The sequence below is a fragment of the Ctenopharyngodon idella genome, chromosome 18 (genome assembly GCF_019924925.1).
Source record: "Ctenopharyngodon idella isolate HZGC_01 chromosome 18, HZGC01, whole genome shotgun sequence".
NCBI classification, from domain to species: Eukaryota; Metazoa; Chordata; class Actinopteri; order Cypriniformes; family Xenocyprididae; genus Ctenopharyngodon; species Ctenopharyngodon idella.
Window position 1 is genome coordinate 17,625,682 of NC_067237.1, and position 207,041 is coordinate 17,832,722.

The 207,041-nt window shown below is 37.3% G+C and overlaps 6 protein-coding genes across 21 annotated transcripts; 5 read left to right on the forward strand and 1 right to left on the reverse strand.

Moving 5' to 3' along the window:
- The first annotated feature begins 3,062 nt into the window (after positions 1–3,062).
- pik3c2a (phosphatidylinositol-4-phosphate 3-kinase, catalytic subunit type 2 alpha) lies at positions 3,063–44,565 on the forward strand. Its single transcript, XM_051869913.1, has 33 exons — positions 3,063–3,182; positions 8,492–9,644; positions 15,576–15,676; positions 16,131–16,291; positions 19,951–20,071; positions 20,885–20,996; positions 21,107–21,186; positions 21,312–21,375; positions 21,470–21,616; positions 22,082–22,121; positions 23,253–23,472; positions 25,760–25,882; positions 26,006–26,173; positions 27,200–27,308; positions 27,404–27,546; positions 29,632–29,820; positions 30,059–30,152; positions 30,825–30,919; positions 32,146–32,326; positions 36,499–36,603; positions 37,046–37,138; positions 37,512–37,641; positions 38,383–38,519; positions 38,627–38,796; positions 38,880–39,036; positions 39,269–39,378; positions 40,728–40,935; positions 41,078–41,202; positions 41,281–41,398; positions 42,848–42,929; positions 43,031–43,140; positions 43,227–43,352; positions 43,442–44,565. Exons 2-33 carry the CDS (start codon positions 8,562–8,564, stop codon positions 43,622–43,624), a joined length of 5,085 nt encoding a protein of 1,694 aa, XP_051725873.1. The 5' UTR covers positions 3,063–3,182; positions 8,492–8,561; the 3' UTR covers positions 43,625–44,565.
- Positions 44,566–46,523: 1,958 nt separating this feature from the next.
- Positions 46,524–53,732, forward strand: ppp1r15b (protein phosphatase 1, regulatory subunit 15B). The gene is made up of 3 exons (XM_051869934.1): positions 46,524–46,881; positions 49,073–50,145; positions 52,176–53,732. The coding sequence occupies exons 1-3, from the start codon at positions 46,734–46,736 to the stop codon at positions 52,386–52,388; spliced, it is 1,434 nt and encodes a 477-aa protein (XP_051725894.1). The 5' UTR covers positions 46,524–46,733; the 3' UTR covers positions 52,389–53,732.
- A 5,738-nt stretch (positions 53,733–59,470) lies between these two features.
- Positions 59,471–159,101, forward strand: plekha7a (pleckstrin homology domain containing, family A member 7a). Of its 15 annotated transcripts, none has more exons than XM_051869914.1 (29): positions 59,471–59,635; positions 59,742–59,818; positions 59,948–60,005; positions 103,491–103,574; positions 109,908–110,022; positions 111,100–111,204; positions 112,717–112,789; positions 114,951–115,051; positions 126,404–126,579; positions 132,389–132,859; positions 134,489–135,020; positions 137,113–137,196; positions 138,025–138,132; positions 142,844–142,897; positions 143,146–143,229; positions 146,586–146,654; positions 148,356–148,436; positions 148,532–148,681; positions 149,541–149,642; positions 150,203–150,311; positions 150,406–150,569; positions 150,645–150,830; positions 151,810–151,906; positions 152,038–152,123; positions 152,937–153,155; positions 156,772–156,927; positions 158,253–158,386; positions 158,467–158,609; positions 158,704–159,101. In XM_051869914.1, exons 1-29 carry the CDS (start codon positions 59,553–59,555, stop codon positions 158,724–158,726), a joined length of 3,924 nt encoding a protein of 1,307 aa, XP_051725874.1. In that variant the 5' UTR covers positions 59,471–59,552; the 3' UTR covers positions 158,727–159,101. The 15 variants fall into 15 exon arrangements, with proteins under 15 accessions (XP_051725874.1, XP_051725875.1, XP_051725876.1 ...); XM_051869915.1 differs by having other exon boundaries at positions 138,025–138,126; XM_051869916.1 differs by having other exon boundaries at positions 126,464–126,579.
- Positions 159,102–159,706: 605 nt separating this feature from the next.
- Positions 159,707–162,668, reverse strand: c18h11orf58 (chromosome 18 C11orf58 homolog). The gene is made up of 5 exons (XM_051869950.1): positions 162,493–162,668; positions 161,997–162,080; positions 161,830–161,890; positions 160,935–161,044; positions 159,707–160,291 (listed from the first exon to the last, which is right to left on the reverse strand). Exons 1-5 carry the CDS (start codon positions 162,547–162,549, stop codon positions 160,091–160,093), a joined length of 513 nt encoding a protein of 170 aa, XP_051725910.1. The 5' UTR covers positions 162,550–162,668; the 3' UTR covers positions 159,707–160,090.
- Positions 162,669–163,788: 1,120 nt separating this feature from the next.
- cd81b (CD81 molecule b) lies at positions 163,789–175,145 on the forward strand. The gene is made up of 8 exons (XM_051869944.1): positions 163,789–163,996; positions 166,756–166,870; positions 171,275–171,372; positions 172,474–172,548; positions 172,639–172,752; positions 172,837–172,938; positions 174,277–174,360; positions 174,466–175,145. The coding sequence occupies exons 1-8, from the start codon at positions 163,931–163,933 to the stop codon at positions 174,526–174,528; spliced, it is 717 nt and encodes a 238-aa protein (XP_051725904.1). The 5' UTR covers positions 163,789–163,930; the 3' UTR covers positions 174,529–175,145.
- Positions 175,146–175,354: 209 nt separating this feature from the next.
- si:dkey-29p10.4 (E3 ubiquitin/ISG15 ligase TRIM25) lies at positions 175,355–186,918 on the forward strand. 2 transcript variants are annotated; one of them, XM_051869930.1, is made up of 7 exons: positions 175,355–175,653; positions 178,267–179,174; positions 179,533–179,634; positions 180,644–180,892; positions 181,602–181,624; positions 182,026–182,174; positions 183,703–186,918. In XM_051869930.1, exons 1-7 carry the CDS (start codon positions 175,428–175,430, stop codon positions 184,257–184,259), a joined length of 2,214 nt encoding a protein of 737 aa, XP_051725890.1. In that variant the 5' UTR covers positions 175,355–175,427; the 3' UTR covers positions 184,260–186,918. The 2 variants fall into 2 exon arrangements, with proteins under 2 accessions (XP_051725890.1, XP_051725891.1); XM_051869931.1 differs by having other exon boundaries at positions 175,356–175,653; positions 179,533–179,628.
- The last annotated feature ends 20,123 nt before the right edge of the window (positions 186,919–207,041 follow it).

The following is a 207,041-nucleotide window of genomic DNA, read 5'->3' on the forward strand; positions in this document are numbered from 1 at the left end:
ATTCCAGACCCGTAAGACCTTCGTTAATCTTCGGAACGCAAATTGAGATATTTTTGTTTAAATCCGATGGCTCCGTGAGGCCTACATAGGGAGCAATGACATTTCCTCTCTCAAGATCCATAAAGGTACTAAAAACATATTTAAATCAGTTCATGTGAGTACAGTGGTTCAATATTAATATTATAAAGCGACGAGAATATTTTTGGTGTGCCAAAAAAAAAAACAAAATAACTAATTATTTAGTGATGGCCGATTTCAAAACACTGCTTCAGGAAGATTCGGAGCGTTATGAATCAGCGTGTCGAATCCGCAGTTTGGAGCACCAAAGTCACGTGATTTCAGCAGTTTGGCGGTTTGACATGCGATCCGAATCATGATTCGACACGCTGATTCATAACGCTCCGAATCTTCCTGAAGTGTTTTGAAATCAGCCATCACTGGCTCCCTGCCTCTCCTGTGAATATGAAGACTCATTCATTGCATTCTCACAATCTCACTAGATTCATTTTAGACTGCAAACTGGGTAATGGGTAATTATTTTTTATGAAAAGAAATTAAATAATTAAATAGGATTTAAAGGCACAATATGTAAAATTGTTTGATTAAATATCTAAAAACCACTAGAACAATGTTATATATTTTGTTGACTTGTGTACTTACATTATCCCAAATGTTTCCAAGAATGTTTAAAACCTGAGAAATAAGCAATTTCAACCAGGATGAGGACCGTGTCTGTGCGTCGCCTATCAGTGACATCATACCTATTTCCGGGTTTATTTTGTGGAAACACCAAAGACGCTTTAATATATTGTGTGTTTTATTAGACAGGCGAGCAACTGTTTGGATACATTCATCGACAGAAAAATAATCATGTTATATAGCTCAACATAGTAAGTCTTAATGTTTAAATCTTGTTTTCTTTATTTACGGCGAGTACCATGTTTTACCATGACTAATATCAATCTAGCTTACTGCAGTGTGCAATAAGTGTCTCATAGCAGCCACCGTGCGAACGCAGAGTAGCAGTAGCTTATATAAAACTTTTAACACACAAATGAATCTAATATGATAAAACAGCGCTACTTTACCCCATGCTCATGACCAGAAGAAGCGGAAGCGGCGGCTGCGGCATAATAAAAGTTCTGCTGCTCTCGAGCCGTGTGTCGCGCTCGACTCTCATTCTTGTTTCTGCTCGCACAGCACTCGGTCCTGTACTGCTTCATTCTGCAGTAATGTTAATATTCTCATCCATGAATATGATTTCTGCCCGAGTCCCATCCCGATTCTTTTCCACCGGCTGTAGACACGAAGACAACACCTCCCTAGCTACGCCTTTGTCTTGAATAAGCGACCTTTAGCGCCAAAAATTTACATATTGTAGCTTTAAGGGAATATCGAAAAAGAAATAAGAACCGTAAAAGTTCTAGGTCTGTTGTAGTTATTAATAGGGATGCACCAATACAGATACCAGTATCGGTATTGCCCGATACCAAGCTCATATACTCGTAAAAATACCCCCCATACCAAAGACCGATACCTCACGTGACATAACTGGCAGAATTTTCCGTGCACAGAGACTCATGTGTCTAATTTCGAAGGCTGCATCCTCCGAAGGTCGCATTCGAAGGTTGTATATGTCATTGAGGCAGTATCGTTTCAGAAAAGTAAAGCCACCTTTCCACTGTACACGACAAACGACAGCCGTTGGACCGGAAGTCATTCATTTCCAATGGAAAGTAGTACGGGAGCTGCGTGGAGTTCCGATCATATGCGAATGCGGAAATTTCGGATCCGATTTCAGCTTCGGATGCGTTGAAATATTTGAACTTCTGCGGCTAGACCGTATGCGACGGGCCGACCGGATATGATGTATTCTAATCAAAACTATGAGCGCGAAGTTAGAATTACCAATATTTTAACACTTTAACGTTATTCTGTAAACACTATTTCTGTAAAATGGCGGTTATTAATAATTATGTCAGAAAAAAAGATTTATAATTATAATTATTAAATCAGTTTTTACGTTACCTCTCTAAAATCTATGTTTTTATTTTAGATGTGTTGAGGGTCATTTGCTTTGTATGGATATATTCATACATGCATTAACGTTAAATTCATTAAAATCGTTCCGTTTGCCATGACCAATTTCAAAGTTCCGTGCGACTGCCGCTAGGGGGCGAAATACGACAGTCGGATGCGAATGTCGTGTGCAGTGGAAAGGCGGCTTAAGTAGGACACTCCGAACGCGACCTTCGAATGTGACCTTCTTTCACAGGAATTCGGAGGATGCATGAGGTGTATCCTTTGCTGCTGCAGATAGCCCACAATTCTTTGCGTCGCTGTTGACAACCGTCATTTATTGGAAAAATAAATAAAAAAATAAATGGCGGCGTCGGCAAATGTACATAGCCTACAAGCGATGTGTTTACATGTAAGTAGTTGTTTTAAACTTTGTTCTTCTTAATATCCTCCTCCTTTGCCTCTGTAACAGATATCTGTTGTACATAAGCCAGCTCCTCAAGCACTAACCAAAATAAAACAAGTAAATACATTTTCTTTTCAAATTACTTTACAAATTTATTAATAATTTTCATTCATTTGCTGAGAGCGCAATGAGCCTGCCGTGAACGCGTTGGCATAGCAACGATATACTTCCTGTTTCCTTTCCTGCCTGTGTGTCCTACGAAGGACGTTTCATTTAATTCTGGCTAAGGACACTCCATATACCGCATCCTTCACAGGATTCGTCCTCTTGAGGATGCAGCCTTCGAAATTAAATGAAATGAGACACAGCTAATGTCAGCCTCAGGGATGTGGAAATACTTCAAAATTAATGAGGACAACCCACACATTTCTAATTATTGGTGGTACTATGGTGGTTACAGCCGTTACAGTCACGACCGTCAATTCACTCTTCCCCTCATGAAATGAAATGAAACTAAACTAAAACTTCCAGTAGATGGCGGCAAATTATTGTCATAACGAGTGAGTCAAATAATCTGTTCAAAACGGCCGACAACCATAAGAAGCGTAATGTGTTTTCTGACCTCCAGAGGTCGCTGTTTCTCTGTTATCTTTACTCTCTGATCTCCAGCAGGAACTGACGTTTGTGTCTACGACTACATGAGCAAATTTTCCAGCTGGAGGAAAATGTCCAGCGTCAAAGATCCGAGAGTCTGAAGGTAGGAATCGTCATTTATTCACACAAATTCTTACTATGCCGTTAAGTTTAACCGTCAGCTCTGTTCTTCTGCCTACCGGAAGTATAGTGTGTTCTGTTTCTGTAAAGTATTTGTAGTGTTTGTTTTTCTTTTGCTTGTGTTTTCACTTTTGTTGGCGCGCCGAGTGCGCCGAAATTCCGAATCATTTGCACAAACATTGGGTAAAGTTTCTGAAATAACTTTCTGCGAGAGATCTCTTGTTTAAGCGTTTAGACATAGTCTTTTGAGATGTTTTACAATGTCGGGCAGTTCGTGGCAGGTTATTTACTATGCTGAGAGTACATATTTGATTAGAAATATCAATCTGTATTTATTGGCAATCTGGAGACTGTTGTTGTGATAACGTACTTTCTTTGATTAGATATTTTTTTTGTCGCGTATTTTGCATCCTTTATAAACTTTTGTTTAGTTTCTGGAATGTCTTTCAAACAGTATTTACGCTTTATTTATTACGATAAGATGGGGCTACACTTCTATTTGTGTTTATTTTCTATTTAGATCACTTACATTGAACAACATTTCATCTAATATACATAATAAAACCCTCTTGAGTTCAGAACAGGTTAATGAAAGTTGGTGATAAAGCTCAAGTATCTGCTGCACCTTTTTGCAACACTGGGTGAAGCCTATAACAATTTAACATTAATTCTAATATTTAGTAACTTATTCTCTCATCTGTATTTAAAGTTAAAATCTTGCTGACCAGTTTTTTATTTATATTTATCCCAGTGTTTTTTCTTATTTCAAAGAAGCTGAAATAGCACAGCTGATATTGTGTGTAATAATTATAACATTTGTATGTTTCTAATAAGTATGAAAGCTCTTTTGTAAGCCGCTTTGAGTCAGTATTGTTGTGGAAACTGACTGGAGAAGCAGGTTTTGTCTTGTTTTTTGCCTTTTACCAGGCATAACTAAAATAGGCTTGTATAAATGTGAGGATTTGGCACACATGGCCTGAAAATGGTGGCATTTAATCGTGTTGTTCCTGTAGTGTTGCGTCATTGTAGTTCTATGCATGAATCATGTGCTTTGGGTATGCTAGCTGAATATGCATATTGTAACAAATTTTTTCGGTCCTGCAATTGTTTTTCTGTCACTTAAACCGATTATATTATGTTTACTGAAAACAGGACAGATGTAATGACAGGTTTCACACATTATGAGTGCTGTATTGTCATCTATCATTCATTTACCCTTCTGAACTTTCTCACTGTCTTGGGAACTATCTGTCTTCTCTTGACTTGTTTTGCAAGTGCTTAGAAAAGCATTGAAACCAAACTCGGAGTCACTCTTTGTGTTCAGTGCATTTCTGAGTCTTAAAAGTGAGCCGATGTTCATAAACTGATGCATTTAAAAGCCAAATGCATTATCTAGTTATTCGTTTCTGTACTTTGAACAGCTGCATTGAAGCTTGATAAATCATTTTATTGTTAAGTACAAAAACATCTTTAGTTGACTTCCATTATGCTTTGAAAGGCTTTAAATCTGGGGGTTTTCAAATGCATAATTAAGTGATATTTGTCATTGTTAATACAGTGCAGTCAGTCATGCACCCTGAGTAGTGTGCGAACCATTCCCACAAACTTTTGGCTGCAACGATTTAACAACACGGAGAGCACAGAGTATGACACCTGCCTTTTTTTCTGGCGTGAAAAAGAGAAGACGCAGTAACTAGATATTGCACTCCATTGCCCGGTTTCACAGACAAGGTTTAACCCTAGTCCCAGACTAAAATGCATGTTTGAGCGGTCTTTACTGAAAGTAACTTTCAATGACATATCTTAAAATATATCAGTGCCATTGTTTTGTCTCAAGATGCACACCAGTAATGTTTTTTCTAAGGCACATTTTAAAAAGCTACTTAAATGTACTAATTTAATTAAAGCCTGATCCCGGCTTAATCTAAGCCCTGTCTGTGAAACTGAGCCACCGTGTTTTAACCATTTGACCTGTTATTGTGATCCTCCTAAATATTATGTTTTGAACCAGAAATTGTATCTGCAAGAACAACAAATTGCTTTTTGGGTTGTTAGTCAACAATGTTGGTTTAACAGAAGGATTTAGCACTATAGAATAGTCAGTCAAACACGTTCAAGTAGCACAAGCACAGCACTGAAAATCGATGGAAACGTAGCGCAGTGGAATGAAAAAAAAAAAAAAATCTGCTAAATATTGCTGAAGAACTACTTTGCTTGGCAGAAGAATTATTCATTTTCAGTAAATTATTGCATTTTTTGTTGCGATTGCACGTCAGTTAAATTCTTTATTAAAGAGGAACTATTATGCCCCTTGTGCAAGATGTAATGGAAGCCTCAGGTTTCCTCAGAATGTGTCTGTGAAGTTTCAGCACAAAAAAACCCACAGATCATTTATTATAGCTTGTCAAATTTGCCCCTATTTGGGTATAAGCAAATACACACAGTTTTTGTGTGTGTCCCTGTAAATTCAAATGAGCTGCTGCTCCCGGCCCACTTTCTAGAAGAGGGCGGAGCTTTAACAGCTCGTGCTTCGGTTGCTCAACAACAACAAAGCTGGAGAAACTCACGCAGCCAAAATGAGGATTGTCAGTAACGGTGTTCAGCCTTACATTGTTCAAACCGGAGTCGGACACTGATGCAGAGAGTCAGGAAGAAGTTACAACTTTTAGAATGCAATGTTGTAGTCCCTACCAGCTGTTTGTTGTAGTCCTTAAAAAGTGATTTCTGTTTGCATTGAATTTTGAGCATCGTCAAACAGCAACATAATCAAGGACCCCTTTAAAGTATTAAGTGCTATTGTTCGGCAACTGTAATCAGCTAAACTCTGCTTTGCATTGTGCATAATACCCCTAAATGACACATTCTTCCTTGTCCTTGACATGTTAGAGACATATATCTAGGTTTTTTCGTTACTCCATGTTTCATCATCACTGTCACACTTAAATAACATAAATCAGTTCTGCCCTGTTTTTGGGGGTTTTTGCACATAATCTGTGAAGCTGTAAATGAGGAGCTGAAACCCAGTTCTGTCTTGAGTTTGTACCTAATTGGTTCTGTTTCAATTGCAAGCTGGCATGTCTCGGGCCGGCAAAGCACAGGGAAATGTCTGGTATGTGCTTGTAACCGCCTGCCATTCACCCATTAAATCCAGAGTTTGACATGCCCTCACTGAGTGACCACGCACATGAACTGTATTTTCCCTGCTGACGTTTTGTGCATTTCGTAATCTAAAGATTTGTCATATCCGAAATATTGAGGATGCTTTTGTCAGTAATCCAAAACTTGAGATTGTTGAATCGTAATGTGAAAAATGTTCTATGGTCTGGGGCTTTATGCTTACATTTCTTTTTAGGAGCACTTGTGATCCTGATTTAAAAAATGTAGGAGCTTCTGATCAATAACAGAAATTAATAAGGCTCAGATGTGGCATGAATGCATTTAAATTCATAATAACAATGTTTTGAGATTAATGTTTAAAAATATAAAGTTTAGACTATAAATTATTAAAATAACTGAAATAATGCTTTTAAATTGAAACTGAAACATTTCACTGAATCATTCATTCAATCGGTTCGTTCAAAATGGCTGATTCATTCAGGAATGAAGCAAGTGACTTGGAAATCGCGTACTGTCTGAGTAGGTACTCACTTCCATTCATAAATCCTCTCTCGTGGCCTCATGGGATAGTAAAGTGTCCATCGTATGTACATTTCAGAATTTCGCCGGAAGTCGTAAGTCATTCAGGGACTTTTTGTCTACAGTTTTTCAAATACTATATATTCGGACTAGGGCTGGACCCGAATATTCAATTATTCGAATATTTGTTCGGTGGGTTGGTATTCAATTTTGGGATTCGAATATTCGTTTTGTTTTTTTTCTGCACACCTGGCATCCCCCTCGCAAAACCGTTCTCATTCGCACTAGAATGTTTACACTATAAAATCTGGCAAAGTACAATACTTTTTTTTATATACTCTTATATAGCCTAGCCGTTTTTAATAGGATATAAAGTTGAAGGAACCCAACCTTGTTTTTTAGAAAAATGTTAGGATACCTTATTAAAAGTATTGCTCTTAACAAACCTGTGTTTTATATCACTAGTGCAGCGTCCGTTCTCGAATCCCTGCCCACATGAGGTGTGCCACTTTTAGCTAGTTTATTTCACTGTTCTGTAGTTTATTAAAAGTTGATTAATTCTGAACGTTTTGCGTGTCCATATTGCGCCAAATGTGACACTGCACTCGCGTCAGTCCGCAGCAACACACCCACCACGTGTGAAGTCGATTGGATGAACGGTTCTCGACATAATCAAAATGCAAACAGACAGCCAGAGACAGAGATTCTTGCCGTAATGCGTTGTGTACGGAGAAAATAGGGATACGTTAGCTCATTTAGCTTGAGTTATTGATACCAGACAGACTTCATGGAGGCAACTGACATTTCACAACTGCCGCTTTATTCCCCATGAAACACGTGTAACTGTCCGTCGCAAATGTTATGCCGTCCACAGCGTTACTTAATAAAGTAAATAACTTTAAATGAGCAACATAAAAACAGAAATAACCCACATGCAGTGCTCGAGTCGCACATACAATGCAGACAGTTCAACCAGGAGCGTGCAGCTCTTAAAGGGGCCACACCATATATCTACTCGTTACACTGCCTTTATTAGAGAGAAGAATATGTTCAGCCCCCTCCCTCCGAAGCTTCGAATATTCGGTGTTGATTACTACCAAAGCTTTGAAGCTCAAAAAATGGTATTCGGACCAGCCCTAATTCGGACATACTACTCTGTTGGCGTACAGTTTTTCGCATGCTATGTAGTAGGGAAGTATTCGATTTCGAACGCAGCTACTGTCTTTATGAATGGGTCATTGAATCATTGACTCACCCGATTCGTTCAAAAACAACAAATGTCTGTGATTGGCTACATTGCTCAACGCTGCAAAACATGTTGTAAATAGAAACCTTTGACACTCTCCAGAACGCAAACACAAATACGCACTGAATCATTTGCCAAATCTATTTTGCTAATATGCTATTATTAGCTTCAACTGAGGGTGCACCATCTAGCACCCCCGTAGAACCGGTCCTGATGGGGTCTGGGGTAAATATATTTTTCAGTCACACTGTAGAGCCCTGTGGTCCTGTCGTGTGACAGACTTGTGCATCTTTTTTCAAGCTTCAGTTGCTGCAGAGTCAATTCCCTTTTTCCTAGTGTAAGGTGCATTGATGTCCTAAGTACCTGACATTGAAATGTAATATTCTCTCAATTTTTTTTTTCTCCCATAGGCACCTGTTGTAAAGTTCCCATCAGAACCCAATGGTCTCCTCATGTACATAGCAAGGCGAAGCTGACACCATGGCCCACATATCTAGTGGCAATGGGTTTAAGTTTGACAGGCCAGCCTCTCCGGGGGTGGTCCGGCCCAAAGGGATTGTGGGAAAGGAGGAGGCTTTACGCATGGAGGTAGAGGCCTTGGATAAAATTAAGCGTGAGAAAGGGCACACACTCCCAGTCACAGCGTCTTCTGTTAATCCCCTTCCCAAACCGATGGCGCAAACATCCACTAGCCGACAAGAGAAAGACCTCATTGTGTTCTGTGAATCAGAAACGCAGAAGAAAGAACAAAAAGACAAATTTGAGGACATCGATTTGGAGAAGCTGACCAAGGAGGAGCTGGAAAAGCTGCTTCTGGATGACAGTTTTGGTGCGAACAAAATGACAAGACCTTCCTCTTTGCTAGGTTGCAATCTCAGTGCGTCGTTTCCTGGAGGACATGCGTTCAGCCCTTCTTCATTTCACTGGACACCCACCCCAACACATGCACAGACTCCCATTTTCCCCTCTGCTCCTTTCATGAAGCCTCCATGCTCTTTCCAGAATGGCTTTAGTCCAGCTATGTCTCCCTTTATTAGTCTGTCAGCCCAACCGACCCCCTTCCTCTCCTTTACACCCATACAACCACCCGCTGCTCTGGCATACTCTCAGCCTGCCGTCACCCCAGAGATGGCCAAGCTGTTCGACAAAATTGCCAGCACTTCGGAATACTTGAAGAACGGCAGGTCCTCCAGCATGGAAACGGAATTGGCAAGCGCCAAGTCCTTGGAGCCAATGCCTCAGCCCTCAGAACCTCCCAACATCAGCCGATTTGAGTGGCTGGACCTGGACCCACTCAACAAGCACAAGGAGGTTGAGGCCGAGAAGACACCCACTGTTTCAAGTTGTCCTTTCTTAGAGGAGTCTGGGAATGCTAAAGACCCATGGGATGCGGTTCTTCAGGATGAGCCTGAAGTTGTGGATAATGGCAGTTCCTCGGCGCAGGTGAATAGCAAGGCGACTTTGGCAACCCAACCGAGAAGAGCATCAACAGGGGCGGCCGTAACAAGAAGCCAATCCATCAATATACCTGCAACCTCAACGAATCACAACTCAGGCAAACAGGTAGGAGAAACTTCCTTTCTGCTGACCCAAAACATGTTGGCAGCACTGTTTGTTTAGAAATGATTACCACTTCCTCTTCTGCAGAGTTAAGGAGGAAGTAGAAATGATCCCAGCCAGGTATCCTCAAATTCGAACCAGTTGTGTTTAATGCACATATCGTGAACAACTTAGTGTATATACTGTTTCTCAATGTAATCAACAATACATGTTTTCATAATCAACTGTGTTGTGGTTGATGTGTTGCAACAAGATGTGAGTGCAGCGGTCAAAGATATTCATCTAGCTCATGTTTACACAGAAGAACAATGGAAAATAAATACAGTGAAATGTAAAAACCTGTTCTGTGTGAACTGCCCCTATGGCTGTAGCTGTCACGCTTTAAAGGGGATACATTTAAAATCTTTTAAGGGTTTTACCAGTCAAACAGCTAAAGCACAGCATGCTAATTAAAAGGGTCATGAATTGAGAAATCAACTTTTCCTTGAGCTTTTGATATATATAAGAGGTCATCGTTCTTTAAGAATATCCTGTAAGTTTCAGAATTGAAAACTTCCTTGTTAGTCCAAAAAAAGCTTTTATTGACACCAGGCCCAGCGAACGACTCATCCCGGAATGTGCCTATCTATGATAGATAGGTGAAACACCGCCTCTGCAGAAGAAATCAACGCCTACTTCATCATTGCAACGTTAGCCCCGCCCACTGGCGTGTTAGTGAGATGACGAGGAGAGAAGAGTGATACTGGACTAAAAATATCATTGCCTTTCAAATTTTCCTAATGCTAGGAATATGGTTATTTATTTTCAACAATGTGAATGTGAATTTCACTGTGGATTCTTTGGTAAATCAATCACATTTCGGCGCAGGCTTTGCAAACAGACTTTTATGACAAGGACTCGACAGTAATGCGACAACGTAAGTAACTGCGTTAATGATTGATGTACTGTCAGATGTTCTTTGTGTCGGTAAACTACAACAAACTAGTGATTAAACGCTCAACTTCACTGTACATACTAAATTATATATAGAAAGCGATCAAAGAACGCTCCCTTTACAATCGCTGGAGCTGTCAATCAAACAGCGAGTTTATCAGTGACTGAGTTCTAGAGTCGCGCCAAAACTCCCGTTTTATTCAATGAATCTCTTAGTTACATCACGTTTGCACTGGTAGTTATTATGAAAGCATGCGTTAGTGTGCGGAAATTGAGTTGCAATGACGAGTGCATTCATGCACTTAACAACATGTCTGTGATTGGCTACAATGTTCATCACTGCAACATTTCATGACTTGATCTAAATATAATGCCATAGATTTAAGTGTAATGCTATAATCAACACTTTTCACGATTAGTTAACCTTGAGAGCTGTAATAGTAAAAATGTGCTAAAAGATTTTGAGAGAGTAATACTTGCTATTTCATATGCAAAGATGTTAGCCAATCACAGCAGTGGGTGTTTACACTGAAGTCTCACAGCAGACACGCCCCTTAAAACAGAGCATTCAAATAAGAGGGTGAAAATCAGGGAAGGAAAAATGCCTTTTATTTCTAAAGTATGTAAAAAGCATACTAACATTATAAGTGCACCCCAGAAAACATTATAAAACAAAACAACGCAGCTCATGACCCCTTTAAATTGCTAAAAATATCAAAACAAAGAAAACATACTAATTGACAAGTTAGATGGTTAGTTGAGCATCGTGATCCACCCAGAATCGACAATAGTATTTTATAAGCGTCTCTTATGTTAGCATGAATGCTAGAAAGCAGCAGTGCTCTGTGATGTGACAGGATGTAGCAGTTAAAAATGTGTACGCATGGTTTTCTAATTATTATACCGTGCCAGTGTGGTGAATGTTTTTGCAACATTTTTAGCTTTGGGTGATTTGCATGTTTTGTTTTGGTCTTGTTCCTCATGATTGGTTTCTTATCAAATTCTAGTTCAGCTGGTGCTTGGTCTCTTTCAATTTATCACGGTTTTATCTAAATTTTTCACTTTATCTTTGGTGTTTCCTTAGAAATGTTGTCACTGATTGCCAAAATAAAGAATGACTTCCTGAGAGGAATGTGCATTGAGTGAGACTTTGATTCCTTATGGGGAGGGTGTGTAAATGTGTGCTTTTCCCCCAGAAATCCCACTTTCCGTTTCATTATGTTTGTTTCTGACTAGGACAATTGGCTGTTATCACACATTTCCCACAGAACTTGTAGAATTCGTGCCCATAACTTCTACAACAGGATCAGCTTTGCTTAAGGATAAAAATAAAGGGGTCAGTCAGAGGGTTCAGTCTTTTCACTTCCTCTTTTCAAGTATTTGGAATGAATATTGTTACATTTCTGAAGCACTCATCAGGTCTAGTTCATCACTACGCACTATGCTGTCCTAGTATTCTGGAGTAAATCGGTTGTGGTCTTTGTGTAGTGAGGACTGCTGCTGGTCTCATTAGCACAGACAAGCCCCAGCTAGCTGTCTTTGCCCCATGGGTTCTTCCCTGACATGCCTGCAGCGGGGACACGCAGTTCCCTGTTTCCATGGTAGCCCTCTTTCGGAGTGTGTGCGAAAGAGCGGCGAAACTAATCTGAGCTTTGGCTTTGGTGTACAGTTACTCTGCTTCACCGCACACAAAACCAGATACTCTTATCACAAGCCCTGGATATTTCAGCCCTTATCAGCACACATCCCAAAAGACCTGTTTGTTGTTGTGTGTATTAACAGGCTTGGTGTAAGTGTAAGTTCACTGTTGCCATTACTTCATGCTTGTGGTTTGGGTTACAACACATTATCAAAAGTAGTTTCTATTTTGAGTGTGGTTGAAAGTATTTGGGATTAGTTTGGGATTAGTAAAGCGAATTGTTTTTAGCATATTTTTATGCTACAGCATTTATAAAGGCAAACCAGATTAAACTATCTAGATGCATTATCTACCGGTGTAAACAAATTAAGTACTGGTGCCAAAGGTTTGTGATATTGAGTTGGTCTGATTCACTGGTCATACCAATGCAAGTTAAATGTCAAAATGAATATGCTATTTAATGTACTCCTTCAGTTAAATGTTAATATAAATATTAACACAAAATAAAAAAATAGCATGGAGACTTCACATAAAAAATACAAAAGGAATAAAATACAAAAATAATTAAATATTTATATCATTAATAAAATATGCCATTTAAAGGCCCGTTCACACCAAGAATGTTAATTATAAAGATAACGATAAAGATATAAATATAAAATCATTCTAAATATAAAAGAATAGCACTGTCCACACCACAGCTATAACGTTAACGATATAGAGAAACAATATCATTGGGATCACTTTTAGAACGATTTTTTTTCCAGCTGTTGAGCGATAAAACACTGACAGCCAATCAGAATCCGTTCTAATTTAAAGGGTTGCGCATTTAAAATGGCAGACAACATTGTAGAGAAGTTAATCGCCAAGGTCCAGAAAAAGCCACCACTGTTTGACAAGTCAAACCCCCTTTTCAAGAATATTTTAAAGAAAATGGATATATGGAAAACAATCGGTCATACCCTCGGAATAAATGAGCAAACAGTGTAACGTAAAATTACCTCAGGTATCCAGCGCTAGTTTCGACAACATTGTCTTGCTTTGTTTTAAAGTTGCAATGAAAAAAGACTAGATGTTGTTTTTATTCCACTATATTGACTTCGACAGCTAAATTCACTGTTACATTAGATCGATTACACTAGCTATTCACTCGAAACATAGCATGCTGAGGACATCTACTGGTTAAAGCCATGTAAATGCAACAAGAACAGCAAAAACATGTTGTACACACTTTGAAACCGCAGCACGTGAGCTTAAAATAAACAGTCCGTTATTGTTCGTTGGTGTGGACGCAAATATAGTTATCGTTCTTGGTCTGAACGGGGCTTAAGAGTTTGGGGTCGGTAAGATTGTTTGAAATATTTTTGAAAGAAGTCTCTTATGCCTGACAAGACTACAAGTAATTTTGTGAAATATAACTTATAACTTAAAATACTTTTTTATTTTTTTTATTTTTTTTTTTATTACAATTGTAATACATTTAAAATTGTAATTTATTTCTGTGATGGCAAAGCTTTCAGGAGTATTCATGAAACATTTCTTATTATCATCAATGCTATAATAAAAATGTTTGTGCTTCTTAAAATTTTGATACATTCTTACCATGATACATTTTTTCAGGACTCTTTGTTGAATAGAAGGTCTAGTTCAAAAGAACTGCACTTTTTTGAAATAGAAATGTTTTGTAACATTTCTTTACAGTCACTTTTGATCAATTTAATGCATCTTTGCTGATAAAAGTATTAATTTCTTTCAAAAAGAGAAGTCTTACTGACCACAATCTTTTAAACAGTAGTGTAAACAAATAATACTGATATTATACATTAATACTGGCATTTCTGTTTGTGTATTGTAGGACCTATTGCACAGATCCAATACTTTTGACCTGTTTGACAGGCATTATGTGTGCTAAATATGCCTGTGAGCGTTCAGAAGCAGCCACATGTAGGTCAGACATCACTCAAGCACCGATATTGTAGATAGACTGGTATCATTTGGTACTTTGACATCCCTAATGTATCACATCAGTCACTTAGCATCTTAGCCAACAAAGTAGCTCTTGTATTCGGACAATGAAGTGTTCTTAGTTAACACTGCAACCATGTAGTTTTTGTTTTTGTATCGTATGTGTTTGTAAATGTGTTCTGAACATCCCATCCCTGTGAACCTCTCACTGTCCGCTTATCTGACATGCAAAAATTAAGTTTGTTTAATGTAACAGTGAATAATTAGATATATAAACAAATCTCTTAGTCACTGTTTACCATCAAGTACTCTGTGGACAGTGGAATGTTAAATCATCTGACGGAAGTACAGTCATATTTATTTAGAGGAAGTATAATCAGGTCAGTCGGAGAGCGAAGTTCCACTTAATGCGTATCACCATTCTTAGCAGCAATAATGGAGAGGAAGTTGCTATTGCTGTGAATTCTATTACGCACACAAACTTTTTTATTTTACTTAGAATCCAACCAAATACTAAGCTCATGCAAGCCAACTTCCTCCATCCTCTCATTCCTGAGTGTTTTTTTTTTTTTTTTTTTATTGTTTCTCGGCACTTCCCTCGTAAACGTTTAACCTGAGGAAAAGGTTACTTTAGAATTGGGAGAGATTGCATATAGGGCAGCCAGAACTGTAAAAGTGTAGCTCTAAGCAAAAGCGGATGAATAATTTGTGAATGTGTGTCACATGGCATCTAATTTTTCTCTAAGGTTAGGCCTATGGCTCTGGCCTAGTAAAAAGCTAAAGTCACCATCATCTCATCTGATGCATGCTTGTATGTCTTACCTGCAATAAAACACATGATCTGCTCTTTTTGTCCACATTGACACACTCTTTATTGTTTATAACTTTAATTTTATTTATGGTGAATGTGTCAGAGGCAGATCTTCTCATCAGAGACCATGATAAGAAAATATCACAAAAATACCTAATCTACCCATACTCATGATACTATTGAGATTGTATTGTAAAACAAATCTTCCTATTTAATTTCCTAGCATGCGAGCCATTATTGAACTGAAAGTACCTTTTATTCCTCGTATTTCCATGTTGATGTGCCTTTTTGACCTATTTCCTTCCTAGAGGAAGTCTTTTTTTTAACATTCCAGACATTCTTCACATTCTCAGTATCCTCTCACCAAACAGAGAGACTGTCTTGTTCCACATTTGAACTGGGATGTTAATGTCATCAATCACTAGTATTTGATACCATTGTACATTCTACAGACTGTTTACAAAACATATTTAACAAATGATTTCCTATGTTAAGGGCACCATCAGTGAAAGTCAAAGTACATAGGACAGTTGGCTGAATGTCTGCTCATCAGTATAACCATGGCATCATGTCTGTTTTTTTACAGGTCAGTAAGGGAAGTGCAAATGTGCTCTCAAAGTACTCTGTCTTACAGCAAAAGGAAGCCCAGAATCTAGAAGTCGTAGCATTCTGTGAAGACATTTCAAAGTGAGTTATGATTTTTTTGTTTAAGGCATATTTTGTTGATTTGCCTGTTGAAGGGGATAACTTCAGCAAAAAGCAAGTCCTGCTACTACAGCTGTGTTGTTAATCTGATATCAGAAGGTCCCAGGATACCTGAATCAGCACTGTAATTATAGATTCTATAGGGGAAGCAAGGCTAATATTGCCTTGAGGTACTAATTGGGGAAATGCCTAAAAACCTCATTGTTTTCAACAAGCTGCCCATCAAAGCTAAAATTAGAGAAGTAAAATGCAGGAAGTCTACAGCTGTATGTTGGCCATGTAACAATGAAATCTAATGCCATGTTTCCTAATTATATCACACAAAGAGAGCATGTACAAATGATTAACAAAGGACCTAAGACCGAACCTTGAGGTACACCAGTTTTACCTGTGTTATGTCTTCATTTACACAAAGTGTTGTCCTTCCTTTTTGCAGACTGAGGTCAAAGTTCCCACATAACGACCTGTCTTCCAATCCTGGCTATGTTCTCAGCCCTGTGATCACTCAGAGGGATGCAGGAGGAGACAATGGGGGCAGTGTGAAAGTATCCATTGAGATTTCTGATTCTCAACAGCCTGTAACTTTCACTTGTGATGGTAAGCGTTTCTGTGACTTTAGCCATTACAAAATAAGCTTTTGACAGAGGATAACTTGCTTTTATATGAAAATTGTTATGCTAACAGTTAAGGCAATAAAAGGGCTAGGTTACCCAAAAATGAAAATTCGAAATCCACAGAAGAAAGTCATGGTTTGGAACATCATGAGGGTAATTAAATTATGACTTGATTTTAATTAATTTAAACTAATAATGTGAACTCTTGATGAATCACAATAAAAATGAATGACAATAGTAAGTTTCTATGAATGTCTGCTATAAAGGAAACTGACAAATGAAGAAGTCATGACAAAGCGCCAGAGAGCATTTTTTGGCTGCTGCGACACATTCTCTTTTTACATAACTGTCATGGTGCGTCTGCTCAACAGATTGATACTTCAACCAGGGTTCCTGTGTTTTTCATTTTTGTGCTTGCATGTCATTAGCTGAGGTTTTACTGGGTAACCTGTCTGTGGTCCAAGCACAGAAAGTCCTTCTCATTGAGCTGTAGTGGCCTTGGCTTAGTTCCCTGTGAAGCGGCTGTGTTCTGAAGACTGCCGGGCCTCGTTTTTTTGTGCAGAGTCTCTGGCCACCTCACTCCTGGCAGGAAATCAAGACTGGCCTTTTGTGTTGAAGAATTTTTCTGTGTTGTTACTGCCTAAGCCCCATAGCTCTTTTTGTCCTGGATAAATCTAGCATAGACTGTGGTCTTAGAAAGGGAAAAGGGGACACAGTGTCTATCGGAACCTGAAGTTGCCACACAGACAGTTAATGTTTGAGGAGTGGCTTGGTTATAAGTGCCTGGATGCTGATATTGATGCTAGCTTCTCCTCAAGTTCACACTGTTCTTGCTTGTTTTCCCTCTTAAACTTCTGACCCAGTTTGTTGTGTTAGATCAAGAGATTTCAAATTTTACTGAAAGCTGAGTTTGTAACAATATTCCTTCATTCTATGAAAAGAGGGGGAAAAAAGGGGTCACGTTTTTACTTTCCTAATCCAAATAGAGAAGTACCATACAGCTGAATGATGGACATACCATCTCTTGGCATGTCAAGGCTGACTATCTGAAACTTCAAAGAGGATAAAGAGGTTTTTGAGGTTTTCCTTGGTTTGTTTAAGTGGAGGAAAATGCTTAGCTATGTGTAAGGTTTGTAAAGTTAGCAATTCCAGACATTCTTGGCATAAAAGACAGGGCAAATGAAACTGAGAAGGCTACTAGGGTTTGAACGTGTGGAATATGAAGGCTTTTTCAGGATAAATTCAGATTAAATGTCTCAGTTTTCTGATCCCTTGATCAGACCTGCTCCCCTCTCCTCTTCAAATGTAGGTACATACCATTTGACAAAGCTTTTAAGTAGAAAAGTTTAGTTTTATTTACAAATTTTGCAGTATTTGCTTCAGGATTGTACGTATATGGATTTACTCGGTTCTACTCTAGCCTTTCTGCCTCTCAGGTTTTTTCCATGGCTTCCTTATGGCTGTAGAGTTCCCTCCACTTTAGACCAACCACAGTCTCCTGACATTCCAGCACCATGTGTTGCTGTAGTATAAGACGATGGCAGAGGAAAAATTTTACTGGCATCCCACAGCCCTTGAAAGCAACCCCAAATCCACCACCAATTAGGCATGACCATCAGACCTTTAGGCTTGAAAAACAGGGCAGACACGAAGAGTCCAGGCCAGGCAAGGCTGACTTACTGTAATCCAGCCCTAGGCTTGGAGCTTGAAGAGAAGATCATTCCAAGGAGGGGTGTGGGGCCTGTTATTGCTGCAGCCTGGGGTGACCATGAACAATATGTTGGGTGTCAGATGTTTGCTCTGATCTAGTGGAACTTTTTATGCCAAATCCATTTCGCACCAATCTGTTATAGTGCTTTTCCATCTAAATGAACCTGAAGAGGTTCACATGTAGTTCATGGATCCTGTTCCAAATGGCACCCACAGCCCTTGCTGTCAAGTCAAGTCACCTTTATTTATATAGCGCTTTTTACAATGTAGATTGTGTCAAAGCAGCTTTACATTGATAACTGGTACATTATTTGGCTGCACAGCAGCTCTTAAAAGAATAGTGTTAATGCAGGCAGATCAAAGCACTGTTGAATATCAAATGTCAAGTCAAATGTCAAGTGTCCCCAACTAAGCAAGCCAAAGGCGACAGCGGCAAGGAACCCAAACTCCATCAGGTGACATCAGGTGGCAGACAAGTGGCAAATAGGTGTTTAAATGGAGAAAAAAACCTTGGGAGAAACCAGGCTTAGTCAGGGGGCCAGTTCTCCTCTGGCCAACAGTGCTTTGTTACGATTCAGGTAGCTATCATAAGTCCGACAGGATCGCAACATTCAAAGTATTTATTCCAGTTCCATCCAATTGAGGATCGTATTCATCACGGTATTCATCACGGCTGTCCACAGTCAACACTGCATGAACTGCTGGGTAAGAGTCTGCTGTGAAGTCCACAACAGTGCAAGCTTGTAAAATGACATGGCCAATATGATGCATCCTTTTGCTATTTTTGTGCAATACCTAGCAGATGACACCTGTAGGATGGTTCTCAATGTATTTAAAGGGGTCCTTGATTATGATTTCACTTTTTTTAACTTTAGTTAGTGTGTAATGTTGCTGTTTGAGCATAAACAACATCTGCATAGTTACGACACTCAAAGTTCAATGCAAAGGGAGATATTTTCTTTTACAGAAATCACTTTTTAAGGACTACAACAAACAGCTGGTAGAGACTACAACAAGCTTCTTCCTGGGTTGGTGACATCACAAACCCCAAAATTTACATAAACCCTGCCTCCAGGAGCACACAACAAAGGGGGTGAGGCCATGTTGTGCTGCTTTACAAAAGAGGAAGAGTTGTTGTAGTAGAGTGTTGTTGCCATGCCGTCATTTTAGGTCGGACTGCTTCACAAACGAGGGTCAATTCAATACTGGTTTTGCAAAAAAGATTAACATGATGGCACATGCTAGTCGATGAGTTGAATCAACTCCACAGCAACTACGTAAATTTATCCACTAACCATTCAGAAACATCCAGTTTCATTCTAAAAGTTGTAACTTCTTCCTGAGTCTCTCCATCAGTGTCCGACTCCGGTTTGAACAATGTAAGGCTGAACACCGTTACTGACAATCCTCATTTTGGCTGCGTGAGATTCTCCAGCTTTGTTGCTGTTGAGCAACTGAAGTGAGCTGTTAAAGCTCCGCCCTCTTCTGGAAAGCGGCCGAGAGCAGCAGCTCATTTGCATTTAAAGGGACACACACAAAAACGGCACGTTTTTGCTCACACCCAAATAGGGCCAAATTTAGCAAGCTATAATAAATGATCTGTGGGGTATTTTGAGCTGAAACTTTCAGGCACATTCTGGCGACACCAGAGACTTATATTACATCTTGTGAAAAGGGGCAAGGTCCTCTTTAAATGGACGGTGTACCCAAAAATGACAATTCTGTCATTGTTTATGCACCCTCATTTTTTTTCCGAACCTGTATGACTTTCTTCCGTGCAACATGAAAGATATTTTGAAGAATGTTTTGTCCATACATACAATGAAAGTTAGTAGACACCACTGACTTCCTTTGCATGGACCAAAACACATTTCTTCAACTTCTCTGTCCATGGGTGGCTTTTTCCTTCATGTTTACTGTTTCTTTCCCCAGTGAGTTCTCCAGTGGACCTGCTCATAATGCAGGCTCTGTGTTGGGTCCATGATGACCTGAACCAGGTGGACATAAGCAGCTACGTTCTCAAGGTCTGCGGACAGGAGGAGGTTCTACAGAAGTGAGTCGTCCCTTTATCGTCTCTTTCCTTTTTGCAGGCATTCTATCATATTGCATAAACAAGTCCCCTGCCAACATTCCTTGAGAAACGGGGCTATTTTGCTTTAATTGTGCTAGTGAAATGTTTTCTTTTTACCCACACCATTGGAAGAGCAGAACCAACAGTGCTAGGCGAGGGAGGGTTCGCCTGCCCTAATAAGGAACAGAGGGAATGGGCAAAAATAAATCCCTTCCAAGCTCTAGGAAGAATTGAGACTTTTTTTTTTTATACAAGGCATCCTCCCTTAGTTTCTGTGGGTGTCTCATGTTATTCCTGTGTTCATTGCAGAGTTTTGAAAGCCTTTAGTTAGTTTCTTGTTATGTTATAGTTCCCCAGTGTCTGGTTCAATGCTGGCTGTCTTGTCCTCATTTGACCTTGGCAAGTTGATGTTTTTGTAAACTCTCTTATGCTCACCAAGGCTGCATTTATTTGAAATACAGTAAGTGTAATTTATTACTGTGATGACAGCTGAAATTTCAGCATCATTACTCCAGTCTTCATTGTCACATGATCCTTCAGAAATCATTCTAATATGTTCTTTTGGGACTCAAGTAACATGTCTTATTATCAATGGTGAAAACAGTTGTGCTGCTTAAAACAACATCATTTATTTGAAATTTGTAACAAATTTGTTAAATGTCTTTACTGTCGCTTTTGATCAGTTTTATTATAAATATATAAAGTTGACATTACACCGTTATTCATTGATTCATTTAGGTATTGTTACTTTTGGCTCTGGCCCATGTCTAAAGCATCTTTAATGTTATCTTCCAGTAAACACAGTCTAGGCAGTCATGAGTACGTGCAGAACTGCAGGAAGTGGGAAACGGAGATCAAACTACAGCTCCTTTTTCTTAACACAATGAGACGAGATCTGGCTCGAACGGTAAGACATTTAAAAAGGTTAGAATGAATAAATAAACTAGTTGTTCACTGCACTACTATCTTCACAAGTTTTAATGGATAAATATATGTTTTCTCTATGTATGCTAACAGGCAGAAGATGACATCTCCCCCATTGACTTGGAGAAATACCTTGGCCTAGTGGAGAGGCCGTTTAAAGAGGCAGTCACAAGGTAGGAATGTGCAGCATCTTATCTACTGCACCTACCAAAGGCCAAGAAAGTCATGGGTGGCCTTTGAAGTCTCTGATTGTGCTTGTTGATTTCTCTCATTCCTTTGCATGTTTTTTCTTCTGTAGAGAGGGTCTTGCTGAATACCTAGAAGGCTATCATAAGCAAGTCAATGTCTGCCTTCAGAATGAGGTAACTTATTTTTTAAGCTAATTTAATGAAAATAAAGCGTTTGAAAATATTTCAGGTTCTTTTGTTCAATCTCTCACTCTGTTTCTCTCACTAGAGCACTCAGTATAAAACAGTGGACAATGTGGTTCAGTCAGTTAAGAATCTCTGCTGTGCTCTGGATGAAGTTGAGACACCAGCCATCACTGATGCCGTCAAGAAGCTCAAACGCTCTGTCAACCTTCCTAGAACACGTTCTCCAGAGGTCAGAGAAGCTTCAGTGTAAAGTAGCGATGCACAATATTAAAATTGTAGCTAAGCTTTTTTCATTTTATGACAAATAACCGATTGTTGATCAGTGGCTGATGTTACAATTCTGTACTAATTTGTAAAATGTAAAATAAAATAAAAACACTAAAGACTAAAATCAGTTGTTTTAAATGGTGAAAGTAAATTTAGGCATCAGAAAATTCTAATAATTAGTATGAAAAATGGATATTGATTTTGAGATCTAATAACATTTGCATCTAATAGTGTTTAGTTTAATTATTAGTGTGCATTTATTTGATTTGATTTTTCCTAATACTCACTAATACTGTTATTTATTTATTTTTAAATCAATAGCTGATATTGTGCATCCCTAGTCTAAAGCACAACAATTTTTAGTCCTTATTTAGTTTTTTTTTTTTTCTTTCTGTTTGAATATACATGTTTCAAAACTGTTTTGCAGGCTGGTGCCACAGGTTCAGCTTCTGCCGGTTCAGCTAATGGTAAGCTCAGCTCCTAAAACATCTCAATGTCCTTCTTTTAAAAGGTTAAGTGTGTAATAGTTTAAGTAGTTGTCCTAATTTGCAGTCATCTACAATTAAACACTTTTAATTTTTATTAATTTCTATTGGAAAGAGTAAACACTCTGACTCTGAGGTGCTAACTTTGCTCTGTTGTTTTATTTCTCATGATTCAATCCACTTTCGAATCCAAATTCAACCATCTTATATTATTATTATTATTTTTAAACTTTGGTCTGTTTATTTGGGTGTTCTGACCAACTTGGTGCCGCAACATTGACTCAACCAATAACATAAATTTGAGATGTGATCTTTTTGTTTGATTAATGATACACAGGGATAGAAACCAGTTTGAAAAGAGTCATTTATTTTTTCAATGTGATGACAACAAGTGGTGCAGAAATTACATACTTTACCTTCAAAGGATTATTTACTGATAATTTACTCACCCCCATGTCATCCAAGATGTTTGTCTTTCTTTCTTCTGTCGAAAAGAAATTAAGGTTTTTGAGGAAAACATTCCGGGATTTTTCTCCATATAGTGTACTACGCGTGACATTTCCAACGTGATTACGTAATATGTGGTGCATCGCAGAGCTAGTGCAAGATGAGCATTTGTGGTTAAAAAGTATATACATTTTTATTTTTTTTAGAAAATGACTGATTTTTTCACTAGATAAGACCCTTATTCCTTGTCTGGGAAAGTGTAGAGCCCTTTAAAGCTGCATTGAAACTACAATTCGGACCATCAACCCGTTGAACCCCAGTGAAGTCCACTATATGGATAAAAATCCTGGAATGTTTTCCTCAAAAACCTTAATTTCTTTTCAACTGCAGAAAGAAAGAATTGAACATCTTGGATGACATGGGGGTGAGTAAATTATCAGGAAATTTTAATCCTGAAGTGAACTAATCCTTTAAGGCTGTGAATGCTAAAACTAGAAAACATTATTTTTGGAACTTCCAGACTTCCTTTTGGGAGCAAAACAATGCTTTTCCTCTTTAATAAACTGTTGTTTACATGAATGTGGATTTCCAAAAGTAAATAAATAAATAAATTAGGATGTGCTGTTTCTTGTTCACCTATGCTATACTGTACTTATGATCCTCCAGGTTGCAAAAGCCCAGTGGAGGAGAGTTTAACATCGCTCACAGATGCTGTGTATGAGCTCACTAAGCTCTATCTGCAGTCTTTCTGCCCAACTACTCCTGGCTGCACGATGGAAGAGCACATGGAGGACGGCAGGGACAGCAAAGAGGCCTCGGGCACCACAGAGCACCTGCAGTTCACTCTGTTTGCTGTTCATGGCATTCCTGCTACCTGGGTCAGCAGGTAAGCACTCTGTCCCTTTTAGTCTGAACTTGGTCTAAATATTAACTGATACTTTAATAATACAAACAAATGGATTTCAAGTGAAATCCATTTACTCTTTCTGTTTTGGCGCATTCAGCCTCACAGTCTAAATAAGCACTAAACGCTGTTTAATTCACTTCAGACTGATAATGACTCTGTATAACAAACTCACAGCCAAGGTAAACTTCTCTACTACTTTCAAAGCACTGCCTTAGTCCATATTCATTACACTGTTATTTCCTCCTAGATAATTTGAGTAATTTTGGGTCTGTGTTCTCTTGGAGCAATCATCCTCAGTAAATTATATCTAGACCATTTAACGTTTAACCCAACTTGGAGAGCTTAGATTCACATTATTCCCATCCTCTGCAAATAACTTTATTCAGCATGCTTTTACTTAAGGCCACATATAAAAAATGTTGTAAGGAATGAGGGTTATGTGCTCTGATAATGAATATTCTGAGGGCCATGATGATCTCCTAATGCTAGAGCTGTGTAGTACAGCTAAATATTTTTTCTTCTTTTGACATTCAGTATATATTTTGATGCTTATGCATTTGTTCTGAAACGGCTTAAAATGGTCTTTTTTTTTTTTTCTTTCTTTTTTTTTTTTTTTTATTGATTCACAAAAATTAATAAAAAGGACCGGCAACATTTATTTTATTTTTTTTAAAGAATACTTTTACTCAGCAATGAAGCATTAAATTAATCAAAAGTGTTGGTAAAGACATTTTATAATTTTACAAAAGATTTCTATTTCAAATAAATGCTGTTCATTTCCACTTTCTGTTCATCAGAAAATCCACAAAATATTAATCAGCACAACTGCTTTCAACACAGATAACAATAAAAAAAAAAAAAAGTTACTTGAGCACCAAATAAGCTTATTGGTATGATTTCTGAAGGATCATGTGACACTGAAGACTGGGATAAATATGCTGAAAATTCAGCTTTGCATCACAAGAAATAAATTACATTTTTAAAATATATTAAAACAGTATTCTAAATTCCACTTTATCATATAAACGTAGCCTTTGTCAGCATAAGAGACTTCTTTTTAATCTTGTTGACCCCAAACTTTTGAACAATAGTGTGTGTGTGTGTGTGTGTGTGTGTGTGTGTGTGTGTGTGTGTGTGTGTGTGTGTACATACACTGATGAGCCAAAACATTATGACCAGTCACAGGTGATGTGAATATCGTTGGTCATCTGCTAACAAAGCCACATATTAAGGTCTGGGTAGATTAGATGGCAGACAATCAGTTCTCATGATCAACATGTTGGATGCAGGAGAAATGGGCAGGAATAAAGATCTGAGTGACTTTGATAAGGTTGTTATGGCAAGGCGCCTGGGTCAGAGTATCTCTGAAATGGCAAGGTTTGTGTGTTACTCCCGGTCAGCAGTTCTCCAGATTTCAATCCAGTTGAGCATCTGTGGACCAGCAGTATATTAGGCAGGCGATCATAATGTTTTGGCCCATCTGTGTATGCATAATATATTGAAATATTTGATATATCACCAAGGCAATTTGTTAGTCTTTCATAGTTGAATACTAGTTTGTAGAAGTCTTTGGAGGTGGAAGTGAATTAAACCGTTCTAGGCCTTACTGCGTAGCTTGCTTTATCTCTAGCTCGTTTATTTATCTCCACTCCACCAGCAGCACTTATCTGCCATGGCCGAAATAGACATGACTAGTGATTTCCATACAGAACAGTGTGAGCAGGCAGAGCTGGACAGAGCGACAGGGGTGTGGTGTGTTTGGAGGCAGAAGAGGGTCAAAGTTCTGCATCACTCTGTTCTGTATTTTGATCCAGTTCTCTTGAGGAGGAATTTTATTTGTTACCGATTTCCCCCTCCCCGAGGATACGCTCTACCACAGTGCTTCATCATGGAGCCTATTTTTAGCAGCATGAAATATTTTCCCAGACCACACCAAAAGAGATTCAAAATATGTATTCTTGTGCCATCTCCATCTGTAATCCTAAAAATGTTTGAACTTTGATTGGCTGTGTTAAAAAAATCTGAAGCACTCTGCCATCATTTGAAAGATATTTCAAACAAGTATTTGAATGAATATATACAAACCATTTGTGTGTAAATTGCAAACAAAAAAGGTTATAAATTAGTTTTCAAACAATAATAGTGTTCACGTTTTGATTATTTATATCATATTCAGTCAAATCATGCGGTTTTCAATTGATGAATACAGGCCAATGTTTTCTTCCCGTTCCGTGCCGTAGAGTAATTTGTCCTTCCTGTTTTCCAGTTTTGAAAAATACTACCTGATGTGTGCCCTGACCCACAACAACAGGAATCTCTTCAAGCCTGTCCAGTCCAAAAAAGTGGGAACGTACAAGAGTTTCTTCTACCACATCAAATGGGATGAATTGTAAGTGTTAATGCCCCTTAAACATGCTGGCACGCTACTTCCTGCAATTTTTAGAATTAGAGGGAAATCAACAGGATTGCTGCCAGTTTCTTCTGTTGGTGACGACTTCCCCTGTTTCTTTAGGATAAACTTCCCTATTTCAGTGGCGCTGTTACCACTGGAGGCCATGTTGAGTCTTTCTCTCTATGGGGTCCTCAACCAGAACGCAAATAACTCGCCGGATTCCAACAAGCAACGGAAGGGTCCGGAGCTTTTGGGAAAAGTGTCCATGCCTCTGTTTGATTTCAGGAGGCAAGTCATAAACAGTACCTCATATAAATTAGATTGACCTTTGAGAGTATATTGTATGTTGTTCATATTTGTTTAGGTGCATATGTCAGTTTCTTTTTCCAGTAAGTAATAAATCAGTAATAAATAAATAAAATATTAATTTCAGTTATTCAATGCTCATAATCTCCCTCAAAGTGGAAGAAGCTGAAGCTTTCATAAAATTATGACTTTTCAAACTTTTAATTATGAGCAGTGTTGGGGGTAACACATTACAAGTAACGTGCGTTACGTAATCAGATTACTTTTTTTCAAGTAACTAGTAAAGTAACGCATTACTTTTAAATTTACAACAAAATATCTGAGTTACTTTTTCAAATAAGTACCGTAAGTTACTTTGTTTTCCTATTTATTGACTGACAGCTCTCTTGTCCCCATGTTGAGTGAAATGTGGTGTTGTGTGCACTGTGTAAACATGATATTTATTCTAGACTAGTTCTAGACTAAATGTGAGCATTTACTCATTTACTTCTCCTGTGTCCTATTCTTCTGTATTCCAGAATGTCAGCACAGCTGAAAGGCTTGTTTGTTTGAACTGCGCCCTCTACTGTACAGGCATGAATTTGCATTTCCTTCAGCCTGAGACTTATTTCACTTTTGGTGTGAAAGGCCTTTACATTAACCAAAAATAGAACTTTTCTGTTGTTATAAAACAAACAAACAAACAAACAGCCTAGCCCAGATGAGAAAAAGTAATGCAAAAGTAACATAACGCATTACTTTCCATCAAAAGTAACTAACACAATTAGTTACTTTTTTAGGGAGTAACGCAATGTAATGTGTTACTTTTTAAAAGTAACTTTCCCCAACACTGATTATGAGTTTGACCAAAAAAAAAAAAAAAAAAGTGAACAGTCAAATTCTTGTAAATATGGCAATTTGTGTATGACAGCACAACATAAAAATTGTATATTGGGATGCCTGTGCTCCGTTGATGGAATTTTTGGAGTGTTTGCTTTGAGAGTATGACTTAGTTTTATTGTGTTTCAGGGTGCTGTCAAGAGGTAGTAAGCTGCTGAGTTTGTGGACGTTTCCTCAAGCCCTTCAGCCAGGAGCTGGAGGCAAGGGGAAGAATCCTACCGAGAGGATCATACTGCAGGTTCTTTCATTTGCTCTTTTTTTTGTGTATCTCGAGTCAGTTGCTCTTCACTGACATTGATTGACACTTTAATATCATTGTCTGACCATGCACAGGTTGATTTCCCCAGTCCAGCGGTGGATGTGCTCTATGTCGGTCCTCAGGAGAACGGCTGCCCAGACCCTCAGTCCCTAGAGCCACTTGATCCAGGCGATCGAAGTGAGATAGAAAAGCTGTGTGCACAAGCGTCTGCTTTTGGGTACGTTTGCATCCAAAAAAGACCTCATGGAATAAAGTAGATTTGCATTTTATGACGGAAATACCAGTGCTTGCAAAAAGAGTAATGGTAAGGTTTTAGGTGGGGTTATGTTATAGGCTTTGATTTTGGCTTTTGGTAAATTCCTAATCAGAACGTTTGATGCAGTCACCGTGGCATGTGTTTCCTGTCTTGTTTGAGCACCAGAAGCTTCATAATAAGCCTAAGAGGCAGATGAACTGAACATGTTTCCAGATATGCAAGATAATAAGAGTCTCTGAGAGCAAAATGTAATTGAATCTGTTCCGCCTAGTTACTCCAATTATATGGATCTCCTTCAGCTTGCTTATCTTATTTAAGGGTTTTAATTATTGAGAATGAAGTGATTTCGAGCTTCTCAGAATATAAAAAACTTCTATTTAAGTAGAGATTGACATCATTAAATGCAGCCAAAAATATTGCCAAACACAAATGTTTGAATGGTAGTGTTTTTATGGCTTGATGTGCCACACTGAAGGCCTGAGAGCTGAAACGTTAAAATAAAATAACAAAAGATTTTGAATTTTGAGTGCGAATCACATCTGAATTCTGTATGGCTTGATGTGCCGTGGAATGGAGACATAAAGAGCAATTTCGTTTTTCATATGAATCACTTTTTAGAGATTAGGTTTTAAAGGGGTCCTTGATTATGATTTCACTTTTTAACTTTAGTTAGTGTGTAATGTTGCTGTTTGAGCATAAACAACATCTGCAAAGTTACGACGCTCAAAGTTCAATGCAAAGGGAGATATTTTCATTTAAGGACTACAAAAAATGGCTGGTAGGGACTACAACGAGCTTCTTCCCGGGTTGGTGACATCACAAACTCTAAAATTTACATAAATCCTGCCCCCGGGAGCACACAACAAAGGGGGTGAGGCCATGTTGGGCTGCTTTAGAGAAGAGGAAGAGTTGTTGTAGTAGAGTGTTGTTGACATACCGTCATTTTACGCCAGACTGCTTCACAAACAAGGGTCAATTCAACGCTGGATTTGCACAAAAAATTAACATGATGGCACATGCTAGTCGATGAGTTGAATCAACTCCACAGCAACTACATACCACTAACCATTCAGAAACATCCAGTTTCATTCTAAAAGTTGTAACTTCTTCCTGAGTCTCTCCATCAGTGTCCGACTCCGGTTTGACCAATGTAACGCTGAACATCATTACTGACAATCCTCATTTTGGCTGCGTGAGATTCTCCAGCATTGTTGTTGTTGAGCAACCGAAGCGCGGGCTGTTAAAGCTCCGCCCTCTTCTGGAAAGGATGCCGGGAGCAGCAGCTCATTTGCATTTAAAGGGACACACACAAAAATGGTGTGTTTTTGCTCACACCCAAATGGGGAAAATTTGACGAGCTATAATAAATGATCTGTGGGGTATTTTGAGCTGAAACTTCACAGACACATTCTGGAAACACCAGACACTTATATTACATCTTGTGAAAAGGAGCATAATAGGTCCCCTTTAAATGCAGCCAAAAATCTTACCAAACACAAATGTTTAAATGGTAGTGTATGAATGGCTTGATGTGCCATAGAATGGAGACATAAACAACCATTTTGTTTTTCATATGAATCACTTTTTATAGATAAAATAACCAGTGAATTTAATTCCCTGCAGTAAAAGCAGACTCAAACTGCCCATGACTTGAGATTAACTCTCCATTGATGAGGAGAGTTGTTTAGTATAGTCTGCTGAAAATGCATGTCTCAGATGTGGAACAGAAAGCTCAGTCAGCTTTAAGACAGCCACACAACGCTCAGCCTCAGACGGTGGGCAGCTCTCCATGCCCAATTTGTAAGTGTGTCTCTCTGAATGCCCACCAAGTGCCAACAGCTGCAGGGCTCCCAGCTTGACTGTCCATTTGCAGACACATTTAAGAGGTGTGACTTGTTTCCTGTGCCTCTTATCTCTGGATCAGGACTAACTCTTACTTTATGGTTCTTGGATTAACGGGTTAGAACGTCTGCTTCTTGACTTTGTTTGAAGCCCACAGGAAGTACTTTGTCTGCCTTGAGATTACCCAGCATTCTTTTCCACCAGGCTGTCGCGAGCAGACAAGCAGCTGCTCTGGGACCAGAGGTACTATTGTCGGGACTATGAATACAGCCTGCCCAAAATCTTGGCCAGTGCACCCAGCTGGGACTGGGGCAGTATGGGTGAGATCCACTCGCTTCTGCACCACTGGCCCCCTCTGTCGCCTGTTTCGGCCCTGGAGCTCCTTGAATCAAAGTATGTATCTGTTCTGCTCTCGTTTCATTTTATAGTCCACGTTCCCTCTCTTTATTGCACAAGCACATTTTAAGCATATGACACATTTAATGTGTCACTTTTGTCATATGATTTTTTTTTTTTTTTTTGGTTTTTGACCACTTTATTGGTCTCATGACTTGCTTTATTACTGTTCCATTATGGAGAGGGATCTGAGCATGTGGTTAATTTTGTGCCTGGTTGTGCGTGTTATATTCAGGTTTGCTGACACAGAGGTGAGAAAAGTGGCTGTGAGCTGGATCGAGAGCAGCAGTGATGATGAGCTGGCTGACTATCTCCCTCAGCTGGTGCAGGTGTGCGCATACACACACACACACACACTTATGCATGTATCTTTTTCTTCTATAAATTTTCTTCTATAGTGCTTTCTGTTGCTTTTTTTTGGCTATATTCTTGAAAAGATGTACACTTTAGCATACTTTAAAAGAAAGTACATAAGTAAATAATATACTTAAGTGCAAATTGAATGTAATGTTTTTGGACACTTAATTGCATGTTATTTACAGTTGAATGAAAATGTATTAGTTTAAATTTATATTAAATGCATTTAGTTTAACTTGAGAGTGCTTTGACCCACTTAAGTAGAGGTTAAGTATATCTGTATTTACTTGCTTGTACTGACAAGAATCTACTTAAATGTAAAATATACTTTAATGTAATCCCTATTGAAATGTGTGTTATGTATTTAAGCTTTTGTAATTACACATTTGTAAAGATGAAGTGATTTAGTGCATTTAAAATGTATATGTGATATCGGTTAACACATCACAGTTAAAATTATAATCTAGTACTTTACATATGCTTTAGTATGTTTGTCATCATGTCAAAATAAGGCAAGACAAAAGATTATTAAAACATAATGGTTTTTAACTGTACTTTAAAAGTGCTTTAAAAATGAAGCACATTTCTTTTTCACAAGGGTAGATCAGTGAGTAAAATTGTGTTTCACTGATTTCTGTTTGCAGGCAGTGAAGTTTGAGTGTCACCTCAACAGCGCCTTGGTGATATTTCTGCTGTCTCGGGCTCTGGGAAATGTCAACATTGCCCATTATCTATACTGGTAAAGTTCTTTATGAAAAGGATTATATATGTTTAAGGGCTTTCAATTCATTAAAATATTAATCCTGCCATTTATGAGATTTTCTGTCATTTGACACAGTGCTTCCCAGAATTCTTTTGGCAAACCGTGTTTTCACTGCTACACAGTAGGGGCGCTATTACGCATCTTCTGAAATGGTACAGAACCTCCGGATCAAAACACAGGCGAAGAAAAAAGCAGAAACAAGTGATAGAAGCATTGATCACGTATATCCAAACTGATGCCATCATAAAACATTAAAGGGGACATATCATTAAAATCTGACTTTTTCAGTGTTTAAGTGCTATAATCGGGTCTCCCAACCCAGAAAACATGAAAAAGGACAATCCAGTAACTTTGTTTTGGTAAGCCTTTCTCTGCAAGCATGTGAAAAAACGAGCCGCTCAGATTTTGCTCCCCTAGTGATGTAGGAAAGGGATCTTATTATAATATTACTGCCCCTTAATCTGCCCACCCATGGCGTGGTCATTTTGTTTTCAGCGACAACAGTGTACCAGTTCTAACACTATGGCGAAACACACGCAACAAAGGGGGTGAGGCCATGTTGGGCTGCTTTACAGAAGAGGAAGAGTTGTAGTAGAGTGTTGTCATGCCGTCGTTTTACGCCGGACTGCTTCACAAACGAGGGTCAATTCAACACAAAAGATTAACATGACGGCACATGCTAGTCGATGAGTTGAATCAACTCCACAGCAACTACATAAATTTATCCACTAACCATTCAGAAACGTCCAGTTTCATTCTGAAAGTTGTAACTTTTTCCTGAGTCTCTCCATCAGTGTCGACTCCGGTTTGAACAATGTAAGGCTGAACACCGTTACTGACAATCGTCATTTTGGCTGCGTGAGATTCTCCAGCTTTGTTGTTGTTGAGCAACCGAAGCGTGAGCTGTTAGAGCTCCGCCCTCTTCTGGAAAGGGGGCCGGCAGCAGCAGCTCATTTGCTTTTAAAGGGACACACACAAAACGGCGTGTTTTTGCTCACACCCAAATAGGGGCAAATTTGACAAGCTATAATAAATGATCTGTGGGGTATTTTGAGCTGAAACTTCAGACACATTCTGGGGACAACAGAGACTTATATTACATCTTGTAAAAGGGGCATTATAGGTCCCCTTTAAACGACATTTAAGTCAAAGCTTTTTAACGTTACCCAATGAGATGGCGTTTTGGTCTGTTTTGTATTTAGGCTGCTGAGGGATGCCGTGCAGGACCCAGCATTTGGTCAGCGTTATGACCGCATCCTAGGCGTGCTGCTGTGTCTGTGTGGGGCTGGACTGAGGGCTGAGCTTGAGAAGCAGACCAGGCTTGTGCAGCTGCTGGGTGCTCTGGCTGAAAAGGTGCGGCAGGCGAGCAGCTCCACCCGACAGGTAAGCCACGGCTGCCATAGGAGCCCTTCACATTGAAGAATATGTTTTGTGCTTTTAACCTGTATAAAATGCATCCCAAAAATAGCGTAACATTCTTTGTATTATATTTAATGATTTTATTTAGATTTTTTGCACATTACATTCTCCGTAGATGTATGTGCACTACCGTGCAAAAGTTTGGGGTCGTTGAGATTTTATAATGTTTTTGAAAGAAGTCTCATTCTGACCAAGGCTGCATTCATTTGATGTCATATGATCCTTCAGAAAGCATTCTTATTTACTGATTTGATGTTCAAGAAACATTTCTTATTATCAATGCTGAAAATAGTTGCTTAATTTACATTTTTAACTTACATTTTTTCAGGATTGTTTGATGTATAAAAAGAACAAGCATTTATTTTAAATATAAGTTCTTTTGCTAGTCTTTGCTGTCACTTTTGGTAAATTGAATGCATCTTTGCTGAATAAAAGTATTCATTTCTTTCAGATTTTGAACAGTAGTGTACATCTGTGCCAGCAACAGAATCTTGTACTCATTTATTTTAGTTGCGGATTTATTTTCTTACAACCCATAGGAATCTATGAGTTCAAACCAAAGACTTCTGGGAAACAAGTGCAGAAGTCTCTAAATAGTTCAAAAACTAGTTCCAAAATCTAATTTAATAACGCTCTTCAAAACATGATCTGAATAAACATAAAATAATGGAAAGGCTACATAACTATACCAGGAATCTCTTGTTTTGTTTTGGGTTTGAATAAAAGCCTGTTTGACTTTTGTCCTTGCAAAACACTTTATGAGGGGAAAAAAAGTATTTTTCTCATAAGTAATGAATCAGATTATTGGATCATTGGATGATTGTATTTGGATGAACCCTTGGTCCCTCCCGCTCATCCAGCCAATATTGATGATATCTTATATTGTCTTATACTAATACACTATATAGAAAAATCTATGGAAACCCAAACACCGCACCTATATATGTGTGGTGTTGAGCATTTCATTTAAAAAATTGACGCCATTCAGACACAAGAGCATCAGTGAGATCAGGTACTGATGTATCTGGCTCACATTCGTGTTCAGATTCATTCCAAATGTGTTCAGGAGGGTTCAGATCTGGGTTTTGCACAGGCCAGTCAAGTTCTAATTAATGACTAAATTATTTTTTATGGGTCTCGCTTTGTGCTCTGGAGTATTGTCATGTAGGAACGGAAAAGGGTCCTGCCCAAAGCGTCGCCACAAAGTGGGAAACGCACAATTCTCAAGAGCGTCGTCGTATGCTGCAGCATTAAGATTAGTCTTCGCTGGGATTAAAAGGCCTTGCCAAACCGTTAATTAAAAGGGGGTGTCCACATACTTTTGGTCCTATAGTGCCTCATCTTATATCTCCCATGTGAACAAGTGATTTACATACGGATGGAAAGCTTGTAATAAGGCTCTTTACTAGATGTTTATCATAAACATATTTTATGTTATTTCTTTGTCTGTCTTTGCTAACTAGAGTGCTGCAGGAATCCGTCCTAAAACCCAAAAACAAGTTAACATTTTTTGTACTTTGTCCCAAAGTCAATTTTTTTTTTTTTTTTTAAATGCATGAAATAAGTTCTGTGGTTAACACAAGCTTAAGATGTTTTCACATTTTATTGTACAATATTTAAAAACATCAGTAATTCTGCTTTCTTAAAGTATTTTAAAGGGTTAGTTCACCCAAAAATGAAAATAATGTCATTTATTACTCACCCTCATGCCTTTCCACACCCGTAAGACCTTCGTTAATCTTCGGAACGCAAATTAAGATATTTTTGTTGAGATCTGATGGCTCAGTGAGGCCTGCATAGCCAGCAATGACATTTCCTCTCCCAAGTTCCATTAATGTACTAAAAACATATTTAAATCAGTTCATGTGAGTACAGTGGTTCAATATTAATATTATAAAGCAACAAGAATATTTTTTGTGCACCAAAAAAAACAAAATAACGACTTATATAGTGATGGCCAATTTCAAAACACTGCTTTAGGAAGCTTCAGAGCGTTATGAATCTTTTGTGTTGAATCAGCGGTTCAGAGCGCCAAAGTCACGTGATTTCAACAGTGTGGTGGTTTGACACGCGATCCGAATCGTGATTCGACACAAAAGATTCATAATGCTCCGAAGCTTAATGAAGCAGTGTTTTGAAATCGGCCATCACTATATAAGTCGTTATTTTGGGGGTTTTTTGGCGCACCAAAAATATTCTCATCGCTTTATAATGTTAATATTGAACCACTGTACTCACATGAACTGATTTAAATATGTTTTTAGTACATTAATGGATCTTGAGAGAGGAAATGTCATTGCTCCCTATGTAGGCCTCAGGGAGCCATCGGATTTAAACAAAAATATCTCAATTTGTATTCAGAAGATGAACGAAGGTCTTACGGGTGTGGAACGGCATGAGGATGAGTAATAAATGACTTTCATTTTATATAAATTATTTTCATTTTTGGGTGAACTAACCCTTTAAGCTTTTACGGTTGCTAACAACTGGCTAAATGTGACAGATTGTCGAGGAACATCATTAAACATCATGTCGAACAGGAAAACTCATCTACTCGCTTTTTTTTACAGCCTTATTGTGTTTATACAGCACTCTTGCAAACTCAGACTTTCCAACTTGTTGATTTTAAATATAGATTGAAAGAATTTTGGGAAACTTAAAGGGTTAGTTCACCCAAAAATGAAAATTATGTCATTAATTATTCGTTCCAGACCCCTAAGACTTTTGTTCATCTTCGAAACACAAATGAAGATTGTTTAATGAAATCTGAGAGATTTCTGTCCCTCCGTTGACAGTCTACGCAACTATCACTTTGACGCTTCAAAAAGTTCATTAAGAGATCGTAAAACTAATCCATATGAATTGAGCGGTTTAGTCCAAATGAGACTCAATCGTTTTATATGATGGGCAGATTTAATTTAGGCTTTTATTCACATATAAACATTCATCAACGCACACAGCAGTGGTGGTAAATGGAAGCTCAAGCATTTCTGCTTGACGTGCGAGAACCAATGAGGTTCATTCTCGTGTGTTACGCAGCACGTTTGAGCTTCTGCAAGAGGTTTGTTCTCGCCTGTCAAGCAGGTTCGGTTGAGCTTCTGTTTATGTTCGCTGATCAATAGCTATGTATCCATCCACCTATTTTTTCCATTGGATGGAAACGTCAAGATGTGCATGAATTCTAAAAAATGCACATAAAAACATTTACATTTTTTATCCGATAAGAAAACATGCGCATAAACTTCGACGGAAATACATTTACCGAATAAATTCCTCAAAGCGCATCAAAAAAGTCATGTGACTTTTTGCGAAGGGACGGCATAACTGGACCAACCAGCAACCGATCTCGTTGCACAGCATCTAAAATGCTTTTTTTGGTGATGCATACTCTGAGGCCCAAGTAATTTATTATCTATGGAAATTATTTTACAGTGTCTTCTCCTACTTTTCTTAGTGATATTTAGCACTAGTTTATCAAGGAGTGACAATTTTATTCTCTTCAACTCACTGGATAGAAACGGTGCTTTATTCGCAAATGTTTTATGCAATATTCCAATTTTGCACACAAGTTAAATTTGAAACTTTGAATTGGAAACATAGCTAATGGTTATATGTGAATAAAAGCCTAAATTCAGTCTGTTCATCATATAAAGCGACCGAGTCTCTCCAGAAAATTTGGAATAAACCGCTCAATTCATATGGATTAGTTTTACGATCTCTTTATGAACTTTTTGAAGTGACAAAGTGGTAGCTGTCAATGAAGGGACCAAAATCTCTCAAATTTCATTTAAATTATCTTCATTTGTGTTTCGAAGATGAACAAAAGTCTTACGGGTTTGGAAGTACATGAGGGTGAGTAATTGACCATTTTGTCCTTTTTGGGTGAACTATCCCCTTAATGGCGGTGACGTTGATGTTACACAACTGTGGTTGTCGTCGTAGCTATTTACTTTTGTATAGCAGTTTGTATTTAGGCTTCAAAATTCCTAAGCATTGTGTTCATTTGTAAAGATTATTTTGTCAAACAAAACGTTATATATATACAAAACGAGCTTATTTTCTATTGTATAGTCAGAAGAATCCACATCCAGTCTTACACTACTTAATTTTTCAATCTCAATGTTTGTTCTTCATAGGTGGTGCTGCTGGAGGGTCTAGAGAGGGTACAGTCTTTCTTCCAAAAGAACAGCTGTAGACTCCCTATTACTCCCAGTCTGGTGGCAAAAGAACTCAATATCAAGGTGAGCGCTTAAGTCATGACAAAAAAATTGACCCTGTCCAACCTACAGTCTCAGTCTGATTAATAATGTTTAAATAACATTTATCAGCTCAGGCAGTTCTATAGAGACCTCAAAAACCACACACCCAAGGAACATATTTCTTCAGTTCTCATGTCAAGCCAGGTTTTGTTCCGTTTTGCTGGGAAGCGTTCACATGTGATTCACTTCCTTATCATCCGTGCTCACTCCCCCTCTCTTCCTGTTTCATATATAAAGATTTGCATAGTCAGCAAAGCCTAAACCATGTCACTGAACTCCATCTTTTCTCTTCCAGTCAGAGCTGCTCCCATTTCAAAGACCCTCTTTGTTGCCATGTTGGAGCAGTAAATCTAACTAAAACCCTGAGGCTAGTGTTGTGCTTTTGTAACATGGTGCTGCTTTTGTTTCCTCCCCTTGAATCTAGGCCTGCTCCTTCTTCAATTCCAACGCTGTACCTCTGAAGATTGCACTGGTTAACGCAGACCCACTGGGAGATGAGATTAATGTCATGTTTAAGGTGTGTGTGTATGGTAATGGGGCTTTTATAGTGAGAATGCATAGCTGCTAAAGTTTGTTATAGTTTTACATCACATTGGTTTGACACTAGTTACAGAGCAGTCGGATACTTTTTATATCAATTGCAATGGTAGGATCATGCATTGAACTCAAACTATAAACATGTATGATTGATGGAAATTGGTCTTGGCATTAAAAATGGGCTGCACAATAAAAACAGCATTGAAACTTTTGTCTCAGTCATGAATATGCCCTCTAGTGGTCGAATCAGTTGTACAACAAAAATCTTGTACCTACTGTAGATATTTAAGCACAAAGAAACTCTTGGTTTTTAGGTATGTCCAAATAGCTTATCTGTCTTAACTGTAATTTAGGTTGGAGAGGACCTGAGGCAGGACATGTTGGCGCTGCAGATGATTCGGATTATGGATCGGATCTGGCTGCAGGAGGGACTGGACCTGCGCATTGTCAACTTCAAATGCATCTCTACTGGTAAAGATAAAGGTATGTTCCATTTTACAATTAAAATCTATTTAGCTATTTTCCAACTAGAATATAATATAATTTTCTTTTCTTTTTTTTATGATTTACCATTTAAAAGTTTGAGGTTGGTAATGTTTTTGAAAGAACTCTTATTTTTACCAAAGCTGCATTTGTTTGATCAATAATACAGTAATGCAGTCATATTTTGAAAAATTGTAATAATTTAAAATGATTCTATTTCAATATATTTTAAAATGTAATTTATTCCTGTGTTTTTTAAAGCTGAATTTTTAGCATCATTACTCCAGTCTTCAGTGTCACATGATCTTTCAGAATCATTCTAATATGCTGATTTGGTGCTCAAGAAACCATTTTTTATAAATGTTGAAAACTGCTTATAATTGTGATACATTTTTTAGGATTTTGATTGAAAGTTCAAAAGAACAGCATTATTTAAATGAAAATCCTTTGTGACATTATAAATATATTTACCATCACATTTACCAAGTATTCATTTCTTTAAAAAAAAATAAATAAATAAATAAAAATCATACTGACCCCAAATTTTTGAATACTGTACAGCAAAAATGGCCTATTTAGCTCTTTGAATCTGAGAGATTGTGGAAAATGGGCATGAAAAACCAGTTTATGGCCGTTTGGTGCAATAAAAACATGAAGTGACTTTTTACAGTATTTTACTCTGGCACTGTGTACATAACTTCTGTTTATATTTTAACTTCATGTTTGTTTTTGGTTGCACAGGAATGGTGGAGTTGGTACCATCTTCTGAGACACTAAGGAAGATTCAGGTGGAGTACGGAGTTACGGGCTCCTTCAAGGACAAACCTCTTGCAGAGTGGCTTCGCAAGTATAACCCTGCTGAGGATGAGTATGAAAAGGTACATCTAAAACATTTTTTAAACTGGATCCATGGCAGCTTTAGTTGAACCAATTTCATGTGTGTAGAATTCATTTTTTGAACTTAATCCAAACCGTCTCTTATCAGGCCTCAGAGAATTTCATCTACACCTGCGCAGGATGCTGTGTGGCCACTTACATTTTAGGCATTTGTGACCGTCACAATGACAACATCATGTTGCGCTCCACCGGCCACATGTTCCACATAGACTTTGGGAAGTTCCTGGGTCACGCACAAATGATTGGGAGTTTTAAAAGGTGAATGAGGAGTTACACTATGTAAGACCGCACAGGTTTTGTTTGGTTTTATTAATCACGTCATAATGCTTTCCCCTCTGCAGGGACCGTGCACCGTTTGTCTTAACCTCTGATATGGCTTACGTCATCAATGGAGGCGAGAGACCCACTAGTCGCTTCCAGCTTTTTGTTGACCTTTGCTCACAAGCCTACAACTTGATACGCAAACACTCCAACCTCTTTCTCAACCTGCTGTCTCTGGTAAAATACAGCACTGCACTGCAAACAAAACAGTCATTTGTGTGTCATCCATAGGGTCTTATGTCAACAGGAAGGGCTAGATGTGTAAATGTTTTTGACAATATAAGATACCTCAAAACAAGTCATTGCACAACCCTAATGACAGGAAGCTGTTGGCATAATGTTCTTCATCCAAGACTTTTCTTGCTTTACTTGTTTATTGATCAGTTTTGTATTTGTGTGTTTGACACAGATGACACAATCGGGTTTACCAGAGCTGACTGGAGTCCAAGATCTCAAATACGTGTATGATGCTCTTCAACCTCAGACTACAGATGCAGAGGCTACCATTTTCTTCACAAGGTAGATGTCTACTAAACAGCTATAAAACTAGATTATTATTATTTATAATAACAATAATTAATACTAATATTATCAACTATTTTATTCTTTTTCTCTCAAAATAATTTTTTTATTTTAAAGTGCTCTTATCATGCTATTTTAAGGTCTTTAATTTTGTTTTAGAGGTCTCCTTCAATGTTTACATGCTTCCAAGGTCAAAAAACACTTTAATTTTCTCATAATACACAATGCCGCGTCACTTCTTTTCTCTCCGTGTTTGAATAAGTTCAATTAAAGTTTTCATTCTCTCTAAACCCCACCTTTCTGAGAGCCTACTTTGCTCTGATTGGTCAGGTGGCCCAGTCTATTGTGATTGGTCTACTGCTTACAGCATGTCTCAAACTAAACGCCCATTACCATATCTGAATTTCAGCTCCGGAGGCTTTCTCAGCACTTGATACACTTGATACAAACCATAATGATGGCGTCGGTTTTACCGTATCAATTCAAGCGCAAGTCCTCATCCTTTCGAAGTGCATCGAATTGGATTCGCAGCAGAAAAAAGTACCTTGTCGACATATCAACAGCACGAACCTAACTCTTCAAGACCTCAGCTACGACTACAATGTTTGAGGGCAGGGCAAAGTAGACATTGTTCGCAGGCACCCAATGGAGACCATAGGCTGGCATTATGCAAATTTGTTACAAACCTATGTAGGTTCAAGCAGGAAATAAGGCTGGAATTACTGACAACTCCTTTCTGGTAGCTCAGAATCAGTTCTTATGGGGACTATGGAAGCTTGTTTCTGCCATGAAATAAAAAATAAAAAGGTAATTCTTTTTATCTCACAATTCTGACTTTTTTCTCCCAATTGCAAGTTTATATCTAAACTTTTTTTTTTTTTTTTAGAATTGCGAGATATAAACTCACAATTGCCTGTTATAATGTCCAGTTGGGAAAAAAGATGTTTTTTCTCAGAATTGTGAATTTATCTCACAATTCTGACTTTATAACTCGCAATTGCATGTTAAAAAAGTCAGAATTGCGAGTTTATATCTCGCAATTCTGACACTATTAGATGCAATTGCGAGTTTATATCATGGAATTCTGACTTTATAACTTGCAATTGTGAGTTTAAATCTCGCAGTGCGAGAAGTTGCAATTACCTTTTTATTTTTTTATTTAGTGGCGGAAACAAACTTTCATAGGAGACAGTAACTCCAGTTATCGTGCACTTTTATCTTTGAAACTTTGCAGACCTTTTACATTTACAAACCGCTATATTACACATTACATGAAAGGTAATATCTGAAAAAGCATAATAGGGTCACTTTAAAATGTCTCTCTTCTTCCACCTTTTTTCTTATAGGTTGATTGAATCCAGTCTGGGCAGTGTGGCTACAAAGTTTAATTTCTTCATCCATAATCTGGCCCAGTTGCGTTTCTCTGGCCTTCCCTCCAATGACGAGCCCATCCTCTCATTTGCTCCCCGCACATATACTATAAAGCAGGACGGCAGGATCCGGGATGCATCCGTATTTTCCTTTCAGAAGAGATACAATCCAGACAAGCACTATGTGAGAATGGTTTTAAAGAAATTTTATTAAGCAGTTATCAGTTTATTAGCCTTGATTACCTTTTTGTATGTTAGTAATGAGAAAATTATATTTTTATCAATGAATCTTAAAGAACACTTGTTTTTTCACCTCTTTCTTTCAGACATATGTTATACGGATCCTTAGGGAAGGTCAGAGTGAGCCTCAGTTTGTCTTCCGCACTTTTGATGAGTTCCAGGAACTGCACAATAAGTTGACCATCCTTTTCCCACTCTGGAAGCTGCCAGGGTATATGAATTTACCTCTTGTAAATTGGTTTGTCAAATCCTGTTTCATTGTTCCTAAGAATCTTTTTCCTGTTTAAAGGTTTCCTAATAAAATGGTGCTGGGACGCACACACATCAAGGACGTGGCATCCAAGAGGAAGGTGGAGTTGAGCAGCTATGTGCACAATCTGATGCGGAGTTCAACAGAGGTCACCCAGGTTGGTAAAATTTTACTTGAACAGCTAACAATATTTAAAAAATATTATCAAATATAATTTTTGGGTTTTGTTTGTTAATCTCTGGGAGTGATGTGGAGTCACTTTAACAAACATTGCTCTTCAAGGACATCATCTGAATCAGGGTGTAATGATCAGGGAATAAATATGCTACAGTCGACTCAATATTGGCCGGCTCCTGCGTCAGCATCACACTCATGCATCGTGATGCTAACATGAACAGCGTCGGCCAATACTGAGCCGCCGTTCAGACAGAGAACCTGGAAGCGCTGAACATAAACAGCATAGGAGAATGACACAGAAGAGAAGAAATTGTTGAATAAAGTCATTATTTTTGTTTTGTGTTTGTGCACAAAAAGTATTCTCGTCGCTTCATAATATTAAGGTTGAACCACAGCAGTCACGTCGACTGTTTTAACAATGTCTTTAGTACCTTTCTGGACCTTGAAAAGTGGTGGTTAAATTGCTGTCTATGGAGGAGTCAGAGCGCTCTCGGATTTCAATAAAAAATATCTTAATTTGTATTCCAAAGATGAACGAAGGTCTTATGGGTTTGGAACGACATGAGGATGAGTAATTAATGACAGAATGTTCATTTTTGGGTGAAATAACCCTTTAAGGTGTAGGGGTGCAGAGCCAGTGGTTGTTCAGTAGGCAAACATCAGTGCCTTGAATTTGATGCAAGCAGCAATTGGCAACCAGTGCAGTTTTATGAGAGGTGTGACGTGCGCTCTTTTCGGCTCATTAAAAACCACACTTGCAGCAGCATTCTGGGTCAGTTGCAGAGGTTTGACAGTGGATGTTAGAAGGCCTGCCAAGAGCACATTACAATAGTCCAATCTGGATAAAACAAGAGCTTGGACAAAGAGTTGTGTAGCATACTCAAATAGGAAGGGCCTGATCCTCTTGATGTTGTATAAGACAAATCTGTAGGACCGGGCAAATCTAGTAATGTGATCTGTGAAGTTTAACTGATCGTCAATCACAACTCCAAGGTTCCTGGCTGTCCTGGATGGAGTTACGGTTGACAAACCCACCTAAATGGAGAAGTTGTGATGAAGTTCTGGGTTGGTTGAGACCACAAGCTGCTCTGTCTTGTAAGGTTGAGTTGTAGGTGGTGGTCCTTCATCCATCAAGAAATGTCTGTCAGGCAAGCCAAGATGCGAACATCTACCTTCGGATAGTCTGGTTGAAATGAGAGGTAGAGTTGTGTGTCATCAGCATAGCAGTGATGGGAAAAATCATGTTTCTGAATGATAGATCCTAGTGATGACATGTAGATGGAGAAGAGAAGTGGTCCAAGCACTGAGCCTTGAGGCACCCCATTAGCTAAGACTAAAAAGACTTAAAAAACATACCTAAAAAAAAAAAAAAAAAAAAAAAAAAAAAAAATCTTACTGACACCATTTTGTTTTGTTTTTCTTTCCTTAGTGTGATCTTATCTACACCTTCTTCCACCCTATTGCAAGAGATGACAAGATCGAGGGGGTTGACGGACTCTCAAAAACTCTAGGTATGGGTCATATTTCGAATTTGTTAATGTTAAAATATATATGCATTTATATATTTGGTACAACATAAATAGTTTTCATATATTTGATATTCTTGTTCCAGACATGCCTCCAGTGAGTCCCACCACTGGCCGCGTGGAGGGTGAGGTGAAGCTGTCAGTGTCCTACCGAAACAGTACGCTCTTCATCATGGTCATGCACATTAAAGACCTGGTAAGAAATAACAATAGCGACTATCTTCAAACCAACCCCAGTTTCCGTGCATTCTGAAATCTCACCTGTCCTTCTTCCAAACACAGATGTCAAATGACGGAGCAGACCCAAACCCATATGTGAAAACATACCTTCTCCCAGACCCCCACAAAACCTCCAAACGCAAAACAAAGATCGCGAGGAAGACTAGAAACCCAACGTTTAATGAAATGGTAATCTAGGCCTACCCTTCTAACCATGCATGATTCACTTCGCTTTATTCTAAAGCTAATAAACAACTTCCTTCTGTCTTTATTTGTAGCTGGTGTACAGTGGCTACAGTAAGGAAACCCTGAAGCAAAGGGAACTTCAACTGAGCGTGCTCAGTGCAGAGTCTCTGCGAGAGAACTGCTATTTGGGTGGCATAACCCTCAGCCTTAAGGACTTTGACCTGAGCAGAGAGACCGTCAAGTGGTACAAGCTCACCATGGTGCCCTACTTCTAGATCCAACGATCCCTCCCCACCAGTCTTCCACAAAAGGTGATGTGACTGCAGCAAGTGCCCTTACAGGAAAACTCACATTCCCCCAGCATCCCTCTCTCTCGCTCGCTCTCTCTCTCTGACACTAATCAAGGATGAGTCCTTGTTAAAAGAATCAATCCACATAACTTTGTGTGTAAAATCGACATACGTGTTCTGTACATTTGGAACTTAAGAGGACCAAACGGCTCACTTAAAGAAGAGTTTATATTATTATTATTATTATATATATATATAAAATATATAGAGAGGTTGACACTTGTATTTTTAAAACTGCTTATTTTTACACTTTCCTTTTCTACATATTCAGATACGAAACATTAAAAGTCTGTAAGGTTTTGAGCTATCAAAACAAGCACAGCAGAGTTCACTGTCCTTTTTGATAACGTGCCAAATGAACTGAACAAACTCGAGACCACTTCCCTTTAGGGAACAATAACAGGGTGCCTTCACATACTCTCCTTTCACTTTCGCTCAGAATGTTTGTGGTAAAAAAAAAAAAAAAGCCCCGTTTTGTAAGATAATGTAGAATGTTCTTCCTACAGACAGAGTAATCAAAGTCGCTCAAGCTGTGTTTCAGTGGCACCAATGAATTTGTATAATGAACCCTCTTTGAAAAGGGAACGGCACCTGTGGCTAAAAGCTACTGCCAGAGCTCAGCTGAATTGTAATCTATGAGTTTACTAGGAGGCATTTTTAAAATGATGTACATTGATGTACAAGATTGTCATCACTCACTCCGCAAAAAGTGACTTGATTCGCTGTTTTATGACTGTTAAAAGTGCATTTTGAATGGATATTAACATGGCCAGTTATTTATTGGTTATCTTTAACCTGACCGAATCAATGTTTGCTGTAATTCTATCTCTCTCTCTTAAGGAAAAAATTAAATGTTTTTGAACACCTCTCTGTATGATTTATTTGTTCTGATGGATTAAAATATACTTAACCAGTAGGGGGCAGTCAAGAAACACAAAACCGTTGAATATTATATAATTTGGTATAACATACAATATTATATAATTATATAATCTCTTATGAGTGTCATAAAGAAATTTCCTGTTATCACCATTTTACAGTTGTATCCAGTTTTCCTCATATTTTCATATGTAGTTGAAACAATTTGCATTGTGTTATATATTATATTGTATTGTATTATGTGGAAGTCAAAAGAAGATATTATGAAGAAACCGTTTTGGTGACCATTGACTTCAATTGTATGGTTTTGTAATTTTTATTATTTATTAGTTTTAGTTTCAGTACTTCAGCTTACATTGTTTTTTTGTTTTTGTTTTTGTCATTTTAGTTTTAGTATAAAAAAAAACATTTCTAATTTGCTTTACGTTTGTTCTTACATCTAATTATTTAATTTTATTTCAGCCTTATTTCAATTAACAATTTAAAATGATTCTTAAGTTCAAATGAACAACACTGGTGATTTGTGGCTCAAGCTGCCATTGAAAATCCCATCTTAAAGGGACAGTTCACCCAAAAATGAAAGTTCTGTCATTTACACATCCTCATGTTGTTCTAAACCTGTATGACTTTCTTTCATCTGTGGAACATAAAAGAAGATATTTTCAGTGGTCACCAAAACTGTTTCTTCAAATGATCTTTTGTCTTCCAAAGAAGACAGTCATACACAGGTTTAAAACAAATCTGAGGGTGAGTAAATGACGATAAGGTGACCTGTCCCTTTAAATCTTTGAGCCTGCGGAGGTGTAGGTGTGATCTTTAGGGACTCATATGGTGCACTTTGTCATTGGCCATAAAATTCTAAAGGTCTAAAAGGCCACTGACCTCAGATCTGCCAGCATTTATGTACCGCCTCATGCGCTGTTGCTGTGAGAAAGCATCTGGAGAGAAACAGAAAAGCAGTCATGCCAGTGCACACATTTGCTTTGTCTCCAGGGTGAGGGCTTAATGATGAAGAAGTATAACACTGGGTTTTTATCCTGGACAGTTCACACAGGGCTGTGGTAGCTGTACATTTTGTATTTTGGAAAAAATACAGATGCTAATGAGTTCACATTATTTTTGGACACGTTGTGGGTTGCTAATCCTGTTTGTAACTCTATTAGTATTGGTAGTTTAGAATTGTATTGGGCATTTGAGGCAATAATGCTGAGGTAAATCAATGAAAACACTAAACTTAGTTTAAATTTTAAATTACAAGCTTTATTTAGTGTAGTGGGTTGCACTTTCTTTTTGAGGTTTTTGAAGTTACAGATTCAATTAATATTATCATATATGACCATTTGACATTATTCATGCCATTATGTCTCTCCAGTGTTTTCTTAGCAGTACAGCATGGTTTAAAAACAACAGGGTTACGCATGACGCAAGAATCAGAGCAACAAGGTTAGAAATTTGCCTCAGCACTAATTAGCAAGCGTATTGCGGCTTTAGTTTAGTCATTATCTGATGTAAGTTTGTTTTTCTAATGCATAATTCATTGTTCGCATTTCCACAATACAAAAACGCCAAGTTCCATCTTGTCTGAGAGAAGCTTGGTCTATTCAGTCTGGACGTAGCGAGTACAAAACCTCGTTTTTCACTAATTTAATCAATATTTAAACATTTAAAATAAATTAATGATAATAATAACGTGTCTGTCTTAAATATATTGCCACGAGTATGTAGTAATCTTAATGTAATGGCGTGATGTAAGAGTAGCAAAATGTAAACCTGTGGCTTCGTGATATATTTCGCCTGGGACAACAAACCGTCACTGGGCTACACCATCAAGTGGGGCGTGGTTTGTTGCAAAAGGGGGCGGTGATAATGTGAGTGACACATAAGCGAACAAATCAAAGGTCGCATGGTTGCAGCCTGCAGATATTTGTTTATAGTGAAGCGCTCTCATAAGTTTGAGCCCTTTGACTCGTTCATTCGGAGGTGCTGTAAACTGAACTTCGTGATCATGTGGAACTCAGCAGCTTTCGCTCGGAGTTAACGCTCACATATCTGGGAAGATGTGGTTAGCAAACTTCAAAAACCAGCCGATAAATTACTACAGAGAAAACACACCAAGGGACGAATATCAGAATACGTGACAGGGTATTGTTTGAGGATGGATCGGAGCGCATCGGAGCGGACCGCGCTGCGGCGGTTCGGGGACAGTGGCATGATGCTTCTGCCCTGGACTAAACAGATCCTGACGGTGGTGTGGGAACAGTTGCGACTGCTGGTCCAGGTCATCTGCTGCACTTTGATGACGGGTAATTTTCTGATTAATATATTTGCATTGTAATGCATTTTATGCTATCCATATGCTTGACCATTGCAGGTTTACATAATCGGATTTACAATATAGATGTACTGATCTATAATAATAATAATAATATATCAGCGTATAGATGAACTATTCTTATAGATTTCAGTGAGAGTGCAAACTGTTAATCAATTCTGTTGCATATCTACATTTTTGATACAAGATTTCATATTTTTTCATTCACATTCAGTCTTATTCAAAGCTACTTGCAAATGAAGAAAATGGCCAGCAGTTGATTATAAAAAAAAAAAAAAACAATGTCTAATTTGTTAACATTAGCTTTTGATGCATCAACACGAACTAACAATAGCAATATATTCTTGCAGCATTTACTATAACCTTTGTTAATGTTAATGTTACGTTCATGTTACGTCACATTGCATTAACTAATGTTAACAGATGAATAAATGAACAAGTATTGTTCATTTTTAGTTCATGTTAGTAAATTAAACCTTATTGAAAAGTGGTTAAACATTAGTGAAACCAATTAATGATCTTTTTCTAGAGCAAAAGTGAAATTGCAGATTTTTTTAATTATAATTTTATTATTACTACTTTGTATTTATTTTCTTTTAACTGGATGATATATTTATATTATATTATATTATAATATGTTATTTTATATCATTATATACTCTCTCTCTCTCTCTCTCTATATATATAAATTGTCATTATTGTTTACTTTTTTATTTTGTGATGAGAAGGAACATAACATTCCATACAATATAGTGGATAATATGGATAGTATTTTTATTTTTTTGCTTTAGTATTTTTACATTGTAATAATTATTTAAAACACTTATTATTCTATCACAAATGTACACACATACACACTATATTGCCAAAAGTATTGGGACACCCCTCCAAATCATTGAATTCAGGTGTTCCAATCACTTCCATGGCCACAGGTGTATAAAATCAAGCACCCAGACATGCAGACTGCTTCTACAAACATTTGTGAAAGAATGGGTCGCTCTCAGGAGCTCAGTGAATTCAAGCGTGGTACCGTGATAGGTTGCCACCTGTGCAATAAGTCCATTCGTGAAATTTCCTCACTACTAAATATTCCACAGTCAACTGTTAGTGGTATCATAACAAAGTGGAAGCAATTGGGAACAACAGCGACTCAGCCACAAAGTGGTAGGCCACGTAAAATCACAGAGCGGGGTCACCGCATGCTGAGGCGCACAGTGCGCAGAAGTCGCTAACTTTCTGCAGAGTCAATAGCTACAGACCTCCAAACTTCGTGTGGCCTTCAGATTAGCTCAAGAACAGTGTGTGGAGAGCTTCATGGAATGGGTTTCCATGGTCGAGCAGCTGCATCCAAGCCTTACATCACTAAGTGCAATGCAAAGCGTCAGATGCAGTGGTGTAAAGCACACCGCCACTGGACTCTAGAGCAGTGGAGACATGTTCTCTGGAGTGATGAATCACACTTCTCTGTCTGGCAATCCGATGGACGAGTCTGGGTTTGGCAGTTGCCAGGAGAACGGTACTTGCCTGACTGCATTGTGCCAAGTGTAAAGTTTGGTGGAGGGGGGATTATGGTGTGGGGTTGTTTTTCAGGGGTTGGGCTTGGCCCCTTAGTTCCAGTGAAAGGAACTCTTAATGCTTCAGCATACCAAGACATTTTGGACAATTTCATGCTCCCAACTTTGTGGGAACAAAGGGGCCTTCCTTGACTGGCCTGCACAGAGTCCTGACCTCAACCCAATAGAACACCTTTGGGATGAATTAGAGCGGAGACTGCGAGCCAGGCCTTCTCGTCCAACATTAGTGCCTGACCTTACAAATGAGCTTCTAGAAGAATGGTCAAAAATTCCCATAAACACACTCCTAAACCTTGTGGAAAGCCTTCCCAGAAGAGTTGAAGCTGTAATAGCTGCAAAGGGTGGGCCAACTCCATATTAAACCCTACAGATTAATAATGGGATGTCATTAAAGTTCATGTGCACGTAAAGGCAGGTGTCCCAAAACTTTTGGCAATATAGTGTATATGTATATATATATATATATATTCACTCACACACTCTGTTTATATATTGCATACATATTTTATGTATATTAATTTATTGAAATGCGAAAGGCCTCTGTTCATGGTTATGACCTAAAGTAACTTCTTTTTGTTTGGTCCCCAGTTTTCCAGATGTTCAGGTTTGAAGTCCATCTGAGAATCACAGACGAGACAGGGCAACACATTCAGCACATGACAAGTGGGTCAGGAGACCCTTCTGACGGTTTCCTGCTCTCATCCTTGTTTGAAAACAACAAAAACATAGTGGTTGGGGGTTCCAATCCACTTTCAAAATTCGGCCGAGACCCATTTGACGTGAGCTCCCACTCCAGAGCTGTTCTGTCCAGTCTAGTCAGCGATGAACTTTGTTGCTCTTTGGTGGACGACCTCGTGTCCCATGCAACAGAGTGTCTCAATGACACCGAAGATCTCTATATTGGAGATCACTCCATGTGGAAACACGGATATGACTGGACCGTTTTAGGAGGTTCCGAGAGGAAGTGTGGAGAGAGCACCTGCACTTTTACCGCACATGTGTCAGGGTTTTCTGCAAAGGATTTTGTAAAGCATGAAAAGCCCATCAGTGATCCTGACTCATCTACGGAGGATGTTCGAGCTCCATGTCAAGTGCAGTCAGTCGGTCATCTGTCAGACAGCGAGTTCAGCTGGGGTAGCACAGACAGCTCTTGTTTCGAAGGAGAACGAGAGGAGAGTGACAAACTCTGGGAACTTCTGACCAGCTCGACGGATCCATATCACCCGCTGCACTTCACGGCATGTTTATCCAGTGCGGTTGCTGAAAAGAGCAAAATGCAAGTGGTTTCAAAGTCTGAAAGTCCGATATCACAATCCACTGCATCTACAGGCTCAGAATCTTCCAAACCAGGTTCTTCTGAAGATGAAGAAGAAGAGGCCTTATGGAGATCCCTCTCTCAGAATGATGACCCATATCACCCGTTGAATTTCAGAGCCCCACTTCAAAGCTCACCAGCTACACCAATACCTTCCAAACATGAAAGTAAAACGAGACTCTTTAAATCTTCAAGGCGCTCAAAGCCGCTTTTACCGCCAAGCAAAGTTCCTCGCCATTGCTGCCGAAAATTACCCTTTGAGACATTATCGGTGGTGCCATGGAGAAGATATGTTGGTCTGACAGCTGTTCAGGACAACCAGAGGAAATGTCCCACTGTTAAGAAGGTAACTATCAGTCTCTAGGGCTTTTCACACTTAAAATAGTTAACCCTGGGTTATTCTAAACCCCGGGTTAACGGAATCCTGGGTTATCTTGCTTCACGTTTCACACTGCTCATAATTTACCCAGGGTTAACAATTAATCCTGGGTATTCATAAGCTGACGTTTCACACTGTACATTCCTAAACCCTGCGGTGTCAGTGTCATTGATTGGATAAACGCAGCATGTGACCTGTTTACATAGCTCTAGAATTGCGTATCCTCGTATTGCCGACTGTATGACATTTCGGACTATAAAGGCAAGAATGAAATAGTCTCTTTGCACTCAGATTGTCATGTTTTCTGTCAGCATTTGACGTTTTTCCTCTCAAACGCTGACTTTACTGTTTATATGCTGTTTATTATGTTTCCGTAACTGTCCAAAGCAGGCAAATATGAGTATGTGATTGGTTGTCTGTTGCTAAGCATCTAGCTGTAACATTCTAATTCTGCATTTTTCACATTGTACAAGTTTGGCACCGCAATGCGGGTTTCATAACAGATGTATGAAACCCGCAAACCCTCGGGTAAAAAGCGGTGCTAACCCCATGTAAACAGTTCTACTCGACCCGCTCCGAGCGGGATGTGAACCATGGTCTCTGGCGTGGGAGTTGAACGCTCTAACAAGGAGGCCAAAGACCGCAGCCCCTAGCGTCAGTTGCTAGAGCTTCTCTTGAGATCAGGGGATTGAGGTTTACATGCACAGTTCTTACTGGCCTAGACAGTTACACTCATTCCCATCCGGGTCACGCCACCAAATGTAACCGGTTCTACTCGACCCTCTCGGAGCAGGACATGAACTGTGGTCTCCAGCGTGGGAGTCGGTGCTCTAACAAGGAGACTAAAGACCGCAGCCCCTAGCATCAGTCGCTAGAGCGCCTCTTGAGATCAGGGGAGTGAGGTTTACACACATTGATCTTACTGGCCTATGACAGTTACACTTACCCCCCCCAAACCTCACTCCCATCCGGGCCACGGCACCAAATGTAACCGGTTCTACTCGTCCTGCTCCGAGCAGTACGCAAACCGTGGTCTCCAGCGTGGGAGCCTTGTTAGCCTCTAACAAGGAGGTTAAAGACTGCAGCCCCTAGTGTCAGTCACTAGAGCGCCTCGAGATCAGGGGAGTGAGGTTTACACGCACAGCTCTTACTAGCCTATGACAGTTACACTCACCCCCTAAACCTCACTCCCATCTGGAAGGCTAAAGACCGCAGCCCCTAGCGTCAGTCGATAGAATGCCTCTTGAAATCAGGAGAGTAAGGTTTACACGCACCGCTCTTACTGGCCTAGACAGTTACACTTACTCTCATCCGGGTCACGGCACCAAATGTAACCGGTTCTACTACACCCGCTCCGAGCAGGACGTGAACCGTGGTCTCCGGCGTGCGAGTCGGGCGCTCTAACAAGGAGGCTAAAGACCGCAGCCCCTAGCCTCAGTCGCTAGAGTGCTTCTTGAGATCAGGGGAGTGAGGTTTACACACACAGCTCTTACTGGCCTATGGCAGTTACACTTACCCCCCTAAACCTCACTCCCATCCGGGTCACGGCACCAAATGTAACCAGTTCTACTCGACCCGCTCCAAACGGTACGCGACCCGTTACACACACAGCTCTTACTGGCCTATGACAGTTACACCCACTTCAAAATTACAAGTGTGAAACGTTCCTTTACCTAGGGTTAAAAGCGGTGTTTAGAACGACAATAACGCAGGGTTAAGCGCAGTGTGAAGAGCCCTAAGGTGTGGTCACAATTCCCGCTGTTCAGCGAAGTTCCCCCATGCATATTCAAGTTTAAAATGATCATGCAAATTCGCTGCGCTGACCGACAAAAAGCTGCTTGGTTTGAAAGTAAATGCTACACTATTGACAATAGAACTTTTTTGGCTACAAAATTTCTCTGAAAGTCCGCAAATGTGACCGCACCTTTACTCTGCTTTAGACAACATGTCAATTGTATATCAATGCTTGATAACAGCATGTTTCTCATGTTTTCCAGGTGAAATTTTCTCCCATCGTACAAGTTCACAAGATGCACACTTGGTCCTTTGCTCTCCAAGCATCACGTAAGGGACCATGGGAGGAGCTTGCGAGGGACAGAGACCGATTCCGAAAGAGAATCAGTGAAACTGAGAAGGCCATTGGCTACTGTTTTAGTTTATCACACAGAGAAAAGCTGTGGGCCTATAAGGACAGCGTACAGAAGAAATAACCAGACCTTGGTCTGCAAAAAGTTGCTTCTGATTGTAATTATTGATCTTATAGTTCCCAGGCCAGCCTCTAGACTATTATATTGACTTAAATTGACAATTATACCTCACTGCTGTGTCCCAACACACATTGTACCTTGACTGCTACTAAATGTTAATCATTTTTTGCTATGCCTTACAGACTGTTCAGTGTGACTGATTACACACATTTATTTTAACAGAAATTGTGGATATGTTGGAGTTGTAGATTAGTGTTAATTTATTTAAAGGGTTAGATTACCCAAACATGAAAATTCTGTAATCATTTACTCTCATGTCATTCCAAATCTGTATGACTTTCTTTATTTATTTATTTTTTTTTGTTTTGTTTTGTTTTGTTTTGTTCATACAATGAAAGTCAATGGGGTCAAGAGTTGTTTTGGGGTCCTTTCATTGTATGTACAAAAAATTCTTTAAAATATCTTCTTGTGTTTGAAGGTCATACAGGTTTGGAATGACATAGTAAATGATGACAATTTTCATTTTTTGGATGAACTAACCCTTGTTTATTTCAATGGTTTGAAATGACGTGAGAATAGGCTGCTAAAGTTTGTTTTTAAATTATTTATAAAGTTGGAGAAAATGCAAGAAAAAAAGGTAACAAGGTAAAAAGGTTACAATGCACCTCAATGTTTACATATATATATATACATTTGTTCAAACACCACCATTTAAAAGTTTGGGGTCAGTAAGAAATTTATTATTATTTATTTTATTTTTTTAAGAAATTTATACTTCTATTCAGCAAGGATTAGGGCTGCAAAGGGGCAGAAAATTTCCTGAAACTTTCCATGGGAAGTTAAGCTGGGGAATTTTGGAAAGTTTATGAATTAGAAACTTAATGAGAATTTATGGGAATTAATTGGTAATTTGGGGTAACTGTATCATATACAAACATAAATATAAACATTTTGTTTGGTCAAAAGCAGACATTAATTCCTATATATTCCTATTAATTCCCATGGAAAGTTTCCAACTTTAAAAATTCTGAAAACTGGAGTAATGATGCAGAAAATTCAGCTTTGCATCACAGGAATAAATTATACATTTTAATAATATTCCACAATTTTACTGTATTTTTATCAAATAAATGCAGCCTTGGTGAGCATAAGAAATTTACTTCAAAATCATAAAAAAATGATACCAACCCCAAACTTTAGAGCAGTGGTGCAAATGTTGAAAATGTCATCCTACACCCTGTTGTTACACAAAAACAGATACCACTATTATCAGATATTTGCTAAATTTGACTTCACTGATCATTGCAATTTGTACTTGAGAATAAATAAAATGGCAGTAATTTTTGCTTTACAAAAACTGTTTCTTTTTCTACACTATTACACTTCAAATGTTCCATCATCACATCCTGCGTCTGCTAAATGTACAATAGTGTTTCCTTGAACACTGTCTCGGTTCGCTTGTTTTGGTTGATCTCACTAGTTCATTGTGTCTCAGACTGTGAGTGCAGAACTCCTGTGAGACGCCTTGTGCAGCCCTTGTAACAGAGGGTTAAAAACAAAGCGTGATGAAACTCTCTCCCTTGAGGAGAAATCAATTAGTAACTCCCCTCGACAACACAAACTCGCATGGTGCAAAGACAAGCAATCGTTTACGCAATCTTTCACGCTGTGACAACAGACTGCGGGTCTAATTTAATGATGCTTCAGTTAATTGGATAGCATTTCAAACATTTTTACTGATCATGTAAAGCTGGGCATATGCTATAATGAAATCGTTTAACGCTACATTAACAGTAAGACGAAAGCTCACTTGTTGTACTTTCCTCTTAGCTTGATCAAATAGTGTCGGCTCAGAAAGCAACAGATCTGAGAGCATTTTTGTTAGCTGGATGCATGATGGTAGTTGCATGCGGTGCTGCTATGGTGTCTTCCTCTCCTCAGGTGCCTTCACCCAGGTGACCTTGGTATCTAAGCAACCAAGCATAGCAGTATTTGGCAATGAGAGGATTGCATATGATTGCAGCAGGGGTTGGTGTGTTGTGGGAGGGCGGCCGGCACGGCCCCAGCCTCTATTACTCATCCTGGAGAGTCCAAAGCTTGAGAAGGGGGATCTCTGGAGTCACAATTACAAAGCACTGACTGTCTGATGCAATAGAGCAATCAGCAGCCACAGTGTGAGACAAAAAAAAAAAAAAAAGCACAGGTAGTCAGACACATCTCATGTTACAGGAAGAAAACTTGAGCTGGATCATGTTATAATCACGTTGAATTGGTACAGAATATGTCAATAATGTGTATGGTTAGCGTTCATTAAGTGGTTAAAAATGTGAATCACGCTTCCCTGTCTGATATGTAAAAATATTTGAATATTCAAATGAGTTACAAGAGCTTCACAGAGCCATTTTGTGAATGTGAGTGAGAGGCCTGCATACATGAAATCTTTTTTGGAGATATTTAGTATTTGTTTTATGTGTGTGTGTGAGTGTGAGAGAGAGAGTGAGTGTGTTTGTGTGTGTTTGGTCCAGGTAAACCCTACGTTATGAGGACAAAATGTCCCCATAAAGATGTCAATATCTGAAATCCTTATCCTTGTGAGGACATTTATTGGTCCCCATGAGGAAAACAGCTTATAAGTCATACAAAGTGATGTTTTTTGAAAATGTAATAATGCAGAAAGTTTTCTGTGATTGATGGGTAGGTTTAGGGGTAGGGTTAGGGGATAGAATCTACAGTTTGTACAGTGAAAAAAAAAACTTGTTGAAAGTCCCCATAAAACATGGAAACCCAACGTGTGTGTGTGTGTGTGTGTGTGTGCAGGGATGGGCAGTATTTATGATACATGTATTTCAAATACAAAATAGTATTTTGTAATTTGTATTTTAAAGGGTTGATGAAAATGGCTTTGTATTTTGTATCAAAATACTTTAGTGTTTTGTATTTTTGTAGTTTTAAAATACTGTAAAATACTTTGTATAGCCCCCTATATTTATGATTAACAATCAAATGATTAATTAGTTAGAAACTAGTTGCTATGAATACAGGTGCCATCAGTTATCTTATGAATGACTTGTTTGTCATTGAGTCAGTGTTGCTGATGCAAAGTAGGCCCTTCATTACCAAACACCAAGTAACTAAATTATGAGTCATTTGCAAACTGTTAAACATTAAACTGTTGGTTACTTTAAAACTAACCTTCATTTGGGAGATCACAGGGATATGTGAATATTAGATCTGTTAAAGCCACAATATGTAAATTTTCACCGCTAGAGGTCGCTTATCCTTGATTTCGTGGAATCATGGGATGTGTTGTCTTCACCTCTACAGCCAGGACGGTACTCGTCAGAAATCATGTTTATGGATGAGAGTATTAACATTACTGTAGTATGAAGCAGAGCAGGTCCGAGTGATGTTGGAGTTGAACGAGACCGCTGGAGCGATTGCTAATAAGTGATGAACACGACACACGTCTCGAGAGCAGCGGAATTTTTATCATGCCACTGTCGCCGCTTCCGCTTTTTTCGGTCTAGTGTATGTGGGGTAACGAAGCACTGTTTATCATATTAGATATATTTGACTTGAAAGTTGTTATAATGCTACTCTGCATTCGCTCGGCGGCTGCTATGAGACACTTGTTGCACACTCCAGTAAGTTACATCGATATTAGTCATGGTAAAACATGGGACTCGCTGTAAATCAAGAAAACGAAATTTAAACAAGAAGCTATATAACATGATTTGTTTTCTGTCTCTTTCACACGGACACAGCGTGGTGAAGGGATGATCAAATAAGCCAAATGATGGAAGGTTTGCGAAGAAATTTCCTGCTCCCTTGTAAAAGTATTTTTTAGTATTTTTAAAATACAAAAATACAGTAGTTTATTTTGATACATGGTGTGGCTGCTGTATTTTGTAGTTTATTTTGATATACTTAAAATTAAGGTATTTGGTATTTTATTTTAAAATACATTTTGATGTATTTTTGCCCAACCCTGTGTGTGTGTGTGTGTGTGTGTGTGTGTGTGTACAGGTTTAACTGAGGGTCAAATGTCCTCACTTATATAGTGAACTATTATATCAACCGACTAGTGAGGACATTTTACTGGTCCTCACTAGTTAAAAGGGCTTATAAATGGGCCAAAACATGTTTATATTTAAATGCGTTTTGCATGTGTTTCTGTGATGGGTAAGTTTAATATAAAACGGATTGCTAAAAATGTTATTTTGTCATGGGATAAATCATATAATTGTGTAGAATAGATAGACTGCATGCACTTCTTCAGAAATTAAATTTGGCAACAGCAGCTCTCTGTTTGCCACCCATGTGGCACACATAAAGTAATCCCAGCATAAACCTTTGATTTTCAAAGATTATTATTGTTAATCTCTCTTCAACTGTTGGCTGTATGTATTGCATGACAATCACCACAAGGGGGCACCATTGATCATCTTCTGTTTCCATCTACATTAAATCCAGCTATTATATTCAGATGAGTCCTCAATACAGTTATTTTACTAGAGATCTCTGCTTCCAGGATATAATATTTATATATTTTCTATAATCTGAACTAAAATGTAAAAGTACCAAAATACAACCAGACCACATTACAACGAACTTTTACTTTTTTAATATAGATAGATAGATGATATTTTTCAGAGTTTGAATAGCGCAAGTGCTGAATGACTACAGCGCGAGCACAAGAGAGCACTAAGAACACTTTTTACCTCAAGAAATTATTAATCAATATCAATAACTTATATAATGTCATAATAACATTTAGGTGTAGGTTACATACAGGTAAGACGGAATTAAACTAAAACTGACTGGTAATGTGCGATTAAGTAGGCTAATACGTTAAAAATGAGTTTCAAACTTGATATTTGTCGGTGTGGTCATGTAGGCCTACCAGATTGGAAATGAGTTTGCGTTGGGAAAACAGACAATATTGTCAAAATTCCGCGTTGATTAATTAATTGACCTAAATGAATGAACAAGCAAATGTTTTGAACATTATCAAAGTGTTTGGTTTGTGTTAGGAATAGGAATTAACAATATATAGTAGGCTAGCTATGCTGTTTTGGGTTCACAGTTCATTTATGCTCAAATAAAAAAGCAGAGAAAATAATTCAAGTTGCACAGTTTAATAGAACCAATTATTTAGTTGTATTAAATTATATGTTAATAGCCTAATTTATAATAGGCCTATTAAAATGTTACAGTCTACATAGCTACTATATATTTCAGCCTGGAAATAATATAATCATGACGAGTATTAATGAGAATTTATGAGAATTTACTTAATGAACAGAAATGGCATCACTACTAGAAACTTTTGTTTTATACTCACACGCCTCTAGGTGTCACAATATGACCATTTAAAAAAATGTGTACACCTTTTGTGTAGCCCTAATAAATCATCTTATTTGTATGTTTTCATATCACTGGTAAAAAATGATCCATGTCCACGATGAAGCTATATGAAGAATATGTTGCTTTGACCAGTCTGATCAAATGGTAGGCTAGTTGTGTGTGTGTGTGTGTGTGTTTATTTTTTATTGAATTGATCTATAGAATGTCGATGTCCATATATGGTAGGCATGTATAGGCCTATTACATTGCCAAAATGTTTTTTGCCCTTCCCCAAAAAATGTTAAACTATAGCTATAATGTCTAACCAAACATAATTATTTTGTGTGTAATGCTATTTATTTTGATTTTAGTTTTACTGTACATGACAATTCATACTGTATATGACAATGAATAAACAATATAAGAAAGTTATCCTTGACCCGAAAAAACAACACAAAAAAACTAACAGAGCAGAACCTAGACTAGTTTTGCAATGATCTTTGATTTTAATGCCGTGTTTCATGCGGGAAATTGAATTGTTTTTATTCAAAAAGTCAAAATGACTGAATCAACCTGTCTAAATTAGGATAACAAAAGTAATTTAGGGGTGAATTCAGGGTGATTGGGACACTTTTTGCCATTGAGATGACTTGGAAAATGGAAAAAGTGATGGAAAAAGATGTCCCAATCAAACTAAATTCAACTGAATTCACCCTATAAGTGGATCAAGTAGAATTAGTTCACTTTTAAATGAAAATTACCCCAAGCTTTTCTCACCCTCAAGCCATCCTAGGTGTGTATGACTTTCTTATTTCTGATGAACACAATCGGAGATAAATTAATAAATATCCTGACGCATCCGAGCTTTATAATGGCCACCTTCTGCATTCAGCTTATGGGGAAAAAAACGGAACTGGCGTTGCGTCAGTTAAGCTTTTTCCGTAAATTGAATATCGAAGGCGTAGGATGTAGCATAAGCGTTTTGAACTGCGAGAGTTTTACACTTTCTTCGTAAGTTGAACGCATCGCTTTGACTTTATTAACCCCCCGGAGCCGTGTGGAGTATGTTTATGATGGATGGATGTGGATGGAGACACTTTCTTCAGCTCATATCGTTGATCCCGCTCACTGCCATTATAAAGCTCGGATGCGTCAGGATATTTATTAATATAACTCAGATTGTGTTCATCAGAAAGAAGAAAGTCATATAGGATGGCTTGAGGGTGAGTAAAGCTTGGGCTAATTTTCATTTAAAAGTGAACTAATCCTTTAAGATAACAACTGCACAATATATTTTATTGTACATATATAATAAGTAACTGTGAGCAGCTCCACAGGCAGGTTGCCAAGTCTGTGCAACTGTTGCAGTTGGTAAGTGAAAACAGGTAAAAACATAGAAAAATAGAGGGAATTTACAATTATACAGTATTTATATCATACAGACCTGGCAACCCTGACTAAAGGCTGTAGCAACAGAAGCACACTGGAATGAATGATTTGAAAGAATGCAGTTTATTTGAGCACCAAACACTAAAATTAAATCGGCTATACATACTGTACAGTATCTGTTTTGACTACAAAAAATACAGATATTATTATTGTATGTTATCTCAAGAGCGCGAGCAATGATTATCTCTATGTTTCAGGACGATAGTCTTTATTGTAAGGAATTTATCTTTTTTTGTCGGCCAAGCTTGCTCACTGAAAGCCAAGTGCAAAGTTAGCCCTCCCCTTTAATCGCCTTTTGCCCGAGCGCTGATCGCTACAAAGGGAGGACAGCGAGGAGGGAATGAGAGGTAGACGGGACTTTACACGGGAATAATGGCGGCGCCGTTCCGGCGGGACACCTTACCTGAGAACTGCTCTTATGGGGTGTGCAGGGACGGCAGGGTCTTTTTCATTGAGTGAGGATATATGTTTACTATTGCATTAGAAAGAATTTCTCTCTCTTAGCGTTCGAGTGTTTTCCAGCCAATTGCATCGCTAACAGGTGGTTTGTTTTCCTGCCAGCGATGAGACGTGCACCACTACTTGGCTTCATCCCCGCACTGGTGAACCTGTCAATTCTGGACACATGATCCGATCCGGTAAGTGCATTTATGCTTCCATGTAGCTTTCTAGATCCCAGTGTTTAAGTGTTATTTCATGTTGCAAATGCATCCAGAAAAACAGAACGCTAAAAGTTTCGCAAACGTGCTATTTTTCTTGCCTCTTAGATCTACCTACAGGTTGGGAGGAAGGATTTACGAAGGAAGGAGCGAGTTTCTTTATTGAGTAAGTGGATGTGTTTATTGTAATTATACCTTACTGCGATCCTGTAGTGCGTCAGGTGAATTACAGGTTTAATGCAGGTCATAAGTGGGCCAAATATGGCTATGCTTGTAGTGTTACTTCTGATCAGGAAAAATGAATATGCACGAGAGATATCAAAGGTAAGCTACATACAGTTATTGTCCTTGTAGACAGGTATTTAAGTACAAAGTCTACACAGAACAGGTGTACACGCCCCTTTGAATTTTCAGTTGAAGTATCATGTTGGCTGGGTATCAAAACCGAGATGCCAAAATACTATGTAGCGCTGTGTAGAGTCTTTTAAAGAATGTCTTTGGCACACACAGTTCGAGTAAGTGTTGAAAATTATAGCAAGTAAAATACTTGTTTGCTGTATGCTAAAAATATCTTAAAGGATTAGTTCACTTCAGAATTAAAATGTCCTGATAATTTACTCACCCCCATGTCATTCAAGATGTTTATGTCTTTCTTTCTTCAGTTGAAAAGAAATTAAGGTTTTTGAGGAAAACATTCCAGGATTTTTCTCCATATAGTGGACTTCAGTGGCTACCAACGGGTTGAAGGTCCAAATTGCAGTTTCAGTTCAGCTTCAAAGAGCTCTACATGATCCCAGATGAGGAATATGGGTCTTATCTAGCGAAACGATATATACTTTATACCCTATTATACCCTAGTATATACTTTTTAACCACAAATGCTCGTCTTGCCCTGCGATGTGCCACGCATACGTAATCACGTTGGAAAGATCAAGTGTGACGTAGGCGGAAGTACTGCGGTAGGGCAAAAAACTCCATCTCATTTTCTCCTCCAACTTCAAAATCGTCCGACATCGTTGTTTTACCTTTTTTTTTGTAAAGGGCTTAGTCTTCGCACATTCACAGAGCTAGTGCAAGACGAGCATTTGTGGTTAAGTATAAAATATATATATATATATATATATATATTTTTTTTTTTAGAAAATGACCGATCGTTTCTCTAGATAAGACCCTTATTCCTCGTCTGGGATCGTGTAGAGACCTTTGAAGCGGGACTGAAACTGCAATTTGGAACTTCAACCCGTTGAACCCCAGTGAAGTCCACTATATGGAGAAAAGTTACGATTTTGCCTGTTTGTTTCACAGATAGCACAGGTACGTCTCTAAGATGTCTGCTAAAGAGCGCTTAATCTGGAAAACATCTGTTGTGTTCAAACATCTGATAAATGTCTTAGAAAAAGCAGTTTTACATGCATTCTAAATCATAAACATCTTAAAGACGTTTTTAAAAATGTCTATTTGATATATGTCAGGAAACGTCTTAAAGACATATCCCTGATAGCACACATGCATCAAGGAGACATCTATTTGATGTCTGCATTTTCATCTGCAAGATGTGTTTGCTCATCTCCAACATGTCTCCAAGACATTTCCTGTCAGATGTTAAATAGACATTTAGAAAACGTCTTTAAGATGTTTATGATTTAGAATGTATTTAAAGCTGCTTTGTCTAAGACGTTTATCAGATGTTTTCCAGACTAAGCGCTCTTTAGCAGATATCTTAGAAACATACCTGTGCTATCTGGGATTGCAGATGAGCAAACACTCTAAAAAATACATCTTGCAGATGTAAATACATCAAATAGACGTCTCTGTGATGTACATGTGCTATCAGGGTTAAAGCTACATACTTTATGAATAAAAGATATTTTACATGATTTTGACCATACACCCCACCTAACAAAAGTATGTTCTAAGAACGTTTTGCTAAAAAAGTTTTTAAAAATGTTATTTCTGAAAATTCCATTTTATAATGTCCAGGTTTTTGAATGTTTGGAAAAAAGTTAATGGAACATTCCATTTTATCATTTTGGAAACATTATGGGACCGTTACTTTAGAATGTTCTCTGAACATTCTGAAACAAGCAGTAACATTTAAAAATGTTAGACGAATGTCCAACTACAACATTTCAGAAAAAACTTTACATGAAAGATGTATAAATAATGTTTTTGTGCTAGCGTTTTGAGAACATTATTAAGAACCAGATAACATCTGTTAACATTACTGATAAAATGTTAACGTTCCCTGTTAGCTGGGATTGCAAGTTTGAAGGCCTTTGTGGCAATGGTTCACATGCAGGCGTGTGTTTGCTGGACTTCAATAGATTTGCTGATATACTGTAGATCAGTGGTTCCTTAAGGTGCGATCACATTAGCGAAATTTCAGCAATTTCACATGCAAAAAAGGTCCTATCTAAATCACAGCTCACACAAAAGTCACTTTCAAAACAAGTAGCTTTCGGTCAGTCAACGTAGTGAGTCCGCATGATCTAAAAACCAATGCAAAATCTGTGTGGGGAAATATTTCATCCTCGCACAGAATTCCAGATAGCGTCGATTCCTATTTAAATAACTGTTTTTTGCCCCCGAAACAATGGTAAATGTGACCGCACCTTTAACCTTTTTGACTTGAAGGCCCCTCATTGTCCGACACATTTTCTTAAAGGGTCCCCATATAAGGTAACATAGTTTCTCCAGTATTTCTGCTATAATTATGACAAAATTGCTCATTTTTTAATAAACAAAAACTGGGAAACAAGCAGTTATTTAGTGGAAAAATTAAATATGATTTCATGATTTAAAGTTTTCTTTAGCATTTTAATTAAGTTTGATTATTTAGTAGTAATAATAATATTAATTGTATTAATAATACTGTATTAATGTGTATAATTTTAAGTCATCCTGCAGCTCTCTTGGAAGTTTGCTAAGGCCCTCTGATGGGTCCCGGACCCCCGGTTGAGAACCACTGCTATAGATTGCACTGGCCATATTCTTTTACTAACTGCATCTCGAAAAATCCCCTAAAATCATGTCTGTTTTGTGCTAGTCGTGTTGTCTTGTTGTTCTGCTCCATGATTCCTGGTATAGAGGCCTCATCTTTCTGTGCGAGGTGTGTGTGTTTAATCCCCTATCTGGCATGTAGTGCTCCACATTTGAGTCTCAATCTCTTCCAGGGATTTCTCATATCTTCAGAGTTGGCTCAGGGCCTAAGAATTAAAGGGATAGTTCACCCAAAAATGAAAATGTTGTCGTCATTTACTCACCCTCAAGTTCCAACCTGTATGAGTTTCTTCCTTCTGTTGAACACAAAATGAGATATTTTGAAGAATGTTGGTAACCAGACAGATGATGGACCCCATTGACTTCCATAGTATTTTTTTTTCCTACTATGGAAATCAGTTGCTACCGTCAACTGTTTGGTAACCAACATTCTTCAAAATAATTGTTTGGGTGAACTATCCCTTAATAGAAGAATTGTGACTGTCAGGCTGTCTAGATTTAACCTCATAAAGTGCTGATTTGGGGATGAATTTGGTATTAAGCTGCAGGTGGTTGATCAGGTCAAAGATAATGATCATATATTTGCAGTCCGATCTGAATCTTGAGTATGAAAGAGCAAAAGACAGTCAGCCTGCAGAACTGTATTTGCTGACAAATTCAAAATGCATCACATGACATCACATGCCAGTATGTTTGAGGATCTTGTGTGGGTGGAGCCTGTTTGTTTAAAGATAAACAGGATGTAATAGTGACTTACTGACACTGTACATTGTGACTTGTAGATTAGGGAACACAAAGCAGAATGAAACTAAGATGGATGTAGACTGTAATAGATTGATTGAAAGAATTCTTTTGAAAACATTTGGTGTGATTTAAAAAAAAAATTGAGTTACTGGCCAATGTTATAAACTATATGTCCTTGTCCTGCAGCCTGAACCCAACTTTCAAGCAAAGACAAGAATCTGTTTGTGCCAGTATTTCTTCATCCTTTTATGATCCCAAACCCAACAGGAAATGAATCTACCAAGCATTCAATTTCAAGTGGATGAGTCAGGTCCATCGAAGACAATTGAGAGCCGAGTCTCAAAAAAAAGAAAACCTATGCTTTTTAGCCGTTCATTTACATGACTGCGTTTTGTGGGCCCGATACAGCATTTTTAGTTGTTTCCGCGGATCCATGTGAATGGGGATCGTTTTGACAATGTTGTCATCTGTACGCGAAACCTTTCAAAAATGCAAAGAAAAAGCTTTTCAGTTTTTAGTACATCGTTGTCAGCAAATGTTGTTTATCCACTGGCGTATTTATAAAAGTTTGGAGCATATTTTCCATTTTCTAGAATAGTTTCAATGATCTCCTTCTCAAGCTCATATACTGTAGCAGAAAAGTTCAGGTATGTTGTCAAGTGTCTTGCTGTATTATTACCTCTTATGTATCAGACATATGGTAATTTGCACTGACAAAGCGACCTGAAGATATTTGTTTACAGTGAAAGTTCACAATTCTGGCGATCAGGGAAAGTGCCAGTGTGGGCTTTTCCAGTAACACAGACTGGCAGATATTACACTGATTAAAATATTGCCCTGAAACTCTAAAATAACACCAAATGTTTTCAAAAGAGTTCTTGAAAACATTCATTTAAAATGCAGATTTATTGCAATCCATATGTATCTTAGTTTCATTCGGCTCTGTGTTCTCTAATTACAAGTCATAATTGATTAACCTTATTACACATTTATTGAACTGAACTGACTTGCTGAATAATGACACTATTTTCTTATTAGAGCTGCTTTACAGCAGATTTGTCTCATATTTGATGAAGTTTGCATCACTGATTCAGTTGCTGTGAAACTGCTTTGAAACCATCTGTACTGTATCAAGCTAAAGTTTTGTAGCCTACCAATAACATTTGAGCATCCAGCAGTAGGAGCGTCCTATCATGCAACAATAAATCCCATGCAATAAAGAGGAAATAAACTTGTGATCCTCTGGATCAAGTTAATAATTAACTTTAATAAGTTGCTGAAAGTGAACTGCATTCTCTGTGAGGGAATGTTGTCTTTACTCAGGATTGGACGTAGACTTAACATGCATTGTGGCTGATCCACCTACCCTCCGATTATTGTTGTCCTGGCCTTCCATTCCCTGCTCTAGGGAAGGAGAAGCTGAAGAATGATGAGCAGTGATCTTTGGAGGGAGATATGATGGAGGATTCACCGTAGGAGTGTGTTGCTGAGAGATGGGCTGTGAAAAAGCACTTGATGAAGCACATCTGACACATATTGTGTTTTGTCACTGCTGCTATAAATTCAGTGTTGTACCTCTCCTTGGGGAAACCAGTTTCCCAAATGTGCGTAAAGGTGTGATATTGCAAGAATGATATGCAGGAATATAGACTGCATCCTAACCTACTTTGAGATTCATAAGTGATGGATGTTTGATTTTTTTTCTTAATGCTTGTTAGATGTGATTAATCACGAATAATCGGTTTGACAGCACTAAAAAAAAAAAAAAATTATATATATATATATATATATATATATATATATACACAGTAGTCAACATTTGAAGTAGAACAAAAAAGTTAATCAAAGTTGTCCTAAGAACTAAGCTGTTCTAAGAAGAAGGTTTTAGGGGTAACTTTGATGAAAGATTTTGATCCACTTCAAATGTTGACTACTGTGTGTATATATAATATATATATATATATATACTTAGTTTGCACTTTATTTGCACTTATGTGTACTTACCTAAAAAGTGCTGGTTAATATAAGGTAACTACATGGGCTAAGGTTAGTTTTAGGGGTAGGTTCAGGGTTTATACTTAGTTATTACCCAGTTATTGCAATTACTATAATAAGTACATAGTATGTACATGGGAAACAGGACTGTGAAATAAAGTGCTAGCAATTTTGGTGTAAAAAAAAGTTTGGAAACTCTAATACTTTTTTTTTCAGGATTCCTTGATGAAAAGAAAGTTCAAAAGAACAGCATGTTCTTTCATTATAAATGTCTTTATTGTCACTTTGGATCATTTTATTGCATCTTTCTTGAATAAAAGTAATAATTTCTTTAAAAAATCTGACATCAAACTTTTGAATGGTAGTGTACTTCCTCTTCCTTCATCTGCCATCTTGGATTAATTTTTTCCCTGAGCCCTATACATTGCCTGTATTAATTTAAAACACCTTATTGTTGCTACATGAACCTTTGCTGTAAAGCTGCTTACTTTGCATTATATTGAATTTTTTGGTGTTGGTTTACACTGATCCATTTTATCAGCTAGGTAATGTTTTGTAAAACAAGATATTCCTGCTTTCTCTGATGATCATTATCTGCACTCTCTTCATTTCTCCATGCAAAAATGATGCAATAAAGCAAAAAGTGATTAAAGCTAATTTTCTCGCATCACATAACATTTTCGCTTGTGGTAGTGTGGACAGACAAACTACTGATTAGCTATAATTTTGTCCAAAAACTACTCATTTAGACAGAAAGTGGTCATCATCTCATGACCAACCACAATTCACATATTGAATTACTTTAGGGACTGGTAAATCTGAAATGGAGCATAGCTTTCCAAACAATATGCTGGTGTACTAAAGGAACTATTTGCTTCTAGGTTAACTAAACTCTTAAATATGAGCTGTGAATCTTTTCTTAAGATATTCTGGCAGACTAATAAACATCTGTTCAGTGTGCAACGCACCTCATGTTGTTTGTGAACAGTCTATGGACGACGTGCTGTTTGAGGATGATGCTCCACCTAACCAGACTGTAGTTACCCTTACAGTCAGCAGGGGGTGGATATGAGAATCCTGCTTTACCTATGACTTTAGAAGAATACAGTGTACTCTGAGTCACGTTTTTGGTTTTCAACAGGTCTTGATAATGGTAAGGTTATGATCACAGCTCATTTACAAATGTAGAAGCGTATCCTATGAATGTAGTATCACAAATACTTGGTATAAATTTTTTATGAACGGTTTGTGGTTGATTTCAAGTTCCATAGCAACTAAATGATTAATCATGCACAGCTCAGACCCTTAGGAAATGAAACTAGGATGTTTTTTTCGGCCTAAAGGGTGGCGTGAGCCAAGCAGCTCAGTGTGGTTCATATTAATGAATCTCTTTATGATAAAAATGAGTGAGCTTTCCTGAGCTGTTACATATTAATGTGCCCTCCAGGCTGTGAGAGTGGGAGAAATCCACTGAGCACATTGTCTTTGTAACTTGATTCTCAGATCTTGTCTTTACTGTTACACTTGACTTACATCGCCATCACCTAGGGATTGTGAGATGTACTTTTGTTTTTTTATTTTTCTTACATCGTTTGAGTTTAAGTCCATGTGGACCTAGTGTTTTTTTTTTTTATCACTTGTTTGACATGAAGTTATGTGACCTTCATGAAGAAAATTTTGAGACTGCAAGCACTAAAATGTGGATATATGAGGATTATACTCCATTATTCGGTATATACTTTATTCAGTGGTTTTGCAGAAAATAGGCAATTCAGTTATTGGTTCAGTTGCTGTGTGCAAACAAAAAAATAATCTTTTCTGATTTTAGGCTATCTAAAGAAATTAATACTTTTATTCTGCAAGGATGCATTAAATTGATCAAAAGTGACCATAAAGACATTCAGAATATAATGTTACAAACCATTTCTATTTCAAATAATACTGTTCTTTATATTCATCAAAGAATCCTGAAGAAATGTATCACAGTTTTCACAAAAATATAAAGCAGCACAACTATTTTCAACATTTGAAATGTTTCTTGAACATCAAATCAGCATATTAGATTTCTGAAGGATCATGTGACACTGAAGACTGGAGTAATGATGCTGAAAATTCAGCTTTGACATCACAGGAATAAATTACATTTTAAAATATATTTAAATATAAAACAGTTGTTTAAAATTGTAATAATATTTCCCAAAATTACAGTTTTTACTGTATTTATTTTTATCAAATAAATACAGCCTTGGTGAGCATAAGAGATTCTTTTAAAAACTTTTAAAATCTTACCGATCCCAAACCCCGAAACATGTACTACTTTTTCTTTCACCTTACAAACTAGCAAAAGTCTACCATCTTTTAATTTAAGATCATCTGGTAAGATCTGATGTACATATAAGATGGACATATGATCTGATGTACATATTAAGAATAGATATTAAGTTCATTCAGCATCAAAACTGTAGACAGAAGGGAGAAAGTGGGTATCTTCAAACATACTTGCATATTGATAATGTTCATTACATATTTGAAAAGTAGATACTAGTTTACTTTTATTCGGCATACAAACTTTAGACAGCAGATAACAATGCTGGACATCCAAACAATCACTTTCACGCTACAAAAAGTTGATGACTGATAATTGCAGAGAAAGGACTAAATATGTATCATCACTCTAGCTTGTTTGTGATTGAAGATACTGTCAGAATTGCCCTCACACTATCTGATTGCATTGTAATTTTTTGCTGCTATCATAGCAGCACAAGACAAGTCAATTAAAATGACCCACAGAGAGAAAGAGAGGGTCTGATTAGAAGATTTTTCTTCTCATCTGTTTCACCTTGTCCCATATCTGATGTTGGTAGAGGGCACTCCACCTACATCTATCAGGTCACCTTCTCCAGCAGGATGCTGCCCTCTTTTACCTGAATCTCTATCTTACAAACCACAGGAGGTGATTTCTGAATTGAAAACTCTCAAATGCTCAAAATGCTGTCTTTTGGGCAGTACATTATGACATACAGTAAGAAAAAAATAATAATAGTAATTTAAAGGGGACCTATTATGCCCCTTTTCACAAGAAGTAATATAAGTCTCTGGTGTCTCCAGAATGTGTCTGTGAAGTTTCAGCTCAAAATACCCCACAGATCATTTATTAAAGCTTGTCAAATTTGCCACTATTTGGGTGTGAGCAAAAACACGCCGTTTTTGTGTGTGTCCCTTTAAATGCAAATGAGCTGCTGCTGCCGGCATCCTTCCCAGAAGAGGGCGGAGCTTTAACAGCTCGCGCTTCAGTTGCTCAACAACAACAAAGCTGGAGAATCTCACACAGCCAAAATGAGGATTGTCAGTAACGGTGTTCAGCCTTACATTGTTCAAACCGGAGTCGACACTGATGGAGAGACTCAGGAAGAAGTTACAACTTTTAGAATGAAACTGGACGTTTCTGAATGGTTAGTGGATAAATGTATGTAGTTGCTGTGGAGTTGATTCAACTCATCGACTAGCATGTGCCGTCATGTTAAACTTTTGTGCAAATCCAGTGTTGAATTGACCCTCGTTTGTGAAGCAGTCCGGCGTAAAATGACGGCATGATAACAACACTCTACTACAACAACTCTTCCTCTTCTCTAAAGCAGCCCAACATGGCCTCACCCCCTTTGTTGTGTGTTCTCGGGGGCGGGGTTTATGTAAATTTTGGGGTTTGTGATGTCACCAACTCAGGAAGAAGCTCGTTGTAGTCTCTACCAGCCGTTTGTTGTAGTCCTTATTGCGATTTCTGTAAAAGAAAATGTCTCCCTTTGCATTGAACTTTGAGCGTCGTAACTTTGCAGATGTTGTTTATGCTCAAACAGCAACATTACATGCTAACTAATGTTAAAAAAGTGAAATCATAATCAAGGACTCCTTTAAAAATTCTCTTGATGGAGTATCTCTTTTCAAGGTATATCACTTGTTAGGCACTTATTTGATATGGTTTGTGATGTCTCAGAGTATGGAACAGTGTTCTCTGTCATGTCTGCTTGTGATGGATATCAGTGTCTGTGAGCTGTGTGGTGGGATCTGCAGGACAGAACACAAGCTGGAGGTGGCGGGACAAAGGAGAAATTGAGAGGCAGATGAGGCTAGCTAAAGGCATGCTTTGTGAAAACAGGAGGCGTTGGCTCCCTGAACCCATAGTGCCCTCACTGCAAACATTAGCATTGGCATCTTAGTGCAGCATCAGATCGTGTGTCCTGTCCTGGCAGACTTGGACAGGCAGAGACGAGGTCGGGAATGGGGAACTGCTGTGGTCGTGAAGGGGACTTGGATCATGAGACGGTGCTGGTCAGACACAAGTTTGCATGGCCAAAGACGGACAGGGTCATCTTTGGAATAGACAGGTACATGTCTCTGACATCTGTTTAGAGGATTTGATGCAGTTTGGCATCCCTGTATATCATTCAAAGATATAGTATCTAATTTTGTGTGCACAAAAATATAAAGTAGTTTTATTAACCAACACTGTTCTTAGAGTGTTTACTAGTGTGCTAGAGAACTGGTTGCTGTGCTGCAGACTGCTGATTCTGTCTATATAAAGAGGCAAACAGAATTGGACTTCATTCAATAAATGTTATTAAGATAGATGACTGGCCACAGGTGCATGCAGATAAGTGAATATTGATAGATGCTTTGTTTTATGTGGATGTAACGGCTGAATGCAATTTTTGAGAAGGATGTTATTTATGAAAAAATCAGTGGATTGCAAAATGGTTCTCACAGTGCCAAAATGTCAGTTAATACCAATTCCATGATTCTCAAAAAGTAAATAAAGTAAAATAATAAAATAAAACAAAACATATAAAAACAGCAGAACACATACACAGATTATGTACACAAAAACTTACAGTGATGGGGAAAGTTACTAATCCAATATTGCATTACTTCCTAAAAGAGTAACTTTTTTTTTTAAGTAATTGTGTTAATTAGTGACCTGTTATGGAAAGTAATGCATTACTTAACTTTTGTGTTACTTTTTCTCACCTGGGCTGGTCTTGGATGTTTAACTAAAGTCATTTTTGCTTGGTTGAATTGGATCATTGAAGATCATCAGCGAAGACATTGGTTAATAAAGTGAGATTAAATACATAAATTATATATTATTCAACATTTTAATTATTGCAGGTTTGCTTAATAGTTTGCATTTCACTGTTTTTATTCATTTTGAGGAATACTGAATCTGTTTTTGTGCAAGTGAGATGAGTAAATGAATGTTCACATTTAGTCTAGAACTACAATAACCATCACAGCGAACACAACACCTCTGCTCTTACTCACGATTTCTCTCAACATGGGGACAGGAGAGCTGTCAGTCAATAAAAGTAACCTTATTTGAAAAAGTAAATATGATATTTTGTTGTAAATTTAAAAGTAATGCATTACTTTACTAGTTACTTGAAAAAAGTAATCTGATTGCGTAACTCGCGTTACTTGTAATTCGTTACCTTCAACATAACATTTCAGGTATCTAGCAAGTAAAAATGGTAACACTAGTATAGGGAGCACATATTCACTATTAACTATGACTTTTCCCTCAATAAACTAATTTATTGTTTATTAATAGTTAGTAAGGTAGTGGTTAAGTTTAGGTATGTGGTACGATTAAGGGATGTAGAATATGTCATGCAGAATAAGGCATTAATATGTGCTTAATAAGTAGTAATAAGCAGTCAATATTCTAGTAATATGCATGCTAATAAGCAACTAGTTAAAAGACCCTAAAATAAAGTGTTACTGTAAAAATAATGAGGTTTTCTCTAATTAACCAATTAACTACTACAGTCAAAAGAAACTGCAACAGTTGCAGGAATGCAAACACAATTTGCAATTCATCTTTGATAATTAATTGCAATTCATCTTTCATAACTAATGCCAAAGATCTTGGTAATTTTGATGTCTTGTTTGTAAATCTCTTAGAGCCTTATCTAACTTTTTTTTTTGTAAAGATAAATTGTATGCAGCATGAATGCTGTAAAAATTCTTCCCTTCTTGTTTACTGATCATCTTCAAGCCCTCGTTTTCATCCGAGATGCTTCTTTAAGTCTTTAATGAGGACAGAAAGAGACTGACTGGTGCTTGATGTTTGCAGTGATGTGACACCTCACATGATTCCAGTGAGAAGTTGTCATGTTTAGGTGCAGCTGTTTTGGATTTTCTTCACGTTTGCTTTGATAAAGCAGGGGCTACGCAAAGACAGAAACACTGCACATTAATATTATCGTGGCATGCGTCATCTGTGCATAGGGAGGTTTTGTATGAAGACCAAACTATTGGAAGAATATGCAACCTAAAATGGTCTCTGTTCTTTCTGCGTCTTGAATTATTCATAATGATAGCTGTTTGAAGTCTCTTTGATAGCACCAGGCTGTTTCATTGTTTCTGAATCATTAAATCCTGCCTTAGTGGGTAGCACTGTTGTACTGATCCATATAATAGGGCAAAGTATTAAAAACTATACAGCTAAATACTGGATTTAAAACCTCACATTATCAGAAAAAAGCAGGTGGTGCCAGAGGTTTCAGGTATCCATATTTATGCGTTACATTTTCTATTACTTGCAATGTCAAAAACAGGGTCACTTGACAAGCAAATTAGTTTCCTTCAAAAGTAATATTCAGGTCTGTCTAATAAATATTGATGTTACATATTTGTAGACCCAACGGTTGGGTTTGTCCATATTTGACCCAGCATTTTTTAGAGAATAGGTTTTGCTTATGGGCCTCAAGGCAGTTGTAAGAGATGTTGTAAAGCAGGGGTGTCCAATTCTGCTCCTGGTTTAACCCCAGTTAAACACACATGAACCAGCTATAATCAAGGTCTTACTCGGCATACTAGAAACCTCCAGGCGGGTGTGTTGAGGCAAGTTGAAGCAAAACTCTGCAGAACAGTGGCCCTCTAAGACTATTCTAGCAGTTTCCACCATAGACAAAGCACTTTGAAAACATGTAAATTAAAGGGGTCGTTCATTGCGATTTCTCTTTTTTTAACTTTAGTTAGCGTGTAATGTTGCTGTTTGAGCATAAACAACATCTGCAAAGTTACGACGCTCAAAGTTCAATGCAAAAGGAGATATTGTCTTTTAGAGAATTCTCTGTTTAAGGACTACAACAAACGGCTGGTAGGGACTACAACAAGCTTCTTCCTGGGTTGGTGACATCACTAACCCTAAAATTTACATAAACCCTGCCCCCGAGAACACGCAACAAAGGGGGTGAGGCCATGTTACTGCATTACAGTATGTAACACAAATGCAATAGCATGTCATAAAAGCAAGATGTCAAAATGACAAGTTATAACCGTAATTAAACTAAACTATACCTGTTCTATCTTCATGCAGCATATTCTCTGGCTCTGTAGGCATCTTACAACAGTTCCCACATGAGCGACTTATAGATTATCATAACAGAATATGCTAATGCTAAGTTAACTCCTAGGGATGTAACGGTATTATCAATATCGAATAGAATTTTACGATCAAAATAGAATAAATCACCTTTGGGCAGTGCTTCTAATAACGACTGTTTCTATTGCATTGTTACGCCACTAGGTGGCAACAAATTACTGTTCAAAATGTATCACTGAATTATTCTTTTACAAACAAGTGAAGTCTTTGTACATCATTGTAATGTTCAATCATTGTCCAACACTTATGGCACTTTTTTCCAAGTCTTCATTTGTTTTTGTTTTTTAAATATCGCAATAAATATCGTATCGTGGACTTTATATCGAGGTATTATAGTATCATGAGATTTTGATATCGTTACATCCCTATTAACTCCACATCAGCTACATAAATTATCTGAACTAACCGTTCAGAAACATCCTGTTGCATTCAAAATGTTGTCATTTCTTCTTGAGTCTCTCAATCAGTGTCCGACTCCGTTTTGAACATAAAAGGCTGAATAGTTTCTGACATTTTTAGTGAGGTAACGTTAATCTGAGCTGCTAAATGCTAACAAGAGCTCCTGAAACTCCGCCCCCTTTTGAGAGCAGCTCATTTGCATTTAAAGGGACACACAAAAACTGAGCGTTTTTGCTCACCCTCAAAAAGTGACAAATTTAACATGCTATAAAATTTTCTGTAGGGTATTTTGAGCTAAAACTTCACATACACACTCTGGGGACATCAGAGACCTATTTTACTTATAAAAGTCATTATATGACCCCTTTAGAGAGTTTTCTACGTTTATGTAATTGGCGCTCTGAAAACATCACTTATAAATAAAGTAACTTCCAATAAATTGAATGGTTGTTTACTCATAACTTTTGCTATTAGCATTTACCATGATATGACCAATTTAAGTGTGTTAGACATGGTCTGTCTTTTATTTGTACTGTACAATATACATCCCACAGTGCCTATGCCTATTTTAACAGGATTCTGTATGAATCAGATGCCTGGTGATTTCTTCCCAAAGTGTGGCCTGAAGAAATTTGGCCTGTTTACATTACAAACCGAAAGAAATCTTCCCCACAGACACCTTTCACAGTTTCACAGTTCACATTATTCCAATTTCAGCTTTTCAATGAAGTCCAAAGCCTGTGAAATGAAGATTTGTCCGGTCTGTAGAAACTTTGATTTAGTGCATTCATATTTAGTTTAAAATTGAACCTTTGATGTTTTGACTGGACCCTCCATTACACTGAAATGTCATGTCTTTTATTAACTAGGTCACTGACTGTTTGTGAAAGGAGGTAATGGAGGTTAATAGAGCTTTATTGAAAGAAGCTGATTGACTGGTTCATGGCCCTTTTCATAGCTGTTATGAAAAACTTTGACTCATTTGCACACACACACATTGACTGATATTGGATTCTGAATGCACTGAAGAAAATACTCATTCCAATATATCAGTATTGGGTCGTTCCATCTCATGCATATATGCAAGACTGTCAGTGGGTGCAATTCTTGATTAATAATTCTTAATAATTAATGATTCTTGATTAGCTTATATTTGGCTTTTATTTGATTCTGAAACGGGAGTCTTGCTCTGTCTCATGATATTCTTTAAAGAATTGTATTAACAGAGAAGAAGCAGATTTACATTTGGAGATCAAACCTAGTCATAATAATTCAGGCATTGAGTATAATTTAATTTTGAAAATCAGTGTCTTATTTGTTTTAATACAGTTTTAAAGACCTTTTCAATTTAATCATATTTCATCTCAGATAAGCAGATTTCAAATTGATATTGCTGTCTAATATTTCTCTGTCTTGTATCGTTCATGAGCATTACTGTTTTTGGGATGGTGTGGTTAAGGCCTGCAGGCGATGTTGTAGTACGATGTATTAATAGTAAGGTCTGTGAGTCTGCTGAGATCTGGAATAAAATATCTGGTTCATAGATGCTCTTGAGATGGCAATAGTAAAGATTCACCATACTTTTTTGTCTGAAATATAGATGTTTAGATGCTGTGTTGATTTTGCATTGAGTACATGCTACTATACTACTGTTCAAAAGTTTGGGGTCAGTAAGTTTTTTTTTTTTTTTTTTTTTTTTTAAGAAATTAATAATTTTATTCAGCAATGACCCATTTAATTAATCAAAAGTGATTTATTTGTGGTAATGTTAAAGTCTTTTGAACTTTCTATTCATCAAAGAACACTGAAATGTGTCAGTTTCCACCAAAGCTGGTTTCAACATTGATAATAAATAAAAAATGTTTCTTGAGCAGCAAATCAGCATGTTAGAATAATTTCTGAAGGATCATGTGACACTGAAGACTGGAGTAATGATGCTGAAAATTCAGCTTTGATCACAGAAATAAATTACAAAAATGAAAAAATGAAAATTCTGTCATTACTCACCCTCATGTCGTTCCACACCCGTAAGACACAAATTAAGATATTTTTGATAAAATCCGATGGCTCAGTGAGGCCTGCATTGACAGCAAGATAATTAACACTTTCAATGTCCAGAAAGCTACTAAAGACATATTTAAAACAGTTCATGTGACTACAGTGGTTCAACCTTAATGTTATGAAGCGACGATACTTTTGTGCGCCAAAAAAACAAAATAATGCCTTTATTCAACAATATCTAGTGATGGGCGATTTCAAAACACTGCTTCATGAAGCTTCAAAGCTTTACGAATCTTTTGTTTCGAATCAGTGGTTCGGAGCACGTATCAAACTGCCAAAGTCACGCCCCCCAGTGGTGAACCATTGAAATTTCGAAACACTTACGACATAACAAAACCTCGTTTACTAAAATCACGTGACTTTGGCAGTTTGATACACGCTTCGAACCACTGATTCAAACACAAGATTTGTAAAGCTTCGAAGCTTCATGAAGCAGTGTTTTGAAATCTCCCATCACTAGATATTGTTGAATAAAGTCATTATTTTGTTTTTTTTGCCGCACAAAAAGTATTCTTGTCGCTTCATAACATTAAGGTAGAACCACTGTAGTCACATGAACTGTTTTAAATATGTCTTTAGTAGCTTTCTGGGCATCTGAAAGTGTTAATTATCTTGCTGTCAATGGAGGCCTCACTGAGCCAACGAATTTTATCAAAAATATCTTAGTTTGTGTTCTGAAGATGAACAAAGGTCTTATGGGTGTGGAACGACATGAGGGTGAGTAATTAATGACAGAATTTTCTTTTTTGGGTGAACTAACCCTTTAATTTTTTTTTTTTTTTTTTTTTTTTTACATTTTGAGTCAAATGTCAAAATACAGAAACGCTTATTGTCTTTAGCAGTGGTTTTGTATGTAGGTCTCTTAAATTAGGATTTGTTGTGAATTATTGGTGCATATTACTTTGCTTTTAATAATCTCTTGCAAGTCTGAACTTGTTCAGTGTACCAGAATAGTCTATACAAGGTCATAACTGGGTTTCTATGTTGACACACACAGAAAGAGGCTGGTGGTAAGATTTATAGGACAAATCCTTACACATCAGGGAAGATGTCTTCTTGACTTTGATGACTGTATGTGCTTCAGACTGCTGTGTGCTGCCGATAAGCTGTATGTACGTCACTAATCACACACTTCCCTTTAGCTGATAACATTGACCAGACCACACATTCAAATCTTGACCGCACACATCGGTGACAGCTTCAAGGAGAATCTGTGACACAGTGGTGTGTTTAGTACAAGTTCAATCATGATAAAATTAGGATATTATGATGCATCATGAATCGAAGTGTTATCATGAGGTAGTTGCTGATGTCCAGCTCTGGTCAGTAGTGATGGAAGACGTGTAATTGTGCCAGTCACTGGCTAGCCAGCTTAACCTCTGTGGCTTATTTAATGTAGCTCATTACTCTAACTCTTACTCACTGATTTAAATAAAGCACTGACAACCCTTCAATGCCCCAAGGAGGGATTTCCATGTAACTGCACATGGAGAAGAGGATGATCTGTCCTCTTTAAAGAAGGATATTTCAAATGTCTGCTTTGCTGTTGATCTCTGATTAATTTCTAATTTTGATTTTGCAGAAATAGCCTTCATACCATACAGGGTTACCTTAAAGTCACCATAAAAAATCAAAATTGACAATAGTTTTTTTAATGGATTATTGCAGTTTTTATTATAAATGATTTTCTGTGAACATCATTTTTTTTTAATTAATATGCCCTCATAATCTTTGATCAAAATAACTTCCACTCCCTCTTGCAGCGACATCTCTTCTCTTCTCTGATGACGTGTTTACTGGCGTGAGGGCGGGACAACTTGTCACTCACATGAGATCCACCAATAGCAAATCACAACTATCCAACTATCCAATCAATTCCTGATCGACAATATCAAGTCCCACCCTATGGGATGTATCCCACCTGATATATCCCACCTGTTAGTGGGTGGGATATATTAGGCAGCAAGTGAACATTTTGTCCTCAAAGTTGATGTGTTAGAAGCAGGAAAAATGGGCAAGCGTAAGGATTTGAGCGAGTTTGACAAGGGCCAAATTGTGATGGCTAGTCGACTGGGTCAGAGCATCTCCAAAACTGCAGCTCTTGTGGGGTGTTCCCGGTCTGCAGCGGTCAGTATCTATCAAAAGTGCTCCAAGGAAGGAACAGTGGTGAACCGGCGACAGGGTCATGGGCGGCCAAGGCTTATTGATGCACGTGGGGAGCGAAGGCTGAACCGTGTGGTCCGATCCAACAGACGAGCTACTGTAGCTCAAATTGCTCAAGAAGTTAATGCTGGTTCTGATAGAAAGGTGTCAGAATACACAGTGCATCACAGTTTGTTGCGTATGGGGCTGCATAGACACAGACCAGTCAGGGTGCCCATGCTGACCCCTGTCCACCGCCGAAAGTGGGCACGTGAGCATTAGAACTGGATCATGGAGCAATTGAAGAAGCTGGCCTGGTCTGATGAATCACGTTTTCTTTTACATCATGTGGATGGCCGGGTGCGTGTGCATCACTTACCTGAAGAACACATGGCTCCAGGATGCACTATGGGAAGAAGGCAAGCCGGCGGAGGCAGTGTGATGCTTTGACAAAGCAGGAAAGAATATGTGGGAATACGAGTTATTTTAATGCTTCTTTGTGCTGACACTAACTAAAAACAAAGCATATCTGGGAGGAGACAAACTATGAAAAATGTACTTCTATTTTAATCTCTGCTTTGTGGAGCCAAAGTTTTAGCTTTCACATAATTCACTTAAATTCATATTCAGCCCCAGTGAAGGCCTAAATGAGATCATTTTCTACTGGCAGCATGGAGCTCATGAAGATTGAAACCGATTACAATGCCACTCACAATTTATTCACTTTAGTGATGTTTTATGTGCTCTATATGTAAAACCTTTTAAGTCTCGATATAACGAAGATTTTTTTAATGTATTGTTACGTATATAATGTAAAATGGATTATTGAGGAAAAAAAATAGGATGGGATTTGATTGTATCCATCGGATTGAATTGATTGAATGGAGGCAGATCTGAATGCGAGCTTGCAGTCAATTGTATAAAAAGGGCGGGGCTTAAGCAGACTGAATGATTGGAGAAGTCCTGCATATGTCACCAGAAGTCTGTTTCACCGGAAAATCGAGTTATGACATTTTGATTAAAAATTACAATGCATGTTTACGTTGAAAAAGAAAGGAATGTGGCAGCAATTTTCAGTTTCACACCCAGCCAGTGACTTTTCTTTTCTCTGAGTAGAGCTCAAGAGCACCTGTATTATTTATTTGTTGATCAGTTAAATTTCCAGATCATTCTCTCTCTCTTTCATTAAGATATATTTCCCATCCTGTGCTCAGTCTGTCTCTCCCTCCAACAACACTGCACATCCTGCCTGTGACAGAGACAGGCAGAGATTCAAAAAGAGTAGGTTCGCTCTTTTCACCCCTCCCTTCCTCTTTCCCTCCTCCCCGTGAGTGTGTGCAGCGGTACGTCAGAGCAGAAGACTGGTGTATATGTGTGTATGCGTGTGTGTGTGTGGCTGGTGAGGAAACAGGAGCGTCGGTGATAGGAGACTCCACACAGACAGCAAAATCACGATGCTTACGCCTTTGCCTGCTTCAACGGCGAAACGTGTTGGTTTTACCTATTCTGTGTTTTGACGGCCATGGAGCTCTGAAACCTCTCTGCTGCTGTCTCCTGAGAAATGGATGAGATTTAGATCCTGGAACTATTGCATTAGGGCTCTTCTCGGGACTCTTTCCTTGTACTCAGACTGATTCGTTCCCTTTCTTGCATTGTTTCATGAAGCCTGCATTTACTTTGCTATTAAAATGAAAGCAACAGAACTGGGCTTTCTGTAAGTGTCAGACATCCAGTCATTCGTTTGGAAGTTTGGAAGCTGTTTGGATTAAACATGTGGAGTCAGTCAGGATATTCCAACCACTACCAACCTCATCCCGCTCACCCATTTTACCATGTACCCTACAGGTGGGTTGGCCTTCCTCTTTTATTTTAGATCACATTGAATGTTAATGATGAATTGGACTTTGGCGACACTGTTTACGGATTTCGTTTTCCTCTTCCTGTAATGGGGAGTGTCCACAGAATGCTGCCGAGGGGTCATTTCAGGATGGATCTGCCTGGCAGTTGATGCTGAAACCGTTTGGCAGGTTTTAGTTGGATAAAACTAGATTAAATCTAAATCACGTGTGTCTGTGGCAGGGATTTCACTATGGTGAGAATGAATGAGAACTGCTTTATTTATGTCAAGACATTGTGGAATTCCAACAGGTCCTGTTGAACTGGCAAGTTGAGTGAGTTCTGTGGAAGTGAAGACGTGATGCACAAAAACATGTCATAAATACTTCACTCTCTGTGAAGGTGTATAGTGTGCTCCACAGTCTGACACCATACCTCCAAACTTCATTGTCCTCCTGACTGAAGGTTTTGTTTTTCTTGAATACCAGCTGCAACATTCCAATCTTGAAGCCAAATACTTCTGCAAGTGTGTTTACTTTTCTTATAAGTCTTTCCTGATTGCTCAGAAAGGACAGAGATTGTTTTTTCATTATTTACTCATTGCAGGCTTTTGCCTAAGATGCATTTCTCATGATTCAGTGAAAATACTACTGTTGGTTTAGAGTTTATTTATATTTCAGTGTACTTTCAGAGGCACAGCAGGGGTTGCTTTCCTACACTTCGCGTTGTTTTCAGCTGCATCAAGATAATTATGCCAAACCCATTATTGTGAGTTGCTTCTTTAATAACTTCTATCAGCATAATACGTTTACTGTTCCATTCCTCTAGCTAGACTGATAAAGTAAGTGAACTACATTTGTCTCCACTCCATAAAGCAGTCCTACTTCTCTAGCATTTGTTTAACCACCATATGAGAGTGCTTTGCTTTTGATTCAACTGATAATGCTTTGCTGGAAGTGTTGCTTGGCTGATGTTGAGTAACAATTCATCCACTCTTCTTTAGGACTACAAGTTTGAGGTTTGAGCTAAAGTTTTTGTTTCAATGAGGCAGTTTCTTCCGTGCCCCCCTGTTATAGAGAAAATATATTTTCAAGACCCCACATGCACCCACATAAAGACACTCTCAGGCATGACCTTGCTTGCAAAATCCTAAAGGATTTATTTGAAACATTGTAATTAAAGGATTAGTTCACTTCAGAATTAAAATTTCCTGATAATTTACTCACCCCCATGTCATCCAAGATGTTTATGTCTTTCTTTCTTCAGTCGAAAATAAATTAAGGTTTTTGAGGAAAACATTCCAGGATTTTTCTCCATATAGTGGACTTCACTGGGGTTCAACGGGTTGAAGGTCCAAATGTCAGTTTCAGTGCAGCTTCAAAGGGCTCTACATGATCCCAGAAGAGGAATAAGGGTCTTATCTAGTGAAACGATCGGTCATTTTCAAAAAAATATTAAAATTTATATTCTTTTTAACCACAAATTCTTGTCTTGCACTGCTCAGCGATGCGCCACGCATTACGTAATCATGTTGGAAAGGTCACGCGTGATGTAGGCGGAAGTACCGAGCTAGTGTTGACAAAGCAAACTTGCAAAGACGAAGACAAACACCCTTTACAAAAAATAAAGCTAAAACGACGATGTCGGAGGAGAAAATGAGATGGAGCTTTTCACCCTACCGCCGTACTTCCTCCTACATCATGCGTGACCTTTCCAACATGTTTACGTAATTTGTGGTGCATCGCAGAGCAGTGCAAGACGAGCATTTGTGGTTAAAAAGTATATACATTTTTTTTTTTTTTTTTTAAATGACCAATCGTTTCGCTAGATAAGACCCTTATTCCTCGTCTGGGATCGTGTAGAGCTCTTTGAAGCTGCACTGAAACTGACATTTGGACCTTCAACCCGTTGTAGTCCACTATATGGAGAAAAATCCTGGAATGTTTTCCTCAAAAACCTTAATTTCTTTTGGACTGAAGAAAGAAAGATATAAACATCTTGGATGACATGGGGGTGAGTAAATTATCAGGAAATTTTCATTCTGAAATGAATTAATCCTTTAATACAGTACTACAACTTCTCAACTTCTAGAGGCTTCCCTTGTGTTTGTGATGTGAAGTCTTTAGGTGGCATCTTAACTTGTTTGGCTTCATACTATCAGAATATTTTGAGGCACACACACTGGTCTCTTTTTATGGATGAATCCGAGGGCGAGATATGCCTCATCATATTTTCTTGTCTTGAGGCTGTCTAGACTGGATGCGACAAAGCGAACATTGCAAATCCACTTGACCTTTGTGTCAGAAGTTGTAGTACTTTAGAAATAGAACAGGGCATCAGTTTACTGTCGGAAATTTCTTGTGCCGCTCCGCATCCAGTGTAGACAGCATCACTGATTATCATGGTTTATATTTGCAATACTCAATTCTGATTCTTCAATCACGCTATCTAGCAGTCTGGTATTCCATGACAACAACCGCTACAACTGATAACAGACCGCTCAAATGGGTATTGCAAGTCATCTTGAGGTAATAAAATATGTCAAATTAATATTTTGTGTTTGGCAAGTAGCCACATAATAAGCGGGATAATTTCACAATGGGGGTCTTGTATCACCCTGAAGAGGTGTATTTTGCATAACAATCTGCTGACTGTACACTATCCCTTTATAACTCTGCCTCCAGTTTGGGAACCACTGCATTAAGGATTGTGATATCTGAAGAGTAATCCGTTGAATTTTTTTTCTGTTTGGTTTTTCTAGATGGCTTGGTAAAGGTGACAGGTTGAGTGATTGTACGTAAAAAATTCTAATGCATGCATGCAATTAAAAGGTCAATAAATTGTAGCTAGCTTGAAATTGCAGAGATAAACTGAAACTAACCATAAAACCATAAAACTCTGCCCATAAAACTGTCAGTGAGTTGGGAGAGTTACCACTTTTTGGTGTATAAACTCCTACAGATCATATCATCTTTAACAATAGAATAATAGTTGGCTACGCCTAGTCATTATAGTATTTGGTTTGCATTATGTTTATAACTTCATAAAATCAATATCGTAATGATCTCCTCTGTTAAGTAGCACATTTATAGACATTTCAGATTCACATCTGTGTTAGGCTCCAGCATCCCTCAATAAGGGGCTTGGATGGATGGATGGATGGATGGATGGATGGATGGATGGATGGATGAATGAATGCATTATTCTGCTCCTACATAAAAGGACTTGGGATAAAGTTTTCATTGCATAGGTTACCACTTATAATCAGTCAGTCAATCTGTTAAAGGGATAGTTCACCAAAAAATGAAAATTCTGTCATCATTTACTCACCCTCAAGTTGTTCCAAACCTGTATGCATTTCTTTCTTCTGTTGAACACAAAAGAAGATATTTTGAAGAACAGTTAATGGGCCCCATTGAAAAAAAAAAATACTATGGAAGTCAATGGGGTCCATTAATTGTTTGATTACTGATATTCTTCAAAATATATTTTATTGTGTTCAGCAGAACAAAGAAACTCATGCAGGTTTGGAACAACTTGAGGATGAGTAAATGATACAGAATTTTCATTTTTGAGTGAACTATCCGTTTAAGTGTACTAAATTGCTCTTTGATTTTCACCATGCAGTACTCAGACCTCTTCTATATGCAGTGTAATATCAGAGCTGATAATAAATGCAGCTCTTCATGAAAAGAAGATCCGGGCTCTGAGACAAAACTTACAGCAGTGTCTTTGGTGTGATTATCTGTGCCATTTACAAAAAAGCACCATCTGCTTCACTAGCCTTGGCACGAACCAATCACATTCCAGCATGAGTCCCAGAGAGGCCACGCTGAGACCCCAAAAGAGGGCTAAAAAAAGTCCCACGCTCATCTGAGCTGGATCCTGCCTTGTAATTTACGTTCTGACGGCGATCCGTGATTTATCCAGCGCCGCCAGAAGATTGAGAGGATCAAAGATCAGAGGGATGATCCAGATGTGTGGATATGTGATTTGTGAGAGCCTCAGACTCATTCGTGTCTTGTCCTCGGTGATGGGTGGACATTTAGCCAATGAACTGGAACATTTTTATTTCTGTGAGAGGACATTAGATGCTACGGCAAGGAATATTGTCAGTCTTGAATCTATTGAGGGCTAAAAAATGCTAAGCATTTGTTTTCAGAGCTGCTTGGGACTGAACCACGCAAGGTAGGACTAATCCAGCATTTTAGCTTTTTATTGGTTAAAAGGAACCTGCTGGTAATTTTAGCAGTGATGTCATATGTCATATGACCCGAGAGGAAGATGGTTTGCAGTGAATGCACTGCACCATATATTTGTCATGTGTTCTGCTTGCTTTAGTATTGTTTTCCAGTAAAAATCTTTAAAACAAAAGCAAATTTGACTGAGATACTGTATTTTGATACTTATTTAGACTCAGAGTATAAATTGAATTTATTTTAAGTGTTTTTTTTTTTTAATTAAATATATTCTTAATTCTTAAAGGGGTCCTTGATTATGATTTCACTTTTTTAACTTTAGTTAGTGTGTAATGTTGCTGTTTGAGCATAAACAACATCAGCAAAGTTACAACACTCAAAGTTCAATGCAAAGGGAGATATTTTCTTTTATAGAAATCGCTTTTTAAGGACTACAACAAATGGCTGGTAGGGACTACAACAAGCTACAACGAGAACACACAACAAAGGGGGTGAGGCCATGTTGGGCTGCTTTAGAGAAGAGGAAGAGTTGTTGTAGTAGAGTGTTGTTGCCATGCTGTCATTTTACGCCGGACTGCTTCACAAACGAGGGTCAATTCAACACAAAAGATTAACATGACGGCACATGCTAGTCGATGAGTTGAATCAACTCCACAGCAACTACATAAATTTATCCACTAACCATTCAGAAACGTCCAGTTTCATTCTAAAAGTTGTAACTCCTTCTGAGTCTCTCCATCAGTGTCCGACTCCGGTTTGAACAATGTAAGGCTGAACACCGTTACTGACAATCCTCATTTTGGCTGCGTGAGATTCTCCAGCTTTGTTGTTGTTGAGCAACCGAAGCATGAGCTGTTAAAGCTCCGCCCTCTTCTGGAAAGGGGGCCGGGAGCAGCAGCTCATTTGCATTTAAAGGGACACACACAAAAACAGCGTGCTTTTGCTCACACCCAAATAGGGCCAAATTTGACAAGCTATAAATAAATTATCTGTGGGTTATTTTGAGCTGAAACTTCACAGACGCATTCTGGGGACACCAGAGACTTATATTACATCTTGTGGAAAGAGGCATAATAGGTCCCCTTTAATATATTGTTAATATTTCACAATTTTACTGTATTTTTGATCAAGTAAATGTCTTGGTAAGACTTCAAAAACATTAAAAAAAAATGTAAATTGTTCTGAAAACTAAGGCAGAAAAAAGATTTTCGTCTCCTCATTCTCTAAACTTCTCACGCCTTAGTCTAAATGCTCGTCTGACATTTAAATGTCGCTTTTCAACAAGGGACTCAAGTAGCAGCATAGGTCTTGCTAACATGCCCTGTCTGTCACACTGTGTATGTGCGCAAGGACTTTATCATTAATTCATGCCAGCCATTTATGAAGGTCTCTTATTGCTTCTGAGGAATGTTTCTCTCTTTAATTGGAAGATCCATTATAATCTCCCTTAGCCTTGTGTGAAATCACAGAATGTAAATCTGGCATTATAAAAGAGTCAAGGCCAACAGCAGTTCAATTCCCATTTAAATGAATCTGAAGCCCTGCGAATATTGACACTGATGTGAATTGAGCTGTGCAGTATTATAAAATGTGCATCATCTGTCTTTGTAGGATGAGAGAGGTCTAAAAATACCTTTGGTGTGAGGTGTGTGTGTGTTTGTGTGGATCAGCACCAGGTGTTTGGGTTCAGGGTCTGATACAATATATTTGTCTTTCTGCCACATACGAGAACATGGATGAGACACCTACTTGAATCGCCTAAATACAAATATAATGCTCAAGAGAAAATATAAACAGACTTTGTTTACTCATACAGCAAACCAGTGATTCTTGAGGAGGGCACGGGGCTTTCATGAAGACCCAGAGAAATAGAGGGGGAGAGCTTGTCGTAAATGTCTCGAATAATTTCAGATGTCATGGTGGGTGGTAAAAATTCCAATGTGTGAATATTTGAGAATAATGTTGCTTTATGTTACTGAATGTTTTTTAACCACATGCTAAAAAACAGCTTTGCTGTGAACCACCATGCTGCTTTCTGGACGTTTTCACTACTCTCATAGTGTATGATTACAAAAAAAAATTAACATTGATGGAGCAACACATTTTGTGGGAAAATAATTAGTATTAAAGGGATAGTTCACCCAAAAATGAAAAATGTCATCTTTTACAACTTGAGGGTGCATAAATGATTACAGAATTTTTATTTTTGAGTGAACTATACAAATAATTTAAGTTAATAGCTACTTGTTCAAAACAATCACTTCAGCAAAGTTTTCACTATTTTCTCTTTATTTTATAAAAGAATTAAATATACTGTCATTAAAATGTAGAAAGATTCTGAAAGCTTTGAAAGAGATCTCATAATACTTTAATATGGCTTTATAGTATTAACAATAAATATTATATGATATAATTAATTTGAAATATAATTGTTTTTATTATAAATATGGTGATTATCTCTATAGGTGGACAGCCAACTTAATAAATGATATTAAATCTGAATCTAACTATGTCATGTCAACAACTGGAAAAGTCACCCAGCTATTTTGATCATGTCATGTATTGTGCCTTTAGCCCCAACAGCAGAGCACTTTTTACTCCAAATACCATACTTTTACATATTCTTCATTGAAAATCAGTTGATTTAGTAATCACTAACAAGACCTTTGTCTCAAAAAAATTTAATTTGCTACATAAATCTGTATCCTTTTAAATAACATTAAGTATTAGAATAAATCAACTTTGCGTTGATGGCTTGTAATCACGTTTTAAGGATCAGACAAATTTCCATGTGCATAGTGAAACACGGATGTTTAGGAAAGTTTTTGCACTATCAAATGCGCCTCAGAGCTTGAATTTCGCCGTGGTATTGCAGGTAGTGCGCGTAATTTTTATAATTATAAATTGAGAAATTCATGCAAACATTTATGCGCTAGCATGTAGGTTGAAAAAGTAAATGAATCCACACAGATTATCAGAGCAAATCAGTTAAAAAACGTTCTGTGAGACCTAATTTCACAGAGTGTGAATGATAGTACTGCGTCTTCTATCTCTCAAAATGTGCAAATGGTGTTGCATCGTCACTAAAGTGGTATCATTTCGTTTTAAGCCATGCCAATTTAAACATTAGTACTCACTTAAAGCCGCCTCTCAAACAGCTTGTGAGTGTCAAATTGAGTTTTTTTTTTTCGTGGCTTATTCCACTTAAACTGTCAAAATTAGGTCAAAATGCTTGTCTTGGCAAGTATTCATGTAAACACAATCGGTTATGCCCTAGGTGAACGTAAACAGTCGAGAAAGACAATGCATGTGTATCAATATTTTGGATCCGTGCATTCGGTCTTAAAGTGACAGCAGCCTAATAAACCTGCTGCTCTCTTAGGGCCCTATTTTAACAATCTAAGCACATGGTCTAAAGCGCACAGCGCAAGTGCACTTAGGGCGTGTCCGAATCCACTTTTGCTAATTTAACAATGGGATAATTGTAATTTCTTTCAAAATTGCCACATCTCACCAAAAGTGCCCCTTCAAATAAAAAATCCCCCGCCCCCCTCACCTATAAGAGTCACCTAAGGGAGGAATTCCACCCTCAATTCCCCAAAGCAAAAATTCAGCCCCTGTGCCTTTATCTCTGTTGTTGTACCCTACTGTTAGTAGAGTTTGCAGTGGAAATGGCACTCGAGGTCTGATTAGATTTGTTGTGGAGAGAGGAAAACAGTTGTTGGCTGGAGCAGGCTGTCTGAGAGCAGTTATTTTGTTATTTCTTTAAATAATTAATCTGTGAAGCACAGTTCTCAGTTCCCTCTTGCTTCGGGAAGTCTGGCACATTTCTGCAAATAAATTTCTTTTGAACAAATAAAAAATCGGATTTTAGACCGTTTTAAAAATTGTGGATTGCAGGAATGAGGCCTAGCGTTATAAAAACCATTAGGAATGCAAGTTGGGAGCAGGTGGAAAATTTTATAGGAGCAGGTGGGTGCGAGATGGAAAAATCTGTTCCACACAAACCAAACTGTTGCTTGTTTATATCTTGTTTCAGATCATTTTACTGTGTATTACTGCAGGTGATATAAAACTTTAATATTACAGTTTAAGCTGTTTATTTCAGTTTTTACTTTATTTGCAATTTTTTCATAACTCAGGAATGTTTTTGTTACTCAAAAACAAATGTATGTATTGTATACTTAATAAAATATATGAATAGAAAAATAAACTTTTATTCTGTAAGGATGCATTAAAGTAACATTTAAAGACATTTCTAATGTTGCAAAAGGTTTCTATTTCAAATAAACGCTGTTTTTGAACTTTATATATATCAAAGAATCTTGAAAAAATGCATCACGTTTTCCACAAACATATTAAGCAGCACAACATTGATAATAATAATAAATAATATATCAGCATATTAGGATGATTTCTGAAGGATCATGTGACACTGAAGACTGGAGTAATGGTTATATTATAATAGAAACAATTATTTTAAATGTTACAAAAGCCATTATTTTAAAACAATTAAATAAAATGGTTATTTTATTCCCATTTTCTAAAAAATTACATTGATTAAATAAATGCAACCGTGGTGAACATAAGAGACGTCTTTCAAAAAATAAATATCTTGATGCATATAAATGTAAAAATGATTAAATAGACTTTTTGTTGTGTTCTTACATTAAAAATGAAAAACATGAACAGATTATACATGCCTTGATTATATTCAACTAGATTTTTACTGTATTTTACTTATGATGGTCCCTCAGAGGAAATAATAATATACTGTAGCATTTAAATTTGGTAAAAATATAAATATTTAAATCACTTATCCCTACTTTGAATTGACTGGGTTTATCCTTCAGTTTTGACCTATGACCTCATTATTTCCCCAACAAATGCTTAAAATTGACCTGTGACCTTCATTCTCAAACCAGCCTGAATTTTTTAGCTCTTTTGGAGAGCTAAATTTAGGTTAAACCTAGAGTCAGGTCTGTATGACTCATCATTTAAACACAAACATTCACTGACCAGGAATATTACAATATCACAGATCTTTAGTTGAACATAATCCGCCCTTCCTCTGCCTGTGTGTGTCCGTGTGTGTGTGTGTGTGTGTGTGTGTGTGTGTGTGTGTGTGTGTGGGCATGAGTGCAGTGACTCATACAGGCAGCAGATTGAATCAAGGGGGAACAATAGATTTGAGCAGAACAAATGGTCAGATGGAAAAGGCATGGATCAAAGAGCCGTATTACCTGTTTCCTGCCTCATTTTACCTTCTGTAGGCCACGACAGCAGCACTCTTGATTCTACTTACATCCTCCTCAATGACAAAACAACATCTCCTCTAACAGAGAGGAAGGGCCACACCGCTGGGCCTCGGGCAGCTGGAGCCTATTTTAAACTGAGATCCATGTTTCCTCTGGCCTCAGTGGACCTCCGCCTCTGCTTTTACTTCAGACATCAAGTATCAGCTTTATGCAGCTCAACAGCATCAGTAAAGCAATGAGGAATATGAACAGACTCAAAGTAGCTCAATTAGATGTGGAATGCTTTTTTTTTTATTTATTTTTTTTATACTCCCTTCACGCCTTCTGGGCTCCTTATCAGAGTTTAACAAATCTGCAGCCACAAGTGCCAACTGTTTTTCTAAGATAAATGCTAATAGGTTTCAAACAGTGTTTTGCATATGCTTGCTCTTAGGCAACACATTTGAAGATTCATCTTTTGTCCTTGACAAGTCTGTCTGCTTGTTTGTTTTTTTCCGGTCACATTTACCGAATTTTCATGGTCGAAATTGAGACATTTTAAAAGGTATCTTGCACAATTGCAAATTTCACTCAAGGGCGAAAGATTTCCCCATGCAGATCTCACATTGGGTTCAAGTTGATCACATGAATTCTCCATGTTGACCAACAGAAAGCTGTTTGGTTTGAAAGTGAGTACTGACAATAGCTATGTTTCCATCCACCTATTTTTATACGAATCTTAGGATATATATCGCATAAAAAACGCTAGATGTAAATGACAAGATGCACATCAATTCTAAAAATGTGCATAAAAAAAATATATGCGCATAAAACCCCTCACTTCGCAACACAAAAAAGGTATTTTTTTTATTTTCTGTTGGAAATAGGGTGGGGTGGGACGGAAAAACTAGTTTAACCAGTGGATTATTTTCTTTGCATAGCATCTCAAATGTTGGTTTGGTCCTTTTGAAATGCCTGAGCCAAAGTCTGTCATCAGAATGATTTGGTTTAATTCCCTGCCAGAAGTGTCTCACATAATTGCGTTCACAAACACCAGCATCCGAACGCAAGATAACATGACAGTGTTTATTTCATTTCGTCTGCGTCTTCTGAGACATGTACGAAGAAGAGCCAAACTATTGCAGCAACTTTCAGTTTCATTAGTGACAATTATGTCCTCTTGAACATATGGGATGGAAACGCTGCTTTATTTGCAAATATTTTATGTGATATTCCAATTTTGTGGAAATTTTTTTAAAGTTTTCAACCTTGGATGGAAACATACCTACTTTTTTGTCAACGGAATTTTTGCCAAAATTTCACTAATATGAAAAACCTTAAAGGGTTAGTTCACCCAAAAATGAAAATTCTGTCATTAATACTCACCCTCATGTCGTTCCAAACCAGTAAGACTTTCGTTCATCTTCGGAACACAAATTAAGATCATTTCGATGAAATCGGAGAGCTTTCTGTCCCTCCATTGACAGCTACACAACTTTGACGCTTCAAAAAGATCATAAAACTAATCCATATGAATTGAGCGGTTTAGTAAATGAATGAGTGAATGAATTTGAATGAATTTCGGCTTTTATTCACATATTCATCAACTCACACATCAATTGTGGTAAACGGAAGCTCAAGCATGTTTGCTTGACGTGCGAGAACCAATGAGGTTTGTTTTCGCGCTTCAAGCAGGTTTGGTTGAGCTTCTGTTTATGTTCGCTGATCAATGTTTATATGTGAATAATAGGGCTGCGACAATAAATCAATGCTTCTTGATTCGTGGATCGATTCTGAGATTTTTCCGAATGCATCACGATTCTCTCTCGAATCGATTCTGAGCTTAGTTTTTAACAGCAGATGGCGCTCTAAGCTAGTTTTTAACTGCACGCTCAAATGCTCACGTAGAAGAGCGCTTGTGCATTCGGCTAAGTCTGAGAATGTATTTGCACCTCAGAATGCTTTTATGACGTAAGATTAATGTAAACAGCCCACTGCAAACACCCTTGTAGTTTGCTTCAACCTTTTCGAACTTTATGAATGATTATTTCAAGAACGTTCAAGTGGTGTGTGCAAGGAACTGGAAGCAAGCAGAGAGTATGGCTGTTTCTGAAGCACGCAGTGCCATCTGCTGTTAAAAACTAAGCTTAGAATCGATTCAAGAGAGAATCGTGATGCATTCAGAAAATCTCAGAATCGATCCAGAATCATTTTTCGATTTATTTTCCCAGCCTTAGTGAATAAAAGCCTAAATTAAATCTGTTCATCATATGAAGCGATCGAGAAAATTTTGACTAAACCGCTCAATTCATATGGATTAGTTTTACGATCTCTTTATGAATGTTTTGAATTGTCAAAGTGGTAGTTGTGTAGCTGTCAATGGAGGTACAGAGAGCTCTCAGATTTCATCAAAAATATCTTTATTTGTGTTCTGAAGATGAAAGAAAGTGCTACGGGTTTGGAACGACAAGAGTTATTAATGACAGAATTTTCATTTTTGTGTGAACTATCCCTGTAAGTCTTATAGGCAAAAAAAAAAAAAAAAAAGCTGTAGAATTATATTTCTAGATCATAACTCTGCCAGTGGCACATTTCATTCAGAAAATATGAAAATCTAGTTTATTTTCTTATTCTGAAGATGTCATAAAGTATCAAGATTGATAATGGCAATATGCTATCAAGACAGATATTTCAATATTTTTTAAATAATGATGGATCACTGAGAAGGAGATTCTGGCATAGAGTTTGGCTTAGGAATTAAAATACAAATTGGGCCAGAAATTGCAGACAGTTTGATCCTGGAAAACAAAATGACAGCACACACACGTTGCTGTTTTTATGCAAATTAAGATGAGTTAGTTATAGGATGTTTGTTTAAAGATTTTTCCTTCTGATAAGTAACACAAAACAAATTTGTTTCCATAGGATTATTCGCATATTATACTAAATATAAGAATGTTTGTTTAGATGTATTAACAAATATTGACAACAGTTGAAACGTTGTTCCTGAAGAGAACTACAGTAACGTACTTTTTAATCTGTTAACCTGCATAACAGGTCAATCCAGTTTGTCCAGTTGGGCGACCTCGGTGTTCGAGTTAAGTTGCTTTACATGTCATTTGAATACCGTCTCATCAGAGCAATTCTGTTTACACCCAACCGCTCTTCTGTCACAGTTCAATGTTCCCATGACTTGTCAGATTCACTGAAATTTGATACGAGATTAGAGCGAAAGACCGAGAAAGTGATGTTCCCACACTTGAAATAGGACAAGAGTTTCCTGTATTGTCTTTTTACACCCAAATTCAATTATCTTTGCACCTATAGCCGATGTACTTCTTTGTAACAATATAAATGGTGTCGTTTTTTTCTCCCTTTTTGTTAGTTAAGATCGTAAGAGTATCGTAAATGATGTACAGAGTGTCTTTAATTTGAATTCAGTATATATTACTGATAAAAAAAAATTTTTTTTGACTGATTAAGAAGTGATTCATTTATTCATACATTCTATATTTTGCTCTCAATGTCTTTTAGTCACTGCTCAGATAGCAAGATTGCGCTCAAGACGCAATATTCAGAAAGTACTGACAAAAGGATTACCTTTATACTTTATCTCTCAATACCGGTGACGAGTGAGAGGACTCGTTGGTTAATCTCTTTTCCCCAGACGTCTGAGCTATTGAATTTCCTGATGTTTCTCTTCTGCTGGTGTTCTGAGGTGAAGGAGGCTTGTGAATTACTTCTGACATCATAGACAGGAAGAGACAGTGGTTTGCATAATTACAGCAGGGTTAGAAAGTTAATTGAAAAGACCTTTTGCACCTTGTTTCATCCAGAGGAGCCTTTTTTTTTACTCTCTATTCAATGTCATGTGCTGGAATCCTACAAAGGAAAAATAATTGAAAGAATCTCATTTCCACCCTTGTGAATTTTAACTGGTGGACTTTTAAAGATCTGCTTGTTCCATTTGTGTTTGATCAGAGGTCATTGGAAACCAGGATATCACTAGCCTGATTCAAACTATGTTGGCTTCAAGTTAAAGATGATACATATTCATTAGTGTGGTCATAAATATTGATTTTTCGACGCATGTAGATTCTGAATATCTGAAACTGTTTCAATACAATTTTCCACAGTATCGATACATTACACTGCTAGAAATTTTACATTCCCAGAACATTCTCAGAACGTCCCCGGCTGGTGTCAAGGATGTTGCCTAGTAACGTTCCCAGAACGTTCCGAGACAGTCACGATGTGGAGTTATTTAAAGGGTTGGGGGACGTTATTTGGCGGACCTTCACGGAACATTCAGGATGTTCTCTGAATTTTTAGGGAACCATATTTTATTTGAAAATTTTACGTTCCCAGGATATCCCCACTGGTGTCAAGGATGTCGCCTGGTAACATTCCCAGAACGTTCCGAGACGGTCACGATGTGGAGTTCTTTAAAGGGTTGGGGGACGTTATTTGGTGGACCTTCACGGAACATTCAGGATGTTCTCTGAATGTTTAGGGGACCATATTTTATTTGGAAATTTTACATTCCCAGGATATCCCCACTGGTGTCAAGGACGTCGCCTGGTAACATTCCCAGAACTTTCCGAGACAGTCACGATGTGGAGTTATTTAAAGGGTTGGGGGACCTTATTTGGCGGACCTTCACGGAACATTCAGGATGTTGTCAGAATGTTTAGGGCACCATATTTTATTTGGAAATGTGATGTTCCCAGAATGTTCTCAGAAATTCCCCACTGGTGTCAAGGATGTTGCCTGGTAACGTTCCCAGAACGGTCCGAGACTGTCACGATGTGGAGTTCTTTAAAGGGTTGGGGACGTTATTTGGCGGACCTTCACAGAACATTCAGGGTGTTCTTGGAACATTTAGGGGACCATATTTTATTTGGAAATGTGATGTTCCCAGAATGTTTTCAGAACTTCCCCGCTGGTGTCAAGGACGTCTCCTGGTAACATTCCCAAAAAGGTTCTTTTAAGTTCTTTTAAGGGTTGGGGACGTTATTTGGCGGACCCTCAGGGAACATTCAGGATGTTCTGGGAATGTGTAGGGGATCAATGCTATACGACGTTCCCTCTAGGTCTCTACACTATATTCCCATAATGTTTGCAGGACCTTTAGGGGAATAACCTAGAATGTTATTTTTTTGGTCCTATTTAGGTCCTTCCATCACATTTACTAAAGGTTTTCAGAAACTTTAGTAACATTACAGGAACCTGTTAAGGTCCCAAGTGTCCTCTTTGTAACGTTGCTATGTGACCATAGAATAACCAATATGGAACATCCCCCTAAAGTCATATCTGCAACGTTATTAATGACCAACAGAGGACCATGTGGGAACGTTCTGTTAATGTCCCAAATGTCCTCTTTGTAATGTTCTTATGTGACCATAAAATAACCAAAATGGAAAGTCCCCTAAAAGTCAAAAATGAACCTTGAACTGCATCACTTTCATAACCAAAAGAGGACATTTTAGGAACGTCCCTAATGTTCTGTAAACGTTCAGGATTTGTGCAAGGTCACGAGAACCCCTCCTACGGGTTGGGACTGGCTTCTCACCACTTTGTATAGTTTATTTAAAGTCAGCATTAAGCAATTGAACATTGAAATGTCTTTTCTTCTCTTTTGTGACATATAAAATAGCTTCTTGAATAAGAAAAAATGTTGTAAGGGACCTGATTTTGTCAATTGGGAATTGATTGGGTCATTGTGATTTGAGTGAGGGTTTAGTCTTTAAGAAATTAAGTCTTCAACTATTGTAATTTTGCTACTGTGAAGTAAAGTAATGAATACTTATTATGAAATAATCATTTTTTTATTTTACAGTGCAGTTCTATTACAATAGTAATATATTTCTGTCTTTGAAATTTTAGTAGTATTATTTTTTCAAATTTTTTTTAGCTGATATTAACAGTACTAAAAGCATATGAAAGTGACCTCTTATTCCAGTGTTGTTTATCCTCCCTGATTCATCTTCTTTTTGATCCCTCTTGCATTTTCCTCTCTCCAGCGTCCCGACTCTCTGACTGTCGCAATTGATTTTGGAGATAAGCAGCCTTCAAAGTCTCATTGCATGCTGCCAAAAATCTCCAAGCTGCATGATGGATTACGTCAAATTGCCATCTATATTTATCCGTGAATGAGCTCAGTTTGTGACAGCTTATTGATGCCTCTATATCAAATGGCAGGATGTAAAACAGACATTAACTGAGATAAGTGTCTTGGGTCGACCAATGAAGATATAAATCTGTGCCATATAGCCACTCAAATTGTAGTCATATTCAGAATATGATGCAAAATACGTCTTTTATTGAACTTTTCTTTGATACTGAACAGATTGCTCTTCAGCTTTGTCTTTAAAGACAGATAAATGGAGAGCTTTTCCATCTCCTGCCTCTCAGAGAGGTCATTGGCCTGACAGTTGAAGTGGCTTTTCCATGTCATCTCCAGGGTTACTGACTGTCTGATAAGCATTTTGAGGGTTGAGAAAGTTTGAGCCAACACACCCTGAATACTGAGTCAAAATTTGGAAAAACAATCAAGATAAATATTTTTAGCTATATCACCCAGCCCTAGACTCAAGGTCATAGACTTAAATTGTTTCTTAAATAGCTCTTCTGTGTCCTTTTCCTGAGAAGAAACTCAATTTTAGTAAATACGTGACCTGCTGTCTGTATTCTGTCTGTGTCTGAGAGAGTTGTAGCATTTTGATGATAAATGTGGCATCCCATTTCATAAAGCCTCTTCCTACTCTGTCATTACTGCATACACATTGCTGACAGCAAAATTTTCATTACCTTTCCAATGACAGATTTAATAAGTAATCTGTTGGTGGGAATTTGCTCTTGAGGGACAAAACAGTTGGTATAGCCTAACTATGCAACAGCTGGCACTGAATGGATTATAGTTATGATCAACAGTTTTGACAAAAAGACAAGGTACAGTATAGCTTGTCATTGCATTTCTTAACAGATATTTTCCTATAAAAAACAAAAGTGCACAAATGTTGCTGGTACTATGAAAGCCCATACTAGGATTGATGGCACTCTCAGCTCCTATTACGAGAGAGATGGCATAACTTGGCATATTTTAATTTATCCACTCCAGCAGCTACTTATTTATAGATACAATCGGGCCCAGCTACATTTTCATTAGTGTCCATGCTCTATTCTTATTACACTGCTTGGCAGGTCTCAAGAGGCAAAGTTTGGCTGCATCCCAGCATTCTATTACAAAGTGTCTTGTGTATATAGCATTAATATCTTTTGTGTACCAATGAAACAAAATTGAAACTTCCCTAGCCAATTTACTGGTACATTTAGATGCTTTTATTGGTGTCCATCCTTCCATCAACAACTTTTTGTAGACTTTGATTTGTACACTTTAAAGCAGCCATTCACACAGAACGCGCTAGACGGACGTGTTTGGCCGTTGTGCTCGTGTCTTTTGCAGAAAATGCGTTTTTGTCATTTTTTTCCTTTCGAATACTGAATAGCTCAATAAAACTATTAATTGGGGGTAGGGCTGGGCGCTAAAATGATAATGATAAATATCGTGATAGAATTTTCCTTGATAAAATTATAACAAAAGTTTATGCGCTAAAAGCGAAACGAAACAGCACTGCTCATTTGAACCTCGCCACACTGACCATTTATCAGCTCGCCTCAAACGGCAGTGCAGCGCGAACTAACTAGAGCAGGTGCGTTTGTTCGCTGATCTGTCTCAATCATGTGACCACTTAACAGTGCTATGAATGTTTCAGTCATTTAAACTAGTTTAAACCAGATGAAACAGTGCTGACAAACACGACAAACATTGTGCCATGAGCGATCTAGTTAGAAGACTTTTCAGTCTACAAATCTGTACAATTTACTGTAGTAACACTAACTGGCTGGCCCACATTGTACAGCGGCCCACTGGGAAATGGCCAGTCCGTCCCTGAACTGCACCATGGTATTGTGGCAGAAATGTGGTATATTGATATGCAATTTTACACCAATCATTATGAGCACTGACAGGTGAAGTGAATAACACTGATCATCTCTTCATCACGGCACCTGTTAGTGGGTGGGATATATTAGGCAGCAAGTGAACATTTTATCCTCAAAGTTGATGTGTTAGAAGCAGGAAAAATGGGCAAGCGTAAGGATTTGAGCGAGTTTGACAAGGGCCAAATTGTGATGGCTAGACGACTGGGTCAGAGCATCTCCAAAACTGCAGCTCTTGTGGGGTGTTCCCGGTCTGCAGCGGTCAGTATCTATTAAAAGTGCTCCAAGGAAGGAACAGTGGTGAACCGGCGACAGGGTCATGGGCGGCCAAGACTCATTGATGCACATGGGGAGCAAAGGCTGGCCCGTGTGGTCCGATCCAACAGACGAGCTACTGTAGCTCAAATTGCTCAAGAAGTTAATGCTGGTTCTGATAGAAAGGTGTCAGAATCGCAGTTTGTTGCGTATGGAGCTGCATAGCTGAAGACCAGTCAGGGTGCCCATGCTGACCCCTGTCCACCGCCGAAAGCACCAACAGTGGGCACGTGAGCATCAGAACTGGACCACGGAGCAATGGAAGAAGGTGGCCGGGTCTGATGAATCACGTTTTCTTTTACATCACGTAAATGGCCGGGTGCGTGTGCATCGCTTACCTGGGGAACACATGGCTCCAGGATGCACTATGGGAAGCAGGCAAGCCGGCGGAGGCAGTGTGATGCTTTGGGCAATGTTCTGCTGGGAAACATCCATGTGGATGCGTACCACCTACCCATATGCGTGCATGGTTTTACCTATGGTTATTTAAATGTATGATAATTTCGATGGCCTGTAGTTAATTTAATCAATCAGAATATTTAAATCTTACCCTATGAGGTTGTTTCACATTTTATAGATTCTCCCATTTTACTGTATTTTTTAGTGTATTTTCCAAGAAAGACTGTTTGACTTATAACACATGCACAGTTTTTGCGAGCTCTAGCAGCTCTCTTCAGGGGTCGTCTCTCAGCACCGTGACACTGACACAAGACACCACTACACTGCTGGCATTTTACCCTCCCAACCATACGAGACAACTAGACACTCTAAAGCCTGCAACAGAGGCAGAGCGCTGAAGCCTAACCGGTGACGAGACAGGTAAACAAAAGCCTGCTGCTATTCTGCAACACTGTATATGGCATCAGAGGGACGCTTATTGATTGTAAGTGGAGACCAGGTCATGTTCACCATTGTGAAAATGCTCTTACTGAAGTAATGGGGTCTCTTTAAGTACGGTTTTAGCTTACTGGTAAACAAGCTGTACTGACGTGTTTTCTAAAGGAGATGTTTGCCCGTTTTGCAGGGTGTTAACACAGTGTGAAATTTGGTTAAATTTTAATTAGGCTGGTTAACTGTTATGGGCTTCTTAGAAATGTGAGTTTAAGTTTAACGAAGAACTTTCAGTGTGACGGAAACTTCATAATGTTAGTCGAACACAAAAATGAAGCTACTCAATAAATCACTATGCATGCTGTAATATATGTTGATATATTAAGTGACTCATTACTGTCATATGAAATGATTTTGGCTGCTCTATATGGCAGTAAATTACATGCTGACCTTGGGTCAATGTGTGGGATTCTAACTGATTATCTAGTGATTCATTGTTCTCACTGTAATCAGGGGACCTGCGTTAAATGTCAGAAGCTGAAATTTGTATCTCAGCTTTCTGTAAATTTCAGCATTCTGTGTGATGTGAATGGGAATGACCTTGTCCCAATGAGAGAACCCTTTAAAATGCTTTTCGACCTGTTGCTAGTGTTTAAACACCGCTCATCTGAACATTTTTAAATAGACACCACCTTTACACGGCCGTTGAACAAATAAACATTTCAAGGCAGTTCATTTTGCAGCATCAAAACATGCCAGCTGGCTTGTGCCAAGCAATATAAAGGCAAAGCTTTCACTTTGGGGTAAATGGCCTGTTCAGTCGAGGGATTGGTGCCTGACACATTTACGCAGTCATCTGACGTGCACTGCTTAGCTGGATATAGCCTTACGTCTTCAGATAAATGAATGCATTTGTATTTATAGTTGTTCTTGCCTTTCACTTGCAGTTTAGCTTCTGTTGTGCCAAGTTTGCTTGAGGGTCTAATCACCGGAAGACTATTATGACCACTTTATGACTTCCACTCATCCTGACATTGATTCAGAGAGTTGCAAATTGAAAAGAAACATCAAGTGTGTCTGACATCTTTAAAAAACAGTTGACCAGAGACAAGTTACTAAGGGAAATCAACAGACCATCTGATAAACATTCACTTGCAGCATTATATCTAGTACACAATGCAGTTTATTTGTAAGGATCGCTCAATTAGACAGGAAAAGACAATCTGATTGACTTGTAAAGCAACTGACTAGTTTAACACTCAAAATAATTACATGGTTTGAGTAGGACAAACTTAAATTAAACAAATTAGTTCATTCAAATAAACTTTTATGGGTATTTAGCACTTTTGTTTTTCTTTTAAGTTCACAGAACTGATATATTTAAGTAAACTGAACTGTTTAATTGTTTTGAGTTTTATGAACTTATTTCTTTTAATTTAGACGAACTTAAGTTTAACTGAAACTGGGCTTCGATTTCTATTTCCCAGCATGCTTTGCCTATGGCACTCAAAAGGGAGTGTAAATGCTAAAATTAATATGTTATATAATGGGTTTTTTTTGTGCAAGATTAATGTTAAGTGGGAGATTTAGCAGTGATTAATGTTTTGTTATGCTAATTTAGAAGAGTTTCTGTTAATGTGGGTTTTTGGAGAGTTACCATCATGGTTGACAAGTGGTACATAAATGTATAAATGCTTTATATTGCTGTACTCATTCAGCAAGTGCTATACCATGCTATTGTTAACATGTTTGCAAATTAGCAAGTTAGCATTTTTTGAATTAGCTTGTTATAGCTAGCTAAGTTTACACTAATAAAAATGTTGAATGTATGAATTAGTGTACTCAAACATTTCAAGTTGAGTATAATTAAAATGTATGAGTACAAAATAAAAATCTGCCAGTTACTTTGAATTTATTAACCTAAAATTTTTGAGGCAACTGATTGCCTCAAATATTTTGAGTTTTGCCAGCTAATTCAGGTTTACAGCGTTCCATTCATTCATCTGAAAAAGATTATACCACAATAATGGAGCAGCCATATCACGATTTCAGTTTTGTTTTGATTAATCATGCAGGCCTATCTAAATGTATAAGATAAGGTGGACAGGAGCTTTGGGTGAGGCACTGCAGCGAGTGTTTCTGCATGATCACATGAGACTAAACAGGTGTGGTGGTGATTATAGAGATCCGGGGGGCTCCTGTCAAGGATGCACACCATGTTTGTGCACACAAATCCTTTACTTACCACAGGCTGTCAGCCAGAATTGTAAAGAGCTCCATTAGAGCTCCATTACCAACAACCGTAAAGCTTATATAGCAGCCGCAACCTGTGTGGCATCTCTATGCAGTGACTTATGGTCTTTAAATATATAGAAGCGACTGGAAAGGAAACAATGCGCTCTGACCTCACCTCTACCTCTCACTGACTCGGTGGAAGTGTAAAAGCATGTTGAGTACACATGTTTACACTGTTGATTCAGTGTGTTCTTCTGAAGAAATGATGCCTTGTGACTTCAAAGCATTCCTGTTCAGATAAGGGAGTGTTATACATTCAAGGCTTCGAGGTCAGTTTGTATCCATTTAAAAATTGTATTTTGAGGGGAAAACTAATAAATACTCAGTTTTCATAATGCCAAGAAACTGCATTTCATGTCTTCTAGTTCTACTCACTTTAAATCTGATTTTAATATTAGGAGCTATTTATCTATCTCTTATTCATGGCTCGTCTGCCAAGCGTGGGAGATGATGGTACTGACACCAGTTGCTTCGTCTCTCAGGGACCAGTGAGCTTCCTAGGCTCGGCTTCATTAATACAATCTCCAAGGCTTGATTTTTCTCTGCTCTTCAATACCACAGTACAGTGCTTATTCATACTCTTACTGTATGTTGCTTTTAGTTAGATTAAAGACTGTCTGTATACCTCAGTGGTTCAGTCATATTACTATGAATGGGAGCAACAAGGAGTAGAGTGCAACAGTCCGGAAGTAAAATTCCCATTCATTTTCTCTATAGGGGAATTCATTTTGAAACCTTTAAAGGGGACCTATTATGCCCCATTTTACAAGATGTAAAATAAGTCTCTAATGTCCCCAGAGTGTGTATGTGAAGTTTTAGCTCAAAATACCTCACAGATAATTTTTTTTATAGCATGTTAAAATTGCCACTTGAGCAAAAACGCGTCGTTTCAGTGTGTGCCCTTTAAATGCAAATGAGCTGCTGCGCTCGGCTCCAATGAACTGTAATAAAGTGCTCTCACCTTCATTACTGTCGTATCCATTATCACTCTGGAGGCTGTAAGCTGGATCACTAACAGTTTGTACTGATTTATCCTTGAGTAACAACTTTTTAGCACAACTTCTGTTTTGTATTGTCCCTTTGTATTGACAGTTATTCACAAAGCAGTCCGGTGTGAAATGATTTGCGCAGATATAAACGAATTTTGGTAGAGTTGAGGGAGCATTTTCTTCGAAAACAAAATTAATCCACCTCGTCTTCAGTGGCTCAGATTTCGGGAGTAAATGGAGAGAGCTATGTGGATTAATCCATCCAGCTACAGAACACCTAAAACGCTCGGGAGACATTCTCGTCTGTGCAGCAGTGGCGGACTGTGTAAACTCGCTGTGAACCCGCTCAGGGCGGTTCTATGTTAAAACTGCAGTGTCTGTCAACATTCGTGGGCGGGGCCTGTGGCTAATGTGACGTCACATTGCCAGTAACCTGCAAAAGGCTTATTCTGAGACACTTCTTATGATTTATAGGGATTAAAAAAAAGGAGTGGTTGGGTTTTCATCATTATAGGGTGGTTGTGTACACACACTGCCAACACACATTTATATCCAAACACCACGCAAAAGTGAATTTTGCATAATAGGTCCCCTTTAAAGACAGACCTGTTGTGAGCTATGAGTTTGTTAATCAATGGATATTTTTATAGATGGAATATTACCCATGATTCTGCAGAGAAATCGCCAAAAATGTTATAGTTATTTTCCCTATTAAAAGCACAATTGGAGATGTATTTAAAAATATCCTGGCTCTTCCAAGCATTATAATGGTAGTGAACGGGGGGGCCTGTTTTGAAGCCCAAAATAAATGCATCCATCATAATAAATACAATCCATACGGCTCCAGGGGGTTAATAAAGGCCTTCTGAAGCGAAGCAATGCGTTTTTTAATAAAAAAAATATTTAAAACTTTATAATGTAAAATAACTAGCTTCCGGCAGAGCTTAGACGCCTCTCACGGTTTAAACAAATAGGGCTGGGCAACAAATTCAAGCTCCTCTTCTCTTATATTAAAATTCTCCGACATTTCTCTTTAAAATTTCTCGTTTCAGACTTCTAATTTGTGACCGGTGTTTTGTTTTGCTCTATCCTCTGCACTTCCGTGTTCGTCATTACGTTATGCGTCGGGTCAGGGTTTACTCTTCCACCGCAAAACCGACGCGTACGACCATCTGCTGGAAGCTAGTTTTTTTACTTTTATAAAGTTTTAAATATGGATATTTTTCTTACAAAAACCCATCGCTCCGTTTCAGAAGGCCTTTATTTAAGTGGGTGGGCACTGTTGCACTCTATATGGCAGAATATGTCCCACCTTCTAAATAAGAGGCAATCGGCAATTTGTAAAGTAATTGCAGCTGTTGTTAGAAGAAGTTGCAAAGTCAGCAGTTTTCCCACGGATTTGGGATACTTTTACACTGTTGCTCTGAGTAATTTTTGGAGTTCACGGGTTGAAGCGACATGAGTGTGTGTCTAAAAACTAAAGCACTTTGTGTAAGGTGCTGTTGAATGCAATAAATGTAAATGTAAGTATACTGTAATTACATTACTGTCAGATGTTTCTTTTTCAAACAACATATTCGCTAACACTCTGCAGCCAAGAAACAGACGTAAAAGGTGCTTTTTATCAGCTCAGACATAAACGACAGCATACCTCTAATTACATATGAAAGGGTTGTTTTAGAAACAGAATTTCATGAAGCACTTGAATACATAGTAGAGACAATGCCCCTGTTCATATGGCCGGCGTATTTCTGCTGTGCAAACGTGTCCCCCTCACATGTAACTTGATGTTGATGCAGTTTCTTAAAATAGGCACATTGGACATACATGTCATGCTGACTTTTTGCCAAACCTCATATCACATTACACTGAGAGTATAAATCATTTCCAATGATACCTTGCTTACTGGATGTCATTTTTTTTAGATGGTATTAGGTTTTATACAGTTATTAGTCACAGACTACTGTTTCAAATGTGAAAACAACCTGATTAAAGAGGCAAAACAACACTGATTATCACTGGTGTGTGTGATTCGTTTTGATGGACATGTCTAGGAAAATCTAAGGCTGTGATTACTGACGTTCAGTTGGTGATATGTGTTTTTGCTTCAGGGAAGCATAATAATCATGCTAATGCGATGCTGCTTTGTTTTTGTCTTATCTGCAGCCATAACCAAAGGACGACTACATTCATACATCCAGTGACAGGCCAGATCTCTGCTGAGAACACTGATTTCAGACTTCAGGACCAGTAAGTATTGCCTTTTGACATTGTTTATAGTCAAGGTTGACTAGGTCATTTCTGATTCGGTTATATTTATGTCCTGTCTTAAACTAGCAGCCCAGATCTTGAGTTTAGTCTCTAATAACAGAGATTGTATAATGAGATCTAATATACTTTTCAGACAGTAAACAGCTCAGGCCATCCTATCTCGTGCTCCATGTCAATAAGGCACAGTCTGTAGGTTTCAACAATAGAGGTTGCATATTCAAAACAGTAACAAAGGCGCAGCTTGATGACGCCATGAATGAGCGTGGAATCATGGGAGTTGTCATTTTCACCTCCACATCAGTGACAGGCGATGCAATGACACGTATACTTACATAATCCCAAATGTTTCCCACAACAGCCCAATTCAACAAAATATATAGCATTGATCTAGAGGTTTTTGGATATTTTAATTAAAAAATCTTACATATTGTGGTTTTAAGCATGAGTGAATTACATATGGTACCAAACTAATAGCAGCATTTTCTTTCAAAACTGTGTTTAGTGATTAAATTTAAGTCTGTAAAGGGTTTAAATAATAAGTTACAGGGTACATTTGTCAAATTTGACCTGGCAGGGTTTAAAGTAGCATTACTAACTATTAATGAATCCAAAAGCTGATATTTTTTAGTTTATAGACTTGTATCAGTTATTAATTTGATACTTTGATATTTTAGACTATCCATCAAGATTTTGCAGTCAGTTAGATTTCTTTTTTAAAAGAAATTAATACTTTTATTTAGCAAAGATGCATAAAATTGATCAAAAGTGGTGAGTAAAAAGTTTTGTAAAACATTGAAATTAAAATTTCAAATAAATGCTGGTCATTTTTTATTAATCCTGGGAAAAAATTGTCATGGTTTCTACAAAAATATTAAGCAGCTCAACTGCTGTCAACATTGATAATAAGAAATGTTTCTTGAGCGGAAAATGAGCATATTAGAATTATTTCTGAAGGATCATGTGACACTGAAGACTGGAGTAATGATGCTGAAAATTCAGCTTTGCCATCACAGGAATAAATTGCATTTTAAAATATATTAAAATAGAAAACATTTATTTTAAATTGTAGTAATATTTCACAATATGTTCACATACTCATGATCTATATGTTGGTAGAAGCATAACTGGAATGATACAGCTGGTTTAAGTATCACATGTCTACATTGGCATTTGTCAATAGTCTCACACTTTACAGTTCCCCTCTTGGTGCCGTCAAGCTGTAACTTATATTACAGCTGTCTGTTTTCTCAAACGTGCATGCAGATCACTTGGGTTGTTATGCTCTTCATCAAAAATGGCTTGTACATGAAAATGTATAATAATGCTTTTCACTCGCAACACAATTCTGGGCTGTTTCATTTTATGCTTTTAAGAGATACAGCAAAATCTTTCAGGTTATGTTAGGGAGCACCATAATAACATTACACACTCCAGCCGCTCCATGTTTGAGAATGATCTGGCATTAGATCTGCCCACCGGTCTTATCTAACTTGAAACTCTCTAAAAGCAGCTCATATTAGCGCGTATATCACAAAAGACTGGGTCTCTCTTAGCATCTGAGTGTGAGCGGGAGGCCGTATTCTCCTGCCACATCCTAATGGATGCATCTCATTAACAGCTGTGTGGGTGCACGAGGCTTTCTGAGAACCACAGGTTATGTGTCATTGGCTGTTAATGTATCAGCCTGGGCACATGTTGGAAAGAACTAGTATGTGTTGTGGGGCTTGTATAATAACTACTATACATTATGCAAAGTATGATGACAGACTGTGCTGGACACTTTTGACATTTATTTATAAGTCGTGTTGTCAAAAGTACTGACCGCGATACCAAGTCAGTACTGAAATTTTAAAAATGTGACGCTTTGAGCGCTGTTGAGCGGATTTGTAAACACCTGTGATTAGCTTTTGTGTTCACGCCTTCAACATATATGTCTGTGATTGGCTACAATGATCAACACGGTCCGCTGATAGACGCCTGCTTTCAAACGTTCCTGCTTTCAAAACGTTTTTAAATTCAAACACTATTTATAAGTAACATTTCACTCATCAAACTATTATTTTTTTGAGACTTTGGTGTAGAACTCATTTTGCACTGTTTTTACCACAGACATGTAGTATGCTAGTACTTTTCTAAGTGATCTTACAATTTTCATCTGGTGGAAAACAAACAATAACGTTCCATGGACTTACACCGATGAGCCAAATCGTGACACCTGCCTAATATGCTATTGGTCCTCTGTATGCTGCCAAAACAGCGCCAACCCGCCGAGGCTTGGACTCTACTAGGCCCCTGAAGGTGTGCTGTGGTATCCGGCACAAAGGCGGTAGCAGCAGATCTTTCAAGTTCTGTAGGTTGCGAGGTGGAGCCTCTGTGGATCGAACTCGCTGGCCCAGCACATCCCACAGATGCTCGACTGGACTGAAATCTGGGGAATTTGGAGGCCAGAGCAACACCTTAAACTCTTCATCATGTTCCTCAATCCATTTCTGAGCAATGTGTGCAGTGTGGCAGGTGCATTATCCTGCTGAAAGAGGCCGCTTCCACCAGGGTCACTATTGTTATAAAGGGGTGTACCTGGTCTGCAACAATGAGTGCATTTACATGCACCCTCACAATGCGATTTTTGGCAATATTGCGATTAAACTTTACCTCATGTAAACGCAATACTTCGATAAAACGAATGCGACTAAGCTCATAATCGTAGTAACCATAATCGCATTAGACTAAGTGGTGTATGCCGATTTTAATCACAATAAACAGGCATGTAAACACCTTAATCGCATTATTCCCGCTCTGACCAAAGTGTGCATGTGCTCAGACATACACGGATGCCGTGTGTTGTTCACACAACTTCATGAATGAACTCTGTGACATTATTCTGAAGTTTTCTCTTCTCTCAATCGCTAAACTCTGTCAACACAACTCTCTGCTCCGCATCTTCATCCAGACGGCGCGAAGAACGCAATGGCAGCGTAGGCAAAACAGCGGCATTGCGATGTTCATTACGGCACCGTATAATATCTAGTATGTCCAAAAAAAACGATGTTCACTTCACCTGTGACTGGTCACAATGTTTTGGCTCATCAGTGTTGAATGACTATTCAGTCTCTGGTGACCCCAGCCTTATAGACATGAAGTGGGCTTGTTTGATGTCATGTCCAGAGGCCCCTTGACATATCTTAAGCAACAGAATATTTTTAGTTTAAGTTAACTATAACAACACTGCCAGACTCAGTCACAGTCAGATCGTATCACTTTGTATAGCATATATATTTTAGGCTAGCTTGGTAATGCTTTTAGAAATATTGATCCTTTGATGTCAGTTCTGCACTATGCTGCTCTACCATGCCGATTCTTTCCATACCTTTACTAAAAGCCACTGAATAAAAGGTGCTAGAGAGATTTGAGTGCCCAAAGCCCATGGAGTCCTCAAATGTGCATAGCTATAAGGACAATCTGTTTCTGTTTCTTTTGTATGTTGGCTCTTTGAATGTCTGGCCATCTGTTCTAGGATTGTAAGTGTGAGAGTTGTGCTGTGAGGTTTCCTCGACTCTCCCTGTTGACTAACTCTTATATAAAGACAATCTGATTAAAACTGATGAAAAAGAACAAACATATGTCATGCAGATTTATGTTAATGTTTGGGTGTTATGGTTCTTAGGGCATATTGTATGAGAATAGATTTAGGATGACAGAATGACAATATTTTGTCATACTGTTTTATGTTTTGGCATACTTCAGACTGCTCAAGGTCAGAGTGTAATGACAGTTATGCAAAGCACAACTTTCGTTGTTGTGTAGGCAATAGATTGTGTTTACTAAAAGTTGTGGTTTCCTTTGAAATTATGCCAGCTGGAATCAGGAGATGAGACATTTTATCTGTAAATGCTCAGATGAACTTTTCAGTTAGGCAGTGTTTTTGCCATAAAAGACAGATAGAACAGATTTAACTCGCTAACTAAGATATAAAAGCAGTAAATTGAGTCCACTCTGATTATTTTAATATTGACACTCATAGAGGACACTTTTGGTTCCTCTCTGACTGAAGAAGAGCCAAAAGCAGTGGTTCTGTCCTAGTTTGCCAGGAGCCTGTGTTTCTGAATTTTGATAGCTGGGATATATATTAAATATACACTACCGTTCAAAAGTTTTGGGTGTTAGAACAAAATAATACTTTTATTCAGCAAGGATGCATTAAATTGATCAAAACTGACAGTCAAGACATTTATCATTTTGATATGTATAATATTAAAGCAGTATTTATCAGAAATATGTTCAAAAAGGTGTTTGTCAGTTTGCATAAGTTCATAACCCACCAATATATCCTGCCTGTTGACTGCCTGAGGAATTTCATTTGACATCCAGGCCAGTGAGCATTGAAGGGAAAGTTCATTCTCTGTCTAATCATGGGGAATTATACTTGACACATCACAGCAACTGTAATTTACTAAAAGCTTTTTGAAGTGAGCCTGTGATATTAAAACAGGTACTATGCATCTCTAGTGTGAATTAGTAATGAACAGAGCAGATGCTGCATTAGAATGGTTGTCAATCCTGTTCCGAATCCTACTGAGCTACTTCACTTCCTACTACCTACATAGTCAGCTGACTTCTAACAGCCATGGAACCTCATAAGTGACCAATTTGAAGTGTTCTACATAGGCAGCTAGACAATAATAACGCTCTGTATGGGAGACTTAAAGGGATAGTTCACACAAAAATGAAAATCTTGTCATCATTTTCTGTGGAACACCAAAGAAGAGTTGTTGGTTGTTGATAACAGGTTTGGTTACCCTTGACGTCCATTGCATGAAATAATAAATAAATAAACACATTTTGTAGTATTTTTTTTTCCTTCTATGGAAGTCAATGGCTACCGTCACCTGTCTGGTTACCAACAAGTTTGGGAAAATGGTTGGAGTATGTTATGTTCTCAAATGCACGTTACTGCGGTCCAAACTCAGAGAAGATGCAGAGATGCGTTCATGTGCAAACCTCATTTACTGCAAACCGAGAGGCTCTGAGATACTGAAAACACCAGGTCATAAGCTGCTCTCGTGTGAAAGGACACAGTGCCATGTTTCATTCTGGCTACGTTCACGCTGTCAACAACCGCATGTACTCACAGGTGTGAGTCTTGAAATGTCCTGTTCAAACAGCGTCTCGAATACTGTCTTGTACGAATATGCAACGGGAGTCAAGCCCATATTCTCTTACCAGTAATCATAGTGACAGTGATCAAAATAATATCAAAGATGGTGACGTCCATAAAACGGAAATGTCTTATCACTTTGGAGCCCAATCTAGCAGCAAGTTCATCCATCAAATCTTCCTTAACCGACAGTAGCTTTTACAGTGACGTATTTGAGTCACTCATAAAACCGGATCTAAAACCTTCAGATGACATGCAAGTTACCGAAAGCGAAGCCACATAGTTCCCCCCCATGTCATCCAAGATGTTTATGTCTTTCTTTGTTCAGTTGAAAAGAAATTAGGGTTTTGGAGGAAAACATTCCAGGATTTTTCTCCATATTGTGGACTTCAACAGTTACCAACGGGTTGAAAGGGCTCTACATGATCCCAGCTGAGAAATAAAGGTCTGATCTAGCGAAAAGATCTGTCATTTTCAAAAAAAAAAAATATATATATATATACTTTTTAACCACAAATGCTCGTCTTGCACTGCTGTGCGATGCGCCATGCATTACGTAATCACGTTGGAAAGGTCACGTGTGACATAGGCGGAAGTACCGAGCAAATGTTTACAAAGTGATCGTGCAAAGACTGAGTTAAACGGCCTTTACAAAAAAAACATCAACGATGTTAGACAATTCTGAAGTTGGAGGAGAAAATGAGATGGAGTTTTTCACCTTACCGCGGTACTTCTACCTACGTCACGCGTGACCTTTCAAACATGATTACGTAATGCGTGATGCATCGCAGAGCAGTACAAGATGAGCATTTGTGGTTAAAAAGTATATCTTTTTTTTTTTTTTTTGTAGAAAATTTCCAATTGTTTTGCTAGATAAGATCCCATTCCTCGTCTGGGATCGTGTAGAGCTCTTTAAAGCGGCACTGAAACTGCAATATGGACCTTCAACCCATTGGTAGCCATTGAAGCCCACTATATGGAGAAAAATCCTGGAATGTTTTCCTCATAATTTCTTTCCGACTTAAGAAAGAAAGACATAAACATCTTGGATGACATGGGGGTGAGTAAATTATCAGGAAATTTTAATTCTGAAGTGAACTAATCCTTTAATTCCTCAAAGAAACTGTTGAAAACCATCACTGTGCTCTCCTCTACAGGACTGGCGGACACATGCTGAAGCAGCCACAGACGACCACACGACCCTCCAGTACAATTAGTGAGGCCTCCACTAACGTCACCTCTTCCACTGTGGACACCACTTCAGGCTCAAAGGTCAGTAACAACCTGATCCTGTTGGATCGACAACAAAACTAGTCAAAGGGTAGGAAAAAAGACCTGGTATTTTGTAGAGATAGAAGCAGACGACAGTACCTCTGTATATAGAACGAGACGAGCAAGGTAACTTGACAAGACTCCTGATGCGGAACATTCTCCATGCTTGGTTAGCATCTGTTCTGGTAATTAGAGTGTTTATTCTTCTGGGCTGAGGCGGCAATTCCCTAGTGCTGGCGACACAAACAGTGATCAGAGCGCCTGACTGCTATCTCTGAGCAGACACAGAACATCGATGAAACAGATTGGGATTCGTATTGTGAGTGATTTGGTGCATATCTGTGTAAGGATGCAGTGTTTGGAATGTGATGCACATGAGCTAAATAACATGCTTTTTTTTTTTTTTTTTAGATATTTAAAGGCATAATAATAAGTAAATAAGTAAAATTTTATCAGTATTTATTACTGTTCCAAACTTAATATAATTAATATATTATAATATAATTGATATATATTATGTAGGGGACTTTCAAATTTGTTTCATTAGCCTTTGAGTCAAAAAGTTTAGGAACCACTGATATAAGGAATTTGACCTTTGCTATATAAAAACAGCTGGTGTTTAATGCTAACTTATTGCGCCATAATGAAGGCTTTTGTAATCATTGTGTTATTTGACCTCTCAGGATGCATGTGCAAAAATAACTGAAGTGTTGTGACGGCTGACTGCCATATAGTTTGATTAAAGAGATGCAGAGAAATGCAGCAGCAGGAACGCTGCCTGTGTCATCTCCTGCCTGAGTTTGGACTATTCTAGATGAATGAGTGCTTGTAGCTCTTGTCATTGGCAGTGATGGCATGCAATAGTGATGTATTAGGCGTATTAATGCATTGGCATGTGTGGTTGGCAGGCAGCATGTAGGCTTACGTTGCTGTGCCCACAGAATGCCAGTGGATGGTGTGTACGATCAGCTGTGCACCCCTGGCAGATGGTCTAGACTAATGGGTGATGAATGAGCTTTCAGTCCCCCTGCTCATCTTCAGATTATGTGTGTGTGTGTGTGTGTGTGTGTGATATAGGGATCCAAGTCCAGTGGAAGGGTCCATAGCTTTGGCAAACGAGATCATGCCATAAAGAGGAATCCCAGCGTTCCTGTAGTGGTACGTGGATGGCTCCACAAACAGGTAAGAGAATTTGATCAATGAGCTTGTTTATTGATTAACTAAACTTTTGCTTTCAAATTATACTTTACATGAGAGGTTTTTAGACTTTATAGACCCAGAGGCCCCAGAATACTTTTACTCAGCAAGGATGCATTAAACTGATCAAAAGTGACACTTAAGAGTTTTATGTTGTTATAAACATTTCTGTTTTTAGTATTTCTAATAAAAGCTGTATCGCAGTTTCCACAAAACCATTAAGCAGTACAAATGTTTTCAATATTGATAATATTAAGAAATGTTTCTTGAGCACCAGATCAGCATAGATTTTTCTGAAGGATCATGTGACACTGAAGTCTAATGTAATGAAAATTCAGCTATGCCATCACAGGAATAAATTACATTTTAAAATATATTAAAACAGAAAACACATTTTAAATTGTAATAATACTTCTCAGTATTACTGTTTTTACTGTATTTATGATTAAATAAACGCAGCCTTGGTGAGTAAAAAGACTTTTCAAACTTTTAAATGATATTAATTCAATTAAATTCACTTTTATTTGTATAGCGCTTTTCACAATACATATCGCTTCAAAGCAGCTTTACAGAAAATGCATGTCAACATTACAATTTAGAGTGAAATGTTATCAGAGGTGACTGTGTCCGAGTAATGCATTTCAGAAATCTAATTTTAGACAGAAATAATGATCTTGTTGAAGTAATTATTACAAGTTGTGAACATAATGAACATAATTACTATATTATATAATGTTCAGAGGCTCATCAATTAAAAAGTTATAGTTAGAAATCAGTTAGAAGTTAGTTAATAATTTGGGATGTAAATGGATGATTTTTTTCATATCTTATCTGGAGTTTCTTTATAGGGACATTCACGGACACCTAGTTTAAAATTATAGTCTTTTACCATGAGTAATGTGACAGGAAGACAGAAGTTACACATGCACATACAGTAATGGTGTTTCAAAACCTAGTGAGCTGCACAATTTGACCAAATCATTCAGTCTGGTGGGACCAAAAAGACCAAAACAAGTTTTAAAAGTTTAAAACCCCATTTTGGTTGACCACAAATCTGAATATTGGGGGAAATGTGTCTCCCTAAACATCAGTAGTGGTCACAGCCCTGCAAGACAGCATTTTTGGGCATCATAGGCATTTTCGGACAGCTGAAACACATATTTTGAGCGTTCAAATGCATCAAAAAGCTGTCTAGATAGGAAGCTTATTTGGTTTTTCTTTTTGAGAGCCAGCCAGTCAGTTATACAGACACAAACACACATGAACACACATCTTTCATGGCATGAAAACATCAGGAGTGTGTTTACATGAATAGTTTTTGATAATAGACTTTGAATAAACTCTTTAACTGGAAGTGAAACGGTGCTGTCAGGGGGAAGTGCTGCGAAATTGCCTGCTTGAAGTCTGTTTGAAGTGCTGTCTTTCTCCATCAGATGTCTTTAGCTGCCTGAGGGTGTGTGTTTTCCCATCAGTGTTTGTGTTGCTTTGTACTTTCAGGACAGCTCAGGGATGCGGCTGTGGAAAAGAAAATGGTTTGTTCTGGCTGATTATTGCCTCTTCTACTACAAAGGTGAGTTGCTCTACCAAACATCCAACAGAATCACATTTACACATGGACATGCTAACTTTTCTCCCAGATTATGATTATTATCATTATTTTGTTAGTAATAGCATTATGGTCACCAAATCCTACTTAAATAAATTTTTTGCTCTGTACTGTCCCCAAAGTTTAACATGACACCTTTAGCAAACTCTGAAAGTAGTTTACTCAAGGAAATGAATATGATGTTTTTGGGTTAATTATCTCTCACATATTTATGCAGTTTCTTGGATCACACCAAACCCTCTCTGGGAATTCAACTTGCTATTTCAGCTGACTCAAACCTTGTTTGTGGTGTTATAAACAAACAGTGATTACAAGAAGAGAAAGATACTTTAAATTCTTTTTATTAAATAAACTTTAATTAACTAAACTAAAGTTTAATTGAAAGTATATTTTATGTAGTAAATCAATGTACGAATAGTATAAGGGTACTATGTCAGTACTTGGCACTAAATACTGGCATAAAAGTATATTTTAAAGTGTAAAGGCCCACTGAAGTGACATAATTTCAATTGAAACAGGAAGACAGGGTTGGATATATCGAACAGCCCCTCCCCTTTTTTAAAATAGCCAATAGCATTTCATTTATATCACAGCTCGGCCAGAGCCGTTGAGCTCGGTAAAACCTCAGTTTCCTTCTAATCTCTAACCGTTTCTCCTCCTAATCTCCTCCATATTCAAATGGGATTCAAATCTGAAAAGTTTTGTGGTCTGGATATGATCCGCTCTGTGCTATCATGTCTCTGGATCGGAGCAGACTGTGTGTGCACTGCTGCGGTTCGCGTGACACTAACATGAAACCAGACTTCATTCTGTCTTAATCCTTCCCTATCCCCTATATAGTGCACTATGTGCCATTCAACATGTAGAAAATAGTAAATGTGTGAACAAATGACCGATTTCAGCCGCAGCTTCAGTGTTTATTTATAATGTAGGGGGTGGGACCCTTTAGATTCTAGAGAGCATTTGATTGGCCAGAAGATCTGATGAGATGCTGAAGTCCGCGGTGATGTCATGAAAATCCGTGATCCATTTTAGCGGAAGTGAGAGACTGTAAGTTTTGAATGCTGATATCCCCTAAATGCGATTTTTGTCATTGTTTTGGAACACACCAACTTATTCATAACCTTAAGGCTAACATATTCTTACTAAAAGCTAAAAAATGTAAATTTTGATTTCAGGGGGACTTTAAGTGTAACGGTGTCGGCGCCGATAGCCTCGTGGGCAGCATGCGACATATAGCACCGTTGTGTTCCCCGTATTTAGTGTAGCACAGTTGAATAAACTTCCTTTTTGTAAGAGAGAGCTACATTAAAGGAATTGTTCAGCAAAAAAATTATAATTCTGTCATTATTTTGCACACCCTTATGTCATTCCAAATCTTTATGCTGTTGTTTATGCAACACAGTAGTTTTTTACACAACCCTTACCATACAACTTGTGAAGCCAAATGAATGCTTTGTGTGAAAAACAGATGAAACTTAAGTTGTTAATCACTGATATTCTGATACATATTGAAATTAATCATAGGGATATGATTATTAACAAAAGAATAACTGCAAACAGACGATAAGTGAGTAAATAAACATTTTTGGGTGAGTTATCTTTTTCACCGTCAACTTTATTTCTTGTATCAAATCTACACAGTTTCTTTCACCATTTTAATTATTTACCCCCATGTTGTTATAATGGGATGTAATCCATCCTGGTTTTCCAGTCGGTCTGCTCTTCCCAGCCACAGACCCCCTCAGTTCCCTTGCTCAAATAAAAGCGCGACCTGCCTCGGTTTGGAATCTCTCCTTCAACCAACCTTGAAGTATTTTTAACCTATTATGTCCTTATCAAGCCACTGTTATCGCTTGTCAACCCAGCACTCAATCTCTGCTTCAGACACACCCACACATAAACACACTCTCACTCCCGCGCGCCACTGGAAAGAAATGGTCAGGGCAAAACAAGGAGGCAGAGCGAGGCTAAACTTAAATGTGTGAAATGTGATGATGCTATCAGAGTGGTGTGAGAAAGACAGGTTAGAGAGTATCACATGCCAGGAAGGAAGAGAGGGAGAAAGAGAAAGACACAGTCACAACCAGACTTGTTGCTCAGTTGGATTGTTTTTCACCCACAGACAGTCGTGAAGAGTCGGTTCTGGGTAGCATTCCTCTGCCCAGCTACACTATCGCACCTGTAGGACCTGAAGATCACATTAGCCGCAAATATGCCTTCAAGGTAAGATCTCATTTTAACAATGAGCAACACACTTCACTTCAATTTGCAACTGTTAACCCTGTGCTTTGCAGCAATGATGTTTACTGAACAATTCACCCAAAAATATGAACATTCTGTCATCATTTAATTATTTACTGTGGAACACAAAAAGAGAAATTATAGAAAATGTTCTGTAGTTGGTCAGTGAATGAGGACTGGAGCTTCTAAAAAGATACATTAGCACAAAAAAGTATCATAAAAGTGGTAGATATGACTCTTTAAGCACTATAGCCTGAGACTTTTGAAGTCATATAATAGCTTTAACATTTGACTGTTAGCATTCTGACATAATTTGATCACATGACCCCCAGTGTTGTTATTCTTAAAGGAGTAGTTCACTTCAGACTTACAATTTCCTGATAATTTACTCACCCTAATGTCATCCAAGATGTTTATGTTTTTCTTTCTTCATTGGAAAATAAATTATGATTTTTGAAGAAAAATTTCCAGGATTTTTCTCCATATAGTGGACTTCAGCAGTTACCAACGGGTTGAAGGTCCAAATTGCAGTTTCAGTGCAGCTTCAAAGGGCTCTACATGATCCCAGACAAGGAATAAGGGTCTTTTTCTAAAAAAAAATAAAAATGTATATACTTTTTAACCACAAATGCTCGTCTTGCACTGCTCTGCGATGCGCCACGCATTACGTAATCACGTTGGAAAGGTCATGCGGAAGTAGCATTCGAAAAACTAATTTTCTCCTCCAACTTCAAAATCCTCCGACATCATTGTTTTATCTTTTTTTGTAAAGGGCGTTTGACTTAGTCTTTGCACATTTGCTTTTAAAACACTTGCTTGGTACTTCAGCCTACGTCACACGTGACCTTTCCAACGTGATTACATAATGCATGACACATCGCAGAGCAGTGCAAGATGAGCATTTGTGGTTAAAAAGTATATAATTTTAATTTTTTTTTAGAAAATGACCAATTGTTTTACTAGATAAGACCCTTATTCCCTTGTAGAGCCCTTTGAAGCTGCATTGAAATGGCAATTTGGACCCGTTGAACCCCAGTGAAGTCACTATATGGAGAAAAATCCTGGAATGTTTTCCTCAAAAACCTTAATTTCTTTTCGACTGAAGAAAGAAAGACATAAACATCTTGGAAGACCTGGGGGTGTGTAAGTTATCAGGAAATTTTAATTCTGAAGTGAACTAAGTGATTTTAATTCTGAAGTGAACATTCAGAAAATGTTGCCTTGGCTGAAATAAAATAAGTCAAGTTTAAATACTAAAATTACTCAAACAAAAACTGAAATAAAAATAAATTAAAGCTAAATTGTGAAATATTAAAAAAAGACAAAAATGTAATTATTAAAACTAAAACTAAAATTTTCATTTTGTGTTCCATGGATGAAAAAAAGTCAACATGAGGGTGAGTAAATGATGGCAGGATTTTCATTTTTTTTATGGTCTATAATTGACAGTTGCCCCAAGCAACCGATTAACTGAAGTAAAAATAAACTCTTTCAGTGTGATACAGGTCCTAAACACCCTGTCACAATTTATATTGTGCTAATGACCCACAGACTGTAAAATGCTCTTTACAATTTTCTTGCAGTAGCTGCTTCCTGTTTCCCAATCAGCTGTCTTTCTGTTTTGTCATGTGCAATGGCTGATTACTTTGGGTCACTGTGCAGTTATGAATATGCATGCTTCATTATCTTGCATGGCTTCAGCCCTATGTATAGAATGCAGAGAAGATGCATGTAAATAAATTCCACATTAACTTAAAAACATCTTAAAAATTCAGTTGCTGCCTTCATTTTTTTTTTTTAAGTCTAATCAAATTGGCTGTACAAGTAATTTCAATTCATCTGGTCTAGTTGAATCTCATATAGTAACTTAAAAAAGGAAGTTGAAATTGATTAAAGTAACAGAAAAACACGTTTCCATCCCATGCTCTTTTTTTTTTTTTTTTTTTTTTTTTTTTTACAAATCAACCTTCTAGTGCACTGACAACACAACATAACATGGGTATCTTCATACCATTTAGAATAAATATTCCCCATGAAGGCTGTGAATTTTACATAACCAGTTATCCAAGCTGTTTTAATACATATACAGCTTCTCGTATTTGGTGCCTATCTATGTGCAAGTGTTTTTGTAGGCAAAGATTCAGCAGTGGTTCATGTGGATTCATACCCTGCAGCTTGTGCGGTTCATTGTTGTCCTCATGGGGTTCATGACACAGAGTGAATGTATGGGTCTGTACTCATCCTGAGGGCAACGAGGTTACATAACCAGTCTACCTCTCTCTGCTCATCTCCTTCCTGCCCCTGTTCTCACAGCTAGAGAGATATTTTTCAACGTGGGAGCAGAAGGAGACCACATTCCAGTTTTCAAGAAGAAGATCTTAATGGTTTAAAGTGCAAGTTGATATCAGTTTGCACTTTGCAGCACTCCTGTTTCTCTTTTCTTCCTTAACGGATAGTTTTACACAGCCTACGGTGTCACGTCGTCCTCCAGGAGTGCTGTTTACAAAACTGTTTACCCTTTTGGCAAGTACCCAGCTAACACAAATATGTTCTAAGAACATTTTGCTAATGTTCCCATTAAGCTATGAAAATGTTCTCTGAACGTTCAAAGCGTCCAGTTTTTTTAAATGTTGGTTATGCCAAACGTTAAAGTCACCATGAAATCAAAATTGACAGTTCTTATTTTTTTATTGAATATTGCAGTATTTATTAGAAATGATTTATCTGTCATTATTTTTTTTCGGCAAGAGGGCGGGACAACATGTCACTCACATGAGATCACAGCACTAGCAAACCACAACCTTCTAATCAATTCCCGTGGGACAAAAACACATCCGACCCTACATTTTTTTCTTGTTCAAGAAGCTGTTTCCCTCAGATATGCGTCACAATAGGGAAGAAAAGACTATTGCAACTTTCGTTTCATGCCGACTTTAAGGGAACGTACCATTTTATCATTTTGCAAACATTATGAGAACATTACTTTTAAATCTCTGAATATTCTGAAACAATTTAAAAACATTTAAAAAACATTTCAACTAAAATGTTTTTTTTTTTTTTTTTTTTACTTTCCATGAACAATATGTATACGTGTGTGTGTGTGTGTGTGTGTGTGTGTGTGTGTGTGTGTATATTAGGGGTGTAACGGTACACAAACATGGCGGTTCAGTATGTACCTTGGTAAGGAGAAAACTAAACATAAAATTGCTTCTTTTTTCTTCTTTTTTATTAAACGGTGGTTTATTAAAAATCAGTTGCTATTTATTTTTAGATATAATTATGAACACTCAAAAAAATCAAACATGTAAATTGCATAAGGCAGGATTTGCATTATTTTTCAAGTATTTTTCTGCTCTAAATCATTTTTGAAATATGATTATTTACACAATTTACTGTCATAACTTGTTTTCATGACAAATTTATTTAAACATATATTAAATAATTAACAGGTATAATGTATATATAAGCTAATATAGTGCATATATTTAGTGAAATGCTCCCCTCTAGAGTTCATTTCTCTAGTGAACTAACATGCTGTGGACACTGAATGACTTGCCTGAGGTAAATGTAATGCTACGTGAGATATTATTCTCAAGCTGTTTTATGGATGTCTTTCTGCGGTTGAAACACGTGTTGAGAGATTACACGTAAACATATCTATGTGTAGATCATCTGTTCTTCTTCTTCTGAGCTTTTTCCTGTTGTGGCGTTAGCAAACAGCGCCCCCTTTTGGATTGGAGTGTGGATCGCCTCTGACCAACTGTATACCATGACGTCTGTACCGTGATGGTTCAGGACGAATACGTGTACCGTTACACCCCTAAAAAAAATATATATATATATATATATATATATAAAATATAGACCAGATAACTCTGAACGAACCTTCTGTTAATGTTACTGGAAGAACATTTGTTCATAACTTTGAGAGAACTTTGCCAGAACACTAGCCTAAGTTCTGAGAACATTCCCTGTTTGTTGGGTAGCTAGTAGTTGTATCATACACTCTTCTGAGGGTTAGGAATCATCATTTGCCGTAAGCTTCACACAAGAGAGAATGTTTACCTGGATGTCGATTTTTAGTATTGAGTGACTCAGATGGGCAGCAGAGAGGCTGTAATCTGTACTAATCCCCTATGAAAAAGTAGGCTTACTGCAGTGAATTCTGCTCAACCAGCAATCTCACCCCACATGCTGGTAGATAGAAACGGCCGAGTGAGAAAATGTTTCAGTGATTCGGCGTTGAGCTTCTAGATATCGGTACGAAGGTGGGAAAGACCATCTTTTGTATTTCTCTTATGGCTTCTTTCTGTGGCCGTTTGTGCTTTGTGTTTCAGGCTGTTTTGCGGTCTGGCGTGCTGTTTTGTGCTCTTTCGCTCCTGCTTTTTGTTTCTGTCACCCTCTTATCCTGATGGTGCTGACAGTCCTTAAATTATACTGACAATTTCCCAGCACTTGTATATATCCTGAACAGGAAAAGCCAGTAGGTGTTGGTTCAGGTGACCAGTCATTGTCCTGTACTTGCTGAACTATGTCCTTCTTCTGTTCCCATTGGTGGGCTTCCTGCCTGTGATGAGTGACTGACAGTCCAGAAAGGCTCTGAGACACATTCAGCATCATCTGTAAATAGGTATACTTTTAACTCTATGGCTTCTCTACATTAACCACTGGCATGTCAAACTCTTTGAGACTCTGTGTGACTTTTCTCACTGACAGTATTTCCTCTTTTTGAGATGTGTGAAATGATTTTACTTTATTTGCATAAGAGACCTTGAAGAAAACTGAATGTATCAGATAATATTTGGTTTAGTTTACTTACTCAGAGTTGGTCTTAGAAATCCTGGAAATAGGGAATTAAAAAAAAAAAAAAAAAAAAAATGTTATTTCCAGACCAAGAAAGTCATGGAAATAAATAAAATCTTAAGAAAATGAATTATGGAATACTTTCCTTGGTGTGTTCCGCTCTAAAATATTTTATGGGTCATTGCACTCTTTGTTATATTCCATGTTGAAATGTGTTTGCAATAATCTTAAAGGGGCTATATGTTAGAATTTCATGTATGAATCGCTTTTTGTATTGCCAATGTGTGAACAGCTTGTAATGAAACTTAAAAAACGAGACCTTCCCCGACTTCCTAGGTTGTCTACGAAAGCCTGTAGACTGATTTTTAGGTGAAGGACTCTGAATGTTTTTGCTGGAAAAATCAAAAGGATGTGACGGTTACACACGCTCCAGAGAGCCTCTCTTCCGTTCAATGACACATGAAACAAATGCTTATACAATGTTCAGGATAATGCAGAAAGAGCCATTCTGTACTGTAATGTTAATGTGTCATGCAAAGAAAAGGTATTATTTCAAACTGTAGACTCACATAGTCAGATCTATAGTCTATAGTCTCAAATATGCTTTATAATCAAACTATCATAAGTGTAATTTTAATTACCTCTTCTGTCAACATGACAAAAGCTGGTGCAAACATATCCACATCACTATGATCAGATGCTTTCTGAACTGCTGTTTTCTCAGCTTTGTCATTTTTGTTGTGTGTTTATTTTATTTACATATTCATTTAAACATCGCCATCTCAGCAGCGTGGACGGCATCAGGATGTTCATTAACAATATATTGTTGCAAAGGTATTTCCAACGTCTTTTTACTTCTAAGCAAAGAACGAATATATCGTGAATATATCGGGGCTTTGAATCGCGTTCGGTCTCTTGTGCGTTAAGTCTGCACGAGCAATAAGTTGCTGGCTGCAGTTCACTTAATGGCCACCAGTGTCACTAATAACAAGGGTTTCTGAATTCTACATATAGCCCCTTTAAGTAGTTTGTCTAAGTCAATTAGTCGAAATCAAATTGAATTAAAGCTGCAGTCCATAAGTTTTGCCTCTTTGTTGCCATCTCTGTTTGAAACTTGCAATTGCAGAATTATCAACTTTACATGGGTTGTGCATCGGCACGGCTCCTCAGCGTGGATGAATCTAATGTTTTGAGGTGTATGTGTGTGCTGTGAGTCACCACACCGTATGAATATTCACTGTACTTCGGAATTACAGATACTACGTCTTGGAAGTATGTCCAAAATAATAAGTTTAACCAGAAAATGTCATCTGAACAAGTAACATGTCTGCTACTTTTGTTCTGACCAAATAAAAAAAAAAAAAGAGTTTTACAATAAATCTGCCAATGGTGATTTGCAAAGTTAGCTCATATCACGTCAAACCGTGCATATTATTATTATTATTATTATTATTATTATATTTTGTTCTCAAATTGTTAATGTTAACATTGCGTGACGAGGTGTATTTAGTGTGTATTAGCGTTATCTAATTAGCATTATCTACCCAATGAACCATTAAAATGTCTTACCTGTCCAGCAGAAAAAGCAATCTCTGCGTTCGTTTTAAAACTGTTTAAAATACGGATGCCACCTTTCAAAAGCCCTGCCGATATTTATTCTTGTTTTTGCACGGGCCGGTCGCATTCCCTTTTTTACTGTAGCCACTCCGCAGTCTGAAGTCTTTTGCTTTTTACTACTGGTGATTCACCAGTTGTCATTGATGATGGTCATCTTTACCCTACTTGATTACAATCCGCCATCAAAATGACATGTTTAATTATTCCAGCTACTGTAAAAAGAGGCTACAACTGACTGCCACCTGCAGCATCCGGGACTCCTTCTTTATGTATACAGACATGACATAATGGCGCAAAGGCAACCTTGTATTTCCCGTGGAAACCTACCAGTATCACTCAAATTAAAAAACATTATTACAAGCCCACCGTTGTGAATCGGGCTAATGTAAGGAGATAGTTTTGAAAACTGGCTGGTCATGTACTTGCTCAATAATTGATATTGGATAATTTTTAACCTAAAAAAGTTACGGACTGGAGCTTTAAATCAAATCTCATTGTGAATTGGATTGAATCGTTCTGAATTTGCACAAATCATTCCTGAATCAAAAACCTGTGAATCATGAATTGATTCACTGTTTACCCAAAGATTCACACCCCTACTAGACAGATTTGCCATACACCTCACCAGAGAACAAACTCTGATTACCGTAACATCCAGATATGTATATTGCGCAGTGATATTCAAAGCTTTCCTCTTGTGGTTGTAAGCAAACAGGACTGTTAAACAAACGTTTGCTGTACCAGGGTGCTGCGTACTTATAATGGATTGTGGATGACATAATAGAGAATGCTATTAATGAAAGCTAAAAGCATCTTCAAATAGTCCTACATGCTGCAGGGTGCCAAAAAGAAAGGAAGCAGCATGCTATTGTTAGCTCTTTGTTTTGTTTCGTCGTGTACACAGCTGTGTTTTTGCATGCACAGTTTTAGGTTGGATCATATTAAGATCCGAGTTATGGTTTAATAACACATAAAACTTCTTACTAACCCCAAACTTTTGAATGATAGTGTAGATGTAACATTTTCTGTGGGCATATATTGAAAATTATATATATTGAAATTGCTGATTTATCATACTTACCACAATATAAGGGTCGTTTAAGTTCATACACATCCTATTGAAGTTAAAGGGATACATTTGAATTATGTCAACATATTGTTCCAAATCTGTATGACTTTTTCCTTTCAAAGAATACAAATGGAGATGTTTTCAAATATTCATGGTATTCTTTTTCATACAGTTGAAAGCACATAGTCACCAGAGACTGTAAAGCTAAATGTCATCATAAAAGTAGTCCATTTGCACTATATCTTAAGCCTTCTAAGGTTATTGGGGTAAAGACTGAAGTCATCATCCACTGAAAACTGCCCTAGGCCATGTGAATGAAACCAAATTCCATTGATTGTCAGCAAGTTTGAATGTACGAAAGTATAAATGAAATATGAGAGCTATGACAAGATTTTTTCAACTTAAATGTTGGTTTGTCGAGTGACTTTACAAGGCATGAAATTGACTAGTTGCATACACTAGTTATGGTCCACTTTTTTTGGAGCTTTAGAGCCCCTGTGCGCTGTATGCTTTCATTGTAAGGAAAAGAGCAGCTTGCACATTCATCAGAATATCTCTTTTTGTGTTCTATAGAAGAACGACAGTAACTAGTTTAAAATGGCATGAGGATGAATAAATAATGATACTATTTATACTTTTGGGATCTATCACATAAGTCTCATTTGTCCAAAAGAATTAGATATAGGTTACTTCACAGGCTGCTGGATGGTTATGTAGCAGTGTTCCAGGCCCCCTGCATGATTCAAACCAATCAGCCATCTGTCTGCGCTTTACAGCCTCATTGCAGAGCTTTCCCTCAGTGGACCATTAAAACACAGGCAGCAGCTTAGCACCTCACTGCTTGCCTTTAATGAGCCAGTCATGTAAACACACGTGTCTTTATGCGTCTGTGTGTTTTGTGTTGTGCTTCTTGCTCACACCGAGACAAAAAAAAAATGAATTAGTGAAGAAGAGAGATTGGATGTCTGTAATGAACTATAATTGTCTCTTTGTTTCATTTTACGTAATCGAATGCAGCAGAGTTACTCTCTCTGAATCTGTTTTTAATGAGGAAATTGCAGGTTGAGTTCATGTTAATTAAAGCAGTGTCTGTGCTCTTTTTTTTAATGGCAGTCTGCCTGTTTTTTTTCTTCTAGTTATATAAAAATCTAGTTTTATACATATAAATATTATAAATTATATCATAAATAAACTATATATATACAGGTGCTGGTCATATAATTAGAATATCATCAAAAAGTTCAAAAAAATTTATTTCACCAGTTCCATTCAAAAAGTGAAACTTGTATATTATATTAATTCATTACACACAGACTGATATGTTTCAAATGTTTATTTCTTTTAATTTTGATGATTATAACTGACAACTAAGGAAAATCCCAAATTCAGTATCTCAGAAAATTAGAATATTGTGAAAAGGTTCAATATTGAAGACACATGCTGCCACACTCTAATCAGCTAATTAACTCAAAACACCTGCAAAGGCCTTTAAATGGTCTCTCAGTCTAGTTCTGTAGGCTACACAATCATGGGGAAGACTGCTGACTTGACAGTTGTCCAAAAGACGACTATTGACACCTTGCACAAGGAGGGCAAGACACAAAAGGTCATTGCAAAAGAGGCTGGCTGTTCACAGAGCACTGTGTCCAAGCACATTAATAGAGAGGTGAAGGGAAGGAAAAGATGTGGTAGAAAAAAGTGTACAAGCAAGAAGCTGGAGTCAGTGCTTCAAGAACCACTACGCACAGACGTATGCAAGACATGGGTTTCAGCTGTCGCATTCCTTGTGTCAAGCCACTCTTGAACAACAGACAGCGTCAGAAGCGTCTCGCCTGGGCTAAAGACAAAAAGGACTGGACTACTGCTGAGTGGTCCAAAGTTATGTTCTCTGATGAAAGTAAATTTTGCATTTCCTTTGGAAATCAGGGTCCCAGAGTCTGGAGGAAGAGAGGAGAGGCACACAATCCACGTTGCTTGAGGTCCAGTGTAAAGTTTCCACAGTCAGTGATGGTTTGGGGTGCCATGTCATCTGCTGGTGTTGGTCCACTTTGTTTTCTGAGGTCCAAGGTCAACGCAGCCGTATACCAGGAAGTTTTAGAGCACTTCATGCTTCCTGCTGCTGACCAACTTTATGGAGATGCAGATTTCATTTTCCAACAGGACTTGGCACCTGCACACAGTGCCAAAGCTACCAGTACCTGGTTTAAGGACCATGGTATCCCTGTTCTTAATTGGCCAGCAAACTCGCCTGACCTTAACCCCATAGAAAATCTATGGGGTATTGTGAAGAGGAAGATGCGATATGCCAGACCCAACAATGTAGAAGAGCTGAAGGCCACTATCAGAGCAACCTGGGCTCTTATAACACCTGAGCAGTGCCACAGACTGATCGACTCCATGCCACGCTGCATTGCTGCAGTAATTCAGGCAAAAGGAGCCCCAACTAAGTATTGAGTGCTGTACATGCTCATACTTTTCATGTTCATACTTTTCAGTTGGCCAAGATTTCTAAAAATCCTTTCTTTGTATTGGTCTTAAGTAATATTCTAATTTTCTGAGATACTGAATTTGGGATTTTCCTTAGTTGTCAGTTATAATCATCAAAATTAAAAGAAATAAACATTTGAAATATATCAGTCTGTGTGTAATGAATTAATATAATATACAAGTTTCACTTTTTGAATGGAATTAGTGAAATAAATTTTTGAGTTATTCTAATTATATGACCAGCACCTGTGTGTGTGTGTGTGTGTGTGTGTGTGTATATATATATATATATATATATATATATATATATACACACACACACACACACACACACATCTACATATATACAAAGTTATATTTTTATATTAAATATGTTTATTATATAATTTATTATATGTATGTATGTATTTTTATGCGAGGTAAAATAAATATGTATTATTTATATTGTATTATTTGTTATTATATATATATATATATATATATATATATATATATACACACACATATATATATATACATACATACATATTGAATATTTATTATTATATATTATATCATTATTCTATGTAGGGGTCACAGGGATATTATATTATAGTATATTTTAATATATTATATTATATTTTATTATATTATATTATATTATATTATGTGCTGTCAAAATTAGTGTGTTAACGCATTTAATACATTTTTTCAGTTTAACGCGTTCATTCATAAAAAGATGCCATTAAACAAATATTTAATATTTAAAGTTGTTTCTACATTAATTTGGAAACTGTGAAATTATTACAATATAAAAATATAAAAATCTCCAATGCTTTTAATCCCGATTAAATACAGAAAAAATGTGTGATTATATTATATTATATTATAAATTACATTAGTTATTATTTTAGTAACATGTACATGTGCATCACAGACAGTTTGATATAATGTATTACAGAAACAAAATTTATAACTTATTAATATCAGTAGTGCTCTTTATATATGAATTTTTTATGACTTATTTTCAAATGTATAATGTCTTTGCTTTACTCTTGTTGGGTGGTGTGGTGCTTATTGTAACCTTTAACTATTTCATCTGTCCTTCATGCATATTCATATCGTTGTTTCTGTAGCTTTGATTACATAACTGATAAGTTACGTTTAGTTTGTGTGTGTGTGTTTCTTATCACTGTGGCCTTGGCTTGATCGTCATCTGCTCCTTGATTCAGTGTGTCTGCTGTGTTGTGTTGTATTCCTCCACGCCTCTAATTATCATGCTGAAATCTCAGATGCTCCTCTGTCCAATACTTATCTGCTGATGCAGCGTTTCTCCTTTTCCCAGGGCTGGGCTGATTTTTGTGCTTTCTCTCTTGCAGGCTACACACACAGGGATGCGCTCCTACATTTACAAACAAAGCTCTGTGATTGGCTCGCAGGCGGAGCACACTGGGATGAGGACGTACTATTTCAGTGCGGACACACAGGAGGACATGAATGGCTGGGTCAGGGCCATGAACCAGGCTGCACTGATGCAAACACATACGGTGAAGAGGTCAGTGAGTCACAAAACTTTCCGAAAACATTTTCTTATTCAGTATTTTGGTCTTTCTGGCCAGGACGAATATCTAAATATCATTAAAACAAGATAAATTTACTTCAGAAGTATTTACTTAAGACTTGGCATATGCTTTTTGTATCAACAAATACTTTTTTCTTCTTGTTTTAAACATAAAACTCATAGCATAATGATGGTAGGTTTAGGTGTCAGGTTAGGCCATAGAAAATATCATTAACCTGATATAAAATCAGTGGAATTCTATGCAATGTCCTCACTAATATAGTGAAACAAGCGTGTGTTTGTGTTTAAAGGAGTACTGTTGAGTGCAATCTTCTCCAGCATGTGTCAAGGGATGTTGTGAGTCTGTAAGTGTTTGTCGGGCTGTCAGTCTTGTTGATTGACAGCGATGCTACAGTGTGTCTTGTTCTGTCAGTGCAGAAGACCAGATGGGTGCTGAGCAGTGACTCAGCTTTCTGTCTCTCTGCTGTCTGAGCCGGCATCACTTCCTCGAGTCAGTCACTGAGTTCAAGCTCAGCTCAGATGTTGGTTGAGTACTCTAGTAGACGAAATGACCAAAATACCCATCTCTAGTTTAGATACTAGAAACATGAATAGGAAAAATCTGGGATCACACTATTTAGGATTGTCAATCCCAAACACAAGCTATGTTTACATGGACATATTTTGTGATTGGAATGAATTAATTCCGATTGATGAATTCGAATGTAGTGTTTACATGAACGCTAAATAAAGTGATCAGGTTTATGTGCGTCTTTATACACCGATCACGCATTATTTACATTATGAGTGTAACATTATGAGCACTGACAGGTGAAGTGAATAACACTGATTATCTCTTCATCACGGCACCTGTTGGTGGGTGGGATATATTAGGCAGCAAGTGAACATTTTGTCCTCAAAGTTGATGTGTTAGAAGCAGGAAAAATGGGCAAGCGTAAGGATTTGAGCGAGTTTGACAAGGGCCAAATTAGGATGGGTAGACGACATCTCCAAAACTGCAGCTCTTGTGGGGTGTTCCCGGTCTGCAGCGGTCAGTATCTATCAAAAGTGCTCCAAGGAAGGAACAGTGGTGAACCGGTGACAGGGTCATGGGTGGCCAAGGCTCATTGAAGGCTGGCCCGTGTGGTCCGATCCAACAGACGAGCTACAGTAGCTCAAATTGCTCAAGAAGTTAATGCTGGTTCTGATAGAAAGGTGTCAGAATACACAGTGCATCACAGTTTGTTGCGTATGGGGCTGCATAGCTGCAAACCAGTCAGGGTGCCCATGCTGACCCCTGTCCACCGCCAAAAGAGCCAACAGTGGGCACGTGAGCATCAGAACTGGACCACGGAGCAATGGAAGAAGGTGGCCTTGTCTGATGAATCACGTTTTCTTTTACATCACGTGGATGACCAGGTGTATGTGCGTCGCTTACCTGGGGAACACATGGCTCCAGGATGCACTATGGGAAGAAGGCAAGCCGGTGGAGGCCGTGTGATGCTTTGGGCAATGTTCTGCTGGGAAACCTTGGGTCCTGCCATCCAAGTGGATGTTACTTGACAGTAACCACCTGCCTAAGCATTGTTGCAGACCACGTACACCCTTTCATGGAAACGGTATTCCTTGGTGGCTGTGGCCTCTTTCAGCAGGATAATGCTCCTGCCACAAAGCAAAAATGGTTCAGGAATGGTTTGAGGAGCACAACAACGAGTTTGAGGTGTTGATTTGGCCTTCAAATTCTCAAGATCTCAATCCAGTCGAGCATCTGTGGGATGTGCTGAACCATCAAGTCCGATCCATGGAGGCTCCACCTCGCAACTGACAGGACTTAAAGGATCTGCTGCTAACATCTTGGTGCCAGAAACCACAGCACACCTTCAGGGGTCTAGTGGAGTCTCAACGGGTCAGGGCTGTTTTAGCAGCAAAAGGGCCAACACAATATTAGGAAGGTGGTCATAATGTTATGCCTGATCGGTGTATGTCACAAGCTTCAAATATACAGAGTTTCATACTATTCTCCTACATAGTTTCTTTTCTTTGCTTTAAAGAGCATACTTAATATTTATTAGTTTTGGGTCCTAGTTAGGAGACAACGAGCAGACGAACATTGTGCTGTGCTGCTTATATTTATCAAGCAATAAAACGCCCTTTCTCGGTGGATGAGAATCCGAAACAAGGACTGATGGGATGTTGTCCTGCTCCACTTAACAGACTATGAGTGGAAGGATGATTTTAGAATGACACAACAGTAATTTATGACACATTATTCAATAATAACAACAGCTCTTTCCATGCATCATTACATCATTTCTACGTCATTGCACATGCGTAGTACTTTCCAGTTTTGGTTTTCAATCCAATGAATCCAATGTTTACATGTCCTCTCGTTCGGATCAGAAAAGGTTTAAACCACCCCTTACAATCCGAATGAAATTTTAATCAGATTTGGCATTCGATTCATTCCGATTAACATGGTTACAAGTGACTTTTTTTTATTCAGACTGTGCTACTAGTCCGAATGCAATCGGATTATTAGGGTCCATGTAAACGCAGCTACTGACTGTGTGATCATAGGCTGCATAAACAAGTATGTGGTTTGCTTACAGTTACTTTACAGTTTGGCTATCTCAAACATTGATGTTTTCCTTTGACATGCTTGTTTCCCAATTTCAGCCATGAAAGACTGAATAGTTAGCTGGTGATGTCGTTAACCAAGGCACCAAATTGGGATCATGGCAGGATCTTTGAGTTGTCATAGCAGCCCAACACTAATGAGACCGGTGTCAGCTTGAGCTGGCAGTCAGCCAGGCAGAAAATTCGACTGTGATAGTCCAGGATAAAAACGTCATCTTTTTTCATAACTCTATTTAGAGATTCGTGGAATGGCTTTTCATTCTCATAGATGCCCTTATGTTCTCCTTTGTCAGAGTTTTATTGCATATACTATTTGTTTGGTGATTTGAATGGGATCAGTCATGCTTACGCCTTGGCGTTTCATGTCTGACTGTAGGAATGTGGGATTTTATATTTTCTGAGAATCTCTGTTGGCTTTGTTTTGCGTCCAGCCTATTTGCACATGTGGCTATTTGTACGAGTACTATGAGTAATTCATCTGCGATACGCCCACATGAAGTGCACATGAAATTTGTTCCTAATAGTAACCTTTATTTGGATAAATCATACTCGAACAGTTTTAACACCCTTGAGAAAAAGAAGTGCACTTAATTGTATTGAATGTACACTTGTATTGTACTTCAAATCTTATATTTAATCAACTTTATATGCAGATAATATAATATTAATTTACGTGTATTTAAAGATAGTACATTTTAATGTTTCTTAACACACACAAGTACACTTTTGAATAAATGTATTTTGATGTGTTGACTAACATACTAAAGCACATGTAAAGTACTAAAGTACAGTAACTGTAGTGTGTGACTTGATATTAAATTTAAAGATAATATATTTTATATGTACTAAATTGCAACTTCATCTTTACTAATGTGCAATTGCAAATATATTTAAATACAAGACTTCAATAGAAATGACAATAAAATACGTTTTATATTGTCAGTACATTTTGCAGTAAGCTTTAACCATATTTTAAAGACAATAGAAGTAATTATGACATTTCATATAAAGATATATACTTAAGTCATACTTAATTGGGTTCAAAAACTAAATTTAACTATTATACATTTTCAGTGTCCAAAAACATGAAGTATATTCTTTTCAAGTATATTATTTCCGTAACAAGTACTCTTTTTAAAAGTATGCTAATGTATAATTATTTTTCACAAGGGCACTGCTGAATATAAATATTGGTATAAATGCATATCCTTATCAAACAATATTTGAACAATTACATCTCTAAATACTGTAGATATTATCAGGCCTAAAGTAACAGCTGTTCATGTTAAAATGCAGATGGAGATTTGTCTGTTGTGGACTTTGTGTGTGTCTGAATGCAAAGAGCCACTAGAGGCTATTTCTTTTTAGTCTGCGCAGCTTCAATATTATTAGTCTGAATGTAGAGTGAGCTCCAGTAGAGATAGCCAAGCTCCCAGCGGCCATGTCTTTTCCAAATGTAGATTCACTTTGGGCCTGATTTAATCATGTCACATTTAGACTGCTATATACAGACAACTTGAAGCTGGAATTAATTTGACATGCTAGTATTGAACTGTAGATTTCCTTCCGCAGTCCTTGGTTGAAGAAACCAAGTAATGAGTTTTTGCAAAGTTTAACAGACTATTTAGTGCTCACTGTAGCTGTAAGGCTGATCATATAGAATACTTCAGCACTACATTTACCTTTAAACTGCAATTGTCTGACTTTTCCCTCTGTGAAGGACAATTATATTAACTATATTTAAGCAGTGAGTCATTAACAGCAGCTTGAGTGCAGATGTCAAGCTATTAACTACGGCTTGGGTGGTTTCTGTGCAGATTGCTTAAACAGCGGCATAAGAAAATAGCTCAACACTTGAGGGACTAAAGCCTGACTTTAAAAAAATAAATAAATAAACACATACATTAACTTAACATTTCATTTTTAATAGCTCAGTGCAACCTTGCGGTCCCTATTAAATCAGTGTACTTTACTTGAATTACCTAGTGCACAGCTCGTTGAAATATTTAGATCTGATTGGCCGATTGTTATACATTGTTAGTCATAGTTCGTGAGTTGTCATACATAGAGATTTTTTATGTATTACATAATACACAACACTTATTAATCATAAGGGGATAGTAAGGGGCGCATCCTCCCTCAAATTGAGCACTGGCTACAGTCCAAGGGTGTTCTGGGTGGTTGCCAGGGTGTTGCTATGCAGTTGCTAAGGTCTTCTGAGTGTTTTTTTTTTAGGGTGTTGTGGGTGGATGCCAAAGCATTGCTTTTTTTTTTTTTTTTTTTTTTTTTTTGGCAAAGATGTATTGTGTGTTTAACAGGTTTCTGTGCAATTGCTAGGGTGTTGTGGGTGGTTTCTATGCAACTGCAAAGGTGTTCTTTTTTAGTGGGTTTAAATGCAGTTGCTAGGGTGTTGCCATGCAGCTTCTAAAGTGTTCTGTTTTTAGTGGGTTGCATTGCATTTGCTAGGATGTTGTGAGTGATTGCCATGGCATCATGTTTTGGTGGGTTACCATGCAGTGTTGTTTTGGGTGGTTGGCAGGATGTCACTATGTGGCTGCTAAAGTGCACTAAGTGTTTTTGGTGGGGTGCTATGTAGTTGCTACTGTGCTCTGGGTGGTTACCAGGGAGTTACTATGCGGCTGTTGAAGTGTATTCAATGTTTTGGGTGGGTTGCCAGGTTGTTACTAAACAGTGGCTAAAGTGTTCTGAGTGTTTTTGTTGGGTTGCATTGGGTGTTGTGGGTGGTTGCCAGGGTGTTACTATGCGGCTGTTAAAGTGTATTCAATGTTTTTGGTGGGTTGCTATGCAGTTGAATTGGTGTTGTGGGTGGTTGCCACGTTGTTACTATGCTGTTGCCAAAGTGTTCTGAGTGTTTTTGCTGAGATGTTGTGTATGGTTACCAGGGCTTTGTAAAGTGTGTAGATCCTGGAGCTTAAAGAGACTAGAGTTGTGAATCTAAAATAAGACTGGTCAGTTTACAGTGATGGATATATTTAGCTTCGTGAGCAGATTCCCTCATGTGTGAATGCTGGTCAAGACTCTATTCTGTGGAATGTTGTTAATTTAACAGACCTGTCATGTGATCCAGCACTATGATAATAGCATCATATAAGAGATGTCATAAAACTTCGCTGACCTTTGCACATGCCATATTTTTGCCACACAGAGAGGAGTCGGATCATCCAGACCAAGTGAACATTTCTGAGAAACTCAAGCAGCAGGCCGTGCCTCAGACCAACCACATCAACAGCTACGTGATTCCAGAACCGGAGGTTATCCAAAGTGACGGGCCGCTTGAGGAGAAGCAGGAGGGATTTGTTGGAGAGGTGGAGATCCAGGTTGCTCAAAGAGAGATTGAGCAGGCGAGGGGTAAATCTCCAGCAAGCAGGATAGTGGAGGTGGAGGTTTTAGCTCCAGCTTCAAAACCAGCATCCCACGTTCCCTCTCGAGCTCCTTCCAGGGCTGTGTCGACCCCGCCAGTGGTGATGAGGAACGGTACGTCCGTAGAACAGAACGGCATACCTGGGTATCAGAGGGGTCCGACACCTTCGTCTCAAACTCCAATTCAGGTACAGAGGAAGAGTGCGCTGGAGAAGGTGGAGAACTGGGTTAAAGTACAGAAGGAAGAACGCCAGGGGTGAGTCTGCAAACACATACGCACACATTACTATTTTATTGTTTTTGAATGAAGTCTCTTATGCTCACCAAGGCTGCATTTATTTGATCAAAAACACAGGGGAAAAAAAAGTAATATTGTGAAATATTATTACAATTTAAAATAATGTTTTTCTATTTTAATATACTTTAAAATATAATTTATTTCTGTGATGTAAAGTTGAATTTTCAGCATCATTACTCCAGTCTTCAGTGTCACATGATCCTACAGAAATCATTCATATATGCTGATTTATTATCAATGTTGGAAACAGTTGTGTTGTTTAATATTTGTTATAACGTGTTATACTTTTTTTAGGATTCATTAATGAAAAAAAAGTTAAAAAAGAACAGCATTTATTTAAAATAGAAATCTTTTGTAACAACATACACTACCGTTTAAAAGTTTGGGGTCAGTAATGTATATTTTTTTCTTTTTTTAAAAGAAATAAATACTTTTATTTAGCAAGGATGTGTTAAATTGATAAAAGCGATAGTAAAGACTTATATTGTTAGAAAATATTTACGTTTAAATATTTACGTCTACGTTACATAGTAATTAAAAATAGTAATGTGTCCAAACTTTTGTACTGTGTGTATATATTCAAATTCAGTCACAAATGCACATATACAGAGTAGCTGCTAGATGTTACTGTAAAGTCATGAGTTGTATCTCCCCCTAGTGGTTAAGATCATAATAAATCATCACAGAATACAACACCCAGTATCCAGTTTGTCCTTAAAGTCAACATAAGACGATATTCACAACAATTTACTTTCATAATGTGCCATATTTCAGAGTGAAATCTTGTGATATTTAACAAGAGAAGTCTCGTCCTTTTTATTTTTTAGGCATCTGGATTTGTTTGGTTTCTGAAAATTGGTCACTATACGACAGGAAATAAATATTTAATGTAACAAACGGATTGGTGATGTCAAAAAGAAAAGTCGTTTCAGAGGTGGAACTAGTTATTATAGTTTGAAAAATGATTACAAACACCCTTTTCCCCTTTAGAATGACATGCAATAATGAATTCTGTTCAACAAGACTTGGGTTGTTTATTATATATAAATAAATAAAAGTACACTACCATTCAAAAGTTTTAGGGCAGTTTTTTTAAAGAAATTATTACTTTTATTCAGCCAGAATGCATTAAATTGATCAAAAGTGACAGCAAAGACATTTTACAAAAGATTTCTATTTTAAACACTGTTTTCAACATTGATAACATTAAAAAATGTTACTGAAGCAGCAAATCAGCATATTAGAATGATTTCTGAAGGATCATGTGACACTGAAGACTGGAGTAATGATGCTGAAAATTCAGCTTTGAATCACAGGAATAAATTACATTTTAAAATATATTAAAATAAAAAATGGTTATTTCAAATTATAATAATATTATAAATAAATGCAGAAAAAAAAGACTTCATAAACATTAAAAAAAACGTACCGACCCCAAATTTTGAACGGTAGTGTATAAAATATATATAACATAAATAGTTTTAATTTTGACTTTGACTTCAATGGCTCTAAATACCCATTCATTTTTGTCTAAATAATACATAAATGTAACAATACATGTTAAAAATAATAATTTTGTTATCACAGGTTTGTTTCTACCGATGGCACAATCCCACGTCGGACCCCTCCAATTCATCCGAAGTACGGCACAATAGACAAGTACCAGTCTTTACCAAAGACCACACGGCAAAGCCCACTAACTGCTCACCGTCAGTTACCCAGTGAATACAAATATTCCCATGACCGGCTGAATCACTTCCAGCTGACCCACGGCCACACCCAGCGACCCGTGGCGCACGACAACACCGTGTGGCAGCTCTACGAATGGCAACAGAGACAGCAATATCGGCACGGCAGCCCCACCGCCCCCGTCTACACTCCTGCTCCAGACTACTCCACCGCCGTATCCTCCACCAGAGTCAACTCAGACGTGTCTCGCTCCATTTCCGTGCCTCCGACCCTAGCAGACATCCCTCCACCTGGGCCACCTGGGCCCAGACTGCTGTCTCCACGCAGACCCCACACACCTGCAGAACGGGTTACAGTCAAACCTCTGGAGGACCGAACCACCGTGGAGGTGCCTCCATCAAACTCTCCTCACCGGTTACGCTCCTATAAGGTCAGTAGGTGACAAGCACAACCACCCACATGTTTATCCATCACATCACAAACCACTGGCAATAGTGGTATTCACAATAAAGCCTGTGGGAATGTGAAAGCTTGTGAGGTTAAGCAACGTACATTACCATACAAAAGTTTGGGGTCGATACGATTTTTTAAAATGGTTTTTGAAAGAAGTCTCTTCTGCTCACCAAGGCTGCGTTTATTTAATGAAAAATACAGTAAAAACAGTAATATTGTGAAATATTATTACAATTTCATATAACGGTTATCTATTTGAATATATTTTAAAATGAATTTATTCCTGTGATGCAAAGCTGAATTTTCAGCATCATTACTCCAGTCTTCAGTGTCACATGATCCTTCAGAAATCATTCTAATATGATGATTTGCTGCTCAACAAATATTTATGATTATTATCAATGTTGAAAACAGTTGTGCTGCTTCATATTTGTCCTGCTAACTATTAACTATGATTATTTGCCTCAATAGTCTCCTAATTACTGCTTATTAATAGTTGTTAAGTTTAGATATTGGGTAGGATTATGGGATGTAGAATATGGTCATATAGAATAAGTGCTTCATAAGTACTAATAACCAGCCAATATCCTAGTAATATGCATTCTAATAAGCAACTAGTTAATAGTGAGAATTGGACCCTAAAGTGTTACCAAAAATGTCTTTACTGACACTTTTTTTTATTGAATGCATCCTTGCTGAATAAAAATATTAATTTCTTTAAAAAATCTTGCTGATCTTTTGAATGGTACTGTATAAAATATGAAACTGACCTTAGCCAAAAACTCTACTTTAAAAGAGAAGATCTCGAGTCTGAAAGAAGCAAGCACTTAGAGTCATCATGATGGATGTTAATACTGCTCAGAAACTGATCCTGATCAAATAACACCAGCCTTCAATGTTTTCAAACTGCCAGCATTAGTCCATCTGTCGTAATTCAGCATGAATTATCAGTGGTGTGTTTGTAATGGAACGAGTGCCAGAGTGGGATGATTTATATATACTTCGTTTGCTTCATTTAATATTTCTGTCTGTCTTTTATAAAGCTAGTAACCATCTCAAATGGACTTGAAACATTACTGAATCCATGATCACTTGAAAGGTTTATTGAAAGTTATTCAAATTTATATTTTGGTGTGTATACTGACATTGTTACGTTTAGCAGGCACTTTCACTCAACTGTGCAAGGTTATTTTGGTGTTTTTGACATAAGCACATACTGGAAAACAAAAGGTTAAAGCTCCATTCACACCAAGAACGATAACAATAACTATAATAGTGTCCACACCAGCAGACGATATCATTCTGTTTATTATAACTTATGTTATGTCTTTTGCTGCTTTAAATGCTCAAGCTCTTTAAAGCAGGATGGATTCTGATTGGCTGCCAATGTTTTTATCATTATTGTTACAGTTGTGGTGTGTACTCTTATCTTTAGAACTATATCTTTATCGTTACAGTTATCGTTCTTGGTGTGAACGGGCCTTAATATTGGTGTTTTAATGAAGTATACCCTGCTGTTCAAAAGTTTGGGGTCAGTTTTTGGGGTCAATGCTCACCAAGGCTGCATTATCAAAATACAGTAAGAACAGTAATATGCTGGCAAAAAATATGGCTGCCGTCGCACCATCCAAGTGGATGCTGCACATTGGTGGTGATTGAGGAGATTCCTCCTTCCATATGTAAGGCGCTTTGTAAATGTAATGAATTATTATTATTATTATTAAAGCGAAATTTTCAGCATCATTACTCCAGTCTTCAGTGTCACATGATCCTTCAGAAATCATTCTAATATGCTGATTTACTGCTCAAATAATTTCAGTTGTGCTGCTTAATATTTTTGTGGCAACCGTTATACATTTTTTCAGGATTCTTTGATGATTAGAAAGTTTAAAAGAACAGACATTTATAATTTTGTAAAATTATTCAGTCTTTACTTTTGATCAATTTAATGCATCCTTGCTGAATATAAGTATTGATTTCTTTCAAAACAAATTGTACTGACCCCAGACTTTTGAACGGTACTGTACAGTATTTAAAATCCATTCATCTCTGTTTTTATCCTTCTGCAGTCGGCCACAATAGAGAGACGCTCAATGCCTCCATCTGGTTACATCACACATACAGTCAGTGCTCCCAGCCTGCACGGAAAAACAGTAAGACTTTTTTCCACACGTTTCTTTTCCAGGGAAATATATATACATATATATATATATATATATATATATATATATATATATATACATATACATATATATATATATATATATATATATTAGTGTTGTCAAAATTACTGACTTCGATAACAAGTCGATAGTGAAATTTTAAAAATGTGCCACTTTGAACGCTGTTGAGCGGATTCATAAACACCTCTGATTGGCCATTGTGTTCACATGCTCAACAGATATGTCTGTGATTGGCTACAATGATCAATGCACGGGAACATTTGAAAGCACATGGAAGTGTTTGAAAGCATTTTGAAAGTGGGAGAAGGAGCGTTTGAAAGGTCCACTGATAGATGCCTGCTTTCAAACGCTCCTGTGTGTATCTGTGTAAGCACTCGGTGAAGAGTGTCATTGATGTCTATTTACAAAATGTTTTTGAAGCGTTGATCATTGTAGCCAATCACAGGCATATCTGATGAGCGTGTGAACACAATGGCCAATCAGAGGTGTTTAGGAATCCGCTCAAAGCGTCACATTTTTAAAATTTCAGTATCGACATGGTATCGAAGTCGGTACTTTTGACAACACTAATATAAATATATATATATTACTGTTTAGTTTGTCTATTTTGTGCTGCTGTTAAAAGCAGATTTCAGCAATCAAAAAAAAAAAGAACTTCCTGGACAAGTTTCACGTCATGATCCTCTGCTGGTGGAGCCAGTCCTCTTGTTTTGGTGCCTGTAATGGGCATTTGTATAAATAATCTCATCACATAACTCTCTCTCTGCCTTAATCTTAACCTCACAACCTGTGGTCCAGCCGGAGGAGCTCACCCTTCTCCTCATCCAGTTACGGAGACACCAGGCCATGATGGCAGGTGTGCGCAACGATGCGCTGGCCCACCTCCAGCAGTTGTCTCGGGTGAAGGTCAGGGCTCGGCCTGCCCAGTCAGCACCTCTCATTACTAGCCTGCAGCCTGTAGTCTGCCTCTGCTGCTGTTATTTACCCTGCCTGGCTCTCGTAGCTCCTGTGGCTTTATTACATGATGCTTCTCTGTATTGTAGCATGGCATGTCATGCTAGGGGCTGCATCTGGCTGTCCCACCATCGGCATGAATTGTATATGTAACTGTTCTGAGGTATTATGCATACTACATGAGTATGCTCTGCTGTTGCTCCAAAGTCTGAAAATGCAAAGATCAAAAATGTTTGCTTGCATGAAGTAGGTGTACGCGGGAGACTGGGGTCCCCATGAAACCTTAATGTTCTGGTTAGACCTGGTTGCAGGATCAGTGTTAAATTATTTCAACAGTAACGTCATACTAAACATGCTTTGTTAATGTACCAATAATATATGTGCAGAAATGTGTTGATCTATATCAGTGGTTCCCAAACTTTTTAGAGTGGTGTTAAAGTCCTTCTGCGTACCCCCTCTGAGACTGCGTCACACCTTTTCCATTAAAGTCCCCCTGTAGTCAATAATTTTATCCCTAAACTCACCAAAATGACATATTTAAATGTTTTTTCCTGTGAAAAAAATAAAGTCTTCATGCCTTAAAATAGCTTGAATGTAACTCTACACCCTTGCCTCATTTAGTATACGCCGGTCAATGAATATGCAAATTAGCCCCGCCTCCACTCACTCGCACAAGCTCAGAGATTCACTCAGTTAACTTACTGAGGTAAATGCCGCACTATGGTATCGCTCTTTACAACATCGGACACATAACGGTAATAAATATGATTAGCTTTTTGCCTGACTATGTTATCAAACAGCTAATAATGTGTTGCTAATGTTACACAAACCATGTTCCCATTTGCCATCTGAGTCAGACAGCTGCCTTCTCACAATCAGTATCCTTACAAACGCTTTGAACAACTCAGAACGTCAGTGGAGAAAGGCATATAGTTCATCATAACATCGTAATATACATCATACACCCACCATACTGCTAAATCTACACAATTTTTCATATCAACAGAAAAATATACCAGGATAACCTGGCTTCTCTCGAAACTCCCCTGATAGTTTGCTGTTAATGATATGCCAAAACCCGCCGGCACATTGACGTGATTGGTTACAAGGTGATTGGTTTGTGATGTCACAGGCACCAGCAATGGTGTTGACATATGAATTTGTACATGGATTGTCTTAAAGCATATTAAAACACCACATAGACATATAAACGACATTAAAAACTTGATTTTCACCACAGGGGGACTTTAAGTGACAATATTTGCCCCCTTAAATTGATTTTCAGGTGTATTTATTACCTTTTATAAAGCCAAAGTTTTTCTAGCCCTATTAAATGTATGTAATGTTTTATGTCAAATTCTTAAAATTCCATTAATTGAATTATTAATATAATAAATAAAGAAATAAATTAAGCTCAATAATTCCAATCAAATGAAATCAGTATCAAAAAAAGCCATCTTTGCACTCATCGAGATGTGCTTGGTTACAAACATTCTTCCAAATATCTTCCTTTGTGTTCAGCAGAACAAAGAAATTTGTACAGGTTTGGAACAACTTGAGGGAGGAGTAAATGATGACAAAATTTTCTTTTTTGGATGAACTATCCCTTTAAATATTGAACTAAAACCGCCAATAGGTGGCAGCAAGTCGATCTCTATGCACAGTTTGTGTCTATATTTGTTCTTCATGCTAGTAAGTGCTAAAACCCACTTTTACAAGGGTACATCATCAAGAATGGCAGTAATGTAGCGCGATTTGCTAAGGCAGCATACTCTGCACGCAAACTATTATATGCATGCTGCTTGTGTGGATGCAGTCAGTTTTGACCACAAATGATGAGGTAATTTGATTGAATGTTTGCATTTGACCTTTTACGGCAATACCATTTTCTTGTTTTTACACTAGAGGTGGCATTTTGCCTGTTTCAAATACATGCTCAGTTTTAATGTTATTTTAAGGTGGGTTGTAGAACAGCAAAACTCAACATTTTGTTAGTGTACCCCCTCTGTCACCTCAAATACCCCCAGGGGTTCATGTAACCCAGTTTGGGAACCACTGTTCTTTATTTCTATATTTATTCTATATTACCTTGGTTATTCAATGAATCAAGAACCTAATGTCAATGTGCCAAAATCATTTTCTTAATCTGCACTTTTGTCTTGTTTTCCTATATATATATATATACAGTATCTCACAGAAGTGAGTACACCCCTCAAATGTTGGTAAATATTTTATTATATCTTTTCATGTGACAACACTGAAGAAATGACACTTTGCTACAATGTAAAGTAGTGAGTGTACAGCTTGTATAACAGTGTAAATTTGCTGTCCCCTCAAAATAACTCAACACACAGCTATTAATGTCTAAACCGCTGGCCACAAAAGTGAGTACACCCCTAAGTAAAAATGTCCAAATTGGGCCCAATTAGCCATTTTCTGTCCCCGGTGTCATGTGACTCGTTAGTGTTACAAGGTCTCAGGTGTGAATGGGGAGCAGGTGTGTTAAATTTGGTGTTATCGCTCTCACTCTCTCATACTGGTCACTGGAAGTTCAACATGGCACCTCATGGCAAAGAACTCTCTGAGGATCTGAAAAAAAGAATTGTTGCTCTACATAAAGATGGCGTAGGCTATAAGAAGATTGCCAAGACCCTGAAACTGAGCTGCAGCACGGTGGCCAAGACCATACAGCGGTTTAACAGGACAGGTTCCACTCAGAACAGGCCTTGCCATGGTCGACCAAAGAAGTTGAGTGCACGTGCTCAGCGTCATATCCAGAGGTTGTGTTTGTGAAATAGACATATGAGTGCTGCCAGCATTGCTTCAGATGTTGAAGGGGTGGGGGGTCAGCCTGTCAGTGCTCAGACCATACGCCACACACTGCATTAAATTGGTCTGCATGGCTGTCATCCCAGAAGGAAGCCTCTTCTAAAGATGATGCACAAGAAAGCCCGCAAACAGTTTGCTGAAGACAAGCAGACTAAGGACATTGATTACTGGAACCATGTCCTGTGGTCTGATGAGACCAAGATAAACTTATTTGGTTCAGATGGTGTCAAGCGTGTGTGGCGGCAACCAGATGAGGAGTACAAAGACAAGTGTGTCTTGCCTACAGTCAAGCATGGCGGTGGGATATTCTGGGGCTGAATGAGTGCTGCCGGCACTGGGGAGCTACAGTTCATTGAGGGAACCATGAATGAGCAGAGCATGATCCCCTCCCCTTCAGAGACTGGGCCACAGTGCAGTGTTCCAACATGATAACGACCCCAAACACACCTCCAAGACGACCACTACCTTGCTAGAGAAGCTGAGGGTATCTAAACCCTATTGTGCATCTGTGGGGCATCCTCAAATGGAAGGTGGAGGAGCGCAAGGTCTCTAACATCTCTGGTGAACTCCATGCCCAAGAGGGTTAAGGCAGTGCTGGAAAATAATGGTGGCCACACAAAATATTGACACTTTGGGCCCAATTTGGACATTTTCACTTAGGGGTGTACTCACTTTTGTGGCCAGCGGTTTAGACATCAATGGCTGTGTGTTGAGTTATTTTGAGGGGACAGCAAATTTACAGTGTTATACAAGTTGTACACTCACTACTTTACATTGTAGCAAAGTGGCATTTCTTCAGTGTTGTCACATGAAAAGATAAAATAAAATATTTACAAAAATGTGAGGGTTGTACTCACTTCTGTGAGATACTGTGTATATGTATATATATAAACATCCCTAAAAAAACTAATTTACCCAAGAAGCAAAATTGCATAATATATTAAGACTTATTTTTCTAGATCTTTTTAGGTTTATGCTTAAAATAAAAACTATTTACTGCCAAAGAAATTGAAAAAAAAAAAGTTTAATTCAAGATTTAATTCCTATGAAATATACAGTGTATTCTCTTCTTATCTTACCCAATTTTGCTTCTCAAGTAAATTTACACTGCTGTTCAAAATTGTGGTTAGTACAGTTTTTTAAAAAGAAATTAATTACAAAGTGAGAGTAAAGACATGTTTAATGTTACAAAATATTTCTATTTCAAATAAATTCTGTTCTTTAGAAATTTATATTGATTGAAGAATCCTAAAAAAAAATGTATCACGGTTTAAACAAAAATATTAAGTCGCACAACTGTTTTCAACATTTATAATAATAATAATAAGTGTTTCTTGAGCAGCAAATCAGCATATTAGAATGATTTCTGAAGGATCATGTGACACTAAAGACTGAGGTAATGATGCTGAAAATTCAGCGCTGCCATCACAGAAATAAATTACATTTTAAAATATCTTCAAATAGAAGAGTTATTTTAAATTGTAATAATATTTCACAATATTACTGTTTTTGCTGTATTTTTGATCAAATAAAGAGACTTATGCTTTCAAAAACATTTTAAAAAAAAAATCTTACCAACCACAAACTTTTGAACGGTAGTGTATATAACTATCATTTGCATGGAAATGCAAACAATATGCAAACGGGGATCTGTGGTATCAAGACAGTAGTGAGCAGTATGTCCCAAAGCTTGTGTATCAGGTGCATAGCCAGCTATTGCTTTAATGCTAGTGCAGTGTTTGATTAAATAGCCTAATGAATAGATAACACAACTGATTTGTGTTTATTGAAGAGTTGAAGAGTGTCAATTGAAATTGTTTCTCCTTCTACACAGGCTGATGACACATACATGCACTTGAAGAAGGACCTGGACTATTTAGATCTGAAGGTGGGACCTCTCCTTCTCTGTCTCTCTATTCCTGTCTTACCTTCATCTAAAGCCTTCTGTACTAAAACACTAACACAGCACAGAAACCTCACTTAGGGGCGAGGAATCAAGAATTTGTTTATATTTAGCATGTTAATGGTTAACTGGCATAATCAGGAATTACACACTCTCAGAATGTTAATGATAATAGTAATGATCCAGTCGAAGGTCCTCCTTTGACTATAACTGTCTATCTCCGTTTGCCACAGATGAAAAGTTTAGAGCCATTGATCCTCATGGTTCACAGTGTGTTACAAACCTGCACTGCGGGGGGTTTGAGACCACTCTGGAACGTAAGCACTGTCAGCATCCAGAGTGTCTGCATTCCCATTGCTTTACACGGTGCACATAGCTTTGTGTTGGCGCAGGCCTGGCACCTGCACGCCTATCCTTCCTGCCTTTTGTGAGAGAGATGTTGTGCTGTGGGTATGTGTGCTTGATTGGGTTGATGAGACGGCAGGTCTGGATGGGACGGGCTAGCTCAGCGCATGTGCAGGGAATGACCCACATTTAGCCAGCTGATTCTCCAGTTCATTCTGTTTCTTTCTTAATCAAACTATTTATCTCATAGGATCCATCTTATTTGTAGCTTTCCAGATATTCTGTATGTTGTAGCCAACCCAGGCTCAGTGAAAAAACATGGCATAATTTCTGCGAAATTATATTATGTCGCTGCTTGCGAGTTTCACGCTCAAAGTTCAATGCGAAGGGAGATATTTTCTTTTACAGAAATCACTTTTTAAGGACTACAACAAATGGCTGGTGTCCCTATAATGAGCTTCTTCTCAGGTTGGTGACATCACAAACCACAAAATGTACATAAACCCTGCCCTCGAGAACACGCAACAAAGGGGGTGAGGCCATGTTGGGCTGCTTTAGAGAAGAGGAAGAGTTGTTGTAGTAGAGTGTTGTTGCCATGCCGCCATTTTACGCCAGACTGCTTCACAAACGAGGGTCAATTCAATGCTGGATTTGCACAAAAGATTAACATGACGGCACATGCTAGTGGATGAGTTGAATCAACTCCACAGCAACTACATAAATTTATCCACTAACCATTCAGAAATGTCCAGTTTCATTCTAAAAGTTGTAACTTCTTCCTGAATCTCTCCATCAGTGTCCGACTCTGGTTTGACCAATGTAAGGCTGAACACCGTTACTGACAATCCTCATTTTGGCTGCGTGAGATTCTCCAGCTTTGTTGTTGTTGAGCAACCGAAGTGTGAGCTGTTAAAGCTCCGCCCTCTTCTGGAAAGGGGGCTGAGAGAAGCAGCTCATTTGTATTTAAAGGGACACACACAAAAACGGCGTGTTTTTGCTCACACCCAAATAGGGCCAAATTTGACAAGTTATAATAAATGACCTGTGGGGAATTTTGAGCTGAAACTTCACAGACGCATTCTGGGGACACCAGAGACTTACACAACACTATTTTCAACTAAAAACAGAAAACTTTTAATGCGTTTTGGCCGTTCATTTACACTAAAACTGCATTTTGGTGGCCTGAAAACGCAAACTTTTGAAAGCGGGTTTCAAAGTGCAAGTTTTTGAAAACGGTCTCCGTGTAAACAACAAAAACGCGTATCTGTGAAAACGATGATGTCGTGCACATGCGCATTACATGTTCAGTCTATAGTGTTTCATCGCCATCTAATGGCCTGCCAGCAGAATACAGCGTTTTTAGTCATTTTCACGGATTCGTATGAATGGGGGTCGTTTTGACAACGGTGTCGTCTGTACGCGGAACACTCAAAGGAAAAACGTCTCCGTTTTAAGCATATCGTTGTCGTGTAAACGTACCCTTATATTACATCTTGTTAAAAGAGGCATAATAGGTCCCCTTTAACAAAAGTAAATGTGAAATAAAAACACATTTGCTAAAGCAACCATGCCATTTTAGCTGCTTCTACACGTTTCACTAGTGCAATGCTGTACCAGGTGAGATTCAGAGCAAGTTTACTATTTCAAAAAGACAAACATTTGGAGCTGGTTATGTGATAGAAACATCAAAATGTATTATTTTACAAATCATGCATTATATTTGAGGTCACAACATAGTACTGTGCAAGGAACCATGTGAAAATAAGTCATTATTAATCAATATTTTGTGTGAAAAGGAATAAAAGTTGTTGGTGTTTTACCGCCACTAGTGTTAGTTTCAGCTGGAAACTGCAGTGAATGTCCAGGTGTGTTTTTGGAGTTCTGCTAAATGTGGTTAGAGGCACGTTTTTCAATGAGCCTGGGTTGGTTGTAGCAGTAGATCATTCCTCTGAAACGTCCCTTATGGCCTTCATTATCAGCATTGAGAAGCTTCTTCTTCATACTTCTTGAAACTATACTTTAGAAGACTTACTAGCTTCATTACAAGCTACTAATAAAACGTAGATAACTACATTGAAGGGGCCAATTTTCAGGGCAAATTATCAGATAATATTATTTAGTTAAAATTCTTTTGGCAACAAAATCTGTAAGAATATCTAGTAGTCTAACAGCATCAAAATTAATATAAACTAATCAAATTAAACAACAATGTAATTTTTATACACTACCGTTCAAAAGTTTGGGGGTTAGTAAGAGTTTTTAAAAATGAATTATTTTATTCAGCTAGGATGCATTAAATTGATCAAAAGTGACATAATATCTATACATCAAAGAATCCTGAAAAAATGATCACGGTTTTCACAAAAATATTAAGCAGCACAACTGTTTTCTTGAGCGGCAAATCAGCATATTAGAATGATTTCTGAAGGATCATGTGACACTGAAGACTGGAGTAATGATGCTGAAAATACAGCTTTGATCACAGGAATAAATTAAAATTAAAAAAACTATTCAAATAGAAAACAGTTATCTTAAATTGTAATAATATTTCACAATATTACTGTATTTTTGATCAAATACATGCAGCCTTTGTTCTAAAACATCAAAAAATCTTACTGACCCCACACTTTTAAACTGTAGTGTAAATGAATCTACAAAACAATCAGTGATATTAACAAAATATTAATTACTAAATATATATTATACTGATAACTAAATATTGCTAAAAATAATCAGATATCACTACAACTTATATGTGCATCTCTGAGTCGGTTTTTGATCTATTTTGATTAAAAGAACCGTCCAAATTACTTGAGTTATTTATAGAGAGAAATATTCAAGTTTGACTCACTTGGTTGTAAGACTGTGCAAAATAAGAGGGGAAAAAAAGCACTGTTTTGAAAACTGCTAAGCTATTTTCGCACTACTGAAAAATGTATTGAAGTTGTAGCATTTCTGTTTTTAGTAAGTTACACCCCAGCACTGTCCAGTTCATCGTTGTCCAGAGCTTGGGTTTCTTTTATGAGTTTACCATGCAGCATTTTCTGTGGAGGTTTTATTTTAGACATTGCATTTATGTCCCACAGCTGTGTTCTGTCGGCATGAAGATCGTGAGACACCATCCTGCCATTGTGCTTCCAGAAAGCTTCAGCTCTTAAACGTACATGTGTGCATTAGAAAAGAAGAATACTCTATCAAAGCTTCTCACTGTGACTTTCGATACCGTGTCCATTGTACAGTGTTGGTCTTGCTTCGCTTGTGTTGAATAGACGTGTTTCTGTTTGTGGAGCACTAACACAAGGAGGCTTTTCTGTGAATTGTCCAATAGGTGAGTGGGACAGAGACTCTGAAAGGACGGCCGGCAAAGCCAGTGAAGGTGGCGGAAAGTGACATAGATGTGAGTATAGAGGACAAATCAGTGCCTTCACTTCAGAATTAAAATTTTCTGATAATTTACTCTCCCCCATGTCATCCAAGATGTTTATGTCTTTCTTTCTTCAGTCAAAAAAGAAATTTCGTTTCTTGAGGAAAACATTCCAGGATTTTTCTCCATATAGTGGACTTCACCGGCGTACAACAGGTTGAAGGTCCAAATGTCAGTTTCAGTGCAGCTTCAAAGGGCTCTACACGATCCCAGACGATATAAGGGTCTTATCTAGCGAAATGATCGGCCATTTTCTAAAAAAAAATAATAATGCGTAATGCGTGGCGCATCACAGAGATTTTTTTTTTTATTATTATTTTTTTTATAGAAAATGACTGATCGTTTCGCTAGATAAGGCCCTTATTCCTCGTCTAAGATCGTGTAGAGCACATTGAAGCTGCACTGAAACTGACATTTGGACCTATATGGAGAAAAATCCTGAAATGTTTTCCTCAGAAACCTTAATTTCTTTTTGACTGAAGAAAGAAAGACATAAACATCTTGGATGACATGGGAGTAAATTATCAGGAAATTTTAATTCTGAAGTGAACTAATCCTTTAACTCTTTCCCTGCCAGCATTTTCTTTTTAAAAAGTTGCCAGCCAGTGCCAGCATTTTTGATCATTTTCACAAAACTTGTTGTACGAATACTTGAATGAACACTTGAATGTAAGTAAGTTTCATCAAAAAGCAACATTTTGAGCAAAAAGATGAAAAATATTCAGTTTTTGTCAAGGACTACATCCGGATCAGATTCAGAACAATGATCATAACATAGATTGAATAGATCGAGTCCATCAACACCCTTAAAGCTTCACAGTCCTGTACCTCTTTGTGGGTTCGACTTTTCATTCAGTATTGTTAGGCAGTTTTGATTTATATGCTGTTGAATGTTTGACAAGTGCGTAAGCAATGCTTCTATCTCTTGTTTCTGCTTCTTATTCGCTTGTTATTGGATTTGGAGATTCTGTATTCTTTCAGAAGATGTGTAATAGCACCTCCTACCGTATAACACTGAAAACATGGATTGCTGGAAAATTCGAGACAGCGATAGCTGCAGGTCGGAGTAATGGGCATGCCGAAAAATATAGGGGCGTGGCAAAAGGTATACAATGCTACAATAGAAACTAACCCCTAACCCTACTGTTAACACACTTAACAGGCAGCTTTCACGACCAATTGTAAAGACCTTTCGGCACGCCCCTACTTTTCGATATGACCAATTACAATTACTCTGACCTGCAGACACCCACACTTGGAAAATTCCGTCAATGGTGGGGAAGCGTTGCGTCATAAATGACGGAAAATTCCATCAGTGGCTGGGAAAGAATTAATTATCTGCTATCCTGTGTTGCTATGCACAAAATAACATGGTTCCCTTTCATGGGAACATCGACGCTGCATCGATACGCATTGGGATCACCTCTGCATATCAATGCAGCGTCTCGTTCCCTATTCAGGGAACCAGGGTTACAGACATAACCCGAGACGTTCCCTTTCATGGGAACATTGACGCTGCGTCGATACGCAGAGGTGATCCCAATGCGTATCGACGCAGTGTCTCGTTCCCTATTCGGGGAACCAGGGTTACAGACGTAACCCTGAGACGTTTTGCATTATTTAGCTATTTTTCCTGGTCTGAACTGGTCCATAAAGCTCTGTTTCCTACTGCAGGTGACACTGAGTCGACTCTGTGAACAAGACAAAATACTGCAAGAGCTTGAGTTCAGACTCAGTGGCCTTAAGGATGATAAGGTGAGGCAAAATTTCTAAAGAAAAGTACATCGTTTTTACTTTAGTCTTGTTATTATAGATATGTCAATATTAATATATGTTGCTCTTTTTTCTAGGACAAGCTTGAGTCTGTTCTGGATGTGTCTCACCAGCAGATGGAGCAGTACAAGGATCAGCCAGCTCACACTGAGAAGATCGCCTACCAGCAGCGACTCCTTCAAGAGGACCTGGTGCATATTCGAGCAGACATTTCTAGAGTGTCAACGGCAAGTATAATACAGTAGACCTACAGTGCTTCCTATCTCCATTAATTCATATTTATCTGAAATTAATACATTCATGATTACAGGACATGAAGATTTTAGAAAAACAATTTCAGTGTTTGTAGTGTTCTGTATGTTAATGGTACACTATGTAACTTTTGTCCCCCTAGTGGTTAAAAAACAAAATTTTTTGCAGAAGAACATTGTTTTGGTTGTGCTTCGGCTCTGCTGGCTATGCAAATGAATATGGTTATCCTACTGCTTATAAAACATGCACTACTAGATGTAAGAAATATAACCAGTTTAGATGGAAAGGATCTCAAGCTGACTAGCTGAAGACGTTACTGTAGCTTTACCCATTAATAGACACGGTACTTGCTTGAAAATAAATTCCAGCACAGCACTACAACAACCATAATGAAACGACCCTTCACAATAAGTAATGCTTTACAATGAACTCTGTTAGAGAGCTACATATGGTAATTTATCTGTTCAATAAAATACCTTATTCACCTGTTGAGTAATAAAAACGCCATCTCTACGTCGCTTTTACAACATTTCGAATCCCTCAGTTCTCACCATTTCCGAAAAGCCAAGCCAATGTTGATTCTTGTTTTATTACGAGCTCTGTCTCGTTCTCTTTTTGCCAGCAGACTCTCCTCTGTTCGGTGTTTGTTTAAAACGGGTGATTCTCTGGAGGTTGGAGATTTAGCTGCTTCATGTCAACTTTTCTCACTCGTTGTGACGACTAAACTCTGCCACTCTCACACCAGACATCAAAATAGCCGGTTAATGTATAAATTTATTCGCAATAAATGTTTTGCTGGTATAGAAAAAGCTTTGATGTATTTGTATTGTTCAGGAGATGGAGAGAGCGTGGGACGACTACAGCAAACTGGAGCAGTCAGTTGAACAGCTGAGGGACGTCCTGCAGACCCAGATGAACCTCTGCACATCACCTCAGGTCTTTTTTGTTTTTCTCTCCATTTCTTAATCCTCTTTTTTTTGCTGACATATTTTGCTATCATGTTGTTCTCTCATACATTTGATTAGCTGTCTTATTAGAATTGTTTAATTAGTATTTTAATATAAAAAGGCACATTTGCTAACATATGAAGTCAGCTTTAGCCAGATTCAGTGTTATTTTAGTATCATTGATATGCTATTATAGTTTATTAATATTTAAATAGATTTTATTTTTAGATTTTCTGTTTTCATTTTAATTTTAGGTTAAAGTTTTAGTCATTTTCATTAGTTTTTGTTTTAAAATGTCTATATAGTTCTTTATAAGTTTTTTTAGTTTTAGTTATTTTAGTACTTTAACCTAAACTAAACGAAAAAAAAATAAAAAATTAGCCTTGGCAGATAGCTGAAATAAAAGCTGTTTTTTTAATATATTTATTTCAGTTAATATTTATTTTAATTTTAAATTTTTTATGGTTTTACTTAATGATAACCCTGGCTAGAATGTAAATAAGATATGAAGAAATAAGATTGAATGTGTGTGTTTGTTTGTGTTCCCAGGAGAAGAATCAGTTGAGGAGGGAGCTCTGGAGGATAGAGGATGTGATGACTGGACTCAGCTCCACCAAAGAAACCTTCAAAATCACCATAGACTCAGTGAAGAACCCAGGTAAGTTAATAAACATACTACAGAACTTCTTTTTAATATACTAGAACATCGGTATATGACTCTTACTTGTGTGCTTATGCATGTTTGTGTCTAGAGAGAAAACTTGTGCCTTCAGTGACAGAGTCAGCAGTGCCTTCTCGGTGCATGACCCCATCTGCAGCTGAGGTGCGGTCACCCCAACGCAGTCTTACCTCCAGTCCGTTATCACTGCCCCTGGACAATGAATTTCTTCAGCATCCTCATCCTGTGCCAAAATGGGTATGTGAGACTGTACTGGTACTGTTCTGTAAGTTACAAAAGGCCCTTGCTAAAGTGCGTAGTATTGGTTTTCAGGAAGAGGATGACGCTCCACCCAGACCGCCTTTGCCTCTTTACTATGATGAGGACACACCTCCTGTTGTCCCTCCCCTACCTAAAGAAACATCGGTCATCAGACACACTTCTGTGCGTGGCCTCAAGAGACAGTCTGATGAGAGGAAACGTGACCGGGAAAGCAGCTACATTAACGGGGATTGCAGGGTAATTTGTACTCACCCTTGTGAAGTTCATTGTTATTTAAGTTTATTATAAGTTTATTGTCATCAGTGTTATTGTTGTTTACTTAAACTATTAATAGTCATTTTCTGTAAAATACAAATATTAGATGAGAAACTTAACCTTGAAAAATATAAAGGAAAATTAGAAATGTTGCATTAGCAACAACTAAACTTACTAATACAAAAACTGAAATAAAAATAAATTAAAGCTAAGCTAATATTTTTAAAAAATAATAATAATAAAATGACAAAAAATTGCTAAATTTTAAACTAAAATATAAAAAAGTTTTATTCAAAATATTAATAAATACTAACTATAATAGTATATAAATATTACTAAAATAACACTGATTGTCATTCGTCTTACTGAACCCCACATGTACAAAAAAAGAATAAAATGTAGTTCAATCATAACAACTCTTTGAATAGTTTTAGTTGATGTATTTTGTTTAAGTGGACTAGATCTGCTACGCTGCTGCTGCTGCTGTTGAGCAAGTATGGACTTGCGACTGCTAATAGATACACAGACACACTGCTGTGAGCATGTAAGATATGCTGCTGCTGCATAAATAGACATAAATCAAATCCCACAGCAGATCTAGGCAGGTGGAGCTGGGGAGGTGGAGGGTTTCAGAGGAACTCTGATAGCGCTGCAAGACTAGCTCACAGCAAACGATAAACCAGACTATTTAAATGTTGAGCAAGCAATCTCATTGGCTACAGGATCAGCAGAGGCCAGTCAGCATGTGTCATGCGGTAATGGAATGATTGGTTCTGATTTAACCTTTTTTAATCAGCCTGCGCCCTCTAGAGTTTCATGACTGTACTAAATATTTATTGAATAGTTGAATTACCTTATACTTACCTTATACACCTAGCATCTATGTGACCATAACACTTTAGTCTTTGTGTTGTGATTGATTGCTCGACATTTCGGATGAAATAAAATGTTTGGGCTATAGGTGGAACTGCGGTCCTACCTGAGTGAACCAGAACTTCCTGGAAGTGGACAAGGAACAGATCAGGTGGACCCAGGCTACCTGACTCTCCAAAGAAGAGGTGAAATATTATTACAGCTGTTGATCATACGGGTTATCTCCAAGACACATCATGTTTATAGGGGTAAAATGGCATTTAACCAATTTTAATGCTAGTGTACTTGAAAATAATTAGTTTTTGTGATCACTTAGGTCTGTCAGGCTCCTCGTCCAGAATAAACCAGTACGGTGTGGCCTTCTGCTCACAGAGGAGAGGAGATTCAGTGTTATCCACAATGGTGAGCAACAGATTTCTATAAAAACAACACACTTCTATTTATTTATTTATTTATTCACTTATATATATATATAAACGCAAATATTCGCTTCATTCAAGTGCTTTTAAACCATTCAAGCACGATAAGATGCAAAAAAGAACTCAAATCTGTACTGTCGCGCTGGCCATATTGGGTTCTCTTTTGCGCTTAAACAGACAAAAACACACAAAAGTATGCCAAAATGCCGGCTTTGTCAAGTATCCTCATAAGCACAGTCTTAAATGAGTTAAATAAAGTCTTAAATGACCATAAAAAGTTGAGGACATCAGATGTGTATCACATCCGCGTCATGATTAGAGTCAGGTCTTAAAGTGACAGCAGCATAATAAACCTGCTGTTGTGATGTCTGTTATTAATGTTAATCAAAGAACAAAAGGCAAAGAGACTTTTGTAGCTTTAAGAAGGATTAATCTATATTTAATTTATAATTTATGCAGTTTCACTTTCATATTCATATTAAAGACTGTGAAGTGTTTGATAACTTTATTCAAATATTTAAAATATACTGTCTTTATGTTGTTTCTACATTAATTTGGAGATTAAATATGAAATTATTACAATATAAAAATATCTTCAGAACTTTAATGTTAGGTGCGATTAATTACAGAAAAATGTGCAATTAATTAGTTATTTTTTTAATCGATTGACAGCACTAATATATATATATATATATATATACACACACACACACACACACACACACCTTTGAAAAGGCCAGAGCTAGAATTATTCAGGCATCAAAATATGTTCACTCTTCTTTCCTGTCTCCTGTAGGAGAGACCAAAGAGTGCCTTGGAGCGTCTGTGCTCGGGAGAGTCTCAGCCGGATCAGCAGCCGCAGAGAGGGAGGATGAGTGTGGAGGAGCAGCTGGAGAGAATGAAAAGGCACCAGAGAGCTTTAGTGCGTGAGCGCAAACGTAACTTGAGTCAGGGTGAGCGACAGCCCGTCGGCTCCCGCGCCTCCACTCGACCTGTCAGCTCTGACCCAGGATCCGTACGTTACTCCCTACCCAATAAACACAGGGACCCTCGCTATGGCCCTCCCCCATAAGGCCACAAAACACAAAGCTAACATGCTAACACACGTTTTACCCCATGAACAAAGCACAGCTTTACATTAACAAGCCGTGGGTGGGACGGGGCCGTGCTGAGGGTGTGTTTAGGGATTGGCCAGAATGTGGACAGACACATGGAGTGATTACAGTCCTGCAGTGGACTCCTGGCTTCTCCTGCACAGACTTGTGAATATTCGAACGTGAAGAGAAAAAGATAACACTTTCCCTGACTGCCTTTCTGATCTCTCACAATGGATTTTAGAACATTTTTATGCCCGTTTTCTCAAATGTTAATTCACTAAATTATTTATTAAATAATCTAAATATATTTTCTGATATAATTTGTAAAGCTATATTTTGTATGAACATAATACGGTGGGAATTACTGACCCTGCTGCCTCGTATTAACAACAAATTAATTATTGTTGGTAATTAACTGGGTATGCTATGAAGGTATTTCTGTGTGCAATTATTCTTAATCCTCATCTCCTATAGAAGAATAAATCAGTGAAGTGCCTCTTCATTCTAACCTGAACATCAGTGTCACAACATCCAGCTTCAGCTGAAACACTCTGAGAATGATTTCAAATTAAACTATGGAGTGCAACCAGTTTTTCTCCCACTTTTTAAGCGGCTTTGGTTCCGGAAGTATTTTTCCCATTCATTTTTAAACCGTCTACGTTAAAGAGTTATAAGCCATGGACCAAACCAAGTAGCTGCGAAGTGAATCACCACATTACAAACTTTGATTTGAAGCAAAAACAACAACAAAATCTGACAAAAACACAAAGATACTTTACCAAGGCTTTAATAAGGGAAAGAACTACAATCCCATGAAGCATTGCAAATGACAATCAAATTATATATATTTATTTATAATTTTATATATATTTTTATAAGGAGTTTAAGCGCAAAGGGACAATTTAATTACGTCATTTGGCCAATTTTTGGCACAATTTGCTTATTACAATCCTCTGAATGATGGAGATTTCTTTGCACAATCATGGGTAATGTAGTTTTGCACCATGAATTCTGCCGTTAAACATGATTAGTTAAAAAATACATTGAAATAACCTGGGCTGATGGCTTCGACAAAAGCATATACAATTGATTATCAACCTCATAGCTAACAGTAGGTTTGTCTTTAACAGATTATTAGTTATTGTTAAAAAATCAATTCCCCTATGGAGAAAATGAATGGGAGTTTTACTTCTGGAATCCGACTGTTGAACTCTATTGCCCATAAATAACATTTCTGAGCTTGCACTCATTTAGTCAATTTCTTTGTTTGCTAATTGCTAATGGTTGAAAAAAGCAACAACTAGGACCATTGTGTCTTGATTAGCAAGCATTATTCGGTGGGTCAAAAAGAGTGTTTGGCCCAATCAAATACTTAACCACCTTTCAATTTATTGCAATCAGAGTAATCAGCAGGAGCTGACTGATATTTGGGTTTTCTTTGCTCAAAATCACCTTTGTCTTTTTTAAATCATGCTGCATTCAAAGGTATTTTTGTTGCTTGCTTGCTCTGACTTTTCAATTAATGATTGATTACTTCAGTCGCATTTTTGCATTCAATCGTATTTCCCAACTGAATTCGGGAAAATAATTTCCAATCAAGCACTTAATTCAATTGAGAACCACTGCAATACTCGGCTCACGTATTTTCGTGAGTCACACTGCCCACTGCCCTATTGTTGTGATTCATGGGACAATTGACACTATTCAGATGTTATTTATGAAAAAACATTTATCATTCATTTATAACTGCTGTCAGCCATATGTCTGACAATGAGAAATAAATGGCTAATGATTTTCATACTACAGCAGTTATACATACATTCAACAGTTTAGTTTGAGTTATCTTAAGGAAAATATCGTTTCAATCAACTAACACTAATTTCAGTTTGGCTCACTCAATGAACATTTAAAAAGTTCACTCACTTCTCTATAAATCATGGTAATGTTTAATGTTTTTTTAACTAACAGCTGCCAACGAGAGGTGTTACTAACCCTAAACTTCAAGTTACTAACCCTAACTTGGCTTCATTATCAATTTGATTCAAACTTTCCTCTAAACCATTAAAATCCCCTATACATGAATGTCTCTGTAGATATTTGGCTGAATTTTCTTCTTTGAAGACTCCATGAAATAAAAATCGCAGTTTGTCTGTTAGCTTTAAAGGGGTGGTTGATTATGATTCCACTTTTTTAAACTTTAGTTAGCGTGTAATGTTGCTGTTTGAACATAAACAACATCTGCAAAGTTACGACGCTCACAGTTCAATGCAAAGGGAGATATTTTCTTTTACAGAATTCGCTGTTTAAGGACTACAACAAACGGCTGGTAGGGACTACAACGAGCTTCTTCCCGGGTTGGTGACATCACTAACCCTAAAATTTACATAAACTCTGCCCCCGAGTATACGCAACAAAGGGGGCGAGGCCATGTTGGAGATTCTCCAGCTTTGTTGTTGTTGAGCAACCAAAGCGCAAGCTGTTAAAGCTCCGCCCTCTTCTGGAAAAGGGGGGTGGGAGCAGCAGCTCATTTGCATTTAAAGGGACACACACGAAAACGGCGTGTTTTTGCTCACACCCGAATAGGGGCAAATTTGACAAGCTATAATAAATGACCTGTGGGGTATTTTGAGCTGAAACTTCACAGACACATCCTGGGGACACCAGAGACTTATATTACATCTTGTAAAAGTATAATAGGTCCCCTTTAAGGCCATCTATGTATTAGTGCACTCTTAAATGTACAATCTACAGGACAGAAAACTGCACTCATTACGGCATTTCATGGAGTCTTTAACCACATCAGCAACTTCATCACTGTTAACCTGTTTGTCAGAAGGCAAAAAGAACCATTATTAAATCAAAACAGAACTGTGATAACAGCAGACTAACTGTAAGACAAATATAATATTGTTGTGTACATCAATCCAACAACGTCTGAATTTTGAGGTTTGCTCTAAAGGCGCAAATAAACAGAGGAAATTGTCTAAATACTTTGTTTTTCATTGCAGTTAACTGACAACTGAGTTGTAGATGGTATCCTCTAAGTTGTTAAGTAAAAATGAATGGATGGTTTTGCATGATTGTTTAATTGTTCGAGTTGATTGTAAGCTGTTATGCATGGCTAGATGTGTTCAACTACAAAATTCTACAGCATGTTGTAATTTGGTGATGGGTTTGATTTGTAACAGTGACACAATTGTCTAATGCCTGTAAGTAATAACTGTTTTTTCCCCTCTTATTTTCCTGTCTCTTCAGGCTTAAATTTAAGTGCAGGAGAAACTACAAAAACATAAAAATGGCTGCCAGACAGACTTTTAGTTACTCTCTTTTGACAAACTGCCAACTAAAGACATTTCAAACAGTTGATCTGCCAACCATTTATAATTTCACAATTGATATCAGCTCCCTTGATATGGCAAGGATATTGTGTGTCTGACCCATATTAGGTTTTAAATCCAGGATCAAGGCTCATTTACAGAGGAGCTGTAGTGCGTGTTGCCTAAATGTTGTATATTGTTGTCTTCGCCCTAGTAGGGATGGGATAAAGTCATTGATTTGCAGCGACCGAAACGGACCTTACTCACCGAAACACAACGGCCGGTATCTGATGAATGGCTGACGGTTGAGGCCCGACCAATGAGCGAACAGGAGCTGGAGACTGTGGACTTTGAGTTCGATCTTACCCGAGAGGTATAGTCAAATTTTAGTGATGTTTGCTAACATTCAGTGCTTAAAATCATGTTTAAAATCACCTGATTCAACAGTTCAATCCTTCCAAATTGGATTTTAACCCTGTATAGACACTGACTTAAGAAATAATAGTCAGTAGTTTTTTTTTTTTTAATGGAACAGTTTATTGAACCTTTAGACAAAATATAAAAAAAAAAAAAGTTTGCATATGTGTTTTTTGTTGAGTATCATATTTGATAGATCAGGCTTCTATGGCCGATACAGTGGGAATACGGAGCTCACACTCGATGAGGAAAAAAAACACCTCAGTTTTATTCAGATGCCCAAACTAAGTAAGAATATGTAATTTGGTGCATTTGCTGATATTTATGATATTCAAAAAGAAAATGAAATTCTGATAACTTGTAATGCAAATCAATGAGATTTTTATAACAGTACAGCAGACTACTTACATAAAATGCATATAAATATCAGTTATCTATATCTCCTAATAATGTCTTAGAAAAATTATATATATATATAAACATATAATGTAATGCAAACCATGATGATTCAGAGATTTCTCAATAAACGTTTCTCAAAAGCTTGATGTATATTTGAGATAATTTAACATGATTTTTCTAAAAAATTATCTATAGGCAATCAAGTTTCTTCAGTCCAGTAAAAGTTCATTTTGAAATATTACTAACAATATAAGTTATTTTTATGTTTTCTTTATAAAAAATAAGTAAACATTTCAAAGCAAAAGGACTCATGAACCATGACCTGAAAGATGTTTTTGGTATTATATACTAAAAGAGCTTTTATTTGCTAAAAAAGCATAAACTATCAATCATCTGACAGACAGTATTTGGTAGATTGTGTACAACGAGTTTGTCAGTCAAGTTTTGATCATGTTTATAATTTAGAAGCCTTGGAAATGTTTTAAAAGTAATGCGTTACAATCTTGTGTTACTCCCTAAAAAGTAATTAATTGCATTACTTAGTTACTTTTTATGGAAAGTAATGTGTTACGTTACTTTGCGTTTTTCTCACCTGGGCTGGGCTTGCGTATTTGTCTTTTAATAACAAAAAAAGTTCAGTTTTGGCAAATTTAAAGGCCCTTTTACACCAAAAGTGAAATGAATAAGCCTCAGGCTGAAGGAAATGCACATTCACGTCTGTACAGTAGAGAGCGCAGTTCAAACAAACCTTTCAGCTGTGCTGCCATTCTGGATTAAAGAAGAAAAAGTTATCACTTTTACTAATGCAATAAAAACAGGTTACTTGTAATGCATTACCCCCAACACTGGTTATAGCTGAACTTGCCCCCTGTCCCACCTCAGCTGTCGACGCCGCAGAAGGTGCCCATCCCAAAGCGACTCATGGAAGTTGAGTCAGATGAAGACCTGACTCCAGAAGAGAAGGAGGCTCGTTCTCGTACCGTATCAAAGATAAAAAGCCTACTGTCTAAGTCGAGGTATGGTGGGAAAACAAGACATAAACAGATGTAAATGCACGATGTGCTTAGATGTTGAGTCTTCTATTGTGGCATTTCAGTGGGAAGTTTATGCCACAGTCTGTGGATGCAGAGCAGATAGATTTCACTGAGCTGGATAGTGCGCTGCAGCAGCAGGAGAGGATCATGAGTGTTCCTCGTGCTCTCGCCACAGAGGCCTTCATCAAGAGGAAGCAGGTCACAGGTGAGACATCCGGCATCGCTGGGAATAGTGAACATTTGATTATACACAATGTCTTCCTGATATTTTAAAGTAATTTTAATGTTTTGTTTTGCAGCAAACGCCATGTCTGACTGTTGAGAAGCTTTCTTGGGGATCCAAAGAACAATATTTTTTGTACCAAATATTTATAATTCACATTCAATCATTCAGGTTCTCCAATGTTCAGAACGTTTTATATGTTTTTATTCATTTTACTGGTAAATGCTTGGCCAGCTACACTGTTTTAATGTTCTAATATGGAAAATGTTTGATGTTGCATGTCATTTTTTGTTAAAAATGTACTTAATCGTTTGCAGTGTTATGTATTTTAAAAGTACCTTTGATTGTGAAATACTTTGATCCATTCTGCAAAACTCAAGAAAACTGTCATCTTCATGTTATTTGATTTAGCTTTAAAAATCATAATTTTCATACTCATGCTCTAAATAAAGTTTGTATTTCACAAGGTTATAATTATTTGTTACTTTTCATGTTTTTAAAACAGCGGTTCCAGATACACCATTATTCAACTTGAATTTCATAATTGTTTTCAGGCATGAGGTGTTGTATTTCCTAGTTTAACAACACTTTGTTTAACAAGAACATTTATATATATATATATATATATATAAATGCAGTGTATATATATATATATATAAATGCAGTGTGTATATATATATATATATATATATATATATATATACACACACACACACACGTGCTGTCAAATTGATTAATCGCAATTAATTTCATCTAAAATAAAAGCTTGTTTACATAGTGTGTGTGTATATATATATATATATATATAATATATATATTTATATATACACATTATGTAAACTTTTGTTAGATGCAATTAATCAATTTAACAGCACTAATATATACACATATACACACATAAGTGCTGTCAAATTAATCGCAATTAATCTCATCTAACAAGTTTGTTTACACGTGTATATTATGTGTCTGTATATATACATACACATTGTATAAGCATTATGTAAACAAACTTATGTTAGATGCAATTAATCGATTTGACAGCACTTTAACTGGAAAGTTCTAGTTTTTAAATCACAAAACAATTTTTACTCTTTATTGATATTCACACATTGACTTAATACACACAATTGACATTTTGTCTGCAAATGAATGCATCGCTGTTTCTTGATAACCTTAGTTTCTGCTCATCCTCATGTTTATATGAAATCTTAAGGGCTGAGTAGACAGACAGGATTTCGTTTCTTGTAGGAACTATTTCTTTAATTTGTACAGAAGAAACAGTTCTCAACAAGTTCAAGCAAGTCCAAATAACATGGCACTGACGTGATTACATTTAAAATTGAAAACCACAATTTCATCTTTTTTAAAGGAAATAAAAATGTGCTCTCACTCTCAATGAATTACTGTAACATTTTAGGAGATCAAGAAATTGCAAAAAAAACAACAAATAACAAAAAAGCCATTTATGTGGCTTTTACAAATGCCATTTTAAAAGTCTTTTTCTTGTCCTCTGAGTCTGTGTGCTCTTCCTGTTTCTTAAGCTCTGCCTTGGATGAAGGTGTTTTCTCTTCCTTCTGTGGTTCTGATGTTTGTTCACTGGCCTTTTCTGAACTGTCCGACTTCTCTGGCACAGCAGCGCTCAGACTCACAGCGGGTGGATCGGGCTGTGAAGAGGAAGCACAGCAGTTCACAACAAATCAACAAAACGTGCTCATCACTTATACTGTATATCCCTCAAAGCCACAGGCAAAGCTTACCCAGGAGTAATTCCCAATATGATAATCTCAATTTATCAACATTATTTCAACACACAGCTTATAAAGCCCAAAGTATCGTTCGCTTTTTACGCATACGCGAGGGTCAGCGTAATGCACCTGATGTGAATTTCGTCATCAAAAGAGTATGCGCACCGCCAGATTTTTGTAAGTGCAAGTCACACATGCACAATTAATTGTTTTTGTAGTTATTAGTTTATCCACAAGGTGGCAACCGTGCCCTGGGGGTGTCGATTCACAAGATAGTCAAAGACAGAACAGACCAGAACATGTGCAAGCTACAGCGACAATGGAGGCCTACATAGACGAGAGATTGTGTGAAGAGATTAGAAAGTGCCCTCATTTGTACAACTCTAGCATGAAAGAATACAAAGATGTTTACATAGGTTGTAACTCGTGGCGAGAGATTGCTCAAAACTGCGGATGCTTCGAGCAACTGTGTATAAGTCAAATGAAGTATGCTTTGCAAGCCTGTGCATTCGACTGTGGGCGTACACTAGCATATACCCAGGACATAAGAGAGTGTTCGGACCTCACTAAAGCCCAGGCCGACGTGTCTCCTGTTCCTCCCTGATATCTTCCCATCCAGACCCTGCTGATACTGGTGTTCCAGCTCTGCGTTAATCTTCTGATCCTCTGACCCTACAGACACACAATCAGATACAACAATATTACATCTTCAGTACAGACAATAAAAGGCCATCATACTTGTCAATATTTTCCCATAAAAATTTTTTATTGCTACAAATGTTTTATTGTACACCATATTTTATTTATTTTTATATATATATATATATATATATATATATATATATATATATATATATATATATATATATATATATATACACACATACATATATATATACACACACACACATATAAATATTTATATTCAAAGCAACAAAAAATTATATTTTATATATATATATATATATACATACATACATATATATGTATATGTTATATATTTTATTTTATATGTATAAATATATACTGTTATATAATATTTTATTTATTTATAAAAATATAAATTGTTTGATAAAAATATGACAAGTATGATGACTATGATGACTTTGATAAATTCAAACAATTTCCCATAACAATAATGTCTCCCTCATGGTTTGTTTCACACAGCGTATATCAATAAGAAACTTAATTAAGGTAGTTGTTTTATATTTTACAAGTGTACACTGCATTGTAACGTAGTCCTATGTGGTCAGTAAATGACAGAACTTTACCGGTGGTTGGTTTAAAGGTCAGAGTATGTTCTCTTAAGCTGCACTGTAAGGAAAAGGATATGTGGAGTACAGGATGTCATCTGATGCAGTCCCCATACAACCGGGGATTTTGAAGTGTCTCATCCAACACAATAGGAGACTGCAATCACTTTCCAGCAACCCTTCACTTCCACCCTAGAGACTCACCACTGCGGAAATGGGACGTTGACTTGTGATCCCCAATAACAAGGCGTCCAGTGTGCTCTTTCTGTCAATGCATGAAAACATTTGAAACAAGAATGTGTGATGTTCACTTTGTAATTAGATAACTGTTTGAAACAGTTGAAGTGACTTAATAACAGAAAGAAATTTACCTTTCCTGCTCCCATCAGCCTCAAAAACTTCTGCTTCCTTTCGTCTGTCCCTAAATCTGCTGATGTCCATTGTGTGGATCCGGTCTGCATTAACAGGTCAAAACAGATTCACATTAGTGTGTCAGAAAAGCACATACAATTAAAAATTATTTCTAATAATAAAAGTTTTTTTTAAACTATATATATATATATATATATAAAAATGACCTGTATCTATGAATGCAGAAAACGCTTAACAGATATCACCTGGAAATGAATTATCTGGTACAGTAGCTAGCTATGCAAAATCATTTATAGCCAATGCAAAGCGGAATAAAGTACCAAAAAGGCAGATAATACACTAGTAAAATGCATATGTAACTCCTTCGGCACACGACTAACATTTAAAAATAGTTGTAGCAGCACACTGCTAACAATCTGCTAACATTTTGGGTTCACCAAAATGTCAGATCAGCTGTAGTTAATTGAAAAATACATGATGATGGAAAACACATACTTCATCTGGAGATGCGGGTCGTTTTGTGCCTTTACATTTTTCGTCTGAAGAACTCATTTTCAAAGGTTTTGAACAACAGTAGTCAAATCAACATTGCTTGCGCCTGTCTGTCTGCTTCACCGTTTACTTAGCAGCTAGTAGCTATCTTGACCTGCGCGCAGTGCATCTTGGAAGTTGTAGTTATAACGACGCAAAATCGAGTCTCCTCTATTTTTAACCTAATGTTTTGTTTATTTGTTTTCAACCAACCAATATACCATATCCATAAATATAAACAGCATATTTGAAACCTGGTTTTTGGTCTTCAAAATATGAGCTGAAAACTTTTTTTACGTAGCCGATTGTAGCCTATTGCTATTCATTGTATGATGGGCTAATGTGTTTACGATCATGGGACTTGAACTGTATTATTTTTTAACGGACTTTTGGGGTGATTTTAGTATGTTATATGTAACGTATTATGTCTTTTCCGTTTTTTGCAGGCCTGTGTATCCATACATATGCCTACATTTAATTACTGGCCAACAAATTCACATGGTTAGAAACATTTTTAATTGTTTAGGAGGTTACTACTTTAAATTAACTTTGGTAGCCTATTTTTTTTTTTAGTAAATGGTAGGCTAAATGTTGAAAACATTTAGTTTTTAGGGTGAATATATTATAATATAAAACATATATAGATTATATGATCAAATAAAATATAGAGAATATAATATAGCTAAATTATAATGTAAAATATATAGCCTACAAAAGAGCCATCCCACATGAAAAAATACTAGTAAATACTATAGTGTTTTTGAACCATACTATAGTAAATTGTAGTATACTGTATATATTATAGTATTTACAACACTTTGTTAATGAATGCTACAGCATACTGTAGTATTAACTAGTAAACTGTAATAAATACTGTAGTATACTTTAGTTTTTACTACAGTAAACTGTAGTGTATTGTAGTATAATATACCCTATTGTTGTAGAAAACTTAGTACAGTTTTGGGTAAAGTAATTTGTTTGTATTAGGCTAGGCTACTATAGTTGTTATATTACCACAGCAACTATAGAGTTACCACAACAAATTAATTCAATTACTTTACTATAGTATGGTTCAAAAATACTATAGTATTTACTATAAATTACTATAGTATTTTTTCATGTCTTTGTACCAACTGATGTGAATTTAGACTCGTCATGCATTGCCGTTTAATCAATTAAAACAAGGTTTTTATATATATGTAAATGAGGGGTAGAGCTTGGCACGGGACATCTCTCTCTTTTTTTCTGGCTCAGTGCGTTTATATAAACACATGAGCTCGTGGGTAGTCTCGGAGATCCATCCGGTCTGCCTTCACATCCACTCATATCCATCTGTGGAACTGACTGAACCTCATCTTCTTCCAGACCAGCATCATTTCAGCGTCTTCGACGATATCAAGCCATGGCTGTTACCGGCTGCTCTCAGTGCATCAAATATATGCTTTTCTTCTTAAACTTCATTTTCTGGGTAAGTTTGTTTACCAATATTATTGTTTCTTTACTAATATCATTGAAGAAGTCAAAAGCAATCCTAGCTAACAAAAATACGTAGTAAGAACTTTTCGCTAATGTTTCAATTAAGATATGACAACGTTATTTCTGAACGTTCTCTGTCCAGTTTTTAACCTTTTTCCCACCTTGGTTATGCAAACGTTACGTTTGAATGTTCTCCTGAAGATTCAGAAACAAGTAGTAACATTTTAAAAACGTTCAACTAAAAAATCCTTTCAGAAAAAAAAGAGTTGTACTGTAAATATAATGTCTTTTGTGCTAATGTTTTGAGAGCGTGATTTAAGACCAGAGAACTTTGAACAAACATTCTATACTGGAGGAAAGTTTGTTCACAGAAGGAACCTTTTCCAGGATGTTAGCCAAAGTTCTGAGAATTTTCCCTGTTAAGTCTTCAAATAGGGATGCACTATATATCAACCACCATATCGGTATCGGCCAATATATGTTCATTTTTAATGTTTTTGTTATCGGCCCGATAAAAAAATTTGGCCGATATATTAAAGCTGATAAATAATGTATTATTTCCTTCAGCTGAGACACTTCAGATGTCCTCCATTATTGTTTTTAATTGCTTATATGATTGAAATCACTTCAAAAAGGAAAATACAGTTAAGTGCAACATGTGCAGTGCAAGTTTGCCATGTAGGCTACATAATATTATAATGAAAACATTATAATTGTGTGCTTGGGACATGGCTTTTAATGGTGAGACTTTTGTTTTTGTAATCAGGCTTTCAAAAATTATATAAAAATTTTGATTTCGATTTATCGGTCAATATATCGGTTATAGGCTTTCAAATCTAAAGTAAATTTTCATATCAGTGCATCCCTAATTTTTAATGTTATCGTTATAGTTAAAATGTGGCCGATATATTAAAGCAGATAAATAATGGATTATTTCCTTCAGCTGAGATTTATCGGCAAATATATCCGTTATCGGCTTTCAAATCTAAAGTATTATCGGTTTCGGCCAAAATGTTCATATCGGTGTATCCCTAATTTTTTATGTTATCATTATAGTTAAAATGTGGCCGATATATTAAAGCAGATAAATAATGGATTATTTCCTTCAGCTGAGATTTATCTGCCAATATATCGGTTATTGGCTTTTAAATCTAAAGTATCATCGGTTATCGGTATCGGCCAAAATTTTCATATCGGTGCATCCCTAATTTTTAATGTTATCGTTATAGTAAAAATGTGGCCGATATATTAAAGCAGGTAAATAATAAATTATTTCCTTCAGCTGAGATTTATCGGCCAATATATCCATTATCGGCTTTCAAATCTAAAGTATTATCGGTATCGGCCAAAATATTCATATCTGTGCATCCCTAATTTATAATGTTATCGTTATAGTTAAAATCTGGCCGATATATTAAAGCAGGTAAATAATAAATTATTTCCTTCAGCTGAGATTTGTCGGCCAATATATCGGTTATCAGCTTTCAAATCTAAAGTATCATCGGTTATCGGTATCGGCCAAATTTTTCATATCGGTGCATCCCTATCTTCAGAGCAGAAAATCACATAAGTTCTTCTTGTGGGTCTATTGATTAGATGTGCTTTTCACCACATTTTTTCTCACCATTCTTCTCACAGATTTTTTTCCACAGTGTTTTATGATTTATTACAGTTTAAGGACATTTAAAACACATACCTGTACATTAACTGGAATAAATGCATGTCAAGTCATAGATAATTTGGTGTTTTCATGCATAATATTTTGTGAAGCATAGTTTCTTTTGCATCTCACAGTCAGTTAAATGGTGTAGTCAGAGTTTGTCTTGTGTATGTGTTCCTAGACATAAAGAAAATGTGGCTCCAGAGAGCCTCCTGTAGAATGAGGGTTAGCTGTGGTTTTGCTATATTTTTACACTCTCTATAATTATGTCCATCTGCTTTAGGGACATGAATACACCTTAAAATAACTGAAGCAAATACGAAAGAAAGAATCACAGAGCAACAAGTTACCTTCATAAAATGCTTACATACAGTCCGCAGAGCCTCTGTTGATTAAAACATCACATGATGTTCAAACAATGATATCATAGAGTAAAAAAACTAATTATGAGCTTTGAGGAATGTCAAATTAGCATTTAGCAGCAGGACAAACATTATGGAATAACATTCATTACTGGAAATAAATGATGTTTACCTCAGTTCTGAGTTGTTCAAAAGTTAAAAATAAAAAATCACGTAACTTTTCTGACTCATCTTAATAAAAGTCTACTTCACAATGCTGCAAATTTAAATTCATTCAAGACCTTTAGCTTACATGAGAATGATGTTGTGTGATATCACAGCACCAATCCCAAACCCTCTTGAGACGCGTATTGTTTCCTGTCATTGTACTTTACACGGAGCCAACACAAAAATATATCTGATTTCCACAATTCTCTTAGTGAAGCTGCTGCTTCCTGCTCCACAAATTACAAAAAAATAAACAAACAAAGCGTATCACAGAGAACTGAAGAGGAGGACCACCCTTTTTTGTGCGTGAATAACACTAGACCTGTCAGATGTTTCTTCCCCAAATGCAGGAAGAAATGACCTCTGCAATGACCTCCGGAAAGTGAATTGAAATAAACATTTCTGGGCGATGACAACCGTAGAATGATTTTAAATTCCGGCTGTCATCAAAGGTATTTAAACGGTGAATGTTTTCTGAAAAGCGCTAGTACACATTTCTCTTTGGTCTTCTCTTATTTTTAGCTGGCTGGTGGTGTGATTCTGGGTGTAGCTCTGTGGCTTCGCCATGATAGTCAAACCAGCAGCCTCCTAATGCTCCAGTTTGAGGGGACTCAAGCACCAGGAACCTTTTATATCAGTAAGTGACTTCCACTCACACACTAAAGCTGGCTAGGCCATTGATAACAAAGTATTAAGTTCAATTATAAATACAATTGTCATCTGAAAGAGCTGGTTCATCCCAGGTTCAGATTTAAAATGTGAACTACTATCTAGTTTCAATTATCCAACCTTGTTATTTAAACTAGCCACCCAAACCCTGCCATCATAACCATCTGCAAAATTATCTTGCCCATTCATTTCCAACCTAAATGCTTATTACTGCTCGATTAATTATATCCTCATAAAGTATGGTTTAGATAAGAAACATTTATTTCAGTGTTATTCATTATCATTTTAGGTCTTACGTAACACTTAACTTATGTGGGTTTTATTATTATATATAATCCTTTACAATGTTGTTTAAAGTAATGAGCAGAATATTTGAAATTATTATTATCGATTATTATTTATTTCTGTATTTCTGTCTGCTCACAACAAAAACGCAGACAAAACAAAAAAAAAGACAAAACAGATACAGAACAACTGAAAGTCAGCATAAATAAACATGGCCTTACCCCTTTTTTTGTGTGTTCTCGGGGGCGGGGTTTATGTAAATTTTAGGGTTAGTGATGATGTCACCAACCCAGGAAGAAGCTCGTTGTAGTTCCTACCAGCCGTTTGTTGTAGTCCTTAAAAAGCGATTTCTGTAAAAGAAAATATCTCCCTTTGCATTGAACTTTGAGCGTCATAACTTTGCAGATGTTGTTTATGCTCTAACAGCAACATTACACACTAACTAAAGTTAAACTGACTGGAACTACCTGTGCATTAAATGGTTTTATTGCACATCTTCCAGCCAATCAGAATCAAGTATTTAAACAGACCATGGTATAATAATCATAGATATGTATACGTAGATGCCTAATTAAAACGCTCCAGACACGTCGGCGTGCCGGCATCTTGGCACGGTCAGTATGTCGACAGCAAAACTCGGTGCCACAACATTGCGCAGCTTCTGGTTGTGAAACCGCCAAGATTTAAATTCCCGAAGAAATGGGATAACCTTTCACAGGTATGTGTTGGTTTGTGTTTTTATATGCATTACCTCATATTTACCATACTTTTTAATGTTTACTATGATAACTTTTTAATGTCGTGTTAACTGATGCCTTCGTCTTGTTGTATGGTGTTAGTTTAGCAAAATCAACTGCTGAAGTCTATAGATATTCGTACATGCGTCTTACTACGGTTGCAGATGCGCAGTCAGCTTGCTCTCGAATGTTCACTGACCGTTCCAAAATGGCGGACGGCTTACGTCTAGAGAGCGACCCATAAAAACAGTCACTAATGAGGCATATATATATATATATATATATATATATATATATATATATATATGATAATAATAGTTGTTAAAGTTGGCACGATGAAACGGAAGTTGCAATAGTCTTTTCTTCCCTATTGTGTCCTTATTTCTTCCCTAATCTAGATTATGAGGGCACATGAATTTTAAAATAATAATGATGTGCAAAGATGAATCGTTTATAATAAATCGGGAAATTTTTCATAAAAAAATAAAAATTGTCTATTTTGATTTCATGATGACTTTGCATGATCAGGAAGCCTTTGCACTGTGAACTTTGAGAAACAATTACTCCTGAAATAGAGGTGCATGTCTCCTCAGAAGATGGGAGCAGGAAACGTTCTAAGCTGGACTTTGACAGGGCCACTAAATCACTTTGTGTGTACGTGTGTGTGTTTAAACAACTTATATGATGGCAGCAGCGCAATATCATTGCATAAGAGCTTTGATCCTGTTAGTCAGAGGTAGTCATGTTGTCGTTCCTGTATTTTTTTCTTTAATAACACTTCATTTTACTGTTTTCACATGAAGTCAGTGATTCTACAGACACACCCACAGGGTGTTTTAAAGAACCAGGGAAAGACTAAAAGTTACCACAGGGCGTGTTCATACTCCACCCGTATGTGCACATACATATACTCACGTTTACACACTTAACCACAGCAGATGCACACACAGAGAGTTCAGCGGCACAAGGTCAGCATGTTGTGGGCACTAGGATAGAGTTAGTGCCCATTAATTTTTGCAGAAACCATCGGGTTGTCTCTCTCCACTCAGTATAAGTACATGGAGAGCTCCGCCTGTTCCTTTTTATAGCAGCAACAACCTTTTCTGATTAAAGAAGTTAGGGTTGTTGGTCTGGCCCACCCAGAGAAAGAAGAGAGATGAAGAGTTGTACTCCCACTGCTACTGAACATCCGTGTAATTGAAAAAGCCCTGCTCATGTGCCCGTTACACCACAAATTAGAATGAGCAGTGCTTGGGTTCACTCAAGTGCTGGTTAAACAACCCTAAAAATATGTTCAAGCCCGGCCGCTCCAGCAAATCATTACAGCTTAGAGAGGAATCTGGCTGGAGAATACTTTCAGATTCCTAAATATAAGTTTTAAACAGAGAGTGGAGCTCGAACAGCAGGGACGGGAGTGTGTTTTGCGCAATGAAAAAAATCTGAAAGAGGCATCATCATATAGGGTACTTGTTTCATGTAAAAGAGGATATATGTAAGTATATACACCTTATAGGCCTACTACTATATTTCAAAGTCATATAAAAATGTAAGTCCTACCTATATAAATTTAAACTGTACATTTTCATTCAATTGCAATTAACATACATAAGTGTCTAAAAACATTACGCATTTAAGCAATATACTTTTAAAGTATATAAGTATATACGTAGGCTATATTAGGACTGTGCAGTATGCTAAAGTGTACTTTTTCAAAAGGGACGTTTTTTTTAACTCACATACTGGAATATTAAACAGTCGGGTGTTGTGGGTGTTGTCAGTTTAAAGGGGACCTATAATGCCCCTTTTACAAGATGTAATATAAGTCTCTGGTGTCCCCAGAATGTGTCTGTAAAGTTTCAGCTCAAAATACCCCACAGATCATTTATTATAGCTTGTCAAATTTGCCCCTATTTGGGTGTGAGCAAAAACACTGCATTTTTGTGTGTGTCCCTTTAAATGCAAATGAGCTGCTGCTCCCACCCCCCTTTTCCAGAAGAGGGCGAAGCTTTAACAGCTCGTGCTTCGGTTGCTCAACAACAACAAAGCTGGAGAATCTCACACAGCCAAAATGAGGATTGTCAGTAACGGTGTTCAGCCTTACATTGTTCAAACCGGAGTCGGACACTGATGGAGAGACTCAGGAAGAAGTTACAACTTTTAGAATGAAACTGGATGTTTCTGAATGGTTAGTGGATAAATTTATGTAGTTGCTATGGAGTTGATTCAACTCATCGACTAGCATGTGCCGTCATGTTAATCTTTTGTGTTGAATTGACCCTCGTTTGTGAAGCAGTCCGGCGTAAAATGACGGCATGGTAACAACACTCTACTACAACAACTCTTCCTCTTCTCTAAAGCAGCCCAACATGGCCTCACCCCCTTTGTTGCATGTTCTCGGGGGCGGGGTTTATGTACATTTTGGGGTTTGTGATGTCACCAACCCGGGAAGAAGCTCGTTGTAGTCCCTACCAGCAGTTTGTTGTAGTCCTTAAAAATCGATTTCTGTAAAAGAAAATATCTCCCTTTGCACTGAACTTTGAGCGTCGTAACTTTGCAGATGTTGTTTATGCTCAAACAGCAACATTACACACTAACTAAAGTTAAAAAAGTGAAATCATAATCAAGGACCCCTTTAATACTTTGGTTTAGGGGTTTAGAACAAACTACCTAAACTTTAGTATGAGCAGTAATAATGACACATTTACATGAAGCTGAAAAGCAGATGTTTTGATGTGTTTAGTACAGGCTTTTTTTTATTCAGATGCTGTTGTGCGAGTCTTGTGGGCACAGAAAGCAAATCTGGCTCTGTTATGTGAAAGTTTCCTGTTTAGACTAGATCTTCCCATGTCTGTTTATAGTTTGTAAGATACCATGCTCTTTTACCTATAAGTCTGAGCCTGAGACTTTATCGCTCTCTGTGTTTTTACAGTGTTTAATGGAAAAGGAAAATGCTCATTAGCTTTTTTAGTTTTGCTTCTGAATTCCACTGAACTAAATGTAAAAGAGAGGAATAGACTTTACCAGCTCAACTTTGAGTTGCAGAAAAATGTAAGAAGAAAAAGAGCATTATTTTATTTATCATTAATTTATTTATCTATCATTAGGATTATTACAATATATACTCCACATACAGTAGTTTTAAATGCATTCACAAACATATACTAATAGGGTTCAAATTTGAGGTGATGTTCAACACAGCTGCACACATGCCATCTAGTGGCAACATATTGCATTAGCTGGTTACTTTTCTACAAAATCATGAGGAATGAGTCCTGTGGAAACTGTTAAACGTGATCTACTAAATGTTTGATGTCAGACTCATACATACATGATTTGTGTTGCTCTTTCAGGTGTGTATGTTCTCATAGCGATTGGCGCTGTAATGATGTTCGTGGGGTTCCTCGGCTGTTATGGAGCTATTCAGGAATCTCAGTGTCTCTTAGGAACGGTGGGTTTTACTCAACTCATACTTTTCATTCTTCATGACTCTAATAAATTTACCATCCATCTTTAAAAGACCTTTACAAGAACTATGGTTTACTTACTCAAAACCATTTAATTTTGCATGCATTTCAATGAAAAAGAAGTACACATAAGTACAAACTGAATATAGTGATTTTGGACACTTAACTGCATTGCAGTTAAATTATAATGTAGGTAACACTTTACAATAACAATACAATAGTTAAATACATTAGTTAACATGAACTAACAATGAACAATACTTCTACAGCTTTCATTAATCTTAGTTAATATTAATCTTAACATTTACTATACATTATTATGCTCAAAAGTTGTATGTTAACATTAGTTATTGCACTGTGAACTAACATGAGTATGAACATTTTTATCAAATAACATTAACATTAATACTGTAAGAATATATAGCTCATTGTTAGTGCATGTTAGTTAAATCAGACATTATTTTGAAGTGTTACCAAAATGTATTATAGTTTACATTTATATTAAATGCAATTAGCTGAATTTTAAAGTGCTTTTTGAAATAGGACTTAAATACATATTCATATGTAATTTCATAATTACTACTTGTCTTTAAAATATGGTAGTGCTGAAAATATGACACCCAAACTAAAATATATGTAATTCCTTTTGAAACTTCAAAATCATATAATTAATTAATTATCATGTATTTGTAATTACACATTTGTAATGACGATGTTGCAATTTAGTACATTTATTTTAAACCCAGTTTCACAGACAGGGCTTAGATTAAGCCAGGATTAGGCCTTAGTTCAATTGGGAGATTTAAGTATCTTTTATAAACGTACCTTAGAAATAAACATTACTGGTGTGCATCTTGAGACAAAACGATGGCACTGACATATTTTAAGATATATCAGTGCAGTTAAAACAGCTCAAACTTTAGTCTGAGACTAGTTTAAGCCAAGTACACATTCAATACAATTAAGCGCACTTTTTCACAACAAGGGTTGTGCTGCTTAGTCATGATGTTTTAGTCATACCTTAACAGTCTTCCTATTCCAGTACTTCTTTCTTCGTTGCACATTTCTGTCTTTTTCTTCCTCAGTTCTTCACATGTTTAGTGATCCTCTTCGCCTGTGAGGTGGCAGCAGGAATATGGGGCTTTATTAACCGGGACACAGTAAGTCTACACACACATATACACTCAAAGAGTCTGTATGTTAAGACCTTCATTTTGAGAACGTCACTCTCCCGCTTTCTATCCATCCAGATCTCCACTGAGCTCATTAACTTCTATGATGTTGCATACATTAAAGCTGTGGATCCTGTGGAGTCACCATCCAAACAGGCAGCTTCTAAAGTTCTGGAGGTCTTCCATGACACAGTGAGTAACCAAAATCAATCCTCTCATCAAAATGCCTCTGTTTGTGCCAGTTAATAATCTTTTTCACACTCTCTCTATATCTAGCTTGAGTGCTGTGGTAAAGGGGATGATAATGAACTTTTCACAGCTGTCCAGGTCTCTCTGTGTCCCAAGAAGACCAACCCAGTTGACCTGCTCATCTCTCAGGTATCTGCTGCATGTTTAAGACCATGATAGAGATCTCATGTCAGTTCAGTCTGTTCTGGAGGCAATAATGTGTACACATAACTACAATATTTCTATAACAATAACAGACTGTGATGGTTTTAACTCCTCTAGGATCTTGTCGTTTTCTGACATTAGGTTTATTTGTTTATGTTAAAACATTTTTTACTCCAAATTGATGGAAATTTTATGTGCAATTCAAAGGCATTAATCTTAAATTTAGGCCTAAATGTTTTTATATGGGTTGCTGGCATGGTGCTAAATTGTAAACAGATAAGCAGCCTGTAACAATAAAATGTGTGATATTTTGACAGCTGACAGTGTTTTTGATTGTGGATGGACTTGTTACAGTTTTTCTCAATCACTTTGGCTCAATTCTTCTATGACAATTTTTTTTTTTTTCATATCTCTGAATATTTAGTTTCTTGTTCACATCAGATTTGAATTTCTTATTGATTTAAGCAAATTGCATGTTTTCTGGCACGTGTGCCTTTCTTTCTTCAGTCGAAAAGAAATTAAGGCTTTTGAGGAAAACATTACAGAATTTTTCTCCATATAGCGGACTTCAACAGTTACCAACGGGTTGAAGGTCCAAATTGCATTCTTATCTAGCGAAACGATGAGTCATTTTCTAAAAAAATAAAAAATATATATACTTTTTAACCACAAATGCTCGTCTTGCACTGCTCTGTGATGCGGCACGCATTACGTAATCACATTAGAAAGGTCACGCGTGACGTAGGCGGAAGTACCGATCCAGTGTTTACAAAGCGAACACGCAAAGACTACGTCAAACGGCCTTTACGAAAAAAGGTAAAACAACGATGTCGGAGGATTTTGAAGTTGGAGGAGAGTACCCTACCGCGGTACTTCCGCCTACGTCATGTGTGACCTTTCCAACGTGATTGCGTAATGCGTGACGCATCGCAGAGCAGTGCAAGAAAGAGCATTTGTTGTTAAAAAGTATATGATTTTTATTTTATTTTTTAAGAAAATGACCAATGGTTTCTCTAGATAAGACTCTTATTCCTCGTCTGGGATCATGTAGAGCTCTTTGAAGCTGCACTGAAACTGACATTTGGACCTTCAACCCGTTGAACCCCACTGAAGTCCACTATATGGATAAAAATCCTGGAATGTTTTCCTCAAAAACCTTAATTTCTTTTCGACTGAAAAAAGAAAGACATGAACATCTTGGATGACATGAGGGTGAGTAAATTATCAGGAAATTGTAAACTAATCCTTTACAGTTTATAGAATGTTACAAAATGTTTCAAAAAAATGTTCCAAAAATGGTTGAAAATAACTTGTGCACTTCAGAGTTGCCACACAAAGCTAAGGGACCTGTTCTCTGAGAAGCTCCATGTCATTGGATTGGCCGCCCTAGTGATTGCTGTCATTATGGTGAGAATGTACACACATGCACAATTACAGACTTGCACTAAGAATAACTCATCACCCCTCCCAAAATTTCCCTGTGTGTGTAATTTCTCTCTACTTCATGTCCAGGTTTTTGAGATGATCTTCACCATGGTCCTCTGCTGTGCCATCCGCAACGCTCCTGCGTACTGAGATGCTGGATGATGACCAACAATGTTTGATTTTTCCTAGTGATGGGCAGGAGGCCATTTCACTTTTGCATTCCCTCTCTTTTCGAGTTCAGATGTCCAAACATTGAACATTGATCCCAATGTTTGTAGAGAGGACTTCCTATGTGAATGCACCAGAATACACACCGAACGCTATAATAAATAAACCAATATCTGATATCAGGGAGGAGGAATAATGTGATTGACAGTAATATGGATAACATTGCTATTATGTTGTATTATTTTACTTTTATTTAATCAGTTTATTAGATTTTCTCTTACATTGCTTTTATTTTCAACTTTTAGTAGTAAAAGTGCTTCAATGCACTTACATTTTAGTGTGTGTGTGAGTGTGTGTGTGTTTGTGAAGTAAATCAATGTGATGTTTATAGAGAGTTAACCTACGAAACTGTTATGCAAACAAGTACATTTGTGTCTTGCATATCACACATTGGATTTCATTAGTCCCTAATGATGATGGCATGATAATAAACAACATGAAACAAATCGAATAATTCATTACTCAATGAGCCCATACTGTTTTTATTTTGGGAACATTCAAGTTTATTTCTAATAAATCTTCAAAAAAAATCTGCCAAATTATTGTGTCATGAATGTTGTGTTAGTAATGTACTGAATAAGGACATTCTTACTTTATTTGAAGCATAAAGGTTTTGGGCAAACACATTATTGTACATTTATACCAATGTGAAGACAATGTACAGATAGATAGATAGATGGCGTCGTGCACAGTAAACATGTGCACTGTCGCTTTAAGAGCAATGTTTGCGCGATTCAAAAGGTGAGGCTCCGCCCACTCCGTGTTAGGTCAGTTTCGTTTCTTCGATAGTGAGACGTTCTTCTGTAAATAAACCTCTAAAGATGGGAGCTTCTAACGGCAAACCTCTGAAATGTCCTCTGTGTCATGAGGATTGTCGGGATCAGGTGACGCTGGGATGCGGCCACAGCTTCTGTAAGGCTTGTATCAGTGAGTTATGGAGCGGATCTAACACAGGACCTTATTACTGTCCCGAGTGTAGGTACGAGTACCAGCAGCTGCCAGACTACACGGACGGAGCGTCAACATCTACAGCCAGACCAAACACACGTACGTCCATTAACAGAGAGCAAAATAAACTTTGTCTTTGTTGACCTCGATGACGTCTAGCCTAAGTTATATTTTTAGTGCACATGTGTAAATTAAACATGATGCAGGCCATAATTACTCCTGTGTCTCCTATCAGGTTTCAAGCATTTTAATAGTGAATATGAGGACGCATTTATGGGTTCTTCTTATAGAGTTATAGAAAATAAAGACTTGTCACAGTCTCTCTTGTCTACTAACAATGTTCAACAGTTTATATACATACTATACATCACGGGAGAATTAGGATATTTTTGTCATTTTCAGTCATGATTATTTCCTCCATTTCAACATCAAATGATGTATTATATTTAAAAGCATGCTATTATATAAATTACATTTTTAAAGGGTTAGTTCACCCAAAAAAAATACATTTCTGTCATTAATTACTCACCCTCATGTTCCAAATCCGTAAGACCTTTGTTCATCTTCAGAACACAAATTAAGATATTTTTGATGAAATCCGAGAGTTTTTTTTTTTATCCCCCATAGAAAGCAACGTAATTACCGTCATTCAAGGTCCAGAAAAGTAGTAAAGGCATTGTTAAAGTAGTCCACGTGACTACAGTGTTTTAACCTTAAAGGGTTAGTTCACCCAAAAATGAAAATAATGTCATTAATTACTCACCCTCATGTCGTTCTACACCCATAAGACCTTCGTTCATCTTCTGAACACAAATTAAGATATTTTTGATTAAATCCGATGGCTCAGCGAGGCCTGCATAGACAGCAAAAGGTACTTCCTCTCAAAAGATCCATAAAGGTACTAAAAACATATTTAAATCAGTTCATGTGAGTACAGTGGTTCTATCTTAATTTTATAAAGCGACGAGAATATTTTTTGTGCGCCAAAAAAAAACAAAAAAATGGCTTTTTAACAATATCTAGTGATGGCCGATTTCAAGACACTGCTTCAGAGCGTTATGAATCTTTTGAGTCGAATCAGTGATTCGGATCGTGTGTCAAACCGCCAAACTGCTGAAATCACGTGACTTTGGCACTCTGATTCACTGATTCGATTCGTAAAGCTCTAAAGCTTCATGAAGCAGTGTTTTGAAATCGGCCATCACTAGATATTGTTAAAAAGTCATAATTTTGTTTTTTTGGCGCACAAAAAATATTCTCGTCGCTTTATAATATTAAGATAGAACCACTGTCTTTTGTATGTGCTTCATGAAAAAATTAGCCATTTTATTCAAAATAACTTTAAAGGAGCGAGCAAAGATGAGCATAACTGATGTCCCTCGCATATGCAGGTTGATATCTAAAAGCTTTTTTCATTTTTCTTCTTCACACTAACGTTTAGATATTTAATAGAATAAAACACCTATAACAATATGAACTAGGTAGATTCGCTGATTACCTTAAAAGTCCGTAGATATGCCGTCAATTCATACTGCTGTTAACACATAGCTAATGCAGTGAGACCAGATTTCCCGTTTGGATATGTGACGTTCGACATATTTCCTATTGGCCGGCTCCTGCGTCAGCATCACACGCATGCGTCGTGCTGCTCACGTGACCAGCGTCAGCCAATACTGAGCTGGCGTTCTGAACGTACGTAGAACCTGGAAGCGCTGAATTTAAACAGCGTAGGAGAATGACACAGAAGAGAAGATATTGTTGAATAAAGTCATTATTTTTGTTTTTGCGCACAAAAAGTATTCTCGTCGCTTCATAACATTAAGGTTGAACCACTGCAGTCACGTTTATTATTTTAACGATGTCTTTACCTCTTTCCTGGACCATGAATGACTGTAATTACGTTGCTTTCTATGAGGGCAAAAAAAAAAAACCTCTCGGATTTCATCAAAAATATCTTAATTTGTGTTCTGAAGATGAACAAAGGTCTTATGGGTGTGGAACGACATGAGGGTGAGTAATTAATGACAGAAATTTCATTTTTGGGTGAACTAACGCTTTAATATATACAGTATTTCAGGGTAAAATAGCACATTCAAAGCTAGAATTTTTGTTTTTAAAATATTATAATACACACTACTGAATAATATTTCTTTTACACTTTGCGCATAATTTTACAATTGCAAATGGATTTGAAATGATGCACAATAAAAATAATTAGTTCGTTAGTGAAATTTACCTTAGACATTTCAAATAATTCATCTCAAGCTCTTCACTGATACATGTTGTCTCCTTGGTAAACAAGTTAAAAAACAACAACTTTATTTGGGGAAAAATTGTTGGTTGTGATGAAAATGATGCAACAACTGAGAGGAATAATTTAAAAATTATTTGGGTGAAATCAAATTAAAGCTGTCAAAAAAAATATATAATTGATTTTCATAGATTAAGAAGACGAAAAGTCTGGGTCTAGGACAATAAAATACATTTGAAAAATTAAATAAATAAATAAAATAATGAAAGCATGGTAAAAAAAAAAAGCTTCCAAGACAGTTTTCATCTGACTTTCATTTATCAAAAATAAAACGTTAAAATCTGCTAGTTTTAATAAAATCAACCCCTGGAAAAAAACAAACAAAAACCAACTAAAAATGCAGAAGCTGAAGAAAAACACTTACAGTACATACATTAATGCAGTTCTGTGTTTTCATCTAGATTGGTCCTTTAGAAAGAAGCATCATGGCCGACACTCGAAGAAATGGCATGGGAAGAGGAAGTTCAGTTCGGCGTTCGATGGCGGTGGATGGAGACTGGGCACAGCACCATTTAATGACACCGTCCGTGGCTCTGATGTAATCAACATCAATGAGTCTGATGAAGAAACATCAGTACCACAGAAAAGAAGGGCCACAGCAGATGAACACCCATCTGAAAGCCAGTCTCCATCAGTGGTTTGGGGGACGACCTCTACGAGTGACACATCAACACAACGCAGTGAACAACACACACCTCCAGAATCAGAGGAGATCGAATCTCCTCATGCAGAATCATCTCCTGAGAGGAACACAAGTTCCTCTCAGCAAGACCAGCATACTGTAGATTCCTCCGGTGACACGGGCTCACCCAGGACAAGCAGAACACCTCAGGAAGAGAAAGCTCCCTCAAAAGAGCCACCAGCCACCTCTTCCAAAGCCAGTGACTTACCAGCAGTCAACGCCACCTCTCAATCGCTTGGAAGACGGGAAAAAGTCAGTGCTTCTAACAGTGAAGAGTCCCTCGGGATCTCCTCCGTATCATCAGAGAGACTTTCCAGGAGCAGCTCTGTGCCCTGCCATTACTGTCCCAGTTCAGAACAGAAGGTGGCGGTAAAGACCTGTCTGGTTTGCGGGGCCTCCATGTGCTCCGAGCACCTGCGGGCGCACCTGGAGAAGCCGGTGTTCCAGAACCACCCGCTTGTGAACGCTGTGGAGGATGTGTCTCTCTGGAGATGCCAAGAGCACCAGGAGATGAACCGGATCTACTGTCGATCATGTGCAGTGTGTGTTTGTACCGTGTGTTCCCTGGTTGGGTCGCACAAGGGGCACGAGTGCATCAGCATCCGCGAGGCCGAACAGGAGCTCAGAGTGAGGGATTAGTTTTTCTCCTTTCTAATTGTTTTAATTAGTTATTTAATATTATCTACAGCATATTATCTACAGTAGTACACTATCGTTCAATGTTATTTATAGTTTAATTTTCAGCATCATTAGTCCACTCTTCAGTGTCACATGATCCTACAGAAATCATTCTAATATGCTGATTTGCTGCTCAAGAAACATTTCTGATTATTATCAATGTTGAAAACAAACTTAATATTTTTGTTTGAAACAGTGATATTTTTTCAGGATTCTTGCATGAAGATAAAGTTCAAAAGAACAGCATTTATTTGAAATAGAAATCTTTGCTTTCTTGCTCATTGATTTATCTACATTCATGTCTCAGGGCTCACTAAAGGACGAGATGCAAAAAATACAAAAAACAGAAAAGTCCATTCAGGAAAAACTCTCTGAGCTCAGTGAGAAAAAACGTGGTGTCCAGGTAAGTGTAAGTGTGTCATTTTGTTTACAATTTTATATATATACATATATATATATATATATATATATATATATATATATATATATAATATAGTTAAAAAAAGTTTATATTAAAATGTTTTGTTGACTTGTTCATGTTTTTAAGCCTTTTTTGATCCAGTGTTGTTTTTAACTAAAAATGAACTAACAATCGTTTTCATTAGTTAACAAAAAGCTGAAATAAAATAAAATAAAATATCAATATTAGATGAAAATTAGAAATGTTGCATTGGCAACTAACTAAAATAAAATAAGCTTAAGTTTTGAAGTACTAAAATGCCTAAAACTAAAAATATTTATATAAAAATTTAAATGTAATTAGAAATCGCTAAATATAAATGAATAAAAATGACAAAAGCACATAACAAAATTGCTAAAACTTAAACTAAAATGAAAACTGAAAATATATTAAAAATAAAAGCTAAAAGTATTATATTAGTATATAAAAAAAATCTAAAATAACACTCGATCAACAATAATCTTGTATATACAGTGCTGTGAAAAAGTATTTGCCCCTTTTTTTGCCCCGTTTTTTGTATTTTTGTCACACTTAAATGATTGTTGCCGCCAAGGGTGGCACAACCAGTTATTAGGTTTGGGGGGCAATTACTTTTTCACAGAGGGCTAGGCAGGTTTGGACAGCTTTTTTCCCTTAATAAATAAAATCATCATTTAAAAACTGCATTTTGTATTTACTCGGGTTGTCTTTGTGTAATATTAACATTTGTTTGATGATCTGAATCATTTAAGTGCAACAAATATGCAAAAAAAAAAAAAAATCAGGATGGGGGCAAATACTTTTTCACAGCACTGTAAGTCAAGTCAATATTAGTGTTAAAAGCAAAGTTTATTTATATATCGCATTTTAAAACAACAGAACATAGGAATGAACAAACAAATAATCAGCATACAATAGCATTAGATAAAATGGTAACTCTTTGTGCCGTAACTCTCGTTTACCTCATTGTTTTTTGTAGACAGGACTGGAGGACGCACGGGCGGCTGTTTTGCAGCAGTATCAGGTCATGCGGGAGGCTCTGGAGCAAGAGGAGGGGCAGGCTTTACGCTGTGTAGCCCAGGAAGAGCACAGAGTGCTGGGAAGCATTGAAAAGCAGCTGGACGCATTACAGGGCGCCTTGATATCTAGCCAGACCGTATTAAACACCTTGCAGGGAATGACCAATGCTGAAGGGGCGTCACAGTACCAGGACCAGGCCTTCATCATGGTACAACAAGCAGCAGTGATCATTAGCAATGCTTCCATCCATCTATTTTTATGCGCATTGTGGGATATCGCTGGATAGAAATGGCAAGATGCGCATAAATACTAAAAATGCGCATAAAAGTATGTGCTCAACTGAGGCATTTCTTTTTTTTTTATCCGATAAGAAGACATACATGCGCATACTGAATAAATCCCTTGATGCACAACACAACACTCACATGACTTTGCCTCAACAGAGGATGTGATTGAATAACTGGACTTACCGGTGGATCAGTTTCATCTCACAGCATCTCAAATATTGTTTAGTTATTCTGAAACTCCTGAGCCAAAGTCTGTCATCAGAATGATTTGGTTTAATTCCTTCCCAGAAGAGTCTCACATGATTGCGTTTCGTCTGCTCGCTCTGAGACACCAGTCATTTATGATGTAGGACAAAAGAGACACAATGGGTTCTCCGATTGCAGCAGCTTCCATTTTTATTACAGATATTTTGCGCCAGTTTCCCAGGAAGTGACATTTTTGTTCTCTTGAACACATGAGATGGAAATGCTGCTTTTCGCAAATGTTTTTTGTGATATTCCAAGTTAAATTTGCGACTTTGGATGGAAACATAGCTAATGAGAGATTTGTAGTTGTGTTTATTATACATATTTTGGTACTTTTGTTTTAGTATGTTGTATATGTAATGCAGCTGTTTCTGTTTATTTCAGGAATACGGCAAAATAGCAGGACAGTGAGTAAAATGGTTCAATTATTTGGTGATTTGGATATACTAATTAAAGGGATAGTTCACACAAAAATGAAAATTCTGTCATCATTTACTCACCCTCAAGTTGTTCCAAACCTGTATGAGTTTCTTTCTTCTGTTGAACACAAAGGAAGACATATATGAAGAATATGGGTAACCAAACAGTTGTGGGACACCATTGACTTCCGTAGTATGAAAAAAATAAAATACTATTGAAGTCACATAAATGTTTGGTTACAAACATTCTTCAAAATATCTTTGTGTTCAGCAGAACAAAGAAATTTATAGAGATTTGTAAATAAATGATGACAGAATTTTCATTTTTGGGTGAACTAACCCTTTAAGTGTGTTTGATTATTTTTACTTACCATCCTGTCTTCATCCAGACTGACTGCACTGCCTGACCCTGTGCAAAACCTCCAGCCTCCTCAGGAGATAAACCAAGACCGACTGGACTGTCTTCATGACTGGACCGAAAGGAGACTGGAGACTGTGCTCATAACGCTGCCTCACCGAGACCCTTTCAGACTGCTGTGTGAGTCATTTACACTCTTAATTATACTAGATATACTGGTAGGGCATATATAATGCACATATGGCCATTAAAGTTCTCTCTCTCCCTGAAAAAGTGTGATAGTTTTACTTTAGCCCTATTCGGATGCTAATTTTTTCTCATGTGGACGTCTGTAAACTCATGCATTCAGATGGCGATTTATTCATAGTGGAGGAGCGAGTTCTGTGATATTACGAACCCGGTATAATAAGAATAAAATCATATTTCATTTAATAATAGGAAAATAATATCCTATTTATTATCTGATTATTTAACTCCTGTTTAAAAATAGGAAAATAAACATGCTATAATCGAAATGGTTTTCTGTCTTGCATTTTATCTAAAAATGATGGTCAAAAAGGATATAAATAGTGAATTTTTTTAATTGATCTGAGATGTGGATTTGGATGGCAGTTAAATCACCACACAACCTTGGTGTTTGTCAAAAAACTTCTACATTTCGAATTTGGATGACAGTAAAATCAACGATTAGCCCCTGTAAATGTTGAAAATACCACACATCCCTATGTGAAACAATTACCATCCGAATAGGGCTTTTAAGATATTTTTAAATAAAAAAAATATATTTTGGGTGTCCAACAATACTGCTGTCTCATATCCAATAATACTGCTGTCTAGGTTATCTCTAGGTTATTGGTTAAACATTAACATGAAGATGTTTACGCTGGTAGCTGCTGTCAATATTTTATCATGCCTGTGAGGTCAAGTCACGTCACCTTTATTTATATAGTGTTTTATACAACAGAGATTGTTTCAAAGCAGCTTCACAGTAATAAACAGGAAAATAACAGAATCAGTGATGCAAACTTCATCAAATATGAGACAAATTCAAATTCTGCTGTAAAGCAGCTCTTAAAAAGACAATAGTATCATTATTCAGCTTAAGTCAGTTCAATAACTGTAAAGTTCATCAATTATGAAACGAGTTCCACGGATTTCCCATGGAATTGGGCTACTTTTACAATGTTGCCGTCAGTTGACCCCCCGAACGTGATTGGGCAAGTTTTGGCCGGGTTTGGAATAGCAATTGGGCTGGTTTTGTTATGCAAACCTGGCAACCAGTGTTGCCAAGTCTACGGTTTTCTCGCTAAATTGGGCTACTTTAACACTGTTGCCGCGGGTTGTTTTTCATGTCCTCGGGTTGAAGCGACCCCAAATAACATGATATTTAGCCCCTGGAATGCATGATTTTACCGGGGACCCCCCCCGAAATGAGATTGGGCTCGTTTTGGGCAGGTTTGGAATAGCAATTGGGCAGGTTTTGTTGTGAAAACCTGGCAACCCTGGTGGTCGGTGAGTTAGGAAGGAAAATGTAAAAAATGTTACAACTGCCCTCTTACGTATTTCATTATTACACTATTATGACAGCATTTTGTCATAATAGTGTAATATTCTGCCTGGTAAAATGAAACTATTAAGTGGGGCTACAGAAAGACCGTAATTGGCAGACACAAATATTATGTCTGACACCTGATGTTTCTGTCTGCAGATGGGATAAGCCCAACTCTGGATCCTGATACTGCCCATCCAAAGCTGCTGCTGTCGGAAGAAAACCGGATGGTGCAGTACAGCGAGACACAGCAGGACTACACCGAGCAGGAGACGCGCTTCAACATTTTCCCCCAGGTTCTGGGCTCTCATGCCATAGACGGGGGCTGCTGCTACTGGGAAGTGGAGGTCTCTCTGGATGAGGGCCGCTGGAAGGTGGGCGTCTGTGATGGACAGATTGGCAGAAAGGGGCAAAAGGACGCCTGCCGTATTGGCTTCTACCCCAATTCTTGGTGTCTAATTTATGAGAAGGGAAAGGTGGAAGCTCTACATGATAAGGTGGCTTCACCTGTGTGTGCCACTGAACTTTGTAAGGTCGGAGTGCTGCTGGATTTTAATGAAGGCCGCTTGTCTTTTTATAGCGTGGCCAGGGAAGGAGCTCTTTCTTTGCTGTACAGTTTTGAGCAGAAGTTCACTGAGCCCTTGTATCCGGCGCTGGCTGTTTCTAAAACTCAGCTCAGCGTCTGTGATATATTTACAAAGACCACGGCAGACTAGACTGTTTGCGCTTTTATGACACTTTTTATTATATTAAAGGGATAGTTCCACCAAAAATGAAAATTATCCCATGATTTACTCACCCTCAAGCCATTCTAGGTATATATGAGGTGTATCATCTTTCAGACGAACACAATCGGAGATATCCTGGCTCTTCCAAGCTTTATAATGGTAGTGAATGGGGCTCAAGATTTTGAAGCCCAAAAAAGTGCATCCATTCATCATAAAAGTAATCCATACGGCTCCAGGGGGTTAATAAAAGCCTTCTGAAGCGAAGCAATGGGTTCTTGTGAGAAAAATATCCATATTTAAAACTTTATAAACTATAATAACTGACTTTATTAACCTCCTGAAGCTGTGTGAATTACTTTTATGATGGATGGATGCACTTTTTTGGACTTCAAAATCTTGGTCCACATTCACTACCATTATAAAGCTTGGAAGAGCCAGAATATTTTAAATATAACTCTGATTGTGTTTGTCTGACAGAAGATAGTCATATACACCTAGGATGGCTAGTGGGTGGGTAAATAATGGGATAATTTTCATTTTTGGGTGAACTATCCCTTTAAGCAACACAAATCACTTTTACATTCCGCAAAACATCATTCCAATAGTCATGACTGCTGAACCTAAGAGTGCAAGAGGTCTTGAAAACAATGGCCTATTTTTTTCTGAATGATTAATGATGATACACTGATTTTTTAATATGGGAATATTTACATATCTGAGCCTTTTTAAACTCTATTTCCATTCCAAATATATGCTTTATATATATACATTTATATATCATCTGGAATGGTCTATTTTCAAAACAATCTTGCACAGCATTTTAACTTTTTTAAACCGTTTCTCAATCTTTTTATGTTTTTTAGGATTAATTTTAGAATTTTAGATAAATAATTTGTATTTTTATATTAAGTAAAATATAAATGTGCACTGTATTTTCATGTTCTTAAATAAACTGAAGGCCAGGGGAAATATTTGTCAGTAATCTGTTAAAGTTAAGCATTTCAACCAAGATAAAGTGAAACATTCCAAATGAAACTCGATTTTCAGAGAGACTTTCTGAAGACTCTTTTTTTCAGTCTAGTTTTCAGTTTTTCATCAATGGAGCATGTTTCCATCCATTATCCAGGTTTTCTTTTGACATATTTTTTTGCCAGTATCTCCAGCCATTTTCTGATGATTTTGAAATAATTATTAGCATATCTATATTGTTCCATAGGTTCTGCCAATGTTTCTGTTGGGAGTCTAATCTTTCAGCGCTTGATATTCCATTTCAACTCTAGGTGGCAGTATTGTTCAATATCTAATGAATAGACATATTAGGAAACTGTACAGCAAAGCTTATGGAATTAAATTCTGATGTTTCTTAAAAATTATTCGATTATTTTCAATGTTTTCTGCTTCACAGATGTTTAACAGCACAAATATATTTTTCGGTGTTCTGTCACAGACAGATTTCTTGATGAAGCCTGTATTGTCACAAAAGGTTTTTGTATCTTTTGTAAATAAACCTTTTATTTTCATTTGTTCCACTGGTGGAAAGAGGAGGAGTCCATCAGGGTCAAGACAAAGCGAGTCACCTGTTCTAAAAACTGCTCTTACAATTCAATTCATTTCAGATCAATACAAATTGTCCAGTTAATAGAGAAAAATAATGAGAGAAGAAAACATTACAGTAATGTGGTGATAAGAGTCTCTTTAAAAGTCAATACCTGCCTGTATTGACAGATTCAAATGGACTTCTGCCATACTGATAAATTATTCATTTGTTTATGATGTACATTTCATAATGAACATTTAGTTCACTTTTAAAATAACAGAATAAATTGGATTTACTTATGAAGTAATCCAATATTATATAACTGAATGTTTTTATTTAGCTTAAAGTTAATTAAATCTATTTTAGAATCTATTTTTTGCATTGTGACTCTTTTTACTGATGATCTCCTCAAATCTTCATTACCATAATGTGTCTGGGCATATACCTTTTTATTTTTTTATTCTCAGTAATTGTTAGTCTCCTGTTATTCTCATTAGATTCCATTACTGTAAGTACAAAAAAAAAAAAAAAAACAGTATAAAAACACACACACACACACATATATATATATATATATAATTTGTGAGCTTCAACTTTTTACTTCTGCATGATTTCCTTTGAAGTTCCACCTAATTTTTGGTAAAACATCTCTACAGGCAAACTAGGTGCAGTGCCATGGCAACAAACCTGTGCCCTAAGCCAGGCTCTATCTCAACGGTACAGACATTTGGTCAGGGGTCATTTTGCTCCCAGCTGCCTGTGAAAACAGGTGCAGAGCCGCTCCGTCACTCTGCTGTAACTGGCAGAATAATCGGAGCTGCCTTACAGCTGCTCACCGTACTCTGACCGCTCACACATCGACTCTCCCCCAGTGTGAATTTACACAGTTCAAAACAGCTGAGACATGAAGGGGACACTCAGTCCTACTGAGACAGAACTAATTCACTGAAGAAATTCATCTGTCATGTATTTGTTCCTGAGGGCTGAGCGCACTCGATGCTAGATCTTATTTTTGATATTCTAATATTCAGAATTTGTTTTTCTGTTATAGATCACCTCTCTTTCAACGTGGTTGTAATAAACAAGCAAAGCTGTCTTGGATTACCTTAATTGCATCTTTGTCTTTGGGAATTTGTTCACTGTAAAAAATGATATGATCAGTAAGTCATGGCAGCATATGTTTTTCCATTACTTTGGTGTTTCAACTTCATTTTTTAAGTCATAAGACATTCAACTTTTTTTTTTTTTTTAAGTCAGTTTATATAATATAAGGCCCTGTCCACAGGAATACGGATAATTTCAAAACTGCAGCTTTTTCTATGCGGTTTGGCTGTTCGTCCGCATGTAAGCGCAGTATCCTGTCACTGAAACCGAACTTTTTTGAAAACCCCTGCCAAGTTGAAGATTTTCAGAAACTCCGGTTGCACTGTTTTCCTTTAAACCGGAGATTTTGGCTTATGACAACGGAACCGGAACCGGTAATAACCTTTTTTCCAGGCTTCTGATTGGCCAACATGGTTTTATAGTTAGAGTTATATCGCCACCTGTTGGTTTGGCATGCTCTTGACAGCGCTTCATAGCATGTTTTTGCATTTTCATGTGGATGCGATTTTTTTTTTTTTTTTTTTTCTTTCTTTTTTTTTTAGGAAAAACTACCTTATATCAAAATAAAAATACCTGTGTACATGGATAGGCAATTTCTGAGAGGCTAGAAATAGCAAGCTAGCTTGCCCTTCGGAGTTCTCTCTCCAAAACCACGCCTCCTTCAAAATACATGAATGCACACAGCCAGAGCAGAGTCTGCAAAGCGCCACAAGAGACGGCGTTAAATTACCTTATGTCTCAAAGCACAAAACCGTTACAATAATAATGAACGTAAACAACTTACAGAGCTCAGACTTATACCATCTGACTGCTGCAGATTAATTTTAGCATTGATAGTGTTGCCAGAGAAACGCATAAATTCGAGTCTGAGGATGTGAACAGCACAGTGTAGAACGTCACGGGTTGCTATCTCATAATTACAGTTACGACATGGCGTGAACGCAGTATAAGCTCGTTGTTTTGGTTCAGGAGGAACTGTAAAAGGTGGCTGCTGCTTGTTTGTGGCACTCAGTGACTGAAGTCTGTCTACAACTCTGCATAGCCTTAAGCCCCGTTCACACCAAGAACGATAACTATAAAGATATCTACAACGATAACTATATTTGCATCCACACCAACGAACGATAACGGTCTGTTTATCTTAGCTCACACGCTGCGATGTCAAAGTGTGTACAACATGTTTTTGCTGTTCTTGTTGCATTTACACGGCTTTAACCAGCAGATGTCCTCAGCATGTTATGTTTCGAGTGAATAGCTAGTGTAATCGATCTAATCTAACAGTGAATTTATCAGACGATTAACTTCTCCGCAATGTCATCTGCCATTTTAAATGCTCATGCCCTTATATTCGAATGGATTCTGATTGGCTGTCAGTGTTTTATTGTTCAACAGCTGGGAAAAAAAATGTATTCTGAAAGTAATTATTCTCTATATCATTATTGTTAAAGCTGTGGTGTGGACTCTGCTATTCTTTTATATTTAGAACGATTTTTAGAACTATATCTTTATCGTTATCTTTATAGTTATTGTTCGTGGTGTGAATGAGCCTTAACAGAACGTGCTGATGATGTGTGACATTGACAGCCAGGTAGGAGACTGAATGCAATGATTGGACGAACATTTTTTGGTCCTGATACTTCCACAGAAAATATATGTTCATTTTAAATATTTAGACCATTTCTATTATTGATTGCTATCAGGATGTGAAGAGAGTTTTCAACCAGAATAACAAAAAATATTTATGAAAATATATTGCCTACCCTACCTTTAAGTTTTTAAGTTGAAATAAAATTTATTTACAGTATAGGTTAGGTTGCACATGCTAGCATAGCAATCTCACTGATCAGTGCCTTTTAGCCCTTTAAGCCCTAAGGAAGCCCTTTGTTGTTCGCATGTGTGTATACAACATCTCCTTATATACTATCTATAGACGGTTCCTCTGGCAACAGCACCTTTGACTGCTCCACATCCCTGAATATAATATACCTAACGGCAATCCACAGTGCAAGGAGCTTTTGTCTGAGGTTTGCCATTTAGGCAGGTCTTATTTTCTGGTGATTTGACTTTGAATTCTTCGGAATTTTCGTCACTTATTATCGTTATTCCCATGAGGTTGTTCATTTCAGACATTAGCACAGATGGCCAGGGACCGAGGACGTGGCCAGCCGGCTAATGTACATATTCCAAGACCTCTCTCAGAGGAAAAGACTTTTGACACTGTCCTCAATGTGACTTGACACTCGGAACACAGTGTATACTGTATATCAGAGCTATTCCATACTTAACCCTAGAACACATGACCCAAGAAACTACATGGCATTGTTGTGATGTAATGAAAGTAGCGACAGATCTTTTACTCTATATTGTTGCATACATCCAGGTGAAACTGATTATCAAAAAAGAAAAATACATGTAGGTTCATTTTTGGTGTCTTTGCCTTTATTATGACAGGACAGTAAGTTGACAGGAAGCTAAGTTGGAGAGAGAGAGGGGACGGGATCGGGATCGGGAAAGGTCCACGAGCCGGGACTCAAACTCGGGACGCCTGAAGCTCAACTGCACTGTATGTCAGCGCGCTGCCCACGAGGCTACTGGCACCGACACAAGGTCAATTTTTAAAAATGGAAATATACACATGGATGAATCATTTACAATAAGATCATAAACATGCATTTAGAACATAGATAGGGTGAATTTCCATTTCATGCTGACTTTAAAGGGGGTCAAAATGACCTGAATTGGATTCAGTGGTATTTCTTCAAAGAAAAGTCATCCTGTTTTAACTTAATTTTCTGTGTAATTAATTCAAATAAGTATTTGATTGTTTATGTGACAGTTTTAATTTGCCGTAGTAAGTAAAATAAAAAACTGACAGTCACAAACCAAAACATTGACCAAAAAAAGAAAAGAAATCACACTCTGTTGGGTCAGTTACCCCCTTTGTGCATTCTGTGGTTAAAATGGCATTAGTGAAGAAAACATTTGTCTCAAAACGAAAAACTTTGATAATAACCAGGTTGCTTTGGTGGCAAATTTAGTAACATTTACATACAAAATACATGACCTCTCAAAGTACTCTGACATCATCCAAATTTTACTTACACTATTCCACCAACTTCACCCATCAAAGAATTTCATCTTGAAACGAAAAGTGACATAACCAGCTCCCTTTGGCTGCAAATTAATTTAAGCAGAAATATTCGCTTGAGGGATTTCACTCACAGTTAACATAAAGTAGACTAACAACACTGTTGTTTCCCTTTCTCTCATCCTCATCATTTTCATTAAATGGGTTTGACAGAGTATGCCAGTCCTTTAATTAAGCTGTCACTCAGTGAGACCTCAATTAGGATGGATGGAACAGATCTCTCAGTTAAGACTGACAGTCTGGGTATTGTAATCGAAATAGACATATCCAGCTACTCGAAACAAATTTACATACAGCTCCATCTCCTAAGCATGTTTGATCCCCGCAAGAGATGGTAGTAAGATCGAAACGTTTTCTGAGTCAGAGCTTTTTACACTGCTTTGTATATTGTTGTAGTCAGGTGTTGATGCCATAAATCAATTCACTGGCAGTCTATTAAAAAACAAGTCCATTTGTGATTATAGAGATGTTCACTTACAACTGGAATTCGCCCTCTATCAGACCGTTCATCCTGGTAACTGATACTTCATCCCTTGAAATCGGATCTCCAACTATCAGTTAAGTTATACTACACTCTAAAAATGCTAAAAAAACAACCCAAGTTGGGTTAAATATGGACAAACCCAGTGAATGGGTTGTTTTAACCCAGCGGTTGGGTTAAATGTTTGCCCAACCTGATGGGTAGTTTTATTTAACTCAACTATTGTTTAAAAATTACTATATTGCTCGCTTAAAATGAACCCAAAATAGCTTGCAAATTTACAATGTTTAATAAATGATTTTTTATTAATAAGTTTAATGAAGTTTAATAAGTTAAATTGTGTATTAATAAATGTTCACCTTATGATAATTATTGTTGCCTCTAGTAATTATGTGTCTGATTTTTAATTTCCAACCTATTTTGGGTTCATTTTAAACCAGCCATACTGTAATTTTTAATCAATAATTGAGGTTGGTCAAACATTGGGTTTGTCCAAATTTAAACCAACTTGGGTTGTTTTTAACCCTGCATTTTTTATAGTATATGTACACACAAATGACATTAATTTAAAATATGTATACTATATAGTGCATAATGATACAAATTAGACATAATGTAATTTACTTCAGTTAAAAGTCTGTTAAAGTCAGCATGAAATGAAAGTTGCAATCGTATCTTTCTTCTGTATTGTGATGTATATCCGAGTGAAGCGGCTTCTCAAAGAAGAAAAAATGTATGGCTGGAATTGATTGGATGGTTGTAGTTTGCTATTGGTTGATCTCATGTGAGTGACAGGTTGTCCTGCCCGGCATCAGAGAAGAGATTACAAGAGTGAGGGGAAGTTGTTTTGATCAAAGATTAGAAGGATACATGAATCTGGAAATAATAATAATAATTTTACATTGTAATGGACTATATTTTTCTTAGTGAAAGCATGAAGACAAAATACAGGTAAAATTATAAATTAATTTGAACTCAAATCAGCATTTCTTGTCCATGTATTTTTTTGAGTAGCGTGTAGTAAGAAAGATAATGTGCAGTCAGGCGGCCATTATCGCAAAATAAACCCTAAGCATTTAGCAACAAAATGAGCTTTATCTGTGCAGCCATCCCATAAATCCTCTGCGACTCCAAAAAAGTCACTTGCATGAGAATCTGGTTTGATCTCATTCGTGTTATTTCTTTGGAGACTTCTGAGGAGACAGTGGGAAATGCTCAACAAGATCACATGGTCATCATCTACCCCAGAGACAAGGAGCACTGAGGGAACGTGCAGCTCATCGGTGACATTTAACTCTCAATAAGGCGAATGAGAAAATGATTCTGTTTCAAAGGCTTGTATAGACGTGGTCCTTCTTGTAGCAGAGGACATTTTCCCTGCTGCTGACTAGTTTCATTAATCTTGCTCTAGATGATGTCATCGCATTGCTACTGTCACTTTAGAGGCTTCACATTTTGTCTCAAAGCAGTTGTTGTTGAGAGACTGGCTTATGACTTCATAACATCTCAAACACGCTCTAGAGATTTTTCCTTGAGCGTGTAATTGTTTAAACACCTCATGATTAAACACAGGTCACTTTAATGATGTGTGGGCGAATATTTTCCAGCTGTGTTGCAAACAAGCTACACAAAAAATGTGGAACCTGTGTGACTTTCTTTCTTCTGTGGAACATAAAAGAAGATATTTTGAGAAATGTCTCTGTGCTTTTTTTGTCCATACATTGAAAGTCAATGGTAACCAAAACATTCTTCAGAATACCTTCTTTTATAAAATGGTTAGTTCCTGTCCTTGATTCTGATTGGTCAATAGCTGTGTTTATTCACCATAAAACACGGCTATGACCGCTTCACCCAACGGTTCTGTGTATCACTACACAACACCCTTAGCAATGTAAACTTATGTTTTCAATTGTTCATTGAAGCTTACTGTATTATGTAGAAGAGTATTGTGAGGAAGAGATCGAGTGAGCGAGTGTATTACCTGCATTCAGTTTCCTTCAGGTCAGTCCTGTTCATAATAAAAAATCTGTTTAAATGTCCGATGTATTATCTTGTCCTTTTAACAGTTAAGGGGTTTTCCCGTGACTGACAGCGCTAGTCAAAGCATTTGTCAGTTGCGTCTTGTTCTGTGTTCACAACAATTCAGTCTTTCCAAAATAAAAGTCTTCGCTACTGACTGAAACACTCATAAAGACAGTCTTTGCCGGCATCTAATGGCATAATAATGTAATTTCTGTTTTAGACTATTTTTTCCAGCGGAAGGAAGGCTTTTAGTGAAAGTTTACTTCATGAAAGTTGCATTGATACAAATTCTTGGCTTTAATATTTGTATTGTGTGGTAACCGTTTTATAAAAGCAATAAGGTATTCAAGGCTAGTGCTGTATCGTGACTAAGTCACGGCTGAAGGGGTTGCAGGCACTACGCTTCGCGTCGTGCCTAACAACGCCCTTCAGTCGTGATTTATTCACGATTCAGCACAGCCTCGAGTACCTTATTGCTTACTTTCGTTACGCAGAAGAATGAAAGTCATACAGGTTTGGAACGACATGAGGGTGAGCAAGTGATGACAGAATATTCATTTTTGGGTGAATTTTAATTTAAAGAGCAGATAAGCATTTTTCGTTTTTGAAAAATCTTCTGTCCCACTGTGTTTTCTTTCTACAATGCTAATGAATTTTGACACTTGTGGCTTTTAATCCATGTCTGTTAGCAGTTAGCCATCCAACATGCTAGTGTACTGATAAAACAGACAAAAAATATTACATTTACGATGATTCTTCTGAGGTGATTCTTTCTTGAATGTGAATTTCCCTTCTTCTAATATCATTTGCCTCTGACTATAGCAATAGCAATGAGCAAATCATAGTTTTGCTAGGCTGTGATGTAAAAAAAAAGTGTATTGGTTAAAAAATGTGATGCAATGGAAGAAAAACCATAATTCAATAACAATTTTATCACAGGAAAGCACTCGTCAAGCCATTTCATGAGGTTTTTCATTGGAGATTCAGCTTCAACAACAGCACAGCTCATTTTCCCATTTTTCACTGCTTGCTGTTCAAAGGGATTTCATCACAGTAACTGTTGTCACCTTCCTTTATGTCAATCCAGGCCATGAAATGAAACATCTTGTAATTGATGCCAAAGAATTCTTTGTACCTCCCTACATATATCTCGCCTACAGCTCGCATGTCTCTCATAGAACAGACTGAAACGAATGCCCACACAAATGCAGCTCTGACTGCCTGTGTCACACAGCTTCGCTTCACTTCACCTGCCTTTGCCCCTGTTTCTGATTTCCTTCAGTCCGTCAAGACTGTGCTTTTAAGAGAGTATTGTAAACTCTTCTTTCCTCGTACAATAAACCGATCAACTGCAGAATAACTGCATAGAAAAGATATTACTTTTCTATTAATATCAAGAGAATATTTAAAGGGGACCTGTAATGCCCCTTTCACAAGATGTAACATAAGTCTCTGGTGTCCCCAGAATGCGTCTGTGAAGTTTCAGCTCAAAATACCCCACAGATCATTTATTATAGCTCGTCAAATTTGCCCCTATTTGGGTGTGAGCAAAAACAAGACGTTTTTGTGTGTGTCCCTTTAAATGCAAATGAGCTGCTGCTCCCGGCCCCCTTTCCAGAAGAGGGCGGAGCTTTAACAGCTCACGCTTCGGTTGCTCAACAACAACAAAGCTGGAGAATCTCACGCAGCCAAAATGAGGATTGTCAGTAACGGTGTTCAGCCTTACATCGTTCAAACCAGAGTCGGACACTGATGAAGTTACAACTTTTAGAATGAAACTGGATGTTTCTGAATGGTTAGTGGATACATTTATGTAGTTGCTGTGGAGTTGATTCAACTCATCGACTAGCATGTGCCGTCATGTTAATCTTTTGTGCAAATCCAGCATTGAATTGACCCTCGTTTGTGAAGCAGTCTGGTGTAAAATGACAGCATAATAACAACACTCTACTACAACAACTCTTCCTCTTCTCTAAAGCAGACGCTCCTCTGTTTGGTGTTTGGATTGATGATGTACTGAGCTTCCTAACTTGAATACGCCTCAGGAAGTCAGTCATCAGTGTGTGATACTGTATGACTGAACTCTTGCATTCAAGAATTTATCTCTGTTTACTGGTGCCAAGAGGTCTGAAGAGAGCTGCTGAGCCTAATGTGTCAGACTCCTGTGCTCAGTATTAATGAATTCAATGCTTCAGGCTTACAGGAGAAAAAAGCAATTGTTTATTTTTTGATGATACAGGTTTAGAATGACATGGGAGTGAATAAATGATGACAGATTTGTTGTTGGAAAACTATTGCTTCCTTAAAGAATTACGGCATAATTTCAGTATTTCAGTTATGTATTTGTTGTGTTCGTCTAATGGCAAATTATATTTCTGTTGTTTAAGAGCTAAAAGCTGTTCTGTGTGTCTAAAAACATCAAACTGTCAGCTGTGTTTATCTCTCCATCTATTACATGTTGGCCACCACTTTTCCATTTGTTAATCTAAAACTGTTACAGTATGTTGCATCCCTGATTGTTTTCCTCTGCACAGATCTCTCTCATTCATACTTTCCATTCACTCTAACAGGCATCAGAGGCTGCCTTAATTTCAGCCTCATTTAGCAGAACAAAACATTAACTCTATAGCCTGAAAGCTACAATTTCACGCTCGCTCTTTTAATCCTCCCTTCCTTCTTTCTCTTCAGAGCTGTCCTCATTTTCCCTGTTGTGTTGTCTAAAGTTAATACTCCCACTCCTGTTCCTCCTTCCTCCCACACGTCTCAGTGCTTTCTGTATTGAAAAAGAGCCTCGGGCTATGGCTAGAAAACCCTTGTGCCCCTGCTGTCGTGTGCAGCATCGCCACAGTCGATGATTTCCAAAACCTCCAATCCATCCAGCGTTTCTCATTAGAGCTGACAACTCTGCTTGCTGAAACCACCTGCTAGACCAGAGCACAAGGGCTAAATGCAATTTATCACCACAGATCACACTACCTACTGATTTAATTGCCCTCTAATTGGAGCTTTTATCCCAGCCGTAATTTATGAGAACAATTAAACCAGAGGAGGGTTCAATTATAAAGACTGACAACCCATTTTGGGGGGGTTGAATCTTGAAATTTAACTCTAAATTTTATTTCCTGGTCTCATGCATGCACCTTTTTTCTTTTTTTTTAAGTGTGTATATTTAATTTGGTTTAAAGATATAGAATGCATTGAATGTTAGCTTATTGTGCACAAGAGCATGATCTAGGGCTCCAGACTACGCCTAAAACGGTCGCATTTGCGAGTGATATTTTTGCTGAGGTCGCCATTGGCGACCATACAAATTCACACGTTATGACTGTAAAATTTGCATGTTATTTGCGTGTTCCGTGACCAGTAGCCTATCACATCATTTGTTGTGTTGATGTAATTAAATGAGATGCTGCGTGTGAATGTTTCACTGAGATAGAGCGCCGAAATATGAAAAATTTCACACACCAAACAGAGGCCAAAGAACTAGTGCTGATGAAAGCTGACTGTGTTGTTGCCTCGCGTCGGTGCAAAACAGCTGCATTTGAACACACCGTTCTGCTCCTGCGTTAAGGAGACAACTGCCTGTTTCTTCATATAAATTAGTCTATATTCATCATTCAAAAGGGGACACCGGCTCTACAGACTGCAGATACACACACAATGCAGCGCGTGCTTACCGTTTGAATATCAATCATGCTGATCACTTTCATTATTCCACTCCGCTCATGCTCATCAGATAAATTTAAGGTCATTAAAAGTCTTCAGTGCCTTAAACAGTATAACAAGATTATAAACGATCATTTTAAGGCGTTTTGTAGATGGAAAAACAAATGCGACAACGCGATACTCCCTAACGTGATTATTATTAATGTCATTAAATAAATGTGAGTGCTGCATGTTTTAAAGTCAAAAGATGGCGCTTTTGCGCGTTCTTCAGAGCAGCTCGCAATCAATGATTAGCGCACGTTTGTCAACCGATTAAAAAAAAAATTGTCAACCGATTGCATATGAACTAATGCTGATCAATTATCACAAAGTTTACTTTATATTATTTATATTGTAATGTGTTGTAAACGGTTGTAGCAACGTAATTTTTTAATCCTCATCTGAACTTGAATGAGCAACATAAGTAAAACACAGACATTTCAAAATAAGAGTCCCGTTGTATTTCAAAGTAATCAAAGTCAAGCAGTATGTATATCAATTGCCTGTTTATTATTTGGTTACACAAACCAAATTTAATATATTTATATATTTATTTCCATATATTTATATTTATTTTCATTTGATTCAAAGTAAACACATTGTAGCTTCAGGAAGGATAGACTAAGAACATTATTTGACACATATTATTCAATATAAAGATTTTACTAGCATCAGGGTTATTATAGTTAACTAAAACCATTAAAAACATTTTTTATTGCTTGAAATAAATGTTAATATTAAAATAAAAAATCTATACAAACTAAACAGACATGTTTTAAAAAAAAAATTAAAACTTAATGAAAAATGAAAGCAGAAAATATAAAAATCTAATCGGATTCAAAATATTAACAAAAACTATAATAGTATTAAGTGAAAATAGTGACATTCATTACCCAGAAAAGTCACAAGATGAAAAAGCTGAAACTGTAAAGGGGACATATATAAACACAACAGGATGACTAAAAGTAAGTGATTTAAAATTTTAAGTTCATTGTTGTGTTGTTGTGGTATTTGGCGCCTGTTTCTTCCCCCCTATATTACTTTTGTCTGGAGCCCTGTGATCTGTTTAAGTCCACGTCATGTTAACAAGAAACTTTCGATAAGGCCATGTGTCCACCAAAGCGTTTTTTCCAAGGCTAGCGTATTTTTCCAATTATTTTCAATGGGAAAAATGCAGAATGCTTTGTGTAAAATGCAGAGCTCATCACTGTCACTTTGTACCCAGCCGTCCAATCACAGTGGAGGAGGGGCGGGACAAATACAACACCAACCAACTGCCACATTCTGTACAACGTCAACAGATGACAACAACAAGCATAACAACGGAACAAAATCATTTAAAACAAGAGCCAGAGCAAATACATTGTATCGACATTTTTTATATAAAAACAGTACAGAAACAAACTATCTGTACAATTAGATACTAGTAACACTTCCGCGGATAGACATCTGCTTTAAACATAACAATGCTCATGATAACTTTCATTAACTCTACAACAAGTAAATCCACTTCACCAGCTAATTATTCTTCAACAGCGATGCCATAGAAATATACAGAGCTACCGCAAAAACGGAAGTTCAAAGGCAATATTCTAAAGATGGCGGCGCGCTTGTTTCTCTGGTAAATAAGGTCTATAGCAACTGGAGCTTCTAACGGCAGCTGCAGTGACGCGATGACTTTACCAATCGTCGATTGGGTCTTATTTAGAAGGCGGGACTTATTCCGCCATATTGCGCGTTGCACTTTCTCCCATTTATAATAATAGGAGTGCACCGTCTTTGTTAATATAAAGAATTGGTTATAGTGCTCAGTTTAATGTGGTAGTCCACTATTAGCTAATCAATAACTACTTTTTTTTTTTTTCATATCTCCCGGATAACTACTAAGAACTATTATATACAGGTTCTTAATTTATGTGAATAACGCATAATGTAGTATATAATTCATTCTAAAGTGAAGATCATGGTAATGACTCAAGTATTTACCAAATCCTTCAGAAGGAATCACTAATTATTGGATCAGTATTTTAAAGTGAAAAGCATATAGTGAACTAGCTCATTCAACTGAGCTCTATTACTTACTTATTCGTTAATCAGAGTTTCTTGTTAGTTAATTGTAGCAACTAATATTGTGTTACTCATTTGTTCCTATGTAGTTATTTATTATTGACGGAACAGTGTTCTAAAGTGTTACCGAAACTTCTAACCACACGTTCGAGAACTGTTGTCAAAAGTACTGACTTTAATACCAAGACAGTATTGAAATTTTAAAAATGTAATGCTTTGAGCGCTGTTGAGTAGATCGTAAACACCTCTGATTGGCCATTGTGTTCACACGTTCATCAGATATGTCTGTGATTGGCTACAATGATCAACGCAGACGCCTGCTTTCAAAGGCTCCCGCTTTCAAAACGCTTTCAAATTCAAACACTTCCGTGTGCTTTCAAACGCTCCCGTGCGTTGATCATTGTAGCCAATCACAGACGTATCTGATGAGCGCGTGAACACAATGGCCAATCAGAGGTGTTTTTTGAATCCGCTCAACAGCGCTCAAAGCGTCACATTTTTAAAATTACAGTACCGACTTGGTATTGAAGTCGGTACTTTTGACAACACTTTGTGAATGTTTGTTAAAACTATGGTTTCAGGAAATGCCAAATCGTTGAACTATGTTGGTAACGACGGAACTCGCAACCATAGCTTTTGGAAAACGCAACCCAAGATTTGATTACACACATGTACACACACCCACAGGCACCAATTGACCCTTCGCCGGGAGTTTGATTGACAAGCGATCTAACCAATCATAACGCCGAATCCGCCATTTTGTCCGACAAAGCAGTCAGGAGTTAGAAGATTAACCTCGGTGGACTTGAGCTTGAAAAATGGTGTGTATTGACGTCTTTCCGTGTTTGAAACAACATTCCTTGTCATGTTCATTCATTTTTATTTTATGCTTTAAATTAACTAGTAAGAAAAGATGATCGGTTCACAAACTGAGGCGCTACAGCAATCTGTCACGACACATTAAAAAGCCACAAAACGTTTTTTATTGTTCGAATTTCTTAAAAAATTACACAATTTGAAAGCTGGGACTTTGTTTAATATCATAAGTAACCTGTTCTGTCTTGTCTGTCGGCGTGTTGTCAGTGTCCGCGATGTATTTTTCACTCTGTGTGGCGTGACAGCGCCATGGCTTGTCGGACAAAGCAACAGTAACTAAGGGGGGTGGGTCTTTGCGAAGGGTCAATTGAAATGCAGAACCACAAATAAATTGATCTTTGAGCAAAAGTAATTTGTAAAAGTCAAACACCTTCATGACAATGAAATAAGTGACAGTGATTCCTTCAGCAATGAATATGTGATTCTTGAGTTCTATCAGATGTGTGAGAACTTGATGGACAAGACGGTTCTGCCTGACAATGACATTCAATGTCTCCCGCTGTGCACTGAAACTGTCAACCTTTCTAAGTTTCCATTCAGAGATTTTTTTCAACGCAGACCTAAAAGGAAACTTTTTTTTTTTTTTTTTTTTACTGCAATAAAATTGTCAGATGTTAAAGGCTTCCAGTAAAAACCTGACATTTCTTGGACTGAACAGATTCGTGACCTGGGTATTAAGATGTAAGGATGGTCTCGACAGAGCAAGAGCATCAGGGCATTTTAACACTCAGGCTAATGTGAGAGTTCTAATCTTCTGCAGCCAAGAGTGACATTATGGAGAGAGCGTCTCTTTCATTTACCAGCGTTATTAGAGGCGAAAATCACACAAATATCCACTGCTTTTATTTTGAGTTTCTATCTATCTATCTATCTATCTATCTATCTATCTATCTATCTATCTATCTATTAATCTATCTTGTCTGTCTGTCTATCATAAACTACCATTCAAAAGTTTAGGGTCAGTATGATTTTTTTTAAAACAATTTAATACTTTTATTGAGCAAGGATGCGTTAAATTGCTCAAAAGTGACAATAAACACATTTAAAGTTAGAAAAGATTTCTATTTCATGATGAATATAAAATGTTCACAAACATTTAAACACTGGCTTGTCTTTTTCAATGATTTTCACTCTGATGTATGTCACAATTCAGAAAAACTGATCTGTCGCTACCTCCATTTCAATCCAATTTTAAACTCCTCTTTTCCATAGGTGGCGATAGCGCAACATTAATTGTGCTGGACAAATCTATCAATCTATCAGTCACAATCTATAATGAGCCTAATTTACATAATGAATTGGCATAATTAGCCATGTTTGTGCTGAAAAGGATGACAATGAACTAATTTAAATACAGTTCAGCATTATCTCCAGTGCCTGGTTAAATTGGATTGCATGTGGTTATAATAAATGCAGATTTTTTTGCTGAAATAGGCCTACCATTAGTGCAACTTTAGTGAATTTGCCCCACAATATTACCCATTTCATAAATAAGACCTTGTTCAAGAATCTGTGATAAATTGTGAGTAAGGTTAGAGAAGAAGAGAGACCACATAAGCTCAAATACGACCTCGTTCTCTGTAAGAGCTGCACTTAGACATTCAAATGGACGAAATTTTTTTAAAACCTCATTATACCGATGAGTTTTATCCTTGACCTTAAGTCTTCATCTGAAGGGGTGGTGGGAATGAACTGGTGCAGGAGGTAAAACCTAAAACAATATCTGTATTTGTACGTAACCTTATAAACTATCAGAATAACTGTACAAAATTTTTACCTTTAGGGTACAACAGCTTGTCACTGGGGCAGCACCCTTAAAGGGACAACTGTGTACCCCTAAAAGGATCTTAGAGTACCCTTTATATGAACCATGTTCAAAAATGTTCCTTTGATGGTTTTGCACCATGTGACTAAATGTTGTACCCCATAAGGTACAATTTGTGCACATTCTGAGAGTCTATTTACAATCCAAAAGTTATCTAAACACACATATCCAAGGAGCCAAAAGCTACACCCACTTGTTGATTTATTGCCACAAATTTATGTTCAGTGCTTTTTATTATACCATTTGATGTTAAGTCATGCATTCAATTAAGCTTCAGAGCTTTTCATTTCCAGCTGTGAACATGAAAAGGTTATTCTAATTCTCTGAGTGTATTTGAAGTTCCTTAAGCATTTAAACATAATTTCTGTCACAACGAAGTCTGTACAAATCTTCTTTAAAGCTCTGGTTCTGTCACAATACTGCCATTATTTATGATAACAAACCGTCTTCTTTTGAGTGGGAGACAGAAAGAATTCATTAGTGGCTTCACTCAGCAATTTAATTGAATGTGGAGTTTGCGTGTATAAAAGACATATTTATAACTTGCCTTTATAGCTTAGCACAACTTAAAAGAGGCTGTACACTTTTAATATGCTAATTTAGTCAATAAATAAATGCTTACTTTCGTGTAGAAGAAGATAAAAATCAGAAGATAAAACCAATAAAAAATCAGCCTTAGGTGCATTTAAAAGGTAAGTGTTCTTCATTTGGCTCTCAGGATGTATTCTTGTAAAGTGTATAACGTATGTAATGTTATTTTTTCCACTTTTCACAAAGACCAAACTCAAAACTAACATTGAGTCATCGGAGGTCAGTTTAATATCGAATTAAGTCCATCTGTTCTAGATGAGTGGAGAACTGAAAGGGGATCAAAAGGAGGTCAGCACAATAATAGCCAGTGCCATTGATTTGATCAGCAGTACGGAGGGTCCATTTTGGAGTCGGTGGACTAAGTTTGTGAGGCTTTATATAGGGAACTCGCTGTCTATTTCTGATTTAATCAATGTGAAGGAACACCCACCCCACTAATGACTGCCCTCAAATCAACGCTATCCTTAACAACAGAACAGCAAAGTGAACAAAGCACCGTCTTGACATGCTCTGATTGATCTGACTGGCATCTCTGAGCTCAGATCTATGGGTAATCCATACAGATGTGTGTAGGTGGTAGAATTAAACGACAGTGAAGGAGGACTTGAGTGTTCGCTTTCTGCAGTCTTGTTAGCACTGTTGAATCATTTAGCCTTATTTATCAATCTAATGTAGAAACGAGCACAGAAATCATCTTGCAGCAGGGTTGATGTGTAATTCATGAAACATTCGTATGCCACCCATCGTACGAATAATTGGACATTGATAAATGTGGCGGCTGAAAACAATCGGTATTTAAATGTCACAGCCCTATAAATTCACGGTTTAGAAGCTTTGCGGGTTTACAACATGGAGAAACATAACCCGGCCAAGAAGGAAGTAATTTCAAGGAAGAGAAACTGACCTTATACACACACACACACAAAAAAAACACCTGTTAACTTTGCAAACAATTAAATTATTATATATATATATATTAAATATAAGAAAATACTTTAATAAGGTTATGGATAGGCTATGTGGCAATAGAATATTTTACCACTGGCAAATCATTTGAATATGAGGCTTGTCTATAAACCTTAATGCTCAAAATAATGAATTGGTTTAGGGTTAACTTAAATTAAACAAATTAGTTTAGTTAAATTAACTTTTATGAGTATTTAGAACTTTCTTTTTCTTTTGAGTTCACAGAACTGGCACATTTTAAGTAATCTGAATTGTTTCATTGTTTTAAGTTTTATGAACTTGTTTCTTTTAATTTAGACAAACTTAAATTTAAAGGTGCAGTGTGTCAATTTTAGCGGCATCTAGCGGTGAGGTTGCGAATTGCAATATAGAGAAGCTATGGGGGCCAACACAGGACAAAAATGTCGTAGTCTGAGACAGTAGAGAGAAGCCAGTCAAGCAAACGCGCTCTGTAGAGAGTATATCCGTTTAGGGCTAGAAACATGTTGGCGCAAAATGGCGATACATGTAAGGGGACCCGCGGTGTATGTAGATAGAAATGGCTCATTCTAAGATAATAAAAACATAACGGTTCATTATGTAATGTCTTTATACACCACTGAAAACATAGTTATGTATATTATATTGCATTTCTGTCAATAGATCCTTTTAAAATTTACACATTGCACCTTTACCTGAAACTGGGCTTTTGACTGAGTTTTCTATTTTTGAAAATAAAATAGCTTTGCCATGACACTTGAAAGGGAGAGTAAATGCTAAAATTAAATGTTATATAATGGTTTTTGTGCAAAATTAATGTTAAGTGGAATTTGGTAGTGTTTAATGTTTTGCTATGCTAATTTAGAAGAGTTTCTTTTATGCTGGGTTTTTTGGGGTATAATTAAAAAATTTTATATTGCCGCACTCATTCAGCAATTTCTAGGCTATGCTAATGCTATCAAAGCATTGTGTTATCAGTTAGCAAGTTAGTGTTTATTGAATTAGCTAGTTAAAGCTTTTTAAGTTGATATTACATGATAATTTTAAGTTAAATGTATGAATGTGACGCTAGGTGCGACGCAAGTGGTTTTTGCTAGTTTCAGCCCGACGCAGGGATCATTTTCACATCCAGCACCACGTTGTTTAAATAGCAAATGCACTCGTGCCCATCTGTTCGCCCATGGGCGTGCTGGTCTGAAAACGAGGTGTGTTCAGGTGCATTGTTGGTGTATTGCTATTTTGAGGCGACTGACTGCGCTATTGACCAACTAAAACCTGGTCTAAATTCAATTATGCAGTAATTTTTTTTTTTTTGTTATTTAAAGGGAGCGCTAGTAATATGCACCTATAGGCGGGTGCACAACGCACATACACTACGCTTGTTACACACATAGGGACGCGCAGCAGCACACAAACATGCCAAATAATAAAAATAAAAGGATTCCTCTCTGGAGAAGCATTCAGTCTTTCCGCTTGTAAATAGCGAATCCACAACTGGCTTTTAAAGGGAATGACAGACGATACTCTGACCCAAAACACACCCATGATTCATTAAGAGACTAGGTACAACCCTTTTGGACCATACGCCTGGTGCGCCGGGCATTTTTTCTGTCGTTAAACTAGCAAAAGTGGATTCAGACATGCCCTAAGTGCACCTGCACCATGCGCTTCGATCGTTAAAATAGAGGCCCTATTTAAACTTTGAATTTCTTAACTTAAAAATTTTGATGTAACTGATTACCTCAATTTTTTTGAGTTTTGCCAACTTATTCGGGTTTACAGTATGCTTTCATTCGCGTAAGTTCACAATAACTCAGAAACTTGCGTACACGAGTTGAATACTGACATGAGATTTGATTGTGGCCACCACGTCCATCCTTATTGATAAATGCCGAGTTTTGCGTGGAAACAACAGTACGCCCATTGTTTGGTCATACATTTGTTTCGTATAAATGAGGGAGTTTTCCTTCGTGCACAGCCTCTCATCTGTCCGAGCTAAAGCTTTGAATTCAGCGGCCTCTCAGCAATTTTAATATGTGAAACTGAACTCACTGGTCACCAAATGTATTCATCCTCAATTTATTTTCTGCAGAGAATAACTGTAACTATGTTGGATATAACATTGTGAATGAATGTTGCAGAGGCGGTGCATGCTAGAATAAACAGTTCATTGGTGCAATGCAGTGCTCTTGAAAAAAAAAAAACATTGGAGCAGCAACACAGCAGATCAGATGTGATGAAGAGCTGTGAGAATACATTGATATTCACATCATTTATTCTCAAAAGCCTGCACGTGACATTTATAAATGCCTCTATCCTTATGAGAGACTGAAAGATGTTGCATGAGTAATGAATATTGTTTATTTGTAATGTGCCTGCAGTATCAACACGTTTAACATTTGTCCTCTTTATCAGAGCACTTTTCATCAAAGGAAACTGTTGATATTATCTCTTACAAAGGCCTTTTTTTCCCCCAAAAAATGATGTGGAATTATATACTGTCTGTAAAATGACTGGCACTTTTCCAGCTGACAGACATCTTAAAAATCTGAAGTGGAATTACATGAAGTGAAAAGCCTTGAAATTGCTATTAGGGGTCTGGATGAATCATATTTGTTGAAAGCAGCATCCATTTGCGTAGCTTTTGTAGGCGTATTTTAAGGATAGTCAAAGAAAGTGAACAGTATGTCATGAAAATAAGCTACTGTTTTCAATAGCAGACTGAAAAATGAATGAATCTCGATGCAGCAAAAATCCATCCAGTGAGGAAATCCGCAGCTCAACTTTATGAAATATGTTCTTCCTCTAGGTGTCTAATAAATTATTTCACAATTGCTTCTGGAACTTTTTTCACAATGCAAAACAATAGGCATTTAAATGTAATGACCCTCAACACTGCACTAGACTCAGTAATCCAGCTCTTGTGGGAAGAATGTGCAAATTACTGTTCTCATTAAGGATCCTTATAATCATTTTAATTGCCCTGAGTAATGAGTCAACACAGATTGGAAACCATATGACATGAATCAGAACCAATAAAAATTAATGTAGCCGACCACTTATTACAAACTTTTGGCATTTTGAGCACATTTTTTAAAATACTGAGCTGCAGGACACTTCATTCCTTCCCTTAAATAGATTCAAAAGTTGAATGCATCAGACTGTTTTTAGTTGGCGGAAATATGCTTTACTGTTAAGTAAACTATATCTCTTATATTTTTCCATCTCAAACAGTACATTTTTACATGCATTCTTGAATTAAAAAGTAAAATTTCACTCACAAACTGTTATCAGTAGAGCTCACAATAACAGAGGCATGCTTATATAATATTATTCAAGTTCATGCCTCACTGAGAAAACGAGGACATTGAGAGCTGAGTGCTTTTTTTTCTCTTTTGCTAGTATACTGATGTTGAAATACTAAACATTATGTTGGTAAGACGTTTCAGTTTAAAGAGTGTGTGGGTTGGTGTCTCATGAGATTATTTCAGAATTCTATGTGGGCTGCTTTCATGTCCAGACTATTCAGCCAATATATGCTTTTCCTCTTCTGCAGAAGATTGTCTTACTACGGAGTCAACAGCTGAAGCAATTCTCATGTGCGTATTTGTTTAATCGCAAATAGATTGTAAGCTATCAGACTGGGGTATTTTAAGGTGCACAAGGTTATTTAGATGAAGGGATCATTTACGGCACCCGCTCCTCACCTGTAAGGACACTTGAAACCATCAGTTTCTTTATATTGGAACTACATTCATCTCTTCGCCATCTTTGATAAAACAATTTTATTGCATGATTGCCTGTAAAATAGCTATGGCATAAAAAGTCAAAATTATGACTTAAAAAGTCATAATTATGACATAAAATTTTTTAAAAATTTTGATGTAGTAAATTGAAATTATGACAAAAAAAAAATGAAATTTTTATGTCATAATTATGATTTCAGAATGTCATAATTTTGTCTCTCATCTTTATGTCATAATTAAGACTTAGTATGTCATAATTGTGATTTTTTTGTGTTATAATTTTGACTTTTTATTTCATAATTATGACTTAGTGTCTTAATTGTAGTATGTCATAATTATGACTTCAATATAATACAACAGTCAATATAATTTCAATATTTTATGTCATAACTTAATCTCATAATTATGACTTAGTATCTCATAATTGTAGTATGTCATAATTATGACTTGTCATAATTTCGAATTTTTAATCTCATAATTATGATTTAGGCTGTCATAATTACAGCATGTCATAATTTATGTCATAATTTTTACTTTTAGATCAATTATGACTTAGTATGTCATAATTATGACTTTTCATCATTTAGATTTTTTATGCCATTTTAATTTTTTAATCTGATAATTATGAATTAGTATGTCATAATTTTGACTTTTTAGCTCATAATTCTGATTTAGTATGTCAAATTTTTGACTTGTAATCTCAGAATTATGACATGAAAAGTC

Coding starts and splice junctions, on each gene's coding strand:
- si:dkey-29p10.4 (XM_051869930.1), top strand. CDS start 175,428: ATGGGAGCTTCTAACGGCAAACCTCTGAAATGTCCTCTGTGTCATGAG. Junction 175,654..178,266: donor TACAGCCAGACCAAACACAC/GTACGTCCATTA, acceptor GTTTTCATCTAG/ATTGGTCCTTTAGAAAGAAG. Junction 179,175..179,532: donor AGGCCGAACAGGAGCTCAGA/GTGAGGGATTAG, acceptor TTCATGTCTCAG/GGCTCACTAAAGGACGAGAT.
- pik3c2a (XM_051869913.1), top strand. CDS start 8,562: ATGGCCCACATATCTAGTGGCAATGGGTTTAAGTTTGACAGGCCAGCC. Junction 21,617..22,081: donor CTAGAACACGTTCTCCAGAG/GTCAGAGAAGCT, acceptor ACTGTTTTGCAG/GCTGGTGCCACAGGTTCAGC. Junction 30,153..30,824: donor ATCTCCCTCAGCTGGTGCAG/GTGTGCGCATAC, acceptor TTCTGTTTGCAG/GCAGTGAAGTTTGAGTGTCA.
- ppp1r15b (XM_051869934.1), top strand. CDS start 46,734: ATGGATCGGAGCGCATCGGAGCGGACCGCGCTGCGGCGGTTCGGGGAC. Junction 46,882..49,072: donor CTGCTGCACTTTGATGACGG/GTAATTTTCTGA, acceptor TTTGGTCCCCAG/TTTTCCAGATGTTCAGGTTT. Junction 50,146..52,175: donor AATGTCCCACTGTTAAGAAG/GTAACTATCAGT, acceptor CATGTTTTCCAG/GTGAAATTTTCTCCCATCGT.
- c18h11orf58 (XM_051869950.1), bottom strand. CDS start 162,549: ATGAGTTCTTCAGACGAAAAATGTAAAGGCACAAAACGACCCGCATCT. Junction 161,045..161,829: donor AACGTCCCATTTCCGCAGTG/GTGAGTCTCTAG, acceptor GTGTGTCTGTAG/GGTCAGAGGATCAGAAGATT. Junction 160,292..160,934: donor TCGGCCTGGGCTTTAGTGAG/GTCCGAACACTC, acceptor TCCTCTTCACAG/CCCGATCCACCCGCTGTGAG.
- plekha7a (XM_051869914.1), top strand. CDS start 59,553: ATGGCGGCGCCGTTCCGGCGGGACACCTTACCTGAGAACTGCTCTTAT. Junction 146,655..148,355: donor TGGCGGAAAGTGACATAGAT/GTGAGTATAGAG, acceptor TTCCTACTGCAG/GTGACACTGAGTCGACTCTG. Junction 150,570..150,644: donor CTCATCCTGTGCCAAAATGG/GTATGTGAGACT, acceptor ATTGGTTTTCAG/GAAGAGGATGACGCTCCACC.
- cd81b (XM_051869944.1), top strand. CDS start 163,931: ATGGCTGTTACCGGCTGCTCTCAGTGCATCAAATATATGCTTTTCTTC. Junction 171,373..172,473: donor CTCAGTGTCTCTTAGGAACG/GTGGGTTTTACT, acceptor TTTCTTCCTCAG/TTCTTCACATGTTTAGTGAT. Junction 172,753..172,836: donor TGGAGGTCTTCCATGACACA/GTGAGTAACCAA, acceptor CTCTATATCTAG/CTTGAGTGCTGTGGTAAAGG.